Below are 240,389 nucleotides of genomic sequence, written 5' to 3'. Positions count from 1 at the left end.
CTCTGTGTTATGTTCCAGCCTTGTGTCTCTCTTGCCCCCCCCCAGTGTTCTCTCACAGTCACTGTGTCACCCCCTCCCGTGTCCTGTCACTTTGTCACCCCCTGCATGTCCCATCACTGTGTCACCCCCCTCCCGTGTCCCATCACTGTGTCACCCCCCCGTGTCCCATCACTGTGTCACCCCACCATGTCCCGTCAGCCCCCAATGTCCCGTCACTGTGTCACCCCCGGTGTCCACTCACTGTCTCACCTCCCCCATGTCACGTCACTGTGTCACCCCCCGCATGTCCCATCACTGTGTCACCCCCCCGTGTCCCGTCACTGTGTCACCCCGCCATGTCCCGTCACCCCCCAATGTCCCGCCACTGTGTCACCCCCCATGTCCACTAACTGTGTCACCTCCCCCAAGTCACGTCACTGTCACCCCCCTTCTGTGCCCTGTCTGTGTCACCCCTCCCCGTTGTCCTGTCACTGTGTCACCCCCCTCCCATGTCCTGTCACACCCCCGATGTCCAGTCACTGTCTCACCCCCATGTCCCCATCACTGTGTCATCCCATTCCCGTGTCCTGTCTGTCACCCCCCCGGTGTCCTGTCACTGTGTCACCCCCCCCCCCCCCGGGTTCCTGTCACTGTGTCACCCCACCCGTGTCCTGTCACTGTGTCACTCCCCCGTGTCCCGTCCCATCTATACCCCCCCCCCCCCCGTCGTTTTTCCCAGAATAATAACATAAATAAGTGGCACCGTGTGATGTAACGTGCATAAGGGCCACTACTGTGGGGTGTAATGTGACTAAGGGGCACTACTGTGTGGCATAATTTGAATTGGTAGTACTAATGTAAGGCCACACCCCTTTCTTGTGATACCACACCCGTTTTTTGTGCCGTGAAGTATGGGATGGAAGGTGCAAATTTATAGTTTGCAGGAGGGCGCCTAGCACCGGCCCTGCCTCAGGGCCCCCTACTGTATGCTCTCAAAAACGTTCTCTTGCCCAGATTATGCAAGATGATATGGATACCGATTCTGACACGGCAGACGGTGATGGGGATGTACTGCGGGGGGCGGCATCTCTTGCAAAAGGGGTGCAGTTGATGATAGAGGCTATTAGAGATGTGTTGAATATTGCTGATACAACACCTGAGCAGGTTGAAGAGGCTTACTTCACTGACAATAAGAAAGCCTCGTTAACCTTCCCTGCATCTAAGGAATTAAATACTATATTTGAGAAAGCCTGGAAAAACACGGAGAAAAAATTTCAGATCCCTAGAAAGGTTCTGGTGGCTTTCCCTTTGGCAGGCTCCGGAGCCTTACCTCCGGCGGGTGCTCCCGCGGGTCACCATCCCGCTGATTGGCGCGGCTGCGGCGGAGGGGGGAGCTGCTGGCGGCGGGGCCTTCTGGAAGGATGTGCGGCTGCCAGGGGCCGAGGGTCTGGAGAGCCGGGCGCGGCGGCGGGGATCGCTGCGGTAAGGTCCTCTAGTGGTGACAAAGTATAATGTGTCAGATACAGAAGCTGGCTAAAGCGGTGTGCTAACAGCTAAGTATGTCTCCTGTGCTGGGGGCAGCCATGTTGGAGACCAGAGTATTACCAATGAAGTTCCCAATCTGTGTCCAGCCAATCCTGCGTGTTCTCCCCCTTACAGAAGGGGGCTGGCTCAGAGGGAGAGTGCCAGTGCTTCATGTTACCTCCTTGTGAAAAGTTCTCCAGTTCTGTGCTCCCAGGTTACTTCTGGTTCCCTGGTCCTGGTTGCTCTCATCCATCGGTTACCTAAACGCTGCTGCAGTCCTGCTGTCTAAGTCCGTTGCCACTCGTGGAAGCGCTCACGGGGTCCCAGGTCGTAGGGGAGCTCCAGGTGCTAACGGCGGTTCCCGCAGACGTCTTCATTTCTTCAAGGTCCAAGTTCTTCAGCCTCGTCTTTCAATCACAAACCACAGTCCTCATTTCTTCAAAGTCCAAGTTCTTCAGCTTCACTCTTCAAGTAATTTAACCATAGACTCTAATTCTTCCAGTTTCTTCAGCTGCTCCAATATTTGTGTACAGCCTGATTATTCATTAAAACTACAGTTATCTTCCTACGAAGTCCTCCTTTTCTTTACGCCCTCTTGCCAACGTTAACACTTAGTTTGGCTTCCACCCCATGAGGAGGAATTACATTCAGCCACCTCGTCTACTCTCCTCACAGGTAGCTGTCCCTTCTGCCAAAACTCGGTTGTCGGGACCCCAATTTACGCCGAGCGTGACACCCTTTCCCTGAGGAGGATAGGAAAAAATGGGAAAACCCACCCATAGTTGACGTGTCTGTATCCAGACTCTCAAAAAAGGTGGTTTTACCTGTCCCCGGATCTACCGCGTTTAAAAGAACTGGCTGATCGCAAAATTGACACTACGCTCAAATCCATATACACGGCTTCAGGGGCGATACTACGTCCTACTATTGCCTGTGCATGGGTTCCCAAAGCTATAGTAAAGTGGTCAGGCACGTTACTTGAGGATTTATATACAATGGATAAAAGTGACATTGAATTGTTTTTACGTAACATTCAGGATTCTGCAGGATTTATGGTGGAATCCATGAAAGACCTGGGTTCGATGGCTGCAGGGATATCTTCCATGTCTGTCTCAGCTCGTAGAGGACTTTGGCTGCGCCAGTGGTCTGCCGAAGTGGAATCCAGGAGAGGTGTGGAGACCCAACCCTACACAGGTCAGGCTCTCTTTGGGGAATCGTTGGATGTGTGGATTTTCACGGCTACAGCGGGTAAGTCACCTTTTCTTCCCTCAGCTGCACCTGCTACGAAGAAACCTTTTTTCTTCAGCTGCCTCACAGTCCTCTCAGGCTGCTAAAACAAGAAAGGCCAAGCAGTCCAACATCTTCTTTAGAGGAGGTCGACCAAAATCTAAGAAACCTGCTGCGGCGGGTTCCCAGGAACAGAAGCCTACTCCAGGTACACCAAAGTCCTCAGCATGATGGAGGACAGCGCGGCCTGGAGGTGGGGCCGGTGGGGGCGAGACTCAGGCATTTCAGCCACCTCTAGGTGTCGTCCGGCCTGGATCCCTGGGTGCAAGATATTGTGTCCCAGGGGTACAGTCTGGAGTTTCAAGATCTCCCTCCTCACCGATTCTTCAAATCAGGCTTGCCAGCTTTACTGGCAGACAGGGCTATCTTACAGGAAGCCATCCAGAAGTTGGTGGAGTCACAGGTCATTGTACCAGTTCCACCCCATTTGCAAAACAAAGGTTATTATTCAAACCTTTTCACGGTACCGAAACCGGATGGTTCGGTCAGGCCCATTTTGAACTTAAAATCGCTAAACCCCTTTATGAGGGAGTTCAAGTTCAAAATGGAGTCTCTGAGGGCGGTGATATCAGGTCTGGAGGAGGGGGAATTCCTAGTATCCCTGGATATAAAGGATGCGTACCTCCACATTCCGATTTGGCCGCCGCATCAAGATTTTCTCCGATTCACACTGTTAGACAGTCATTTTCAGTTCCAGTCCCTAGCATTCGGCCTCTCCACAGCACCGAGGGTATTCACTAAGGTGATGGTGGAGATGATGGTTCTCCTCTGCAGACAGGGGGTGAACATAATTCTGTATCTGGACGATCTGCTGATAAAGGCATCGTCCAAGGAGAAGCTGTTGCAGTCCATTGTTCTCACGACCCATCTAGTCAGGGAACACGGTTGGATCCTGAATCTTCCAAAATCACATTTGGAGCCGACCAGGAGGTTGTCCTTTCTGGGAATGATCCTCGACATGGAAGTGCAGAGGGTGTTTCTTCTGGAGGAAAAAGCGTTGGTGATACAAACAATGGTCCGGGATGTCCTGAAGCCAGCCCGGGTGTTGGTTCATCAGTGCATTCGCCTTCTGGGGAAGATGGTGGCCTCTTACGAGGCTCTGCAGTATGGAAGGTTTCATGCTCGACCCTTCCAACTGGATCTCCTGGACAAGTGGTCGGGATCTCATCTACACATGCACCAGAGAATACGTCTGTCGCTAAAGGCCAGGATTTCTCTCCTCTGGTGGCTACAATTACCTTACCTTCTGGAGGGCCACAGGTTCGGGATTCAGGCCTGCATCCTTCTAACCACGGATGCAAGTCTCCGGGGCTGGGGCGCAGTCACTCAAGAGGAGACCTTCCAAGGAAGGTGGTCAGGTCTGGAAGCCGGCCTACCAATAAACATTCTGGAACTAAGGGCCGTCTACAACGGTCTTCTCCAAGCGGCCCATCTTCTGCGGGATCGAGCCATTCAAGTGCAGTCGGACAATGTAACGACAGTGGCTTACATAAACCGACAGGGCGGAACGAAGAGCAGGGCTGCAATGTCAGAGGTAACAAGAATCATCCTCTGGGCAGAAAAACACGTGCTGGCGCTGTCAGCAATCTTCATTCCGTAAGTAGACAACTGGGAAGCGGACTTCCTCAGCAGACACGATCTCCATCCAGGATAGTGGGGACTCCATCCGGAGGTGTTCTTGGAGGTAACAGATCTTTGGGGTGTACCTCAAATAGACATGATGGCCTCTCGTCTCATCAAGAAGCTTCGGCAGTATTGTTCCAGGTCGAGGGACCTGCAAGCCGTGACGGTGGACGCCCTGGTGACTGTGGGTTTTCCAGTCAGTATACGTGTTTCCTCCACTTCCACTCATTCTAAGAGTTCTAAAACTCATAAGGAGAACAAGAGTTCAGGCGATCCTCATTGCTCCGGACTGGCCAAGAAGGGCTTGGTACGCAGATCTTCTGGATCTACTGCTCGAAGAGCTGAGGCCTCTTCCTCTTTAGGAGAACCTGCTGCAGCAGGGGCCTGTCGCTTATCAAGACTTACCGTGGCTACATTTGATGGCATGGAGGTTGAACGTCAGATATTAGCTCGGAAGGGCATTCCAAACAAGGTTATTCCTACCCTGATACAGGCTAGGAAAGGAGTAACGTCTAAACAGTACCATCGTATTTGGAAAAAATATGTATCTTGGTGTGAGTCCAAGACGTTTCCTACGGTGGAGTTTCAACCGGGTCGGTTTCTCCTCTTCCTGCAAGCAGGTGTGGATATGGGCCCGAGGTTGGGATCCGTAAAGGTCCAGATTTTGGCCCTATCCATTTTCTTCCAGTTGGCTTCCCTTCCTGAGGTTCAGACTTTTCTGAAAGGGGTTCTGCACATCCAGCCTCCATTTGTGCTGCCTATGGCACCCTGGGATCTTAACGTGGGGTTACAGTTCCTCCAATCAGATTGGTTTGAGCCTCTGCCGGAGGTTGAGGTCAAGTTTCTCACGTGGAAGGCTGTCACTTTGTTGGCCTTAGCTTCTGCTAGACGTGTTTTTGATTTGGGGGCTTCATCTTGTAAGAGCCCCTACTTGATCTTTCATGAAGATAAGGCTGAGCTCTGTCAGCAGTTCCTTCCGAAGGTTGTGTCGGCATTTCATATCAACCAACCTATTGTGGTGCCAGTGGCTACTGACTCCTCAATTTCATCAAAGTCCTTGGATGTCGTAAGGGCTCTGAAAATCTATGTGAAGAGGACAGCTCGTCACAGAAAAAAGGACTCTCTGTTTGTCCTGTATTATCCTAAGAAACTTGGGTGTCCTGCTTCTAAGCAGACAATTTCTCGCTGGATCAGGTTCACTATCCAGCATGCATATTCTACAGCAGGATTACCATGTCCTATGTCTGTTAAGGCCCACTCTACTCGTAAGGTGGGTTCTTCCTGGGTGGCTGCCCGGGGTGTCTCGGCTTTACAGCTTTGCCAGGCAGCTACTTGGTCTGGGTCGAACACGTTTGCAAAATTCTACAAGTTCGATACTTTGGCCTCTGAGGACCTGAAGTTTGGTCAATCAGTTCTGCAGGAGCCTCCGCTCTCTCCCTCCCGTTCTGGGAGCTTTGTTACATCCCCATGGTACTAATGTGGACCCCAGCATCCTCTAGGACGTAAGAGAAAATAGGATTTTAATTGCCTACCGGTAAATCCTTTTCTTGTAGTCCATAGAGGATGCTGGGTGCCCGCCCAGCGCTTCGTGATCCTGCAGTGGTTACTTGTTCAGTACTACTTAGTTCTTGGTTAAGTACTGTTTTGTTACTTGGTAAGTAATATTGTTCAGCCGTTGCTGATGTTTCAAGCTAGTTAGCTTGGTTTGCCTTGTGTGTGAGCTGGTGTGAATCTCGCCACTATCTGTGTAAAATCCTTCTCTCGAAGTTGTCCGTCTCCTCGGGCACAGTTTCTAGACTGAGTATGGTAGGAGGAGCTAGCCCAGGCGCTCAAACTCTTAGAGTGCCAGTGGCTCCTAGTGGACCCGTCTATACCCCATGGTACTAATGTGGACCCCAGGCATCCGCTACGGACTACGAGAAAAGGATTTAGCGGTAGGTAATTAAAATCCTAATATAATATAATATATTGTCAAAGTCAGAAAAATGTCTCAATGCACGTTGCCATATTTGCACCGCACACTGGTCCGCGCTGCGCGTGCGTACGCTCTCCCGTGGAGGCGCATACCCGCAATAGCGTGCACTCGCAGGCGCGGTATGCGTATTTACGGTAGAGTTTATATAGTCGTAGCGTGCGACTCATTCGTTACATATTTTCACAATTAATGTAGTTTATAGATCATGGTCCCTTTGATAGATTCTGAAATTTAGGTTAAAATACAATGTCCCAGAGCTGAGGAATCCCTCTTTATATCGTACGAAGGGTCTAACAGGAATCATACAGCAGTGTTTGGTACCCATCGGAAGAGTATTTAATTAGCAATATTCCGGTGTTGGTTTGGAGCGTATTAATCGCTCGTGCGAATAGTTATGGACATAAGAAGTTTATGTCCATTTCTATTATTTACACATACTCAGGTATGCGGCGGGAAACCCAGTTTCCCACCCACCTGAGCTGTTGGAAATCGTCACAGCCCACCTGTATGAATCACCCTATGACCTTTTGTTATGATGCAGGGCCGAATTCCTTCGGCCAATGGACAATGGGATTGTAGGACCAGGAGATTGCATTGTGTGTGGGGCATAAATAGGCAGGCCGACCACATCCAGCTCTCACTCTCTCATCAACGGTTATCTGCTGATAGCCGGGAGCTGGATATCGAGGCGCAGGCGATCATACCCTTTGTGCGTAAGTTTCTCTCCGTAATCATTGTCTTTCTGTGAGCCAATTTCTCTCATCTCATCTCTCTCTCTCTCTCTCTCTCTGTTCTGTTCTCTCATATCTCCCCTAGACTAGGCTAGTATTGTATTGTATTAGATAGTATTGTATTGTATTGCATTTAGGTCAGTGTAGTATTGTCTTTTTTGTATTTATTGTTTAGTTCTGTGGTTAGGAAGTCTCTGTTATATTGTAGTGTATCAATTGTACTGTTATCCCCTTTTACAAGTATATTAGATATAATACAGTTAATAGGCTTTGGAACCTAAACCAGTATCTGTGTATTTTCTATAGTGTTAAGTGTTCACTTGAGCGTCGGTGACGCTCAAGCAGCTTTGTAGTTAGTCAGGTTACACAAGGTTGCACTTACACCCTGTACTCACATTAAGGTATTCTTTGTATTTCTTTGGTATAAGGTTTAAACATAAAGGTATAGTGTTGTGAGCGTCTGCATCGCTGGTGACCTCCTCGTGGTCTCGAGCGTACGCTAAGCTACAGCGAATCATTCCCCTAGACATAACCAATAACGTGTCCTGTGATCACTGGGCCGCGAGCGAACGTGACGCTTGAGCGTCTCGCCTACGGCTGAGCGATCGCTACGCCAATAGCGTACCATTACGGTACTTCTTAAGTAAACAGCGTACAGTGTTCTTAGCTTCATAAAGGGTTGTTTATACGACAAGGAATTTGGCATTGTCAATTGGGGACTCGTCCTATCCTTCTCATATCTGCACTAGGTAGATCAGCAGACATTATCCCTCCAGCAAAGGGTGGGAGGTTGTCTCACAGTGCTGACGGGATAAGCGTCTGCTTCGCTTAGATAAAGAGTGCTGAAGGAATCCGGGAACCGGAAGTAAGAACAAAACGCTTGTGTCTTTTAAAAACTGTTTTATTTCTCTTCTGTCTTGCGTATACACGCACGCATACATTTATCTGCATTTCTTTTTCAATTTCGTATATCACTATTCCTGTTTGCCAATTTTTATAGTTGATAGAAAGTGCTAAAAAGAGATTTGCTGTTATTTCATAGTAGAGGTGATAGTTAAAGTATAGAACAAACACACGGTTTGTCTGAGATACAAGGCAGTCAGTGTGGATTGCGGTAGATGATCAGGGATCATTTACATTGATAAAAATAGAAATTGTGTTACGGTGGATCTTTATATTGCGTACACGTGTCGCTAACAAAGACTAGCGTACGCAATCCAAAGGCAGACGCACGCAGCGTTCATTACGCAACGTAGCGTACGGTTACGCCCACGTAGCTCAAGTTGTGATAAAGTGAAGTAACGCAAAGGCGATAATTAACGCACAGCGGTAGATAACGCGACGCGGTAAATAACGCAAATCTATTTTTGGAAAAATCTGAAATTTAGTTTAACAGATCCTGCTCCTAATTGGTAACACTTTTGGCCTAAAGACAATTTCTGCGCAGAAATAGATATAGAAACAAAAGTGTACATGTGTTGAGTGAGTGTGTTTTGTATACAAAAGTTTATATAACTTTAAGGTGGAACCAAAAGGAAAGCCGGGTACTCGTCAAGGGACACACGTGTAAGTGACATATACGGTGGCTAGGGAGGCATCCCTGGTTAAATAATATTTGAGCATTAGAGTATAGCGGACCATAAGGTAACAAGACCAGGAGGTCATAAGGTAACTAGACCAGGAGGTCATAAGGTAACAGACCAGGAGGTCATAAGGTAACAGGTAAAATAGACAAAGAGGTCCGCTATAAAAGTCCAGTGGCACAACGCCTGGGGTGTTGGTGCAGAACCCATATAGGCCATAAGCTCTTGCTGAAGGAATCGCGGCCGGAAACATCGATTCCATTGATCTTTCAGTACATGACAAGTAGTGCTCGTGTACTGAACGATTGGACCGCACGTAATTGTGTGCAGTAGTTAGTAATCTGACCTAATACCATTAGAGTAAAGTGGTCACAAACGCTATTTGTACATTCTGACGTGATTTGTGTAATTTTTTATTTTTGGAAGGGAAGTTCGCTGGTCACTCAGGAACTATCCAACAACCGATACTTGCTGGGGAACGCGCCCCAGTAAATAAAGGTTCACAGGGGCCCTAGGTTGGGTACAGCAGCTCTGGTTACAGTGATTGCAGTACTGGCCAACGTGGGCGAGAAGTAAGTGGGGTACTTGATAAACCACCACCGCCGGCCTGCCCAAGGACATCTTGGTTTGTTTGTAAGGGTTCGCTGAAAACCTTGAGATAAAGATCCAAGGAGGAATAAGCAACGCCTGCAGATTATGGGGGCCATTTGTTCAGGTAGGGGGCGATCAACCTCGGTTCGGGTTGATTCAGAGAACCGACCAGTTGGGTCGGCACGATATGTAATGTGTGAAAAATACGGTAGTCACACAGAGGTTTTATGTGATGAATGGGAGAGAATGACTGTACAAGACAGGGACAAATTCCCAAGAATAGGTAGCTTCAGTCCAGAAGTGTTACAAAATTTAAGGAGGAGGATATGTCTCGTAAAATCAGCAAAGAGACGAATTCAGCATCATGATTATTTACAGTTATGGCACCAGGAAGGTGAGATACAGAGAGGTTTGGCTCTGGCGGCAGGATCTGGGGCAGTCAGGAAGCTGATAGCCACAGCTCCTCCTCCACCATACATTGCAGGAGAGAAGTTGATTACGGAGAGAAACGCACTGGGTTGTAAAACACAAACTCTTAGTAACACTGTAAATGTTAATGATGTTAACCAAATAACTCATGCAAGTATTAACCCGTGCAAGATGTACCCTGTTTTGAACCTTCCTCAGGAGTGTGATCAAGAAGACGATTCAGCAACAATTTCAGCTCTCTCTCTTGCAGCCACCATAGCAGAGACCACAGTAGGCACAGCGACACCCACGAGATTAGTGAAAGCCCCTAGCGGAGGGATAGGTGAGGTCGTGTCAACGGGTAAGTACGGCACCATGCACTACACTGAAACAATTGTACCACAACAAGCTGTAGAATCTACACAGGAAAAGGCTGTTAGAATTGCTCCTGTAAGGGTAATAGCAGTTCCCAATGGAAAAACAGATGTGTCTGGAGCCACTCCCATAAGGAACATTGCCATGTACACTCCATTTTCCAGAATGGAATTGAGAACAATAGTGTCCGAATTTCCTGACCCCAGAAAGGACTTAGTTGCTAGCCAAAAATACATCAGGGATTTAGGTAACACTGTAGAACCCAACAACAAGGATTGGCAGATACTGCTAAGAGCTTGTTTACCTTCCAATGTTGATGCAACTCAGTTTTTAGCTGATTGTGCATTGGATAAAGATGTACCGCTTACAGACGTGTACAACAAGGATAATGTAAAAAGGATAAATTTACAGCTAAAGGAGTATTTCCCAACCGTTGTTAAATGGAATAAAATATTTTCCATTAAGCAAAAGGAGTCCGAAACGGCAATAGAATATTTTCACCGGGCACTATTAGAAATGGCAAAGTACACGGGTATAGAAGACATAAAGACCAACCCAAACCATCGGGAAGTAGCAGTATCTGTACTGATGGATGGTTTAAAGGAAACATTAAAGACTAGGGTTCAGACCACGCAACCATGCTGGCGAGGTCTGTCAGTGTCCGGCTTGAGAGAGGCTGCTATTGATCACGACAGAAACATCACTAGGCACAGAGAGTCGCAAAGTGATAAGTTGATGTCCGTAAGTATACAGGCGCTGACCACAAGGCAGCCTGCGTATGTACCACCGAATCCTGTGGGTAAGGCAAGTGTAATAACATGTTTTTCTTGTAACAGACCGGGACACTTTGCACGAGAATGTAGAACAAAGAATGTACAAAGATCTTTTCAACCCCCTAGACAACAACACAACACACGACATTGGGAGCAGGGTCCACAGAGGCGGAGTTTTGAGCCACATACAGGGGAAACAAAAAGATATCCCCCGAACAGAGACTGGCATGCCTCTGGTAGTTCCCAGCTAACTCCCCCACAAGTAGTTGCTGCCAATGGGATTCAGGGAGGTCAGCATACCCAATAGGGGTGTGGCCACACCTGTAATCTGCAGCCAGTTAAGTTGATTGCCAGTCTTGGAAGCGAACCAGAGATTGCAATCAATGTGGCTGGTAAAACTTTAAACTTTCTTGTAGACACAGGGGCGGCCAAGTCAGTGATAAATTCGACAGTGGGCATGAGAACCACTGGTAGGACAATTCCAGCCATGGGAGTAACAGGAGTAGTCCAGCACTACCCTGTTAGCAAACCAGCCGAGATTACAATAGGGCCTTTGCATACCAAGCATTCCTTTTTGCTGGCTGCATCGGCACCAACTAATCTCCTGGGAAGAGACTTACTATGTAAAATGGGTTGCGTCATTTATTGTACTCCTGAAGGTGTATTCTTGGACATCCCTGAGAATCACGCTCAGGAAGTACGAGACATGTTAGACTCCCCATCAAAATTAATGTCACATTCCATTATGACAAATAGGAATCCATCCCAAGTAGAAGAGATGACATCTCAGATACCAGAGTCACTTTGGACAAAAGATGGACAGGACACTGGATTAATGGCAAATGTAGCTCCAGTAGTTGTACAAGTAAAAGATGGTAGGATAGCTCCAAAAATCCCACAGTATCCTCTGAAGCCAGAGGTGGAATTAGGAGTTTTTCCCGTAATAGAGCGCTTGCTACAACAGAGCATTCTAGTAAGAACGTCCAGCACAGCAAATAGTCCCATCTTCCCTGTTAAAAAGAGTGGGGGGAGGGGTTACAGGCTAGTGCAGGATCTAAGGGGGATTAACAAAATAGTTGAGAGTCAGTTCCCCGTAGTGCCAAATCCAGCTGTCATCCTAATGCAAATTCCTCCCACTGCCAAATTTTTCACTGTTATTGACCTCTGCTCCGCTTTCTTTTCGGTACCTCTGCACCCTGACAGCCAATATTTGTTTGCATTCACATACAGAGGAGTCCAATACACGTGGACTCGGTTACCCCAAGGTTTCATAGACAGTCCAAGTATATTTTCTCAGGCTTTGCATGATTGTTTACAGTCTTTCCAACCAGAGAGTGGATCAGTGTTGATACAGTACGTGGATGATCTACTACTGTGTTCTGATTCATTGGAAGCATCCCTGAAGGATACGAAACAGCTCCTGTTTCATCTTTCAGACACAGGTCACAAGGTTTCCAAAGACAAGTTGCAATTATGCCAAGCTAAGGTAAAATATTTGGGACACTGTCTAACACAAGGACTGAGACACCTGACCGCTGATAGAATCCAAGCCATTAGAGACATGACACTGCCACAAACCCAACAACAGATCAGGACGTTTCTAGGAATGTGTGGGTATTGCCGTAATTGGATCCCAGGGTTTTCCATATTGGCGCTACCTTTGCAGGAAATGGTCTCTTCAAACAAACCTGATCGGATTTCGCATACAGACGAATCTGAAACAGCATTTGAGAGACTCAAACAGTGCCTAACGCAGGCACCAGCACTAGGTATGCCAGACTATGGGAAACCCTTTGAACTATACGGAACAGAAAGTGCTGGGTGCGCAGCAGGTGTACTAACACAAAAACACGGTGATGCCAGCAGGCCAATTGCATATTACAGCGCTCAGCTAGATACGGTAGCGCGATCCCTCCCCACATGCTTGCGTAGCGTTGCGGCGATAGCATTGCTAGTGACAAAAAGCGAAGATGTCGTGCTAGGCCACAACCTCACAATCCATACACCGCATGCGGTATCTGCCTTATTGAATTCTGCCCAAACCAGACACGTCTCATCAGCAAGGTTTACGAGATGGGAATTGGCATTAATGGCCCCAGTAAACATCACCATAAGGAGATGCAGCGCATTAAACCCTGCAACATTCCTCCCAGGTGTGCCTGGTCAGGCACAAAGGGTGGGAGGTGAGAGTGATGGGGAAGGAGGATTTAATGCAAAGGAAGATACACATGATTGTATGGAATATTTGACCCAAAATTTTACCGCAAGGCCTGACATCAGTGACAATCCACTGGAAGATGCAGAACTCACGTTCTACACGGACGGTAGTTGTCATAGACAGTCAGACTCGGGAGACTTGTGTACTGGATACGCAGTCGTAGATGACCAAGACACCATAGAAGCGGAACCGCTAGGCCCACCTCACTCAGCCCAGGTTGCTGAACTGGTCGCCCTAACCAGAGCATGTGAATTGGCTAAGGGTAAGTCAGCCAATATCTACACCGATTCTAGATACGCCTTCGGGGTAGTCCATGATTTCGGAGCCCTATGGCGGCTCAGAAATTTCATGACGGCGGCTGGTACACCGATAGCGCATGCAGCTCATATAAAAAGGCTTCTAACAGCGATACAGGAACCCGACAGAGTGGCTGTTATCAAATGTAAAGCACATACATATAGCCAAGACCCAGTATCCCTTGGTAACAGCCGAGCAGACGAAGCCGCAAAGCTTGCAGCTGCTACCCCCATACAGACAGACACCACACAGTTGATGGTATTTAATACCATCAACACAAAAGTTGTGTGAGATGCAGAATTTGTGTTCCACACAGGAAAGAGCAGTCTGGAAGGCAAAGGGATATGGCCAGGAGTCCTCAGGGCTCTGGACGGATGGACATGGTAAACCGGTGGCCCCCAGGGCATACCTTCCATGTCTGGCTGAAGCAGCTCACGGGCTGACTCATCTAGGCAAGGAGGGGATGTGCAAATTGGTAAGAGCATACTGGTGCGCCCCAGGATTCTCCTCTCATGCGGGTAAAAGAGCAATGTCATGCCTTACCTGTCTGAGAAAGAATATTGGAAAAGCAATACCTACAGAACCATCCCATATCCCACCTGCCGGCGGCCCTTTCCAGGTAATACAAATTGACTTCATTCAATTACCCCCATGTCGAAATTTGAAATATGTACTTGTCTGTATAGATGTTTTCTCGAATTGGGTCGAAGCTTTTCCAGCAGCTACAAATACTGCTATGTTTACAGCTAAGAAAATTGTGCAGGAATTTGTATGTAGATATGGTATCCCTAGAATCATTGAAAGTGATAGGGGTACCCATTTTACAGGTGATGTCTTTCAAGGAATGTGTAAGTTGATGGGTATTGATAGCAAGCTGCACACTCCGTACCGTCCACAGGCGAGTGCGAAGGTCGAAAGAGTGAACAGCACTATTAAAAATAAATTGAGTAAAGTAATGGCAGAGACAGGATTAACGTGGCCAGAAGCTTTACCCATTGTTTTGTATAGCATCAGAACCACTCCCAGGTCCCCTCTTAATCTGTCTCCTTTTGAAATTCTGTTTGGTCGACAACCGCATGTCATGATTAACCCTCAGGATGATTTGAAATGTAACAATGAAGTAACTGTAAAGTACTTGATTAACATGAGTAAACAGTTGAGGAATCAAAATGATAATCTGAAGTTGGTGATTCCTGATTTACCAGATAGTAATTGTCATGACATTGAACCTGGGGATTATGTAATGATACGAAATTTTCTACGCTCAGGTTGTCTTATTGATAGATGGGAAGGACCATACCAGGTCTTATTGACTAGCACCACAGCATTGAAGGTTGCTGAGAGAGAGACTTGGGTCCATTCATCCCACTGCAAAAAGGTTGCTGATCCCGAGAAGTCCCGTGATAAGGAACAGACGGTAGAGGTTGTATCACTGGAGTGTCTGTTCCAGGAGGACTGAGGCGGCACCTGAGCCTTGAAGATCGAAAGCAGCTGTCGACTCCCCTCTCCCTTTTATTGTTTTTCTCCACTTCCCAGCCCCTCTCCCTTAAAATTTCTTTTTCCCCCTTCTCATTCTTCTCTATTTCCTCCTCAAAGATGGACTTGCCCCAAGAGACTGTGATCCGGAGTTTGATGTTAACCATGATGTTGACCAGAGCAGTCTGTTCCGGCGAGAGTACCATAGAGGTCGAGAGAGGTTCTGGAATGGGTTCCGATTATGATGATGGAGGCGTAGTTTTCCAAGATCAACCAAACCAACAAGCAAAGGCGAGTATCAGAAAACGATCCGATAGAAGAAATTGTGATGGATTGTTAGCTGAAGAAAATTGTATCTGTAGGCTCTGTGATAATCTGGTTGAAGATGGATGCATAAAGAAATGCCAATCTAGTTTTAATATCCATATGGACCGGCATCCATTGAGTGACTATCACTCTCTAGTGGGTAATGTGTTAAACAAGACCGATTGTTGGGTATGCTCTCAAGTACCTCAGGGTCACAGTAAATCAGGGCTAGTACCATTTCCTTTAACGTTAGGGGAGGTACTTGAGCTAAGTGGTGGGAGACCGGTGGACCGGAGGTTTAACATCTCCAGCCCTCCTAGTTTGAAGCTCCACCAATACCATGTGGATAGGTCCCTCTTATGTTTTAACATCTCCAATCCCAGAAAACCGGGAAATTGGGAAGTGTCATGGAGCAACCTTACCATGACCTTTTCACACAGAGCAGATAGAATGCCTACAGATACAGAGCTCGTACGCCACATAGCCAGTAGAGGAAAATCTTTCCGGTATCGATATACCTTAGGAAATAGGATTACTAGAGTTGGAGAGGTATCACCAGGATACTGTGCACATATCGTACAAACCGATACGTGCATTAAGCAGTTGGAAGAATTAGGGTCAGGAGATTTCACCTGGAAGGTTTGTAACATGGTCATGTCCTTCTCCGTCCCTTATGTTCTCCCCGATGATGCATATTTCATATGCGGGAGAAAGGCGTACAAGTGGCTTGCCCCAAACTCTGAAGGATTGTGTTATATTGGAAAAGTATTGCCTGAAGTGATGACTGTTACACATGACAAAATGAAGGACATACACCGTGGTGCCCAAGCTCCTTATACTCACACTCATTACGAGCACCGAGTTAAAAGACAACTGTCAGAAAGGTTAGAGCATCCGGCCTCTGATCTTATCCATGAATCCACCGGGATTCAGGTTCTGGTAGCGTTAGATTTCACTCGCACCGCTCGAGGTGTGATGAATTATAGATACATTTCCGCACTCGCCAATTTGTTAGATAATATCACTGAAATGTATGATGACACGTTTAGATACACTGGAAGAGAACTTCAAGCTTACAAAACAGAACTAGTTCAGCATAGGATGGTTCTTAATTATCTTACAGCAGTAACAGGCGGATATTGTGTTACATTGGCAACACAGTACGGCATAAAGTGTTGCACGTATATCACAAATAGCACCGAGGATCCGGTAGAGGTCATAGACCAAAAGATGGACGATATTCTCCAATTGAAGTGGGAATTTCGTCGAAAACACAATCTCACCCTTGCTGCTGTAGGTAATGAGCTGACTGGTTGGGTGTCATGGTTGAACCCGCGAAATTGGTTCTCCGGTTTAGGAGACTGGGCTCAAGGAGTCATAATGGATGTTGGAAAGTTTCTACTATGTATCTTGGGTGTCGTTATATCGATTGGATTGATATTTAGATGCGGGCAGGCTTTAATGAGGTGCAAACAAAGTACAAAAGTGATGAGCTTGAGGAGTGAGGAAACCGTAATTAACCTGGATTTGATTTATGACCCAATGATAGAAACCAGAATGTGATGAAAATGCGATTATACGGTCCGTTTCTTTCACCTGTTTTTCTGCTTTTCTCCAAGATACAAAGACCCCCTTGGACGAGGAAGTTGACGAGACGCTATACAGACAACAGACAAGCACCAAAGAAGAAGATTTGACAACTTTAAATATGGACACTTGATGAACTTTGCCATGGATCCCCAGTTTCCCTAGTATTTTTAAACTCACGCTAGCCCAACATTTTTGTAAATCTGATGGCTCAGACAAAGCTATTTGCTCATGCCCAAGGAGCAATACAGCGCAAAGAAGACGACTCTCAACAGATACCGAACACAACTTCAACAACAGATGTACATTTCCCTGACATAGAATATCATTGCATTTTTTCGTAAGTGTTCTTTATCTTCATCTCTACAACCCTCAGGTAACGACACACATAGTCGATAGGGAATACAGGCACAGATATCAGCAACCACATACCTCCCCCATTCATGTATCATCAACTAAAATGTGCATCCCCATTTTGTTACAACCACAGCCGAAATGAGCTCGGTAGAGTTTGACAGCCCATCCACAGACCTGTACCACAGGATAAGAAGGAATTCAAATGTATACTTCGCAATACCTCGAAGCTTGATTTACCACACGTACGGCACGATGATACATGACCCTCCAAACATGGACTCATACACACATGCTTCTACTTTCTCACTAGGTCATACCCTTTTCACACCTACTCCTCTCTTCTTCCTTACCCCACCATGGAAATCAATTAACCCCTGACTTACATTTTTCTCCTTAAATATTATAGAAGGTGGCAGTTATTATTGACTGCCAAAGGGTGGACTGTCAAAGTCAGAAAAATGTCTCAATGCACGTTGCCATATTTGCACCGCACACTGGTCCGCGCTGCGCGTGCGTACGCTCTCCCGTGGAGGCGCATACCCGCAATAGCGTGCACTCGCAGGCGCGGTATGCGTATTTACGGTAGAGTTTATATAGTCGTAGCGTGCGACTCATTCGTTACATATTTTCACAATTAATGTAGTTTATAGATCATGGTCCCTTTGATAGATTCTGAAATTTAGGTTAAAATACAATGTCCCAGAGCTGAGGAATCCCTCTTTATATCGTACGAAGGGTCTAACAGGAATCATACAGCAGTGTTTGGTACCCATCGGAAGAGTATTTAATTAGCAATATTCCGGTGTTGGTTTGGAGCGTATTAATCGCTCGTGCGAATAGTTATGGACATAAGAAGTTTATGTCCATTTCTATTATTTACACATACTCAGGTATGCGGCGGGAAACCCAGTTTCCCACCCACCTGAGCTGTTGGAAATCGTCACAGCCCACCTGTATGAATCACCCTATGACCTTTTGTTATGATGCAGGGCCGAATTCCTTCGGCCAATGGACAATGGGATTGTAGGACCAGGAGATTGCATTGTGTGTGGGGCATAAATAGGCAGGCCGACCACATCCAGCTCTCACTCTCTCATCAACGGTTATCTGCTGATAGCCGGGAGCTGGATATCGAGGCGCAGGCGATCATACCCTTTGTGCGTAAGTTTCTCTCCGTAATCATTGTCTTTCTGTGAGCCAATTTCTCTCATCTCATCTCTCTCTCTCTCTCTCTCTCTCTCTGTTCTGTTCTCTCATATCTCCCCTAGACTAGGCTAGTATTGTATTGTATTAGATAGTATTGTATTGTATTGCATTTAGGTCAGTGTAGTATTGTCTTTTTTGTATTTATTGTTTAGTTCTGTGGTTAGGAAGTCTCTGTTATATTGTAGTGTATCAATTGTACTGTTATCCCCTTTTACAAGTATATTAGATATAATACAGTTAATAGGCTTTGGAACCTAAACCAGTATCTGTGTATTTTCTATAGTGTTAAGTGTTCACTTGAGCGTCGGTGACGCTCAAGCAGCTTTGTAGTTAGTCAGGTTACACAAGGTTGCACTTACACCCTGTACTCACATTAAGGTATTCTTTGTATTTCTTTGGTATAAGGTTTAAACATAAAGGTATAGTGTTGTGAGCGTCTGCATCGCTGGTGACCTCCTCGTGGTCTCGAGCGTACGCTAAGCTACAGCGAATCATTCCCCTAGACATAACCAATAACGTGTCCTGTGATCACTGGGCCGCGAGCGAACGTGACGCTTGAGCGTCTCGCCTACGGCTGAGCGATCGCTACGCCAATAGCGTACCATTACGGTACTTCTTAAGTAAACAGCGTACAGTGTTCTTAGCTTCATAAAGGGTTGTTTATACGACAAGGAATTTGGCATTGTCAATATATAATAATATATATAATTATGCAATCTTAGACCTGGTATTAACTAACAATGGGGAATTGGTATCAAATATTGAAGTAGGAGAGACCATAGGTAACAGCGACCACAATATGGTCACATTCAATATCGGTTTTCATAAGCAGTCCTATACTGGCTCAACTAGGACTCTAAACTTTAGCAAAGCCAACTTTGACATGATGAAGGAAGCGTTAAGGGACATTGAATGGGAAATTCTGTTTCAAGGAAAAAATACTACAGAGAAATGGGATGTATTAAAATCACTGCTAATTAATAATACTCGTAAATTTATTCCCACCAGCAGCAAAAAAAGGAATAAAAATCCCAAACCAATGTGGTTTAACAAAAACATAAAGGAATTAATGGACAAAAAAACGAGCATTTAAAAAATACAAATTTGAGGGGGATGCGGAGTCATTCCAGCACTATGAAGACTGTAACAAAATATGCAAAAAAGGTATAAAAGAGCAGCTAAAGTAGAAACTGAAAAACTAGTAGCAAAGGAAAGCAAAGTGAATCCCAAAAATTTTAGTACATCAACAGCAAGAGACTAAAGGAGAGTATAGGACCTTTAAAGGACAAGAGGGGAGTCTTACTCAAAAATTATAATGACATAGCAAACAGACTAAACAAGTTTTTTTCAACGGTATTTACCAGAGAGGACCAAATGCTGGGTCTAACACAAAATCTCAACAAAGGTAATGTCCCACTGCTAAATGCTTACTTATGTGAGGAGTTAGTTTGTGACCGATTAAAAAAGTTAAAGATTAATAAGTCACCTGGTCCAGATGGAATTCACCCGAGAGTTCTTATGGAGCTGCACGCTGAACTAGCAAGACCTCTATTTTTGATCTTCATGGATTCGGTTAAATCAGGTATGGTTCCCAAAGACTGGCGTATAGCGGAGGTAGTGCCGATATTCAAAAAGGGGAGCAAAGCTGAACCAGGTAATTATTGACCAGTTAGTCTTACATCTATAGTGGGGAAAGTATTGGAAGGTATTCTAAGGGACAGTATTCAAAAGTTCCTTGAAGCAAACAAGGTCATTAAAAGGAAACAACATGGATTTGTGAAGGACAGATCATGTCAAACCAACTTACTTTGCTTTTATGAAACAGTAAGTGCGAACCTTGATCAGGGTAAGGAGGTGGATGTAATCTTTTTAGACTTTACCAACTGTACCACACATGCGTCTTATCTATAAGCTACAAGAAATAGGGCTAGGGAGCACAATATGCACTTGGGTTAGTAATTGGTTAGATAATAGGGAGCAGCGTGTTGTGGTCAATGGATCATTTTCAAATTGGACTAAAGTACTAAGTGGTGTGCCACAAGGGTCTGTACTTGGACGACTTTTGTTCAACATTTTCATCAACGACCTAACAGTAGGTCTAGAGAGCATGGTGTAAATTTTCGAAGACGACACCAAGTTGTATAAGGTTATAAATACGGAGGGGGATGCTGAGTCTCTTCAGAACAACTTAACTAAACTGGAAGCATGGGCGGCAAAATGGAGAATGAAATTCAACACAGACAAGTGTAAGGTAATGCACTGTGGGGGCAAGACCAAAAATAACACCTACATACTAAATGGGGTAATATTAGGGGGTTCTGTACTGGAAAAAGACTTAGGGGTTCACATAGATAACAAATTAAGCAGCAGTACCCAAAGTAGGAGTGCAGCAAAGAAGGCCAATAAGATATTAGCATGCATAAAATGGGGAATTGATGCAAGGTACGAGAGTATTATACTCCCATTATATAAATCACTAGTGGGGCCACATCTTGAATACTGTGTGCAATTTTGGGCACCATATTACAAAAAGGATATCCTGGAGCTAGAAAAGGTTCAGAGGCGGGCGACCAAACTAATCAAGGGCATGGAGACGCTGGAATATGAGGAAAGGCTTGCAAGGCTAGGCATGTTTACATTGGAAAAGAGGAGACTAAAAGGGGACATGATCAACCTCTACAAATATATAAGGTGTCAATACACAGAGCTTGGGAGGGACCTGTTTTCTATAAGATCAGCACAGAGAACACGTGGTCACTCGCTTAGGTTAGAGAGGAGTTTCCGCACATTGAGGTGAAAAGTTTTTTTTAACAGTAAGGACATTACGTGTTTGGAATTCCCTGCCTGAGAGAGTAGTAACAGCGGACTCAGTCAACACCTTTAAGAATGGGTTAGATAAATTCCTATTGGATAAAGATATTCAGGGTTATGGCGCGTAGTCACGCATTATAGTTAATATAACTAGTCCTAACATAAAAATAACTAGTCCTATAACAGGACTGCATAGGAGACCACAAATATATATATATATATATATATATATATATACACACACACACACGAAATACACAATTATACACAAACACACTGAACACATACACACATAAATATACACACAGATAGAAAATATACACGCACATCTCCTATATATTTGCCGGACTCTGTGCTGGCCGTAACGCTGGGCGGAGTCACAGGCACAGATCTGGCCAGGAACAGTCCCCTCCCTCTCTCCGCCCAGTCCCCTCCCGATCTCCGCCCAGTCCCCTGTCTCCCTTCTCCCTGTACTGCCCCTGGTGAGTGGTGACACCGCAGCCGCTGACTGTGAGCGGAACTCACATTACCCGCCTCACAGTCTTGCGGCTGCCACTGAGTCAGGGAGACATGCTGAACAGTGACTCGCCCCCCCCCCCCCTCCCGCCCGCCCGCGGCAACCACCCGCGGCAACCACCCGCATCTGCCCCCCTCCCGCGGCACTCCCGTCCCCTCCCTCTCCCGCAGCACCAACATCCGCAGCACTCCCGCCCAGAGTCTTCACTTTTCTAACACCCGCTGCGGTCGCGGGCGAGGCTTAGCGGAAGGGGGCGTGGCTTCGCGTCCCGACCCCCGTTTTCGGCACGTTGTGGTTCGGGGGACACTGCTGAATCTGCAGTGCTGGCTTCTGCGCTGTGACAGGAGCCGGCACTTTGGTGTCACCCCTCAGAGGGTAACACCCGGGTGCGGGCCGCACTCCCCGCACCCACGTTGTGGCGCCACTGCTCCTGCCCCCTCCCCCACCCGTAGCACAAACACCCACCGTCTCCACCCACCACCCGCGGCACTCCCGTCCCCTCCCCCACCCAGAGCACAAACACCCACGCAACCCACCCGCGGAACTCCCGCCCCCTCCCCCACCCGTAGCACCAACACCCGCGGTAGCCAACCGCATTCGCCCCCCACCCGCTGCACTCCCACCCTCTCCCCCACCCGCAGCACCAACACCCGCGCCACCTACCCGCATCACCCACCGCATCCACCCACCACCCGTGGCACTCCACCCCCTCCCCCACCCGCAGCACCAACACCCGCGGCACCCACCGCATCCACCCACCACCCGTGGCACTCCCCCCCCCTCCCCCACCCGCTGCACCAACACGCGCACCACTCGCGGCACTCCCATCCCCTCCCCCACCCAGAGCACAAACACCCGCGCCACCCACCCGCGGAACTCCCGCCCCCTCCCCCAACCCGTAGCACCAACACCCGCGGCAACCAACCGCATTCGCACCCCACCCGCGGCACTCCCCCACCCGCGGCACCCACAGCATCCACCCACCACCCGTGGCACTCCCCCACCCGCTGCACCAACACCCACACCACCCGCGGCACTCCCGTCCCCTCCCCCACCCACAGCACAAACACCCGCGCCACCCACCCGCATAACTCCCGCCCCCTCCCCCACCCCGTAGCACCAACACCCGCGGTAACCAACCGCATTCGCCCCCACCCGCTGCACTCCCACCCTCTCCCCCACCCGCAGCACCAACACCCGCGCCACCTACCCGCAACACCCACCGCATCCACCCACCACCCGTGGCACTCCCCCACCCGCGGCACCCACAGCATCCACCCACCACCCGTGGCACTCCCCCACCCGCTGCACCAACACCCACACCACCCGCGGCACTCCCGTCCCCTCCCCCACCCACAGCACAAACACCCGCGCCACCCACCCGCATAACTCCCGCCCCCTCCCCCACCCCGTAGCACCAACACCCGCGGTAACCAACCGCATTCGCCCCCACCCGCTGCACTCCCACCCTCTCCCCCACCCGCAGCACCAACACCCGCGCCACCTACCCGCAACACCCACCGCATCCACCCACCACCCGTGGCACTCCCCCCCCTCCCCCACCCGCTGCACCAACACGCGCACCACCCGCGGCACTCCCGTCCCCTCCCCCACCCACAGCACAAACACCCGCGCCACCCACCCGCGGAACTCCCGCCCACTCCCCAACCCGTAGCACCAACACCCGCGGGAACCAACCGCATTCGCCCCCCACCCGCGGCACTCCCACCCTCTCCCCCACCCGCAGCACCAACACCCGCGCCACCTACCCGCGGCACACACCGCATCCACCCACCACCCGTGGCACTCCACCCCCTCCCCCACACGCAGCACCAACACCCGCGGCACCCACCGCATCCACCCACCACCCGTGGCACCCCCCCCTCCCCCACCCGCTGCACCAACACCCGCGGCACTCCCGTCCCCTCCCCCACCCAGAGCACAAACACCCGCGGAACTCCCGCCCCCAACCCGTAGCACCAACACCCGCGGTAACCAACCGCATTCGCCCCCCACCCGCGGCACTCCCACCCTCTCCCCCACCCGCAGCACCAACACCCGCGGCACCCACCGCATCCACCCACCACCCGTGGCACTCCCCCACCCACAGCACCAACACCCGCACCACCCGTGGCACTCTGCCCCCTCCCCCACCCACAGCACCAACACCCACTGCCCCCCCCCAGCGGCACCCAACGCATCCCCCACTTCCCCTCCAACCCGCGCCACTCCCACCAGTAGCTCCAACACCTGCAGCACCCCCCGCCCCTCCCTTACCCACTGCAACCCTGCCCCTCCCCCATACCCACCCTCTCCCCCACCCGCAGCACCAACACCCGCGGCACCCACCGCATCCACCCACCACCCGTGGCACTCCACCCCCTCCCCCACCCGCAGCACCAACACCCGCACCACCCGTGGCACTCTGCCCCCTCCCCCACCCACAGCACCAACACCCGCGGTAACCAACTGCATTCGCCCCCCACCCGCGGTACTCCCACCCTCTCCCCCACCCGCAGCACCAACACCCGCGCCACCTACCCGCGGCACCCACCGCATCCACCCACCACCCGTGGCACTCCACCCCCTCCCCCACCCGCAGCACCAACACCCGCGGCACCCACTGCATCCACCCACCACCCGTGGCACCCCCTCCCCTCCCCCACCCGCTGCACCAACACCCGCGGCACTCCCGTCCCCTCCCCCACCCAGAGCACAAACACCCGCGCCACCCACCCGCGGAACTCCCGCCCCCAACCCGTAGCACCAACACCCGCGGTAACCAACCGCATTCGCCCCCCACACGCTGCACTCCCACCCTCTCCCCCACCCGCAGCACCAACACCCGCGCCACCTACCCGCAGCACCCACCGCATCCACCCACCACCCGTGGCACTCCACCCCCACCCGCAGCACCAACACCCGCGGCACCCACCGCATCCACCCACCACCCGTGGCACTCCCCCCCCCTCCCCCACCCGCAGCACCAACACCCGCACCACCCGCGGCACTCCCGTCCCCTCCCCCACCCAGAGCACAAACACCCGCGCCACCCACCCACGGAACTCCCGCCCCCTCCCCCAACCCGTAGCACCAACACCCGCGGCAACCAACCGCATTCGCCCCCCACCCGCGGCACTCCCACCCTCTCCCCCACCCGCAGCACCAACACCCGCGGCACCCACCGCATCCACCCACCACCCGTGGCACTCCCCCACCCACAGCACCAACACCCGCACCACCCGTGGCACTCTGCCCCCTCCCCCACCCACAGCACCAACACCCACTGCCCCCCCCCAGCAGCACCCAACGCATCCCCCACATCCGCTCCCACCCGCGCCACTCCCACCCGTAGCTCCCACACCTGCAGCACCCCCCGCCCCTCCCCCACCCGCTGCAACCCTGCCCCTCCCCCATACCCACCCTCTCCACCCGCAGCACCAACACCCGCGCCACCTACCCGCGGCACCCACCGCATCCACCCACCACCCGTGGCACTCCACCCCCTCCCCCACCCGCAGCACCACCACCCGCACCACCCGTGGCACTCTGCCCCCTCCCCCACCCACAGCACCAACACCCGCAGTAACCAACTGCATTCGCCCCCCACCCGCGGCACTCCCACCCTCTCCCCCACCCGCAGCACCAACACCCGCGCCACCTACCCGCGGCACCCACCGCATCCACCCACCACCCGTGGCACTCCACCCCCTCCCCCACTCGCAGCACCAACACCCGCGGCACCCACCGCATCCACCCACCACCCGTGGCACCCCCCCTCCCCCACCCGCTGCACCAACACCCGCGGCACTCCCGTCCCCTCCCCCACCCAGAGCACAAACACCCGCGCCACCCACCCGCGGAACTCCCGCCCCCAACCCGTAGCACCAACACCCGCGGTAACCAACCGCATTCGCCCCCCACACGCTGCACTCCCACCCTCTCCCCCACCCGCAGCACCAACACCCGCGCCACCTACCCGCAGCACCCACCGCATCCACCCACCACCCGTGGCACTCCACCCCCTCCCCCACCCGCAGCACCAACACCCGCGGCCCCCACCGCATCCACCCACCACCCGTGGCACTCCCCCACCCGCTGCACCAACACGTGCACCACCCGCGGCTCTCCCGTCCCCTCCCCCACCCAGAGCACAAACACCCGCGCCACCCACCCGCGGATCTCCCGCCCCCTCCCCCAACCCGTAGCACCAACACCCGCGGCAACCAACCGCATTCGCATCCCACCCTCTCCCCCACCCGCAGCACCAACACCCGCGGCACCCACCGCATCCACCCACCACCCGTGGCACTCCACCCCCTCCCCCACCCGCCCCTGCAACCATAGCACCCTCACACCCACCCACCCCCAACCGCACCACCCCGGCTAACTGCCCCCTCCCCCACCCGCGGCAAAGCCGTGCAGAGGTTAACGGGGCGAAGCCCCTAACGACGGTGTGAAGAGCGCCCGTAGGGCGCGATGAATCGCCTAGTAGAAGATATGTACACAAACACACACACTGTCACTCACTACCACTGTGTCCTCCTCCAGCGGTCCCAGTCCTGAACAGCGGCAGGCCGGCAGCGCTGGGCAGGCGGGAAGGAAGGGAGGGCGCACGGTGTGACGTGCTGATGTCACACCGTGAGGAAATGACAGCAGGTGGGCTGGGCTGTGTGGCCAGCCACCCACAATGGTGTGAGGAGGAGCTGCTGCGGCGGCAGTGCATGTGCAACAGCGGCCATATTGATTAGGGGCATACCCGTCCCTTACTGCCCGACCACAGCACCGGCGCCGAAACCCTGTCGCATGGGGCGAGCGGGCCGTGCAGGTGCCGGTGGCGCCGCCTCTGCTGGGGCTGCCACGGCACCCAGGGCACGTGCCCTGCGCGCCCTGTGCTAGTTACGCCAATCACTATTCATGGAAAAGCAGTTTAGCCGTTCTATGCATGTTGTGCCAAATGAAGCAATAAAGGAAAGGTGTAAGTGTACACATCTGTACTTCATATACTGTAAGCAAGAGACGAGAGAGGTTGAGGCGGTTGACAGTAGGTTGTAGCTATGTCCTCCATTGTGCTTGCCACACCCCACGGTACAGACCATATCTGTCTGTGAGTCCAGTGCCTTCTCTGTATATTTGTCTTTCAGTACAGTCCCGTCTCTGTATATCTATGTGGCCAGTACCGTCTATGTAGATTTGTCTCAGAGCACGACGATGTCTCTGTATATCTGTCTGTGGCCATTTCCTTCTCTGTATATCTGTCTGTGAGTCCGGTTCCATCTCTGTTTATCTGTCAGTGTAGCCGGTCCAGAGTCTCTGCATATTTATCTGTGTGCCCAGTCCTGTGTGTCAATGTGCCCGGTCCTGTATGTCAATCTTAAAAACCAGGGCCACTTGGTTGCATATGCCCCACTGGCTGAAAGTTGCCAGCCAGCCCCTGGAGAGAGGGGAGCTGGGAACTGTGCCCAGGAAGAGAGAGAGGGAGGGGATCTCGGAACTGTGCCCAGGAAGAGAGAGAGGGAGGGGATCTCGGAACTGTGCCCAGGAGAGATAGAGGGATGGTGGGGAGCTGGTAATTTTGCCCAGGGACAGAGAGGGAGGGGAACTGTGCACAGAGAAAGATAGAGGGAGGGAGGGGAGCTAGGAACTGTGCCCAGAGAGAGGGAGGGGAGCTGGGAACTCTGCCCAGGAAGAGACGGAGGGAGGGGAGCTGAGAACTGTGCCCAGGGAGAGAGAGGGAGGGGAGCTGGGAACTGTGCCCAGGGAGAGAGAGGGAGGGGAGCTGGGAACTGTGCACAGAGAAAGATAGAGGGAGAGAGGGGAGCTGGGAACTGTGCCCAGGAAGAGAGAGGGAGGGGAGCTGGGAACTGTGCCCAGGGAGAGAGAGAGAGAGAGAGAGAGAGAGAGGGAGGGGAGCTGGGAACTGTGCACAGGGAGAGATAGAGGGAGGAGAGCTGGGAACTGTGCACAGGGAGAGAGAGAGAGAGAGAGAGAGAGAGATAGAGGGAGGAGAGCTGGGAACTGTGCACAGGGAGAGATAGAGGGAGGGAGGAGAGCTGGGAACTGTGCCCAGGGAGAGAGAGAGAGAGAGAGAGAGAGAGATAGAGGGAGGAGAGCTGGGAACTGTGCACAGGGAGAGATAGAGGGAGGGAGGAGAGCTGGGAACTGTGCCCAGGGAAAGATTGAGGGAGGGAGGGGAGCTTGGAACTGTGCCCAGGGAGAGAGAGGGACGGGAGGGGGGAACTGTACCTAGGTAGGGAAGGGAGCTGGGAATGGTATTGTATATACAAGATATTTTGTGTGTGACCCTTCAATATTCACTGAAATAATTGCCCACCCCTGCAGCCTAAACATTTAATATTTAATTAGTTGCATTGATTTAATTAATGTCCACCTGGTCAGGAATGCATTTACTGACTGTGAGGACGATGTCCGCGTTGCAGCTCCCCAGCTCCGCCTCCCCCTTTGTTAGTCTATGTACTGAGTCCTCTGTGTATGTGTGCGGCATGACTTGATGACATCACGCCACAGTCGACACAGAGGGTAGGTGATGGTGTGCAGGGAGACGACACCGGGTAGGTGATGGTGTGCTGAGAGACAATGCAGGGAGAGGTGATGGTGTGCTGAGAGACGACACGGGGTAGGTGATGGTGTGCTGAGAGACAATGCAGGGAGAGGTGATGGTGTGCTGAGAGACGACACGGGGTAGGTGATGGTGTGCTGAGAGACGACACGGGGTAGGTGATGGTGTGCTGCGAGATGACACAGGGGGAGTTGATAGTGTGCTGAGGGATGACACGTGGTAAGTGATGGTGTGTGAGAGGCGTCGGGGGGGTAAGTCATAGTGTGACTGAGAGATGACATGAAGGGGAGATGTTGGTGTGCTGAGAGACGTCGCAGGGGGTAGGTCATGGTGTGACTGAGAGACAACACGAAGGGGAGATGATGGTGTGGCTGAGAGACGCAGGGGACAGGATGTGAGTCTGGCTGAACCGCTGTTGTATGATGCAGACCTTGTTAATATTCCTAAACAAACGAGCATCTCTGGACGATGTGATCTCCTACATGAATAGTGAATACCGACTGAAGATGCCATCTGCCTTAGAGGTTACATTTCTACAGAGGTTCCACATTGTGAGAAACCATCATATAGGTAAGGTGCATGTGGAATTGAAAAGAATGTTCCCAGTGTGAGAAGCAGGTGGCATGTCATGTTGACAATCCCCATTTGCAGAGACCTCCCCATTTTCAGTGGCTCCTACTGGCCACACCCATTTTTTCCAGTGCACAACTATGGCGCGCGCACATGATTTACTTTGCAGGTTTTTTGGGAGGGGGACCCAACTGGGACCAAGCATAACCAAAAGTCTCAACCGATGCGACCATGCCATGCAAGTGGTTAAAAAGAGCAAAAACCTAATGTGCATTTTAGCGGCATTTTCAATGCATTCTTCATGTACAGTGGTGCGTTGCTCTTTTACCAATATCATTTATTGTACTAGTAGCATGCATTAGCTCATTATAAATACGTTGTGTTACATTCTAAGATTTCTAAAGAAGCAGTAGGAATGAGTCCATAAGAAACCCTTCATCCCAAATTTAAAGCAGATTTCATGCCTTAGTGGTTGGTAAATGTCTATTTATAGTCTTCCTCCTTCTTCGTCATCTGGATTCCTGTCTGCTAATACTGTAGCTTTATCCATTCTGTTCATTTCTTCTGTTTTCCTTTCTTCTGTTCATTCTTTTCCTTCCCATACTTCATTTCCTTAACTATTTTTTCTCTCTCTTTTCTTCAATCTATCTTTATCTAGTCTTACTCTCCTTGTCCCCTAAAGTAACAAGACTGATTTATTTACTTTTGTGTCTGTAAAGATATGTTCCTGCATTATATATATTTAATTGTAAACCTCAACATTTCTCTTAAATAGATAGATTTCCCAGCACATTTCATCCTTTAGATAAATCAATATCTTTCTTTTGTATGCTTTGTTATACTCTTTGAACTTCAGTGTAGAAAACTCACATGCCGCCAATATATCTCCAAGGAGTTTTTGACCTAGTTTGTAGTTATCAGCAGTCGCCAGCTAAAATATAGAACCTATTTGAAGTCTTGGAAATGTATACAATGAGCTATCACAGATTTCTTTTTGGACTACAGACTTACAGTATACAACTCGGAGCAGTGGCGTAAGTTCGTCACAGTTGCCCGGAGGCAAGATAAATATTGGTGCCCCCCTATTTCCTATATTAAGATAAATATATGTATGTATAGTGTGTGTGCGTGAGTGTATATATAAATATATATATATATATATATATGTGTGTGTGTGTGTGTATGTGTGTGTGTGTGTGTGTGTGTGTGTGTGTGTGTATATGGAGTGTTCTGAAAAAAATGTATATACTGTATTTATACATTTAATTGTCTTTTTTTTAAAATAACACATTTCTTAGCAGTCATACCCAGGATTAGAACCCATGACCTGTTACACTAACAGCAGACACTTTACTGATGGAGCTATTTGCACCTGTAGAGGAAGCATGAGAATTCTAACTATATGAAGTTACATGTAATTGTCAGAGAAGTATCTTCATATAGTTAAAATTCTCATATTTCATATACAGGAGCAAACAGCTTCATCAGTAAGGTGTCTGCTTCCAGTGTAATAGGTTGTGGTTTCTAATCCTGGGTATGACACTTGTAAAATGTGTATATTCAGTATAATTAAGAGGGTGTGATTTGTAAGGTGCAGGGACCAGTGAGGAAGTCGGCCACTGAAAAGACAGCGACAGACAGCTATCAATTAACTTAATTTAATGGTGTCACAGAATGGGAGGAGAGGTGCCCCCCTAAGGAGCAGGAGCCCGGCGGCAGATGACTCCATTGCCTCCCAGAGTTCTGCCTCTGACTCGGACTGCAACATGGGTAAAAGTACCAGCTCTACACAACACAAATTGTAAATATATTGATGGCAGTTTAAAGTAGTAAAACAGTAAGTAAACCATATTAGAACTATCTCTATAATGTGCCACAAGTTAATAAAATAAATATTATTAAAATCATAGCCAGATTAAAGAGAAGATGCAGGGTATACTATACCCTGTCAGGGGGCCTCCCAGCCAGAGCACACTAACATCACTAGCTCTCCCTCTTGTGCAGAAGCAGAACCAGGCATCCAGAATGCAAGCTGAATAGTGCAGGCAGAGACACAGGAGTATAATGTTTCATGAGATACTGATGGAGCTTTTCGACCAGAGAAGAGATAAGAGGGGGAGAGAGCTGTAAGTGACCCAGTTATCCCAGCTTCTCATTCTCCCTGCCTGGGTGTTACGTGGACTACAGTCTGCTTGAGCTATCTGATGGTTCTTGGTGACGCTCATGCAATTACCCTTGCCCAGCAGTCTTTTAGCCTCCTGCAGCCAAAGACTTTACCTAGAGCAGCCGCCTTTCTAGGGCAGATTAGGTCCACCCCATACTCGGGTACCCCCAGGTTTTATGTATAGACAAGGCAGCTATTGGAGGCTGGGCAAGAGTAGGTTGCAGTATGGTGAGACGTACACAGAACCCTGGCTAGTTGCTGCCGCACTATTTGCGGACAGAAAGAGATAATCTAATGCACATGAGTGCAAGAATGCACAGGTTGGAATATAAAATTAACACAATAACTATGTACATGCAACAATGCACAGGGTGTTATGAACAACAAGACTGTAAATACTAATGATTTGTAATGCAACAGTGCACAGGATGGATAATAAAGAAATGTAGTCAAGACAGTGCCTGTGTGGAAATTCCACACCAAAATCTGAGTTCACGGCTAGCTGGATCAGATCAGGAATCAATCAGGCAAGGTCTCCAAACACGGGTGTTACACAAGCTGACAGGTTCTCACAGATGCAGGAACTATCACCAGCGATTTGGGAGAGGCCAGGAAGGGAATATAAATGGTGCTGCACCAATCACTGCTGAAAAACCCTAATTACCAATACCGTGCAGCTGCCCTGCTGCACGTCCCTGCACAAACAGCTGAGTCCTTTAATTACCCAGCAACGGGGAACACCGTCTGCCTCCGGTGTCCCCATTGCTAGGGATCCGGCGGCTCTCAACGCCCGGTGTCTTCCTGTTGTTAGGCGCTGGGCGGAGACCAGAAGGCTTTGCGCCCAGCGTCTGCGCGTTGCTAGGCACCGGGCGGGGGTCAGCAGGAGGCGCGCCGTCCTGGCTGCTAAACAATGGCCGGGACATGCGCCTCCCAGCACTAACACTGGGTTCTGTGTAACCTGTTATCCAATGAGAGCATTTGGGTCTAGAGAAAGCCACATGGAGTCCTCCTAAATCTTGTCCCAGTGTGTAAGTAGTGTAGAGGCTGCTGCTATTGTATTGTTGCAAGATTTTATTTTTCTATGTGTATTTTAAGGTGAAGTTGTCTTTGTTCCTCTACAAGAAAACTTTATAAATTAGTTGTCTCTCAATTAGGTGGAGCTATAAACAGTACTCAGGCATTATTAAACTGTTAGTTTAAATCTAATATACACCATTGGTTTAAATTGAATATACATGACAATCTAATATACACTCCCCCCTTCCCCCGGCCCCCCCCCCTGTCTTAAGTGCCCCGGGCCCCCTCGAGGCTTAATCCGGCCCTGATTAAAATGATCGTGCCATTAGCCTTGTTCGGACATTCATTCTGTATTAGGACTCTCTTCATTAGTTTATACTAGAGGTGAGCGGGTTCCGTTTTACTCGGATTTACCCGAATCTCCTTATTGGCTATCGGACGGCACGTGTTTTGGTTAGCCAATAAGTAAAATCCAGAAAATAAGAAATGGCGACAATTATGAAGTAAAGAACCGAGTAAATCCAAACCCGCTCATCTCTAGTTTATACAGTACACCTCATTTAAATGGCTATAAAAAGAACTGAAGTATTGCTCAGATTTATCAACAATTTTTTTACTAAAATAAATAATGTTAAATAGGGTGTTTTCGCACCTTTTTCACATTATTTTAGTTTTAATTGCATGTATAAAAGGTCTTTTGGAGCAGTTTTAATTCACTTTGGAGCAGTTTTAATTTTTTTTTAAGTAACAAGATCACAATTCCCATACTTATAATGGGAAATGTGATCTGGATGAATTTACTATAAAGAAAATGTTAAACAATACAGGAGGCAGCCCTGTGATAATAACGCTATCCTGTGACAGCGTTATCCACAGTTTGACTCTGGTTTCTGGCTCCATTCTTCATTCTGACAGACAGAGCAGAGCCGGGAGTCGGTGCCAGTGATCAGCCTTGTGTGTCTAACAAGACCACAGACTGATCACCATGTAAAAAAAAAAAAAGTTAAAAAAGATATATATATACTTACATCCCCCCGGTGTTCGGTGCTCTGGTGGTATTCTCCGTGTCTCCGGTCATGTGAATGCCGGCTTCCTGCACTGTGACACGGTTTGCTGTAAACTGCCATTTACAACAGTTTATGGCATCAGATGATGGGTCACAGTGCAGGAAACCAGCATTCAAAGTACCAGAGCTGGAGGAGAGCACAGCGGCACCGATCACCGGGTAGGTATGCCGGACGGGGGGATTGTGGCGCGACAGGGGTGTGTACCCGGCCAGATCGCATTTTCCCCCTTGATTTTTGCCACCACCAGCAGTAGACTAAAAGTGCTAGTGCTGATGGTATTACTTCATTGTTGGAAACCAATTCCCCCCCACTGTAAATCATGCCAGATTAGAGGTGGTTTGCCAGCAGATTTTGCAATACGCTGACTTGCTAAGGCCAAAACCTCCGCTAAGCACAAAGAGAGTACATTTTAGAATACATTAGAACAGAATTGAATATTAAAGCACAATTGCTGGTTAGACCATAGAAACATTGAGTAGAGCAGAAAAGAAACCCCGCATTCATGAAGCGGCAGTTTTGAAAAGTGCCAGCAAACCTGCCAAAAACATGATTAGCCTCAGACAGGCATGTTTGCTGAAACTAGAGATGGGCACCGGAAATTATTCGGGTTTTGTGTTTTGGTTTTGGATTCGGTTCCGCGGCCGTGTTTTGGATTCGGGAGCGTTTTGATAAAACCTCCCTGAAAATTTTTTGTCGGATTCGGGTGTTTTTTTTTTCAAAAAACCCTCAAAAACAGCTTAAATCATAGAATTTGGGGGTCATTTTGATCCCATAGTATTATTAACCTCAATAACCATAATTTACACTCATTTCCAGTCTATTCTGAACACCTTCCAATATTATTTTTTGTACTAAAATTTGCACAGAGGTCGCTGGATGACTAAGCTAAGCGACCCAAGTGGGTGGCACAAACACCTGGCCCATCTAGGAGTGGCACTGCAGTGTCAGACAGGATGGCACTTAAAGAAATTAGCCCCAAACATCACATGATGCAGAGATAAATTTAAAAAAAAAGAGGTGCAAGATGGAATTGTCCTTGGGCCCTCCCACCCACCCTTATGTTGTATAAACCGGACATGCACACTTTAAAATACCCATCATTTCAGCCACAGGGTCTGCCACACGACTGTGGCTGAAATGACTGGTTGGTTTGGGCCCCCACCAAAAAAGAAGCAATCAATCTCTCCTTGCTCAAACTGGCTCTACAGAGGCAAGATGTCCACCTCCTCCTCATCGTCCGATTCATCACCCCTTTCACTGTGTACATCCCCCTCCTCACAGAGTATTAATTCGTCCACACTGGAATCCACCATCTCATGTCCCTGTGTACTTTCTGGAGGCAATTGCTGGTGAATGTCTCCACGGAGGAATTGATTATAATTCATTTTGATGAACATCATCTTCTCCACATTTTCTGGAAGTAACCTCGTACGCCGATTGCTGACAAGGTGACCGGCTGCACTAAACACTCTTTCGGAGTACACACTGGAGGGAGGGAAACTTAGGTAAAATAAAGCAAGTTTGTGCAAGGGCCTCCAAATTGCCTCTTTTTCCTGCCAGTATATGTACGGACTGTCTGACGTGCCTACTTGGATGCGGTCACTCATATAATCCTCCACCATTCTTTCAATGGTGACAGAATCATATGCAGTGACAGTAGACGACATGTCAGTAATCGTTGGCAGGTCTTTCAGTCCGGACCAGATGTCAGCACTCGCTCCAGAATGCCATGCATCATCGCCAGCGGGTGGGCTCGGAATTCTTAGCCTTTTCCTCGCAGCCCTAGTTGCGGGAGAATGTGAAGGAGGAGCTGTTGAGGGGTCACGTTCTGCTTGACTTGACAAGTGTCTCACCAGCAGGTCTTTGAACATGTGCAGACTTGTGTCTGCCGGAAAGAGAGATACAACGTAGGCTTTAAACCTAGGATCGAGCACGGTGGCCAAAATGTAGTGCTCTGATATCAACAGATTGACCACCCTTGAATTCTGGTTAAGCGAATTAAGGGCTCCATCCACAAGTCCCACATGCCTAGCGGAATCGCTCTGTTTTAGCTCCTCCTTCAATCTCTCCAGCTTCTTCTGCAAAAGCCTGATGAGGGGAATGACCTGACTCAGGCTGGCAGTGTCTGAACTGACTTCACGTGTGGCAAGTTCAAAGGGTTGCAGAACCTTGCACAACGTTGAAATCATTCTCCACTGCGCCTGAGTCAGGTGCATTCCCCCTCCTTTGCCTATATCATAGGCAGATGTATAGGCTTGAATGGCCTTTTGCTGCTCCTCCATCCTCTGAAGCATATAGAGGGTTGAATTCCACCTCGTTACCACCTCTTGCTTCAGGTGATGGCAGGGCAGGTTCAGGAGTGTTTGCTGGTGCTCTAGTCTTCGGCACGCGGTGGCCGCTTCGGGCCACCGACAGCATCTCTTGCACGCCCCTGTTGTTTTTTTAAAAATTCTGCACCACCAAATTCAATGTATGTGCAAAACATGGGACATGCTAGAATTTGCCCACATGTAATGCACGCACAATATTGGTGGCGTTGTCCGATGTCACAAATCCCCAGGAGAGTCCAATTGGGGTAAGCCATTCTGCGATGATGTTCCTCAGTTTCCGTAAGAGGTTGTCAGCTGTGTGCCTCTTATGGAAAGCGGTGATACAAAGCGTAGCCTGCCTAGGAACAAGTTGGCGTTTGCGAGATGCTGCTACTGGTGCCGCCGCTGCTGTTCTTGCTGCGGGAGGCAATACATCTACGCAGTGGGCTGTCACAGTCATATATTCCTGAGTCTGTCCTGCTCCACTTGTCCACATGTCCGTGGTTAAGTGGACATTGGGTACAACTGCATTTTTTAGGACACTGGTGACTCTTTTTCTGACGTCTGTGTACATTCTTGGTATCGCCTGCCTAGAGAAGTGGAACCTAGATGGTATTTGGTACCGGGGACACAGTACCTCAAGCAATTCTCTAAGTCCCTGTGAATTAACGGTGGATACCGCACACACGTCTAACACCAATACAGATGCCAAGACCTGAGTAATCCGCTTTGCAGCAGGATGACTGCTGTGATATTTCATCTTCCTCGCAAGGACTGTTGGACAGTCAATTGCTTACTGGAAGTAGTACAAGTGGTCTTCCGACTTCCCCTCTGAGATGACGAGCGACTCCCAGCAGCAACAACAGCAGCGCCAGCAGCAGTAGGTGTTACACTCAAGGATCCATCAGAGGAATCCCAGACAGGAAAGGACTCGTCAGACTTGCCAGTGACATGGCCTGCAGGACTATTGGCGTTCCTGTCTAAGGAGGAAATTGACACTGAGGGAGTTGGTGGGGTGGTTTGCGTGAGCTTGGTTACAAGAGGAAGGGATTTACTGGTCAGTGGACTGCTTCCGCTGTCACCCAAAGTTTTTGAACTTGTCAATGACTTATGATGAATGCGCTCCAGGTGACGTATAAGGAAGGATGTTCCTAGGGGTTAACGTCCTTACCCCTACTTATTACAGCTTGACAAAGGCAACACACGGCTTGACACCTGTTGTCTGCATTTCTGTTAAAATAATTCCACACCGAAGAGGTGATTGTTTTTGTAATTTGACCAGGCATGTCAATGGCCATATTCATCCCACGGACAACAGGTGTCTCCCCGGGTGCCTGACTTAAAGAAACCACCTCACCATCAGAATCCTCCTTGTCAATTTCCTCCTCAGCGCCAGCAACACCCATATCCTCATCCTGGTGTACTTCAACAGTGACATCTTCAATTTGACTATCAGGAACTGGACTGTGGGTGCTCCTTCTAGCACTTGCAGGGGGCGTGCAAATGGTGGAAGGTGCCACCTCTTCCCGTCCAGTGTTGGGAAGGTCAGGCATCGCAACCGACACAATTGGACTCTCCTTGGGGATTTGTGATTTAGAAGAACGCAAAGTTCTTTGCTGTGCTTTTGCCATCTTAACTCTTTTCAGTTTTCTAGCGGGAGGATGAGTGCTTCCATCCTCATGTGAAGCTGAACCACTAGCCATGAACATAGGCCAGGGCCTCAGCCGTTCCTTGCCACTCCGTGTCGTAAATGGCATATTGGCAAGTTTACGCTTCTCCTCAGACGCCTTTAATTTAGATTTTTGGGTAATTTTACTGAACTTTAGTTTTTTGGATTTTACATGCTCTCTACTATGACATCGGGCATTGGCCTTGGCAGACGAAGTTGATGGCATTTCATCTTCTCGGCCATGACTAGTGGCAGCAGCTTCAGCATGAGGTGGAAGTGGATCTTGATCTTTCCCTATTTTACCCTCCACATTTTTGTTCTCCATTTTTTAATGTGTGGATTTATATGGCAGTAATATATCAATAGCAATGGCCTACTGTACTGTACTATATATGTATACTGTTGGTCACCAAAATGCTGCACTGTAATACTATATATACTGCTCACAAAAATGCAGCACAGATATGGAATAGATACTTGCAGTGACACAGAGCTGCAAGATACAGCAATGGCCTATTGTACACAACTATATACTGTTGGGTCACCAAAATGCTGCACTGTAATACTATATATACTGCTCACAAAAATGCAGCACAGATATGGAATGGATACTTGCAGTGACACAGAGCTGCAAGATACAGCAATGGCCTACTGTACACAACTATATACTGTTGGGTCACCAGAATGCTGCACTGTATACTATATATACTGCTCACAAAAATGCTGCAAAGATATGGAATGGATACTTGCAGTGACACAGAGCTGCAAGATACAGCAATGGCCTACTGTACTGTACTACTATAAGTATAATTATATACTGGTGGTCCCCAGTCCCCACAATAAAGCACACTGAGCACAGATATTTGCAGCACACTGAGCACAGATATGGAGCGTTTTCAGGCAGAGAACGTAGATATTTTCAGCACACTGAGCACAGATATTTGCAGCACACTGAGCACAGATTACGGAGCTTTTCAGGGAGAGAACGCAGCCACGTCCTCTCCGTTCAATCTCCAATGCACGAGTGAAAATGGCGGCGATGCGTGGCTCTTTATATAGAATACGAATCTCGCGAGAATCCGACAGCGGGATGATGACGTTCGGGCGCGTTCGTGTTAACTGACCAAGGCGGGAAGATCCAAGGCTGCCTCGGAACCGTGTAAAATGGGTGAAGTTTGGGGGGTTTCAGATCTCGGAGAACCGAACCCGCTCATCTCTAGCTGAAACAGCAGGTAAATGAACTTTGCTGGACTTTAAAAGCAGTACACAAACAAATGAAAATATAAAAAAAAAAAAAACACACACATTCACACTTTATATATATATATATATATATATATATAGCAAACAGAGTATCCGGCACTAGGAACTGTCCCAAAACAAGACTGGCTTGCTCGGGTGCCCTCCCCTAGGGACCAAGCCCTGGTATATATTCGATAAACAGATGAGGCGGCACTCGGAGACTTGAAAACACAGCAAAAGTGTATTAGATGTGGATCCACATCTAATACACTTTTGCTGTGTTTTCAAGTCTCCGAGTGCCGCCTCATCTGTTTATCGAATATATATATACATACATACATACATACATACATACATACATACATACACACACACACACACACACACACACACACACACACACACTCACGTAGTACTTAAAAGTAAATGCGAATATAAAAAGGAGATATGGAAAACACACCTCAAATAGACAAATATAGAACAAAGAACGAGACAATCCCCACACTTAGCAATCACTTTATATATTTCTCCTTATATTTTCTCTCCAGTTAAACCATACCTCCCAACTGTCCCGATTTTCGCGGGACAGTCCCTTTTTTTGGGGACAGTCCCGCCGTCCCACCTGCGGGCCGCAGTGTCCCATGGTGGGGGGGGGGGGGAGAGGGGAGGGGCAGTTGGGAGGCTCCTGTCACTGCAGCTCTGCAGTGGTGAATAGACGCTGTGCACATACGCACAGCGTCTATTCACTGGAGATAGAGGGAGAGGGGGCATGCCAGCAGCTCACAGCATGCCCCCTCAGTGACAGATTCGGAAAGCGTGGCTCGCGATTGCGGCACTCCGTGAAGCCATGCCCCCTTTTGCAGGCCACGACCCCTTTTTTTTTAAATCGTCCGCGGCTGCACCGTGCAGATGTCCCTCTGTCCCTAGCTCAAATGTTGGGAGGTATGGTTAAACTCCTCACAAACACATAAATTGAAAGAAGACAGCTGTCTCTGAATATGAATAGAATAGCTTCTAATCCGCAGTGGTTTCAATAGAAACCGCTGCCAAATAGAACACACCACGGCGGGTTGTCATTTAAAAACCACCGTGGATTGATGGTGGTTTCAGTCTACACACTATAACTTAATAAGTATTCCCAATTTGACATTGAAACTGACGATGGTTTCCGGCAGTTTCAAAATGGCACCAAACCCACCACTTATTCCCTTATTATTATTCCCCCCAGTATGAGCTCCCCATGGTAGCCATTTCTGGTAAACCACACTTCCGTTACACTTCAATAATAATAATTGTTATCTCTGTAAGTAGGTCATTGCTATTCGTGCACACTTTCTGCAAGAGATGGAAAAGGCAGCACACTCAATGTACCCTCATTAGCAGAAAGTATCTGTTTTATGCCTATCCCCAAGAAAGGTAATACAAGAATAACAGCAGGTCACAGAGAACCTTTCACAATGTTGTATTTAGAAAGACATTGGGGCTAATTCAGACCTGATCGCTAGGGTGCGTTTTTTGCATCCCTGCGATCAGGTAGTCGCTGCCTACAGGGGGAGGAGGAAATCGCTGTGCAGGGGGACGATCGCATGTGCAGGAGAGCTGCACAAACAGAAGTTTGTGCAGTCTCTGCACAGCCCAGGACTTACTCTTTCAGTGCGATGATCGGGGGTGGAACGGACATCAGAATCCCTCCCTTCACCCTCCTGCTTTTCTCTGGACACTCCTTAAAAACGGTCAGTTGCCACCCACAAACTGGCTCTTCCTGTCAGTCACCTTGTGATCCCCTTGCGATTGCTTTTCTCGCACATCCCGTCACTGCCCACCGATCCCCGTCGCTGCAGACCGACGTGCCTGCGCATTGCGATGCATGTGCAGTTCAGACCTGATCGCAGGCTGTACAAAAACGCAGCCTAGTGAGCATTAGGCCCATTAAGGGGTCTATTCATCATTCCTTAATTTCTGCAAAAGTAGGTGATCATTAAAATTTTCACCTACTTTTGTAGAAATTAGGTATCAGGGCCATTCGTTATAAAGATAACGCAGAAGATATCACAGATATCGCCTGCTTACATTTCAGTCCCAATCTGACCCGCTGTCCCTATACACTAGTATGGGGACCTAAATTCATCAAGTACCATAAATACAACCTTTTCAGAGCTTGACTGTGGGAACCTGCGCCATCTTCAGATGGTGTTTGTTATTATACAGATTCAGACTCAGTCGCACATAGATATATGTGTCACATATCAAATGAATCAGATTAGTCTCCCAGTATGACCTAGTGGCAATGCATTGTGACTGAGATGGATTTTTTAGGTAAAAAGATACGAAAAACACCCCCTGGTGTTAGAAGAATCACATGGGACCTGGTGCACCAGGTGGGCTTGTTTTGTGCGACTGCATAAATAATGTATGAGGAAACATCTGTAGGCTGCTCTTTTGATCAGGAAGTACGGATTGTGTAATGGTTAGCATTACTGCCTCACAGCACTGAGCTCTTGGGTTTGATTCCTACCATCGAAAGTTTATCACCATTTACAGTTTATCACTGTAAAAAGCTGATTCTGTTACCGATGGAATTCCCTTTTGTTTCAAGTTTGACTTGTGACTCTCTGTGACTAGGGAGCTGAGACTGGGGATGGAATTGACATGTAATCCACTGGAAATAGGCATGAATGCTACTGCTGTGCATAGGCAAATGCAGGGGGGTTTCTCTTGCCCAGAATCCCCCCTTCCCCACAGCCTGGCCAGCAGCCATTACATGCAGCATAAAGGGTGGAATGGAGCTGCTGCACATGCCCAGTGGCAGCAGATTTCACTACCAAGTCTGCTGTGTGTGTCTGTGATCTGAGTGCTCAATCATCGCACCAGAGAGAGAATCTGGTAAGTGATCATTAGGCCTGCATATATCTGAAGTATTGTTTTATATAAACTGCACTTCATTTGGGGCAGATTATAGCTTGTTACATGCTACTTATGCATCCTTCATGCAGGGCCATAACTAGGTATGTGCCAGCTGTGCCTGGCACACAGCGCATCTGCACTGGGGGAGCAGTACCGCCGGCAACACTGTAGCTACGTGCTGCAATGTGTGTCCATATGGTACAGCTGGTAAGTGCTGTACGGCTCCCACAGTCTGTGCTACTCTTTGTGCCATCCCTCTACCGCCTGACCATCCCATCCAATGCCCGATCCCTCCCCAGCAGCCTGCCTTGATCACCTCTTCCCCCACTCGGTGAGCCGTGGCGATGGCAGCAATGCCCGATCCCTCCCGAGCAGCCGTCCCTGATCACCCCCTCCCTCCTTCCCCACTCCGTGAGCCGCTACGCAGGCAGCAATGCCCGATTCCTCCCGAGCAGACGTCCCTGATCACCCCCTCCCTCCTCCCCTGCTCTGTGAGCCGCGGCGTGGACAACAATGCCTGAGCCTTCCCCTTCAGCCGGCCCTGATCACCTCCTCCCCCACTCAGTGAGCCATCACGAGCAGCAGTGCTCGATCCCACAACACGCCTTTACCATGCAGCCTGAGCATCCCACAGATTTCAGTTCAGCCTGACAGGGGATGCGGCTGCTATGGGGCCTGGACTGTTTACAGCTCCCCTGCACCCAGACACCTGTAGTGTCTTCCAGCACCCGTCCTTAAGCCCCACCAGCTCTCCCTGGAGCTCACAACTCCATGCTGCAAAGTGCACGCTGCCTGAGCACGGAATCTCGGATTTACACCCCTGTAGATGACCTGTGCCTGCCCTGTGACCTGCTCAGGACCTAGGTGAGTGCTCTGCCTGCTGTAATGTGTATAAAGGGGACTCTGACTGGCGTAATGTGTAAAAAGGGGCTCTACCTGCCGTACTGTGTAAATGGGGACTCTACCTGTCGTAATGTGTAAAAAGGGGACTCTACCTGCCGTAATGTGTAAAAGGGTCTCTACCTGGTGTAATGTGTGTAAGTGGTGCTACTGTGTGGCGTCATTTGAATAATAGAGACTACTGTGCAGCGTAATATGAATTGGTATTATTTTGTGACCACTCCCCTTCCCAATGAAGCCACACCCCTATATTTTTGATGGCGTGCACTGGCCCTATTCTAAATATGGGGGAGGGGCGCCGATGCTGTTTCTTGCACACAGCACTAAAATGTTTAGTTACGGCACTGCCTTCATGTGCTGGCAACGAGCGCTGTAAAATCAAACATTTGGAAACCCCCCCTCCATTAATCCTGCCTTTGCCCCTGTTCTGGGCATGTAGTCTCAAGTTAAGATAAACATGGCTGCTGACAAGACTCAAACGTAGCCTCCTGAAGAGTACAGACTTGTGTCAGCTCTGACCCTGAAATAAGTGTACAGTCGATAGTGATGACTGTGAAGCTGCTAATGATGATGCGTTCAATTGGTTGCAAATGGAAAAAACATTAATTCAAATACAAGGAAACAGCAGGACAGCGCTTAAAAAGATACAAGGAACTCTCATTTTTCAGATAAAAAGAATGATCGGTGCACATTGCGGATGGAAATTCAGATGCTCGGGTACTTATTAGCTGCACAAATGACAAAAAAACAAAAACAGATCAAAACTATCAACACTCCAAAGGAGCACAATGACCAAAATAGTCACCAACTCCCAAATGCATGTAGGAGAATGACTGGTCACATACAGTTGTGCTCATAAGTTTACATACCCTAGCAGAATTTGTGATTTTCTGGCCATTTGTCAGAGATTATGAATGATAACTCACAAACTTTTCTTTCACTGGTTAGTGGTCGGGTGAAGCCATTTATTGTCAAACAACTGTGTTTACTCTTTTTAAATCATAATGACAACAGAAACTACCCAAATTACCCTGATCAAAAGTTTACATACCCTGGAGATTTTGGCCTGATAACATGCACACAAGTTGACACAAATGGATTTGAATGGCTACTAAAGGTAACCTTCCTCACCTGTTATCTGTTTGCTTGTAATCAGTGTGTGTGTATAAAAGATCAGTGAGTTTCTGGACTCCTGAAAGACCCTTGCATCTTTCATCCAGTGCTGCACTGACGTGTCTGGATTCTGAGTCACGGGGAAAGCAAAAGAATTGTCAAAGGATCTGCGGGAAAAGGTAATTGAACTGTATAAAACAGGAAAGGGATATAAAAAGATATCCAAGCAATTAAGAAATGTCCCAACATATGATGTGTCACAATGTATGGATGCAATGTTCCGAATTCAAATGGGGCTCCCCCAATATTGCAGCAGATGAGTTGTCCTCCAATAGCATCCAGTGCCAATGCAAATAATGACAAGTAGGTTAATTTCAAAAAATGGAAATATGACCCTCTCCTCAGAGCCTGACAAGCCATAAGGGTGTAGTATGAGTGGCCGGCGGCCGGGATCCCGACAACCGGCATACCGACAGCTGGGCAAGCGCTAATGAGCCCCTTGCGGCTCGCTGCACTCGCCATGCTGCTACGCACGCCTTGCTATTTATTCTCCCTCCAGGGGTGTCGTGGACCCCCAAGAAGGAGAATATGTGTCGGCATGCCGGCGGCTGGGATCCCGGCGCCGGTATGCTGGTCACCTTGATCCCGGCCGGTGGCATACTGAAGACCACCCGTTTGGCCAGACTGAACTGTTACACTCAATTGTAACTATAATGTTGCCACAGTCTTGATTAGCCAGTCTGGCAGCACTTCTGGCATTATACTGACTGTGTGCTTTGATGGTAAATAATCCTGTACTTGCACTAAGTCTGCTGTGGATTGATTAACTGACTTTCTTGCACTTCCTCTCAGCAATTAACATGTTGTAGTCAAATTAGTATCAATGTACCTTAAAGGCTATCTGAGCACTGTAGCTTAAGTGTCTATGGGGGGAATTCAAATGTTTGAAAAGTCAGTTGGGTGTATGTTTTTTTCCTGTCTATTAGATAGGAAAAACAGACACCCAACTGACTTTTCAAACCTTTGAATTCCCCCTATGAGTGTTGCAGATGAGTGCAAGTTGTTTAGTTCTCACCAAGTCCACGATTAGCTGGGCTCTCTGCTCTCTCTCTCTCTCGAGCTGCTATACAAGGTGCTCAACTGGTTGAGACTGCCTTTGCTCTCCCTCGACTCTCGTCTCTAATGCCAGACACTTCTGTCCCTCAGCTAGGCTATGCCTTGCCTCTTGGTGGAGCTTCCCTTCACTTGGCATTAACACCTAAAGGTAGCCTCAGGTCTCCTGTTTATTGTTTACAGCAGGCAGCTACAGGAGGCAGAGATACCCTTGATGTGCCCAGCCTATGCATGGAGAGCAGCATTATCAGCGTCTCTACCAGCCACTCAATGTTTACAGCGGTTATGAGTGGCAGCAGGTTCAGCGTCAGAAAGGCACTCCAGCACACAGATATGCATATAAAGCAGTGGTTTGTCTCCCTTCTGCTCGCTCAGTGTTTACAGCTGTGTGAGCGGCAGTAGTAGAAACATCAACTGCACCACTTGATTATGCAGCCCTGCTTAGGCTACTGCTCGACGCCGGTCAGCGCTGAGATCAGCACGAGGGGCCCATCCTTCCCACTCTGCAGGCTATTTCTCCAGTGGTGCGCAGACTGCTGAGGATCCACTTTGCTGACCTGCAGGCTATCACCGCAGCGGCAACAGACAGAAGGGGGGGGGGGGGAATCCCCACCCCTAAATTTCCCCCCAGCACACTAAAAATTACCCGTAACCATACCTGAACCAATCTGGTAATAGAAATTCAGAGAATTAGTCACACATGTTTGCAAACACATGATTAGCTGCTGAGCCACTTCATGGCTTCTCCGATGTCAGCAGTCCTAACACTACATAATGGCAGTGCCCACATAGGGCCATGTAATTTGTCACAGTAGGCCTCATGATAAAGGCTATTACTAAAACGTATCCAGACAGAGAGCTAACTTACCCAGGAGCCACCCCCAGGATCTCCCATTGGCACTACAAGGAAAGTAGGGGGTAACATAGCGTAAGAGCCGGTATATCTGACCCTGAGGAGTTATACTGTACATACTGTAAGCTCAAGCTCATTGCTGTGACCCCTATTTGTGTATTATTGCATGATAACGATGTTTGATATTTCTTTTTTTCTATTGTGATGGGTGAAACATGATCTTGTTTCCGACTTTCAGTACATTACTGATGGTTGAGAACACTGATTGCCTCTTTGCCACCCACCCAGTCACACAATCTCAGTGACACACAAAACAAGTCATGTTCCTTGGTGAATCTTATTAATACTCCCAATGATTGTGTGACACACAAAGCAAAGGAATGCTTACATGGGTGACTGAATCACAGTTAAGGGGAGATTACATTATCGTTGCAGCTACAAACATCAGAAGAGGTTACATAAAGAAATGCACATTTCTCAGCTGATAATATTTGCTCACAGCAAACCTCCCTGTTCTGTGTTTCTCCTTCCACTGGCTCCCTTGCCTTGAATCCTCGCCTGTCTCCTCCCACACAGCAGAAAAAAGGTCACGTATGTTTGGGAAAATATGTAGGTCAGTGGAACATTCCCTGCACTTGAGCTGGAGAGCTAGTGAGTTTTCTCTTATCAAACCCCAGCCGCATACCACCTACACCAGGCTGCTTTTCTTACACAGTCATGCATTAAAAATTGTGTATTTCTTTATATTATTGAATTCTTGACCCACTTCCAAACATTGCCGACCCTGCCTGCAAACAAGCACCCTTCTGGGCTCCCACCTATAAGTCCAGTGCCATAGGTGGAATCCTAGCAGCACCATGGCAAAGCTGCCCACCCAGTTCTCCCTATGTCTCATTTAATGTCATTATATTGTTAATCCTTGATGACAATTACAAGCCTCGATTTTATGTGTCACGTAAGAGGAGTGATGGTGGTGTCTTCGGCTATCACAGAGGCAATGCACTGCTGCCCACCTCGAGATGCTGCCCGTTTCTGGGGCACATGCCCATGATCGCACATCTAGATTATAGAGGAATATTTTTTGGGGGGCCTGGATCCTTCATATTGCTGTCACTGGCTGTGTGCTGCAGCAGCCTTTCCCCTAGCTTCAAGCTGGCACTCTCCTGCCTTCCGAGCCTGGCATACGGTGCCCCCTGGCACTATGAGATATAGCGGTACAGGAGGCAAAGACCATAAAACTCACGGGTTTCCCGGTGTTAGCACTAGCACGAGTTTGTCCCCGGACAGGACCTCACCGCACAGCGCCAGCAGCCAGCGCAGCACACCGGGGAAAGCCGGGTCCCGCTGCCCGGCACTCACACAGCTCGCCTCTGCGGACAGCAGCACAGTGAACCGGGGGCGCCGCGCGCAGACTGGCACGGAGCAGAGAGAGCGCCCACTGCACCGCAGCTCTGCCAGGTAAGCGCTCCACCTGTACTGCCCGGTCTGGCTGCTATAGGAGTGAGTGACAAACAGGTACATCTGGGATGCATAGAGTAGATAGATACCGGGAAACTCTATGCGCAATGTATTGCTCAGATATTAGTGTACAGCCACAGATACCTGTAGTATACGAGTGTGCAGGCACATATAGTACTGTATATAAGTGTGCAGGCACAGATAGTACTGTATATAAGTGTGCAGGCACAGATAGTGTATCATTGTGCAGTCACAGATAATGCATTAGTGTGCATGCACAGATAGTACCGTATATTAGTGTACATGCACAGATACCGTATTAGTGTGCAGGCGCAGATAGTATATTAGTGTGCAGGTACAGTTAGTGTATTAGTGTGCAGGCACAGATAGTACTGTATATTAGTGTGCAGGTAAAGATAGTATATTAATGTGCAGGTACAGATGTACTGTATATTAGTGTGCAGTCACAGATAGTGCATTAGTGTGCAGTCACAGATAGTGTATTAGTGTGCAGTCATAGATAGTATATTCATGTGCATGCACAGCTAGTGTATTAGAGTGCAGGCACATATAGTGTGTTAGTGTGCAGGTACAGATAGTACTGTATATTAGTGTGCAGGTACAGTTAGTACTGTATATTAGTGTGCAGACACAGATAGTGTATTAGTGTGCATGCACAGATAGTATATTAGTGTGCAGGTACAGATAGTATATTAGTGTGCAGTCACAGATAATGTATTAGTGTGCAGTCATAGATAGTGTATTCATGTGCATGCACACCTAGTTTATTAGAGTGCAGGCGCAGATAGTGTATTAGTGTGCAGGTACAGATAGTACTGTATATTAGTGTGCAGTCACAGATAGAATATTAGTGTGCAAGCATAGATAGTGTATTAGTGTGCAGGCATAGCTAGTGTATTAGTGTGCAGTCACAGATAGTGTATTAGTGTGCAGGCACTGGCACAGATAGTACTGTATATTAGTGTGCAGTCACAGATAGTGTATTAGTGTGCAGGCACAGATAGTATATAAGTGTTATATATCTCTTTAGATAGATATATATCAGTTACCTAAGTATAGTTTCACTTTCCTTTATTGGCCCTCCCGAGCATCTGAGTGTGTACAAAAAGTATATAAGTGTGCAGGTATAGATAGTATATTAGTGTGCAGGTACAGATTTTTTCAATACCTACACTCCAGAGGGTAGGTATTGAAAACATGGGTGTGTGGTGTGCCCCCCCCCCCCCCCCCTGGACCCTGGGGGCCCATGTGCACCACACACACTGCACCGATTATAAATACGCCAGTGCAGATAGTATATTAGTGTACAGGCAAAGATAAATGTATTGATGTGTAGGCACAGATAGTGTAGTAGTGTACAGGTACAGAGAGTGTAGTAGTGTACAGGCACAGATAAGTCAATTCATGTACAGGCACAGAGAGTGTATTAGTGTATAGGCACAGAGAGTGTATTAGTGTATAGGCACAGCTACTGTAAGTGTATTCATGTACAGACAGAGTATAGTAGTGTACAGGCACAGATAAATGAATGAATGTATAGACACAGATAGTGCAGTAGTGTACAGGCACATATGAGAGCCGACTCAGAGATGGACGCAGCCGCGCGTCTGGACACAGCCGTTGCTTCCAGTTGGTCTGCACACGCACACAGGCCCTCATTCGTATAGATGCCTAGCAAAGGGTGCCCCGCACAATTGAATCACCCCCAAAGTTACTTATTTGTTTGTTTTTTTGTTTTATTTACAAACATGATTCAGGCCCATAGTGTAGTAGCGTGCAGGCACAGATAGTGTATTTGTGTACATGCACAGGTAGTTTATTAGTGTCGTTTTGGCAGTGCCTATGGCTGGAAAAGTGAGAAGACTTTTATGGTGTAGTTTGTGGGTTGTTTGCCTCTGATACTAAAACACCAGTGAATGGTGGTTTATTTGTATTAGTTTATTGTAGCTGTAAAAAGCAGTGGAGCTATAGTGGCAGCTGTGCACAGACGTATTTCTGGTTATGGTATGATTTTCAAAGGACTTTGCTACTCCTCACCACTGTTAAAACAGCTTGTTAATTATTTAGAAAAATACATAAAATTGAATGTCAATCTTTTATTGCAAATATACAGTTCTTTAGCTTTTTTCATTTGTATTTCCTTTTTATTTTTAATAAATGCAAATGCCTAGTTTAATGTTACAGTATTGAAATGAATAACTAATTATGATGTGACTAGGGTCTTGCAGATCCTCTGCTCTACGGGGTCATTCCGACCTGATCGCATGCTGCCGTTTTTCGCAGCGGTGCGATCAGGTCTGTAGTCAACTGACTGTTTTCAGGGAGTGTCCGTCCGAACGCAGGCATGCCCAGCCGTTTCCAGGGAGGGATCCTGACATCAGCTCCGTCCTGGATGATCGCAGCGGGTGAGTAAGTCCTGGGCTGTGCAGAAACTGCACAAACTTTTGTTTGAGCAGCTCTCTGCACAAGCGAGCGCAACCCTGCATCGCGATTCCCCCCTCACCTGTAGGTGGCGACTACCTAATCGCAGCAGTGCTAAAAGTAGCCTGCTAGCGATCAGGTCGGAATGACCCCCTATGTGTTTTATAAGGGACTGATACAGAGTGATGCGCAAGTCCCTTCTGTGGATGGATCTTATAGTTTTTAGCACCGCATATGCTTCATGTGCACACAGCTATGGACAGCTATGGGCAATTCAGAGTTGTACATAACTCATTCGTATCTGCAATTGTGAGAGCTACATGAAGCTACAGATGGAACCAGCCGGCAATGGAAAAAAGGATCTGCTAAAGGTTAGTCATTGTCAGGGAAAGCGTAGCTAGCCTGCACCATACTTACCTTCCTGATGCGGCCCCGGCCGCCGACACCTGTAACAGAACCCCCGCAGCACAGACTGACTGCACGGACATAATCTTTATGACACGCCTCTCAGATGTAGAAGCATACGTCAGTGCTGATAGGTGTCAGTTTAACAATCTCCCTGAAATGCTTTTTCTAAAGTAGGCAACTACAGTATGAAGTATTCCATCTATAAACGTGCATGCTGCAAGCAATGTACCATGTAAAGTTTATATACTGATGATATACAGTAGACTGTGCAGACTGCTACAAATAACAGGTTACAATAAAGCTGTAACTCATAGGCATTGAAGTTCTTGCATGGGAACATTCCTGTTATGTAGTACTGCTACCCATTTTCATCACATATTTCAGATGATTCCTATGGAGCATATCATACTTTTGTACTACAGTGATAGTTATATTCCATAGCACCAGTCACATATACTGTATGTATACAGAAGATTTATAAGGCCAGATGAAGAATAGCTCACAATTTTGGGGACCAAACTTAGGCATTACCCCAGTGGGTACAAAACTGTGGGCATGCACATGCCTGGGGCTGTTTATATTAGAGTTTTGTCCCAATTCACTGCTCTGAATACCTAAATGATTCTGATGCCATGACAATCAATGCATGACTACATCCTTGGTACTGACTGTCTGGCACTGCATAGCTATCTTACTGCTTCTGATCCCTTGGCACTATACAAGTTGTTATGTCTGACTCTGTTTTCAAGGTCTATATACTAATAATCTCAGCAGAACATCAGTTTCTTTTTAACTAAATGATCCCATATCTATCTATCTATCTATCTATCTATCTATCTATCTATCTATCTATCTATCTATCTATCTATCTATCTATCTATCCATCTATCTATCTTTATATACAGGGTTGGAGCAAAGCCAGGGGAGGCGGGTCAGAGTCTGGAGCAGGCACGACAGAGCCAGGGGAGGCGGGACAGGACATCAGGGAGGGGATGGACAGAGCCAGGGGAAGGCAGGACAGTACAAGGGGGTGGAGGGAAAGAGCCAGGGGGAGGAGGCAGGATGGAACAGAGGAGGCTGGCTGCCTGTGAATTTAGGACATTGCCCATCCAGGATTGCCAACCCTCTAAACTCAGAAAGATGTCCTAAATTTCCACACTGTCCGGAGCAATCTTGGACAGGTGGTAACCCTTCAAAGGGATTATATGCATCTACAGTATATGTCAAAATGTTACATTAATGAATGATCTTACAGGAAAACTTAGGATAGTAAAGAGGTTCATGCACTGTAAGGTAGTTACACTTCAGTATTATAGGAAATAAAATTACTTTGAATATCCCTATTTACCTGTTCTTACATTTATTGAATTTTGACAGATTCACAAACTAGTAAAATCTCTCACCTTTTCTCATAATATTATGCTGTATTTCAATGAAATCTTACAATATAAGAAGGAAATAGTGTTATTTGCTGTTACATCTATATTCCTCAGCAGATCCTTATTTTACCTTAAACTGGAGATAACAGAAGAAATGTTTTGCACACTAAGGGGTACATTTACTAAGCAGTGATAAGAGCAGAGAAGTGAGCCAGTGGAGAAGTGCCCATAGCAACCAATCAGCACTGAAGTAACATCTATAATTTGCATACTATAAAATTATACAGAGCTGCTGATTGGTTGATGGGGAAACTTCTCCACTGGCTCACTTCTCTGCTCTTATCACTGCTTAATAAATGTACCCCTAAAGCTGGGTACACACTAGATGATATGTCTTTTGATCCGATGTCAGTGGATCTGACTGACATATCAGGCACATCATCTAGTGTGTACCCGCTACTCATTGAGTGTGGCTGCATCGCAGGCGGGGGCACGTGGCGTGCCTACGCATCGGCACGCCACTGAGCGTACAAAGACACTCCCATTCACTATGAATGGGGAGCGTCTACGATGCACGTGCGTCCCATTCGTTCCCGGCGGTGCGTCTTGCTGGGCGCACCTAGTGGCAGACGTATGTCACTGATGAAGCGCTCTTCCGGGGGTCATCAGTGACACCCTCGGTGGCCCTACATGCAGGGCTGATGGAGGATGTTGTTAGTGAGGGCCATGCTGTCGAATGCATCATTGGACTTATTCCCCAAAAACACCTGTATTGTTTTAACATTTTTCTTTTTTTTTTTTTTTTGGGGGGGGGACCGCAAACATTTTGTGATAAATTCATAGAAAATAAAATCTGCACTAAATGGAGCATTAAATTAATTAAATAACAAATACCTCTAAAGAAAAAAGTGGTTATTATGTAATGTTTAGTAGCTCTTTCGAGAAACTGTGAAAAAAACGACATACATCCAAATGTAAATGAGCCCCAAAGTTATTAAGATCTACTTGTTAAATAACAGACACTGATATTTTTTAGGATTTGTTTGTGTACTGTGTTTTACAAGAGGTTCCATATACTGTAAGTGGCCACGAGTAACCTTATTTAAAATGCATGCAGCTATTGTGCTTTATAACCAATGCAAGGAAATGGCACTGATTATCTATTTAAATGTATATATCTCTGATTTCTTTTTTCTTTCCCCCCCCCCAAGAATGTAACAACTGCATAATGGGGGTAAGGTGCAATGAGGGAGATTGCTGGTCTATTCAGGGAGTCAGGGAGATTGATGCTATTTCAGGGAGTCTCCTGCAGAATGCCGGAGGGTAGGCAGCTATGGAATACTTACATATAGGGCGGTATTCAAATGATATATCACACCCAATCTCCTTTCTACAGTGATCCCTGTTATCGCGCATATTGTGCCCATAGTAATCAGGTTTAGCTGTGTAACGGGTTGGGTGCCCTCGCTACCGCTGGGGTAGCTACCTGAAATGATTATAGCATGCCCGTCAGCAGAAACAGAACGGGTGTGGAAGGGGGTGAAAAAAATGGAATACCGCCCATTGAATCTCATGTCTAATGTTGAATTTATACATACATATACAGTATACTGTAGACATGCATTTGAAGTATATTGCGGTAGACTGTAGGCTCTCATGAGCAGGGCCCTCTCCCCTCATGTACCTTTCCTTCCCCCACTTATACTCAGTGCCGTTTCTGGGGGCGGGCGTACTTAGCACCGCACAGGCAGACCAGCGGTGCAATTGCACGGGTTGGGCTAGCCATGCAATCACACGGGGCGCTACGAACCCTGTTGCAACTGGCCATCAGAGTGGTCGAACAGGGGTGCAGTGCAGCTGCTGCCAGGGGCCCAAACTGAGATAGACTGGTTGCAACTGCAGCACTAACAGCCAACAGCAAGCCACCACCAGTCCCAACTTGGGGCTCAGGCAGCTGATGCAGCAGTGTGACATCTTAGTTTACGCTGCCGAGCACATGTCCTGCTTGCATAGTACTGTGCATCACTGAGGCTGCACTGCTGCAACAGCCGCTGGTGGCTGGGGGCAAGGGAAGGAAGGTGAGCTCTCCTCTTCTGCAGTGCTACTGACAGGTCAGTTTTCTGTAGGGAGCTGAAGCAACTAATGTGTGTTTTATTTTTCTGTAGGGCCAAAAGTGTTCATTTTTTCATGTCAGGGGCCAGTGTGGTTTTTGTTTTTTTTACTGTGGGGGCCAGTGTTTTTTGTTTTTTTTCCTGTTGCTGCTGGTACATATATGTTTTTTTTTCCTATTGGGCCAAAATATTAGCCAAAGTGTGGGCCAAAGTGTTTTTTTCTCTGTCAGGGCCAATGTGTTTGACAGCCTGGTAAAGTGAGCAGAGCTGACAGTTTAGCATACATGAAATCCTGATAAATGACCAGAATTCAGACAAGAGTCATGAGCTGTGAACAGGATATGAGTGAAGGGATCAGTACGTAATCCCGCTGGACGGGATCCCGGCGGTCGAAATCCCGACGCCGGAATCCCGACCACACAATCCCGACAGGGGTGGCGAGCGGAATGCAGCCCCTTGCGGGCTCGCTTCGCTCGCCACGCTGCCACGCTACGCTCGGCACACTAATTTATTCTCCCTCTATGGGTGTCGTGGACCCCCACGGAGGGAGAATATGTCAGGATTGTGGCGGTCGACCGCCGGGATCCCGTCCAGCGGGATGTTGACCGCATCCCTGAGTGAAGGCAAATAATTTCCAGACATAACTTGAAACAGGATACTGTAAACTAGACAGGAATCTGTGGTTGTGAACATGCTTAAGGGGCCCATTTATTATTGATTTTAGTTGCAAAGCGATCTAGGCATGATATTAGCACCCAGGATTGCATTGTAGAATGCGATCACATTGGGCAGGTGTATCATTCAGCACAGGCAGGGACAAGGGATCTGAAGGAAACCTGCCCCTGCCATGTGCCGAGTGTGGTGTCGGGGCTGCTGAGCTAGAGAGGTCCCACTGACTGCATGTATAGAGCGGCCATTTCTGTTGAGTGTTCCAGGGGCTACAAATGCGTTGTGTAGTCCATAGGCTACAGTGGGCTGCTACAATCTTCAGATGGTGGTAGCTGCTCAAGCTAATGTCATGAATGCTTTGCATTCCAGATATTGATACATTTGGCTGCATTGCATCCCTCATAGAAACCTATGGGGAATGCTGCTGCAGTTGGGAATGGAGGCCTCGCAACTGGTATCAGAGATATCTGCTGTGGTCCCTCCTATATACATTCCTGGGATACTTAATATTTGTGGCTAAACCCCAGGTGTTTTGGGTGAAATAGCCGCTAATATTGTTTGACAGATGGGCCCCATAATCAGACAAGACTGTGAACAAGATCCAAAGTCTCTTGTTAAACATACTTGCCTACCTGACCCTCTCCATGAGGGAGAAAATGCTCTATTCCTGGACTTTCCTGGTAATGTATGATTGCCATCACCTGTGGTGAGCTAGTTAATTGATAAGAAAGGTGTTTCACCACAGGTGATGGCAATCATACATTACCAGGAAAGTCCAGGAACAGAGCATTTTCTCCCTCATGGAGAGGGTCAGGTAGGCAAGTATGTTGTTAAAGCTTCTAGACAAGAGTTTATCAGACAACATAAGCATTTCAAACTTCCTCAGCATACATCATAATGTCCTCAGAATATCACCAGCTCAGAGCAATGAGTGAAGCCAGACTTTAAAGGGCTTAATTGCCCCACCTGGCTCACTCCTACGATTCACATAATCAGTTGATCACTCAGTATTCCACAATGGATACTCCCCTAACAAAAGTCCCAGTATTAGGATACACTTCAGACAGAGGCTGCACGGCATGTAGAATTCTGATGATAATCACTGGGCCACAGTATCATGAATAATTTGTCCCTTCCCACAGATTTTTACACTTCCCAAGCTACCTGAGTGGGGTTAACTTGTCTATCCTGGGGTATAGAGGGTGTAGATTAAAAGGTTGCCAGTATGAAGAAAGACAGTAAATATGTTTACACCAGATAGTTGACAGTCCATAGAGTGAACATCCACTGGAACACAGAGCCTAGGCGGAAGTCAGTGCTCAGTGCCTCTGATATAACTGAAGTCTGTGATGAGCAAATCAGGACAGACCAGGTGTTTTGCACAATCAGGAGACTACAGATGAATGTGTATAACTCTGGCTGGGCTGACTGGTGATTGATGATGCCCAGGTTCACACAGACTAAATAGTACTAGCAAGACTGTCTGGCACTCAGGAGTTTGTGGGTTTTGCTCAACTGAACTGATTAGCAATTGAGGAGGTACTATTTACACATGAGGCTGTGAATGGTGTTTAGTAGAACTGGCTGGATCTTGATGCATATAACAAAGCACAGGAGGCTGTGGATAGCACTCAGCATGACTAAGTAGAGCTGAAGAAATACACTGCTTACACAGGTTTCCTGAATAATATTTAGCAGGACTGGCTGAAACTGTAAGCATACAACAATGCACAGTAGGCTGTGGATAGTGCTCAGCAGAACTGGCTAGCACTGGCGAAATGCACAGCTTACAGAGAAAAATAGCTGGACTGGCTGGAACTTGAGGTATTAAACAATGCACAGGAGGCTATGAATAGCTGGCTAGTGCTGGAGAAACACACAGCAGCTGATGGAACACACTGAACTGTGGAGCCAAACTCTGGATACTGCAGACTTGAACTTAGTAGACAGGATACTGCAGAAGTTGTTCTGGCAATGAGTAGTAGCCAGGGAGAGACTTATATAGGGAGCTCTGGCTGCTGATAGGACCTAGGAGTCATGTGAAGGACATCTGGAGTGGAATTGGTTGATAAGCGCTCAGCTGATCTCAAGTTCCACATGAAGAAAACACACAGTCTAACTTATTCTTATGGATTGAAACATCTCCTGATACTTTAGGTGAGTGATGCACTGTCATAAAGCATCAGTGCCTGATGCAGAAATGGACTTTACCAGTCTGGCGTTTGACACTATGGACCAGTGCTGTGCGTAGTAGCAGACAGTGGGGCAGATGTATTAACCTGGAGAAGGCATAAGGAAGTGATAAACCAGTGATATGTGCAAGGTGATAAACACACCAGCTAGTCAGCTTCAGCTCCAATATGTAAATTAACAGTTAGGATCTGATTGGTTGGTGCCTTTATCACCTTGCACATATCACTGGTTTATCACTTCCTTATGCCTTCTGCAGGTTAATACATCTGCCCCAGAGGGTGAACTAAAAAAAAAATCTGGACTCAACCTCAGTTCAAATGGAGAATGGATACCATTTATCTTGTAATCTCATAATAATAAAGATGCAGACATACTTGTAACCAGGAAGATGTTTATTTGATCCAATAAAATGTATTTAAATATAAAATTATTCATAATTGAAGGTACTAGAAATATCACATGCAGATTTAATACAGTCCTCTAATACTCTAGAGGATATACACATTTGAGCTAACAGAACAAAACACACCATTTATATACCGTAAAACATACAGTAGATTAGGGATTTCATCTGGAGAGGCTGTACACAGTTTAACATTATTGCATGTTGACTATAGGGAATGTTTCCTCCTCTGTGCATGAGGCCCTTTACTCCTCCCAGGCATCTGAAAGTCTAGGTGAGTTGGATCTTAGCTCTAGATCTCCACCTAGAATGTTTTGAGGAGAAACTGGGCTCCAGAGGGTGGACAACCAAACCCGGGGCAGCATTTTTTCTGTCACTGCGAATGAAGCATTCCAGGTTCTGGTTGTAACACCCATGAGGAAGTTGTGCATTAAGTCCCTCTGGCATCTCACTGTCAATAGCTGCCGGTGGGGACTTTCAAGTGGTGGACTTGGGGGCGAACTTATATATTTTTAATTGGTAGCACTCTCTTTATATCCAAATATTTTGGGGGCGAACTAGTCTGCCACGCATGTCAGCCCTCCCCCCCCCTGCATGGGTGCGAAAGCATTGCACGGTGGTGATGCTTTTGCACCCGCCAAGTAGCTCCCTACCTTCGCAGCCTAGCTGCGCTGCCTGGCGGCTACCCGCCGCATTCTGGGTTGCAGCGGCTGTATGTGACAACACGCAGCCAACGCGGCCCGCCCCCGCAATGGTCCAGACATGCCTGCGTTGTCCTGACTGTGACCCACCATGCCCCCTCCCACTCCGCGATCGCCTCTCCCTGTCAATCAGGGTCTTACTGGGTGCGCGAGCGCACTCCAGAAAGGGTTTCAGGCTGCGAACAGGGCTGAATTAGGCCCTAGGTGCGTAAAGTGAGGCACACTCTGCATCTACATATTTTTCTTTACTGTCTGCAGTATATACAAGTAGATATTCCCCATTTTGTGGTTCAGGTAATTATATTACATTGTGTGAACCTGTGGTATTGAGTTCATGACATTATGTGAATTCATGACCTTCTTATATGAAAGCATTATTTTAGCATATCAGGGGAAATAACATGCATATTTTCAACCAAAAGTTTAAGCCTTTAGCTGAAATGGATAGTGTACAAATATGCAGTACTGCATGTCAGGATGCAATCACATGGTTCATTGTATTCCTTATGCTTCCCTGCTTCATACCTTTAGGACATATAGGCAGATTTAGTAGAGACGTAAGTATATTTGGCACAGCCACATATTGGGGGTCATTCCGAGTTGATCGCTAGCTGCAGTTGTTCGCAGCGCAGCGATCGGGCTAAAAATCTGCATTTCTGCGCATGCGTATGCCCACAATGCGCATGCGCGACGTACGGGTGCAAAGCCCGTTGTGGTTGTGCACAGATTCTAGCAAAGTTTTTAGTCGTACTGACGGCCGCAAGAAGATTGACAGGAAGGGGGCGTTTCTGGGTGTCAACTGACCGTTTTCAGGGAGTGTTTGCAAAAACGCAGGCGTGTCTGAAAAAACGCAGGCGTGGCTGGGCGGGTGTATGACGTCAAATCCGGACACGAATAGGCTGAAGTGATCGCAAGCGCTGAGTAGGTTCAGAGCTACTCAGAAACTGCACAAACTGGTTTTGCAGACCTCGGCTGCACATGTGTTCGCACTTCTGCTAAGCTAAAATACACTCCCCAGTGGGCGGCGGCATAGCGTTTGCACGGCTGCTAAAACTAGCCAGCGAGTTATCAACTCGGAATGAGGGCCATAAACTTTACCTCTTTCCTCAAGATATTGGTTAATTATATTCATCATGTAATTTGCGTAATGCTGTATTTACTAAAGGATGTATACAAGTAACAACAGACAAAGTAGCAGCGCTGTATAGTTAAATATGAGAATCAACAACATATAAATCCAATATTCATGGTGGAGATTAAGACACGTGGAGCTGAATGGATTGAAGGTGAAAAAAGGCAATAATTTAATAAAAATACATACAATGTATCAATAAGAATAATAGTTAAATAAGAATAATGGTTAAAATAAAACAGCAAACAGAATCACCATGGAGCTGCCTTGATTGTGCTATCCGTTTTCTTAATTTGTGTGGACTATAAATGACGGTGATGGAATGAGGTATCAACTGGACTTTTAGCACAGTCCCGATGGCAGCAATGCCACATATATTACCGCTGGAGGAGGGAGTTCTCTGGGTAGCGTCCCTTTGAGCGGGTAGAACCATAAAAAGCTTGTATCCTCACCAGTATGCGGAGTCCTCAGTGCTGAGTAGCAGGGCTGTGTTACCAGTTGGCAGGTTGTTCGCCTGTTCCTTTGCACGTGATTTGTAGAAGTCCACTAAAGATCCGAATATGGCAAGTGCAGCTCCCAATTGCTGAAGGTGATCCTGATTCAAACATCTGACGCGTTTCGCTGCAGTACCTGCAGCTTTCTCAAAGGTGATCAGATCAGTGTGAGGGCTTCTGTATTTATACCCTAAAGGGTATACAGATCTGCGGCTAATGTTCGAAAAACGGCAGGACCGTTGAATAGGTCGGAACAGTATCCGACCTAAAAAAGTCAGAAACTGACGACTTTCCGACAAGACGTCAGTTCCGACTTGAATTGAATACCCCCCTTAATGAGAAAAAAATGATGGAACTTTTTTGAATGTTTGAAGCTGTTATATTATATTGGTGGAAGTGCGATTAGTGTCCTCCCCATCCATTTATTTCCCTTACCATACTTAATTTATTTTAAACATCATGGCATGCAAAGGAAATCTAATTTTTGCAATTTATTGTAAACTACATGCACCCATAAAACTAATCTGTGCTTGGCAGATAATGCCCTTGATGCACCCAACTACTGCCATTGGAAATTTTTGCACCAGCATACTCAGGGATATATCTGCTAAGCCGGGTCTTTTAGAAGCTGCTGGTTGACAGCAATTTTTGCAGTGGAATTTAAAAGGGCAATTAGGACTTTATTAAATTGAAACCATTCCTAGTTTTGCATTTCATTTTATTGCTCTTTTAAATTGCACAGCTACAGATAAATTCCTCTGTTCTGCCATCCCACCTGTGTGCCTCAGTGTTCTGTAGAGATTAAAAATCATTGATGGCCTATGACCAATGGTAACTACTTTTACCATCGATGGGGGGGAACCATATGGTTTCCCGCCATCAATGATAAAGAGTTAAAGAGTTTTTTTTCTCTCCAGGGTGTCGGGGATAAGGAGCACAGGGCCGCTCCCCAACACCCTGATTGTGAAGCAACTCACTCAATACTAAAGAAGGGGTAACCATTGATGGGTGAAACTATCAATATTTCCCTTACAGATGGTTTCCCACCATCGAGGTTATCCATCAATGCTACCATTGATGGATAATCCACTGATGGCCATCCAGGTGTTCTTCTGTAGAGAAAAGAGGTATGTGTGGTTATGGTGGGAGGGGGGGGGTTCATGTAGTACAGCAGACGAATAGACGCTGCGTTGGGGATGAAAGAGCCTTGGGGCAGACCAGCAGCTCAGGGAGCACTGGTCCTCATTTAGGGGTATATTTACTAAAGATCGTTTTTTCAAAACTGCCTATTCTCTGTGCTTTGAGGGCTGACTTTTAAAGGGCAATTGTAATATACGCAAAACAAACCAGATTTTGAGTCTGATTCTGAGTTGGGAGCAACTTAGGTTCATTTGAACCTCGTGAAATTCTGTTGTAGTGCAAGAGGTGCAAACAGGGCCGTAGAGAGATTGCCCGGTCCCTGGTAAAGCAGGGGGTGTGGCCTAATTATGAGGTGCAGCCAAGCCATCTTAAAAAAAATAAATCTGAAAAACACAATGCTTATACAAAGCGCCGATCTACACGGATTCAGTATGAAAAGCCGATGGCAATGCCGACAGGGGTGCGTTAGGTACCGTAACCTCCCTCCCCTACCCCCTAACCCTCCATGTCCGCAGCCAAACCCTAACCTCTCTTATTGGTGCCTAATGCTAACCTCCCCCCGGTGGTGCATAAACCTAAACCCCCCTTTCCCGCAGCCTAAACCTAACCCTCCCCCAGGTAAGAAGGGAAGACGCAGACTCGGGCCCCACTGGGCTCCTCGAACAAGCCCGGATCTGGGTAATTAGTACCCGCTCGCCCCTCCTCTTGGCACCACTGAGTGCAAACACACTTTTTTGCATGCATGGTAAATACTGGTTAAATACTGGCTGCTCCTGCCCCCCCCCCCCCCCCCCCCATCCTGTCCAAATCCACCCCCTCACCCCCGACTCCAAATTAGGGATTTTTTACATGATATATATATATATATATATATATATATATATATATATATGTACCAAGAGATTGAAGCTGCACTCACAGACTAATAAACACCAATTAGATCCCCGGCGAAGACAAAGAGTCAGACAGCCAGGGTACTATTCCGACGTTTCATGTCCATTTATGACATTTTTTCAAGCAATATAAGCAATGTACGACGGCACTCGGAAGAATAGACTGGTACAGCAGAGTAGATTAAAACGTTTCGGAGCTTTAATATTCCTCCGTCATCAGGTATAATAAGTGATACAAACACATACCTTAAATAGGATCCCCACCACGTGTGTCACTCGGCGTGCAGCTCCGGGATGCGGGCGCCCACTGATGACTTCCGTTCCCTTCCTTACATCACCATAGCAACGCTCTAAACAAAAACAATCCCATTAAAAACAATGTGGTACACTGGAAACAGCGCTCCTGGCACAAAATCACCTCCGCTGTACTAATATCTGAACAATATGCAGTAGTTACACAATCCATAAATATACATTATGCAAATGTTTGTTGAAAAATAATTAGTTTCATAAGACACAAAAATCACATAAGGCAAAATCAACATCCATTAGCCATTTATCAAAAATATCAAAAGATACCTATGAAATTCATAAAATACAGTGTAATCCCAGGGTTTCATTTAACCCCCTAGGGGCCAATGTCCCAAGTTCATGAATCCACCTGGACTCTCTTTGCAATAATCGTAACAATCTGTCTCCACCTCGCAATTTTGCTGGCTCATGATCAATAATAATATATCTCAGCGATGCTAGACTGTGTCCGGCATTTAAAAAATGCCGTGCTAACGGTTGATCACTATTGCCAGAAGATAATGCATTTCTAATGGCCAGTTTATGATTGGCCATCCGTTCTCTCAAAGTTCGGTCTGTTTTTCTACATAATTTTTGCCACATGGGCAAATAATCATGTAGATTATGTACTTAGTAGTGCATGTAACCCTGTGTTTGATTTCATATCTTCTACCGTTAGACGGATGAAAAAAATACTTGGCAACCATTAAAGATCTACATGTTACGCAATTAAGACACTTGAAACACCCCTTCTTTAGGGATAAGAATCTATTCTGTTCGCTCTGTAATGACTGAAGGCCTGTGATGTCGGTCTTAACCACCCAATCCCTAATATTGCTTCCACGTGTATAACACGGCATAATGGACATCTCATTGAGATTAAGGTCACCATCTGTAGAAACTATAAGCCATACATTTTTAGCTGTACTGGCTATATTACCACTAGCAGTGCTGTAATGATTGACCCAGGGCATGCGATTATTGCTGACTTTCTTAGTTCTCGGTTTTAACAGCTGATCACGACTACATTTCAAGGCTCTATCCTTAGCTTTCAATAAAAGACCCATATCATACCCCCTCTCATTAAATTTACGCACCATAACATCTATATGTTGTTTGGCATGTTCAATATTACTGCAAATTCTAATTGCTCGCAAAAATTGTGAATAGGGCAGACCAAATTTTAGCGATTTGGGGTGGAAACTCTGTGCATGAAGTATAGTATTCCTATCAGTGGGTTTATGGAATAATTCAGTACTGATTACTCCCTGATTGATCGATACCCGTACATCCAGATAGTTAACTGTTTCAGTGCTGGCATTGTATGTAAATTTAACCGGATGACATTGACTGTTATGTTCTTCAATGAGCCTAGAAAAAGATTCATAATCACTGGACCAAACCATAAACACATCATCTATATACCTTACATAAAATAAGGCATATGCTTTAAATAAATCATTATTGAAAAATATATCCTCCTCGACCATATACATGTAGGCATTTGCATACGATGGGGCCACACTGGACCCCATCGCACACCCTGATGTCTGGAGATAGAATTTTCCGTCAAAAAGGAAATAATTATATGTTAAAACCATTTCCAAAAGATCTATAAATAATGCCACATCTGGTCCTTTATACAGATCATTATCGGTAATAAGTTTCCTGACAGCCAGCAATCCCTGGTTGTTCGGGATTATGGTATAGAGACTAGAAATGTCAATGCTACAGAGTAAACTATCATTTGATAGTACCCAGAGCCCTCAATTTGTTAAGAAACATAGTGGTATCAAGAAGATGCCTCTGATGATTAACAATACAGGGTTGTAATATTGCATCTAAATAAACTGCCAATTTCTGAAATAAACCCCCTCGTGCCGATATTATAGGACGTCCCGGGGGTTTTACCAGACTTTTATGTATTTTTGGCAGTGAATACAACACCGGTACTACCGGACAATCCGTAATGAGTGCCTGCATCAGTTCACTAGTAATGAGCCCTGCATCAACTTCCAACTGAAGTCTATGCCTAAGTTGTTTACTAAAGAGATGTGTCGGGTCATTCTTAAGTAATCTATAAACTTTATCATCGCTCAACTGCCGTTTCAACTCACTTTTATATTCTTCCATATCCTGAATCACAATAGCCCCGCCCTTATCTGCGGGGCGTATCGTGATATCAGTATATGAAGAAAGATCTTTAAGAGCATTAAACTCTTCCTTACTTAAATTATTGGCAGAAGATTTATTCTTATACATGTTGTTCATCTCAGGTATGACAGAATCTGCAACAGTATCATTCAACATACGATTGAAGGTCTTAATCGACACATTATTAGACATGGGATCAAAACGTGAACGCTTTTGTATCTTACTTAATTGGGGTGGCAACTCATTCTGTCTCTGAGTCCCTGTAGTTGCTTTCGAACCCCGAAAGTGTTCATGAAGCTTTAATTTCCGATTAAGACTATATTTTTCAATTTCCCATTGCATGGTTTCAAAACGCACAGTGGGCACAAAGGATAAACCCTTTGATAATACCTTTATTTCAATGTCCGTCAAAGGGTGTGATGAGAGATTGAACACTATCTCCTCCCTTGTAGCGGCGGGCGCCCTCGCCTGCCGCGTCCGCGTTCTTTGGTTTTGGCCGCCTCTCCGGGTCCATCTCCTCTGCCGCGTCCGCGGCGGGTACGTACCCCTAAAGGGGCAGTGGCTGTAGATACTCTGTTGGCTCGGAGGGGCAATTAGAGTTATGATCCCAGTTGTCTGATTTGTTCTATGGCTGAGAGTCTATTAAGTACAGTAATTGATATATGAGTTTTTGAAAGATTTGCCGTACAGCCATGACACTGTCTGAATATGACATATTGATTTTCAGTATAATCAATGTGTGATCATTGCAAATAATCTTTGTATACGGAAGCTCGTCTTAATAAAGATCCTGAATATAGGATCGAAACGTCGACAACGTTAAGCCTGATCTCGACAGAAATAAAGCTATTATGAAATTGAAGCTGCTGAAGACATTCTGATTGGATGAGTGCGCCTCCACATTGTTGGACTCTATATAAATATTGTGGGTCTACCCAGTAAGGGAGATCACCACTAGGAGCACCCCACTGTTGTTTACATTGTATATGTGAGTGCAGGATTGTTTGTACTCTATATATATATATATATATATATATATATATATATAAAATGTATAGATATCGATATATTATTTAAAAAAGGGATTGCTGGCCACACAGTTGTGTGTGTGTGTGTGTGTGTGTATGTATGTATATATATATATATATATATATATACAATATTCAGCAGCACTCAGGGATGCAAAGTACCGTATGACATAACAGAGATACGCATACAGATGAGATCCGTTCAGGTTTAGGATGTGGATGTGTCCTAGATTTAGGATGTGGGGAGGGGGGTGATTATTTGGATGCAATGGGGGCACTGTGCTGGAAAGTATCTGCTGAGGGGGACCTGCTCAGGGCCAGGGAAATGGATACCTAGCAACAGTGCAGTAACTAGACAGTTTAGCGCTGTGTGCAAGAAGCAGCATCGGCACCCCCCTTCATGTAAAATAGGGGCAGTGCGCGCCGTAGGCGCGAGTGAAAAATATAGGGGCGTGGCTTCATGAGGAAGGAGTGTGGCCACAAAATAATACCAATTCATATTACAGTGCACAGTAGTCTCCATTATTCAAATTATGCCGCACAGTAGCACCACTACACCAGCCAGTCCCCCTTTTACACATTACGGCGGACAGATTCTCCTTTTTACACATTACGGCAGACAGTCCCCTTTTTACACATTACGGCAGACAGGGTCCCCTTTTTTACACATTACGGCAGACAGCGTCCCCTTTTTACACATTAAGACAGACAGCGTCCCCTTTTTACACATTAAGACAGACAGCGTCCCCTTTTTACACATTAAGACAGACAGCGTCCCCTTTTTACACATTACGGCAGACAGAGTCCCCCTTTTTACACATTACAGGAGCCAGTCCCCCTTTTTACACAACACGGCAGCCAGTCCCCCTTTTTACACATTACGGCAGACAGAATAGATAGATAGATATATAGACAGATAGATAGATAGATAGATAGATAGACAGACAGACAGACAGAAAGAAATAATAGATGATACTTACTGTCTCTCCGCTGGCTCAGGCAGTCAGGCTCCTCGGTGCAGGCAGTCAGGCAAATCCCGGGCAGGGGAGAAGGAGCACGAGGGAGGAGTAGGAGTGAGCCGCAGCAGCGCAATGTAATTGGTGGCGACGGCGCTGCAGCTGTCCCTCTCCTTCCACAAGTGATAAGGAAAGCGCATCCCAGCATTCACAACGGCAGCGGCCAGCCTATGTGGAAGGAGAGGAACAGCTGCAGTGGCGCTGCCACCAATTACAGTGGACTGCTGCGGCGCCCGAGTCCCTCTCCCTCCTCCTCCTTCTCCCCGTGGTTGTGTCCCTGCGCTCTGCTGCTCCTTTCCTCTTCGTTGGCCCGCAGCACACAGCGGCAGACGACGTAATCAGTCAGTTTGACTCATTACATTCCATTGGCTTTGGGCCCCTTGACAGCGGTGGGCCCCAGTGCAAGGCACCTCTTGCACTGGTGGTAGTTCCGCCACTTGATCTGCCTACTTTTTGTTTCTCCTTTCGGGAGAATCCGCCACTTCTGCAATATGCTGGGATTTGTGGGTCTGTGGGGAGGGGCTAAAATTATGTGACACGTTACTTTAGCCACGGCACCTCCCCGCAGATCCGTGGATGGCAGTGATTATCTCTCCATCCTGCCCGCTTCACTAGGATGTGGGCCGGATGCAGGAGATCTGCCTGCTCTTCCAAGGGTGTTGGTCACTACCCAAAGAATCAGTAGTCTCCTGTATCTTCCAAGAGAGTAGTCAAGTATGTTATACTCTGTAGTGGGACTCTTCAGGTGTGCCTTCTGAGTGCGCTGAAAAGGGAGCATGACCTCGTGTTCGCTAGGCCGCGTCACGTTCCCATTTCTCGTCATGCTGGGGGCGGCCCCAGCACTTTAGCAACTTGGAAGAACTTGGAAAAACAATCCTTAGTAAATATACCATTTACTTTCCATAACTTATAAAAATAGGAGACTTAATATTTGTAATGAATTTACTAAACTTCTTTTTAATGTATATGTATATTTTAAGTAATTTATATAAAAAGGGAATTTTGTGCTCTGAAAAAGCCTGCAAATCCAATTAATTTTGAAAATGCATGATGTAGATTGCTATCTCATTTGGATGGTGATTTGCTGAAGGTATGTGTGTGACCAGTTTATCCCTTTAGCATGAGGTAGACATATTGCTAAGCCTGGAGCCTATTGCATCTGTGAACATCTGCCAAATGATTTCTAGGAGATTGATATAATTTATCTGCAAACTGTTTGACTGCAATTTAGTTTATTAGGCAAATATTTTGCAATCATAGAACAGGAAATTTGAGGTAATACATAAATACAAATGCTATTTTTCATAACATACCTTCTAAACCGTGTTTAGGTTTCTCTTAAAGCAGTGATTCCCAAACTGGTGGCCGTGCACCATGGGGTGCCCCAGTGCTCTTGCAGGGGTGCAACGGGTTGGTGGTCCAGTATGAAATCTAATTACTTATGGTCACTGTGATAGGCAAAACCAGTGCTGATGGCTGCCAATCATAAAATTTGTGGACAAACAGAAGGATGAAAGGCAAGCACAACTGAATTTATGGATTTTTGCAGTGTTTCTGACAAAAAAACGTTTGGACAAATAACTGTGTAAAAATACTACGACTGTAGGGTAATTCAAGAAAGTTTGGAACCAATGCCTTTAAGTGTTTATTTGAATGTTTATATAATGGTGGTCCTGATTATAAATCATGCAAAAGTTCAAATGCAGCAGAATCTAGCAAGTTATAGCATATGAACATTGGACCAGGGGTAGTACAGTCACACAGGAACATCAGCTGGGGGGAGGGGAGACATATTTATGGTGAGAAACAATAGACAATATGACCTCTGTGTTTTCTGTCTCTGCATTGACCCTCTTTCTCACTGACAGCAGCCTTGCTGGAACCTACCTGGCAGACTGCTGCTTAATGATGCTTCCTGTTTCCTGAACACAGAGACTGCAACAGGAAATAAATAGAAGAGATCTCCAAAATATACTGTAAGTTAAGGTATAGGGAAAGGTCATACATGCCTACTCTTCTGAATCTTAGGTGGCTCTCCCAGACACCCGCATGAGAAGGCAAGCCTTCCAGAGGCCATCCATGCCACCTGCTACATCGGTCTGGGTGGCTTGGTGTCACGCTGAATTGTGCCATCCTAATCCTGCCCTCCACTTTGCAACAATGTAATTGTATAGTTGGGGAGGGGGGAATAATTATGGGTGAAGGTAAATATAGCTAATGGAAAATATTTATTATGCCCTGATGAAGATGTTATAAGCAATGTTGGCATCTATCTGCATGTGAGGACAATTTTATTACCTGAGTGCTGCCGAAATTGTTACTGTAATGGCAAACATGCATGCAAAGTAGCAGCCAGGTGGCGCAACACCCCTCCAATGGCTCCATCTGCAAGAGAGATGGGTCAGACTTATACAGATAGGAATACCCTCCGCTCCACCTGTATGGGTTAAGGGGGGGAGGATGGGGTAGAGGTGAAGAAGGGAAAGGTTAGTTCTTTAACTATTAGTAAGAATAAGTGATTATGCTATAATAGGGTTAATTAGGATTAATTTTTTTATGAGGCTGAGGGAGGTAATTAGGGGGTAATTATACCTAAATTATTTGATGATGTTGGGGCTAAGTTAAAATGGGAATTATGTAGGTAATTATTGTTAATTGGTTAATTATAATAATTATTGAATAGGGATGATGTTGAAGTAGTTAATAGTTTTTGTGGAAGAGTTATTTATTGATGAGGGATCAAGGGAATGGCACACTCTCTGTATTATGTTGCGGTCACTGATGCTTTATATATTGTATGGCCACCACTGATGCTCTTAGTATTATATGGCAGTCACTGATGCTTTCTGTATAATAATGTGATATTCTCTACATTATATTGCAGTTGTATGGTGGTCACTGTGATGTTCTCTGCAATAGATGGCGGTCATCCAGGTAGAGGGTGACTACTATCTACTGGGGTGAGGGGGAAGTGAGCCAAGTTAAATCTTTGCCCCGGGTGACAGAAAGCCTAGCTTCAACTGTGCAGTTGTGACTCAAAATATGGGTGGATATTCGTATTAGACTTTGCTCAGATTAGGCAGAATTTTGGCAAAGTTGCATGTGACTCAATCCTTTAACTCATGTTAGCACTTAAAGCCTTTTTTTCTTATAAAATTTTTCTGCATTTTGTGAAGAAGCATGGTTGGAAATTTGTAAGGGTGCTTATGATGATTTAACTGAACACCTTATTGTATTAACTCTTCGTCTTGTTTACCTTGACATACCCTGTTTATTAGTGAAATCATCAAAATGTTGACAGCATCTCAGGTAAACTGTGAGTGTACTAATCTTGTATTAACCAGTCTACTTCTATGATTACTTCAATGAAGGCAGGTGGTCATTATGAAGGTAAGCAGGAATCCGCAGACATGGATAATGGCAGACATGGGGTCCTCAGTATTGTGGCGTTTCTGATAACAATAACGCACAATAAATCAATATGGCTGTGGTGTCAAACACATCTCTGTGTGAAACTGAGTGCATATATTCAACTTGCCATATTGGCAAAAACTGATGTATTGTCAGGCGCCATAAATACCTAAATTACATAAATAACCTAGATTTATTGGTAGAGAACCAGATGGAGTGTGGTTGGATTAATATCCGCCACATGTATAAGTTTTTATCCAGTGTTTGCATTTTATGTGCCTAAAATGCTTGAAAGTCAAATAAAAATATAAACCTGTGACAATTATCACTAAATAACATTTCCATCAAATATATATTGGTGACAGTATGTACATTGGGTGCACTCACCGCCATAGAAAATCGTAACAGTAAGAACACAGTACATGGGGGAATAGAAACATCAATGTAAAGGTTTTTTTTTAATCATATGAAGAGCCTGCTCCAATTAAACACAGATTTTAAAAACAATACAAATTTAAGGAAACTGGCACGAGTATTTGTTCATGGATGACCCAGTAAAGTGACAGATAATGAAGAGGAGTAGAGGTACAGGTCTTTGGTCACATTGAGTTGGGAGATTGTTTTTAGACAAGCGAACAGAACTCTGTTGCAGTTTCGTTGATAGAAGTGTTTTATACAGGCAGCCAATGTATAAGCCAGCAGTTGAGCAGCAGTAGAATGCTTTGATAAGGAAACAGGATGCTATGCTTGGGGAGAGATAAAGTACCAATCAGTCAGCTCATAACTGTGATTTTACAGGCTGTATTTGAAAAATGCCGCAGCCCAACCCCCCCCCCCCCCCCCCTTCCCCCCCTCCCGGGTGGTGGCTAAACTAAACACCACCCTCCTCCCCTGGCCCTAACCCGCTCTATACTTACTATGGTCAGTATGCCGGCTGTCAGGATTCCAGCGTTGGTCTCCTGACCCTTTCTGGATTCCGGTGTCGGGATTCTGAGGGGTGACGGGATTTTGGTGACGGGATCCCGACAGCCGGCATATTAACTGTATCCCAATATCTCCATCTGTAGGATTTTTCCCCTCTAGTATTCAAAACTAAATTGTAGGTGTGAGAGTGTGACTAGGTGATGGCCAACTAGAAGAGAACTGCAATAGCCAGTTTAGGAGGTTGTGAGTGTATGACTGGTGGATGAGAGCAGTGTCTGGTGTGAGAGACATGTGCATTCTGGACCTGTTTCCTAGCCCAATATAACAGAAAAGAGATTACGTGTGAGGAACAAAGGATATTTCTGAGCTAAAATAACAGGCTTCATTCTGGATTGTCAAAAGAAATGTAGATGTCAGTTAGGTAGCTCCTGTTGAGTGGTGGAAAATATTAGGTTAGTTTTTTTTAAAGATTTTAGTGTGCATGCTATAGTTCAGTTTAAATTATATATATATATATATTTCTCTATCGTCCTAAGTGGATGCTGGGGTTCCTGAAAGGACCATGGGGAATAGCGGCTCCGCAGGAGACAGGGCACAAAAAAGTAAAGCTTTACTAGGTCAGGTGGTGTGCACTGGCTCCTCCCCCCATGACCCTCCTCCAGACTCCAGTTAGATTTTGTGCCCGAACGAGAAGGGTGCAATCTAGGTGGCTCTCCTAAAGAGCTGCTTAGAGAAAGTTTAGTTTAGGTTTTTTTCTTTACAGTGAGTCCTGCTGGCAACAGGATCACTGCAACGTGGGACTTAGGGGGAAAGTAGTAAACTCACCTGCATGCAGAGTGGATTTGCTGCTTGGCTACTGGACACCATTAGCTCCAGAGGGATCGAACACAGGCCCAGCCGTGGAGTCCGGTCCCGGAGCCGCGCCGCCGACCCCCTTGCAGATGCTGAAGCGTGAAGAGGTCCGGAAACCGGCGGCTGAAGACTCCTCAGTCTTCATAAGGTAGCGCACAGCACTGCAGCTGTGCGCCATTTTCCTCTCAGCACACTTCACTGGGCAGTCACTGAGGGTGCAGAGCGCTGGGGGGGGGCGCTCTGAGAGGCAAATATAAACCTTATACAAGGCTAAAAATACCTCACATATAGCCCATAGGGGCTATATGGAGATATTTAACCCCTGCCTGACTGGAAAAATAGCGGGAGAAGAACCCGCCGAAAAAGGGGCGGGGCCTATCTCCTCAGCACACGGCGCCATTTTCTGTCACAGCTCCGCTGGTCAGAACGGCTCCCAGGTCTCTCCCCTGCACTGCACTACAGAAACAGGGTAAAACAGAGAGGGGGGGCACATTAATGGCTATATATATATATATTAAAGCAGCTATAAGGGAGCACTTAATATAAGGATATCCCTTGTATATATAGCGCTTTGTGGTGTGTGCTGGCAGACTCTCCCTCTGTCTCCCCAAAAGGGCTAGTGGGTCCTGTCTTCATTAGAGCATTCCCTGTGAGTTTGCGGTGTGTGTCGGTACGTGGTGTCGACATGTATGAGGACGATATTGGTGTGGAGGCGGAGCAATTGCCAAATATGCAGATGTCACCCCCCAGGGGGTCGACACCAGAATGGATGCCTTTATTTGTGGAATTACGTGATGGTTTATCTTCCCTTAAACAGTCAGTTGAGGACATGAGGCGGCCGGACAATCAATTAATGCCTGTCCAGGCGCCTCAAACACCGTCAGGGGCTGTAAAACGCCCTTTGCCTCAGTCGGTCGACACAGACCCAGACACGGGCACTGATTCCAGTGACGACGGTAGAAATTCAAACGTATTTTCCAGTAGGGCCACACGTTATATGATTTTGGCAATGAAGGAGACGTTACATTTAGCTGATACTACAGATACCGTAAAACAGGGTATTATGTATGGTGTGAAAAAACTACAAACAGTTTTTCCTGAATCAGAAGAATTAAATGACGTGTGTGATGAAGCGTGGGTTGCTCCTGATAAAAAGTTGATAATTTCAAAAAAGTTATTGGCATTATACCCTTTCCCGCCAGAGGTTAGGGCGCGCTGGGAAACACCCCCTAAGGTGGACAAGGCGCTCACACGCTTATCCAAACAAGTGGCGTTACCCTCTCCTGAGACGGCCGCACTTAAGGATCCATCAGATAGAAAGATGGAAGTTATTCAAAAGAATATATACACACATGCAGGTGTTATACTACGACCAGCTATAGCAACTGCCTGGATGTGCAGTGCTGGAGTAGTTTGGTCAGAATCCCTGATTGAAAATATTGATACCCTAGATAGGGACAATGTTTTACTGTCGTTAGAACAAATAAAGGATGCATTTATCTATATGCGTGATGCACAGAGGGATATTTGCACACTGGCATCTCGGATGAGTGCTATGTCCATTTCAGCCAGAAGAGCCTTATGGACACGACAGTGGACAGGCGATGCGGATTCAAAACGTCACATGGAGGTTTTGCCGTATAAAGGGGAGGAGTTATTTGGAGTTGGTCTATCAGACTTGGTGGCCACGGCTACTGCCGGGAAATCCACTTTTTTACCTCAAGTCACTCCCCAACAGAGAAAGGCACCGACCTTTCAACCGCAGCCTTTTCGCTCCTACAAAAATAAGAGAGCAAAGGGCTTGTCGTACCTGCCACGAGGCAGAGGAAGAGGGAAGAGACACCAACAGGCAGCTCCTTCCCAGGAACAGAAGCCCTCCCCGGCTCCTGCAAAAACCTCAGCATGACGCTGGGGCCTCTCAAGCGGACTCGGGGACAGTGGGGGGCCGTCTCAAAAATTACAGCGCGCAGTGGGCTCACTCGCAGGTAGACCCCTGGATCCTGCAGATAATATCTCAGGGGTACAGGTTGGAATTAGAGACGGATCCTCCTCATCGTTTCCTGAAGTCTGCCTTACCAACCGTCTCTTCCGAAAGGGAGAGGGTGTTGGAAGCCATTCACAAGCTGTACGCTCAGCAGGTGATAGTCAAAGTACCCCTATTACAACAAGGAAAGGGGTATTATTCCACTCTATTTGTGGTACCGAAGCCGGATGGCTCGGTAAGGCCTATTCTAAATCTGAAGTCCTTGAACCTCTACATAAAAAAGTTCAAGTTCAAGATGGAGTCACTCAGAGCAGTGATAGCGAACCTGGAAGAAGGGGACTTTATGGTATCCTTGGACATCAAGGATGCGTATCTCCACGTTCCAATTTACCCCTCACACCAGGGGTACCTCAGGTTCGTTGTACAAAACTGTCACTATCAGTTTCAGACGCTGCCGTTTGGTTTGTCCACGGCATCTCGGGTCTTTACCAAGGTAATGGCCGAGATGATGATTCTTCTTCGAAGAAAAGGCGTATTAGTTATCCCATACTTGGACGATCTCCTAATAAGGGCAAGGTCCAGAGAACAGCTGGAGACAGCTTTAGCACTATCTCAAGAGGTGCTAAGACAACACGGGTGGATTCTGAATATTCCAAAATCCCATTTAATCCCGACAACTCGTCTGCTGTTCCTAGGAATGATTCTGGACACGGTTCAGAAAAAGGTTTTCCTTCCAGAGGAAAAAGCCAAGGAGTTATCCGATCTGGTCAGGAACCTCCTAAAACCAGGAAAAGTGTCAGTACATCAATGCACAAGAGTCCTGGGAAAAATGGTGGCTTCTTACGAAGCAATTCCATTCGGCAGATTCCATGCAAGAATATTCCAAAGGGATCTGTTGGACAAATGGTCAGGGTCGCATCTGCAGATGCACCTGCGAATAACCCTGTCACCAAAGACAAGGGTGTCACTTCTGTGGTGGTTGCAGAAGGCTCACCTATTAGAAGGCCGCAGATTCGGCATTCAGGATTGGATCCTGGTGACCACGGACGCCAGCCTGAGAGGCTGGGGAGCAGTCACACAAGGAAGAAACTTCCAGGGAGTATGGACGAGTCTGGAAAAGTCTCTTCACATAAACATTCTGGAACTAAGAGCAATCTACAATGCTCTAAGCCAGGCGGAACTTCTCCTGCAAGGAAAGCCGGTGTTGATTCAGTCGGACAACATCACGGCGGTCGCCCATGTAAACAGGCAGGGCGGCACAAGAAGCAGGAGTGCAATGGCAGAAGCTGCCAAGATTCTTCGCTGGGCGGAGAATCACGTGATAGCACTGTCAGCAGTGTTCATCCCGGGCGTGGACAACTGGGAAGCAGACTTCCTCAGCAGACACGATCTTCATCCGGGAGAGTGGGGTCTACATCCAGAAGTCTTCAACATGTTAATAGACCGTTGGGAAAGACCAATTGTAGACATGATGGCGTCTCGCCTCAACAAGAAACTGGACAAATATTGCGCCAGGTCAAGAGATCCACAGGCAATAGCTGTGGACGCACTGGTAACTCCTTGGGTGTACCAGTCAGTGTATGTGTTTCCTCCTCTGCCGCTCATACCAAAGGTATTGAAGATCATACGGCAAAGAAGAGTAAGAACAATACTAGTGGTTCCGGATTGGCCGAGAAGGACTTGGTATCCGGAACTTCAAGAGATGCTCACGGACGAACCGTGGCCTCTACCTCTGAGAAGGGACCTGCTACAGCAGGGTCCCTGTCTTTTTCAAGACTTACCGCGGCTGCGTTTGACGGCATGGCGGTTGAACGCCAGATCCTAAAAGGGAAAGGCATTCCAGAAGAAGTCATTCCTACCTTGATTAAGGCACGGAAGGAAGTCACCGTGAAACATTATCACCGCATTTGGCGAAAATATGTAGCGTGGTGCGAGGATCGGAGGGTTCCGACGGAGGAATTCCAACTGGGTCGTTTCCTACATTTCCTGCAATCAGGATTATCTATGGGTCTCAAATTGGGATCCATTAAGGTTCAAATTTCGGCCCTGTCAATATTCTTCCAAAAAGAATTGGCCTCTGTCCCTGAGGTCCAGACTTTTGTCAAGGGAGTACTGCATATACAGCCTCCTGTGGTGCCTCCGGTGGCACCGTGGGATCTAAATGTAGTTTTAGATTTCCTCAAATCCCATTGGTTTGAACCATTGAAAAAGGTGGATTTGAAATATCTCACATTGAAAGTGACTATGTTACTAGCCCTGGCCTCTGCCAGGAGAGTATCTGAATTGGCGGCTTTATCTTATAAAAGTCCTTATCTAATCTTCCATTCGGATAGGGCAGAACTGCGGACTCGTCCGCATTTTCTCCCTAAAGTGGTATCAGCATTTCATCTGAACCAACCTATTGTGGTGCCTGCGGCCACTAGCGACTTGGAGGACTCCAAGTTGTTGGACGTTGTCAGAGCCTTAAAAATATACATTGCAAGGACGGCTGGAGTCAGAAAATCTGACTCGCTGTTTATATTGTATGCACCCAACAAGTTGGGCGCACCTGCTTCTAAGCAGTCGATTGCTCGTTGGATTTGTAACACAATTCAACTTGCACATTCTGTGGCAGGCCTGCCACAGCCTAAAACTGTAAAAGCCCACTCCACAAGGAAGGTGGGCTCATCTTGGGCGGCTGCCCGAGGGGTCTCGGCATTACAACTCTGCCGAGCAGCTACGTGGTCGGGGGAGAACACGTTTGTAAAATTTTACAAATTTGATACCCTGGCAAAGGAGGACCTGGAGTTCTCTCATTCGGTGCTGCAGAGTCATCCGCACTCTCCCGCCCGTTTGGGAGCTTTGGTATAATCCCCATGGTCCTTTCAGGAACCCCAGCATCCACTTAGGACGATAGAGAAAATAAGAATTTACTTACCGATAATTCTATTTCTCGGAGTCCGTAGTGGATGCTGGGCGCCCATCCCAAGTGCGGATTATCTGCAATACTTGTACATAGTTATTGTTAACTAATTCGGGTTATTGTTAAGGAGCCATCTTTAAGAGGCCCTTTCTGTTGTCATACTGTTAACTGGGTTTAGATCACAAGTTGTACGGTGTGATTGGTGTGGCTGGTATGAGTCTTACCCGGGATTCAAAATGCCTCCCTTATTGTGTATGCTCGTCCGGGCACAGTACCTAACTGGAGTCTGGAGGAGGGTCATGGGGGGAGGAGCCAGTGCACACCACCTGACCTAGTAAAGCTTTACTTTTTTGTGCCCTGTCTCCTGCGGAGCCGCTATTCCCCATGGTCCTTTCAGGAACCCCAGCATCCACTACGGACTCCGAGAAATAGAATTATCGGTAAGTAAATTCTTATTATATATATATATATATATATAAAATCGATACCTATTGGTTTTGTTTAGATATTTCTGTTAGTAAATCTAAGAGATATACACACATTTTATAAATGCTTGTCTGACAAGATTGCTTCACTGGATTTCTATAAGAATCCGACGAGACTTCCATTGTTTGTATTTTTGCATATCTTTGGTACAGTATGTTGCTGGATGTCTTCTTTGATTGACATATCAGTAAAAAGAATTAAAAAAAATAAAACAAATAATATATAATACATCTCCTAATCAAGGCATCATCTGTAATGCTGGGGTGCGTTTATGTGACCGGCGGTCAGGAGACTGCCAGTGACAATACAGACGCTGGGATCCCAGCATCTGACAATCCCACCGGTCAGCATGCCGACCAACAGGGACTATTCCCACTCGTGGGTGTCCTTGGCACCCATAGAGTGGGAATAGAACCTGTGGCGCGTGCAGCGAGCCACCGAGCCCACAGCATGGCATGCGCAGTGAGCCCACAAGGTGCTTCATTGCGCTCGCCCCCTGCTGGCCATCTAACTGCTGGGATCAAGGCGTTTGGTCACTCATATCCAACGTGTAATGCCATATATAAAGTGTATATGTATATATATATTTATATATATATATATATATATATATACTGTATGTATGTATATATATTAGAGATGAGCGCCTGAAATTTTTCGGGTTTTGTGTTTTGGTTTTGGGTTCGGTTCCGCGGCCGTGTTTTGGGTTCGACCGCGTTTTGGCAAAACCTCACCGAATTTTTTTTGTCGGATTCGGGTGTGTTTTGGATTTGGGTGTTTTTTTCAAAAAACCCTAAAAAACAGCTTAAATCATAGAATTTGGGGGTCATTTTGATCCCATATTATTATTAACCTCAAAAACCATAATTTCCACTCATTTTCAGTCTATTCTGAATACCTCACACCTCACAATATTATTTTTAGTCCTAAAATTTGCACCGAGGTCGCTGGATGACTAAGCTAAGCGACCCTAGTGGCCGACACAAACACCTGGCCCATCTAGGAGTGGCACTGCAGTGTCACGCAGGATGGCCCTTCCAAAAAACACTCCCCAAACAGCACATGACGCAAAGAAAAAAAGAGGTGCAATGAGGTAGCTGTGTGACTAAGCTCAGCGACCCAAGTGCCCGACACAAACACCTGGCCCATCTAGGAGTGGCACTGCAGTGTCACGCAGGATGTCCCTTCCAAAAAACCCTCCCCAAACAGCACATGACGCAAAGAAAAAAAGAGGCGCAATGAGGTAGCTGTGTGAGTAAGATTAGCGACCCTAGTGGCCGACACAAACACCGGGCCCATCTAGGAGTGGCACTGCAGTGTCACGCAGGATGTCCCTTCCAAAAAACCCTCCCCAAACAGCACATGACGCAAAGAAAAATAAAAGAAAAAAGAGGTGCAAGATGGAATTGTCCTTGGGCCCTCCCACCCACCCTTATGTTGTATAAACAGGACATGCACACTTTAACCAACCCATCATTTCAGTGACAGGGTCTGCCACACGACTGTGACTGATATGACGGGTTGGTTTGGACCCCCACCAAAAAAGAAGCAATTAATCTCTCCTTGCACAAACTGGCTCTACAGAGGCAAGATGTCCACCTCATCATCATCCTCCGATATATCACCGTGTACATCCCCCTCCTCACAGATTATCAATTCGTCCCCACTGGAATCCACCATCTCAGCTCCCTGTGTACTTTGTGGAGGCAATTGCTGCTGGTCAATGTCTCCGCGGAGGAATTGATTATAATTCATTTTAATGAACATCATCTTCTCCACATTTTCTGGATGTAACCTCGTACGCCGATTGCTGACAAGGTGAGCGGCGGCACTAAACACTCTTTCGGAGTACACACTTGTGGGAGGGCAACTTAGGTAGAATAAAGCCAGTTTGTGCAAGGGCCTCCAAATTGCCTCTTTTTCCTGCCAGTATAAGTACGGACTGTGTGACGTGCCTACTTGGATGCGGTCACTCATATAATCCTCCACCATTCTTTCAATGTTGAGAGAATCATATGCAGTGACAGTAGACGACATGTCCGTAATCGTTGTCAGGTCCTTCAGTCCGGACCAGATGTCAGCATCAGCAGTCGCTCCAGACTGCCCTGCATCACCGCCAGCGGGTGGGCTCGGAATGCTGAGCCTTTTCCTCGCACCCCCAGTTGCGGGAGAATGTGAAGGAGGAGATGTTGACAGGTCGCGTTCCGCTTGACTTGACAATTTTGTCACCAGCAGGTCTTTGCACCCCAGCAGACTTGTGTCTGCCGGAAAGAGAGATCCAAGGTAGGTTTTAAATCTAGGATCGAGCACGGTGGCCAAAATGTAGTGCTCTGATTTCAACAGATTGACCACCCGTGAATCCTTGTTAAGCGAATTAAGGGCTGCATCCACAAGTCCCACATGCCTAGCGGAATCGCTCCCTTTTAGCTCCTTCTTCAATGCCTCCAGCTTCTTCTGCAAAAGCCTGATGAGGGGAATGACCTGACTCAGGCTGGCAGTGTCTGAACTGACTTCACGTGTGGCAAGTTCAAAGGGCATCAGAACCTTGCACAACGTTGAAATCATTCTCCACTGCACTTGAGACAGGTGCATTCCACCTCCTATATCGTGCTCAGTTGTATAGGCTTGAATGGCCTTTTGCTGCTCCTCCAACCTCTGAAGCATATAGAGGGTTGAATTCCACCTCGTTACCACTTCTTGCTTCAGATGATGGCAGGGCAGGTTCAGTAGTTTTTGGTGGTGCTCCAGTCTTCTGTACGTGGTGCCTGTACGCCGAAAGTGTCCCGCAATTCTTCTGGCCACCGACAGCATCTCTTGCACGCCCCTGTCGTTTTTAAAAAAATTCTGCACCACCAAATTCAAGGTATGTGCAAAACATGGGACGTGCTGGAATTTGCCCATATTTAATGCACACACAATATTGCTGGCGTTGTCCGATGCCACAAATCCACAGGAGAGTCCAATTGGGGTAAGCCATTCTGCGATGATCTTCCTCAGTTGCCGTAAGAGGTTTTCAGCTGTGTGCGTATTCTGGAAAGCGGTGATACAAAGCGTAGCCTGCCTAGGAAAGAGTTGGCGTTTGCGAGATGCTGCTACTGGTGCCGCCGCTGCTGTTCTTGCGGCGGGAGTCCATACATCTACCCAGTGGGCTGTCACAGTCATATAGTCCTGACCCTGCCCTGCTCCACTTGTCCACATGTCCGTGGTTAAGTGGACATTGGGTACAACTGCATTTTTTAGGACACTGGTGAGTCTTTTTCTGACGTCCGTGTACATTCTCGGTATCGCCTGCCTACAGAAGTGGAACCTAGATGGTATTTGGTAACGGGGGCACACTGCCTCAATAAATTGTCTAGTTCCCTGTGAACTAACGGCGGATACCGGACGCACGTCTAACACCAACATAGTTGTCAAGGACTCAGTTATCCGCTTTGCAACAGGATGACTGCTGTGATATTTCATCTTCCTCGCAAAGGACTGTTGGACAGTCAATTGCTTACTGGAAGTAGTACAAGTGGGCTTACGACTTCCCCTCTGGGATGACCATCGACTCCCAGCAGCAACAACAGCAGCGCCAGCAGCAGTAGGCGTTACACGCAAGGATGCATCGGAGGAATCCCAGGCAGGAGAGGACTCGTCAGAATTGCCAGTGACATGGCCTGCAGGACTATTGGCATTCCTGGGGAAGGAGGAAATTGACACTGAGGGAGTTGGTGGGGTGGTTTGCGTGAGCTTGGTTACAAGAGGAAGGGATTTACTGGTCAGTGGACTGCTTCCGCTGTCGGCCCAAGTTTTTGAACTTGTCACTGACTTATTATGAATGCGCTGCAGGTGACGTATAAGGGAGGATGTTCCGAGGTGGTTAACGTCCTTACCCCTACTTATTACAGCTTGACAAAGGGAACACACGGCTTGACACCTGTTGTCCGCATTTCTGGTGAAATACTTCCACACCGAAGAGCTGATTTTTTTGGTATTTTCACCAGGCATGTCAACGGCCCTATTCCTCCCACGGACAACAGGTGTCTCCCCGGGTGCCTGACTTAAACAAACCACCTCACCATCAGAATCCTCCTGGTCAATTTCCTCCCCAGCGCCAGCAACACCCATATCCTCCTCATCCTGGTGTACTTCAACACTGACATCTTCAATCTGACTATCAGGAACTGGACTGCGGGTGCTCCTTCCAGCACTTGCAGGGGGCGTGCAAATGGTGGAAGGCGCATGCTCTTCACGTCCAGTGTTGGGAAGGTCAGGCATCGCAACCGACACAATTGGACTCTCCTTGTGGATTTGGGATTTCGAAGAACGCACAGTTCTTTGCGGTGCTACTGCTTTTGCCAGCTTGAGTCTTTTCATTTTTCTAGCGAGAGGCTGAGTGCCTCCATCCTCATGTGAAGCTGAACCACTAGCCATGAACATAGGCCAGGGCCTCAGCCGTTCCTTGCCACTCCGTGTGGTAAATGGCATATTGGCAAGTTTACGCTTCTCCTCCGACAATTTTATTTTAGGTTTTGGAGTCCTTTTTTTACTGATATTTGGTGTTTTGGATTTGACATGCTCTGTACTATGACATTGGGCATCGGCCTTGGCAGACGACGTTGCTGGCATTTCATCGTCTCGGCCATGACTAGTGGCAGCAGCTTCAGCACGAGGTGGAAGTGGATCTTGATCTTTCCCTAATTTTGGAACCTCAACATTTTTGTTCTCCATATTTTAATAGGCACAACTAAAAGGCAACTCAGGTAAACAATGGAGATGGATGGATACTAGTATACAATTATGGACGGACTGCCGAGTGCCGACACAGAGGTAGCTACAGCCGTGAACTACCGTACTGTACTGTGTCTGCTGCTAATATAGACTGGTTGATAAAGAGATGTAGTAGTATGTATGTATGTATAAAGAAGAAAGAAAAAAAAACCACGGGTAGGTGGTATACAATTATGGACGGACTGCCGAGTGCCGACACAGAGGTAGCTACAGCCGTGAACTACCGTACTGTACTGTGTCTGCTGCTAATATAGACTGGTTGATAAAGAGATGTAGTAGTATGTATGTATAAAGAAGAAAGAAAAAAAAAACACGGGTAGGTGGTATACAATTATGGACGGACTGCCGAGTGCCGACACAGAGGTAGCTACAGCCGTGAACTACCGTACTGTACTGTGTCTGCTGCTAATATAGACTGGTTGATAAAGAGATGTAGTAGTATGTATGTATAAAGAAGAAAGAAAAAAAAACCACGGGTAGGTGGTATACAATTATGGACGGACTGCCGAGTGCCGACACAGAGGTAGCTACAGCCGTGAACTACCGTACTGTACTGTGTCTGCTGCTAATATAGACTGGTTGATAAAGAGATGTAGTAGTATGTATGTATAAAGAAGAAAGAAAGAAAAAACCACGGGTAGGTGGTATACAATTATGGACGGACTGCCGAGTGCCGACACAGAGGTAGCTACAGCCGTGAACTACCGTACTGTGTCTGCTGCGACTGGATGATAAATAATGATATAAAAAATATATATATATCACTACTGCAGCCGGACAGGTATATATATTATATAATGACGGACCTGCTGGACACTGTCTGTCAGCAGAATGAGTTTTTTATAGAATAAAAAAAAAAACACCACACAAGTGAAGTCACACGACGAGTGTTTAACTTTTTCAGGCAATCACACAATATAGTATACTACTAACTATACTGGTGGTCAGTGTGGTCAGGTCACTGGTCAGTCACACTGGCAGTGGCACTCCTGCAGCAAAAGTGTGCACTGTTTAATTTTAATATAATATGTACTCCTGGCTCCTGCTATAACCTATAACTGGCACTGCAGTGCTCCCCAGTCTCCCCCACAATTATAAGCTGTGTGAGCTGAGCACAGTCAGATATATATACATAGATGATGCAGCACACTGGGCTGAGCAGTGCACACAGATATGGTATGTGACTGAGTCACTGTGTGTATCGTTTTTTTCAGGCAGAGAACGGATATATTAAATAAAAACTGCACTGTCTGGTGGTCACTGTGGTCAGTCACTAGTAAACTCTGCACTCTCTACACTTCTACAGTACTCCTAAGCTCCAGTAAATCAGGTCAATCTCTCTCTCTCTCTCTCTCTTCTAATCTAACTGGTGGCACTGGTCACTGGTCACACTATCAGCAGCAAGTAGTACTCCTCCTATATGCTCCCCAAAATTTGTGTCTCTCTCTAGTACTCTAGTCACTCTAAACGGAGAGGACGCCAGCCACGTCCTCTCCCTATCAATCTCAATGCACGTGCGAAAATGGCGGCGACGCGCGGCTCCTTATATAGAATCCGAGTCTCGCGATAGAATCCGAGCCTCGCGAGAATCCGACAGCGTCATGATGACGTTCGGGCGCGCTCGGGTTAACCGAGCAAGGCGGGAAGATCCGAGTCGCTCGGACCCGTGAAAAAAAACATGAAGTTCGTGCGGGTTCGGATTCAGAGAAACCGAACCCGCTCATCTCTAATATATATACACACTGTATGTGTATATATATATATATATATATATATATATATATATATATATAAAATAGGAAAAAACTATATGTGCTCAACGACAAGAGCACGGAATACCTTAAGTTTAGTGGTATTGTACTTAGTTCCTAATAATTCCAATATTCCATGTATAAAAAAAAGTACAATTTACACTCCTAAAGCAACACAATACAGAGTACAGCACAACATTGTGGTGTTAACTCCTGTTATGTGTTAAACTGTACACAGTTGCACAAAAACAACAATGGGAGACTGCGGGACGTGATGGAGGCGTGGCCATGATGTAGTGTGTTGGGCTGTGTTTATAAAGCTCTACTTTAAAAAAAATATGGGGGTTTGTTTCCACATCTTGGGCCGAATGTAATGACGTCTGAGATCGCTGGAGGATTGAGATGGCGGCCGATCTTGGATGTTTTTTTTATAGGGACAATCACTTACAGGGCAAAACCATGCTTTGTAAGTGATTGACCCTTTAAAAAAAATGCCAGAGATGTCGGCATTTCACACGTCCGGCGATCTTGGCCATCATTACATCTGGCCACTTGTATCTGATTTTATTGTCTTTTATGCATGACTTTAGCTAGTAATTTGTGCACACAGGCATTCATATAAATGTGGCAAGATAGCCATTCACAAATGATGCTTGTATAGGCCATTATCCTTCACAAAAACATCATCTACCTAGGCAAATATTCCTCACTAGCACAAAACCAGGTTCAAAAGCAGGTATTTTCTGTGTTGAATGAGATAATATTTTGTACGGGTTTTTTCTGTTTGTTTTATTATAATGGAATGGGAACTGTTTACACAAAATGCACTTTAGTTTACAACACAGATGTGGATTGGACAGAGATATGACTTATGGGGGTCATTCCGAGTTGATTGCTCACTGGCGTTTTTCGCAGCGCAGCGATCAGGTAAAAAACAGCAAAACTGGGCATGCGTATGCATCGCAATGCACAGGTGCGTCGTACGGGTACAAAGCCGTTTATTGCTGAGCGATGCATTTAACGAAGAATCCATTCGCACAGCCGATCGCAAGAAGATTGACAGGAAGAGGGCATTTATGGGTGTCAACTGACCGTTTTCTGGGAGTGGTTGGAAAAACGCAGGCGTGTCCAAGCGTTTGCAGGGCGGGTGTGTGACGTCAATTCCGGACATTAACAGGCGGAAGTCATTGCAAGGGCTGAGTAAGTCCAGACCTACTCTGAAACTGCACAAAATGTTTTTGCAGAGCTCGGCTGCAAAGGCGTTCGCACACTTGCAAAGCAAAAATACACTCCCCCGTGGGCGGCGACTATCCGTTTGCACTGCTGCTAAAAGTAGCTAGCGAGCGATCAACTCGGAATGAGGGCCTATTTACGCATCTGCAAGCTTTGTACCTTCCAATCGTATCGTTATCTACAGTACAAGGTAAGATTAGCAGAGCCATCACCTAATAATCACAGATCACACATTCCATATGTGAGAGACACAATAGAAATATGCACCTTCCTTTTCCTCTCTTCCATACTCTCCTTTCCTACTGTGCTTATTTGTTCATACTTTTTGTTATTTACACAACCCAGAATCATATACAGGTTGAGTCTCCCTTATCCAAAATGCTTGGGACCAGAGGTATTTTGGATATGGGATTTTTCCGTATTTTGGAATAATTGCATACCATAATGAGATATCATGGTGATGGGACCTAAATCTAAGCACAGAATGCATTTATGTTACATATACACCTTATACACACAGCCTGAAGGTAATTTTAGCCAATATTTTTTATAATTTTGTGCATTAAACAAAGTGTGTCTACATTCACACAATTCATTTATGTTTCATATACACCTTATACACACAGCCTGAAGGTCATTTAATACAATATTTTAATAAGTTTGTGTATTAAACAAAGTTTGTGTACATTGAGCCATCAAAAAACAAAGGTTTCACTATCTCACTCTCACTCAAAAAAGTCCGTATTTCGGAATATTCCGTATTTCGGAATAGTTGGATATGGGATACTCAACCTGTATTATGTACTTGTCAATCAGACAATAAACTTCACATGAAATACATAGTACATAGGTGTTTCTATAATGGGTGCAGCGTGTGCTGTGCACACAGGCCCCTGGGTCCAGGGGAACCCACACTGCACCCATGTATTATTCTTACTCCTCCGGAAACCCGCTGTGGCAACGGCCCTGTTCTACAGACACAAATCGCTTGGAAAATAGCTGCGGCGGCCACTTCTGAGTGATTTGTACATGCGCACTGGGGATGTTCCCAGGACATCTCCAAGGAGCGGACACTATGTTCCCGGAGACCTGTGCATGCGCAGTAGACTCTAGCATTGTGCCAGAGTCTACTTGCTGCTAGAGAACAGGGGTTCCGCAACAGAGGCTGCACGCGGGCCCTCTCCTCTCTTATAACACCCCTGGATCTATCATTGTGAAAGCAGGGCCTGTGCAAGATCCCTCTGCACCCTAGGCAAGTCAAAGTTTCAGCCTAGTGCCCCCTAATCTGCATATACCCCCCTTCCTCCCCCATTCCCGGAGATATCAGTATACATAGACAGAGAAAAGGGGTGACACTTAAGAACTTTTAAAATGAAAATATATATTGTAATATGTATAAATGTTAGGTGGTATGTTAGTGATCGAATAGGACACTGAGGCCAATTTTACTTTTATGCTGAGTGATATACATCTGGTGGGGATATTTAATTGTATGTGTATGTATGCATACATATATATATATACACACACCTACATATATTTTTATGTTCCTGTGTTGTCTCTAATGTGCTGTGCAACCCCCCCCCCCCTCCCCCTCCCCACACACCCCCACCCTCTGTGGTCCTGCAGAAACCCCCATGGGTTACTCACCTTATGTTGTTTTCCCTCATCATTGGCAGGGTTCCTCTGGCAGGCGGCAGCAGCGTTACAATGATGCTGCTGGGTGCAGACATGTAGTAAGGTTCAACATGCTGCTGGAGAGCCGGGATCCAGGGGCCTGGAGGAGGTGCATCAGGGCTATGAGGAGCGACAGTGGGGGCGCCCCTTGGGAGCCATAGTTACATCTGCCTCCTATGTGCCTTCACGTGACTTGATGATACACGTGTCAGCACGGAGGAAGCGCTGATGCATTATGCAGCGCAGCCTGGTAGCGGCAGCTGTACCTGATTAGACTTGCAGCCGCTGCCAATGCAGTGTAAAAGGAGGATATCTCGTACAGCGACATCCTTCAATTTATTGCTTGATGAATTGAGTGGCGCCCTCCAAGGGCCGGCGCCCCTAGTCAGCCGCATAAAGGTATCAATGTAACGATTAAAGGCAGTGATCAAGCAGCTGGTGGTAGCTGAATTTGTACAGTTTGGTTATGATAAACGATGTCTGGCTGCTGGTGTATGAGCTGATAGTGTGTAGTAAAGGTTTGCCATAATAAACGGATAGCTGAAGTAATGATACAGACTGTCACTTGACTGTAATTAAGTTGAAATGCTACTAAATCGTATTGCATACAATAGTACATAATGATAGATTAGAATGGTAATTAGATTCCTGTGCCAACTAATCTGGTATCCTTTTTATTCTCTACCGAAAAATGTTATCTTAATCCTATTGTTACAGAAGTGATCACAAAATCTAAATTATTATTAAAATACATTAATCCGTGACCAGCTGATTACTGCATTGTGCACAAAATAATGCAATACAAGTACTCATGTCTTCTAGATAGGCTATTTGTCCCATGGTGTGCTCTTTAGGCTTCACATAAAGCTAATTTGGTGGAAGGACGATATCAGCAGTATAGCCAAGTGCTGAGTTAGATACTTGGGGCTCTATTTAGTAAAAATAAAAACCTCTTTATTTCCAGCATTTCAGCTGGAGAAAATAATTTTTTTTTACTCTTCTACCTAATTATACACGATAAAACAGCAGTTAAGTTACCGATTTCTTTTCACTGTTTGAAACATCTCCCCCAAAGGCGCCATAAGTTTCAATTTGGAGTGATTAGTTATGCTGTTTATGCAAAAGAGAAACATCTCCAAACTTTTCTCCAAAACGTAACACCATTTTTAATTATATAGCGTTAACCACACACAATTAATTGTGCAGGCAGATAAAAAATGTAATTAAAAAAATAATATTTTAAGTGTAATATATACAATGCTGACAGATGCAGAACGAATTTAAATGCATAGAGAGGCAATTTGTATCCTGGGATGTCATGCATTTGATACATAAATTAAATTTAAATGAACTATGCAAGGGCATTTTAAGAGAGGAGAGGACCTACCTGTGTGCGCCTCCATTGTGGGCCCCCTATTCCCTAGCCAGTATCTACTGCGCATGGGTAGGTCTCTGGGAACATTGCACACGTGCCTTGTTCCCAGGGACATCTCCAGTGCGCATGCGCAAATCACTTGGAAATGGGTGCGGCGGACATTTTCTAAATGATTTGCAGGGCTCCCACCGCGGGACTCCAGAGGGGTAAGTAAAATATATGGCTGTGTGGTGTGGCCCCCCCAGGACCCAGCACAGCACCCATTACAGAAACGCCTGCGTGTAGATTGTATTTTAACATTCATCTTCAGATTCTCAATAAATTACGTTTAAATAATCTGTCTACCTTGTTGTATATTACTCACTTTTACACTCACACACATTGCACATGAGATGAAGCAGTAGGTTCAGTATAAGCAGTAAATACAGATTTTGAGGCTGATTCAAAGGCATGTTGTACGAAGTGATTGTAGAAAAATATGTTAATGCTGCAGGAGGCGTCTTGTGCTCCATTGCTGTGTCCATAGACAAAGCATCGGATCAACTGCATGAACATCGGACATCCGGGTACCCCTCAGGTCAAAGTCACGCAGCTGGGGCCAGCAAAGCTCTGTCTAAGGACTCAGCCACTAGCTTCAGCATGCTCAGAAAATGGAGCCAATACACCCCCATTTAATGGAACGCTCCCCTTCGTCACCCCCAAACACCAGCAGCACATTAATCATACTGTGGCTTTTGAGGCACTGCGAGTGACGTTGCAGAACAGACCTGCGCTTGCACGTAATACATAACATCTCTGAGTCAGGAACCTTATCTATATATTAACTGTTTATTAACAGTTTTCTATACAGGGCAGAATATTCCGTTGAGCTTTACAGTTCGGAACAACAGTAAAAGAACAAAACTGGGTAATAACAGACAGACATAGAGGCAGGAAGGCCATGCTCGCAAGCTTACAATCTATAGGGAAGTAGACATTGATACACAAGGATAGGTGCTACCTATTGCATAATGATCCTGCCAGATTGCAAAGTGTCTTAATGGCCAGCAATGTTGGCCAAGGGTCAGGTGGATGTGAAAGTGAAGAAAGACAAAATATGTGAGGGTATGTGTGGACTGTACAGAGAGGATGTAATTAAATAGGGAGACATTTAGGTTTTGTGGGTAGGTCTTTACTGTATGTCTCTTACACATTAGACCAGATCAGTTGGACTATTTTATCATGGTGATTTTGAGAAGTTTAAAACTTTAGTAGATTGTCCCATGAGACGAGGTTTTTAGCCCATTTATATTAGAAATGGGTTATATTTCAGCTATAGATTTCCTTTAGTAGGTTTTTATTCCCTATAAAAGTAGCAGTGCCACATCGCCATAGTAACAGCTAGTATATATTACTGCAACATACTGCGATCAGACCATTCTTCTTATTGTTACATCTTCCTTCACTTGCTGATGCTATTCATGCAGCATCCTTTCATTTGCAGATAATATTGTAGCAGAAATGATTTTGTACAAAAGAGTCAGTGGGGTATCTATAATGGGTGAAGGCATGTGGTGCTCATGGGCCCCTGGGTCCAGGGGGGCCCACACCACACACCTTGCACCTATTTCTTGAATACTTGCCCCTTCAGAGTCCCACATCGGTGGCTATTTTCTCTGCGTTTTGCACAAGCGCAGTAGGAAATCACTGGAAAAAAGACCACTGTGCTAATTCCGCAGAGACCTGCGCATGCACACTAGATTCTGGTACAACGCTGGAGTCTCCTAGCGACCCTCGTGCTCAGATTCTACTGAGCTGACGGCTGTCTGGGAGGGGGCAGACAGAGAGGGTGGGTGATTACCCCCCCTCCCCCCGGTATCCCCCAGCACACTAAATATGACCTATAACCATACCTGAACCTATCTGGTAATAGAATTTCAGAGAAATTGGTCACATGCGTTTGCAAAGACATGTTTAGGTGCTGGCCACATCAAGGCTTCTCAGATATCAGCAGTCCTAACACTACATAATGGCAGTGCCCACAGAGGGCCATGTGATTTGTCTACAGTAAGGCTTCATGATAAAGGCTCATATTAAAATGCATCCAGACAGAGGGCAAGCTAACCTGGGAGCCACCCCCAGGATCTCCCATTAGCACTACAAGGAACAGCATGCCTTCCAAATGCTGCTCCCATTCAATGCCTTTTCACACATGCAGACAAACAGTGTCAGCTGCTCAATCATTCATGGAGATAATTATATATCAGGTGCAAGAAAGGGGGAGGGGTCACCTCTTTGACATCGGGAAGCTCTTACATCTTTGACATCGGGGAGCTGTCAGGGGAAGGGGAGACTCGGGGACAGGGGTGAGGCTGGCTCATAGTTGCCCTGATGGGCTGGTACACCACTTGTGCAGTGATGACTTGGCACAGGGGGATAATGTGTGTGTTATTACAGCCAGCAAGTGTCCAGCTGATATGTGTATACACCTCCTCTTCTATATGCAATGCCAGCTGGGGACATAAGCTTTAGGTGCCCAGTGTAAGTGGGAGCTGTAACTGGTCCCCAGGGTCAGTGCTGCATTTGCAAAGCTGGCATGGTGCATCATACTTGCCTACTTTTGAGAAAGCATTTCAGGGAGATTGTGAAACTGACACCTATCAACTCTGACGTATACTTCTACTTCTGAGAGGCGTGTCATAAAAATGACTTACATCCAAATGTAAATGTGCCCCAAAGTTAGTAAGATCTACTTGTTGAAGAAAAGATACTGATATTTTTCAGGATTTGTTTGTGTATTGTGTTTTACAAGAGTTTCCATATACTGTAAGTGGCCACAAGAAGGGATGCAGTCAATTTACCTACAATCAAAATCCCTACAACCATTGCCCGACAGTCAAAATCGCGACAAGGTCAAAATACTGACATTTAAAATACTGACAAGGTCAAAATACCGACATTTAAAATGCTGACAGTTTAAAAAGTTGACATGAGTTTTTCATTATTATTTTTTTTACTGAAACTGACCTGTTCATACTTTACCATCCCAGTGGACCTAGAGGGGGAATATAATAGTGTGCAAAGCACAGCGAGGCACCGCGCCCGAAGCTGCTCGCCATGCGACAGGACGCGGTACATTTATATGGTGTCCATGTCAACTTGTGTCGATATACACGCCAAAAAACAATGAAAACCTTTTCGACCTGTCGACATTTTTTTTTGTCGGTATTTTGACCTTGTTGGGATTTTGACCATCGGTCAATTGTTCTCGGGATTTTGATTGTAGGTATTTCATACTGATCCCCACGAGAAACCTTATTTAAAACGCATGTAGCCATAGGGATCACTGTGTCTTATAACCAATGCAGGGAAATTTCACTGATGATCCCATTTGAATATATATATCTCTGATTTCTCTTTTTCCCCAAGATTGTAACAACTGCATAATGGGGATAAGGTGCAATCAGGTACAGATGGGTCCTCCGTTATCTTGACTGTTTCTGCGCCTAGACGGAGGTTTAGTCATGCATAGGCGATAGCTGAGGTTGCTGAGTTTAATCATGGACAGGCGCGTTGAGGCACGACTAGATACTCAGCATGCAATACACATCTCCACCACTGGGTGGCTAATGCTTCACTAATCCAGTACTTTAGTTTGAATAGCGGCGGATTGATCTACAGTACAAGCTCTGGCAAATGGTCAGTGACGACTGTAATGTTAATATACAGTCCTGTACTGCATAGTGTACACACAGATGGTGACCAATGGTCAGACGGACAGATTAAAAAAGAAAAAATAATTTATTCAGATACAAACAAACGTGTTAAAACACTTGTGTATGCAGACGCAACTAATGTGTGAAAACTTGTGTATGCAGACGCAACTAATGTGTGAAAGGAATAATGTAGCTCATTGACTTTACAGTATGTACAGTGCACTAAATGAGCGTCCGAGTCCCCTAACGGCATAAACAAACACCAATGGGAAGGAATCGCTCTGTGCAGTACTTTTACACATGAACTTGAGAATCTTCCATGCAGTGCTGTGGGCTAGCAATGAAGGCTCCCGTCTGCCATGCTGAGATTCCCGGGTTCAATTCCCAAAGTGTCAAATCTTTTTTTTTTGTGTTCCCGTGACATTCACTTTATTATTATTTTTTTCCTGTGTAATCCATTGTAAAACATTCAAAGGAAGGATGCACACAAGTTTCACACAAATCGGGGTAAATCTGCAGGAGTGACTCATTCGCTATCTAAAATACACAATGGAAATGAGCACCTATAGACATAACAGTAAATATAAATTAGTGTATTCTGACGCAACTAACTGTTCGAGCAACACAGTACTGTAGATCATCGGCATTAGAGAATCTGTGTTGTGAGAATCTGTGTTGTACATTATAAGCTGTTCGTGCTAATTAGTACTCTAATAGAAAAACCTGTACAGAGATACTAAGGACAGTGATTTGGAATCCAGGAACTTAGGGAGGAGCTTTTATCTCTCACCATTATGCATAGAAAGATTCAACTTGACACTCTACGTTACAAGCTGTTCATGCTAATTAGTACACTAGTAGTGTACTAATTAGCACGAACAGCTTGTAACGTAGAGTGGCAAGTTTAATCTTTCTATGTATAATGGAGAGAGATAAAAGCTCCTCCCTAAGTTCCTGGATGCCAAATCACCGTACTTACTATCTCTGTACAGTATGTTCTATTAGGGTACTAATTAGCTGTTCGTGCTAATTAGTACTCTGATAGAAAATACTGTACAGAGATACTAAGGACAGTGATTTGGCATCCAGGAACTTAGGGAGGTGCTTTTATCTCTCTCCATTATACATAGAAAGATTAAACTTGCCACTCTACATTACAAGCTGTTCGTGCTAATTAGTACACTACTAGTGTACTAATTAGCACGAACAGCTTGTAACATAGAGTGGCAAGTTTATTCTTTCTATGTAGAATAAACTTGCCACTACTAGTGTACTAATTAGCACGAACAGCTTTTAACGTAGAGTGTCAAGTTTCATCTTTCTATGCATAATGGAGAGAGATAAAAGCTCCTCCCTAAGTTCCTGGATGCCAAATCACCATCCTTGGTATCTCTGTACAGTATTTCCTATCTAGCCAGAAACCCTGCATCCCGTGGAAGCTGGGCGAACAACTGGAGGGGACCCGACACACGGTTGCTTGTCGCTTCTCTTTGCAGTATCACATAAACTAGTGGTTGGTTTGCCCTGAAAGCCAAAAGTATCCTCTTTTGTATGGTACCAGGTGTGAGTCTCTAAGACACCCAGAACCAGAGATATCTGTACGCAAAATTGACCCATTTTCCCATAGACTATAATGGGCCCATTAATTCAGACAAACCATGGGTTCCGATGCTTGCCATGAGCCTTGTGGGGGTCACAGAAACTTGGGGTTGGTATCCTCCAGTAGCTAATTGTCTCCCCTTCCATACCAACCTAATTCTGAGCTGATTGCACCCTCAGACCCAGAGACATTAAGCTTTAAGCCCATTTTAATTGAATTTAATTTAATAGCTCACATAAACTGAACATCAATGGACCATTGCTTTAACACATTCGTTTGTATCTGTCCACACTACTTTTATTTATTGATTTATTGGTTTATTTTTTTAGGTCCCGACAGACAATATTTTCGACAGCGTCTCTGACCTCCACCTCCCCCCTCACCCTTCCCCCTACCATTTATGCTATTAGGGGACTCGGAAACTCATATTGGAAAACATGTTTTTTTCCACAGCCTCCCCCTACCCCCAACCCCTTTCCCACTGCCTCCCCCATCCCCCATCATTGTGTTATGCCGGATATAACACAATGTAGCCCGGCCATATCAGTGAGATCCATGCTGGGCTTCATTGTGTACAGTATTAAAAGAGTTAAAAGTGTTAAAAAAAATCCCTGTGTTTCCTTTCTATTCTGTATTGTGGGCATCCCCGCTAGCTTGTCCATTATGAACGGATCTGCTATGGACTCCTGCGTTCTCTGGAGACTGTGTCTTAGAGATGTATTATTTCATTATATATGCATTTAGGATGTGACACACTGTCCACCTATGCGCATTTCTCTCCGTTATAGGGCTTCCTCAGGGCTATAGTCATTGGTGTTGGTTTATGCCTTAGGGGACTCGGACGCACATACTGTATTTCAAAAGCACTGTATTTTCACCTGCCTCCCCCTACGCCCATCGCCCTTTCCCCCTGGAAGCCTGCACAGTTCATGCAGTAGACAGGTCAGGTTACAAGACATGTGCAACAGTATACTGTGTATGAAAATCACAGAGAACTGCAGTCGCGTTGATACTGTACATGTATAAATGGTACAGTAACAGTGATCCCTTCTCATTAAGTACAACACAGATTCTCACAACACAGATTCTCTAACGCCGACGATCTACAGTACTGTGTTGCTCGAACAGTTGGTTGCGTCAGAATACACTAATTTATATTTACTGGTATGTCTATAGATGCTCATTACCGCTGTGTATTTTAGATAGCGAATGAGTCACTCCTGCAGATTTACCCCAATTGTGTGAAACCTGTGTGCACCCTTCCTTGAAATGTTTTACAATGGATTACACAGAAAAAAATAATAATAAAGTGAATGTCACAGGAACACACGAAAAAAAAAAAAGATTGGCACTTTGGGAATTGAACCCGGGACTCTCAGTATGGCAGATGGGAGCCTTCATTGTTAGCCCACAACACCACATGGAAGATTCACAAGTTCATGTGTAAAAGTACTGCAAAGAGCGATTCCTTCCCATTGGTGTTCGTTTATGCTCTTAGGGGACTCAGACGCTCATTTAGTGCACTATACTGTAAAGTTAATGAGCTACATTATTCCTTTCACACATTAATTGCGTCTGCATACACAAGTGTTTAAACGTTCATTTGTGTCTGTATAAACTATACACACAGTGATTTGGCATCCAGGAACTTAGGGAGGAGCTTTTATCTCTCTCCATTGTAATCTTTCTAAGTGTAACGGAGAGAGATAAAAGTTCCTCCCTAAGTTCCTGGATGCCAAATCACCATCCTTAGTATCTCTGTACAGTATTTTCTACTAGTGTACTAATTAGCATGAACAGCTTTTTTTTTTCATCATATAATTTTTTATTTTATGTCAGAAACATATAAGTCAACTGTCAAAATACAAGCAATAAACAGAGAGTTGAAAAAACAGAATGGTCGTTATAGAAACAAAATAGGTAGATAAACTTCCTTATGAGAGCGGTGAAAAAGTGTGGTGCGGTTGACAGAGAGAGGAGAATTGGAAGCCAAAAAAATCTAGAGCTATATAGGGAGGGTGAGTGCGAGGGAATAGAACGGTGTCATTAGTGGGACGTGGGTCTAGAAGATAGGAGGAAAGATAGAAGAGAGATGAGAGGGAGGAGGAAGAGGAGGAAAAGAAGAAGAGAGAGAAAAGAAAAAAAAGGGGGGGGGGATAAAGAAGGGGAGGTTGTAGTTGCGGGTTGGGTTCATTAACTAGTTAAGTCCTGGGAGGGGGCGATCTTGGAGCCTGTACCAAGGGAGCCAGGTGGAATGGAACTTTTTAACTGTGTTATGGCGAAGGCTAGTGATGTATTCCATGTTTGCCACAAACCAGATTCTATTTGTGAGTGCCTGGCTGCTGGGGGATTCGGGGTTCTTCCATTTACTTGCTATTTGATATTTCGCTGCGCAAGATATAAAGAGAACCAGGTTTTTAGAGTCCTTAGAGATGTGGTCGGGCGGAGAGCAGAGGAGAAGGTTCGCGGGCGTTAGGGGCACTGGCAAGTCGATTAATCATGAGATAAGCTTACGGACCTTTGCCCAGTATTGAACAATCACCGGGCAGGTCCACCAGATATGGTAGAATGTGCCTACATGGCCGCAGTTTCTCCAGCAAAGGTTGGAGGTGTCGGGGTAGATCCTATGCAGTTGGTCCGGTACCAGGTACCATCTGGTATATATTTTGTATGAGTTTTCACGTATGGCCACGCTGATGGAGCATTGTGAGATCGCGGTGCGGATAACATCCCAACCCTCGTCCTCTAGGTGGCACCCCATGTCCGTCTCCCATGCTATCTCATGTGGTTCAAGAGGTGGGGGTGTAGGGCTGAGGATATTTTTGTAGAGGAGGGAGATGATGCCTCTACTGGTGGGATTGTAAATACAGAACCTCTCAAAAGGTGTGAGGGTCGATAGAGGAAACGTTAACTGTAGAGAGGAAAGGAAGTGGCGAATTTGTAGATATTGATAGAACAGAGAGTTAGGTAGGTTGTGCGCAGTTTGTAGGTCAGCAAATGATTTAATAGAGTGCGTCCCTGTGAAGTGGTGTATTCTGGTAACTCCTGCTGAGATCCAGGGGCGGGCCATATCTCGAGAGAGTCCCGGGGTAAATGCTGGGTTGCTCCAGATGGGAGTCAGGGGGGAGAGGTGGCTTGATAGTTTTAATTTTTTGTTCAGGTTTCGCCAATGTGTGAGTGTCAATTCTATTGTGGGGGAGGTGCGGTGGGGTGGGGTGCGTGTTTTGCTAGAGAGCCAAGGCAAGTTGGAGATAGATGGGAGTTCCGACAGATCGCTCTCTAGATCGACCCATCGTTTAGTGTGTTTTGGGGCATGCCAGGCAACCATTTGGCTTAGTCTGGTCGAGTCATAATAGCGTTGAAGGATGGGAAGGCCTAGACCCCCGTTCTGTGAGTGTTTAGCCAAGATATCTCGCCGAATTCTAGGCTTTTTGTGGTTCCATATAAATTTACAGAGGGAGGACTGGAGTTTGTTAAGAGTCTGGGAAGGCACGGATATTGGGAGCGTCTGAAACAAGTAGAGAAGTTTGGGAAGGATATTCATTTTTATAGCGTTGATTCGTCCCACCCAAGAGAGAAAGTAGGATTCCCATTGTTGGATATCAGTGAGAATTGACGTGATGAGAGGGGGGTAGTTAGCCTTGTAGAGAGAGCTGTAAGATTTGGTGATGGAGATTCCGAGATATTTGAGAGAGCGTCTACGCCAGGAAAAATTAAAATTGTTTTGTAGTTGTAACTTAGTTTGTTTGGGGATGTGCAAAGAGAGGGCTTCGGATTTAGTCTGATTAATTTTATAACCCGAGAGAGTGCCATACGTGGTTAATTCTTGGAAAAGGTTCGGGAGTGAGATAGTTGGGTTTGTCAGGGTCAGAAGGATGTCGTCGGCAAAGAGGGAGATGGTGTATTGAGTATGATTGACTAGGACTCCTGTGATGTCAGGATTAGTCCGGATGTGGCTTGCAAGGGGTTCAATGATAAGTGCGAAAATAAGGGGAGATAGTGGGCATCCCTGTCGTGTTCCATTTGAGATTTCGAGGGGGTCCGATAGTAGGCCGTTGGAAAGAACCGACGCCGAGGGGTTTTGATATAGGGCTTGTATTGCTTGGAGAAATTTACCTTGAAGGCCAAAGCGTTGTAGCGTCTGTCGCATGAAGGGCCAAGAAACTCTGTCAAAGGCCTTCTCTGCGTCTAGGGCAAGGGTCAGGGACGGGATCTTGTGAAGATTGATGTGGTCGATGATATCCACGACACGTCTAGTGTTGTCGAGTGCCTGCCTGGATTGAACGAAGCCCACTTGGTCGGGGTGTATGAGCAAGGGGAGAATAGGATTAAGTCTATTAGCTAGTACTTTGGCGAAGATTTTCAGATCTGAGTTTAGAAGCGATATGGGTCTATAGTTAGAAATGAGTTGGGGGTCTTTATTGGGTTTTGGGATCACGGTAATGACGGCCTTAGTAGTGTGGGGGTGGAAGAAAGACCCATCTAAGATAAGGTTGAATAGTGATGTGAGGTGGGGGAGTAGTGCTGGTTGAAAAGTTTTATAGTATGACATTGGGTAGCCATCCGGGCCCGGGGCCTTAGATGGTTTCTGACTACCGATGGCAAGGGTTAATTCCTCGGGTGTGATGGGAGAGTTAAGGGCCGTGGAGGTGTTGGCGTCGATACGAGGCAAATCTGCGGAGGCTAAGTAGTCTGCAACCGTCGGGTGGCTCGGGTCTATGGAGGAAGAAGTGTCTGGCAGATTGTAGAGCTGCTCATAATACGTCCGAGCATGAACAGCTTTTAATGTACAGTGGCAAGTTTCATCTTTCTATGTATAATGGAGAGAGATAAAAGCTCCTCCTTAAGTTCCTGGATGCTAAATCACCATTATTAGTATCTCTGTACAGTATATTCTATTTAGGGTACTAATTAGCTGTTCGTGCTAATTAGTACGTTAATTGAAAATACTGTACAGTATTTTCTATTAGAGTACTAATTAGCACGAACAGCTAATTAGTAACCTAATAGAACATACTGCACAGAGATACTAAGGACAGTGATTTGGCATCCAGGAACTTAGGGAGGAGCTTTTATCTCTCTCCATTATACATAGAAAGATTAAACTTGCCACTCTACGTTACAAGCTGTTTGTGCTAATTAACTTACTGAACGTCTCGACAAAAAAAATCAGAACTTTCCGTTCCTTGCCTTCAAAGCTGCCGACTTGTGAATCACTTAATTAAAATCACTTCCTTTCACCCATTCACTTTTAATTGATAACATAAATCTCTCCTCTATCTTTCTGTATAGATAGATAGATACAGTAAATACTGTATCTATCTATCTATCTATCTATCTATCTATCTATCTATCTATCTATCTATCTATCTATCTTTTCTCTCTCTCTCTCTGTATAATCTCTATATATGTCTCTATGTTTGAATACAAAATTTAGCAATGTTATAAGGACAGTATTGAAGTTCAATATATTTTTTTTATGTATGATGTGCTCCTAATATAGAGCACTACATAGTGGGTCTGCACTAATATCAAGGTTCAGTTGATGTTTTAGGTGTGCACAGCACAAATCAGATGGAGGCAGTCCCAGTCTCACACAGGACATGGGGAAGGAGGAGTGTGTCTGTGAATGGAAATGTACGAAACAGGAGATAAGAGGGATGCGGGCCTGGTTCTGGAGGTGGGAGGGTCTAGCTGGATGTCTCTGCCTACTCACAGTGCTGCAGCAGGGGAGCACATAGCTGGGGAAGGGACCAGCCACAGCATCATAGCATGTACACCAGCAGAGGTGAGCAGCAGGGTGGGCAGGACTCAGCACGGAGGTAGAGGAGGGAGGTGTTGATGCTGGAGGGGGCAGAAACTGTGGGCCTTTTCAGGATAGTGGGCCTGGAGTTGCAGCTCCATCAGCCCCATTGTTAATCCGGCCCTGGAAATAGGCGTTTTTATCTGGATTTTAATCATACTTACCAACTTTATGGCTGCTCTTTCCGGGAGAGAGCAGCCAGGTCAGCTCAGCAGTGGGCGGGGCAGGGCATTGATGAGCAGAGGGGGCGGGACAGAGGTGGAACAGGGGTGGGGTGGAGGTGGGATGGGGGCATGGTTGATGTATCGCGTCATTTAAGCCATGCCCACGCTGTGTAATGCCGATATTACCGCCATTATACTGCAGGGGGCGTGGCTATGATGACGCAATTCAACAAGAATCACGTCATCGACTGCCCGGACCACCCACTTTACTCACTAAGTGAGCGGCCGGGCAGGGGGGACCACAGAAATTGGGATACTTGCCTGCTCTTCCGGGGGGGCGGGAGGGTCACCCGATTTTCGGGAGCCTCCCAACCATTCCAGGAGAGTAGGGAAGTATGATTTTAATATATACTCTAAACATTTGTTTATATCAATAAATGTATATTGTGATTTTATTCTGCAGTTTTGCCATTTATACTTCAGCCAGTAGGGATACCATTTGTATTACCCAAGGCTTCTTATGGGAAACCTTGTTTGATATCCTTTTAAGCAGAAAGCAGCGCTCCTTATTCATACACAGGAGCAGCACAGGTAAAAATCCATATTAACAAGAATCGTCCACAGCACAACTGGAAGATGGCTGACAGTGACAGACATGTACCTTTCAGAGAACAACTAGACTAGGCGCACAGCTCCTCTTCCTAGTCGCACACATTGATCCTCCATGAATGTGGAGCAGTGCTCCTTGGTTGTGATGATGTCCCTTGGTGTGACTTCATAGCGCCCGGCATTCTGGGAAAAAATAAGAAAGGAGTAGACCTAGGGTATATCTTGGTGGCTGAAGCAATTGTGCATTATCTTGTCGCAGTCACTAGGTCATGGCCACCCGCTTCTTGGAGGCTGTAAGTATAACTTTTGGTGTCACCCCTCTGAGGGTTACATCTGATGTGGTCTGCACCCATGTACCCACGTAGTGACGCCACTGAGCATGTGTGTAATCTGTTCACAGAAAATATGTATTCATGACTTGGGAGCATATTAGGAGTACAGACAGGGCCGCAACTAGTGGTGGTGGTGGTAGTGGGGTGTGTGTATGTGCTCCCGGGTGCTGGATTAGAAGGGGCTCCAAGACGGTCACTCACTCTCAGTCTCACATAGGGGCAGATTTATTAAGCCTGGTGAAGTGATAAAGTGGAAGGTGATAATGCACAAGCCAGTCAGCTCCTGTCATTTTTCAAACCCAGCCTGTAACATGGAAGTTAGGAGCTGATTGGCTGGTGCGTTATCACCTTCCACTTTATCACTTCACCGGTCTTAATAAATCGGCTCCTTAATGTTAAATGTTTACAGGCTTTGTTGTGATCTATCAAGAGGTCTGTGAGTGGCTACAGCATTTCCTCGCCCAGTTACAATTGGCTGGTCTATACTAGTAGCCACCTCGGTGCCCAGCCTCCCAGTGAGGTCACGTTACTGGAGAGTATTGCGGCTCATTATATGCGGAGGCGGAAGATGGTGGCCGAGGCAGTCTAGCTGTCAGGGCCGGGTGTGGCAGTGGTCTGAGCTGTACAGCGGGGAATGAGGAGTAAGAGAGAGTGTCGGGGGGGAAGGTGTTTCCGGGGGCACTTGTACATGTATCTTAGCTGTGGCTGTCACAGTGACCTGTGGCAGCTGAGCCGGCATGTGTGTTCCTTGTGGGGTGTCTCAGACTGTGTGTTTGAAAATAACATGCAGCTTTGTGAATTGTGAATGTGCTCTGTGAGCTGCTGGCCACGCCCCCTATCCCTCTCTTCCAGGGAATAGACGCTGTGCGCATGGCCACAGCATCTATTCACCACTGCTCTGCTAAACAGTAGGTGAGAGAGGGTCTCCCAACTGCCCTCCCACCGCGGGGCACTGTGACCCACGAGTGGGACAGCGGGACAGTCTCAGAAAAACTGGACTGTCCCACGAAAATTGGGACATTTTTGAGGTATGTGAAAGTACTGTACATGCAGTGTATTGCTTTATACATTGTCCTAGTTTAACTATCTCACACTATGGGCCTAATTCAGACCTGATCACTGCTGTGTGTTTTCACGCAGCGGGCGATCAGCTCTGAACTGCGCATGCGTCGGCTCTGAAGTGCGCTGGCGCATGCCAGAGAGCTGATGGCCATCTCAGGCCAGCGATCGCTAGGCGGGAGGGGGGCGGTCCGGCAGCGTTTGTCCGCCGTTTTGGGGGAGCGGTCCGGGCAACGTGCAATGCTTTTTTAACTGTGTGGGGGGGGGGGGGGAGGGGGGAAGAAGCAGAGCGGGGTGGACTAGCGGGGACATGCGGGGTGGACTAGCCCTGAGCTGGGTGTCCCCCCGCATGTCTGTGAAACTGATCGTAGATGTGCTAAATTTAGCATATCTACGATCAAGTTTGAATTAGGCCCTATAGCCATACCTCCCAACTTTTTAATGTAGAAATTCGAGACCCTGGCACGGCATAGTCACGTGCGACCCTAAAAGGGGCGTGACCTGTGCTGAGTGGGCGTGGTCTTGTGACGAGGACCCATTACACTGCATTTTTGGGGCATGCCCAGCATTTCCCGAGCAGCTATGTAGCCCCCTGCTCACCTCCCAGCACTTAATAGATGCAGGACTTCCCTCTGATTGGCATCACCTGTGTTGAACTATTTAATTGAGAAAGGTATTTCAACACAGATGATTACAATTAGAGATGAGCGGGTTTGGTTCGTCGAGATCCGAACCCCCCCCCCCCCCCCCCCCGAACTTCACCTATTTTACACTGGTCCGAGGCAGCCTCAGATCTTCCCGCCTTGCTCGGTTAACCCGAACGTCATCATCCCACTGTCGGATTCTCGCGAGATTCGTATTCTATATAAAGAGCCGCGAGTCACCGCCATTTTCACTCATGCATTGGAGATTGAACGGAGAGGACGTGGCTGCGTTCTCTCCCTGAAAAGCTCCGTATCTGTGCTCAGTGTGCTGCAAATATCTGTACTTAGTGTGTTGCAGATATCTGTGCTCAGTGTGCTGCAAATATCTACGTTCTCTGCCTGAAAACGCTCCATATCTGTGCTCAGTGTGCTGCAAATATCTGTGCTCAGTGTGCTGCATTGTGGGGACCACCAGTATATAATTATAGTAGTACAGTACAGTAGGCCATTGCTGTATCTTGCAGCTCTGTGTCAAGTATACTATCTCTGTGCTGCATTATTGTGAGCAGTATATAGTAGGACAGTGCAGCATTTTGGTGACCAGCAGTATATATATAGTACAGTACAGTAGGCCATTGCTGTATCTTGCAGCTCTGTGTCAAGTATACTATCTCTGTGCTGCATTATTGTGAGCAGTATATAGTAGGACAGTGCAGCATTTTGGTGACCAACAGTATACATATAGTACAGTACAGTAGGCCATTGCTGTATCTTGCAGCTCTGTGTCAAGTATACTATCTCTGTGCTGCATTATTGTGGGCAGTATATAGTAGGACAGTGCAGCATTTTGGTGACCAGCAGTATACGTATAGTACAGTACAGTAGGCCATTGCTGTATCTTGCAGCTCTGTGTCAAGTATACTATCTCTGTGCTGCATTATTGTGAGCAGTATATAGTAGGACAGTGCAGCTTTTTGGTGACCAGCACAATCATACCAATTCATATTACATCGCACAGTGACCTCCATTATTCAAATGACTCCACACAGTAGTGCCACTTATACACATTTCACCAGGTAGAGCCACTTATACACATTACACCAGGTAGAGCTCCTTATACACATTACTCCAGACAGAGCCCCCATTTTACACATTACACCAGGCAGAGTCCCCTTTTTACACATTAAACCAGGCAGAGTCACGCTTTTTACACATTACACCAGGCAGAGTCCCCATTTTTACACATTATGCTAGACAGAGACTCTTTCTTACACATTATGCTAGACAGATCCCCATTTTTACACATTACCCCAGGCAGAGCCGCCTTTTTAATATTACGGCAGACAGAGCCCCTGTTGACATGTGACAGCAGCAGAGTCACCCTTTTTATACATTATGGCAGCAGAGTCCCCTTTTGACATTTTACAGCAGCAGAGTCCCCTTTTTACACATTACGACAGCAGAGTCATCTTTTGACATATTACAGCAGCAGAGTCCCCCTTTTTACACATTACAGCAGCAGAGTCGCCCTTCTGACACATTACGGCAGCAGAGTCCCCCTTTTGACACATTACGGCAGCAGAATCCCCCTTTTGACACATTACGGCAGCAGAGTCATCCTTTTGACACATTACAGCAGCAGAGTCCCCCTTTTGCCACATTACAGCAGCAAAGTCCCCTTTTGACACATTACGGCAACAAGAGTCCCTCTATTGACACATTATGGCAGTAGAGTCCCCCTTTGTACACATTACGGCGAGAGAGTGTGTGTTATACTTACCTTTGACCAACCGGCAGTCCTCTCCTCTCTTCCTTCCTGACCCATGCTGTGTCTCTTCGCAGGGAACTGGCGGTGGACTGGGGGAGATGTCATCTCTCCCACAACACAAGGGGGTGGGAGGAGAGGAGGGGGAGCTGCAGCGCTGCCTGACTACCTATGTGAGAAGAGGTAGCCGGGCAGTATACTGCATCTCAGCTGAGCAGTGACGGCGGGCGGGTGGATTGCACAATGCGGTGGCGTGGCCCGGCAGGTGTTGCCGGTGGTCCTGCTCCCACAGTGCATATGCGCTTTGTGCCAGGCACTACTGGCACACTGCTAGTTACAGCCCTGATAGATTCTGTATATTAAATATAAACAAATGGTGTATATTAGATATAAACTAATAGTTTAATAATGCCTGGGTACTGTTTATAGCTCCACCTAATTGAGGGATAACTATTTTATAAAGTTTTCCTGCAGTGGAACAAAGACAACTTTGTTTAAGTAGTCTTTGTTCCACTGCAGGAAAACTTTATAAAATAGTTATCCCTCAATTAGATTAAAATACACTTTTAATCTATAATTTATCTTGCAAAAAGGACTCAGGAGTACTCTCTGTGTGTGTCTCTCTCTAGACCCAAATGCTCTCATTAGATAACAAGTTACACAGGACTCTGACACCCAGGTGGGGAGGAGGAGAAGCTGGAAACCCTGGGTCACTAACAGATCTCTCCCCCCTCCTATCTCTCCTCTGGTCAGGTAGCTCCATTGGTATCTCATGAAACCTGATTCTCCTGTGCCTCTGCCTGCAATGCATACTGTCCTGCTCACATTCTGGCAGCGTGGTCCTGCTGCTGCACAAGAGGCAAAGCTAGTGATGTCAGTGTGCCCCGGCTGGGGGGTCCCTGACAGAGGGGGGCCTGGGGTAGAGTATGCCCTGCCCCACCTCCCTTAATCTGGCTATGGCTGTGGTTAGTTTACCATATGTTTGCTACAGCCCACAGAATATCTGCCTCCAGTAGTGCCTAAGTACTACCGTGAGGTGCGACTTCACAAGCTGGTGTATGAAGCTATTATGAGGCTTGCATGGACGGGATTTCTCGCGTGGTTGGAAGAAACCCCTAAAAATGACAAAGCCTATTTGGATGAAATGCTTAATGGTGTCAATATCTTATGCCAAAACACCTGCAATGCCACATTATCGGAGGTGCTTTGCAATGAAGCCTGTATCCATATTATTTGCACAGAGTTCTGTTTCGGTACAAGTCTTTTTGCACCGGCTTGTGGGCACAAATATCCTGGTTCCCTGCATGGGATTCAACAAAATAGCACCCACCGGGACAGGGGGGCCTATCCATACCACTGGATTCCAAAACATCACCTGTACCGGTCGGAGCTGTAGGGGGGCACTCTTTTTTTTAACAGATACCAGTTCCAACACAGGTACTTAAGGCACCGACACAAGCTGCAGAGTCTCCCCGGTTCCCTGAATGGGCCAAAAATTTTACCACTTTGGAGCAAAATATCTCCGGTTCTGCTGGACCGAATCACCCCAAATTTGGCTCAAATATAGAGGGGATATGCCCCTACTAGTGTGTAAATAGCTCTACCAGAACCGGAGATCCAGGACTTCCAGTCAGCGGTACTTGGCCATTGACTTACCCAGGAGTGCCCGGGTACAGATTCTTGACTTTGCCAGTCTAAAGCTCCGGTTCTGCTGGACCAAATCACCCCAAATTTGGACCACTAATAGAGGGGATACCCTGTACCAAATTTCATGTAAATAGCTCCTCAGGAACCGGAGATCCATGACTTCCAGCCAGCTGTGTTTTCCCATTGACTTACCCGGGGCACTCCCGCAAGCGCTCAAGTGAAGTGGGGTCCATTCCAGGAGCTATATCTTACGTTCCTGTGGTGCCAGAGACTTTGGCATGTGGATAGAAGAGTCTATGTACTATCACCTCACCAAGTTTCAAAATTTTGGGATACATGGTCCGGAAGCGGTGGGGGGGCACTATCCCCCGGGGCCTAGCGCCCCCAATTTGGGGTACAGAAACTTGGGGTCATGATTTTGGGGTAGCCATCCGCTGGGGCTACCTGGGCTACATTGGGGCTTAAGCTCCAGGATGGGTCGGGGTACCCCAAAACATGGACCAAAGTGCTTGGAAAGCTCCACAGGTCAGGGGTCGCGACTTACCTACCACTATGTACCGAGGGTAGGCCAAGGTCTCCTCTGCAAAATGTATATCTTGGATTTTTGAAGAAAAATCACTGGACCAAGCAATTGCCCCCAAAACTGCCCCCACTCAAAAAATGTCACCCGGAATATTTTGCTCCCAGGGGTGCTAAAATTTTGGGGATGGGCTCATCTGAAAGAGGAGGTTCACCTGAACAAAACGTATATCTCTGAATTTTTTTAAACCCCCTGGTCCGGAGATATCAGGGTCCAAAGAGACCCCAAAATCCCCATTGACTTATAATGGAGCGGTTGCCGGTAGGGGCACCAGCTTTCAGCCGGGGTAGCTCCAGAGCCTTGGGGTCCACATACAAGCAAATTGGAATGCCAAGAGAAGAGATCCAGGGCTACAAAACATATATCTCCGATAGTTTATAGACCCCCTGGATCCGGAGATAGAACCTGGCAAAGATCACCAAAATCCCCGTTGACTTATATTACCAACACCCCCCCACACATTTTTGTGTTTTACTACCTATAAACTGGGACTCTGGCAAGGTTATCATACAAAAAACAACTCTACTATCATAGTTCTACAAAAGAAATACAACAAAGTTTTACTGGTACTGATTCGTAAAAAATCTGGCTTTGGCCCATGGACTATAGGGCCTAATTCAGAGTTGATCACAGCAGCAAATTTGTTAGCTGTTGGGCAAAACCATGGGAGTCATTCCGAGTTGATCGCACGCTGCCGATTTTCGCAGCTCAGCGATCAGGTTACTACTGCGCATGCATATGTGTACAGGTAGAAACAGCATCGTTGCTGTGCATTGCTTCTAGCGACGAATCCATTTGCACAACCGATCACAAGATGATTGACAGAAAGAGGGCGTTTATGGGTGTCAACTGACCGTTTTCTGGGAGTGGTAGGGAAAACGCAGGTGTGTCCAGTCGTTTGCAGGGCGGGCGTCTGACGTCAATTCCAGGACCAGACAGGCTGAAGTGATCGCAAGGGCTGAGTAAATTCAGACCTACTCAGAAACTGCAAAAAACGTTTTCGTCCCGCTCCGCTGCACATGCGATCGCACACTTGCTAAGCGAAAATACACTCCCCCGTGGGCAGCGACTATACGTTTGCACGGCTGCAAAAAGTAGCTAGCGAGCAATCATCTCAGAATGAGGGCCAATGGTGGTCATTAGGAGTTGTTCGCTCGCTAGCAGTTTTTAGCAGCCGTGCAAACGGTATGCCGCCTCCCACTGGGAGTGTATTTTAGCTTAGCAGAAGTGTGAACGAAAGGATCGCAGAGCGGCGGCAAAGTTTTTTTGTGCAGTTTTAGAGTAGCTCAATACCTACTCAGCGCTTGCGATCTTCAGACTGTTCAGTTCCTGTTTTGACATCACAAACATGCCCTGCGTTCGCCAAGCCACATCTGCGTTTTCCTGGCACGCCTGCGTTTTTTTTTAACATTCCCTGAAAACGGTCAGTTGACACCCAGAAACGCCCACTTCATGTCAATCACTCTGTGGCCAGCAGTGCGACTGAAAAGCCTCACTAGACCTTGTGTGAAACTACATAGTTCGTTGTAAAAGTACTTTGCGATTGCGCCGCATATGCATGCGCAGAAGTGCCGTTTTTTACCTCATCACTGCACAGCGACAGAATGCAGCTAGCGATCAACTCGGAATGACCACCTATGTGCACTGCAGGGGGGGGCAGATATAACGTGCAGAGAGAGTTAGATTTGGGTGGGGTGTGTTCAAACTGAAGTCTAAATTGCAGTGTAAAAATAAAGCAGCCAGTATTTACTCTGCACAGAAACAATATTACCCACCCAAATCTAACTATCTCTGCAAATGTTATATCTGCCCCCCTGCAGTGCATATGGTTTTGCCCAACTGCTAACAAATTTGCTGCTGCGATCAACCTTGAATTACCCCCTTAGTTCTTTGCGTTTTCTGCAATCATGCAAATATAAAATATGCTGCAAATTACAGGCAGCTTTAGAGCAAAACATCAGTTTCACACGGCATACAGTTTTGGTGCAGTGTTTGTTTGTTTTTTGTCAGGCCATAGCGCAGCAATTGTGAATTTGGCACACTTTGCCAGAGTGTTTGTTTTCCCAGCAAGTACATTGTTTGAGGGCATTTGAGGTAAACGAACTAGTTGAACAAGGGTTACAAATTCATTTTACAGTCAATGAATAAGCAGTATGAGAAATATACTTATCTGCTTGTCAGATTACAGCTTGTATTAACTCATTCATGTTCAGCTGACTGAATAATATATATATATATATATATATATATATATATATCTTTTTGTACTGGGAAAGCATAATGTAAAAAATAATCATGTATATTTATAGTACAATACCCCAAAACATTGGAGGAATTGCTAGAAGCCTTAGAGAGTGATAAAGTGTAGAGAGATAAAGAGGGGTAACCAATTAATCCAATTAGATACAGTAAAACATCGGGTGCGATAAACATGTTTTTTGCACTTTTTTCTGATGTTTTACAGGCTATACAATTTGACCTGTGTGTTTTCGTGACAAAAAGCCCCGAAAAATGTGGGACTGTTTTCAGGGCCGTAACTAGGTGTGTGCCGATGGTGCCTTGCACACAGCGCAACTGCACTGTGGGCGCACCATCTGGCAGCACCATCCGCATAGCCGCTGCCCACTCTCTCCCACTGCCTCCCTGTAGGCCAGCAATCAGGTGTCACCCGGCTGCCGTGCAGTCCCTCTCCACATGCAGTCCCTCTCCCTGTGACAGCGCTCTCACCCAGCTGCCGTGCATAAGAGGACCAGATTTCTCCTCCGGCTGTCGTGCGTAACAAGCGACTGGCTGCTGTGTACCGTACAGTCCCTCTCTCTGTGCACAGCACTCTCACCCGGCTGCTGTGCATGAGAGGACCAGTGTTCTCCTCCGGCTGCCGTGCGTAACAAGCGACCGGCTGCTGCGGACCGTGCAGCCCCTCTCCCTGTGCACAGTGTTGATACCTGGCTGCTGTGTGTGACAACTCTGGCTGCTGCTGCAGCGGATCGTCTGGCTCCTCTTCGCGGGCACAGCGCCACATGCTTACAATGTTCTATTACTTCAAGGTGAAGCTGACGGGGGATCGGGCGGAGGACCTGTTCAGAATAAGGGCTGCAAAAATGTGTTGAAAAAGTCATGGGGAAAGATGGGTGAGTAGTAGGTCCGTGCACAAACCAGGAGACCCACTGAGGGAGTAAGCCTGACATGGGCCTACAGAGGAGAATATGTGATGCTGGGAGATCCCCTGTGTGAACCTTTATGGAACACACATAATGCTTATAGGCAGACAGCACTGATCACTTGCTGTGTGCTGTGTAAACTGTTATAGGGGCGGTGTACGCATATATTTTAGCTTCAAAGTGGTTCTGTGCAAAACACACGCATATATATATCTGCCATAATGTGTAAAAAAAAGGTGCACTCTGTTGCTGTAATGTGTAAAACGGGGACTTTGCATGCCATAATGTGTAAAAAGGGAGCTCTACCTGCCGTAATGTGTAAAAAGGGGGACTCTGCTGCTGTAATGTATGAAAAGGGGGTGTCTGGTGCCGTAATGTGTAAAATGGGGCTCTACCTGGCTTAATGTGTGACGGGCTGTACCTGGTGTAATGTGTGTAAATGGCGCTACTATGTGGCATAAATTGAATAATGGAGACTACTGTGCAGCGTAATATGAATTGGAATTTAATTTGCGGCCACGCCCATTTCTTTTTTTTCCGCGCACCTGTGGCGCACACTGGCCATAATTTAAATAGGGGGGCGCCGATGCTGTTTCTTGCACACAGCGCTAATATGTCTAGTTACGGCACTGTTTTCAGGGATTTGGTTTTGCCTGCCTGAGGCAGATGAAACAAAATCCCAGATAAACCACCTCTCGCGCCTGCTTATTGAGACTAATTGGATAGCCTCTATGGAAGGAATTACCCACAGTTAATGACTGCTGGTAATTGGATACCCCCTAAAGTACTGTACCAGCCAATCAACTCCTAACTGCCATGTTACATGCTGTAACAGTTAGGAGCTGATTGGTTGGTAGTTTACTCTCTTCACTTTATCACTCTCCAAGAATTAGTACATCTGCTCCACATTATGGTGGCTTTCAGTACATTCAGCTGAAGCATGGTGTGTAGCTGTTGTCAGTCACAGTCGCTAAATAGTAAATACCGAGATACTGTATGTGCCTGATTTTAGTCACACACACAACACTGCAACCAGAACTGCGTTATTTATTTCCCAATATATTCTAATCTACCCTATTAGGTTATAATTACATTAAAAAAAATTCCCATACTGTGCAATCTGAATTCCAAGGCTTGCTTTCTTTTGTTTACTACAAAAAGGAAACATTTGTTGTTTCCATGGTTATATTTGTTTTGTTATACACCTAAAAACCCAAAAATTATTAATTGCTTACACGCAGTAAACGACAGTCGTACTTATGTTGCATTAGGACCTGACTGTCTTTCTGCTGTGGCAGGAGTCAGTATGTTCTAAAGCTGGCCGCACAGTCACTCCTGCTGCCACTTACTTCGATCTCCAAGTGACAGCGTCCACTGTTCAGTGGGCCACAGAGGGTGTGAAAATCATTACTATTATTGTTAATTTAGCTTCTGATTAAACTCAAATTTGTAGGACAATAGAATAAAATAGGTTAGCAATGTAACTTCCTGGCAGAATATTTTGATTGAGTTAAAATGACAGATGTGCCAGAATGCCAGATTTCTACATTAAATATTACATTTGCATTATTTGAATGTAATATTGTTTATATGTCAAGAGACAGTTTATTTTGGGACAAACCCTTACTTTAAAAAAAAATAAAAGTAAAACTCTCCCACAATCAGGGTGAAATAGGGAGAAGAACGCTGGCTGGATCATTTAAATCCAACAAGGTAAGTATGCAGTGCCTCTCATGCTTTATTGGGCAGCACCCTCAGCCATCTAATCAGCAAAGGTGGAGCATGGAGCCATGGCACCTGAAGCAAGTGTGTGCTGTGGTGCCACACTTTTTAGTAGTCACCCTCGGTGGTGACACACATCACTCCGCCTTAGATGCAGCTCTTTATATAGTACTGTAGGTATAATTTTACTAAGCGTTTGCAGTAACCCATAACTATTCAACTTACATTTTTTAATTGATAATAAAAGAGGTCTCATTCTTTACCCACTGTAATTCCCCTCACTACCACTGCCTAACAGCATAGCTCACCCACAGAAATATTTCCTCACTCACCATCACTCTAATTAACTCATCCACTGTAATTCCCCTCTCACTATCAATCCCACCTGCACCCCAGCAGCCCAGGGGGTGGAAGTGAGAGCCTGTCCATTGTAACTTTTCTGCTGTGCACATGTACTGTGAGTTGTGTGACTGGTTCCCGGAGGTAAAGTACTTTTTAATTGTATGGTTGCATGCTCTTATTAGACCAGTGCAGTCTTTTCTGCTTATAATTGCAAGTTGGGAGTGTTCAAATAGGATGCGTTCAATTTGCCAGCTTTCAGGATCCCAGCAATCATGATACCGACGCCGGAATCCCGACAGACAACAATGCTGCCAGCCAGAATCCCAGCAAAACAGGACTATTCCCACTTATGGGTGTCCAATACCCCTTTCACACCACACAAATAACCCGGTATCGACCAGGCATATTGCCGAGTTGGCACAGATCGTCGTGCGGTGTGAAAGCGCCATGGTGGAATTCCCGGGTTGCCTGACCCTCTAATTCAACCTGGGAATAAAGCAGTGTTATTCCTGGGTTGAATACCGGGTCAGTGACAGCGTGAACAGGTTCCCGGGTTGATGCGACCCGGGACCCGTTCACTAAATAGGAAGAGGCGGCGCAGAGATGAGCTCATCTCCCTGTGCTACCTCCGCCCCCCACTGCTATGGCAACCCGCCTGGCATATTGCCGGGTCAGGGAAGCCTGCTGTAGCGTCCAATGCCGGATCCCACCTGGGGAGGACCCGTTACCAATTCCCGGGTGGGATCCGGCATTTGCGGTGTGAAAGGGGTACCAGGGGACAGTTTGCGCTTGCCCGCTGCTGGCATTCTGGTGGCTGGGATGTCGCTGTCAGGATATGGACAGCAAGCATCCCACCCGCTGGTAAATCATACTGAATCCTTTCAAACGACTGTACTAGTTTAGAGGATACAGACTTTTAACAGAATTTATTATAAACAGGTGTGGTGTAATATAACAGGGGTGTAAATTCCAAAAGACAATATAGAACATTCACAGCTGAGATGTCTCTGCTTGCTGTTTTCTGGCAGAGTTTCATCTCATTTATTCTACACCCATTGCAAGACTTTAATTTTTGCAATAACTAGCTAGTGGCTCGACCTCTGAAAGAAAACAAGTCTTGTTGATGCTTGTTGAATTGTGTTGTCAGAGAGAAGGGGGACAGCTAGATCCAGAGCTGTAACTATGTAGAGCTGACAAAAGTCACGGTGAGGGCGCAACTAGCCGCATCCCCATGACTTTAGTCAGCGGCATTGTACTGAGTCAAACTGACTCATTACAAGTTGTCTGAGAGGAGCAGCAGTGCCGGAGGCAGGGGACAAGGAGGAGGAGGGACGGCGGCGCTGCTGCAGCTGTCCCTCTCCTTCCACATAGGCTGGCCACCGCCGCTGTGAATGCTGGGATGCGCTTCCCTCATCCCAGCATTCATAGCGGCGGCCAGCCAATGTGGAAGGAGAGGGATAGCTGCAGCAGCGTCGCCACAAATTACAGTGCACTGCTGCGGCTCCTGAGTCCCCGTCCCTCCTCTTTCTCCCCTGCCCGGGATCTGCCAGCAGCTGCTGCACCGAGGAGCCTGATTGCCTGAGCCAGCGGAGAGACAGTAAGTATTTGTCTATCTATCTATCTATCTATCTATCTATCTATCTATCTATCTATCTGCCGTAATGTGTAAAAAAGGGTATTCCCTCAGCCGTAATGTGTAAAAAGGGGGACTGTCTGCCGTAATGTATAAAAAGGGGGACTGTCTGCCGTAATTTGTAAAAAGGGGGACTCTGTTTGCCGTAATGTGTAAAAAGGGAACTCTGTCTGCTGTAATGTGTAAAAAGGGGGACTGTCTGCCGTAATGTGTAAAAAGGGGATTCTGTCTGCTGTAATGTGTAAAAAGGGGACACTGTCTGCCGTAATGTGTAAAAAGGTGGACTCTGTCGGCTGTAATGTGTAAAAGGGGCTCTACCTGGTGTAGTGGCGCTACTGTGCGGCATAATTTGAATAATGGAGACTACTGTGCACCATAATATGAATTGGTATTAATTTGATGGCCCCACCCCTTCCCCATGAAGCCATGCCCCTATATTTTTTGTGCGCGCCTATGGCACGCACTGCCCATGTTTTGCATAAGGGGGGGCGCCGTTTCACAGCGCTAAAATGTCTAGTTACGGCACTGGCTATACCATAAAACTGCAGTGCTGTAAATGTGCATGTATGAATTTCCTATAAACATCTAGCAGGAGATCATTCAGAACAATCTGCAGGCATGTTAAAGCTGTGACAGAGGTTTTGTGACAGAGCTGTGGAATCCCGACACTCAGGAGAGCGGCACTGAAACACCGACAGCCGACATCCTGAAGGTAAGCATCAGGGATTCTCTTTAGGTTTAAGGGGGGTACAGACGGAGAGATCAGTGCTTAAATTCGAAGCAATTTGACTAGATTCCTTAGAAAGAAAAAAGGGCAATTGGTTTCCCCCAGCACCCTGAATGATAACCGTAACCAGATATAAATCCCACATGATAATAGAATTCAGAGATCTTCGTTACACATATTTGCGCAAATGTGTGAATAAGCCCCAAAGCCGCATCAAGGCATCTCTGTATATTACACATATACATAAGTAGATGTGAATTGTTGAGTATTGGCAAAATAAAATCAGAGAGACTCTTTATTGTTTCTGTATTTATATTTTTTATTTATTTGTGTGCTTCTTAACTAGTGCTGTTCTTCATTGTTCTATTGAAGAGCAATGAGAAATCACACTTCACTTTGGGGGAGATGTAATAAGCAGTGAAAATAGTGGATAAGTGAGCCAGTGGAGAAGTTGCCCATAGCAACCAATCAGCATTGATGTAACATTTATAATTTGAATACTATAGAAGTATATAGAGCAGCTGATTGGCTCACTTCTCCACTCTTATCACTGCTTAGTACATCTCCCCCTTTACTGAGGAATAGATTGATCCTTTCTTTCTTTCTTACGTGCCTGACATCTTTGTTCCATATGTACATATGCGCTTAGCATCGTGATGATGGCCAGCGATGTCACATAGTACATCCCACCCACAAACTGGTTAGCCCAGGGCTGGAATCCCTCTTAACAATATTGCCCTGGCATGACGGCTAATGCCCAGACATTAAAAGCCTTCTGGCGCCTGTAGTCCACCTGTACACAAAATACTAAAATAAAGACAGCACACAGACACTAAATGTAATAATTTATTGAAAAAGCATGCTGCCCCCACACGTCCTCTTTCACCAAAGCAGTGATCACTCCTCATCATTCTAAGTAGGCATCCAGGGCTTTTTGGCAAAACAACAAACTGGACGGAGCCGAACAGACTGTCCCTATACACTGTGTACAGAGTCCTGGTGAAAGACAGGTCACTTGAGGACACTTCCATACTGATTAGGAACTCAGAACCCCCCTGTGCATGTGCCGCTCTCCCAGAGCCGGCCCTAGCCAATTTGATGCCCTAGGCAAAATTTTGTTTGGTGCCCCCTAGCTCCGCCGCTAGTTCTGCATCTGTACCTGCAACGCTCAGGTAGTGGGGCCCACCGGGGGGTTACCCTGTGGGCCAGTTCAACTCTGCACAATGCCACACAGTAATGACCATAATACATATAATTCCACACAGTAAAGGAACCTTACACATATGCCCCACATTAGTAATGCCCATAATACACATAATGCCACACAGTAATGCACCTTACACATATGCCCCACATTAGTAATGCCCATAATACACATATACTGCCACAGATACTGCCACACTTACTGGTTATACAAAAAGATCAGTATCAAACATGTAGAAACTGTCCATTCTCTTCACTATTCAGTGTGTTTGCTGGTGTCTGTTACTCCCGTTAACTGCATGCCCTTTACTTTATACTGTGGGAGCTAAATGCTCTGCCCTCCAGTCTGATGTGTCCGAAAGTCACGCTGCACTGATGTTAAGAAATAGCACAACGCAACTTACTGACCACGTTACAGTGCTAGATGGCAGGGGAATTTTACGGTATGGACTGACTAGGAAATAAAGTGTGGGGAGAACACTGCCCATGTTATGTCCCTGCAGACACCTGGGGTTTGCACAGGGATAAGGGACACAGAATAGCAGGGTCCCCCTCCCTAATGTGCACATGCAGTATAGGTGATGTCAGATTTATGTGGTGCAGTCTTCCACAATACACATGTGTTATCATAAGAAGCCATCCAGTAATAACCTTATATAGTCAGTAAAAATGTCACAGGTCCAGGAATTGCATTTACTGGGCTTCTGCTGTCTGTCTGAGGTCTCACAAGTCAGGGGCATTCAAGCATGTCGGAGGAAGTTTAAGGCACAGTGTGCATTTTTTTTTGACAAATGTAAACAGCAGTGTATACAAGTACTGATTGAATACATTTAGAAAGTAACAGTTAGTTTGCGGACTGTCCCTCTCAGCATGAGATACTGCAGGGACATGCTTGGATGCCCCTAGACATGCTTGAATGCCCTAGGCAAATGCCTAGCTTGCCTATAGCTAAGGCCGGCTTACCCTCCACCTACACATTGGATTTAACCCCTATTTTAAAGTACAATTGTATCTGCCAGTCTTCCATTGTATTTTACTAAGGCATGTCATGTTGAGAATTAAGTTTTACTTGGAGCTTGAACTGGATTTGGTCTGGCCTACCGTCATAAGGGTTGGGTATGGGTGACCGGCGTTTGGGATCCAGACGGTCACCATACTGAGGCCAGGATCCCGGGGTTTAGAATGCGGGCAGGCTCGCCACAGGATCTATTCCTACTCTATGGGTGTCATGGACGTCCACGAGTGGGAATAGTCCCTGTTAGTCGGCATGCCGACTGTTGGGATTTTGAGGGGTCGGGATGCAGGCGTCGGTATTGTGACCGGTGGTCACATAACTACATCCCCTCATAAGGTCTTGTCCATGAATTGTAAGGTTACATTCTGTGTATTGATCAGTCCACAATATGGCTACTTTTATAGCTTACCTCCCAACAGTCCCGCATTCAGCGGGACAGTCCCATGTTCCTAGGACTGCCCCACCATTGGGCCACAGTGTCCCGCGGTGGGGGAGCACACACTATGCAGAGCAGTGGGTAGGCAGTGGGAGCGCACGGCATCTAGTCACAATGCTGGGAGTGCCTGGGGGTTCCCCAGCATCTCAGAGAGTGCTGGGCATGCCCCACCAGTGACAGGAACGGGGGTGCCGTGAAGTTTCACCCCCTTTCCCCAAGGCTCCACCCCCTTTATGGGCAAGCACCAAACCACCAGTGTTGGGAGGTATGCTATAGTGTGTAGTTTACAACAGTTCAATTCTATTTCTAGTGACTATTTCTGAGAGAAAATTAGGCATCAGTTCTGTCAGATTATGTTCTGACTTCAGTAAAATGACTGCCTTTACTGCACCTCTGAAGTGATCAAAATGATGTAAGCTTTTAAGATTTATTGGTATTCATGCCTGCAAATATATACAGCACAATAAAGTACATTTGATGTAACAAGACATATTTTAACACTTTGGAAAGTCTGTAAATTGAGTTTTCTCACACCATATACGTAGTGTTGAGATGAAGTGATTCTTTCAGAATTGCCATTTTAGTTGTTATACGTGAGACTACTGGTTCTACTGTGTCTAGGCGACAAAAGATTGTAAATTCTGGCTTAAAAGTGATTAGCGGATAGTTTTTCATTACCATTTTGAATAGGTACTTTATGGCTAATCAATGTACTTGCATTTGCCAGAACATACAGAAATGAAACATTTTATGTAGAGATAATATAAATTGTCATAAATTTAACAATAAACTTCTATTTATATATTCTATTCTGTGATCAAGCGAAAAAATGGGTTGAGATTAAACTGTATTTAAACAGAGGTACTGGTATATCTCACAAATGAGTCTGACCTCTTGCATTCCAAATAATCAAAACCATGTAGCAGGTTGGATACGGGATCCTGGTGCTTGGAATGCCGGCTGTCAAAATACCAATGGTGGCATCCCGGAGCTTAAGAATCCCAACAGCTTCTAATAAGTAAGGTAACCATGATCCCTTAATCCCTTAACCCTCACCCATCTTTCTCGCAGCCTGCCCCTAACCTACTCCCCCTTCCACAGCCTAACCCTAAACTTCCCTGGTGGTGCCTAACTCTAACCTTTTCTATCTGCAGCCTAATCCTAACCCTTCCTTCCCCGCAGCCTAAACCTAACCCTTCCTCCAACGCAGCGTAACCCTAACCCTCCCCGGTGGTGCCTAAACCACAAAATCACGGGTCTGTCCTGGGATTTTTCAGGGTTATACCCGGCTTTTACCATGATCCACTGCACCATCATCCTGGGTTTTTCCCGGGTCGCCTCTGTTTCCACTGAACCTGAGTAAACACAGCAAAACTTGTGGATGTCATTAAAAATGGCTTTTATTCAGGCCCACAAAGATGAGGTCACAGAAAAGGAACAAAAGGGAGAGGTGGGGATTGCTCACAGCATTACAGCAATGATGACTTCCAGGTCAGCTTGTCTGTGTGCGCACATAAAAACAGCCTCTCCCAGCACGTCTCTGGTCTCTGGGTGATTACCTCAGCAGCTAGCACCCTGGAGGGACCAATCAGCGGCTTTTGCAATTACCTGGGTCAAAAAACCCGGTTTAGAGCTGTTTCCACTTCATAGTTACTGGGTTTTACCTGCTAAAAACCCTGATCAATACCCAGGAGAAAATTCTGAGTCAGTAGACCCGGGATTTTTTCCTTGGAGCCGTTTCCACTGAGCCGCGTCCCAGGTAGTCACGGCAATTACCCAGGTTTTTTAGGCAGTTGTAAAGGGATATTATATTAGACTGTGTTTGAAATATGATAGGTAGGAGCTGGTTGGTTGGTACTTTACCTCTGTCCACTTTATGTCTCTCCAAGGCTTAGTACATAGACACCAACATTATGTCTGCTCCTGTTTAATGAGGATTTCCTCCTATGTCTGGGGATAGATCTCATCTGCCTGCGCCTGATGCACATCAGTAGCGGATCTTGCCACAGGCAAGCAGGACTTTTGCCTGGGGCGCCGCTTTCCGGGGGGCGCCGCACCATGGCAAGATCCGCTACTGTGCCCCCCGCTGTGTCCGCTGTGAAGGGAACTAGACGCTACCTGTCTAGTTTCCCTTCGTGGAGAGAACCTTTGCTGTGCGGTGCGCGATGACGTCATCGTGCACCGCACAGCATTGTGGGACTGACACAGACGCTAGGGGTCATAATTGACCTCTAGTGTCTATCTATGCTGTGCTATGGGAGAGACGTCATGACGTCTCTCCCATAGATCTGAGGAGAGGAGTGGCGCCGGTGGAGATCTGCAGCAGTCGGGAATCAGGAGCGGGGATAGTAAGTATTAATCATTTTTTTCGTGTAAGCGGCGCTACTCTACAGGGGGCACAAATGGGGGCACAACTCTACAGGGGGTGTAACTGACCACGCCCCCTGTATGAAGCCACACCCATATTTTCCGCCCGGGGCGCCAAAAGGGCAAGAACCGGCCCTGATGCACATACAGAGCCGGCTCTAGGCATAGGCAAACTAGGCAATTGCCTAGGGCATTTGGAATGTCTAGGGGTACAAGCAGCTTCTGCTGATTAAAATTATATGTAGCATGCCTATATTCTGTGTGTGACTGCAGCTATATCTGCATATGAAATGCTATGTTACAGAGAATTCCTGGAAATCACTGTAATGTAGCATTTCGTATGCAGATACAGCCACAGTCGAATACAGAATATAGGCATGCCGCATATCATTTTAATCATCAGAAGCTGCTTCTGCATACTAGTCACACAGCAATGCAAATAAGATGCATTTTCGGCACAAAAGGTGCCCAACGTTAGCAGAGCTGGCCTAGAGCTGCCAGCTGACTCACCCCAGGCATCTCCTGCTGCATGGCAAGCAGAGGCATAGGTCACAGTGTTAGTGACCGTGTGTGTGCTGTGTACAGGTGGGTTGGTTGTTCGGCATATGTGTAAGTAAGGGGCATTATGTGTGTCATGTGTATAAATTAATTAATAATGTGCAGCATATGTGTAAAGGACATTATGTGTATCATTATGTGTATAAGGGCATTAATAATGTGCGGCATATGGGTAAGGGACATTATATGTATAAGGGCATTCATAAAGGTTGGCATAATGTGTAAGGCACATTATGTTTATAAGGACTATAATAATGCGTGTTATATGTGTAAGGGGCATTACTGTGTGGTATTATGTGTATAAAGGCATTACTAATGTGTGGCATTATGTGTATAAGGATCTTTACTGTGTGGCGTAACATATAGAAAGGGCACTACTGTGTGGTCTAATGTGAATATGGGGCACTACTGTGAGAAGTAACGTATATAAGGTAAAGTGGGACTACTATGTGATGTAACATGAACAAGGGACACTATCGCATGGTATAATGTGAATAAAGTTGCACTACTGTGTTGCGTAATTTGAATTGGGGGTACTATTGTGTGGCCATGCCCCTTCCCAGCAAGAATATGCCCCTTTCTGGGCTGTGCGCCGAATGTGCGCACTGTTCCTATTTAAAATATAGGAGGTAGGAGCACCAAAGGACTGCTAAGGGTGAGGGGTGATTATGTTAGGATAGGGGTGCAGGGTTAGAGGCGGAACTAGCCGCGGTGCTAGGGGGCACCAGCCAAAATCTGGTCTAGGGCATCATATTGGTTAGGTTCGGCTCTGTGCACATATCATTCTTCTTCTCTGAATCTCACCGTCTCCCCACACTCTTTATGTGTCAAATTCCCCTTCTACTGTAGATTACAAACTCTTATGGGCATTGACTGCTATTCCCGTTGTATTGTTGTTTGTGCAGCAGTTGTCCTATTTGTGAAGCACTGCATAATATATAATATATTAGCACCATATAATATTAGAGCTTAATGGTAACTAAAAAGGTACGTGAAAAAAGGAGGAATGAAGCAGAGGCAGGGTTACATCCAAACATTTTTAGAAGCTATAATTGGAAATGGAAACGTAGAAAGCCAGAGTTATACTGTATACAGTTAAATAAGGAGGGACACAAGTTGGAAGGATCCTGTGGAATCAAGAGGGCATGGGGGCAACAAATTGGAAAATCAAAGGATCAAAGAACTATTCAAGAGCACAGGAAGCTGGCTTAATGTTTAGGAAGTGCCAGCGGATGGGAAAAGTATAGGAGGCAACATATATAGGGGGGTACAGGAGCATGATATTGTGTATGGCAATAAGGCAACATCTCTAATGTCATGTATTTTGACAAGGGATATATCTAGCATGTGATTGGCACAGACTGGTATAAGATTAGGGCAGAGGCTTATGTCATGTAGTTTTCTGCACTAGCTTGTGAAATTTATTGAACAAGAACTTGTTTAATCTGTTGGGTACAGACTGGCATAGTGTGATAGCCATAGGCTAGCCTGGAACACACAGGAATAACATATTTGGCAATAACTAAGAACAAGCTTTATAAGGGACGGGATGTACTAACAATAAAATGTGGTCAAACCTCTGAGGTGTGATGCATTCCGAAATATTTATCAAGTTGGCATGGCCTTTAGAAGTCTATGGGCTTCATGACACATAAATCCCAGAGAGGGATCTGATAGGCTCACACATGTGCTGGCCGATAGCTGCACATGCACAATAGGACTCCCAGGTTATAAACCCGGAAGTCCTCACAACGCATAGGGCAGCAAATATCAGTAGAGTGTGCTTTGGGTGAATATTCGTGATTCTACACGCACATGGCATTAATAAACACCGCTATGCATGTGATAAGTTGCAGGATATATCACATGCAATATGCAATGCATGATATATCCCACCGTAATGCGATGGTGCAAATGATTGGGCAATAGCTTGTACAATATGATGGGCATAGGCTGGTTTATTGCAGGGGGTGATATGAGGCAAAGGTATTTATGGCCTGCTTCTGGTAGGTATAAAGATGTCTTTGATAGACTGTCCAACTCTACCCTAGACAGGGATGTACTCAATCCCTTTGTTCTCATAATGCTGGCAGTAGAGCATTTTGATGCAGAAAAGTGTTATCAATCATTGCATCTACTGACTGATATGTTGGCTCATATAAAATATGATTTCAAGCAGACAACAGCAATCACATCATCACTGTACAACAATGCTAAACTGACCTACTTTTTACTGTTTGCTGAGAGCAGGCTAATCCAGTTTAGCATGGCTAAAGGAGGATGGGCATGCTCGAAATATTTCTGATGTATGAAACTGAAACGATTCAGTGAGGTGACATGAAGCACACTCTTCCCTGAGAAACTCTGAAACATGGTGGCTTTATTGTACTGGCCGGGGCATCAAAGGTGCGTTACATTATCAACTGTAACTTGTAATTGGCAGCAGATGTCAAACACTTTGTGGACGCAGAAATGCACTGAATTGGTTTTCCTGTAGGAGAACACTATGGGGATAGTTGGGATAATACACAATCTGTGCATTTTTGGGAATGTCTGTAACTACAGTATGTAACTACACTTATATGTTACTAAACCATGCTCACTTCTGTCTCTACTTAATGACCACGTATCTGAGGACCAGTCTGTTGATAAACAAATTAGATACAAAGATGCTTATTGAAGTTCAATAACATACACTCAGTCACACAGTTATCACAAACTCTAAAGTTGAAATAGCAATGTTTGACCACTATAATAATAAAGGTCATAAAGTGCTTTCTTCCATTACTTCCTTGTCTATAATTCACTAAAGCCTTTTACTGTTTTAGAAGCAAAGTTAGAAGATTTCTCTCTCTCTCTCTCTCTCTCTCTCTCTCTCTCTCCCTCTCCCCTCTCTTTTCCTCTCTCATCCCCTCTCTCCCTCTCTCTCTATCCTCACTCACCCCCTCTCTCCCTCTCTCGCTATCCATCAGTGGTTCTCAAACAGTGTGCCTCAGGTCACATGCAGGGGTGTCTTGGGTTGGTGATCCATCACCAGTACAAATTATTATATCAATGTTATAGGCAAAATCAGTGCTGGTGGCTGCCAATCATAAAATATGTGGCCAAACAGAAGCAACTCTTCATCCCTGCCAGGTCACACCACTGTGCGGATTTTCCTGAGACCCTTCACTGGCAGTGTCAGGTTGTTGGTGTGTTTTTGGGGAGTTGAGAATACTCCTAGAGGTCAAATATTTCGATTTGCATTAAAATGTACTGTAATACCTTTAATCTTAATATGATGGGAATAATATTGTATTATTTTTAGTGTAATATCCATTTAACCAGATATTCAAATTTGATTGATGTTGAAGCTGTTTTCAATGTATCAATAAACCCTAACCCTCTAGCTCACTGTCTAGGTGATATATCTTTGATTCAGAACTATTCTCTCCTTTTCCCCAGATGCAAATAGTAGCTAATCATGTTACATACATCTAAAGCACCCTACACATTTGCCGCCGAGGTGTCCAGCGGCCGATATGGCCAACAGATGACCCGGCGGCACGTGACAGGGGGAGTGAAGTTTGACCTGGCCCCATAGCACTGCATGCTAATATGGACGATATTGTCCACATTGGCTTGCAGACATAAACGACTAACGACCGCTGGGTCATGCATCGTTCATCGTTGGTGCCTACACACTGAGCGATATGAACAATTTATCGTTCATTACTGAATGAAATTGTTCATAACGGCCGCATACATCGGTAAGTGTGTAGGGCCTATTAGTAGCAATTCCCGAATAGACATGTATCGCACAAGACACTGTTGATGGTCAGTGCATGCGCAAGCCACAGGGGAGATGGAGAGAGGGATTCTTTGGATTCCTCTCATGGGAATTCTGCGGTAAGAAGCCCATAGGCTTATAGAGCATGCCTACTGAGAACAAGCTCTAGGAAGTGAAAGCTTTTGGAAATGTGTGTGCAGGTGTTGATATTGCAGAGTTATATAGGCACACATCAGTGGATGAGTCAATCTATGATTCAGATCCAGCTACTTAACCAGTGGAGTTGGTTTATTAATGGATATCAGGTACATATTCACTGTTACATGTCCACTGATGATGGAGCATAATTTGAGCAGAGTGGGGTTTCATACAGCTCACCAGCCTGGCAGTGAATACTGCAAACACATAGCAGTGCAGGGATACCGGAACAGCTTTATATCAGCAGGTAATCGCTAGTATCACTGAAGCTAAGCTGGAGAATCCTGTCTCCCACCATATCACAGTACAGGGTGAGGTATGGCTGACACCCACAAGTGGAAATAGTCCCTGTTGGTTGGCATGCCGACCGTCGGGATAGTGAGGGGGTGGGATGTTGGTGGAGGTCATGTGAATGGGATCCGGTCTGAAGATCGACACTGTCTAGGTCGACAATGTTTATGTCGACCACTATAGGTCGACAGTCACTAGGTCGACAGGGTTTGAAGGTCGACAGGGTTTCTAGGTCGACAGGTCAAAAGGTTGACATGAGTTTTTCACGATCTACGTTGACTTCGATTGGAACGGTAATCTGTGCCAAGCAAAGTGGTAGCAGAGCAAGGCACCTTGCCCGAAGTCGCTCGCCATGCGAGGGGACACTGTGCACTAATTCGGCTTCCCCGTCACTGTACACCAAAAAAAAAAAACTCATGTCGAACTTTTGACCTGTCGACCTAGCACATGTCGACCTAGAAACCCTGTCGACCTTCAAACCCTGTCGACCTAGTGACTGTCGACCTATAGTGGTCGACCTAAACATTGTCGACCTAAACACTCTCGATTTGATGATCCACATCCATGTGAATACCACCCCACAGTACATAGTCTTACACATAAAAGAACAAGATGGCCCCTGTACATGCTTTGTATATAGATCTTGGTGGTTATCATGGGATAGGGCATGAAGCATCCCTAGAGTACTGGAAGACTGGAGTCTGTGCAGTAGCGCACCCTACTTTCAAGACCCTCCCCCCTCGCTACAAGCTTCTACTTATACAAACATTTAATTTCAGCTTTTATGTAGAGACCTGTAAAATAAATTTGGTTAAACCAGAGTCGGATTAAGGGGGGGTCCCGGGGGTATGTACCCCAGGCCCCCCTTTCTAAATGGGCCCCCTACCAACCACCATCCACAGATTGGAGCTCTCTTACTGATCTGCGGCGCTGTACTGTGCTCCTGGCTTCTAGGTTGCCCTTGCAACCTAATAGCGGCGGCGCCAGTGCTGCATAGCAGTACAGGACAATAGCTGTCCAATAGTTTTTGAAGTAGCAGTCTGTGGCTCAGTCATTGGCTGGGCGCGCAGGCTGCGCTTCTGCAGGGAAGAGAGATGTGGCAGCGTGTAGAGGCAGGGGATGGAGCGTTCTGCTTAGAGGAGACAGAGAGAAACAAGCTCTCTCTCTCCTGTCTCCTGTATGACATCAGCCTACATGGAAGCAGCAGAGGAAACGGTAATGCTGGCTGTATACATATGTGTATAAATATATGTGTGTATATGTAAACATACTGTATATACTGCATATGTATGTGTACATATATATATATATATATATGCAAAAGTACACATGCATATACAGTATGTACAGTATGTTTACATACACACACACACACATATATTTTATATATATGTGTGTGTGTGTATATATATATATATATATAAATATATACTGTATATGGGAAGCAGTTAGCTTCCTGACAGTATCCCGGCGGTCAATATACTGATGCCAAAGGACGCCACAATGCCGGCGTCTATATACCGACGTTGCACGGGATACCGGCGTTTTATATATATATATATATATATATATATATGTACTGCAGAAACAGGCGGCACTCTCGGCGTTTGAAATAAAGACAGACAAGACTTACTTCTCTGTCTTTATTTCAAACGCCGAGAGTGCCGTCTGTTTCCGTAGTACATATCATTGGACACAGCATTGCTGTTACCATTGGGAGGGCACCGGCATCATTATCCGATTTCATGCACCTTTGGGACTTGGGAGTGCCGTGGACTCTGTGCTTTCATATATATATATATATATATATATATATGTAGAAAAAGTATAAGACCTTTCTCGCGCTAAAGATATTATGAGCTACACCGTAGGGGAAGTACCCCCTGTTAGACAGGGTACAATGGTTACGAATAAAAAAGAAATAGAGTTTCCCCAGGGAGCTAGTGATATTCTTTGGTATATCAAGAGTTTTCACTTCAAATAAAAAATCATGAGAAATAGACTTATTTATTTAATAAAATACAGTAAAATAAGCTGTATCACAATATGTCCAAAGTAACAATCAACAAAGTTTCGTACAAATATTTGTGTTGGTAACAATTCAGTCACATATTAACATGATAATTGATCCTCCTTGAAGAGATGACAAAAACCGCTGTCTTAACCCAACGCGTTTCGTCCTACGGACTTCATCAGGGGTTATATTTATAATCAAAGGATCACAGTATGGACAAGCAACTTAGCGTGTCTTCAAAGATAAATAAAAACACTTAAAAGTGATATCGAACTAGATCACACCACATGGGATATCTCTCTGCATCCAGTAATGCTCCTAGCTGCTGCACACCTATATATATATATAATTAATCTGCCTGCCTCTGTATTAGGGGCCCCGCTGTCTGAAATGGCCCGGGCCCCCATGGCTTTAATTCGGCTCTGGGTTAAACTCATGAAAATCATCAACATATCACATGACCTTTGCTTGGCCTTCTTGGATGATACATTAGTAAAAGTACCTTTACTGATGAGCCTTAACATGGGCCATAACAACAGCCTTTCAACTCACAAACTTGAGACTGCTGTTACTATCACAATTCTTGATACTTTTTACACTTGTGATCCTTAAATCTTGCAAATTCTCTTTGCCTATCTTGGATTTCAATTCACACCAATCAAACTTTAGTTTTGATTTCAGGATATCTCACTGATTTCAATATTTGCAAATTCTTCATCATGCATCTTAAGTGGTTTGACGATATTTGATCTTACAGAAGATCCCCTATGTGGCTTAACTTCCACCCTGATAGTCTCTGATCTTCAGCTATCTCCAGTGACACATACAGTACTTATTCTGCATATCAGCTTTCAACTTTTCTTCGCCTTGTGCTGTGACTTTGAATATAACATCTCTTCATTTAACCTTTTTGGTATTTACATTCCATAATCTGTATCCTTTGCTTTTGTGGCAATAGTCAAGCATGATGCACATTTACTGATTTTGAATCCAGCATGCATCTTCTTTCTTTTTGTATTTGGACATAGGCAGTACTTCCAAATGTTTTGAGATGTTTTACACTTCATTTTCTCTTTGACCATGCTTTAATAGGTATTATGTCCTTTAGTGCAACTGCAACTATAGAAGAACTGTTGTTAGATAAAGTATTATGGACAGGGCTTCTACCCAAACTTGCATGTGTAGCCCTGCATCCTTGCATGCATCTTGCTCTCTCCCAAAATGTACGGTTTGCCCATTCACTAACACCATTTTGTTTAGGAGCATAGGCAATGGTCAACTGATGCTCTATTCCGTATTTTATTAACAATTGTTCCACCTCTCTGCTATTCTGTTATTCTCCAACAATATCAGATCTACGGATCTTGAGTCTGTGAACTGTTTGATTTTCTACAAGCCTCTTGTATTCTGCAATCTTTTTCATCACTTCAGATTGCTCTCTGATGAAGTATACATGTCATCCTTGTAAAGTAATCTATCACCAGAGCCGGCCCTGGGCATAGGCAAACAGGCAAATACCTAGGGCATTTGGAATGCCTAGGGGCACAAGCAGCTTATGCTGATTAAAATGATGTGTGGCATGCCTATATTATGTGTGTGACTGCGGCTGTATCTGCATACGAAATGCTACATTACAGTGTATTCCTGGAAATCACTGTAACATACCATTTCATATGCAGATACACAACAATCGCAAACAGAATATAGGCATGCTGCATATCATTTTAATCAGCAGAAGCTACTTGTGCATCCTAGCCACATAGTAATGCAAATAAGACGCATTATCTGCAAAAAAAAGTGCCTGCCGTTAGCAGAGTAGGCCTAGAGCTGCCAGCTAACTCATTCCAGGCATCTCCTGCTGCATGGTGTATTGAGGCAAGATGTATGAGGACACATCTGTATCCAAGCAGAGGCAGAGATCACAGTGTTAGCGGCCGTATGAGTGTTGCACACAGGTGGGTTGGTTGTGCAATAGTGTCCGGTATATGTGTAAGGGGCATTATGTGTGTCGTGTATAAATGCATTAATAATGTGCGGCACCTGTGTAAGATGCAGTATGTGTGTCATTATGTGTTTAAGAGCATTAGTAAAGGTTGTCATAATGTGTAAGGCACATTATGTTTATAAGGACATTAATAAAGTGTGTCATGTGTAAGGGGCATTACTGTGTGGTATTATGTGTATAAATGGATTAGTAATGTGTGGCATTATGTGTATAAGGAACTTTACTGTGTGGCGTAACATATAGAAGGGCACTACTGTGTGGTCTAATGGGAATAAGAGGCACTACTGTGAGGAGTAACGAATATAAGGTAAAGTGGTACTACTGTGTAATGTAACGTGAATAAGGAACACTATCGCATGATATAATGTGAATAAAGTTGTACTACTGTGTGGCGTAATTTGAATGGGGGGTACTATTCTGTGGCCATGCCCCTTCCCAGCAAGAACACTATGCTTTTTGGGCTGTGCGTCGAATGTGCACACTGTTCCTATTTCAAATATAGTGTGTAAGAGCACCAAAATGAGGACTGCTATGGGTGAGAGGTGATGGTTCTGGGAAAGGGGTGCAGGGTCAGAGGCGGAACAAGCGGTGGTGCTAGGGGGCACCAGTTAAAATCTTGCCTAGGGCATCATATTGGTTAGGGCCGGCTCTGTCTATCACTGTAACAAAATATCTGGATGTACTATCTCAAGTGGTTTTGTAGCTCTGCTTGCTGACTTTTTAAAAGGCTGATAACTTTGTTTCCCTACAATACAGCTCTCATAATTTATATGGGTTTCTCTGTGCTAAGGCCCATACACACTGGGTGATTTTGAGCTGAAAGCAGGTCACTTTTGGTGTGTTGAGCTGCTTTCAGCTCAAAGCCGCACAGTGTGTATAGCCAAACGATGAGCGCTGATGCGCGCTCCCACTTCATCGCCAGCGGCCGCCGTTCATCTACTGGTATTACCAGTAGATGAACGGCGTGGTGGGCGGCTTTCCATAACGTTCTGCTATGCAAAGCTGCTCACCCCCGCTGACATTGCTGGGCAGGGGGGAAAAGCGCTCAGTGTGTATGCACCTTTAGTCACCAACATTCCTGTGGCCATCCCATTCTGTAGGTTGTGAACACTGTCACATCCTATATTTAATAAAAGGAATTATAACAGATGAGTACATGTAATACCTGTAACCAGCAGTTACACTATTATTAGTATGTAGAGTGAAAGACATTCTCTGGCAAAAATACCAATTTTCTGTGTTTTTTTTAAATAAATTCTGGGACATTTTCCTAGACAGCCATAACAACTATTACAGACTCTGAAAGAAAAATGAATGTCCAACTAGTATAACAGAGTTGTATTTGCAACAATTGCAAGTAATTAAATGTACAAAATATCAATGGGCCTAATTCAGCATAGAATGTTGAAGTGCGCGCACACCACTGTGCGCATGTGTGTGGCATACTTGCCTACTTTTGAAAAAGCATTTCAGGGAGATGTGAAAGTAACACCTATCAGCGCAGACGTGTACTGCTACATCTGAGAGGCCTGTCATAAAAATTACTGACATCCAAATGTAAATGAGCCCCAAAGTTAGTAAGATCTACTTGTTGAAGAAAAGACACTGATATTTTGCAGAATTTGTTTGTGTATTGTGCTTTACAAGAGGTTCCATATACTGTAAGTGTCCACGAGAAACTTTATTTAAAATGCATGTAGCCATAGGGATCATTGGGGCAGATGTATTAACCTGGAGAAGGCATAAGGAAGTGATAAACCAGTGATAAGTGCAAGGTGATAATGCACCAGCCAATCAGCTCTTAACTATTAATTTACATATGAGAGCTGATTGGCTGGTGTGTTTATCACCTTGCACATATCACTGGCTTATCACTTCCTTATGCCTTCTCCAGGTTAATACATCTGCCCCATTGTGCCTTATAACCAATGCAGAGAAATGGCACTGATGATCCCATTCGAATGTATGTATCTGCAATTTATTCCCCCCCCCCCCCCCCCCCCCAAGAATGTAACAGCTATATAATGGGGGGTAAGGTGCAATCAGGGAGATTGCTGGACTATTCAGGGAGACAGGGAGATTGCTTCTATTTCAGGGAGTCTCCTGCAGAATGAGGGAGGGTAGGCAAGCATGGTGTGTGACACAATCGTAATCTAACTCCCGGCGGGGGGCGGCGACACAGCATTTTGGGGGCAAATTTGGTGGAGGCGAGGTTTGGATGATGGAGGTATGTCTGAACCGTTTGTGTCGTCACACGCAGCCGCTGTGACCTAAAACATGGCGGCCCAGTGAGTGCCTTCGCGGCAGGGGTCTACCCTTAAGGGATGTGACCACTGTTTACCTATGTGCTCGCTATTCAACGGGGGAAGGGGGGGGGCGGGGCGGCATGCAGGGCTGTCTTGCCCTGTTCTCGCAAAACTACAACTCATGCTGAATTAGGCCCAATATGCTTACTTTTACTCAGTGTTTAAAAGCAGTACAAATAACATGCATGTGAATAATATAATGCTACTAAAAGGAAGAAAAAAAATGCTGCCTATAAGGATTTTTTACGTTATTCATTCTAGAAGTCACTTAAGCTGCAAGTTTCCTGTTAAAATAGATGCCAGGGTACATTGTATGAGACATTGCACAGCATGCCAGGGAGCTGGGTGCCAGTAGAACAAAAATGACTCATTTTAATTTGAATACACAAAAAATAAGTTGTAGTGTTTCTCTCATACACTGCATCTCCTTTATCCACAGGAATAGCTGCGCAGAGGAGCCAATGGAGGAAGATGGGAAAGATAGGGCAAAGAGGTAAGAACGACATTGTTAATGGGAAAGTGTTTTCTAAACATAGTCAAATTACCATTATAGTCATACATTACATAAAATTACTTTAGTGAACCGGACAAAATGCTATTTGGTGTATGGCTATTCATATTCTGCCGTTTCTTCAGCAATCCTATATAAACAAAATGCAGCATGATCATATTATATTTAAACATAATAGTTGATTTTTTTCACTTTTTAACTATATATGTATTTTTTACTCCAGGGCTTCACGCAACAGGTCTGAGAAAAAAAGGCGAGACCAGTTCAATGTGCTTATCAAAGAGCTCAGCACCATGCTTCCAGGCAATGCCCGCAAGATGGACAAAACCACTGTGCTGGAAAAGGTTATTGGCTTCCTACAGAAGCACAATGGTAATAATGCAGTGCATGTATTCAGCAAAAATGTCTGCCTCCTGCTTGGCTGTATGGTGATGAGTATTACATACCTCAGAGTTTCACAACTCCAGTCTTCCAATGACTCTAGGAGCCGGCCAGGTTTTTACTGACTTAAGACTAATTCACCTGCACATAATTGATGGGATCTTCAAACAGGATCTCATGAAATTATTTGGTTTTGACCCAAGTTGAGAAACCTTATTTTGGATAGAGATGAGCGCCTGAAATTTTTCGGGTTTTGTGTTTTGGTTTTGGGTTCGGTTCCGCGACCGTGTTTTGGGTTCGAACGCGTTTTGGCAAAACCTCACCGAATTTTTTTTGTCGGATTCGGGTGTGTTTTGGATTCGGGTGTTTTTTTAAAAAAACACTAAAAAACAGCTTAAATCATAGAATTTGGGGGTCATTTTGATCCCATATTATTATTAACCTCAAAAACCATAATTTCCACTCATTTTCAGTCTATTCTGAATACCTCACACCTCACAATATTATTTTTAGTCCTAAAATTTGCACCAAGGTCGCTGGATGACTAAGCTAAGCGACACTAGTGGCCGACACAAACACCTGGCCCATCTAGGAGTGGCACTGCAGTGTCACGCAGGATGTCCCTTCCAAAAAACCCTCCCCAATCAGCACATGACGCAAAGAAAAAAAGAGGCGCAATGAGGTAGCTGACTGTGTGAGTAAGATTAGCGACCCTAGTGGCCGACACAAACACCGGGCCCATTTAGGAGTGGCACTGCAGTGTCACGCAGGATGTCCCTTCCAAAAAACCCTCCCCAATCAGCACATGACGCAAAGAAAAAAAGAGGCGTAATGAGGTAGCTGACTGTGTGAGTAAGATTAGCGACCCTAGTGGCCGACACAAACACCGGGCCCATTTAGGAGTGGCACTGCAGTGTCACGCAGGATGTCCCTTCCAAAAAACCCTCCCCAATCAGCACATGACGCAAAGAAAAAAAGAGGCGCAATGAGGTAGCTGACTGTGTGAGTAAGATTAGCGACCCTAGTGGCCGACACAAACACCGGGCCCATTTAGGAGTGGCACTGCAGTGTCACGCAGGATGTCCCTTCCAAAAAACCCTCCCCAATCAGCACATGACGCAAAGAAAAAAAGAGGCGCAATGAGGTAGCTGACTGTGTGAGTAAGATTAGCGACCCTAGTGGCCGACACAAACACCGGGCCCATTTAGGAGTGGCACTGCAGTGTCACGCAGGATGTCCCTTCCAAAAAACCCTCCCCAATCAGCACATGACGCAAAGAAAAAAAGAGGCGCAATGAGGTAGCTGACAGTGTGAGTAAGATTAGCGACCCTAGTGGCCGACACAAACACCGGGCCCATTTAGGAGTGGCACTGCAGTGTCACGCAGGATGTCCCTTCCAAAAAACCCTCCCCAATCAGCACATGACGCAAAGAAAAAAAGAGGCGCAATGAGGTAGCTGACTGTGTGAGTAAGATTAGCGACCCTAGTGGCCGACACAAACACCGGGCCCATTTAGGAGTGGCACTGCAGTGTCACGCAGGATGTCCCTTCCAAAAAACCCTCCCCAATCAGCACATGACGCAAAGAAAAAAAGAGGCGCAATGAGGTAGCTGACTGTGTGAGTAAGATTAGCGACCCTAGTGGCCGACACAAACACCGGGCCCATTTAGGAGTGGCACTGCAGTGTCACGCAGGATGTCCCTTCCAAAAAACCCTCCCCAATCAGCACATGACGCAAAGAAAAAAAGAGGCGCAATGAGGTAGCTGACTGTGTGAGTAAGATTAGCGACCCTAGTGGCCGACACAAACACCGGGCCCATTTAGGAGTGGCACTGCAGTGTCACGCAGGATGTCCCTTCCAAAAAACCCTCCCCAATCAGCACATGACGCAAAGAAAAAAAGAGGCGCAATGAGGTAGCTGACTGTGTGAGTAAGATTAGCGACCCTAGTGGCCGACACAAACACCGGGCCCATTTAGGAGTGGCACTGCAGTGTCACGCAGGATGTCCCTTCCAAAAAACCCTCCCCAAACAGCACATGACGCAAAGAAAAATAAAAGAAAAAAGAGGTGCAAGATGGAATTGTCCTTGGGCCCTCCCACCCACCCTTATGTTGTATAAACAAAACAGGACATGCACACTTTAACCAACCCATCATTTCAGTGACAGGGTCTGCCACACGACTGTGACTGATATGACGGGTTGGTTTGGACCCCCCCCAAAAAAGAAGCAATTAATCTCTCCTTGCACAAACTGGCTCTACAGAGGCAAGATGTCCACCTCATCATCACCCTCCGATATATCACCGTGTACATCCCCCTCCTCACAGATTATCAATTCGTCCCCACTGGAATCCACCATCTCAGCTCCCTGTGTACTTTGTGGAGGCAATTGCTGCTGGTCAATGTCTCCGCGGAGGAATTGATTATAATTCATTTTAATGAACATCATCTTCTCCACATTTTCTGGATGTAACCTCGTACGCCGATTGCTGACAAGGTGAGCGGCGGCACTAAACACTCTTTCGGAGTACACACTTGTGGGAGGGCAACTTAGGTGGAATAAAGCCAGTTTGTGCAATGGCCTCCAAATTGCCTCTTTTTCCTGCCAGTATAAGTATGGACTGTGTGACGTGCCTACTTGGATGCGGTCACTCATATAATCCTCCACCATTCTTTCAATGGTGAGAGAATCATATGCAGTGACAGTAGACGACATGTCCGTAATCGTTGTCAGGTCCTTCAGTCCGGACCAGATGTCAGCATCAGCAGTCGCTCCAGACTGCCCTGCATCACCGCCAGCGGGTGGGCTCGGAATTCTGAGCCTTTTCCTCGCACCCCCAGTTGCGGGAGAATGTGAAGGAGGAGATGTTGACAGGTCGCGTTCCGCTTGACTTGACAATTTTCTCACCAGCAGGTCTTTCAACCCCAGCAGACTTGTGTCTGCCGGAAAGAGAGATCCAAGGTAGGCTTTAAATCTAGGATCGAGCACGGTGGCCAAAATGTAGTGCTCTGATTTCAACAGATTGACCACCCGTGAATCCTTGTTAAGCGAATTAAGGGCTCCATCCACAAGTCCCACATGCCTAGCTGAATCGCTCCGTGTTAGCTCCTCCTTCAATGTCTCCAGCTTCTTCTGCAAAAGCCTGATGAGGGGAATGACCTGACTCAGGCTGGCAGTGTCTGAACTGACTTCACGTGTGGCAAGTTCAAAGGGCATCAGAACCTTGCACAACGTTGAAATCATTCTCCACTGCGCTTGAGACAGGTGCATTCCACCTCCTATATCGTCCTCAATTGTATAGGCTTGAATGGCCTTTTGCTGCTCCTCCAACCTCTGAAGCATATAGAGGGTTGAATTCCACCTCGTTACCACTTCTTGCTTCAGATGATGGCAGGGCAGGTTCAGTAGTTTTTGGTGGTGCTCCAGTCTTCTGTACGTGGTGCCTGTACGCCGAAAGTGTCCCGCAATTTTTCTGGCCACCGACAGCATCTCTTGCACGCCCCTGTCGTTTTTTAAATAATTCTGCACCACCAAATTCAAGGTATGTGCAAAACATGGGACGTGCTGGAATTTGCCCATATTTAATGCACACACAATATTGCTGGCGTTGTCCGATGCCACAAATCCACAGGAGAGTCCAATTGGGGTAAGCCATTCCGCGATGATCTTCCTCAGTTGCCGTAAGAGGTTTTCAGCTGTGTGCGTATTCTGGAAACCGGTGATACAAAGCGTAGCCTGCCTAGGAAAGAGTTGGCGTTTGCGAGATGCTGCTACTGGTGCCGCCGCTGCTGTTCTTGCGGCGGGAGTCCATACATCTACCCAGTGGGCTGTCACAGTCATATAGTCCTGACCCTGCCCTGCTCCACTTGTCCACATGTCCGTGGTTAAGTGGACATTGGGTACAGCTGCATTTTTTAGGACACTGGTGACTCTTTTTCTGAGGTCTGTGTAAATTTTCGGTATCGCCTGCCTAGAGAAATGGAACCTAGATGGTATTTGGTACCGGGGACACAGTACCTCCAACAAGTCTCTAGTTGGCTCTGCAGTAATGATGGATACCGGAACCACGGTTCTCACCACCCAGGATGCCAAGGCCTCAGTTATCCGCTTTGCAGTAGGATGACTGCTGTGATATTTCATCTTCCTCGCAAAGGACTGTTGGACAGTCAATTGCTTGGTGGAAGTAGTAAAAGTGGTCTTACGACTTCCCCTCTGGGATGACCATCGACTCCCAGCAGCAACAACAGCAGCGCCAGCAGCAGTAGGCGTTACACGCAAGGATGCATCGGAGGAATCCCAGGCAGGAGAGGACTCGTCAGAATTGCCAGTGACATTGCCTGCAGGACTATTGGCATTCCTGGGGAAGGAGGAAATTGACACTGAGGGAGTTGGTGGGGTGGTTTGCGTGAGCTTGGTTACAAGAGGAAGGGATTTACTGGTCAGTGGACTGCTTCCGCTGTCACCCAAAGTTTTTGAACTTGTCACTGACTTATTATGAATGCGCTGCAGGTGACGTATAAGGGAGGATGTTCCGAGGTGGTTAACGTCCTTACCCCTACTTATTACAGCTTGACAAAGGGAACACACGGCTTGACACCTGTTGTCCGCATTTCTGTTGAAATAGTTCCACACCGAAGAGCTGATTTTTTTGGTATTTTCACCAGGCATGTCAACGGCCATATTCCTCCCACGGACAACAGGTGTCTCCCCGGGTGCCTGACTTAAACAAACCACCTCACCATCAGAATCCTCCTGGTCAATTTCCTCCCCAGCGCCAGCAACACCCATATCCTCCTCATCCTGGTGTACTTCAACACTGACATCTTCAATCTGACTATCAGGAACTGGACTGCGGGTGCTCCTTCCAGCACTTGCAGGGGGCGTGCAAATGGTGGAAGGCGCATGCTCTTCACGTCCAGTGTTGGGAAGGTCAGGCATCGCAACCGACACAATTGGACTCTCCTTGTGGATTTGGGATTTCGAAGAACGCACAGTTCTTTGCGGTGCTACTGCTTTTGCCAGCTTGAGTCTTTTCATTTTTCTAGCGAGAGGCTGAGTGCCTCCATCCTCATGTGAAGCTGAACCACTAGCCATGAACATAGGCCAGGGCCTCAGCCGTTCCTTGCCACTCCGTGTGGTAAATGGCATATTGGCAAGTTTACGCTTCTCCTCCGACAATTTTATTTTAGGTTTTGGAGTCCTTTTTTTACTGATATTTGGTGTTTTGGATTTGACATGCTCTGTACTATGACATTGGGCATCGGCCTTGGCAGACGACGTTGCTGGCATTTCATCGTCTCGGCCATGACTAGTGGCAGCAGCTTCAGCACGAGGTGGAAGTGGATCTTGATCTTTCCCTAATTTTGGAACCTCAACATTTTTGTTCTCCATATTTTAATAGGCACAACTAAAAGGCACCTCAGGTAAACAATGGAGATGGATGGATACTAGTATACAATTATGGACGGACTGCCGAGTGCCGACACAGAGGTAGCTACAGCCGTGAACTACCGTACTGTGTCTGCTGCTAATATAGACTGGTTGATAAAGAGATGTCGTAGTATGTATGTATGAAGAAGAAAGAAAAAAAAACCACGGTTAGGTGGTATACAATTATGGACGGACTGCCGAGTGCCGACACAGAGGTAGCCACAGCCGTGAACTACCGTACTGTACTGTGTCTGCTGCTAATATAGACTGGTTGATAAAGAGATGTCGTAGTATGTATGTATAAAGAAGAAAGAAAAAAAAACCACGGGTAGGTGGTATACAATTATGGACGGACTGCCGAGTGCCGACACAGAGGTAGCCACAGCCGTGAACTACCGTACTGTACTGTGTCTGCTGCTAATATAGACTGGTTGATAAAGAGATGTCGTAGTATGTATGTATAAAGAAGAAAGAAAAAAAAACCACGGTTAGGTGGTATACAATTATGGACGGACTGCAGAGTGCCGACACAGAGGTAGCCACAGCCGTGAACTACCGTACTGTACTGTGTCTGCTGCTAATATAGACTGGTTGATAAAGAGATGTCGTAGTATGTATGTATGAAGAAGAAAGAAAAAAAAACCACGGTTAGGTGGTATACAATTATGGACGGACTGCCGAGTGCCGACACAGAGGTAGCCACAGCCGTGAACTACCGTACTGTACTGTGTCTGCTGCTAATATAGACTGGTTGATAAAGAGATGTCGTAGTATGTATGTATAAAGAAGAAAGAAAAAAAAACCACGGTTAGGTGGTATACAATTATGGACGGAGTGCCGACACAGAGGTAGCCACAGCCGTGAACTACCGTACTGTACTGTGTCTGCTGCTAATATAGACTGGTTGATAAAGAGATGTAGTAGTATGTATGTATAAAGAAGAAAGAAAAAAAAACCACGGGTAGGTGGTATACAATTATGGATGGACTGCCGAGTGCCGACACAGAGGTAGCTACAGCCGTGAACTACCGTACTGTGTCTGCTGCGACTGGATGATAAATAATGATATAAAAAATATATATATATCACTACTGCAGCCGGACAGGTATATATATTATATAATGACGGACCTGCTGGACACTGTCTGTCAGCAGAATGAGTTTTTTATAGAATAAAAAAAAAAACACCACACAAGTGAAGTCACACGACGAGTGTTTAACTTTTTCAGGCAATCACAATATAGTATACTACTAACTATACTGGTGGTCAGTGTGGTCAGGTCACTGGTCAGTCACACTGGCAGTGGCACTCCTGCAGCAAAAGTGTGCACTGTTTAATTTTAATATAATATGTACTCCTGGCTCCTGCTATAACCTATAACTGGCACTGCAGTGCTCCCCAGTCTCCCCCACAATTATAAGCTGTGTGAGCTGAGCACAGTCAGATATATAATATATACATAGATGATGCAGCACACTGGGCTGAGCAGTGCACACAGATATGGTATGTGACTGTCTTGTACTCCTGGCTCCTGCTATAACCTATAACTGGCACTGCAGTGCTCCCCAGTCTCCCCCACAATTATAAGCTGTGTGAGCTGAGCACAGTCAGATATATAATATATACATAGATGATGCAGGCATGCAGCACACTGGGCTGAGCAGTGCACACAGATATGGTATGTGACTGAGTCACTGTGTGTACCGTTTTTTTCAGGCAGAGAACGGATATATTAAATAAAACAACTGCACTGCTGGTGGTCACTGTGGTCAGTCACTAAACTCTGCACTCTCTTCTACAGTATCAGCCTCAGGTCAATCTCTCTCTCTCTCTCCTAATCTAAATGGAGAGGACGCCAGCCACGTCCTCTCCCTATCAATCTCAATGCACGTGTGAAAATGGCGGCGACGCGCGGCTCCTTATATAGAATCCGAGTCTCGCGAGAATCCGACAGCGTCATGATGACGTTCGGGCGCGCTCGGGTTAACCGAGCAAGGCGGGAAGATCCGAGTCGCTCGGACCCGTGAAAAAAAACATGAAGTTCGTGCGGGTTCGGATTCAGAGAAACCGAACCCGCTCATCTCTAATTTTGGATACTGGAATACAGTCCAAATTTTATTAGCTATACAATACTGTGCAAAAGGTATAGGCAGGGGTGGAAAAAAATGCTGCAAAGTAAGAATTCTTTCAAAAATAGAAGTGTTATTAGTTTATTTTTATCAGTTAGCAAAATGCAAAGTGAATGAACAGAAGAGAAATCTAAATCAAATCAATATTTGGTGTGACCACCCTTTGCCTTCAAAACAGCATCAGTTCTTCTGGGAACACTTGCACAGTCACAAGTCAGGGATTTTATAGGATTATAGCCAGGTGTATAATTAACCAATCAAACCAAACAGGTGATAATGATCAACAATTTCATATGTAGATCGAAAAACAGTCATTAACTGAAACAGAAACAGCTGCGTGGGAGGCTTAAAACTGGGTAAAGACCAGCCAAACTCTGCTACAAAGGTGAGGTTGTGGAAGACAGTTTCATGCCACAGGTCATACACCATGTGTATGAGCACGGCAACAAGACACAAGGTAGATATACTGCTACAGCAAGGTCTCTCCCAGGCAAAGATTTCACTGGGTTTCAAGATGTGCTGTTCAAGCCCTTTTGAAGAAGCACAAATAAACAAGCAGCATTTGGGCCCGCAGATGAAACTTAGTGAATCAGATGAAAGCCACATCATGCTTACCTCCCATCGAAATCAGAAGATGTCCAGCAGTGCCATCAGTTCAGAACTGGCAGAAACTAGTGGGATCCAGGTACATCCATCTACTGAGAAGTCTGGGCAGAAGTGGTCTTCAAGGAAGAGTTGTGGCCAAAAAGCCATACATTTGATGTGAAAACAAGGCCAAGTGAGTCAACTATGCATGAAAACATAGGAAGTTGGGCGCAGAAAAATGGCAACAGGTGCTCTGGACTGATGAGTCAACATTTTAAATATTTGGCTGTAACAGAAGGCAGTTTGTTCGCCAAAGGGCTGGAGAGCGGTCAAATAAGGAGTGTCTGCAGGCAACAGTGAAGCATAGTGGAGGTTCATGCAAGTTTAGGGCTGCATCTCAGCTAATGGAGTTTCGGATATGGTCAGGATTAATGGTGTCCTCAATGCTGAGAAATACAGGTATGTACTTATCTGTCACACGCCAGAGGCGGCGTTCACCGCGCTTACCCCTGCGTGCCTGCTGGTCGGTGTTGCAGCCTCCGCCTTCGGTGGTCCACGGGCTCCGGCGTCTGGCTGGCTGGCGCGGCTCCCGGCGGTTCCCCGGGGCAGGGGCGCCGCCATGACACCCGGCATCACGTGGGCGGGGAACTGGTGACGTCATCAGACTGTTCCGCCAATCCTACGGAGGCGGAAGATTCAAAGTCAGACGCCGGGCAGAGCCTCGGCGCCTGAGTATCGTCTTTTCCCCTGAAGTGGATGCCAGTGCTCCTGTTCTCGGCGGATCTCTCTGCAGTAATATCCCAGTGTCTCCGGCATTTCCAGGTGTCAGTTGTTGCACAGCTTCCAGCGTTCCCAGCCGCGGCTGGGTTCCACTGTGCTCCAGTCACCAGTGCTTCTTGGAGTCAGCGTGGGCTGCAGGTTAAACTCCGCTCTCAAGTTTTGCAAGTTACCAGTGCCTTTAAACACCGCTCTCAAGTTATACAAATCCTCAGCGTCCTTTAACCCTCGCTCTCAAGTTATACAAGTCCTCAGTGTCTTTAACCATCGCTCTCAAGTTATACAAATCCTCAGTGTCCTTTAACCCTCGCTCTCAAGTTATACAAGTCCTCAGTGTCTTTAACCATCGCTCTCAAGTTATACAAATCATCAGTGTCTTTAACCCCTGCTCTCAAGTTCTTCAAATCACCAGTGTCTTTAACCACCGCTCTCAAGTTCTTAAAATCACCAGTGTCTTTAACCACCGCTCTCAAGTTCTTCAAATCATCAGTGTCTTTAACCACCGCTCTCAAGTTCTTCAAATCATCAGTGTCTTTAACCACCGCTCTCAAGTTCTTCAAATCATCAGTGTCTTTAACCACCGCTCTCAAGTTCTTCAAATTATCAGTGTCTCTAAAACCATCACTCATAAGTTAGTATCTTTTACCATCACTCACAAGTACTTCCTGGACATTTCTCCATACGTTCCTTCTCTGTTATGTGACATTGTGTTGTCCTTTTCCTGCAATAAAGTTCTTCAATAATTTCATCAAGCCTTACTGTCAGAGTCCTGCATGAGGAAGACCTATATCAGGCCATCCCTGTTCCAACCCAACTGTGGTTCCTCTTCCTTACCATCGGAAGAACCCCCGAGTTCACAACACCCCCAACCTAGGTCAGTGACAGTATACTCAGGCCTCATGGACCCGGGGGATCGGAGCCCAGAGGCAAGTACCATCCAGGACTTGGTTTCCCAAGTTCAAAGTCAGGAAGCAGCACAGGGCCAGGTGATGCATTATCTTCAGGAATTATCTGGCCGGCTGGATCAAATTCAGACTTCTCTGGCTTCAGTGGTGCCGGTCTCAGTTCCAGTACCCGCTCCAGTGGCTGGCGCTAGTAATGTTCCATCCCTCTCCGGAACCAGATCACGCCTTCAGCTCCCTACTCCTTCTCACTATAATGGGAATCCAAAGAGTTGCCGTGGTTTTCTTAATCAGTGCGAGGTACATTTTGAACTCCTTTCATATAACTTCCCTATGGATCGGTCCAAGGTGGCATACATTATTTCTTTGCTCGAGGGTTCAGCGTTGGATTGGTTGTCTCCTTTATGGGAGCGATCTGATCCACTGGTTTCCAGTTACACCAATTTTATTACGTCATTCCGGAGGATCTTTGATGAGCCTGGCAGGACGACCGCTGCCTCTGCAGACTTGCTCCGTGTCCGACAAGGCTCTCGTTCAGTGGGACAGTATGTGATTAACTTTCAGACCATAGCATCAGAACTGCGCTGGAATAATGATGCCCTCCGGGCTGCCTTTTGGAACGGACTCTCCGATCGTCTAAAGGACGAGTTGATCACTAGAGATTTGCCTGATTCCCTAGAACAGTTGATCTCGCTCTGTGTAAAGGTGGATCTTCGCATGCAGGAACGAGGTGGCGAACGTAGATGGTCAGATCGATCAAGGGTCTGATCTTTTCCGTCCAAGCAAACGGTTATTCCGAGTCCTGACGAGCCCATGCAGAATAATCGATCCCGGCTGTCTCCAGAAGAATGTCAGCGTCGTCGTGAGGGTGGTCTCTGCCTCTACTGTGGAGCCGCGGATCATTTTCTTAAGTTTTGCAAGTCTCGCCCGGGAAACGGGCAGTCCTAGCTTGTTCCGGAGGAGTCGAGCTAGGGGTTTCTTCTAAATCTTCTCCGTCAGTGGACTGTTTACTCTCCGTGTCTCTGTTTTTTGGGTCAATAGTCAAGCCCGTTAAGGCCCTATTGGACTCAGGCGCTGCAGGGAATTTTATTTCCCTTTCCTGTGCCCAGGATCTGGGTTTTCAGTTACGGTCGGTCGAACGACCTATTACGTTGACTGCTATTAATGGTACCCAAATTTCTAACGGTCTGATTTCAAGTTGTACAGTACCAATCAAGCTGCAAGTGGGAGCTCTGCATCAAGAACACCTGGAGTTCTTAGTGATTCGGGAGATGCCCCACGATCTGGTTCTTGGCCTTCCTTGGCTTAAACTTCACAACCCTCATGTCGACTGGAGTTCGATGCAAATAACATCTTGGAGTCCATTTTGTCATTCCAATTGTCTTACTCCTGTCTTCCCGCTCCGTGTATCTTCCAAGTCAGATGAAGGGCTCATTCCGGAGGCCTATCGGGAGTTTTCTGACGTATTCTCGGAACAGGCGGCTGACCAGTTACCACCGCATAGACCCTGGGACTGCCCCATTGAGCTCATTCCGGGGAAAATGCCACCTCAGGGTCGCACTTATCCCCTATCATTACCCGAGACCCAAGCTATGTCGGACTATATCAAGTCTAATCTGCAGAAAGGATTCATCTGTCCCTCTACCTCCCCGGCGGGGGCGGGTTTCTTTTTTGTGAAGAAGAAGGACGGAGGGCTGAAACCGTGTATTGACTATCGTGGTCTAAATGATGTCACCATTAAGAATAAGTATCCTTTGCCACTCATCACGGAGCTTTTTGATAGAGTTCAAGGAGCCCGAGTTTTCACCAAGCTCGATCTAAGGGGAGCTTATAATTTGATACGTATCCGACAGGGGGATGAATGGAAGACGGCCTTCAATACCAGGGACAGGCATTACGAGTATCTGGTAGGCATAGGTGCCGTGCTTTCACAGTACGCTCCAGACGGGAAGTTACATCCATGTGGTTTCCATTCTCGCAAGTTCTCTCCTGCTGAACGGAATTACACCATTGGAGATAAGGAGCTTTTGGCAATAAAATCTGCCTTAGAAGAATGGAGATATCTTTTGGAAGGTGCTAAACACCTAATTACAATTTTCACTGATCACAAGAATTTGCTGTACCTCAAGACGGCCCAGTGCTTGAATCCCCGTCAAGCTAGATGGGCACTCTTTTTTACTCGGTTCTCGTTTGTTATTAAGTACCGGGCTGGGACTTTTAACACCAAGGCGGATGCTTTATCCCGTTCCTTAATGGCTTCGGATGAGGAGAATTCCGTTGAGAGGGCTTTGATTCTCAATCCAGTTTCTATGCCAGCGGCTCCCACCGCTCTGGACCCTCCTCCTGGGAGAATGTCTGTGCCAGCTAAATTTCGTTCGAGGTTGTTGCAGTGGGCTCATATTTCCAAGTTTTCCGGTCACCCTGGAGTTCAAAAGATGTGGGAGTTTCTACGAAGATCTTACTGGTGGAACACTATGAAGAAGGATATTCAAGATTATGTCAGCTCATGTCCTCAGTGTGCTCAGCACAAAATTCTTCGTCTGCCACCTGCAGGGTTGTTGCATCCACTGTCCATTCCTAGGAGGCCATGGACTCATATCTCTATGGACTTTGTCACCGAATTGCCTCTCTCCAAGGGTCATAATACTGTCTGGGTAATTATTGACCGTTTCTCTAAAATCAGAAAAAAACAACACTGATCCAGGCGCTAATTAATTAATCATAATACTTAATTTTTAATTTGTAATATACTATAAGCTCCCCGACTGGTGCGGATTTTCCATTCCAGACATCCAACAAAACCTGGAATGTGTCCGGGGGCCACTCCTGGAGGAGGGGGTACTGTCACACCCCAGAGGCGGCGTTCACCGCGCTTACCCCTGCGTGCCTGCTGGTCGGTGTTGCGGCCTCCGCCTTCGGTGGTCCACGGACTCTGGCGTCTGGCTGGCGCGGCTCCCGGCGGTTCCCCAGGGCAGGGGCGCCGCCATGACACCCGGCATCACGTGGGCGGGGAACTGGTGACGTCATCAGACTGTTCCGCCAATCCTGCGGAGGCGGAAGATTCAAAGTCAGACGCCGGGCAGAGCCTCGGCGCCTGAGTATCGTCTTTTCCCCTGAAGTGGATGCCAGTGCTCCTGTTCTCGGCGGATCTCTCTGCAGTAATATCCCAGTGTCTCCGGCATTTCCAGGTATCAGTTGTTGCACAGCTTCCAGCGTTCCCAGCCGCGGCTGGGTTCCACTGCGCTCCAGTCACCAGTGCTTCTTGGAGTCAGCGTGGACTGCAGGTTAAACTCCGCTCTCAAGTTTTGCAAGTTACCAGTGCCTTTAAACACCGCTCTCAAGTTATACAAATCCTCAGCGTCCTTTAACCCTCGCTCTCAAGTTATACAAGTCCTCAGTGTCTTTAACCATCGCTCTCAAGTTATACAAATCATCAGTGTCTTTAACCCCTGCTCTCAAGTTCTTCAAATCACCAGTGTCTTTAACCACCGCTCTCAAGTTCTTCAAATCACCAGTGTCTTTAACCACCGCTCTCAAGCTCTTTAAATCACCAGTGTCTTTAACCACCGCTCTCAAGTTCTTCAAATCACCAGTGTCTTTAACCACCGCTCTCAAGTTCTTCAAATCATCAGTGTCTTTAACCACCACTCTCAAGTTCTTCAAATCACAGTGTCTTTAACCACCGCCCTCAAGTTCTTCTAATCATCAGTGTCTTTAACCACCACTCTCAAGTTCTTCAAATTATCAGTGTCTCTAAAACCATCACTCATAAGTTCTTCAGTCACCAGTATCTTTTACCATCACTCACAATTACTTCCTGGACATTTCTCCATACGTTCCTTCTCTGTTATGTGACATTATGTTGTCCTTTTCCTGCAATAAAGTTCTTCAATAATTTCATCAAGCCTTACTGTCAGAGTCCTGTATGAGGAAGACCTATATCAGGCCATCCCTGTTCCGACCCAACTGTGGTTCCTCTTCCTTACCATCGGAAGAACCCCCGAGTTCACAACACCCCCAACCTAGGTCAGTGACACTTATCCATCATGTAATACCATCAAGGAGCCATCTGGTTTGCTCCAAATTATTCTGCAGCAGGACAACGACCCCAAACACACAGCCAATGGCATTAATAACGATCTCCAATGTAAAGAAGAACAAGGAGTCCTGGAAGTGATGATACGGCCCCCACAGAGCCCTGATCTCAACATCATTGAGTCTGTCTGGAATTACGTGAGGAGACACAAGGATTTGAGCAAACCTACATCCACAGAAGATCTGTGGTTAGTTCTCCAAGATGTTTGGAACAGCCTCCTTGACGAGTTCTTTCAAAAACTGTGTACAAGTGTACCTAGAAGAATTGATGCTGTTTTAAAGGCAAAGGGTTATCACACCAAATATTGATTTTATTTAGATTTCTCTTCTGTTCCTTCACTTCTATTTTTTAAAGTATTCTTACTTTGCAGCATTTTTTCAACACCTGCCTAAAACCTGTAAACAGTACTGTGTATCTATATGGTACTACTGAACCACCGTCTGGTTCAACAGTCTGCTACAGAGCTTGTATTACAGAATATGATGTCAGTCTAGACACTGGGCTGATACAGAGGTTGTCGCAAAATGTGTGTACATAGGACCCTATTCAGTAAGGACTGCAAATTCTGCTTTTAGCCCAAGGCCGCCCAGCATGCTAATCGCCGCACCCTCTCTGAGACCACGCTGAAATTGTGGTGCAACTGCAATTTCAGGGCTCTGCGCATGCACCCGCATCATCATTGTATTTTTTGCAGTTGGATCGCAAGTTGCGATCCAGCCTGAATAGCGTCTATAGTAAACACACCAAAATATTGTGTCTTTTTGCCAACATGCAGAGCTGTATGTATTGGCAGTATATACAGTATACAGTATGTGCTTGGTTTACGCAAAACCATCATCATGATAATAAACAGCATTTCTAAATGTTAGAAGTAGACAGTTTTGTATTTTTGATTTGTGTTACATTTTATGAAAAAGCTTTCTGTTTTTGTTTGCTCAGAAGTTACAGCTCAGCTGGAGATTGGTGATATTCATCCAGATTGGAAGCCTTCATTCCTCAGTAATGAAGAATTCACCCAACTGATGCTAGAGGTAAGAAAACTAATGTATAGGTCAACAATATTCAGCTTTTGTGGAAGAGCATGGGCCAAATGTAATAGAGTGAGAGTTTCAGAAAGTGAGAGATTTGGTAAGGTTTTTCAGTTATTTTTAAAGTGGCAATCATTTACACTGCAAAACCAGGTTGATCTTGCTGTGTAAATGATTGGCACTTAAAAAACACTGCAAAACCTTACCAAATTTTTCACTTTTTGAAACTCTCACTCTATTACATTTGGCCCCATATGTTTCACACTCTGGGAGTTATTCAGGTGCGGTTGTTTCTTTTTTACTCCTGTTGCAATGATGTACCAAATGCAATTGTGGTATGTGCTAATATGGGCAGAAGTTAACTCATGCAAAAGAGCGCCCGCTGTTATCGCTGCATGATTGCAGGAACATCGGTAACATTGGGTTGCCACGGAGAGCCTGAGTGCTCTAAAGATGCACAGGTTGATCTGCTCTTCCGGGATGCACAGGCCTCTCCAGTAGCAAGTGTGTTTGTAGCTGCAAATATATGCACACCCAGAAAACGCCGTCCAAATGGCCATGACACGCCTGCATTTGCTTAATCGTGCCCCATTAGAACCAAATAATGACTTCCTGTCACTCACTTTTGGACTAAAATTTTGCTGCGACCGCAATCGCGAATCACTCGCTGTACATGTGCACTGTGGCTCCAATGCATGCGCAGTGTGAAAACAATCGGTATGCGTACAACCGCCACTTTGCGTCCGCACCTGGATGAAGGATACGTTTTAATCAAGTTAAAATATCTGAATTAACCTTGAATAATGTAAAATTAAGTAAGCGCATGTGCAATAAATTGATCGCCCAGTCAATCAGATTGCGATAGAAGGATTATAGCGGATCCTTGTTAATTAAGATTCTCTATGCTTTGCAGAGAAATCCCTTGAAATCTATCATGCTTTTCTCAGCAGCCATGGATGCTAGTTCATTACGCTTTAGGAATGTGGTACATGTTCTACCCCTGTGATTAGATCTCAGTTATGGCATTGTTCTAAGTTATTGTAGGTTGTTTTGTTATTAATTTACCTATTTACAACATTATTTCTGATTTGCAATTAAAATGTATGCAGAGGGCTTTTCATTTTACCCATATAAGATATTGTATTGGGCTTGTCAAGCCATGCTACAAAGGGGTGGTCTTCAGGTTGCCGACTGTCGGGATCCAGGCGCATAGTATACCGGCGCCGGAATCCCGACAGCCGGCATACCGACAGATTTTCTCCCTCGTGGGAGTCCACGACCCCCCTGGAGGGAGGGCGCCACCATGCCTGCAGCGTGGCGAGCACAGCGAGCCCGTAAGGGGCTCATTTGTGCTCGCCACACTGTCGGTATGCCGGCGGTCGGGCTCCCGGCGCCGGTATGCTGGTCGCCGGGAGCCCGGCCGCCGGCATACCATACTACACCCCTACAAAGATAGTGCTACAGTTTTATTAAAAAAATCTGGAAGTATATACTCCTGTTTGCTTCTCCATGGAGATAGAAATAAACACGCTGAACCTTTACGGGAATCATAACCACATTTATAACCTGATTCAGAGGTGTATGCACTGCTACTGCACGTGTCCAAGTCACATTGTGCATGCGACCAGAATGTGTCCGTATAGAGTTGTAGTTGTACATTCAGGCGCACATTGGGAGAAGTGTATTGGAAATGTAGTGGGTGTTCTTGGGTGGTCTTAGCGCACACATTGTGGGTGTGACAGTGATAGTGGTTGCATACACAGATGCTCAACTGCTCACATAGGAGGCCACATACAGACAGAGAATTTGCATCTGCCATAGTGCTGGTGCTAGTTTCTGTGCTGTACTGTGTCTTTGCACACTCGGACACATGGATGTGCACCAGAGAAGGACTTTGTAGCAGCATTTGCTTAAAGTTGCAAACTTCTGTGCCCATCTATGAAACAGGTCCTTTATGAGTGCTGCTGATTTTGTGTTACTGGGAGTAATACACAATAAAGAAATATATATTCTTCCAGTATTGATGTTATATTATATTTATTTGAGCTATTGTTCTGTTTTCTATTGTATGTTATTTTAGTTATCTTTTCTATAAATTTGTTGTTTGAAGTATTATACACTTGTAAACTTGCGAGCAGGGCCTTCCTACCTCTATGTCTGTCTGTTTTTACCCAGTTTTGTTCTATTACTGTTGTTCTAATTGTAAAGCGCAACGGAATATGCTGCGCTACATAAGAAACTGTTAATAAATAAATAAATATGTATTTCTCTCCAAAATTTCTAATAAAAAATGTACAAGTTAAAAAAAGAAATATATATTCTAGAGCTGAAACTGAACCAGCAATAATTATCTATGTTCTGTATAATGAATGCAGAAGTTCTTATATACTTTCATTATATTCTTTCTATAGGCTCTTGATGGCTTTATCATAGTGGTTACTACGGATGGGAGTATCATCTATGTTTCTGACAGTGTTACACCTCTACTTGGTCATTTACCAGTAAGTAACCAGTTCATATTTTGTTTTCTACATTGTCATTAAGATATGGACTGTAGTACTAGATGTATCAATTTTCACCTGCATCCTGGCAGTGATGGATTACCAAAGAGGCAGAGTATTATTATTATTATTATTATCCTTTATTTATATGGCGCCACAAGGGTTCCGCAGCGCCCAATTACAGAGTACATAAACAAATAATCAAACCGGAAAACAGCAACTTACAGTTGATGACAGTATAGGACAAGTACAGGGTAAATAAACATAGTTACATCAGCAGATGACACTGGAATAAGTATCAGGTGGCAGAAGACTGATGGAATTGGTGCAGTTGAAGATTATTAAAGTAAGAAAGGATGGGGGGCGTGGTCTGGGGTCTGAAGGAGGCAGACGTGCTTGATGAGAGCTCCTTAGACCCATAGCCCAAACTACTTATTCCCCTTGCATCTGCGCCTCCTAGGCCGCCCTACTTCCTCTGCTGCCCTCCTTGTGCCCCCCGGCTGAGACCCCTGAAGTGCCGCGGAATCGGGGAGCAGTTTTAACTGCTCCCGCGGATTGCGGCCTGCGGGGTTGGGAGAAGCCGGGGCCTTGATTTGGGCATTAGGCCGGGGACGGCTCCGGGACCTGCTGCTCGGGCCGTGGACGCTACACGGAGCTCCATAATCTCACCTGCCGTCGGCCGCTTGCCGCGGCTAGTTGTTTCTCCCTGCTCTCAGCTTCCACTGCGGCGGGGACCCGGCAACCCGTCAGACGGGACGACGATGGAGGACGCTCGGCGGCCATCTTGAGATCAGTGAAAGGTACTGAGCTTTCACTGCAGCTGCAGCACCTGTGTATAAGGGAAAGAGGGGGGACCCACAAGGCTGGGCCATATAGGCTTGGATACATTATAAAAACAGTCACAGTACTCCCCTCACCCATCCATCCATCCACCCATCCATCCATCCATCCATTTAACAACTGAATACATTTGCTGTCTGACTTCCTGCTCAGTGGCCTGGGGTCCTGTAACTACACCCCCATCGGGCTATATCAGAGGTACCACCACTGCAAGTGAAAGAATGGGCCCTTAGCCTCATGCATGCCTGCCTGATGCTACCCTAAGACCACGAGGGGGGTTCTTGCACGGTGACGGCCCTCATGCTTCATAGTGCCGAGGATATGTGAAAGTGTAATTCTAAACTGCTTTATCTAAAGACCGATCTCATGGTGAAAGGGATAAAGAAAAAAAAGAAGGCCAAGACTAAGCCGGACGCGATCCCACCCCCCGCGAATCGACGCTCATCAGATCTACGTCAGTTCCTAACTTCTCCAACCTCGACCCCCTCTGCTCCTTCTAACGTCCCGACCTTCTCGAGTGTACACGACCCGGTGGACGACATGGCCTCCCCTGGGACTCCGGAGCCCCCACAGGCCCTCTCCCTATCTGCGGAGATAAGTGAAATATTGTCTCATGTACGATCACTTCCTACGAAACAAGACTTCTCAGCCTTGGAGACTCGTCTACTATCCACCATCACTCAGGAAGTGACAGCGCTCCGACAAGATATGTCTCAAATCGCGACTCGAGTTGATGTCCTGGAACGCCATGAATCGTCTACTGTGGACTCTTTGACTAAATTTCGGGAAGTGCTATCTCACCAACGGGACGATATCTCCTTAAAGTCACGCATTGAGGACATGGATAATCGCGGCCGGCGAAATAATATTAGAGTCAGGGGCCTGCCTGAGAGCGTCCAGCAAACAGACCTGGTAGACGCCTTATCTAAGATATTTGGGGAACTTATTGACCTGGACCCGAACAAAGACATTATATTCGATAGAGCTCACAGAGCCCTTCGTCCTCGAGGCTTGCCCTCCGACAGACCACGGGACGTGATTTGTAGACTCCACTATTACGCCCAAAAAGAGGAAATAATGAGGTCGGCCCGTCAACTGGACAGCATTGACTTTCAAGGCGACAAGATTCAGATATTTCCTGACCTTGCCTGGTCAACCTTACAACAACGTCGCGCCTTGAAACCTCTTACAGACTCTCTCAGGAAGCTCGAGCTGAAATACAGATGGGGCTTTCCATTCTCCCTCCAGGTCTCTCATGGCGGCAAAATTGCGAGTCTTTCTAGACCGTCGGACTTACAGGCTTTCTTCACGATCCTGGGTGTCCCTCCGGTTCCGGTTCCTGACTGGGACGCCTTTCACCACCTTCCGGACTTGCCTGTTGTACTCCCTCCAGATGACGCGTGGCAGCAAGTTCGCACCCCGCGGATGCGGGGATCCACTCCTGGCCCACGACCTTCGAAGCCTCCTTGAATGAGATGCCTTGTCCAGAGTGGATGTAAATTTGCTTGCTGAATATGTTATACATTGAGTTTTTCTCTTTCTTTATAGTGCAATGTGTTGCTCACCAATGTGATCGGTTTTTGTTTTTGTTTATATATATTTTTTTTTTTTGTTGTTCTTGTTTATGTAGATGGATAATAGTGTACAGACGCTAAAGTTTACTGAAACCCGGTTTGATAACTTGAGGATTATCTGTACACTCTTATGCCAATATATATACTTATATATTTGTATGCTCTATTTTTCATGTTTCGCATGTGCCTAATGCACACCTCGGTAATACCGTATATTTAACGAGTTTCTATTTTGGGAGTGGTCGCTGTCCTGAACCCCCCGCAGGACCCCAATATGCTGCATCCCCTGTTTCTTTGGACCGGGAGTCGGCAGGATTCCGCTCCTGTCCTTTTTGCAGCAGTTTTTGTAGTAACACCACTTCTGTTTAATGTTAAAGTACTTTTTGGCGGAGATTCCCCCGCCGCAGCTTTTTCTTTCTATTTCTTTGCTTTTCCTTTTTTCCTATCCCCCCCCCCCTGTTATTTTTCCCTCACCTTTCCCAGGGTCTGCCGAAGAGAAGACTATCGTGAAACGATTGGATCTGACTGATAATGGGGGTGAGTGATTTACACGTAACTACCCTTAACGTCAAAGGGCTGAATGTCCCTGAAAAAAGGTCTAAACTTCTTAAATGGCTTAGAGACGAGAAAATAGACGTTGCTTTTATTCAGGAAACACACTTCAAGATGGGACACGTGCCGTCCCTAAAATGTCACTATTACCCGCATGTTTTCCTGTCCAATAATTCGGCTGGTAAGACACTAGGTGTAGCCATCCTACTAGCCCGCCATCTACCTGTCCTCAATGTAGCCTCCCACAGAATAGCTGAGGGTAGGGGGTTGCTGGTGAAATGCGACATACATGGCCAACGTTTCTCTTTTTTAAATATATATGCCCCTAACGCTAAACAACCCTCCTTTCTATCCTCAGTTCTAGAAGACGCGGAACCTCTTTTGGAGGGGGTGGTAGTGATGGGAGGTGATCTAAATTGGACCCTGGATCCTCGCCAGGACAATTCTAAAAAGATCTCCTGCAAGCCAGAGAGGGAGCATAGGGGAATGAGACGTGCTCTGCTCGACCACCAGCTGATCGACACATGGAGATTGACACACCCCACTGATATAGATTACACCTATTTCTCACACCCACACCAGACATATTCCAGGATTGATTATTTATTTTTGAGTCACCGACACTTACACCTTCTGTCTGATGCCTCTATAGGACAGATTGTATGGTCCGATCATGCCCCAGTCAACCTCACCATACGCTTACCTCCCAACGCACATCGCCAATGGTCCTGGCGTTTTAACGACACTTTCTTGCAAGATGCAGACTGTAAGTCCCGAATTGGCAACGCTCTGGACTCTTATATTTGTACCAATGACTTAGATGACATCTCCAAAGTCTCAGTATGGGAAGCCCACAAATGTGTCATCAGGGGGGTTTGTGTTCAAATAGGATCCTTTCGCAAAAGGCAGAGGGAGAAACTCCGAGAGGATTTACTGTCTAAAATACAATCTCTCGAGCTTCTACATAAAAAATCCCAAACCCCACAACACTACGCCGATCTCGAAACTGCTAGGGCGGCTCTGAATAAGTTACTCTCAGATAGAGTCAAGTTTTTTTATCGGAAGTGCCGTAGCAGATACTATCAATGGGGCAATAAGCCTGGAAAATTACTGGCCAAAGCACTTAGAGAACAACGTGCTCTTACTTTTATTCATACAATTAAAGACAATCATGGCCAACCCCAACACCAGACATCTCACATAGCCAGGGCCTTCAGGACATATTACTCCACTCTGTATAACCTCTCCGGCCCAACCGGCAGAATCGACAGGTCGTCCCATCAAAAAGCCATAGCTGACTATTTACGGACCTTACATTTCCCCACACTGACCGCAACAGAAGTAGAAGATCTAGACGCCCCTTTTTCTACTGAGGAGGTTCAGAGAGTTATTGAATCCTCTCCTAATGGCAAGAGTCCCGGCCCCGACGGATATACTATTGCCTATTACAAAGCTTTTAAGGAGAAATTAATCCCCATACTCACAAGAGCCTTTAACACCATATCTGATCAATCGCCCTTCTCCCCACAATCTCTCGAAGCCCATATTGCAGTTCTACCCAAAGAGGGTAAGGACCCCAGTCTTTGCTCCAGCTACCGCCCAATCTCCCTATTAAATATTGATATAAAGCTTTTCGCTAAATTGATTGCAAACCGCCTTAAACTACTGTTGCCTGGCTTGATACATGGAGATCAAGCTGGGTTTGTTGTAGGCCGAGAAGCCAGGGACAATACCTCCAAAGTGCTCAGCATGATTCACTATGCCGGCCAGCTCTCATCCCCATCTATCCTACTGTCGACTGATGCAGAAAAAGCTTTTGACAGAGTGGACTGGGATTTTATGACCGGAATATTGAGGCATCTGGGACTTGGTAGCATCTGTCTCCACAGAATCCTATCCCTCTATACCTCCCCATCCGCCAAAATTAGGATTAATGGCTCCCTTTCTGACTCCTTTCCAATTTTCAACGGTACGCGACAGGGATGCCCGCTATCCCCATTGCTCTTTGTCCTTTGCATGGAAACACTAGCCCGAAGCATTAGGGCTAACCCAAATATTTCGGGCTTGTTGGTAAGGGGGACCGAATACAAACTGGCATTATATGCCGATGATCTACTCGCAATAATCACAAATCCGGTCACCTCTTTGCCAAACTTAATGGTGGAGTTTGAGAAGTTTGGAGTCCTCTCTAACTTCAAAATAAATTATTCCAAATCTATTGCCATGAACTTAACTACACCTCCTGCTATAGTAGAAAGCCTGAAACAAGCCTTCCCCTTCACCTGGCATGATCATAAATTAAAATATTTGGGGGTGTTACTGACCAATGACTTATCCAAAGTGTTCTCCCTAAATTTTAAACCCTTATTGTGTAGGCTTCGTTTAGACTTCCTGTTATGGAAAAAACTGAGACTGTCCTGGTTCGGAAGGATCAACGTAGTTAAAATGAATGCCCTCCCCAGGATTTTATTCTTTCTCCAGACCCTTCCGATACACATCCCCCTGCTATGGCTTCGGGATGTCCAGAGGCTTATCCGTACATTTGTATGGGGTGGTAATACACCTAGATTTAAACATGACATTTTGTTCAGGAGAAAACATCAAGGGGGGCAACAACTCCCACATATCCCTAACTATTACCACGCAGTACACCTGAATAGGATACTGGAATGGACACGTGCCAAGGATCGCAAACAATGGGTCCTCCTAGAGGAGGGCTGTCTCCCACATTATATTGAAATTGCACCTTGGCTTCCTACCCTCCCGAAGGTGTCACACCCCACGGTCTCTCCCACGCTCAGATTATGGGCCAAGCTGAGATCCCAGAGTTATATATCCTCCAAATGGTCCCCCTTAACCTCTTTTCTCTATAACTCCGAATTTGCCCCTGACCTTCAAGGGACTGCTTTCGCCCCATGGGCAGAAGCTGGGATCTTTAGAGTCGGTCAGCTGGTGAGCTCGGGTAGGGTGCGCTCTTTTTCAGATGTTCAATCCTCTTGGAACCTACACAGGGCTGAGTTTTGGAAGTTCCTGCAGGTCCACCATTTTATATCATCTCCCAAGAACTTCTCTGACGTAACTAGGGACCTCACTGGGTTTGAGAAACTATGTATCTCCCCCAGTTCACCCACGCATACTATTTCACAAATCTATACGTTGATTATGGAAAATTTCTTCCCACAACCTCCTACCTTCTTGGCTTCCTGGGAGAGGGAATTGTCGGGGCTACCTACTCAAATTATCTGGGAATCCGTGTTTAAGAACGCTCAGGCGAGTTCTTTATGCATCTCGACACTAGAGACCCTTTATAAACTTATATATAGGTGGTATAGGACCCCTCGTGTTCTCAATAAAATGTTTCCCTCTCTTTCGAATATGTGTTGGAGATGCAAAAATGCCCCAGGGAGTTTTATACATATTTGGTGGGATTGCCCTCTTATAACTCCATTCTGGGCAGAAGTATTTAAATGCACCGAACAGATAGTAGGTGACGAAATCCCGAGAGACCCAGATTTCTGGCTCCTTAATCACACCCCCGCAGGGTCACACTCCTACAAACATTCCCTGTTAAGACACCTTTGCAACGCTGCTAAAGCGGTGATCCCAATTCTTTGGAGATCCACCTCTCCACCCTCAATTAAAATGTGGTTCACAAAGATTGATCACTTCTTGGACATGGAAGACCTGGTTTCCTTCTCATCTGGGAAAACAGTTAACTTCATAGCTATTTGGTTTCCCTGGTACGACTTTAAGGACACATCGCACTATCTGTCCTATATTGCGACATAACCCCCCTCATGTTGGTAAACGGGCCCATATCCATATCTGTATCATTATTTATACCCATACCCATATTCCGACAATGTTGTTTCTGTACCGTGGCCCAGACTCAGGATTGGTGGGGATCGCCCATACGCTCCCCAAATAGTCTGCCCGCACTATGCAGACTGTCACACCTGACCCTGCCCACCCTAACCTTCCCTTACTTATCCTCTTTTCCTCTTCTCTTCTCTCTCTTTTTTCTCTTTCCCATTCATTGATGCTGTTTTGATATTATGCTCTTCCTTTATAAGCTTTAATGTTGTCAGAAATGCAGACAGATATTTTTTGGCTAAGGGCGCTCTATGTGTGGTGTACTGATGAATATATGCTACGCGATATTTTTGTATGCCCTCCTTTTGTTTTTGAAAATGTTTCTGTAATGTTTTTGAATACTGCTTTGACTAATAAAAACAGTTTACACAAAAAAGAATGCAATAAAACTGATCCTATGAGTATAAAAAAAAAAGTAAGAAAGGATAAGCACATGAGGGAAGAGGACCCTGCTCGTGAGAGCTTACATTCTAAAAGGGGAGGGGTAGACAGACAGGGGTGACACAGTTGGGGTACATAGAGAGCGTAGAACAGAGGGTTAGGATGAGATTTGACTGGGTTTGGTGAAGAAGTGGGTCTTGAGAGCCCGTTTGAAGCTTTGTAGAGAGGTGGAGAGTCTGAGGGGGAGAAGTAGGGAATTCCAAAGAAGTGGTGCAGCACGTGAAAAATCTTGGAGGTAGGAGTGGGAGGAAGTAATCCGTAGGCAGGAGAGTCGGCGTGCATTAGCAGAGCGAAGAGGACGGGTGGGAGTATAAAGGGAGATAAGGTCAGAGATGTAGATGGGAGAGGAGTGGGTGAGGGCTTTGTAAGCGAGTGTGAGAAGCTTGGAATGGATTCTGAAAGGGAAGGGGAGCCAGTGAAGGTCTAGTAAGAGAGGAGAGGTGGACGTAGTGCGTTTGGTGAGGAAGATGAGCCGGGCAGCAGCATTGAGGATAGATTGCAGTGGAGAGAGGTATTTGTCAGGAATGCTAGTCAGGAGCAGATTACAGTAGTCCAGTCTGGAGATGACCAGTGAGTGGATAAGAGTCTTAGTAGCATCCTGGGTTAGAAAGGGTCTGATCCTGGAAATATTTTTTAGATGAAAATGGCAGGTTTGTGAGAGGTGCTGAATGTGTGGTTTGAAGGAGAGGGAGGAGTCAAGGATTACTCCAAGACAGCGCACTTGGGGGCTAGAGAAGATAGTAGTGCCATCAATAGATAATGAGATTGTAGGAGGTGAGGTTATGCGGGAGGGAGGGAAGATGATCAGCTCGGTCTTAGACATGTTAAGTTTAAGAAAGCGCTGGGACATCCAGGAAGAGGTAGCAGAGAGACAGTTGGAGATACGAGTGAGGAGAGCAGGGGAGAGGTCTGGAGAGGAAAGATAGATTTGGGTGTCATCAGCGTAGAGATGATATTGGAAACCAAAGGAACTGATGAGCTTACCTAGTGAGGACGTATAGAGAGAGAAGAGAAGAGGACCAAGGGCAGAACCTTGGGGTACCCCTACAGTTAGTGGAAGTGAGGGGGAGGTGGAGTCATGAGAGGAGACAGAGAAAGAACGGTCAGAAAGGTAGGAGGACAGCCAAGAGAGGGCAGTGTCACGTAGACCAATGGAGTGAAGAATTTGCAGTAGGAGAGGATGGTCCACAGTGTCAAAAGCAGCAGAGAGATCCAGTAGAATAAGTATAGAGTAGTGTCCCTTAGATTTAGCAGCATGGAGGTCATTGCATACTTTTGTAAGGGCAGTTTCAGTGGAGTGGAGAGGACGGAAGCCAGACTGGAATGGGTCAAGCAGTAAGTGTGAGGAAAGAAAGGAAGTAAGACGGTTGTAGACAATACTCTCAAGGAGTTTGGAGGCAAAAGGGAGGAGAGAGATGGGTCGGTAGTTGGAGAGAGTGTTTGGATCAAGTGTAGGTTTTTTAAGAATAGGAGAGATGAGTGCATGCTTGAAGGCAGAGGGGACAGTGCCTGATGAGAGGGATAGATTGAGAAGGTGGGAAAGATGGGATCAAGCAGAAGGAGAGAGGTAGCGGAGGAGGCGGGAGGGGATAGGGTCAAGTGGGGAGGTGGTGAGGGGACAGGAATGAATGAGGGCCATGACTTCCTCTCCAGATGCATGGGAGAAAGATGACAGAGTAGGTGCGAGGGATGGGGAGGATTGGTAAGGGATAGGAGAAAGCTGGTTACTGATGGACTGGTGTGATGTGATGTCCTGACGTATGGAGTCAATTTTGGATGTGAAGTAATTGGCAAAGTCAAGAGCAGAGAGTGAGGAAGGGAGACGAGGTGGAGGTGGGCAGAGGAGTGAGTTGAGAGTGGCAAAGAGGCGCCGGGGGTTGGAAGACTGGAAGGAGATGAGGTTCTTGAAGTATGACTGTTTAGCAAGAGAAAGGGCAGCACTGAAGGATGAGAGCATAAGTTTGAAATGGAGGAAGTCTGCCTTAGAGCGTGATTTCCTCCAGTGTCGCTCAGCAGTACGTGAGCATTTTTGCAGATATCTGGTGCATTTGGTGTGCCAGGGTTGAGGTGTTAATTTGCGAGGGTGAATAGTGGTTGGTGGAGCAACAGAGTCAAGAGCAGAAGTAAGGGATGCATTGTATGTGGAAGTGGCTTGTTCAGGGCATGAGAGAGAGAGAATAGGAGAGAGAAGTGAGTCAAACAGGGAGGAAAGGAATGAAGTGTCAATAGCTTCAATGTTACGCTTAGTGATGGTAGCCTTAGGAGGTAGAGATGGGCAAGTCGAGAGAGATAGGTTAAAGGAGAGCAGGTGGTGGTCAGAGAGGGGAAATGGGGAGTTGGAAAAATCAGAAATATCACAGCGGTGAGTGAAGACCAGATCCAGTGAGCTCCCATTCACATGGGAGGGTGAGGAGGTCCACTGGGAGAGACCAAGTGAAGAGGTGAGGTTAAGGAGTTTAGAGGCAGGGGATTGTGTGGGGATGTCAATAGGGATGTTGAAATCGCCTAGGATAATGGAGGGAATGTCAGAAGAGAGGAAGTGAGGAAGCCAGGAAGCAAAGTTGTCGATGAATTTGGAAGCAGTGCCAGGGGGCCGGTAAATTACAGCTACTCTAAGATGTACTGGTTGGAAGAGGCGTATGGCGTGGACCTCAAATGTTGAGAATGTAAGGGATGGTTCTGGTGGTATGAGTTGGTAGGAGTAACTAGAAGGTAAAAGGACCCCAACACCACCTCCATGGCGACCCCCAGGTCGGGGTGTGTGTGTGAATGTGAGGCCCCCAGCAGAGAGAGCAGCAGGAGAAGTAGTATCAGAGGGCGTAATCCAAGTTTCAGTAATGGCTAGTAGGTGTAGGGATTTGGAAATGAAAAGGTCATGAGTGGGGACCAGTTTGTTACAAACAGATCTGGCATTCCAGAGGGCACAGGATAGGGGGTATGAGTTTGTGGGAGAGATGTGAATGAGATTATCAGGGTTGCTGTAGCGATGAGGTGAGATTAACTTTGAGGGCAGGGATGGTGAGAGAGTAGTGATGGTATGGGTGCCTGAGTTAGGAGGGGAAACTGCAGGAGTTGGGCAGGGAGGGAGGTCAGTGTGATGTGGATGGGGATATGGGCAGGTGACAGGGAAGGGAGAGAGGGAGCAGGGCTGAGTTGTGGGGTAGCAGGACCATGGGGCTGAGGTAAATGAATGTGGGGTAACAGGAAAGGAGGGGGAAGGAAACAGAGGGATGGAGGGGAGACAGAGGAGGAGGTGTAGGAGACTAGGGGGGAAGGATAAAGATACATTATTATTAGGTAGACACTGAGTGATGTGGGGAGTATAAGAAAGCCTTGACATAGTGTTGAGTAGGTAAATAGGTTGAGGGAAAGTGGAAGTAGGAGTGGAGACTGTATGGGAATCAAAGCAGAAGAATTGCAGAAATGCAGGTGAGAAAAGCAGTGTAATCTCAATGGGTGTAGATTTAGTATGGAATGAGTCAAAAGCGTAGATAAAGTGGGTGCAGAAATGTATTTGGGCTGTAAGAAATGAAAGGATTGTGAGAGGGTTAAGAAGCAATGATAATTCTGTTAGATTTTTCAAGTGTTTTTAGATGAGAAGATGAACTCACAATTTTCCAAAGTAGATCTTTGTAATCCTGATTATGGTTGGAAACCAGATCTTACTAATGTTATTTCCAGCAAGTGGGTTGCATAGTGTTCACAGAGTGAAAGTTGGAGGGTGATAAATTTGCATATGCAGTTGATATTGTGAAGTAGTTCATCTGTTGTTGTTTGATGTTTTCTTTCAGTTTTTCGTCCAGTTTAAGTCCAGGCTAAGTCCAGGCTTTGATATTAAAATTATATATCTGCTCCCTTTGAGCCTCCTCCCTTAGAGTCCTACACCCTGGATCAATCAGCCAGGCTTAATCAGCCAAGTATACTCTAATATGAACTAACATTAACATGTGTAAGGTATAGGTTCATTGATTACAACCCCACCCATTGCCCAACACCCACTGGTGGGCAATAAAGCTAAAACAAACAAATAATGATATGGGAGGAGGACATCCCAAATTCCCCAAATATCTAACAATTAAACAGGCTAAATTCTGCACAAAACAATAGAGTAGGCACTGGCCTGTGGGCCCATGCCTTTTAGGGGCCCAGCGACAATGGATAAAAATAATATTGATTGTATATTGAAAAAAAATTAAAATCCAGCTTTTCTTAAATTGTTTCCAAAAGATAGAAAAAATGAATCAACTCAAAGAAACGAAAACTTTACATTACAGACTCTATAGAGAAAATACTGTGTTAATGTAATGTACTGTAGAATGTATGTAGAGAAGAAGTAAGACTCTTTTTTGGTTGCAATGGCACAATTTGATAAGCCAGTGATCCCCACAAAGTCTCCCCAGTTGTAGGGTATTAAATGCAAGATAGTGCAATATCAGGTAGACATTGAAAAGGAAATATGACCACAATGTCTATCGACAATGTTGGTACTAAACCTGTCCGGTGGGAGATAGGGAGGCCGTGAGTCTGGGAGCCAGCTGAAGGAAGGCAGGATAGCAGCACGGAAGACCGGTTTCGCCCGCTCACGGGCTTGATCACTTCCGGACTCACAGGTACACTTATACCCCTTTTTGCACCGCCAGCTAGTAACACGGGTTATTTCACATGAGATTGCATAACCCGTATTGCTTTGCGGTGTAAATGGGCCCAGTTGGAATAACCCGGGTCGAGTGACCCGGTATTACAACTCTGGTAGCTTGCAGGGTTGAACCCAGAAAGCTGTGCTATATTCCACTCTAAACCCGACGGCTATCTCAGACACCGCTCTCCCCTCCCCCGTGCGGGGGTAAAAACGGCTGGCTGTAGAAACATCACTCCGGGCTCTCCCTGCCAAACACCGCTACAGCGATCTGTGTTTCAGTGGACATTATTCATCTTTCCACCTTTATATGCACTTGAGTGCCTAACATTTTTCACAAGGATAACCTTTTTCTATATAAAAATTTTTGGAAACCAATATATGCTCGCATGGAATAAGGACTGTCTGGGGACCTTTATACAACAAGTGAGTTGTTGCCAGCATACAGACCTATATGGTGTTTAAAAGAGTGTAATTACTACCACTACTGCTCAATACATCATACTGTTTGTGGCCATATTGTTATAATTATTTCATAATATTTGCAATATTAAATACATTAGGACACAGTGATTCTGTACCGTATATATTTTATGACTGTTCATTTATAATTATTGCACTCCCGGGAGAATTGCTGTATTTTACAAATTTTATAATAAATGCATCCATTCTGATTGTTGAGCGCAACTTGGTTTTTGTTTGTATCTGTGTAAATGGGAGCTGGGTCGCATCGACCCGGCTCCCCTTCACAGTGAATGTACAGGCGGCGCTTGGAGATCATGTGATCTCCAAGCGCCGCCATCGCCGCGTCACTGACAACGTCACCAACCTGGCAATATGCCAGGTTGGAGACAGCAGTGGGAAAGGGGCCTGAGGCTGGTTGCAGCCTGGTAGCACCAGTGTCAGGCTCGCAGCTGCAACCCGCCTCAGTTGGTGTAAAAGCAGTATTACAAAGAGAGGACTTCCGGATCAGTTCCATCGGCCTGCGCATGTGCAATTGGCAGAGGATGGAGAAGGATAGGCATTGTCTTTTGTGCAGAAGCTCCTGAAAGTGTTTCTTTCTGGAGCTTGCTACATGTGGGCAGATCACAGCCCCAAATAATACCAGGAGGACTGCTGTGCCATAGGTCCGCTGCTGCTGACCCTTTTTAATAAATATGACGAGCCATATGTATTGCGGTAAACCTCAGAAAATGTCAGTTTACAGTCGGAAACAGTGCAGGATGGATACAGTGTGGGTTGAATACAGTGCGACGTACACTGCAGGTCGGATATAGGGGGCTGTTCAGAGTTGTTAGCAAACGAAAAAAGTTAGCAATTGGGCAAAACCATGGCCCTCATTCCGAGTTGATCGGTCGCAAGGCGAATTTAGCAGAGTTACACACGCTAAGCCGCCGCCTACTGGGAGTGAATCTTAGCTTCTTAAAATTGCGACCGATGTATTCGCAATATTGCGATTACTAACTACTTAGCAGTTTCAGAGTAGCTCCAGACTTACTCTGCCTGTGCGATCAGTTCAGTGCTTGTCGTTCCTGGTTGACGTCACAAACACACCCAGCGTTCGCCCAGGCACTCCCACCGTTTCTCCGGCCACTCCTGCGTTTTTTCCGGAAACGGTAGCGTTTTCAGCCACACGCCCCTGAAACGCCGTGTTTCCGCCCAGTAACACCCATTTCCTGTCAATCACATTACGATCGCCGGAGCGAAGAAAAAGCCGTGAGTAAAAATACTTTCTTCATAGTAAAGTTACTTGGCGCAGTCGCAGTGCGAACATTGCGCATGCGTACTAAGCGGATTTTCACTGCGATGCGATGAAAAAGAACGAGCGAACAACTCGGTATGAGGGCCCATGTGCACTGCAGGTGTGGCAGATATAACATGTGCAGAGAGAGTTAGATTTGGGTGGGTTATATTGTTTCCGTGCAGGGTAAATACTGGCTGCTTTATTTTTACACTGAAATTTAGATATCAGTTTGAACACACCCCACCCAAATCTAACTCTCTCTGCAAATGTTACATCTGCCCCACCTGCAGTGCACATGGTTTTGTCCAAGTGCTAACTTTTTGGGTTTGCTAATAACTCCGAATAACCCCCATAGTGCGGAATACACTGCAGGATGGATACAGTGTGGGTTGGATACTGTGTGGGCCGGATACAGTGCGGGATACAGTTCGGGTCAGATACAGTGTTGGATACATTGCTGGTTGGATACAGTGCGGGTCAGATACAGTGCGGAATACATTGCAGGTTGGATACAGTGTGGGATCACTGTGGGTTGGATACAGTGTGGGATCACTGTGGGTTGGATACAGTGTGGGATACAGTGTGGGTCGGATACTATGCAGGATACAGTGTGGAGCGGATACACCAATAGTGCACTTAAGGTGCATACACACGGTGCGATGTAACCTAACGATTTTGACAATATAGTCAAAATCATATGGAAAGTTAGTGCAAATCGCACTGTGTGTACACAGCTTGAGATACCGATGTGTGGCCCCACGGGATCGGTATCGCAAGAAAAAAAAGACTCTGCAGTCAAGTCAATCTTAACTAGCTAGTTCAAAGTATGCCTTAGTCAAAATCGCATATAGCCAAAATCGCACCGTGTGTATGCATCTTTACTGTGACAGGTAATGCCAGCAGTGTCCTCAGTGCGGGAGTGTCGGCAGTGCAGGGGTGCTGGCAGAGTCCTCAGTGCGGGAGTGTCAGTACTGCTGGGGTGCTGGCGGTGTCGGCAGTGATGATGGTGTCCTCAGTGTGGAGTTGCTGATGGTGTCGGTACTGCTGGCTGTGTAGGCAGTGTGGGGGTGCCAGGGATGTCCTCACTGCAGGGGTACTGTCAGTGTCGGCAGTGCTGGCAGTGTCCTCAGTGTGGGGTTGCCAGCAGTGTCTGTACTGCTGGGGTGCTGGCGGTGTCGACAGTGATGGTGGTGTCCTCGGTGCATGGGTGCCAGCAGTGTCCTCGGTGTGGAGTTGCTGGCAGATTTGGTACTGCTGGTTGTGTTGGCAGTGTGGGGGTGCCCAGGGCCGTCTTTTCGTATGGGCTCAATGGGCTCTTGCCCAAGGGACCCAGGAGTAAAAGGGCCCTAGGCTGTTAGCTGAGGGTCCCTTCTTTCCAGGGGTACCAGATTTTTTAAAATTGGCCCTGGGGAACCGGAGATATCTGACTTCAAAGCAGTGGTCCCCATCCAAGCCTGTTAATTGTTCTTCCCAGCCAGATATCTCGGGTTCTGTCTGACTTAGAGTTTTTCTGAGGGTATAATCCAAAAGCTGGGACTCTCCCCTTTCAGAGGACACTGGCAGCTTGTCTCTACTATGCCCAGAACCAGAGATATCAGCCTTCAAGCAGCTGGTCCCTGCTACAGCTCCACACGCCTAATATGCAGTTTTATATTTTTGTTGGTGGATTTGCTCTGGCTACTGAAGTCTGATCCCCAAGTCCCCAGTACCTCCTGACAGGTGAGACACTCTAGTATTTTTTATCCCATTAAAGCTAAGAAATCTATTTCCAGGAACTGGCGATATCTACAGTAAAGCAAGCTGCCCTGACCCCTGTAAAATGATGAATATTAAGCCCACTCCACTATCCACCCCTCCCCTATGTATTAAACACCCCCTACCACCCTGGAAGTCATGTATCAGGGCCCCTTCATTCAGCCCAATGCCCCCTTCTACAGTTTAGTGTTCTCCTTTCCGCCCCATTTGTGCAGTAAAGGAGTAATTAGCAGAAATTATTTCTCCAGGTCCTACATGCTGAGCGAAAGATAGAACACCCCCTACCCCCCGCGGAACATCAATGTTGCCTACCCCAACCCCTACCGCTGATGGGTGGGTAGGGGCCCCAGTGCATTGCCGTGCCCAGGGGCCTACACTGATGTTAAGACGGCTCTGGGGGTGCCAGGGGTTTCCTCACTGCAGGGGTGCCGGCAGTGCTGGCAGTGTTCTCAGTGCTAGGTTGCTGGTGGTGTCAGTACTGCTGGGTGCTGGCGGTGTTGGCAGTGCAGGAGTGTTGGCAGTGTCCTCAGCGCACGAGTGCCAACAGTCAACAGTGCTGGAGTGTGTCAGCAGTGTGGGGATGCCGACTAAGTCAGCAGTGCGAGGTTGCTCTTTGTGTCGGCAGTGCAGGAGTGCCGGCAATGTCCACTGTGCAGGGGTGCCAGCAGTGTCAGCATTGTTTGAGTGCTGGCGGTGTCCTCAGTGTGGGGGTGTCGGAAGTGCGGGAGTGCTGGCGGTATCCTGAGTGCATGGGTGTCGGCGGTGTGGGGTGTCGGCGGCGGTATCGGTAGTGAGGGCGGCAGTGTCATAAGCACGTTGCAGGACGCCCAGTTGTCCCATTAAAGTCTAAGGGGACACGCTGATTGGCTGGGAACCGTGACAGTTGGCTCTCTCAGCCAATCAGCGGTCAGCCTATTGTATGGCGCCCGAGCCGAAATCGCCTATCACCTCGGGTCGGGATCCGAGGCAGCTGGGACAGAACCTGAGCCCCGGCTCAACTGCCTCGTATCCTGGAAGTTCGGAGCAGTTCGAATTTCTTAAAATCCGAACCGCTCATCTCTAATAATGATCATCTAAATTGACCAATAATAATATCACATGTGTATGGCATGACTGTAGCAAAGATGTATGAGGACATATCCGCACATTGTGGACAGTGGATGGACTTTACTAAAGACTGTGCACCTATCTATTACTTAATTACCGCAGTAGAATAGACTGATGTTTGCTCCAATGTATAATTCTTTTTAAGTATATCCAGGTACTATGAATTTGAACGGTTATGGTTTTTATATATTTATTCATTGATATATGCTTTTGAGTATTTACCCGATAAATTAGTTATTTTTTATTTTATTTTTAGTCTTTTCCACTGAATACTGTAATATTTTTTACTGACTATAAATCGTTGGTAGCTCTGTGGCTTATTGCCTACTTAATGGATTTCTCCTCCTGGAGATCCCAGAGAGGAGATCAAAGGGGCATGTGCAAGCAGTGTAACAATGTAAATAGTATAATGGTGGCCCCATTCCCTGCTGGGCAATGCCTCAATACTTCACTGGGGAAGTTGGCGTGATATGGGAGGGCTGACCACTTGCCAAGAAGTCCAGGAGTACTCTTCAAATTTGGGAGTCTTTCATAAATTCCAAGTGAGTAAACATACTGTATATGCCTTACCATTTGCAAATAATACTGCGAGGATGAATTCTCTTGGATTAAAATAGGTAACAGGGACTGTGCTCACGGATCAAGACTGGGAGGGAAAAAGGACCTTGGTTCTACTGCCAGTTTCCAACAGCAGCTGTGGCTACCTACACATGAAGTGAGAGCTAGACCATTCCCCAAGACTCAGGGTGAATACTTTTGTAGGAAGGATCATCTGTTTCCTAATCATTATATTTTCTGGATCTATGCCCAGTCTGTGCCCCATGCACCACTCTTGTTAACACAAGGCTGTGTCCGGCTGGGCATGTAGTTGAGAGGTGTACAGTGTCTGTACTACTCAGAGCCAGCCCTAACCAAAATGATGCCCTAGGCAACATTTTGGCTGGTGCCCCCTAGCACCACCGCTAGTTTCGCCTTTGGCCCTGCACCCCTTTCCCGGCACCATCACCCCTCACCCATAGCAGTCCTCATTTTGGTGCTCCTATCCCCTATATTTTAAATAGGAACAGTGTGCACATTCGGCACACAGCCCAAAAAAGGGAGCGTGATCTTGCTGGGAAGGGGAATGGCCACACAATAGTACCCCCAATTCAAATTACGCCACAACTTTAATCACGTTATATCATGCGATAGTGTCCTTTATTCACATTACATCACACAGTAGTACCACTTTACCTTATATACGTTACATGTGGTGAGGTAAATGGCTCAGGAGGTACCAGAGCCAGATTTACACACAATATATGAGCCAAAGGGTTAATGTGGGCATTATGCACAGGTGCAGCAGTATAAACTCCTGGAAATTTGCTGAGTTTTGATCAGAGATGTGCGGAAAAAATAGACACTGCCTCATCTGCCATAGACTTTTTACTCCAGAGTTTTGACTATAAAAATCATTAGAACAATAGAAAGAAAATATTTCTAACATATTCTTTGTATTTTTCATATACTTTATATTGTCAAATCTCTGGTCCAAACATTAGTATGACAGGAAAGGCTCTGCCTCACCCCCACCTCACGTCACTGCATCACAGTAGTGCCCCTTATTTACGTTACATCACACTGAATTTCTCCTTATTCACATTACGCCACACCATATTTCTCTTTATTCACATAAGACCACACACCAGTGCCCTTTCTATATGGTATGCCACACAGAAGAGCACCTTCTACACATAGGGGGTCATTCCGAGTTGTTCGCTCGTTGCCGATTTTCGCAATGGAGCGATTAAGGCAAAAATGCGCACTGCATGCGGTTAGTATTTTAACACAAAACTTAGTAAATTTACTCACGCCCGAACGAAGTTTTTTCATCGTTGAAGTGATCGGAGTGTGATTGACAGGAAGTGGGTGTTTCTGGGCGGAAACTGGCCGTTTTCTGGAAGTGTGCAAAAAAACGAAGCGGTGTATAATTTTAATCAGAATAAGCTGCTTGTGCCCCATGGCATTCAAAATGCCCTATGCATTTGCCTAGTTTGCTTATGCCTAGGGCCGGCTCTGGTACTACTGGATCCTGGAGATTCTAAAGGGCCCTACACACTGGCCGACATGACTGCACGATATGAACGATCTCGTTCATTAATGAACGAGATAACGTTCATATCGTGCAGTGTGGAGGCTCCAGCGATGAACGATGCGCGGCCCCGCGCTCGTTCATCGCTGGTCCCCCGTCGGCTGTACATGCAGGCCAATATGGACAATCTCGTCCATATTTGCCTGCACTTCAATGCAGCCGGTGATCACTGCCCCCCGCCGCCGCCGGGTCGCTCGTCGGCCATATCCACTGTCGGGCAGCTCGGCGGCGGATCGGCCAGTGTGAAGGGCTTATAAGACACCACTTTAGAATCCTCATAAACTGGGATTAATAAATATAAACACAGAAATGATTAAAAGTCATGCAAACTTTGTTTAATATTAGAAAAGGCCAGCTGTTGAATATTAATTATAAGCTACCATACCTCCCAACGTGACCCTCTCCAGGAGGGACAGAATGCTCTGCTCCTGGACTTCCCTCTTAAGGTATGGTTGCCGACACCTGTGCTGAAACACCTTTCTTATCCATTAACCTGTTCAACACAGGTGCCAGCAATCATACATTAAATGGAAAGTCCAGGAGCAGAGCAATTTGTCCCTCCTGGAGAGGGTCATGTTGGGAGGTATGCGCTACATTCATTCCAAGGTAGGGCATTTCCTTGTAACATCGCTGTTACATCCTGCATTAATATTTATTGTTTTATAGACACAAATACTTACGTCTTTTTTCCTCCACAGTCTGACATCATGGACCAAAACTTGTTGAATTTGCTACCAGAACAAGAGCATTCGGACATCTATAAAATGCTATCTTCGTATATGCTTGTGGCAGATTCTGCATCTCTCAACTATTTGAATTGTGAGTTTTATGTCACTAATTATTAGGGGCTGGGGTAGAGAAAGTCAAAGAGATACCTGTTCCAGGAGTAGGCACAGGTGAGTTGATTAAGTGTTCAGTGTTCCTGTAATCAATAAATGAGTGAGCAAATAGCATCTGATAGCCACTGAAAGGGAGGAAACCTGGATAATGCTATGCCTTAATACCAGGATCAGAAGCACCCACAGTAGACCTATAAATCCCACTATAACATGGTCCTGAAACTCACTATATTAAGACCATGTAGCCAGTATGAACTTCTAGACTTCAATCCATTACTGCCTGAAAATGGCAACATAACTTCCTCCACGTGTACGCTCTCAAACCTTAAACCTGACCCAAATAAAATTGGCTGTAAGGATCAATGAAAAACCGCTGAAGCTGGAAAATTCTAATGATGCAAACCACTTGTCTGCAGCTTTCCCAACAATCCTTTCTAGGCAGGGCAGTTAGAGAGCCTGGCTGGGCCCAGGTACTTTTCAGGAGGTGTGGTCTTATCACAGGAGGTGTGGCTATGCGTCCTTAGAAAAAATACAGGAAAAATTGTATTTTAAGCACCTCCCTGGCCACACTGCAGCCCAGCAGTCAGCAGTGTGTGCTGGGCTGAGGAGAAAAACTGCAGCTGCCAGGTAAGGGGGGGACCTGGGTCCCCACTGGGCCTCTCCATCAGACCCGCGTCCGGGTAATTAATCCCCTCTCTATTGGTGCCACTGTTTCTAGGTGCAACAATAGCCATTCGCATACTACTATACCCAAAAAATGTACACTGGAGGCCTGAATGTACTAAGGAGGCCTGTATAAAGTAATGAAAGAATCACTGCAAAATTGTGTGGGTGGAGTTTGCTGAGGGGAACTGTGCTAATATGTTCACTTGATCCAGATGGGTACTGCCAAGCTATATCAACCAGGGATACAGAAGAATCGGTTGGATTTTCCATAAACTGACTTGATTGCAATGTATATTTTACATTTTTACTCAAGACAACTTGTCTCCGATCACAATCAAACCACTCCCAGCTCTCATTAAGATATACGGGAACATTACTACCATGAGTTCTGAGATTACTCTTTGTTGTGTTTTGTAAAGTAACTTTCAAAGTACAGAAACAAAAGCATGAGAGTGGGAAGCATCATCTTTTTACCATTATTGTTCAGACTAGGAATAAGTATGGAGTTTAAAGAAATAATACATTAAACTGACTAAACTTTTGAAAAGGACTTCCATAGGAATGTAGTGATACTTAAACCTAAAATGCCAAGACATGGAAGCTGATTTGGTTTAGATGGTGGAGTGTGTTGCCTTTGTTTGTGTTTTATTTATGTGGTTTTTACATTCATTTTACAGTATAGCAAGAGCTTTTCCAGGTAGGCTTAGGATATCAGTTACATACACAAATATGTATCTGGAAAGTAACCAATAATTTAAACTGTTTTGTTATAATTTCCTTGAGTTAAGTGCTTTCCTGTCTTGTTATATTTCTTTTTTAAAAGCTGAGAACGACTTGGAATTTTGTTGTCACCTTCTGAGAGGGACCCTAAACCCCAAAGAATTTCCAACGTATGAGTATATTAAGGTTGTAGGAAACTTCCGGTCTTACAGCAACAGTAAGCAGTATTTCTGTTTTCCGTTTTATCTTTAGGAAACATGTATGTGGAACAATATATTGCATTCTGTCTCTTATCTGTTACATTGTTGCTATCAATGGTTGTAATTCCCAGGTAACATAGATGTTGCCCTGAGTTCTTAGAACCACTGCAGATAACAAAATATTCTAGAGGTAATCCTTATTGCAGGTACCATAGAGCTTCTCAAGGTCCTTGTATTGTTATAAGAAGGAAGATGGCACACATTAATCTAAGTAGTGACAAGTGTAGGGAAAAGGGAATCATCTGCTTTTACATGAACTGCTATTTAGTTTATATCTCAGGAGCTGACAGTCTTTTTTTTATCCCTCAGTCTCAATGACACCCATGGTGCATTAGTTCCAAGGTAAGGAGTAAAGCATTTTGTGTATAGAGATAAACTCTACCTAATAATTATGCAGGTACCGATATTTGGGCAAAAGTATCTTACATTGGCCGACCAAGGTCTTTTTTTCAAACAGTATCCTCATTGCAATCCCTCTAGGCTACATGGAAAGACCTTCACCATGAATCTTATAGTCTACCCTACCTGGGGAGACCACTTGTACAATTTGTTTGTGGTGGCATACCTGCCACAGTACATTAAGCCAACCCAGACACCATGGATTAGGGCAACAGAACAATTATGTTCTTACAGATGCTAATACCAAGTTATTTGTAGGTGTGCCTTACATACAGCAAATTAATCCTCCATTGAGTTATCAAAATGCTCAACTGCATTTTACAGAAGTTTTAGGCAAAAAATATTCCCTAGACCAGGCATGTCCAACCTGCGGCCCTCCAGCTGTTGAGAAACTACACATCCCAGCATGCCCTGACACAGCTTTAGCATTCTCTGACAGCAAAACAGTGTCAGGGCATGCTGGGATATGTAGTTTCACAACAGCTGGAGGGCCGCAGGTTGGACATGCCTGCCCTAGACAGAAGTCTAAATTGCCTAATGGGTTATGCAGATCTGGGTCTGAGCCTTTGCAGAAAATCTTTATCTATAACAAACTATAGAAATAAACAACATTATTGAATACCATGGTCCAAATGTAATAGAGTGAGAGTTTCAAAAAGTGAGAGATTTGGTAAGGTTTTGAAGTTTTTTTTAAAGTGGCAATCATTTACACAGCAAGATCATCCTGGTTTTGCAGTGTAAATGATTGCCACTTTAAAAAAAAACTACTGAAAAACCTTACCAAATCTCTCACTTTCTGAAACTCTCACTCTATTAAATTTGGCCCAATATTTTTGACAACATAGAAAGTTCAATACTGTCTCCTGTTTTGCAATCCATATATGACTAAAGATATATTGACTTATTCTAGTTTTCATGGACAGTTAAAATTCTTGGCATGTGAAAGGGATGGGTCTTTTCAGTGTGGGGTTGTGACCTTCAGAAATGATGGGTCTATTACAGTGCAACAGTGGCATGCCTGGAGCATGGTCACATTTTGTCTATTTCTTACATGGAATGTCAGAATATATGTAAGCAATGTCCATGTGTGTGCATGCACATTCCTATCCCCAGCCATGTGAACACAACTATTCTGTACTCTGGGTCTATGCATTAGTATATTGCAGGGACGGACTGGGGACACTTTTCAGCCCCAGCATTTTGTGTGCGTGTGCGCACGTGAAAGGGGGTTGCGTGTGCATTAAAGAAATGTGCGAGCACTGCTAACATAAGAGTTAGGCAAGTCAGGGAGGCGAGCACTCATGGCATGCCCCCATCTTCCTTTAAATCAAGCACTTCGGGTGGGGAAGGGGGTGGGGGTGGAGCAATAGAGAGAGCTGACACCTGGACCAGCCCACCAGACCATCGGCCCTTCTGGCATATACCAGAAGTACCAGATGGGCAGTCCGGCCCTGGTATATCGAGTTGGTGATATTTGCCTGAAAGGCCTCAAACATCATCTTTTGTTCTCATAATACACAAATTGTATGACTGTCACAGTCACATTTTATTTACACCGGATATTAATGTCTTACACTGTATAAATGTAAAACAATGAAAGGCATTTTTATCAAATTAATTTTACAGGAATTCCCATAAAACACTTGTTTTCGGGTGGTGCCCTCAAAAGTTCAGTATCTCCACGATTACCTACCAGAGATATCTAGTCCTGTCCTGCCACTTTTGGTTGCAAAAGCAGCTCCCATAGATTTCTATGGTGACTGCTAGATTGTGAAATGACATTGGGATCCAATATACAATACACAGTCCAGTGACCATGCATGCTCACTATCGTGGCCAGGGTCCCAACCAGAAGTGATCACATTAGTGATGACTTTATTTCTTACACATTGCAGGGACTAGCTCCTATCAGAGCCCCTGTCTGTGCATGCATTTTTTTTTTTGTAAATTCTGGTGGTACTTTATTTCTTATTGTCACAATACGTTATTGAAAAATGAGTTAATGAAATTATAGTTATTAGGCCCAAAATCTGTATTTTGGAAAAATAAATGTGCCCCTTATTCATAGAGAGAATATGTATAATGTATGGGAAGGGACAATTCTGCATTTCAGAATAAAATACTGTTAAAGTGGTGTATGTAAAATGATTGGCCTACTAACAGATGGTGCGATAAACATGTACTGAACGTAGCCCGGAAAGTGGGGAATTTACGTCTGGTGTTTGCACTGCAGCCAACATAAAGATAGCGGAAGGACAGCTTTCAGTGTAAAATATAGTTACTGTAGAATAATCATTTATTCTTAGCTGAGCAGATGATCACTCATGATATTTAATTCGATGACTTTAACCAATATACATGAAGTAAAATAAATTACAAAATGTGACTAAAAGCGTTATGTTATGCTATACTTGGTGTGAAATGGCTTCATAGAATATGGCTCTAATTAATACTACAGCTCTCTTAAAACTGGGATACAGTCATACAGTCAACATTCAAAATGTCCATAATCACATTGCCAAAACCACAATGTTGACCATTATGTCAACAACCTCAGAATATCAACATGTTCACGTTGTTCATATATAAAATGTCTACATGTGAAATCCCAACATTCTGAGAATGACAAAATGAGGTCTAGACTGCGGGATAAGGAGGGTTAGGCACTAGTGGGAGGTTGGGGGTGGCTGTTGCTGGGAGGGGTTTGGGTTAGGTACTAGGGGAAGGGTTAGGGATGGGGGTTAAGGACAGGGGGAGAAAACTCACTGGTAACACCGTTCCATCAGCTCTGTGCTGGATATGCTCCATGTGTGACTGCCAGGACCCGGAGGCTGCCACACCAGCCGGGGTGGTCTTCTGTTTGCCGGCGGCCGGGCTCCCGACGACCAGCATACCGGTGCCGGGAGCTCGGCCGCTGGCATACCCTACTACAACCCTACAGCCGGGAGCAGGTAAGTCACCGCTAGTCCAACAGGGACAGTCGACATTTCAGCAGTGTCAACGTGATGAATGTCAACTTCATATACCACACCACTTAAAACTAAATCTCTGTATAGTAATAAACATAAAGGGGGCGATTCAGTTACACGTGGCCTGCTGCTGGAACGGCTTCTGATGGCTTGGCGGGATGTATATCTCGCCTCATTTCTCCCCGCAGCCCATGAAGGTGCCATCGGAAACCAGCTAAAGTAATTGTACTTATGTGTGCAGTGCAGCAAGAGAGTCTGACAGCAGCGTGTGTCTAATCTACTCCAAAGACACTGCTGTTTCTATAATGGGTGCAGTGTGTGCCCACACCGCACACTCTGCACCTATTTTTTCAATACTTACCCTTCGGAAGTCCTGCATCGGTAGCAGCAGCGCTGCAGAAACCACTGACTGCCGCTCCATTTTACACAGTGTTTCGCACATGCATAGTAGGATAATCACTGGGAATATGGCTGTCGCACCATTTTCCCGGAGACCTGCACATGCTCACAAGACTCTGGGACAGTGCTAGGATATCCTAGTGACTCTAGTGCCCAGAGCCTATCACCTTGCCGGCTAGAGAGGAGGGGGCCTGGACGGAGACGACACACAGGCCTCCTCTCTTGATGCTCCCTTGTCCAAAAACTTATATATATATATATATATATATATATATATATTGGGCACAGGTTTTCCTACTAGGCAGAAGTATGATGACATCAATTTGTACTTCATCAATAAGTTCTATGAATAATTAGATCAAGCCATCCTCAGTCAACATGGGGGAGGGGGAAACATTTCCCCCTATGCCATATGTGAGCAGGAGGCATACAAGGTGGCATGTTTTAAAAATCAGTGTAATATTTAGTAAACCAGCTAGCAATATAATTTCCCTTTCAGAATCTTTCAGCAATCAGCTAGTTTGTTTAGTGTTCACATGTTATAAATTACATGCTACATTGGAGGTGTGTGAGCATTATTCCCATTTTATACATAAGGACGTTTGGCTCAGATTAGGCATCAGCAATGTTGTAATAATCAGCACATTTGTAAATGATCAACTGTTCAGTCAGGTTTTCACTCAGTCCTCTTTTGGAATCACAATAAAAACGACACAGTTTTTCAATCCTGTTGGACAGGATTACTTAATCTAAAGCAGGGGTTGCCAACTTGCGTGGAACTAAACATCCCAGCATGCCCTGCCACAGTTATACCATCTACTAGCAGTAAAACTATGGCAGGGCATGCTTGGATGTGTAGCTCCACAGCACCTGGATACGTTGGATACCTCTGCTATAGAGCAGGGTTCCAACTCCTGTCCTTGGGGCACACTAAGGCCGTGGACACACTAGCATACTGTATCTTCACGATTGGAATGACAAATCGTAAAGATTGTTCGGTGTGTATGGAGGGTTGCGCGCTGTTGCAGGTCGCATTAGAGATCTTCTGTTTGGACATGCTGCAGGGCCAACCAGACAATATAATATGCGGTGCTTTGTAGTGTAATGAACAATAGAACAAGGTATGTACGGGCAATCTTGCTTGGTCTAGGGTTAAGGGAATTCGTCGTCCAACCATCAGCAAGTTTGCCCATTGTTCTAGTGTGTACCCAGCCTAAGGGTGTGTACACACGGTGAGATATTTTCTTGAGATTTTGACTATATAGTCAAAATCTCAAGAAAAGTTAGTGCAGATCGCAAGGTGAAAGTCACCTTGCGATCCCGATTCGATCCCGATGCGCGGTCTCGCCAGGTCGGCATCGCAAGAAAAGATAGACTGTGCAGGCAAGTCAATCCTTGCTAGATCGGTGTACTATCTAGTTCATCTCACATGTCAATGACATCTCACATAAGCCAAAATCTCACATAAGCCAAAATCGTAAGCACACATAGTCCATATCTCAAGAAAAGTTAGTCAAAATCTGTGCTGTCTGGGCTCCAGGGAGTTCAAGGGAAATCGCAAGTGAAAATCGGGCATAGCAAGGATCTCACCCTGTGTACACACCCTAACAGTGCATGTTTTCCATATTTCATTACTGGATCACAAGTATATTCATTAGTGAGTGACAAATTTTAAAAGGATCCACAAATGCCACTATTTAATTTGTCATTCTGTGAGGAGACATGGAAATTTCTTGAGGACTGAAGTAGGGGAATACTGCTCTAGAGCATGGCTTCATATGCATAATTTATTTACTTCAGTCATACTTCTATATTTCTATCAATGCAACAATACTCACCTAAAACCAGTTTTAAAAAGTGAATTGCCAACAAGAGAGTTGTACAGTACAGTATGTCTGGTATACCATAATCTACAGTGCAACTCTAGTAAATGTTTCAGAAATGATTTCATAAACATTGCATTAAAGTAAATACATTAGCAAATGTTAGTAAGTAGATGGAACACAATCAGACTTGTCTGTATTTATTTGCCTTGCCTTATTTCAGAGGCCAGCAATTGAAATGCCGCTGGTGTCTTTCCAAATAGGTCATCCTCAGCAGAAATTCCTCAGTGTGCCTTCCAGAAACCACATTGCATTTCCTTCTCATCCCTTTCAGGCAGTGTGATTCAGTGCCCTCATTTCACCTCTGAGTTCCAAAGCATGTTTGTTATAACATGGATGAAACAGTTTTGGGAGGGACCATATTTTAGTATTGACATTTCCTGCCTAATCTGTCTGATAAAGTACTTTGGGATACAGAGAATATAGAGGAAAGCCACAGCAGTGTTTTCAGTTTAGGATATGTGTGTAAGATGTTTTTTTTACTTGGTCTGTTTTTTTGCAACGTGACTCAGTTGTTGTTTTTTTGCAAACTGATCGTGAATAAACTACAGAATGCTGCATGTTGGTGTTGTGTCCACTTTCATGTGCTAGTTTCCCGTAGTTTCCTCACACCAACACTAGAGGCACTCTGTCCATGTCAGCCAACTCTAGCACAGAGCTGGTCAGAATCAGTGATCTAGTCTAAAGACAGTAAATCTGTTGTAATCTACCAGAGCCATAACTAGACTTTTTGGTGCCCTGTGCCAAAAAAAGAATTGGTGCTCCCCAATCCACATTTTTTCAATAGAGACATAAGGCGCACGCTCTCATGGTCAAGGGGCATGACAACATTTGGACACAAATCCTCTTTATACCACATTCATGCATTCAACTTGAGAATTATACATATATATATATATATATATATATATATATATATAAAAAAATTATATATCTAACTAACAATATGCAGCATTGAGAACAGCATTGAGAAAAACAAAACTATTACCACATAAATATTGAGCTTTTGTAATAGCAAATAAAAAGTGTGTGTGTGGACATCCTCTTTAGAACAACAATTAACAAAATATTGTTCATGTGAATAAGTAATCACATGCATACTATTATTGCAGTACCTCTCTCTGCGTGCAGTGGCTTTGAAGGGACTGTTTCAAGAATGTACAGGTCACAGGGCAGCAAACAGGTGTGCTTCATTGCTACAGTCCGACTTGCAACTCCTCAATTTTTAAAGGTGAGCGATCACATATAATCAATAACGAAACTATTATGTTAACTAGTATGTTGCTCATCCTGTGATATAGGGGTCTAGTTATTACAGGTAGAAAACTGTATATCCAGCATAAATGGGTCTTTTTTTTCAGATATAGAGCTTCTTCCTGTGTAAGAAGGCCCTCAACTGGCATTAGCTATTGCTGGGTACCTCTACATCCGTTTGGATGGTCGACCATGTTATGGTCGACAGTCATTAGGTCGACCACTATTGGTCGACACTGACATGGACACATGGTCGACACATGGAAATGGTCGACACATGAAAAGGTCGACATGGCTTTTTAAAAAAATAAAATAGATTTTTAGATTTGTCATACTTTACCATCCACGTGGACTACGATTGGGAACGGTAACCTGTGCTGAGCGCAGAGAGGCACCTTGCTTCGGCGAGCCATGCAAGGGGACGCGGTACACTAATTGGGGTTCCTGGTCATGTTACGAAAAAAATGACACCAAAAACAGTTAAAAAATCCATGTTGACCTTTTCATGTGTCGACCTGCCATGTGTCGACCATTTGTCCATGTCGACCATGTCAGTGTCAACCAATAGTGGTCGACCTATTGACTGTCGACCTTAACATGGTCGACCATTCATACCGGAACCTCAATTAAAGGATTGCATCAGTACAAGTACCATCACAATCCTTCAATAAGCTTCCCCATGATTTGATGATGATTGGTGGGAGTCAGTAAAAGAAACAAATGCTTTATTTTGAAAAACAAATTCTAAAAGTAACAATATTTAAAATATTATTTATATTCATTAATATTTTTTTTTCTTCATTTCCTCATTAATTTATTTTCCATGAGTCCTCTTGCATCTGCCAGCCAGTATCACTGTGGAGCTGATAATCTTAATTGATAAATTGCAGCAATAGAAACTGTTCTATTGCTGTGATAAGTGAATTTTGGCTCTTTTTAAGGTGGATGCTGTTATTATGAATATTGGAAATAAACAGAAGGCATTGACCTGGCACTGATTTATAGTTTAACTCTGCTGAATAGTAGTTTATAGTCAGTAACCATCTTTGTTCAAGTCAGAGACACCACACAGTTCAGGAGAGGTCACTCCAATCAGGACTGCATATGCTGTTTGTCCCAGTACTGGCCAATCAGAACAGGTCATACATAACCTGTAAGGTGTCATTTTCTAGCCAAAGTCTTAATGTAATACCTTTATTATTCGTTTTAATTGAACTGGCCACTTGCAGTCCTTTACTCTCTCTGCAAGGGATGTGGAAATGTTTCAACACTGTAGCAGTTACTCATATTTGTTTTTGGCAATATTGATGCCTGCACACTTTATGTGTGTTTGTTTCTTTGATTTGTAGGAAATGTGTGTAGTTGAAGAATCATGTGAAGAATTTGCATCAAGGCATAGTCTGGAATGGAAGTTTCTCTCTTTAGATTACAGGTGAGTCAGTGGTGACCAGGGGAGTATGTTCATCCCAGTCACCCAGAAGCAAGTTGGAGTTTGGTGGCCTCCCACTTAAAAAAGGGAAAACAAGCATATACTTATAATTATATAGATAGCGTTCTCTACAGAGAACGGAGCCTGCAGTGAATTGGCAGGGCTCCAGCTACACTGTGTAACAAGGGGAGCGGTGGGGTCAGACTCACGAGATTCAGCCGTCTGCAGCATGCAGAATCAGCGTTCACTGGTGGATCCCATCTCACAGTCCAGCAGCAGCTGCGGGATCACTGTTGCTTGCTGCAGCACAGTCTGTACGGTATCAGACAGGTGCCATCCTGTCTCCTATTGCAGGGCTCCTGGGATAGAGCTGATTAACTCTGCAGCAGCAGCTCCTACCTTTTCTGGCTGGTAAATGACCTGCTACAGTTGGACCAAGGGCAAGGGGTGTGTTAGTGCTGGGCCGCATATAGCGGCAAGCAGGTCGCGCTGAACGGAACCCGCTTGGCTGGGTGGGGGGGTTTGTGTGCACACGGGGCCTGTTCTGCAGGATCCCGCACAACAAGATCCAGCCAGTGACACACAGCCGCACTGTGTGAACACATACATTGAAATGTATGTGTTCACTATGAAATCTTGCAGTCCTGTCGTGCTTCCCAACCGCAGCATGCTGCAGTTGGATCCATCGGCGGCGGGACTGCCGCACATGTGTGGGTGCCTGCATAGGGATATTTCCGGAATTGTGACACTTTCACTATAGGGAGCCGAGGGGAGCAGTGTTTAAATAAATACTTAATTTTAATACAGTAGATCTTTATTCCTTTGTCCAGTATTAATGAGAAGTCAGCCACAGGTTCAGTCTTGCTTTCTCTCTATGAATTCATCTTTTCTCCCCTTGTCATTATTAACAATGCTCTCTCAACTCGCCACACACATGCTGACTTTAACCCTTTTGTTTTGGCACTATACAGGGCCCCGCCAATTATTGGATACTTGCCTATTGAAGTTCTTGGCACATCTGGATATGATTACTATCATGTAGATGACCTAGAGATATTAGCCAGGTGTCATGAACATTGTAAGTACTGAAAAGTATGGAAATAAATATACCGTATGTAAATTTACCTGCTGTCTTGTCTCGAAATGAATTAGGACTGCCCAGGGATGTGGGGGTAAATTGTAAAGGTATTCCTCTTCTTCTGTTGCATCTGTGTATATACAGTAGTGCATGGATTAGCAATGCTAAAGTCTATTAGGCCCTACACACTGGCCGACAATCCTCAAACATATGAACGATCTTGTTCATTATTGAACGAGATACCGTTCATATCTTTGAGTATGGAGTCACCAGCGATGAACGATTTGCGGCCCCACGCTCGTTCATCGCTGATGCCCCGTTGGCTGTGCATGCAGGCCAATATGGATGAGATCGTCCATATTTGCCTATACTTCAATGGAGCCGGGTGACGGGGGGAGTGAAGAAACTTTACTCCCCCCGTTACTGTTTCCCCCCCCCCCCCCCCCGCCGCAGGGTCACCCGTCGGCCGTATCCGCCGTCGGGCAGCTCGGCGGTGGATCGTTAAATGTGTAGGGCCTTTAAGAATTGCAATAGAAACAGCTATTTATACAGAGCAATAGGTGGATTTTGCCTTAATTATATGCCTAACTGCAAAAATGCTAAATTATATTTTATTTAGCAAATTTTAATCTTTTAATAAACTTTGAGGAGTGGAGATATGGATAGCCAATAAAATGTCTTCAAATATGCGCACAGTATTTTATCTGCACTGTAGAGCATATTTTGCACAGTCTAGGCAGCAATCTTTAATTATTCGTTTTTTTTGTACAAGACAAAAGCTTAGACAAGCAAATAATCAAGATGAAAATGTGTAGATGCGCCAAGGACAGGGAAATGTACTATGAGGCAGAGCTGTAACTAGGAATGTTAGGTGAAAATGGAAACGTGACTCACCCTCCCCCCATGCCCTAAATTGTTATTTGTAACCTAAAGGTGCATACACATGGTCTCACTGTGTGTATGCACCTTAAGATATTAAGGGGGACATTTACTAAGCAGTGATAAGAGTGGAGAAGTGAGCCAGTGGAGAAGTTGCCCCATCAACCAATCAGCAGCTCTGTATAATTTTATGGTATGCAAATTATAGATGTTGCTTCAGTGCTGATTGGTTGCCATGGGCACTTCTCCGCTGGCTCACGTCTCCGCTCTTATCACTGCTTAGTAAATGTTCCCCTTATTCTCTTCCAACATGAAATTCCAGCCTAGGGTGGCCGCCTCTCTAGCCCTAAAAGGAGGAGTGTGATTGTGTAGCAAACGAAGGCAGAACACTCTTGTTGCTCATGTGGAGAAAACTAACAAATTTTTACAATAGTGCTATATAAATGTAAGCATTTCTTCACAATATTAATACATTACGTATTATAGGACAACTTTAACATTATATATAGAAGACAGCTAACGCATAACTCTGAGAGTACCGAGCCACATTAGAACATTTATGGGAAAGTGTATCAAAGCTTGGAGATGGACAAAGTGGAGAGAGATAAAGGGGTAGATTTACTAAAGCTTCTAAAACAGAGAAGTGGTTATTTTGCCCATAGCAACCTATCAGATTCTATAATTATATAGAATACAGTAGTGAAATAATAGCTAGACTCTGGTTACTATGGGCAACTCCACTTGTCTGTTTTAGAAGCTTTAGTAAATCTACCCAAAAGTACCATCCAACAAGCTCCTAACTGTCATGTTATAGGCTAGGTTTGAAAAACGACATTTATGAGCTGATTGGTTTATTATTTATTTATTAACAGTTTCTTATATAGCGCAGCAAATTCCGTTGCGCTTTACAATTTAATTGGTTGGTACTTTATCTCTCTCCAAGCTTTGATAAATCCCGCCCTTAGTATGAGTAGTATAAGAGCAAAAAGAGTAACTAACAAGAAACGGGCTTTTTACAAGATGGGGCATTATGATGTGTGTAAATCCATTTCTTTTTTAAATGATTTTCATTCACATTTTTATCACTCCTCCACAATGTTATTTATTTATCCTTTCTTACACATTAAATAATTCTTCCCAACACATCTCTCTCTCTTATGTTTATCCAATCACCATCCATACCTCTCACTATTCACTTTACAGATATTCTATAAAGCATTTGTTTATAGTGTATCTACATCGATCATTCTTATGTATATTCATTTATTCATATTAATCTATTCCAGTGGTTCCCAAACTCTGTTCTGAAGGAGCCCCAGCATGTTTTCCAGGTCACCTAGCAGGTGCACACGTGTACTCATTACTCACTGACACATTTGGAAAGATCCAGAGGTGGAGCTAATTACTTCACTTGTGATTCTGTGAGGAGACCTAAAAATGTAAACTGTTGGGGGTCCTTGAGGACCTAGTTTGGAAACCAGTGATCTATACCATCTTGCGCCTTCAATAAGTCCAAGAAGAGTGTTTGTGGCCACACCACCCTAGACATCAACATCAAGTAGATCCTAAGCCACTATTGTCTCCTGTTACTGATTAGAGAGTGGCCAATCCCAGGCCATTTTTTCAATCCCGGGAATCGGGATTGAAAAATGTACAATCCCGGAATTTGGCTGCATTTCAGTGTCCTCCCGCCCTGCCCAGGTCAGATAAATGACAACAATCTCACCATGGGGTCTATTCATACAGAAAACGAAAACAGAATTGCTACTTATCACTATACATCGCATCGCTTCGATGCGATGTATAGCTGTAATAAGTAGCAATTCATGTATACTCACCCTTCCGACGATGCGCTGCGGTGTCTGGGGCTCCTGCGGTGAGGTCATCTCCAGCGGTCCTTCCCAGCGATGCGCGGGGTCCAGCGGCGGGTCCCTTTGCGCATGCGCAGGGTGTTGGCCTCCCGGCAGGCCGCAGTGGTTGTTGGGAGGTCGGGGGGCGGAGCCAGCGCAAGGTGCCGAGCAGCGATCAGGGAAGCATTGAGCTTCCCTGATGTCTCCGCACTACAGTTCAGGTTACGCCGTCCAGAGATGGCGAACCTGAACTCCGTGGAGAAGCGGAAAGCAGAGCTTTTCGCACCTTCATGAATCACACTCACCATACAAAGGTATGGTGATGCGATTCAGGCACAGAGCGGAGGTACCGCTGGAGAAGTCAGACACTTCTCCACGGTAACCGGCTCTGTGAATTGCAGTAGGCAGAGAAAAGCCCTGTTTAACGCAAAACAGGGCTTTTCACTGCTGCATGAATAGACCCCCATATCACTTCCTTCGTGTTGTGGTGGCTGGGCGGACAGTGCGGTGGTGAAGTCCTGCGAATGCGCAGCGTGATGTAAAGTCAGAAGTCACGCTGCGCAGCCGCCAGATCTCGGAGCCGGGGGAGGGGAGCAGAGGGAGCCAGGCAGCGTCTGAGCGTCCTGAGGACGCTCAACGCTGCCAGACCTATCCAAAAATAGGTTGCTGGCCAATCCCGAAATCCATCCCGGGATTGAATCCAGACCAATTTTAGGCCGGGATCCCGCCGATCCCGGGATTGGCCACCCTAACTGATTACCATTACTGTTTCTAGTCCAACTAGGTGGTAGATTCCCTTGTTTATAACACACTACACACACAAAGATAAATCCATTGATCCTGCATTTACAGTATATATTTAATGTGTCACTGAGTCTATAAATGTAGGGCTATTTGACAATTTCTATGTCTAGTCCTCTTACGACAAGGAACGTCCTGAATATTTGCAAGTGTCACGGAGCATGGTGTTATTCCTATACTTTTTAAGAATCAAAATCTATTTAATTTCCTTTAACAGTGATGCAGTTTGGTAAGGGCAAGTCTTGCTGCTATCGGTTTCTCACCAAAGGTCAACAGTGGATCTGGCTTAAGACTCATTACTATATCACATATCATCAGTGGAATTCCAAGCCTGAGTTTATTGTATGCACACACTCCGTTGTAAGGTATGCCATTACCAATTGCACCCATGCAGCATTTCTCTGCCAAATGTATGTTTATTGCAGAATATGTACAGTACATTATGTAAGCACAGTATGCAATGTATGGTCATATGGAATCACTGAAACAGGGATCAAAGATCACAAAGTCAGCACACAGTATTTGTGAATATGTCTTTGATACAATGTAATGTGTAGTCTCATATAAGAGAAGCATTCATGAAATATAAATGTGAGCCCAATGTAAACACTTTGGAGCCTCCCAGAATGACTGACTACGGCAGAGGTTCCCAAACGCAGTCCTCGAGGCACCCCAACGGTCCTGGTTTTAAATGTATCCAAGCTTGGCCACAGGTGACTTAATTAGCACCTTAGTCAATTTGATTTAAGCATCTGTGCTGAGCCATGGATATACCTAAATCCTGGACTGTTGGGGTGCCTTGAGGACCGCATTTGGGAACCTCTGGACTACAGTATTGCCATGCTGACCTGCCTACCAGTGACATAGCTGTCATCTCAACATTCCATTCTGAATGCGGCAGGCAGGCTCACTTCCCTATTTCTGGGGCCTCTGCTCTAGTAGTCCTCCAATTTGCCAGTCCTTACACTGGCTGGCTCTACAATGCGCAAACTGTTGTAAGATCCTTCTAACATATAAAGCATTTTACATCATAGACTATCTGTCCTTCCTTGTGTCTGAATGTCAATATCTATCCTACACCTATTCACCTGTCTCATTTACCGTACTGCACTTATGTTGGCAAACTCACTTCAGTGTTTCATAAAACTTTCTCCAAACATTTGAAGGTCTCTGCCAAGATGGACCCTCTTTGCCATATATTTTGAGCCCCGTTGTCTGATTACAGTGGCGCTGATGGCTGTACATGCCAGTGCGTCCTCTAGGCCTTGTAGCAATAATCTCATAGGGGCACTGCTGGTATCATAAAGGTCTATGGAGGGGATGTATCAAACCTTCTAAAGAGGACAAGTGGAGAAGTTGCAGAAAACAATCAGCTTCTAGCTATCATTTATGAAGTACGTTGTATAAAATGAAAGTGAGTAGCTGATTGGACAGTGGACACTATAACCATTTTCTCCCTGATAACTCTCCTGTATGACACTAGCAGTGGCACCTCATGCTGCTCCCTTTACATTGCTCTCATGGTCATTCAGGACCAATGGGAACTTTATAATAGCCCTGGAAGACTCTCGGACACCTACAGAGGTATGTGGAGCTAGTAGACTCTGAATTCGACTCATATTAATTAGGAAGTTGCTATGCTGGCAAATTAATCTGTGAAACATATTGCTGGAGAATGAGGGCATCTGCCCAGCAGATGATTGGCATTTCCAATGTGAATATTTTTCCACAATATGTGACTGAAGGGCAGATGTTCAACAGGGGCACTTATCATGCTACTGTAGCTCTTCCTGCTTCGCCTTTTATCAAGGTGAAGCAGGAAGCATTACCGACGAGATGTGTTAACATCTTGGCTGCTGGAATATAGAGAGAAAATTCCCCTCTCTGGCAATCCTTGTCAGATTTACAGCGGATAAGCCTAGGATTGTGACTTACCTCACGGCCGGCCCCACTTAGTATGCGCAAGATCTCACAAACATTGTAAGATCTCCCATGTGCAGACAGACACCCAGCAGTCGCAGCAGGCTAGTACACATACCAACAGATAATCCTGCCGATATGTGAAAAAGATGATAAGCCACAAAATGCGCTAATCGTCTTTTTATACATGTTACTGTTTTTCCGTCACCATACAATAGTATGGTGACAGCAAATCACTAGATGTTTGCAAATACCGTAGAGCACAGGTTCTCAAACTCGCTCCTCAGGACCCCACACAGTGCATGTTTTGCAGGTCTCCTCATAGAATCGCAAGTGAAATAATTAGCTCCACCTGTGGACCTTTTAAAATGTGTCAGTGAGTAATTAATACACCTGTGCACCAGCTGGGTTACCTGCAAAACATGCACTGTGTGGGGTCCTGAGGACCGAGATTGAGAACCACTGCCATAGAGGATAGTGAATTTTCTACATTATCTGCTTTCATGAATACTGATGTTGGCTGTAAGTGTCAAACAGCGCTTGTTATAGTGCATTTGGCACTTACCACCTCTTCTTACATCTTCCCCACAGTGCCAATGTCATTTTCACAGGCCAAGATGGTGACAACTGCAACACTGTAAAATGTGGCATCTTCTGATGCAAGGATTAGGGGGCTTCCTCACTGATTGCAGTGCACACATCTCTAATTGCTGTCTAATATCAGATATTTCCTTTAAAGGAATCCTACAAATGGGAATTGGTGCAATTAATATTAATTGCAGATATATATACCACATATTGCATGTTTTTTCCCCCCCAATAGCTCTCTAGAGCTCCACTGAACTATAAAGTGTCTCATGAAATTCAGTTTACATATTGGATTCAGTCATTATTAGGCACAATGTGGATGGATTACAAATTTGCTTATACCTCATCAGCTTCTAACTTTGATTTATCTAGCACAGTTTATAAAATGACAGCTAGAGGCTGACTGATTGGCTTGGGCAACTTCTTCACTTTTTATCTCTTGACAGCTTGCAACCCCTTCTTCCCCCTCTTCCCCCCCCTCCCCCCCCCCCCCCCCCCCCCCCACACACACACACACACACACACACACACCTTGGCTTATTTTAGAGAACATAGGTCCTCACACTAAAACTGAAGCATGTGCTAATGGTTGACATAGATTGCTCTGTATGTGGTCATATCATAGTAAACATTTTTGGCAAGTTAGTAATGAATTACAGTTAATAGCGTGTGGGCATTTCTACCTTTGCCCTTATCATTGTTTGTGTTGCAATTAGGTATGCAGATGTTCGAGTGGAAAGGAAGCAAAAAATAAGTTTGGAAGACAATTCATCAGAAGCCATTGTAACATCTGCACTAGAGGTACTAATTCTGTGTTATTATAACAAACATTGTATTTACTGAGCAGTCTGAGAAGTTTATCTGTGCTAAAGAAGATATACAAATTAGGAGGAAAAATAATCTAAATATTATATGATAAATATAATTTTTCAATGCTGTAGAATTAACGAAGTGATGTTTAAAGCTAAAAAAAAATAATCCCATTCAGATACATTTAATAATTGATTCATTATATGTTAAAAAGACATCCTCCCATTTATGAAATATTGGGAAGCAGTTAGCTTCCCCAACGAACGGGATACCGGCGGTCAGTATACGGACGCCGGGATCCTGAGGGATCAATGCTGGGACCCAGCATTGATATACCGATGCCGGTCGGAATGCCGGCATCAAAATACTGACAACCATCATTCCGATCGTTCAGAGAGCGGGACGCTCTGCCGTCCTGCCACGGGGGTTGTTAGGTTTAGGCAGCAGAAGGGGAGGTTAGGGTTAGGCACCCAGCTGGGAGGCTTAGGTCTATGCAGCGGGGAAGGGAGGGTTAGGGTTAGGCACCACTGGGGAAGTTTAGGCACCCACAAGGGATTGTTAGGTAGGGAAAAGGTGAGGGTTAGGGGGTTTAATGGGGGCCTATTGGGATTCTGATGGACAGGATGCCGCGGTCGGTATACTGACCGCCGGCATCCCGTCCAACGGTAACGCATACTGAACCCGGAATATTATGTATAGTGCATTGTATGGATAATCTTAAAAAACTCACCCTCATGGCCATGGATGAGTAAATTACTAAACAGAGATGGATTTTCTGTTGTTTAGAAATCCAAATTCACCTGAATTTTGTGGTTCCGAACAGGGGCGTTTCTACAGAGGAGGGGGCCCTTGTGCACCTCCGGGTGGGCCCCTTCCTCTGCACGGTGCTGTAGACTCCGTCAGTGTGCCCGAGTCGACTGCGCATGCGCAGGTCTCTGGAAACATTGCGCCCGTCATGATCCGGAGACCAATTTGGCTACCGCGCATGCGCGGCAGCCATTTTGGCTGCGATTTCCAGCGCGATCACAGCTTCCGCCGCTGGACTCCGGGAAGGTAAGTATTAAAATGGGTGCAATGGGTGCGGTGTAGGCCTGTGTGCACCGCACCCATTATAGAAATGCCACGCCACCGCACCGCACCCATTGCACCCATTATAGAAATGCCAATGGTTCCGAACCAAATCGAGTCCTGGTTCGGTTTTCCTGAGGAGATCTGATCCAAATCGGGACTCATTTGGGAACTTCCTGTAATTTGGATTTTAAAATTTAATTTTGTGTTTTGAATTGAAAAAATTACATGATTTTTAGCTGTGTTTTTTTTTTAATCATTCTCAAGAAATCCAAAACCCAAGATTTAGATTTTTAATTCCAAATTCTGAACCAAAACACTTGAGGGTATTTTACAAAACCAAAACATGACAATGAAATTAGAACCAAAACCAAATCCAAAACACGAGACTCCGTGCACATCTCTAGTTAGTTCATGTAATCATTGTTAGTTCAGCAGTCTCAGGGAAGTTTGTGCAAATGAGTGTTTGTGAAGACATAGGAGATTCAAATGTTTGAAAAGTCGGTTGGGTGTCTGTTTTTTCTGACTATTAGATAGGAAAAAACAGGCTCCCAACTGACTTTTCAAACATTTGAATCTCCCCCAGATAGTCCTAATTGACACTGTAATGACCATGACTATAAGAAAAGAACTGGAAGGCTGCAGAAATATCAAAGTGTAGGTGTAGCTGTACGTAAAAGTATCTGCGTGCAGGAAAGGTGCTGGCACATAGCAGTGAAGTTGGATGCTTGTTTATAGGTATCCCTAAACTAAGGCCAGTCTTGCATTGCAGGTAAAGAGTGAGGGCTGAAAACAGTCAGAGTACAGGCGGGCAATCTGATATCAAACAAAGCAAATGCTTTGGGAAAAATTGATAATTGATCCAAGGTCAGTGGATGGAGAAAGCAGGCAATTGGTACCAGGGAACTGGTACACAGAAGATCTAAATAATACTGTACATTCTGGATTATCAGTAAAGACTTAAGGCGCGATGTAATAGCGTCCAAGATTGCCGGAGATGCAGGATGCCAGACGATCTCGGAGTTGCACATATCTGAACATACATGCATGTCAAGTTACAAACAGAACATAGCTACTTTGCAACCACAGGTTTTTGCCTACTGCATAGTATTTATTTTAATCTCAGAGTTAGTTACACAGTAGGCCTCAGTACAGGAGTTGGGACTACAGCCAATGAGGTGCACAGAAGGAAATGTCACCCCTGCACAGTATTATGATGGATTACTTGCAGTAGGGATCTACTGCTCACTAGCATGCTATTACTTACGAAATACACATCTTACATATAATTAACAAACCACAAAAGTGTAACTGTACAAAACAAAGACACTTCTTTGACATTACATGTCTACTTTTGTATCGCTTCCCCCAGCTTTTATAAGGAAGTCCTTAGATTTGCAGACCAAGGAAAGTTTTCTTTGGGAGCACAATTTTTTGGGCCAGCTGATAGGAGGTTTTGGGCAGATCAAGGACTTTCTTTGCTTAGTGGGGATTAGGCCAATGAATGCACCAACATGCCAAAGCAACGGAGAGATGAGCTTGAGCGTTTACTACGGTATTGCCAGCTTTGGGAGAGGGCATAGCATAGTCTTTTTTTCCTGTAAAAGGACATTATTTTTCCAGAGGTGCGGATATCGGGTCTCATACTATACTCTCAGTTGAATGCTTCTTCCTCCCACAGTACTTACCAGTTGCTTTTGTGAGGTAAAAAACATTCTCTGCACTCCGCAGTCAGTGTAATATAAAGCCTCAAACGAAAGTGGCATATGTGATGTAGGAGGACTGAGCAATTATATTCTCACATTCTCTTCTTTGACAAATATACTTCTAGGACAAGGACCTAAATGTGGACAGTGATCAGCACTTTAATATGCTAGAAGTTAGTGCCTCACACCTCAGCCCCAGCCGCACGCCCTCCGTGTCTTCAAGAAGTTCACACAAATCTCCTCAAACCCCGGTCACTAATCCTGCACGTGAGTAAAAAAATGTTCTTTGGTCTGGATAGAAATACCTGTAAAACTGAGTATTTGTCAATGCTGACTCCAGTTACTTTCTATAACAAAAAGCAGATGGCTTCTAAAAATAATAGACATAGAAGAGATCTATTGTGTACACCTATGCAGAAACACAATATTGTTTGTATCGGGTGCCTGGATAATTAGGGGGCTACTCTATTAATTAAGCGCGGTAAATTACCACAGTTTATGGATTCCCCTGGGGTTGTCCATTTAGCCCCTGACCGCCAGCACTTCTCAGGGATCAGGCTTCACATGCCACACGGTAAAAACAGGCTGTAAAACTATTGGGCTGTTTCACCTGTTTATGCCGTGTGGTAAATTTTCACCGGCAACTGGATACCCCTATAAAGATTTACACAATATTTAAGTCATGTAACTTAAACTGTGTGCTATTGGGGCAAATTTGGCACAGTTTAGTTGCTTTTATAGGTGCGTATCCATATCTAATACTGACTCTGGATTCTTAAAGTTCCAAGGGGTCTATTCATAAAGCAGAGAAAAGCCCTGTTTTGTGGTAAGCAGGGCTTTTCTTTGCTTTGGGCTATTCACAGAGCGGGTTACCATAGAGAGGTTCCTGACTTCTCCTGCAGCACCTCTGTCCCGTGCCTGAATCGCATCACCATACTTTTGTATGGGGAGTGTGATTCATGCTTCTCCATGGAGTTCAGATTCGCCATCTCAGGATGAGGTAATCTGATCTTCGGTGCGAAAAGTGCAGGGAAGCTTAATGCTTTCCTGCTCTCTGACCAGCACTGGATGCACCCCCAGACCTCCCAGTTGCCCCTGCAGTCTCCCGGGAGTTCAGCCGGCGGCACATGAGTAAAGAGATAACAATAAGTAACAATTCATTTTCATTTTGTACATGAATAGACCCCCAAGTGACTTTATAATACCAATAACCTCCCCCTCTCTTCCACCTTCACCTGAGTTTAATTATCTGTCTATGTCTGCCTTATCCTATTCTGTCCTACTATGGGATTGTGATTTTATGTTTGTTTTGTAGCATAGAATGTCTAAAGCTGGGTACACAGCCCACGAGACGATATAGTGGACGATGTGCCCGATTCTGACACATTGTTCACAATATCATCTAGTGTGTATGCACTTTGGCCCTCATTCCGAGTTATTTGCTCGCTAGCTGCTTTTAGCAGCAGTGCACACGCTAGGCCGCCGCCCTCTGGGAGTGTATCTTAGCTTAGCAGAATAGCGAACGAAAGGTTAGCATAATTGCTACTAAATAATTCCCTGCAGTTTCTGAGTAGCTCCAGACCTACTCCTAGACTGCGATCACCTCGGTCCGTTTAGTTCCTGGTTTGACATCACAAACACGCCCTGCGTTCGGCCAGCCACTCCCCCGTTTCTCCAGCCACTCCTGCGTTTTTACCTGGCACGCCTGCGTTTTTAGCACACTCCCTGCAAACGGGCAGTTTCCACCCAGAAACACCCACTTCCTGTCAATCACATTACTATTACTCGAGCAATGAAAAAACGTCGCTCGACCTTGTGTAAATCTACAAAGTTTTGTGTGAAAGTACTTAGCGCATGTGCACTGCGTACCATGCGCATGCGCATTTTTCACCTAATCGCTGCGTTGCGAAAAACGGCAACGAGTGAACAACTCGGAATGACCACCTATGTCGCTGCCAGTGTGCGCTCTTTTGTGTCATCAGCAACATAGCTCGTCAACATGCATGCAGGCAGGTCAGTCCAGCCGAATGCAGCATGCCCCCACCCCCTGGTCCCCTCCTTTTTTTGAAGGGGGGGGGAGGTTAACACTAACTTTGGTTTTGTAAATAAACAATTTAAACCCCTAATTTGTGTGCAGGTACATTCTTTAACACACTTAACGATCACCTCTGGCGAGCACTGAGTATTTGACAACAATACAATTTTATTGTCATCAGTGAAAGACAAGTTTCACAGACAAAATTACTTTGTGCAAATGCAGCAGTTACAGTGAAATAGCAGCATCCCTAAGAACACAACATATACATATACACTTTACATGTTAAATTCAGGAGAAGTCTGCTCAATGGTCGCTATGAAAAGTACAAAAGTGAAAACTTGCCTTTGCTAGCTACAGTGGGGATTGAAAGTTTGGGCACCCCAGGCAAAAATTCATTTTAATGTGCAAAAAGAAGCCAAGGAAAGATGGAAAAAATCTCCAAAAGGCATCAAATTACAGATTAGACATTCTTATAACATGTCAAAAAAAGTTTGATTTTATTTCCATCATTTACACTTTCAAAAGAACAGAAAACAAAAAATGGCGTCTGCAAAAGTTTGGGCACCCTGCAGAGTTAATACCTTGTACTGCCCCCTTTGGCAAGTATCACAGCTTGTAAACACTTTTTGTAGCCAGCCAAGAGTCTTTCAATTCTTGTTTGAGGTATCTTCGCCCATTCTTCCTTACAAAAGTCTTCCAGTTCTTTGAGATTCCTGGGCTGTCTGTGACGCACTGCTCTTTTAAGGTCTATCCATAGATTTTCAATTATGTTGAGGTCAGGAGATTGTGAAGGCCATGGCAAAATCTTCAGTTTACGCCTCTTGATGTAATCCACCGTGGATTTTGAGGTGTGTTTAGGATCATTATCAATTTGTAGAAGCCAGCCTCTCTTTAACTTCAGCTTTTTCACAGATGGCATCAAGTTAGCGTCCAAAATATGCTGGAATCTTATTGAATCCATTTTTCCTTCTACTCGTGAAATGTTCCCTGTGCCACTGGCTGCAATACAACCCCAAAGCATGATTGATCCACCCCCATGCTTAACAGTTGGACAGAGGTTCTTTTCATTAAATTCTGTGCCCTTCCTTCTCCAAACGTACCTTTGCTCATTCCGGCCAAAAATTTCTATTTTAACCTCATCAGTCCACAGACCTTTATTCCAAAATGCATCAGGCTTGTCTATTTGTTCATTTGCAAACTTCAAACTTGTGGTGAGGACGTAGAAGAGGTTTTCTTCTGATGACTCTTCCATGAAGACCATATTTGTTTAAGTATCTCTTTATAGTGGAATAGTGTACCACAACTCCAGTGTCTGCCAGATCTTCCTGGAGGAATCGTGCAGTCAAACGTGGATTTTGACTTGCTTTTCTCACAATCCTGCGAGCTGTTCTGTCTGATATTTTTCTTGGTCTTCCAGATCTTGCTTTAACTTCCACTGTTCCTGATGACTGCCATTTCTTAATTACATTCCGAACAGAGGATATGGGCATCTGATAACGCTTTGCTATCTTCTTATAGCCTTCTCCTGCTTTGTGAGCATCAATTATTCTCAGTTTCAGTGTTCTACACAACTGCTTAGAGGAACCCATGGTGCTGATTGTTGGAGCAAGGTCAGATGAGTCTGGGCTTTTAAAACCTTTGAGATTGACATCACCTGGTCTTTCCAGACGATGATTGAGAACAATCCATGACACTGCCAGGTCTCAGCTGTCCAAAGGGGGCAGTACAAGGTATTAACTCTGCAGCGTGCCCAAACTTTTGCAGACGCCATTTTTGGTTTTCTGTTCTTTTGAAAGTGTAAATGATGGAAATAAAATCAAACTTTTTTTTACATGTTATAAGAATGTCTAATCTGTAATTTGATGCCTTTTGGAGATTTTTCCATCTTTCTTTGGCTTCTTTTTGCACATTAAAATGAATTTTTGCCTGGAGTGCCCAAACTTTCAATCCCCACTGTAATTGTAGTATTGCACCAAAATTTGGGTTTGTGGGTAAAAACTGTGATTGGCGATGTAAGGGTTGGGGAAGGCACATTTATAGTATTTTACACTTGTTTGCTGGTGGCTGCAGAACCTCTCACACCCCACAAACATGCTGTATGTGTACAGTTGCTCAGTAGGTGCCAGCAATTTTGTTATCCTATCCTTTTACCATCCATTTGATTTGACACAGGTACATGCTGTTTCTACACTTAAACACCATGCACATTTCCACTTGAAATGTTTTGTGGGGGTGTAGTATTGTATGCCGGTGGCCGGGCTCCTGGCGACCAGCATACCGGCACCGGAATCCCGACCGCCGGCATACCAACAGCGTGGCGAGCGCAAATAAGCCCCTTGCAGGCACGGTGGCGCGCTACACGCGCCACGCTATTTATTCTCCCTCAAGGGGGGTCGTGGACCCTCAAGAGGGAGATAAAGTGAAGGTATGCCGGCTGTCGGGATTCCAGCACCGGTATACTATGCGCCGGGATCCCGACAGCCGGCAAACTGAAGACCACCCGTTTTGTGGGTAATCCTTAATTGTACTTATATTTAGGACTAGTAAAATGAGAGATCCAATATACATTTGCATTTAGTAGTCTTATACAGTGCCATATTTCTAAACTGAATAAATGAATTCATAAGTAATTGATTTTTTTTCCAGCTACTCCCACAAAGCTGTCTACAGACTACAGCACTCAGTCATTGCAGGGGATTCCTAGTATGCAGCAGCATGATGTGCCATTGCAAAGAATGAACCAGTCTGCCCCAGCCCAGGTATGAAGAGCAAAGCCAGTGATATGTCTTGCTAAGGTGGGCCATAGGTCTGTTGGAGTATACTTCAGCATTGGAGTAATACCAGTAGAATGTAGACAGCAGGATATATTAACTGTAGTCAGGGTCGGACTGGACCACAGGGGTACAGGGGAAATCCCTGGTGGGCTCTACTGCCTGGCCGCCCATCTCATCCTCTAGGGAAGAGGTTCCAGACAGTGCACTTGAATTATACATTATGCATACTGTATGTTCCATTATAATGCACAGGACTATGGTGTATTTTCTATCATGCATTGCTTTTATTAATCTGTTACATTATCATACATGCACTATCAATATTGACTGTACAGTATATATATCAAGGGCCCCAGCCCATGCAGTCTCTAATGATTATGTAAACCAATATGGAGGCTGGCCACACCCCTGTGCATGAGCCCCTACCACTGCATTCGCCCGGTAGGCCCTTCATGCCCAAGTCCGACACTGATTGTAGTCAAAAGTGAATACAGCACTACAGTATGTGGTAAAGTCAAACATCGAAGTGTTTATTCAAGCATCAGGATACTGACAGCAACTAAATGTGAATAAACAAGTTGGTGCTTGCCGTTTTCATGTTTGACTAGATAGATAGATAGATAGATAGATAGATAGATAGATAGATAGATAGATAGATAGATAGATAGATAGTCAAAGTAAGAACCCACTGCACAGTTTTGTATCACCAATCGATGTGGTGCTCATGCTCCTGTAAACACCACAAGAGATCTTAGACCTTCAATGGTTAAAATCTATACATTTCTTAAAGCAGGGCACTCATCAGTCTTCAAGCAGTAACAGCAGCAATTTTATTTTTCAGTCAAGTGACCTAGGGCCCTATGACCTGAACGTAGCTGTGCGGACGCTCACAGCAGCAGCATCCAGGTGGTCTGCACACGTGCACTGGCTGTTGGGCACATGCGTGACCTTACACATTGCGCTCGCATTCCTGAAGGATGCGTTGAGGGGCTGGAAGGTGGTGTGAAGTCATGAAGCTGCCCCAAAATTGTTCCCAGGCTGCCCCAACTTTCTTGGCACCGCCCCGCGTAATCACTAGGCATGAACCCCTAGGCTACAGAAAAGGGGACCAGTCTTTCAAATGATGTGGCCTCCTACATCATAAATCGTATTATCATGTATATACGTTAAGCTAACTTTTGCTTTTGTAGATGCAATTTATCATATTGTTTTTGTGTAGACCTCAGTAGCGACCCAGAAATGCGATGTCATTCAGCAACAAAATCCACTACAAAGCAGACCTGCCCCAATGCCCCAGGTAAGTGCGAGGCCACTACAGACTGTATTCTGTGGAGATTATTTAGAGTTGGATAATGCATTGTAAACTGTAGCTCTTGTTTAGCCCCGTGGCTCGAGCATTAATCATGGTGGAGTGTGACCTTCAGGTATGCAAGGCTGCCATAATCCATAATAAGCACAGTCCCAAGGATTGCTGAGTAAACCTTATGACAACATGTTGAATTTCTTCACTTCAGGCTCAGATGTAAATGTTTTGTCACTTTTGACTGTTTTCTGTGCTAGCGCTCTGTGGTTCCAACCTCCATTGCATCCTATGTATATCAAATAAATACAACCATAATTGAGCCTATGACAAATGTTTATAATAAGGTTTTACTATTCCTTGCATAGGGCTTTGACATTGTTTATATGTATCAAAAGAAATAGACTTTTTCCAATGCTATGTGGTCAGCCAATAATTGCACACATATAGCTAAACTAGTCATCATCCAACTGCACTTTTTGGCCAAGTATGATTAGGTTCCATGGTCAGTGGGGCCTCATATATGTGGATAATTGAGGCTAATCTGGTCTAAACCTGTGGTCATTTTAAGATTTTGTTTGATCAAATTATTTATTTAGATTAAACTGGCCAACCACGGGGGTGATTCAGGTGAGGTTGGATTTAGCATATGTAGCTGCTGCTTCCTTGAAGCAGCAGCGATGCATATATATATGGTAATGCAGCAGGAGGCACCTGGCGTAAATAGACGCCTCCTGAGTGCATTTGTGATCCACTACTATGTGTGAGGACACCCATAGGCGTGCGCACCACATTTTATTAGAGGGTGCACCGTCGGAGGGGTGTGTCTAGCACCATCTATTGACAGTCAATGCAATATAAAATATCCATTCTTGTACCAATACTAATAAAGCAGATACATTGTCAGATGTTGTGGTGTGCACCAAACAAACACCCCTGATGGCACTCACTGCAATTACACTGGTCCTCCTCAGCCTGGTCTGGCTGCCCCCTCTTTCCCCTGTAAGCTGCAGCAGCTTACTTACAAGTCAGTCATTCATTGACACTGACAGTTGCAGACTAGTACTGCTGCTGCTGCTGGAAAAACGAGTGACGTGTCAATGCTGCTGCCGACCACCTGCCAGTATTGAATTTGTCTTCCTAAGAGGAATGCTGGCGTCCTCATCAGTGGCTGGCGTTGGCATAGCATAGAAGGAGAAAGGTGGCAGGTGTACGGGTGGGCGTGCGAGCAGCATGATGTAATCACATCACATCACGCTGTTTTTGTACATGGAGGTGGAGCCGGGAGTTTGAAAGTCGGTGGCAGTGGCACCCTTGATTAACCCAGGCGTCCGGTCAGTAATGCAGTCCTGACAGGGTGCAACGCAGAGGGGAAAGTAATCAGCCTGCACGGCGATCGCTGTATCAGGCATGTGAGATTGGGGTGCCTGTGCGCACCAGGCACCCCCCCTGCGCACACCTATGACACCATCAGCTGGCTGAGTAACTCAGGCTGGCCGCCACAGCTCCTTTGCTGGCGAGTAAATCTCTGTCAGAAGATAAAGACTCTACCTCAGCTCTCACACAACACATTTTGTGATTCGGAGACCATAGCCACCCTCTCCCCACCCCCAAATGACTGCAGACTGTCAATCACCTGACATCTACAGCCGCTTCCGAAGTGATGACGCAGGACCCATGCTGCACATGCTCAGTACAGGTCATGCGCATGCACACTGTATCGAAAATAGGTACACTGCGACTTTTCCGGATTAGTGGCAGGATCTGAATCAGACCCACTGTGCAATGTGTGGCTTCATCCCAGAAAGTCAGATAGGGTTCTGATCAAGCAGATGGAAAAATCTAGTTGATCTATGACACCATCATTACATGTGTGAGGTCACCAGCTGACAATAAAGTTTTAGGGTAATATGTGCAGCCAAAATCCAATCCATTCCAATCATATTAGGTCACTGCAATCAAAATGTTTTTACAATGTGGCCATACATATGATTGCATTGTAATGATGCAACTCATTGGATTGTAACATACTGTAACGTACTGTGTCGAGAATAAGTTTAATTGTGACTATTCCCTTGTGCAGACTACTTATGGGGGTCTGGCATTTTATGGTTTTGTTGGGGCGTGGCAATAGTGGTCTCCAGGGTGGTTAGATTCATATAAACATTGAGACCCACCATACAAACAGCAGGCAAGGCATGTAATCAGTGTGACAGCTGTGTTCCTGTTATGCTCTAAGGTATTTTGCATGGAGTATCAGGTGCAGTTTGTAAATGACCTTCAATGTTTGTAAAAAAAAAAATATATATATCTCCACATATCTCCCGCACCACCCACCAAAAGACACAATGGGTAGTTTGTTGCCACCTGTAGGGATGCTGGTGAGAAGGATCCTCAATCAAATATTTGACTCACTGCCATAAAGCATCTCCAGCATTACCAGTGGAATTAAAATAGATTTTTTTTCATGCTGTTTTTGTACTGTGTAATGATTTAACAATTACTTGCATATGATGTATCACATTAAAATACAGTAAGCAAAAATTGCATTTTATATTTAGATTTTATTATTATTATTATTATTATTATTATTATAATACGTGTGCTAAGGGTTCCACAGTGCTGTGCATAGCGGGGGAACATAGCAGCATTATACAGTACAACCATCAGAGTGGTTACAGACAAGAACTCAACTTTACAGATATACAGAATTACCCTTATCAGATTCCATTACTGGGTATAATGCAGACCTGATCATAGCCGTGCAAAATTTTGCACAGCTACGATCAGCTACTCAGACATGCAGGGGGACGCCCAGCACAGGGTTAGTCCACCCCACATGTCAGGCCCTACCCCCCCCCCCCCCCCCTGCACAAGTACAAAAGCATCGCACAGCGGTGATGTTTTTGTACTTGATAAGTAGCTCCCTACCTGTGCAGCTACTGCACACTGGCAGGGAGCTACCCATCACTGTCCCAGTGGCTGCGTGTGACGTCATGCAGCTGCCGCGGGCCGCCCCCCACGATCCAGGCACGTCTGCGAGGCCCGGACCGAGCTCCCAAAATGGCGGCCAAATGCCACCGGCCCGCCCCCTCCCGCCCAGTGATCGCCTCTGCCTGTCAATCAGGCAGAGGCGATCACTGGGCTGAGATGGCCATCGGCTGTCTGGCATGCACTGGCGAACTGCGGCGCATCGCAGTTCAGACCTGATTGGCTGCTGTGTGAAAATGCACAGCAGTGATCAGGTCTGAATTAGTCCCATTGTGTAGCAAAACAGAGATAGAGCTTATGTTCTAGAGGGGATGTGGGTGGACACAAAAGTGGAGTGGGCACCAGAGTTGTGCATTGTAGAGGTCGGAGAGTTAGGAGGAGGCACGCTCGGGTCCACCTGCTGTTAGAGAGGTAATCTATTCACCTGTCTGTCGCTGTACAGACACCGGCTGCAGCACATTGTGTCCTCACAATATACATTGCACCACTATTACCAGTGACATTCAGGAGCAGCGCCTTCCATCTGTACCTTTAGCCACATTATTTTCAAAAGTAACTTTTCTTGCTACAGCTTGCAACAATATTTATCGGTCTGTCTGCAATTAGTTTATTCGCTACAGTTACTCTTTGAACAAAGTTACCTCTTGTTTTTTGCTGTGATCAGTTATTCCAGCTAACCATTACAGCTACGCTGGTTTGTGAACTTATTATTCATTAGATAATTTTCAATGCGGTACCTTCAGTGAATAAGGATCATTAATATCTTTTATATTTTTAACTATAACAGCATTGTTCATTTTTTTATGTCATATGCATATCTATGCAGTATTTATTAAATATCTAACATTTATTTCCAGCTCTCCATTTGTTTTAGTTTACTGATGCTCTTACGAGCACTGCTGCTTTTCTATTGTTTAGGAGGAGGCATGGTTGGTTTTGCTAAAAAGATGAGTTTTGAGGGCATGCAAGTCAGGAGGGGGTGTGAATGTCTGATGGAGTGGGATTACATTCCTGGGATAAGAGCAGCATTAGATAAATCCTGGAGGCTGGTGTCAGAGGAGGTGATCAGGTAGAAAGTGAGGCAGTAGTCATTGGAAGAGTGAAGAGGGCAGGAGGAAGTGTGCGTGGGAATGAGGCTAGAGATGTCTGGAGGGGAAGAGCAGTTGAAAGCTTTAAAAGTGAGTGAGAGGAGTTTGAATTTAATTCTAATAGGCCCTACACACTTGGCGATAATACTCAAAGATATGAACGATCTCGTTCATTAATGAACAAGATACCGTTCATATCTTTGAGTGTAGAGGCACCAGCGATGAACGATGCATGGCCCCGCGCTCGTTCATCGCTGGTGCCCCGTCGGCTATGCATGCAGGCCAATATGGACGATCTCGTCCATATTTGTCTGCACTTCTATGGAGCCGGGTGACGGGGGGACTGAAGAAACTTCACTCCCCCCCGTCACTGCCCCCCACCGCTGGGTCGCCCGTCAGCCGTATCCGCTGTCGGGCAGCTCGGCGGCGGATAGCTCAATGTGTAGGGCCCTTAAGAGGGAGGCAGATCCAGAAGAGCGATTGGTAGAGGTGGAGTGTCGCAAGAAGGAAGTGAGGTGTGCAGCAGAATAAAGGATAGACTGAAGGGGATCAAGGTATGAAATAGGTTAGTGAGGAGTAGATTGCAGTAATCAAGCTGAGAAATAAAAACGGTATGGATTAGGGTTTAAGTGGTGACCAATGTGAGAAAGGGATGGATCCTTGAAATATATTTCAGCCTTTCCATAATGCGTCTCTTTTATATCAGTTTTCAGCACATGGCATGTTCCAGACCATTAAGAACCAGCTGGAACAAAGGAGACTGAATATCCAGGCCAACATACAGTGGCAGCAAGAAGAGCTAAAAAAGATCCAAGAGCAGCTGATTATGGTCCAGCATTCCAACTTACAAGTGAGTCCCAAGGAAAACCTTCTAACATAACATTAGTTATTCATTTATTATTCAGCCTCTAAAAGAGCAATGTACTACTCTTTTCCATATATTGTGATATGTGCAGAGCCGGCCCTAACCAATATGATGCCCTAGGCAAGATTTTGTCTGGTGCCCCCTAGTACCACTGCTGGTTCTGCCTCTGACCTTGCACCTCTTTCCCAGCACCATCACCCCTCACCCATAGCAGTCCTTATTTTGGTGTTTGTACCCCCTATACTTTAAATAGGAACAGCTCGCACATTTGGTGCACAGCCCAAAAAGGGGTGTGTGTTTGCTGGCAAGGGGCATGGCCACACGATAGTAACCCCAATTCCAATTACGCCACATAGTACTGCAACTTTATTCACATTTGATCATGCGATAGTGTCCATAATTCATATTACATCCCACAGTAGTATCACTTTACCTTATAAACGTTACTCCTCACAGTAGAGCCCCTTACTCACATTACATCACACTGAATTGCTCCTTATTCACATTACATCACACCCTATTGCTCTTTATTCACCTTAGATGACACAGTAGAGCCCTTTCTATACGCAATGCCACATAGTAGAGCACCTTATACACATAATGCCACACATTAGTAATGCATTTATACACATAATTCCACAGTAATGCCTCTTACACATATGAGACACCTTATTAATGTCCTTATAAACATAATGCGCCTAACACATTACGACAACCTTTATTAGTGCCCTTTTACACATAATATCCCTTACACATATGTTGCACATTATTAATGCCCTTATACACATAATGACACACATAGTGCCACCTATACATTTGCTGCACATTATTAGTGACCCTTTACACATAATGACACACATACAGTAGTACCCTGTTACACATATGCCGCACATTATTAATGCCCTTATTCACATAATGACACACATAGTGCCCCTTACACATATGTTGCACATTATTAATGCATTTTACATGACACACATAATGCTCCTTACACATATTCTGAACACTACTGCACAACCAACCCACTCACATGCACACAGCACTCACACTGCCACTAACACTGTGACCTCGGCCTTTGACACAGATGTGTCCTCATAAATCTTGCCTCAATGCTAACGTCGGGCACCTTTTTTTAATGCATATGCATCTTATTTGCATTGCTATGTGGCTACGATGCACAAGCAGCTTCTGCTGATTAAAATGATATGCAGCATGCCTTTATACTGTGTGAGACTGTGGCTGTATCTGCATATGAAATGCTACACACAGAATATAGGCATGCCGCATATCATTTTAATCAGCAGAAGCTGCTGATGCCCCTAGGTATATTAAATGCCCTAGGCAATTGCCTAGTTTGCCTATGCATATGGCCGGCTCTGGATATGTGGGGTAGTTATCAAAGCATGGAGGGAGATAAAGCACTAACCAATCAGCTTCTAACAAACACAGGACCTGATTCAGGGCCTAATTCAGCAAAAATCGTAGAAAATGCAAAAATACGTAAAATCTGAGACAAAAAATACAACTTCTGAGACATAGCAAAAACTGCGTATGCACTACGAAAAGTAGGTGTGTAAGGGGCGTCTTGCAAACCCTACGAGCAGGGGCGTGTTGTGGGTGTATGCTGATGATCGGTAGGCGGTGCATACGCAATTTTTGCAACTGAACGCACATTTATGGTGTGCAGTTTCTGAGTGACTAAAGGTCACTCAGTGGCCTCAGTTGTAGAATGTTGGATGTATACTGCTATCATTGCTTCATTACACCCAGCTGATGTAGCTCACACTGCTGATCACAATTCAGATTATTCATCTGCATTGAAATTTAACCTGTAAGGGAGCTTTAAACTAACACATGTATTACTCTAAAATATACCGGTATGTTACTAGTAACCTAATAATTCTTTAAGCTAATAACAATGCAATGTCAAGAACACACTTGTTTTCCACAAACATGTACAATAACATTTACAAGCAAGTTTTTTTTGTTGTTGTTTTTTTTTGTTTGGTTAATGGCTTTTTGTTTGAGTTTTTTTTTCTGATTTAAAGCAACAAACAATTATTATCTTCAGAAATCATACCCACATACATGTGTAAGGTTTTTTGTTTCTCCCCTTGACAAAAAGACATATGTTTAATAACATCACCACAATAATTGTGATTTTGTGGACATTTTTATTATGCACCGCTATTTTTTTTAATAAATATTTTTACATTAAACAATAACATAAGGAATGTTAATAATAACAAAGAAACATTGGGGGTCATTCCGAGTTGTTCGCTCGGTAAATTTCTTCGCATCGCAGCGATTTTCCGCTTAGTGCGCATGCGCAATGTTCGCACTGCGACTGCGCCAAGTAAATTTGCTATGCAGTTAGGAATTTTACTCACGGCTTTTTCTTCGTTCTGGTGATCGTACTGTGATTGACAGGAAGTGGGTGTTTCTGGGCGGAAACTGTCCGTTTTATGGGTGTGTGTGAAAAAACGCTACCGTTTCTGGGAAAAACGCGGGAGTGGCTGGAGAAACGGAGGAGTGTCTGGGCGAACGCTGGGTGTGTTTGTGACGTCAAACCAGGAACGACAAGCACTGAATTGATCGCAGATGCCGAGTAAGTTTCAAGTTACTCAGAAACTGCACAGAGATGTCTTATCGCAACATTGCGAATCTTTCGTTCGCAATTTTAAGAAGCTAAGATACACTCTCAGAGGGCGGCGGCTTAGCGTGTGCAAAGCTGCTAAAAGCAGCTTGCGAGCGAACAACTCGGAATGAGGGCCATTAATATGTCATGTATGTAAACTTTCAACATAAAAAAAAAAAAAAATTTCTTCCTTTTTCCGCCTGCGTTTGTGGATTCACCAGCGAAAGTAGCTCGTCTTGTTGTTCAACGCATCCTGTCAGTAGGCATGGTTGGCTCAATGTTATGTGTGGCTGATGTTAAATTGTGACATCAGAAACCTTTACGCAAAAAATGTGACTAAGTATATGTTTTTTAGCAAAAAATGCGGTATTTTAAATCTCATCACAAAATTTGCAAATTTGACAAGTCCACTTTTTTTGGTAACATTAAATTAGTGTTGTAGATTTTCCGTTTGGCCATGCTTTCTCAATTTTGCAATTGGTCACAGTTTTTGCTAATTTGTACTTTTTACGATCCTTACTGAATTAGCCCCTCAGTAAGGATTGCAATTTCTGATAAGTAGCAGAATTTGCAACCCTTTGGATCACATGCTGTAGGCCGCCCATGCTAACCGCCGCCCGCTCCCCCCCCCCCTTGTCCACACTTAAATTGCAGTCGCACCGACATTTCAGCATGACCGCTAAAAATAGGCCCGCCACCATTTTAGTGATGGCAGCGGCTGCATGTGCTGTCATCAGCTTCCCTGATCACGCCCCTGTTTCGCGCTGCCACGCTCCCTTTTACTTTTTGCACCCCCGCAACACTCCATCTTCGCCTTGGAAACGGTGTATTGTCGCAACACCTTCCCCCCCCCCCCCCCCCCCCGGAGTAAATGCGGGCACATGTGTAAGTACGAGAGCAGTGCATGCGCCCGAGGGACAATTGTAAAAATTCTAGTTTGACCGCCCTTTGCGATCCAACCTGAATTAGTCCCACAGCTTGTAAAATGAGTGTTAGCAGCTGATTGGTCAGTGGCGCACGCAGGGGGGGTTTCCGAGTACCTGGAAACACCCCCCTGATGAGACATTTTTTTTCATTTTTCAGACGGAGACAGCAGTGTCTCCGTCTCAGTAAAAGGCGCGACCGCGATCGCGACAGCTTACTGTAGCTGCTGGCTGCTGCAGCAGCATAGAGCAGAGAACCATGGAAGGGGGGAAGCTGCTGGCGGTACATGCTTAGCCAAAGCAGCTCCCTCCGTCCTCACACACACTGCCGTCCATCTGCTCCTGCCTCTGTCCCAGCCCCAGCTCCTGCCTCTGTCCCAGCCCCTGGTATGTATAAAATATACAGTACTGCATGTACTGTATATGAAGTGTGTGTGTGTGTGTGTGTGTGTGTGTGTGTGTGTGTGTGTGTGTGTGTGTGTGTGTGTGTGTGTGTGTGTGTAGGTTTGTATGTATAAATTAATGTATGCTCTATGTAAGTATATTCAGTATACTCAGTAAAAAAAAAAAAAAATATATATATATATATATATATATATAGAGATATATATATATATATATATATATATAAAGATCCAATTCAGCCGGCACTCACATACATAGGGCAAATGCTCCGGTGTCCAGTTCAGCAAAACATCATATACCTCCAATATGAACGGCACTCAGAGACTGGTATAATGAATCAATGTATTAAAGTCACGTCTAACGAACGTTTTCGGGGACACAGCCCCTTCCTCAGGACCACAGACAGTAATAACGATACAAGCACAAACATACACTTAAATACCGTTACCGTTACTCACCTGTCCGTGTTCACTCATCAGGGGACTCGGCGCCGGCTATCCGCAGTGACGTACTTCCCCTTCAGACAGGAGCCGTTGCCATGGTACCCGCTCGCATGCGTTCCACACGGCCGGACTTCCCCGTTCCTGGTTCAGCGTGTACTGCGCATGCTCTGCAAGCCGGGACCCCTGAGAGAGGAGACAAGGAAGGTGTTACAAAAGACATACTACAAACATTTAAAAACAAATGTAACATGCAACAAATACAAATTAAAAAAAGGACAACCTAATATCAGATCAAGAGCACACCAGTGGGCGCCACCATACAAATCACATGGGTCATAAAGTATTCCAATTTATTTTATCATTAAGGCCCATGGGAAAAATAGTTCCCAATCGCATAATCCATTGTGATTCTTTGATTAAAAGATTTTTTGGTCTATTCCCTCTCCGTAAGGAGACAGGAATATGGTCTATCATGAAATATTTCAAGGACGATAAAGGATGGCCCATCGCCCTAAAGTGCTTTGCCACGGGTTGATCAATGTCTCTACCCTCCAAGGTGAGACGAATGGCGGAACGATGAGCCGCCATCCTTTCACTAAATTTACGGATAGTCTGCCCAATATAGTATAATCCACATGGACAGACTATCACGTAAACTACAAATGAGGTACTGCAGGTCAGGACATGTCTGATCTCATATGTTTTGTCGCTATGAGGATGTTTAAATGATTTACATGCAATCAAATGACTGCATGTGGCGCAATTGACACATCTGTAACATCCTGGAGGTTGGTATATATATTAGGTGGCCTAGGTACCCCCCTACCAGTAATATCTGCATGCACGAGGCGGTCCCTAAGATTACTGCCTCTTCTAAATGCAGCTATAGGTCGTATTGCCCTAAATACCGGCAAGTCTGGATCAGACTTGACCATGGGCCATAATGCTTGGGTAGCTCTTTTAATAATGGGGCTGGCTACAGTATAATCAGATACCATCGGTAACACCCCCTGATTATCCTTCTGTTGTGGATGTAACAGATCATTCCTGGACATGCCTAATACTTTAGATTTCTGTTGAAGTAAAGTTTTAGTATCATAACCTCTCTCAGTAAATTTAGCAATGAGGTCATCGATTTTACATGAGATCTTATCAGGATCACTAGTGATCCTCGCAATTCTCATCATTTGGGATAATGGAAGGCCCCGTTTTAAAGATTCAGGGTGATGGCTTGATGACTGCAAAAAGGTGTTTCTATCAGTGGCTTTACAGTGTACTTCAGTCTCAAATTTGCAATCCCTTAGGTGAATTTTAACATCCAAAAAAACAGCTTCAGTGAAACTATACATATATGTCAACCTAATAGGTGATTGCACACTGTTAATCCTTTGCAGGAGTTTTTCTAAACTCTCAATGCCCCCCGTCCATAGCATAAAAATGTCATCAATGTATCTGGTGTACCATAATACATTGTGACAAATGCTAGGGTCCTCGAAGAATATGGCATCCTCGAACTCAAACATAAAAACATTAGCATACGAGGGGGCCACAGGAGACCCCATGGCACACCCCCGTAGCTGCAGATAATAATTACCATCGAATAAAAAATAATTTCGACGCAATGTCAGTTCTAAGAGGGTCAAAAATAGATCATGATTAAACTCTCTATTATCAAGAAAAGTATTGAGAAAATGGCGCATAGCACGTAATCCCCCATCATGGGGTATAGAAGTATACAAACTTGAGACATCCATACACACCATTAAAGTATCTGGAGCAATGACATCAAATTTAGAAAGTTCTAGCAGAAATGACGTCGTATCTTTAAGAAACTACTGTTTTTTTGACAATAATGGTTGCAAAATGCAATCCAACATTTGGGCGACTGGTTGATATAAGGACTCTCGTGCTGAAAGAATAGGACGACCAGGAGGTTTCATCCTATCCTTGTGCACCTTAGGAAGAGTATATAAAGAAGGGATCTTAGGATGTTGGACCCACAACCTATTAGATACTTTAGTAGAAATTAACTGGTCATCACATGCTTTCTTAAGGATACTCTTTAATTCTAGTTGATACTGATCTGTAGGATCTCTAGATAATTTCAAATAGACCTGCTCATCTGACAATTGAGACATAATTTCTGCTCTATAAGTCCCAATGTCCTGTATGACGATTGACCCGCCCTTATCAGCGGGCCTAATCACAATATCGTCATATGCAGCAAGATCTTGTAGGGCCTTCGTTTCCTCTCTGGACAAGTTATGCCGAACAGCACCCGGTGCCATGGTAAATCTTGAAACAGCGCCATCTAGTAATCTTCCAAATGTCTTCAGAGAAGCGTTGTTAGAAGGTGGATCATATTTAGAGCAAGATGTTAGTCTCAGAAAAGGGTCCAATATAGTGTTGATTGATGTATCTGTTTGGTATTGAAAATGTTCTTTAAGTCTTAGATTCCTTGAGAATTTGTGAGCATCTCTTTTCCAATTAAATTCATTGTGTTTATTTGTAGGCACAAAACTCAGACCTTTGTTTAACACCTGGATTTCCAAGGGTTTTAACACTCTCTGGGAAAGGTTAAAAATTAAGTCTTCTTGGACTCTTGGTTTTTTCTTCCCCCTCTGGTTTTGGCCCCCCCGGCGGGTGGGAGGATGGCTTGTGGATCCATACCATTCCTGACCCCTCTGCCTAAAGGGATTCTGGCTGAACGGGAGGTGTCATCAGATTCGGAGATAATGAAATCACTGTCACTGTTAGATGACTGATACTCCTTCCGGGGACCAGGATTTCTTTTTTGCCAGGGACGTCTCCTATATGAATTTTTCTTGCCCTGGTTTCCATTATCACCTCCTGATAGCCATTTGTAGACATGATTGTCGTCATAGTCCCCATCCACAGTACGTTTCTTCTGTTTTTTAAATTTGATCAGATTCCTTTTATATTCGGTGTGTTGTGTTTCAAGTTTGTCCAGCCAATCCTGGCTGGATTCTGCTTCTAAAGTGTGCAGATGATCCTTTTCAAAGGCAGCTATTTTTTGTCTAGTAATTTGTAACTCCCTGTTGGATTCTTCTATGACAGACACCATAAGATCAAACGAGCACTTGTTTAAAATGGCGATCCATTTTACCACAAAATCTGGATTGTTTCGTCCGATGGTGGGCACATTATGTACCCTGAAACCTCTGGGGATTTTGTGTTCACGGTAATACTCGGATAATGATATCCCATGTAATAAGTAGTCCGTCTCACGGCGTTTCAATTTCAACAACTGTTGATATAAATCCTCAGAGTTAACCAATGGATCACTGGAAGTCATTTGATCAGTAAAGAGAATATTCTCTATTTGTGCTGCAGTGTAGCTAAAAGTAGCTCCTTGTGGTGGCGCAGATACATTGCGGCACCCATGTGTTTCTGTGGTAGAGGTAGATGATTCCATCTCATATATAGGAGCAATATATATTAGTGAAGTCACACACAGTCTACTGCAGCAATGCAGGTGAAAGTCACTGAATTCTCCAAACGGTGGGTGTACTCACATACACACCACCATAAAATCAGGTGAAAAGCAATAACAGTGTTCAAGAGGATTTGTATGAATAATGAATTATATCCACAGGTGCCTTGCAACGGGTGCAGTATTTGCACATAGATAAAGATCCAATTCAGCCGGCACTCACATACATAGGGCAAATGCTCCGGTGTCCAGTTCAGCAAAACATCATATACCTCCAATATGAACGGCACTCAGAGACTGGTATAATGAATCAATGTATTAAAGTCACGTCTAACGAACGTTTTCGGGGACACAGCCCGTTCCTCAGGACCACAGACAGTAATAACGATACAAGCACAAACATACACTTAAATACTGTTACCGTTACTCACCTGTCCGTGTTCACTCATCAGGGGACTCGGCGCCGGCTATCCGCAGTGACGTACTTCCCCTTCAGACAGGAGCCGTTGCCATGGTACCCGCTCGCATGCGTTCCACACGGCCGGACTTCCCCGTTCCTGGTTCAGCGTGTACTGCGCATGCTCTGCAAGCCGGGACCCCTGAGAGAGGAGACAAGGAAGGTGTTACAAAAGACATACTACAAACATTTAAAAACAAATGTAACATGCAACAAATACAAATTAAAAAAAGGACAACCTAATATCAGATCAAGAGCACACCAGTGGGCGCCTCCATACAAATCACATGGGTCATAAAGTATTCCAATTTATTTTATCATTAAGGCCCATGGGAAAAATAGTTCCCAATCGCATAATCCATTGTGATTCTTTGATTAAAAGATTTTTTGGTCTATTCCCTCTCCGTAAGGAGACAGGAATATGGTCTATCATGAAATATTTCAAGGATGATAAAGGATGGCCCATCGCCCTAAAGTGCGCCCCGCGGACAAGGGGGGAGGCATAGTGGTACAGGATCTTGCCGACTATAAAGAGGAAGCATATAGACAGTTAAATGACCTCTCTGTCTATACAAGATTGGTATCTGATCCCACGAGTAAATATATTAATGAGCTTGATTTGATGTTAGAGAAAGCTGTAAAAGAGGGGATTATTTCCAACAGCACACGTTCAGCACTCATGGTTTCGGCACCCTGTGTGCCAGTTTTTTACACAATCCCCAAGCTACATAAAGACCCAGTCCGTCCCCCGGGACGGCCGATAATATCAGCTAGGGGTTCTTTGTACACTAATGTATCCAAGTATGTTGATCATTTTTTGCAGCCTGTAATACAGAGTGAGGCAACCTATTTAAAGGACACCTCTACTTTTTTACAAAAATTACGTGAGGTAGACAATCTCCCAGACACTTGCTGGTTATGTACGGCTGACGTTGTCAGCCTATATACCAGCATCCCACATAGTCGTGGTCTGGAAGCAGTGAGTAACCTCATAGACGGTAATTCCAAATTTACAGGTCCGGTGATTCAATTTTTTATGAGTCTAATGCAGCTTATACTTAACAGGAATTACTTTTTATTCAATAATGAATTTTTCCAACAAATAAAAGGCTGTGCGATGGGGCCTTGTGCCGCACCGGCATATGCCAATGCTTTCATGTTCTGTGTGGAACAGGCATTATTTTTCTCCAATCCCCAGTACAAATCCAATATAGCTATGTACACTCGCTATATTGGTGACGTGTTCATGCTATGGACAGGGACACGTGAGATGTTTATAGACATGATGCATCGAGTAAATTTGATGGATGATTCCATTAAATTTACTTTTGACATACAGGCAGAGACCATTAATTTCCTGGATGTGAAAATTATTAGAAAAAATGGTATATTCATCACCTCCATTTACCAAAAGCCGACTGATGTTAACAGTCTACTATTGGCCTCCAGCCATCACCCAAAACCCCTGAAAAGTGGTCTTCCGTACTCACAGTACCTACGGGTACATCGGATTTGTAGTAGTACGGATGAAGAATATAAACAAATGGAACTTATGACTTCCAGATTCCTGGAGAGGGGGTATAATAGTGACTTGTTGCGATCAGCTAGAAAAAAGGCCATGTCTCAACCAAAAATTCCCGTTGCTGTAACGGCCTCAAAGAAAAAACAGGACAAGGACGTGATTGTCTGTGTAACTGATTATACCACATCTAGTCAAAGAATTAATAAAACAGCTAAAAGATTATGGCCGATAATACAGAGAGACCCAGATCTCTCTAGTATTAGTTCTAGTAAACTGATGTCATGCTATAGGAGGGGCAGCAACATACGAGATGTTGTTGTACACAATGACATCTCACGATATGCTGCTACAGAGATGGCCACTTTTCTAACAAAAAAACCAGGGAATTATAAATGTATTGGCTGTGTTACTTGTCGGTATCTTGAAACCGGTGATTATATAACACATCCGCACACCGGCGTTAAGATCAAAATTAAACAAGTTCTCACCTGTACAAGTGATTTCGTAATATACTGCATCAAATGCCCATGTGGGCTCTATTATATAGGCAAAACGTCCTGCCCATTTAAAGTACGCATGGGCCAACACAGAAGTGCAATAAAACAAATACTGGAGGGTAAGCAAGTGGACCAACCGGTCGCTAAACATTTTAAAGCACATCAACACAGTCTTGCCACCTTACGGTATAAAATGTTGGAACAGGTCCCTTTAACTAAGCGAGGGGGAGATAGACAGAAAACTCTGTTACAAAAGGAGGCACGTTGGATACACCGGCTTAATACGGTGGCTCCTAACGGCCTTAATGAGACACTGTCACTTGCCTGTTTCCTGTAGAGTAGAAGATGCATTATGTATTAAATAGAAAGTTTAATAGCCATTATAATTGTAATTTTGGTATTGTTAGATAGGTTCACAGTAACTATTTCAACATTGCGGTATTTAGAAGTATACATAGTACATAAAGCATGAATGTAACTTAGTTTCCAGTTCTGCAAACGATTCTGTCTTGTTTTACTGTTTCCATGGTGATGGTTTAGTTCACTGGTCGGGTAAACGTCATCACGTTGACTCTGTGGTCTCCAAGTGATGACGCACCCGGAAGTAAGTCCGGCGGCGTGAGCCGGGGACTGTGCACGTGGGGGTGTTTTAGAGCATAAAGGTAAGATTGTTTTATGTGATATTTTGTATCTTCTGATGACGGTTGAATAAAACCGAAACGTTAAGTCTGAGCAGTACCGAGTGATCTCCGTTACTGCATTGTAGAAATCCGAGAGTGCCGCCATTACGTCTACCTACATAGCTTTCTTAGCTTGGAGGGCACCCGGTGAGGTGAATTTCTCTACAAGTGTGAGTGCCGAATATTTCTCTTCTATATATATATATATATATATATATATATATATACATATATATTATATATACATATATATATATGTATATCTTATATGCACACACTACACGTGGAAACCCCCCTTACTAAATCCTGCGTTTGCCAGTGTTGGTTAGTTCTTTATCACTCTCAATTGTATCTCTCCATGCTTTGATAAATACCCGCCTAAGTCTGTAATGTGCAGACTTTGTTATCATTACACTAATGGAATGCCAAGCCTAGTTCATTTAAGGTAAGGCATCTCTCCCTTCTGTGTTACTTCTCCTTTATAATGATGTTATTTTCAGAAATGCTTACTATCATGGAACACTTTGATATGACATAAATGGGAGAGATCTGTTTATCCATTATGTAAAAAAGAGTCATTATATAACAAGCCTAATAGTTGTTTCTTGCCATGCTATCAATATGTTGTTGTTATTATTATTATTATTATTATTATTATTATTATTATCCTTCATTTATATGGTGCCCCAAGCAGCTCCTAACAAAGTACATAAACAGAAACAGTATTAACAAATTAAGATACAAGTAACTCACAGTACAGAGCATTGCAGGACATGGACAAGGTTTATAAACTGGATACTTAGTAATTGCCGGCGGACGGGATCCTGGCTGTTATGATCCCGACAGCGGGATCCCGGCTACCAGAATGCCAGCAGTGGGGCAAGCGATAGAAAGCCCCTTGTGGGCTCGCTGCGGGCATGGTGGCTCCCTGCGCTCACCACAGATTATATTCTCCCTCTATGGGTGTTGTGGACACCCACAGAGGGAGAATAGCCTGTGTCGCCAGTATTCCAACTGCAGCATTTCACCCCCTGTTGGGATTCAGACTGCAGTCGGTATTGTGACTGCTGGGATCCCAACTGGCGGTATTGTAACCGCTTCCCTTATAAACATTACTGAATAAGCAGTCATAGTACTCACATAAGCAGCAGGGCGTCAAAACCCAAAGAAGAAGTGCCGCTACAATCAGTGAGGAGTAGATGACCGTACAAGTGAGGGAAGGAAAAGCACATGAGGGAAGAGGGCTCTGCTTGTGAGTTATTCACAAATACTAATATTAGATAGGTAGGAGATAGATGAAATAAACACAACATGTAATCAATTTCCATGAAGAGAAATACCAAAGCAGGCACTCTGACCTAAGTTGACATTTATGGTAAGTTAAAGCAAATATGTGATAGATGTATGCAAATATGTATATACTGTATAGAGTGCTGCAGCTGAAAGCATATTAAGCATATAACATGCATGATAATACAGCTTATAAATACTGTTTCTTAAGAAATGCCTTTTCACTGAAAAGTATTATGTTGACAAAAAAGTTACAACAAATTACACATTTGCCAAGGCTATATAAACACTATTTGGTGGTTTCTCTTCTGTTTTTTTTTTTTTTTTTTTAAAGTTGCCAACATCTGAATCCAGTTCCCAGGGACAATATGTTGTTGAACAGGTGCGTGAATATATGATATGCACTTCATACATTCATTGTACAGCCTCCATACAGTAAGTATGAGTATGTACATGGTATGTAACATGATCTGTAAGGAACTCCAACAGCAGCACATGCACTTGTGACCTGCTAGCCTGGATCATCCATACGCATGGATAGTAGGATTCACACATTTAAAAAAATAGGGGTAGTTAGGTCACCTAATCCACAATTTCTCAAACTCGGTACTCAGGCCCCCACACAGTGCATGTTGTGCAGGTAACCCTGCAGGTGCACAGGTGTATTAATTACTCACTGACACATTTTAAAAGGTCCACCATTGGAACTAATTATTTCACTTTCGATTCTGTGAGGAGACCTGCAAAACATGCACTATGGGGTATATTTACTAAGGTCCCGATTTTGACCGAGATGGTGTTTTTTCTTCAAAGTGTCATCTCGGGAATTTACTAAACTCAAATCACGGCAGTGATGAGGACATTCGTATTTTTTTGGAAGTCCTAGGAAAAAATTACAAATGAATACACCATCGGTCAAATACGCCTGGAATTTGGTAGAAATCGGTCATTTACTAAAAAGTGCAAATCACAAACACTGCCGACAATAGCCAAACACTGCCATGATAAAATACAAATCGTGAAAAAGTGCTAAAAAAAACCAGACCTGCTTTTTTTTACCGTGTTCGGATAGGCATGCACGGATCCATGAGATCCGTGCATGTTTTTCAGTGGGAAGGGGTGGGAAAGTGTTAATTTTTCCCCAAAAAAATGCGTGGGGTCCCCCCTCCTAAGCAAAACCAGCCTCGGGCTCTTTGAGCCGGCCCTGGTTGTAAAAAATATGGGGGGAAAAGTGACAGGGGTTCCCCCATATTTAAACAACCAGCACCGGGCTCTGCGCCTGGTCCTGGTTCCAAAAATACGGGGGACAAAAAGCGTAGGGGTCCCCCGTATTTCTGAAACCAGCACCGAGCTCCACTAGCCAGATACATAATGCCACAGCCGGGGGACACTTTTATATTGGTCCCTGCGGCCCTGGCATTACATACCCAACTAGTCACCCCTGGCCGGGGTACCCTGGAGGAGTGGGGACCCCTTCAATCAAGGGGTCCCCCTCCAGCCACCCAAGGGCCAGGGGTGAAGCCCGAGGCTGTCCCCCCCATCCAAGGGCTGCGGATGGGGGGCTGATAGCCTTTTTGACAAAAATTGAATATTGTTTTTAGTAGCAGTACTACAAGTCCCAGCAAGCCTCCCCCGCAAGCTGGTACTTGGAGAACCACAAGTACCAGCATGCAGTGGAAAACCGGGCCCGCTGGTACCTGTAGTACTACTACTAAAAAAATACCCCAATAAAAACAGAAGACACACACCTTGAAAGTAAAAGTTTAATACATACATCCACACCTCCATACACACATACTTACCTATGTTCACACGAGGGTCGGTCCTCTTCTCCATGTAGAATCCATGGGGTACCTGTTGGAAAAATTATACTCACATAATCCAGTGTAGTTCGGTCCTCTTCTTTTCTATTTGTAATCCACGTACTTTGCAAAATAAAAAAACGGATACACGACCACGCACTGAAAGGGGCCCCATGTTTTCACATGGGACCCCTTTCCCCGACTGCCAGGAACCCCCCCCCCCTCACTTCTGTCTAAGAGGGTTCCTTCAGCCAATCAGGGAGCGCCACATTGTGGCACCCTCCTGATTGGCTGTGTGCTCCTGTAGTGTATGTCAGGCAGCACACGGCAGTGATACAATGTAGCGCCTATGCACTCCATTGTAACCAATGGAGGGAACTTTGTGGTCAGCGGTGAGGTTACTTTCGGTCAACCGCTGACCACAAAGTTCCCACCATTGGTTACAATGGAGCGCATAGGCGCTACATTGTATCACTGCCGTGTGCTGCCTGACATACACTACAGGAGCACACAGCCAATCAGGAGGGTGCCACAACGTGGCGCTCCCTGATTGGCTGAAGGAACCCTCTTAGACAGAAGTAAGGGGGGGGGGTTCCTGGCAGTCGGGGAAAGGGGTCCCATGTGAAAACATGGGGCCCCTTTCAGTGCGTGGTCGTGTATCCGTTTTTTTATTTTGCAAAGTACGTGGATTACAAATAGAAAAGAAGAGGACCGAACTACACTGGATTATGTGAGTATAATTTTTCCAACAGGTACCCCATGGATTCTACATGGAGAAGAGGACCGACCCTCGTGTGAACATAGGTAAGTATGTGTGTATGGAGGTGTGGATGTATGTATTAAACTTTTACTTTCAAAGTGTGTGCCTTCTGTTTTTATTGGGGTATTTTTTTAGTAGTAGTACTACAGGTACCAGCGGGCCCGGTTTTCCACCGCATGCTGGTACTTGTGGTTCTCCAAGTACCAGCTTGCGGGGGAGGCTTGCTGGGACTTGTAGTACTGCTACTTAAAACAATATTAAATTTTTGTCAAAAAGGCTATCATCCCCCCATCCGCAGCCCTTGGATGGGGGGGACAGCCTCGGGCTTCACCCCTGGCCCTTGGGTGGCTGGAGGGGGGGGACCCCTTGATTGAAGGGGTCCCCACTCCTCCAGGGTACCCCGGCCAGGGGTGACTAGTTGGGTATGTAATGCCAGGGCCGCAGGGACCAATATAAAAGTGTCCCCCGGCTGTGGCATTATGTATCTGGCTAATGGAGCCCAGTGCTGGTTTCAGAAATACGGGGGACCCCTACGCTTTTTGTCCCCCGTATTTTTGGAACCAGGACCAGGCGCAGAGCCAGGTGCTGGTTGTTTAAATATGGGGGAACCCCTGTCACTTTTTTACCCATATTTTTACAACCAGGACCGGCTCAAAGAGCCCGAGGCTGGTTTTGCTTAGGAGGGGGGACCCCACGCATTTTTTTTTCACGATTTTAAGAATGATTTATTTTTTGATAAAGGTGCACAATGAAGCCCAGCACGGATCTCACAGATCCGGCCGAGATTCATTATGTTAAAGTCGGCAGTGTTTTACAAGTCACTCACGTAAAACACTGCCAAAAAATACGAATGACATCGACATCGGTAAATACGAAAATGCAGAATATGACAGCTTAGTAAATTAGTCGTAATAAATTAAAAAAGTTGCAACTTTACACTTTCGATGTCATTCGTGATTGAACTTTAACCTCAATCGGGAAAATACGAATTTTAGTAAATATACCCCTGTGTTGGGTCCTGAGGACCGAGTTTTGGAACCTGTGACATAATCTATAACTGGGTTGTCTAAAGGTTGCACTGTTTAGGAATCAGTTATACATACTGTATACGTAAACTGTCAGTAGTGGATTTCCCACCAGGCACATGAGCACGTGTCTAGGAGCGCCAACTGCTGGGGGCAGCACAGCCAGTCACCTCACCCTCTGCATCACATCTGCAGATCCTGTGTATATTTAGCACCAGCAGGGTGGGTGGGTGGGGTGTTGCAGGCACAATTTTCACGCAGGAAAGGTTGGGGATACCTGCCTAATTGCTTTCTGCTGGGAGGCGTCAGCTTCGATACCGGGGGATGGAGCCCGAGCCGGCAGTGACACTGGGTGGGATGTATAAAAATACATTGCCTACCCTCGGCGCCCACCGCAGCGTACTTACATATGCTATTAACATCGCAATGCGGTGACAAAGACCCCCAGCCATACCTGTGAGAAGCCTATAGGCTTCTATAGGCTATCGCCATCAAAAGATGGCGATGCTCTTGGCGGCGAAGACACGACGTCCGGGTCTTCATACAAATGAAAATGCTGTGAAATCCCTGAAAACGGGGGTTTTACCACATTTTCCCTTTAGTACATCCCGCCCACTATCATAATGTCTATGTAGATCTGCCTGCCACTGCTGCTGGGTGACTCTGGAGCTATATAGCTACCCCTGACCACGTAGGCTGAGGGCAATTGTGAAGAATGGATTGGGGAGACACTCAATAATGTTGTGCTAGGCTGGCCTGAGTCCTGTATCTGTCTCTATAAACTATATAAATATGTTAATAGTAGTGACAGTAAAATGCAGCAATAAGATACCTAGAAGACAAAACAGAATAAGCCAGGGGTAGCCAAACCTGGTCCTCGAGAACTTCCAACAGTTAATGTTTTCCAGGTCTCCTCACAGAATCACAAGTGAAGTAATTAGCTCCATCTGTGGATCTTTTAAAATGTGTCAGTGAGTAATGACTGCACCTGTGCACCTGCTGGGTGAGCTGGAAAACGTGAACTGTTGGTAACTCTCGAGGACCAGGGTTGGCTACCACTGGAAAAAGCCATTGTTTCTATTTGGCACCTATTCCTTGTTTCGCTATATTATTTATCCGGTCGAGAACCAATGTACCAAAAATCTCTGAAGTAAAGTGAATATTCGCAGATTACCGGTACAAAAAGTAAAGGCGCCCTTTTCTATTTTTTATATGTCCTCACAGTGGGCATGTGTTTCTTGTTAATACTTGAGTAATTATGTGTTTTTTTTCTATTCTGCCAGATGTTTTACCAGCCACAAATTGTTTCCTTGAGCTTCAGCAGTGTCCAACAGACTCACCCTCAGCAGCAACAAGCGCACCAGAGGCCTGGCATGGTATCCCAGCGGCAGCAATTGGTGTCTAGTTCTCCAGTCCAAGCACCCATACAGTCTTCTCAGATGGCAAACCAGCACCTGGTATCATGTGCACCAGAACTGAGAGAGGTAAATGTCATATTCAGTAAGGTCATACTTGCCTACCTGCTCCTCTCCATGAGGGAGAAAATGCTCTGTTCCTGGACTTTCCTGGTAATGTATGATTGCCATCACCTGTGGTGAAACACCTTTCTTATCAATTAACTAGCTCACCACAGGTGATGGCAATCCAACATTACCAGGAAAGTCCAGGAACAGAGCATTTTCTCCCTCATGGAGAGGGTCAGGTAGGCAAGTATGAGTAAGGTAGCACTTCATTTCTGCCCATCATTTCTTCATATTTGATTTGAGGAGGTCTCCAGATGCAGACATATCATGTTATTGGAGAATTTCTAGGTGCACTTGGATGAATGCCACGCAACACATAGCCACTGGTGATAAGACATGTATGAGGCTTAGCCAAGCATTATTATAAATAATTATAAATAATAAAGAATTATTCATTATTATTAATATATATTATTAATTATTAATTATTATTATTAATAAATAAATAATTATAAATAATTATTATATTAATTATTCTGCTAAAACGCAGAATTTGCAATCATTACTGAAGAAGGTTCAAAGTTAAGATTATGCGCAATCTAATGTGATGTGTGCACATTTGCAACAGTGATGGGCATTGATCACTGGTTTTAAACCACCATCAGTAAACCACTGATGGATTATCCAGCGATGGCTGGGTGTTGTGCTTGGGCAGACATCAGGCATCGGACCAGCGTCATCGATTTTTTTACAACACTCGGGTGTGCTGCACATTGATGATAAAAAAAATACTTGCCATTGGCCATAGACCATCGATGGCAATCAACCTCAGGCCACCGAGTCATCGATGGTTTGCAAAACCATCAATGGTTGATTGCCATCCCTAATTTGCACTGCTTTCTTTGCACATTGAGTGACACTTTTAGTTTGTGGAGACGGCTCCCAAGTACAAAATGGAAGTGCTCACCTTGAGGTGCACTAGTACAAAACCAAGATCCGGTTAGGAAATTCGGTGTGACATCTGCTATAAAGATTTTAAGATGCTAAAATGCATTTCAGGGGCAGAAATCAATGAGCCTGCAAGGAATATCAACTGAAGGCCAATCAACCAACAGAAACTCTGCTTCACATCTTAGCACTCCAGCTGCATCAACACAAAATTTGAACACAGCACCCTCTTCTGGTTCGCAGCAGGATAACAACCAACAGCACGAAGCACCAGATTTCACTCATGACAGACAACTTAGGTAAAAGTGTTTGATTTACTTGTATCTTCCTTGCAGGAATGTGCGGTGAGGTAAATGGCAAATGGTTCAGGAGGCACTAGCTAGTACCAGAGCCAGATTTACACAAAATATATGAGCCAAAGGACTATTTCACACTGGCCGGTTTTCACCAGGTGGCAAAAAGCCACCTGCTTTTTTGCCCGTGATTCAGATCTTTTCACACGGAACAGCTTTGTGTTATGTTGAAGGATCTCGGCATGCTTAGCAGCCACAGCCACCACAGCAGTAGCTGCAAACGGACGGCAACCATCCAACTCAGTGGATATTGACGGCTGTAACACGGCAACCGTGTCGTGACTGTGCCATCTAAAAGCTGCTATCTGCTACAATACTTAATTAAAAAAAGCACACGGCCAAAAACTGGATGGCTTTTTGCCACCCAGTAAAACCGGCCAGCGTGAAATAGCCTAAAGGGTTCATGTGGGGATTATACAGATATGCAGCAGTATATACTGCTCTGGAAATTTGGTGAGTTTTGATGTGAGATGTGCAGAAAAGGCAGGTGAGACGTTTTACTCCAAAGTTTTGACTATAAAAATGATTAGAATAAAGTAGATATTTATAATATAATCTTTGTATTTTTCATATACTTTATACAGTCAAAACTCTGGTGTATACACTAGTATGACAGGAAAGGCTGTGCCTCACCGCACCGCACGTCACTGCTTCCTTGCTACAATATCTTGCAGTAATGCTTGGATGTACTACTATTAATCAAGGAATGAAAGTATTTTTTATTTCTGATTGTTGGCACTGAATATTTGAATACATCCAATTGATAAAATATCTTCATTATTATTTATTATCATTTATTTATATAGGCCCTCATTCCGAGTTGATCGGTCGCAAGGCGAATTTAGCAGAGTTACACACGCTAAGCCGCCGCCTACTGGGAGTGAATCTTAGCTTCTTAAAATTGCGACCGATGTATTCGCAATATTGCGATTACTAACTACTTAGCAGTTTCAGAGTAGCTCCAGACTTACTCTGCCTGTGCGATCAGTTCAGTGCTTGTCGTTCCTGGTTGACGTCACAAACACACCCAGCGTTCGCCCAGGCACTCCCACCGTTTCCCCGGCCACTCCTGCGTTTTTTCCGGAAACGGTAGCGTTTTCAGCCACACGCCCCTGAAACGCCGTGTTTCCGCCCAGTAACACCCATTTCCTGTCAATCACATTACGATCGCCGGAGCGAAGAAAAAGCCGTGAGTAAAAATACTTTCTTCATAGTAAAGTTACTTGGCGCAGTCGCAGTGCGAACATTGCGCATGCGTACTACGCGGATTTTCACTGCGATGCGATGAAAAATACCGAGCGAACAACTCGGAATGAGGGCCATAGCACCTGCAAATTTGTTGCACTTTCAACTGAGACAAAGAGGTAAGCAGGCCCTGGGCCTGATTCAGAAAGGTATGTAAATCTGATGGTTTACATACATTTCTGATGTTCTGCGCATGGGCAGGATGAGTCCTGCGAGGTTTCACAGTTCCCCTATGCCGCAGCATGTCACTGACATAGTGCAGCCATACAGGGGCAGGAAGTAGGCAGAGCTGGACGGCGTTTCCAAAAAAAAAGGAGGCATGTCGGCTTGTTTTCTGGGAGTAGCGAGGCCAGTGTCTGCATCTACTAAACTGGTTAAGGGGTTAGAGGCACTGGACTATGAGGAAAGACTTAAAAGATTAGATATGTTCACACTGGAAAAGAGGCGACTGAGAGGGGACATTATTATTATTTATAAATACATTAAGGGACAATACAAGGATTTATCAAACGATTTGTTTACCAATAAAACACTACACAGGACACGAGGACACTCTCTGAGGTTAGAAGAGAAAAAATTCCATGCTCAACGGGGAAAAGGATTCCTCACAGTAAGAGCAGTAAGGATTTGGAATTCTCTGCCAGAGAAGGCAGTAATGGTGGACTCATTCAATAGGTTTAAAAATGGATTAGATAAATTTCTAGCGGAAAAAAATATCCAGGGATACAGCATTTAAGTAATATAAAAAATAAAATAAAAAATTAATATAGGTTGAACTCGATGGACATTTTTCTTTTTTCAACCTCAACAACTATGTAACTATGTAACTGTATGTCTTCCGAAGCAGATTTCCTGGCCTTGCAAATGGGCAGGAGGTGGCCATTCTGAGCAAGCGATGGGCACGATGGTGATCCAATGCTGCGTCTTCAGATGAAGCACTGGGATCTGAAATGGTGGCAGGAAGCATCTTTCTCCTTCAGGCATTAGCATATTTTTTGCACAGTTGCTTCATCCAAAGACGGAGCTGCTGTGCAAAACCGTCCATTTCTGAATCAGATCCTCTGCTCACAAGCTTACAATATATAGGGAAAAAGAGATTCAATACATGTATGTCAATTTTGCATATTGCAGTGAGAATGCTGATGTTCTTAGTGGGCTGAGATCCAGTCCCACAGCAATGATGGCAGGGACAGCAGATTGTGGGAGCGTAGACAGCGAACATATGTAGTCTTATGTGTGAACTGGGTAGAATAACTTATGGAGGTTATGTGGATTGTTCTGGAATTTAATAGTGATGAGCGGGTTCGGTTCCTCGGAAACCGAACCCCCCCGAACTTCACCCATTTTACACGGGTCCGAGGCATACTCGGATTATCCCGTATGGCTCGGTTAATCCGAGCGCGCCCGAACGTCATCATCCCGCTGTCGGATTCTCGCGAGATTCGGATTCTATATAAGCAGCCGCGCGACGCCGCCATTTTCACTCGTGCATTGGAAATGTTAGGGAGAGGACGTGGCTGGCGTCTCTCCGTTTATTAATAATATTTGTGCTGCTTATTGCTTAATTGTGGGGACTGGGGAGCAGCTGTATTATATAGGAGGAGTACAGTGCAGAGTTTTGCTGACCAGTGACCACCAGTATACGTTGTCTGCCTGAAAAACGCTCCATATCTGTGCTCAGTGTGCTGCATATATCTGTGCTCACACTGCTTTATTGTGGGGACTGGAGAGCAGCTGTATTATATAGGAGGAGTACAGTGCAGAGTTTTGCTGACAGTGACCACCAGTATACGTTGTCTGCCTGAAAAACACTCCATATCTGTGCTCAGTGTGCTGCATATATCTGTGCTCACACTGCTTTATTGTGGGGACTGGGGACCACCAGTATATTATATAGGAGGAGTACAGTGCAGAGTTTTGCTGACCAGTGACCACCAGTATACGTTGTCTGCCTGAAAAACACTCCATATCTGTGCTCAGTGTGCTGCATATATCTGTGCTCACACTGCTTTATTGTGGGGACTGGGGACCACCAGTATATTATATAGGAGGAGTACAGTGCAGAGTTTTGCTGACCAGTGACCACCAGTATACGTTGTCTGCCTGAAAAACACTCCATATCTGTGCTCAGTGTGCTGCATATATCTGTGCTCACACTGCTTTATTGTGGGGACTGGGGACCACCAGTATATTATATAGGAGGAGTACAGTGCAGAGTTTTGCTGACCAGTGACCACCAGTATATATAGCAGTACGGTACGGAAGGCCACTGCTCTACCTACCGCTGTGTCGTCAAGTATACTATCCATCTAGATTCTATACCTGTGGTGCATTTTAGTTTTGCAGTTTGCTGACAGTGACCACCAGTATATATAGCAGTACGGTACGGAAGGCCACTGCTCTACCTACCTCTGTGTCGTCAAGTATACTATCCATCTAGATTCTATACCTGTGGTGCATTTTAGTTTTGCAGTTTGCTGACAGTGACCACCAGTATATATAGCAGTACGGTACGGAAGGCCACTGCTCTACCTACCTCTGTGTCGTCAAGTATACTATCCATCCATACCTGTGGTGCATTTCAGTTGTGCGCAGTATATATAGTAGTAGGCCATTGCTATTGATACTGGCATATAATTCCACACATTAAAAAAAGGAGAACAGGGGGCGTGGCCTGGAGGCTGAACTGAGAGGAAGCACGGACAGTGAGCTCCACTGTTTCTGAGGGAATAAAACCCCTATTTTCCTCCCCCTGTTCCGTAGGAGCCCTCTAAATTCAGCCCCTGTAGCTGTGGGGACCCCTCACTGTGGTGGACTAGAGCTGCGGAATCGGGGAGCCGGTATACTGGCTCCCGCGGGTTGCGGCCTATCCACCACTCTGAAGCCGGGGCCTAAATTTTGAACCAGGCGCTGCCTGCCGCGCAGAACACCGACCCCTGGAGCGTCTGCAGAGTATCCTTGCTCGGGACCCCTGTGACCGGACCCCCTCTCCTGGCTGCTGAGACCGGCGGCGTTACGGGAGGAAGGAGAGACGGGCTGGGCGTGAGCACGAGAAGCCCGGAGCCCCGGAGGCGGCGGCCATCTTAGGTCTCGGGATCCACAGAGCGACGCGAAGGACGTGCGGCCCAGGTGACCCCTGCTTCTGAAGAGGTGAGCTGTTCCCCTGGCCTAATCCCCCTGCGGTGGTCCCCTCCACTGAAGCCCGCAATTATCATCGGCGGACGACCGCCGCCAGCGGCCCTGAGCTAGACGCCGGGGGGGGACGCAGTTCCATCACACTGGCAGCCTTACCCTGGGGTTGGTCCTCAGTCTCCCTTCAGATCTGCACTGTATATACAGATTCCACCTGGATCACTTGCCCGGATCTCCCTGAGCCACTGTTATCTGGAGGCAGTGTGGGAGCCTTAGAGCCGCAGGCCACTGCTAAGAACCTGCCTAATAAACCACCCGCAGCTGTGCTCTCAGTGATAGCTCCGCATCACACTGAATATCTGATCACTCGATACTACGGGGCTGATTTCTGCGACTGAGACCCCTCGGATGGGGGTGATAATTACTGTTCGACCCTGAGCATTTTACCTGCCCGTGCTTTACTGAGATGTGATCTTTCTGTCATAATGTTCTCTTAGTACCTCCCCGCAATAATTTTAGCTGATACATACCTACACGCGGCTGAGTCGTTATCCTGTTGGATTGAAGCAAGATGTACCCCCCTTCTACTGTATTAGGTACTTCTCTGAGAAATCAGAAGTCATGCCTCCGAAGAAGCATAAAGCCTCCAAACCGGTCACTCAAGTCGCCTTTTTTAAGCCTTCTCCTTTCCGAAATAAACCTCTAGAGGCTGGAACTCCTGTTGCAGGCTCATCACCCCAGACCATGCGGTCTCCTCCTTTGGCATCTGAGCCCCCTTCCAGTGATGCACCCTCTCCAATGCGTCTTGAGGATGGTGAAGCTTTAACAGTGGGCAGTATGAAGCTTTTGCTGCATCAGTTTAAAGACGACGTGACATCTGAGTTTAGAGCCATGTTGAAATCCTGCCAGAGCTCCATTGACGACTTGGGTGAGAGGACAGGCCAGCTGGAAACGAAGATGAGTGAAGTAGTCGGTTCACGTAACTCAGTGATAGACTCCCATGATACCCTGGAGGGTGAAGTGAATTTTCTACGCGATAAAGTGGCGGATTTGGAAGATCGCTCGCACAGAAACAATCTTAAAGTCAGAGGGGTCCCCGACTCGATTTCTAATAGCAGTCTCTATGATTATACTATGGAGATCTTCAAAAAATTGCTGCCTTCCGCCAGCTCCTCAGATCTCTTATTGGATCGAATACATCGAATCCCGAAGGCCCGGGGTGCCCCAGAGGGATCGTCTAGGGATGTTCTGATGCGGGTTCACTTTTACCATATTAAAGAGTCCTTGGTCAAAGCGGCTAGACCCTCCTCTGAATCAGCAGAAGCCTTGGGTAAACTTCAATTATATGGAGACTTGTCGCAGTACACTCTCAACAAAAGACGTTCTTTCCACCCTGTTACTACGGTTCTTCGGAAGGCTGCCATTCTTTATAGATGGGGCTTCCCCACTCGTCTGTTGATCTCCAGAGACGGTTCTACTATAGCCATCTCTTCAGTGGATGAGGGTATGAAGCTTCTCCGTAAATGGAATCTGGGGGGAGACCGCAGGCCCAGTTCTCCTGACCGCCGACTCCAGCAGGACTGGTCGACGGTTGGGAAGTAGAGGTATACCTCTAACGTTTACTTGCCTTGAGTGCCCTTTCCTTGAATAACGTCCCATGTCCTGGACGTTAACTGCAGAGACTGCTACAGTTATGGTTTAAGTTGATTACTGCCATTGTGACTGCTTTCTTTTTTTTTGTTGGCTGTTACATTCTAGGGTGTGCTTATTTATGTGCAGTACAGAGTTCGTTTTATGCCTTTTTCTTACTGACTGCCTGTTCGTTAATCTACTTGCCCTAGATCTCAATTATAGGACCTGCATTGCATGTCTCTGCGGTTCTGCGCCTCTAGGTCATGTGCGCTATATGCTGTGTGGGTTTACATACGCCGAGATATACAATCCTCCGCTGTTTGGTTGCGGGGAGGTTGGCCACCAACCTCTCTATTTCATAGTGTGAGGCACTGGATGTTTTGGCGCCTTACTATGGCCCCATATCTCTGTGGGGTCTGTTTCCTTTCTTTCTTCCATAATTCTCTCTTGTCTATCCCTGTTTGTCTCCCTTATGTGTCTTGTCCCCCCCAGGGTTTTGTTCCTAGATGTTGGCTTCAGCGGTTGCTTTGTTCCCTTAATAATCAGTTATGGTCAGGTTAGTCTCACTAAATGTTAAAGGATTGAACTCCCCACAGAAACGTAAACTAGCTCTGTCCTCCTTCTATAAAATGAAGGCGAATGTGGTTGCAGTTCAAGAAACCCATTTTAGAAAATTGGATCCCCCTAAATTTCATGATAACCGTTTCCCTACTTGCTATATGGCCAATGGTCCTACAAAGAAGGCTGGGGTAGCGATACTCTTTTCCCTGAACTGTACTTTCACACTAGAATCCCAAATAGTAGATCCTGAGGGTCGATATCTCATATTAATAGGGTTATTGGAAAACGTTATGGTCACTTTAGTCTCATGCTATGCCCCGAATTCTGGTCAGCTCACTTTCTGTAAGAAGCTCTGTTCCTTGATACAAAAGCACACTAAGGAGGCGGTTATGATCTTGGGGGATTTTAATTTAGTTGTGGACCCTCTACTAGATAGATCTTGTATTACTAGGAGCACCCTGTCGGGGAATCGGAATGCTCAGGACGGGAGGCCTAACCTCCGCCAGTTACTGGGGGAATTCGATCTATATGATGCATGGAGAACCAAACACCCCACAGAGCGAGACTATTCCTTCTATTCGCATGTTCACTCCTCATACTCCAGGATAGACCTTGCCTTGACGAATAAAGAGACCCTGACGGCCATCCGAGAAATTAACATACTGCCAATGATTTGGTCTGACCATTCCCCATTAATGGTTGTATGGGAGCTGGAGGCAGGTGGGATCTCCCCAGGGCCCTGGAGACTGGGGAGGTTCTTACTCAATCACCCCGATGCCCTTCTCACTATTCGACGATCTATACAGTTATACCTTGACACTAACAAATCGGAAGATACCTCGATTTTTAATAATTGGTGCTCTTTTAAAGCAGTGATTCGAGGCTCTGCCATCCAGACGGCTGCCAGACTCAAACGCTCCCAACAGGCTAAACGTTGACTTGCTGATAGTGAAGCTGCCAGACTGGAATTGTTGCATAAAGCGAATCCTCTCAATAAATCTACTTTCAAGCTCCTATTAGCCGCTAGGGAAAGGGTCAACGTTTTCTCCCTCAGAGATGTGCAACGCAACATTGCTCGACTAAACCAGAGGTTTTATGTACTTGGTAATAAGGCGGGTCGACTCTTAGCTCGGAAGCTACAGAGTAGACGTGCTAGGGCTAGGATACACTATGTCTGTTCCTCTACGGGATCTAGAGTTTCTGACCCCTATGATATTGCAAACACCTTTGCAGAGTATTACTCCCAACTCTACGGTTTAAGGTCTGACCCTACCACCCCCCAACCCAGTGAGGCTGATATTCGGTCCTTTTTGAAAGAGATTTCCCTCCCGGCGTTGGATCCCGCGGCCTGCCTGTCCCTTAGCTCCCCATGGACATTAGAAGAACTAGACGCAGCTATCTCTGCTCTCCCGAGAGACAAGGCCCCTGGCCCTGATGGCTTCCCCTCCAATTTCTATAAATCATATAAGACTGACCTGGCCCCCTTACTGTTGTCTGTTTAAAATGAGGCATCGGGCGTGGGGAGGTTTCCGAGAGAAATGCTTGAGGCACAAATAGTTGCTATTCCTAAACCTGGCAAGCCCCCCACAACAGTCCAAAACTATCGTCCCATAGCTTTGTTGAACACAGACGTCAAGCTTTTTGCAAAGCTTATCGCAAATCGCCTTTCCCCACTGCTTCCTGCCCTCATAGCTGCTGACCAGGTTGGCTTTGTCCCGGGCAGGCAGGCCACAGAAAACACCCGGAGAGTGTATAACATATTGGAACATTGTGATGCACATAAAACGCCCCTTCTCATACTCTCACTTTACGCCGAAAAGGCGTTTGATAGACTCCACTGGGGATATCTGAGAGCTGTTCTAGATAAATTCGGGTTTGTTGGGAGGTTCTTGGATTCCATTTTTGCTCTGTACTCTGCCCCCTCTGCAAGGGTGTTTGTCAACGGTTGTTTGTCAGGGGACTTTAATATTTCCAATGGAACTAGACAGGGCTGCCCCCTGTCACCCCTCATATTCGCCTTAGCTATTGAGCCCCTGGCTAAGACCATCAGATCTGAGCCAACAATGGCAGGCCCAGAGATAGGTGGTCTGACTCACAAGATCAGTTTATTTGCGGACGACATTTTGCTCTGCTTAACTCACCCAGATGCCTCCCTTACTGCACTCCATACTATCCTGATCGATATTCCAGAATTTCATATTACAAGTTAAACACATCCAAAACCGAAGCCCTACCGCTTCATATTCCTCCACGTACTGTGACCCTACTTAAGGACCGATACCGATACGCCTGGCAAGTGAGATCCATTAAGTACTTAGGAATTCACCTTTCCCTAGACAGAGACCTGTATGACTGTAACTATATACCCCTCTTTAGCGCTTTCGAAAAATTAATAAAATAATGGTCCCTTCATGAAATATCCTGGTTAGGACGCATTTCCGCGACCAAGATGATATTACTCCCTAAACTTTTATATTTGTGCCAGGCTATCCCTCGTAGCTTCCCCAAACCTCTTCTTGTGAGAGCTAACATGATCATCTCCCAGTATATATGGAAGGGGTCTAGGCCCCGCATAGCTAGACAGGTCCTGATGTTGCCTAAGGTGGTCGGAGGTGTAGCCTACCCGAATCTGGAGGCGTACCACTCCGCTTGCCTTCTCAGTCAGGCTCGGGATTGGTTCGATATGCACAACCCCAAGCCATGGGTCCTCATAGAACGGTCTTTTCTGGGCTCGATTGACTTGAGAGATCTGTTTATGTTGCCCGCCCATTGTGTCCCAAAACGGCAGGGCCCAGGGGAGTCGGTTAGATGCACTCTGAAGCTTTGGCATGCGGTTGCTGCATCTGATTCGAAAGTCTCGTTGCCTTCGGCTGATTTACAAACTAGGACTATTGTTTGTCTCATACCTAACCTTGGGTTGGACGCTTGGATCGAGGCTGGGATTGTGCATTTAGGGGACCTATGCTCGGAGGGGGGTTTGGTGCCCTTCTCTAGGTTATTAAGTCACTCGGGTATCCTAAAACAAGACTTCTTTAAATATCTGCAGATTCGACATTTGCTTCAGTCATGTGGGGGTGATGTGGTGGCCCCCGTCCCCCTACCTGCCTCTTTACGCCTCAGACTGTCTTCCCCGGACCATGGCGGTGGGATATCTAAATGGTATCAGTATATAATTCTTCTCTCTAAACAGGGTAAGATTCCCTCGCAGCTGAAATGGGAGAGGGACCTCTCCATTGACCTGCGGGAGGAGGAGTGGGACTCCATTTCCTCAAAGTGCTTTAAGATCTCGAGATGCCTTCAGCATTCCGAGATGTACTTTAAATTGTGCCAAAGGGCGTACTTTACTCCACAGCGGCTCCATACCATTTGGCCTTCGGTTTCTCGGCTTTGCTGGAGGAATTGTGGTCACGTAGGTAATATTTTACACGTTTTTTGGGAATGTCCCTCTCTGAGGTCGCTGTGGACCGAAGTATTCTCTCTTCTCCGGGAGGTGTTGGGGGTGGAGGTACCGATGAATCCTATGTTTGCTTTATTTCATTATTCATCACCTGACCTATTACATTGTGATAGATACATTGCTGGCCACATCCTCATATCCACCAAAGCGGCAATTGGACAGCTGTGGAAAACACAAAATATACCCACTATCCAAGCCATTGTTAACAGCACACATAAACATTTCCTATTTGAAACACCTGGAGGTATTTATTCGGCTTCGCCACCTTCAATATTGAATTCTTGGTTGAAATGGAAAGAATTTCGGGAGCGGAGGGGGCTACCTATGGTTATTACTGGCTCTATAGAACTGTCACAATTACATTCTCCACAATCTGATGCTGCCTGAGTAATATTGCTATATATCATATATATATCATTTGTATTTTATATCTATACTTTATTTGTTGTATTGGGAACGCTCCCATTAGTGGAGCATGACCCGTGTCTATATGATCCCCTGTGTGTGTCACTGTGTTGTCTCTCTCCTTGTCTTACTTTCTCTCTCTCTCTATCTGTTGGTATTTTAGTTCTATATTTGTTTGTCGCCAGATTTGGCAGTACATGACTAGTAAACTGCATACCCTGTTGTACTGTCATTGTATTGTTGTATTTCTGCTGGTAATTCAATTCAGTCAACTCCTATTCATGTTGGACTTCACCTGTGCTGTTGTATCTGGCTTTGTTTGTGTTCAAAATAATAAAAACCATTGTTTAAAAAAAAAAAATGGAGAACAAAAATGTGGAGGGTAAAATAGGGAAAGATCAAGATCCACTTCCACCTCGTGCTGAAGCTGCTGATGGTTATTGAGGTTAATAATACTATGGGATCAAAATGACCCCCAAATTCTATGATTTAAGCTGTTTTTGAGGGGTTTTTGTAAAGAAAAACCGAATCCAAAACACACCCGAATCCGACAAAAAAATTTCAGGGAGGTTTTGCCAAAACGCGTCCGAATCCAAAACACGGCCGCGGAACTGAATCCAAAACCAAAACACAAAACCCGAAAAATTTCCGGTGCACATCACTAGAATTTAATAAGCTTATCTAAAAAGATGAGTTAACAGGGAACGCTTGAATGTTTGGATCAGGATCCAGCAGTGCGTGTGGCTGACAGAAACATATCTTGTAGAACGCAGGGGTTGAGCTGGGAGGTAATTAGATAAGTGGAGATATGTATGTTAGTGTACTCTGGTATTTGTGAGCATAGGCGTGCGCAAATCACCTAAATGGGGTGCCGCTCCGGACATCCTCCCCTCCACGGCATTATGGTCTACTCTCCCCTCCCCTGTTCGGGACCTGGGAAGCCAAGGTGAGCAGTCTTATGTCCCAGAGGAAGGGGTGGAGGACGTAGTCAGTTACCCAGCGGAGGGGGGAAGTCTGGAGCGGCAGCCCCGTGTCGTCGTCTGCGCATGCCTATGTGTGTAAGTAGAAATATTTTTCACTGTTTTTGGTAATCTTCATAAATAAAGCCCTGTATCTACAGAAGTAGCAAAACCAATTTCCATCTATTATAGAAATACAATGTATTTATTTAGGGAAATTAAGCTCCTTGTTTAAAAGACTAAAGACATTCAACATGCACAATTGGTGTTTCAGGTCTATCTGGAACATTTATATCTCTATGGATATTCTTTCTCTAAGGAGAAATACTTCTGAATATCTCTTTAACATTGTATTCATAATCTCAGATATTACATTTTTAGTGGATGTCATTTATGATGTGTAAAACAGCTGCAAATAAAGCTTTGGCCCCTTTGGGCCTGATTCACAGTGGCATGCAGGTATGTTTTGTAGGCATTTGCAACTACTAGAAACTAGAGTTGTGTGCACCTATTTTCCCAAGCGGATGGATAGGGGCGGTGTGACAGCATAGATGAAGGCACCTCTGAATGTGGGTGAAGATCTGCATTTCTCTTACCAAACATGCAATGTGGACACACTTGCAGACAACTTTCATGCTACACTGAATGAGGCCCTTTATCTCCATTTTCCATAGAGGCTCACAGGTTTGTTAGGAAACAAATGGCCGCACTTTCAGCAGATGTTTACTCAGAACAAGGTTCTTCTTGTAAATGACAAACAGTGGGCAGGGGGCATTTGTAGTGGCAATCCTAGCCATGCACACCCATTTGTTTCCCGAACAGGACTTGAATTCTGCACAAGTATAAAGCTTGTGGAAATTTTGTTTTGACTGAATGTTCTTCCCAAACAAAGGGCACTAGATAATAGGTATAGGAAAAACAGGCAGTATACCACCCACAATGAGCACGGGGTCTCCCTGCGGGTTCACTACGATATGCCGGCGGTCGGGCTCCCGGCGCCCAGCATACCGGCGCTGGGAGCCCGTCCGCCGGCTTACCGACAGTGTGGCGAGCGCAAATGAGCCCCTTGCGGGCTCGCTGCGCTCCCTCCAGGGGGGTCGTGGACCCCCACGAAGGAGAATAAGTGTTGGTATGCCGGCTGTCGGGATCCCGGCGCCGGTATACTGTGCGCCAGGATCCCGACAGCCGGCATACTGAAGACCACCCCTCCCTGCTATGAGGAAAACAAGCCCTTGGCTTGTCTGTTGCATTGCTGATACCTGCAGTATGGGGGAAGGCTTAAAGAAATGAGTAACCAATTCACATTGGCTATTAGTTCTATGCTGAAAAGCCTGGGACTAATGTGTACCACTTTACTAAATACAAAAAAAAGTATTTTTTTTATTCTTTCTTGAATCCAAATATGCCCCCCCCCCAAAAAAATGCCCACCTGCACACTACAAAACTGTATTTACAAAAGGCATCAGCGAATTTGAATATTAGGAAGAGAGAAAGAAGATTGGAGATATGAGACAACCAAATGGATGGATTTTTTTTTTTTCAAGAGGCACACCAAATACTAAGGAGAGAACTGATTGGATCTCCAATTGATGAACGAATATGTTAATGAAGCTGAGGTAGACCTAGAGGCAGAGCCGGCCCTAACCAATATGATGCCCTAGGCAAGATTTTGGCTGGTGCCCCCTAGCACCGCCGCTAGTTCTGCAGGAGATGCCTGGCATGAGTCAGCTGGCAGCTCTGCTAACATCGGGCGCCTTTTGTTTACAAAAATGCATCATAATATTTGCATTACTATGTGGCTAGGATGCACAAGCAGCTTCTGCTGATTAAAATGATACGTAGCATGCCTATATTTTGTATGTGACTGCGGCTGTATATGCATACGAAATGCTACATTACAGTGATTTCCAGGAATGCACTGCAACGTAGCATTTCGTATGCAGATCCGGCCACAGTTACACACAGAATATAGGCATGCTGCATATCATTTTAATCAGCAGAAGCTGCTGGTGCCCCTAAGCATACCAAATGCCCTAGGCATTTGCCTAGTTTGCCTATGCTTAAGGCCGGCTCTGCCTGGAGGAATACTAAATATCTTAAATAACGTATAAGGAGATTAATTCCTTATAAAAGACCTTTGTAAAAGAGGAAAACTCAAACATGTTACTGTTTGAAAGCTTCATTTGAAAGTAGGACATAATATAAGCCAGCATGGCATGGTCAGATGCTAAGTTTCCCAACCTGACAGAATGTCTAACCCAGGGCGAGATTTCTCATGCTTGGACAGAAATAAAGTGGAGAAATATAAAGTACCAACCAGTCAGTTACTCTCATTTAATAGTCTGTGGGCCTGATTCAGTTATGGCTGCAGTGTACATTGCTGCTGCATCTATGGATGCATCACCAATGTGAAAATATGCTTATGCTGCAAGTTGCGGGAAAAAGGCTCCTCCTGCCAGTCCTAAAGGTGCATACACATGGTGAGATATTGACTATCTCCGATTTTGACTTTGCAATTTCCCCTTAACTTCCCGGAGCCCTGAACCACTGATATTGACTATCTTTACTTGAGATTTTGACTATGTGAGATTCTGACTAAGTGCCAGATTTGACTATACTATGTACTAGATTGTACACTAGTCAACATTGGCTTGCCTGCACAGTATCTTTTCTTGCGATACCAACCCCACGGTATCGATTTGTGATTTGCACTAACTTTCCTTACGATTTTGACTATATAGTCAAAATAGTAAGGTTACAACGCACCGAGTGTGTATGCACTCTAAGACGCAGCATCAGATCATCTATGACACCATCAGCCATATGAGTAACCCTGTAGTTGAGGCTAAGAAATAGACCATGGCTTCACCACTCCCAAACAAAAGGGGCAACAAGCCTACATTTTCCGGAATGAAGGCCGTTCCGCCCCAAGCCCGCAACACAAATGGTGGTACTGCACAGGAGCCCAACTATTGGAGATGTGCACAAACCATTAGGCCCCATTGTTTGAAAAAAATGACAGTTTGGAGCTGATTGGTTGGGTGTCAGCACTGCATTTTTAATTGTAGTCACTTGATTTTCCCAGTAACTAACCGGTTGTGGGCTATTGTTCCTCTTCATGTCCCGCATCTTGACTTCATGGCACGAATTTGGAGAGGCCCCTTCCCCAGAACCACTTCCCACTCTAATTAGCTCTTTTGAATAGTATTGGACCGTGAGCGATGGCCTCATATACTGGCCAGTTCTGCCGCATCAGGACAGGTTTCAAAGAGTAGTAGCTGTCATAAAAGTAGACACCCTATACCTCTGTGATATGTTGAATTGTAAGGAGTTTTGCTAATATAAAATGTTTCACCTTTACAGATAAAATGTAAATATTAATTTGTCTTTAAATTTCTCTTTAATACTTAGATTGTTGCTTAGTCAACCTATCCAGCCAATGACGCCAAGCTCGTGTAGCACAAGGACATCTTCAGACAGTGGACATCAGTCAAAGTACAGTATGCTGGGAGAGTGGACGCTCATACAAGACACCTATTTGTACTGCTAGATTACTGCTTTAGGGCCTTATTCAGGTTTGTTAGCAAACCAAAAAAGCACACTAATGTGTAAAATCATGTTGCACTGCAGGTGGGGCAGATGTAACATTCAGAAAGATTGGATTTGGGTGGGGTGTGTTCAAACTGAAATCTAAATTGCAGTGTAAAAATAAAGCAGACAGTATTTACCATACACAAAAGCAATATACAGTAACCCACCCATATCTAAATCTCTCTGCTATATTACATCTGCCTCACCTGCAGTACAGCATGGTTTTGCCCATTAGTGTGCTTTTTGGTTTACTAACAAACCTGAATAACCACCTTAGTGTGGTGTGGGATTGGACTGTGAAAGGAAAGGCCAATTCCACTTGCAAAACATGGAATGAGATGAATATTCCATGGAACAGATTATAACATGTCAGTGGCGGAACTAGCGAGCGGTGGGCCCAGGTGCGACAAAATGCTTTGCCCCCCCCCCCCATCCCATCCAAGTCCACCCCCTCACCCCTGGAGAGGATCTGGTGAGGGGGACCTGCACAGGGTCAGAGAAATGGATACCTAGCAACAGTGCCGTAACTAGTCATTTTAGCACTGTGTGCATGAAACGGCATCGGAGCCCCACCCCTGCATGCAAAACAGGGGCAGTGCGCGCCGTAGGCGAGCGCAAAAATACATAGTGGCGTGGCTTCGTGGGGAAGGGGTGTGGCCACAAAATAATACCAATTCATAAAACGGTGCACAGTAGTCTCCATTATTCAAATTACACCACACAGTAGCACCACTACACCAGGTAGAGACCCTTTTACACCTTACGGCGGACAGATTCCTCTTTTTACACATTACGGCAGACAGCATCCCCTTTTTACACATTACGGCAGACAACGTCCCCCTTTTTACACATTACGGCAGACAGCGTGCACTTTTTACACATAACGGCAGACAGCGTCCCCTTTTTACACATAACGGCACACAGCGTGCCCTTGTTACACATAGCGGCAGACAGCGTGCCCTTGTTACACATAGCGGCAGACAGCGTACACTTTTTACACATAACGGCAGATAGCGTGCCCTTATTAAACATAGCGGCAGACAGCGTACACTTTTTACACATAACGGCAGACAGCGTGCCCTTTTTACACATTACGGCAGACAGCGTGCCCTTGTTACACATTACGGTAGACAGCGTCCCCCTTTTTACACATTACGTCAGGCAGATTCCCCCTTTTTACACATTGCGGCAGGCAGATTCCCCCTTTTTACACATTGCGGCAAGCAGATTCCCCATTTTTACACATTGCGGCAGGCAGATTCCCCCTTTTTACACATTGCGGCAGGCAGATTCCCCATTTTTACACATTGCGGCAGGCAGATTCCCCCTTTTTACACATTGCGGCAGGCAGATTCCCCCTTTTTACACATTGCGGCAGGCAGATTCCCCCTTTTTACACATTGCGGTAGGCAGATTCCCCATTTTTACACATTGCGGCAGGCAGATTCCCCCTTTTTACACATTGCGGCAGGCAGATTCCCCCTTTTTACACATTGCGGCAGGCAGATTCCCCATTTTTACACATTGCGGCAGGCAGATTCCCCCTTTTTACACATTGCGGCAGGCAGATTCCCCATTTTTACACATTGCGGCAGGCAGATTCCCCCTTTTTACACATTGCAGCAGGCAGATTCCCCCTTTTTACACATTGCGGCAGGCAGTCGAAAGAAAGAAAGAAAGAAAGAAAGAAAGAAAGAAAGAAAGAAAGAAAGAAGGAAGAATTATACTTACCCTCTCCGCTGGCTCAGGCTCCTCGGTGCAGCTTCTGGTCACTCACGATTCCCGGGCAGGAGAGAAGGAGGAGGAGGGAGATGGAGGAGGGAGCCGCAGCAGCGCTGTGTTATTGGTGGAGGCGCTGCTGCTGCTGCCCCTCTGCTTCACTATAGGCTGTTCTCGGAAGACAGCCTATAGTGAAGCAGAGGGGCAGCAGCAGCAGCGCCTCAACCAGTAACAAAGCGCTGCTGCGGCTCCCTCCTTCCCCTCCCTCCTCCTCCTTCCCCCGTACCGCTGCTCCTCTCCTCTCTGGGCGGCTGTGCGCTGCGGGCAGCGGTTGCCCGCAGCGCACAGCGGCATGTAATGAGTCAGTTTGACTCATTACATGCTTTGGGCCCCTGGACAGAGGCGGGCCCCAGTGCAATGCACTGGATGCACTGGCGGTAGTTCCGCCTCTGTAACATGTAGCTTATCTCTAGACAGAGAAGGCTAGGTAGGTTGTGTATGTATGAGTCTGTGGTCTACATGGTGTGTTGCTAACAGAGGATCTAGAGCCTGATATAGAGGTGCACACCCTGCCAATGTTTGCAAGCTTTGTGATTATTTGCTCCTGTGCATGTGTGAAATGTCTAGGAAACCCTTACTGTGCATATGCAAACCAATGTATGTGATGACATATGCATTTGTGTATGAGATTGCTATGACTTGAGACGCTTTCACCCCCTAGTGCTTCTTGGCAGTAAAGAAATGCCACTGGCTGTTTCCTGCTAATGTTTCTGGTGTCAATTCATTTGAGGGGAAATTTTTAAAGATTTGTGGTAATTTTTCCCTAATAATTCTCCTATATTTTAATAATAACTAAACTGGACTTTAGTTTCTTTTATATTTTTTTTGCTTGATGCAATTCTGGCTATCTTTTCATATTTAGTATGTAAAATAAGAATTGCAATGTTTGGAGGGGCAATTTACTATCATTCTCTCAGGTTCTCTGGGTATGTGTATAACCAGTTTGTTTGTGGCACCAGTAAGGTGGGAGGTTTTTTTAGAACTGGTGATGTTGCTCATAGCAACCAATCTGATTCTACTTAACATTTATCTATCTGCTTCTAGAAGAAAATAGATAGAAACTGATTGGTTGCTATGGGCAACATCAACAGTTCTAGAAAACTCCCACCTTAATAAATTTACCCCAGTGTATCAGGTACACATTATTATTACTATAATTGATTTATATGTTACATTTATTCTGGTTACTAATGTATAAAATACCCTCAGTATTGAAGGGGTTACGGAAATTCCTTAGTGTTTTATAATAATATATTGCTGGGTAGGACTGCTTATCTCTTTTCTCTGTTTAATAGATATTCACAGAGCTCACAGATATATAGGGGTTTAGAGGTACAGTCGTCCATCAACAGTGGTCCTATTGTTCTAATGGGTCAAGCAATTTTACAACCTGGCTTTACATCGACACATTCTTCCTCTCAACAGCCGAACATCCAGCCTATGCACGTTCAGCAGCAGCAATTTATCCAGGTAAAAGGTCTTGGCTGCAACCTGCCGCCTCCAGAATACTGAGAAAGAATGAAACCATTCACTTATCCATGTTCAGCATGTTATAGCTGTCAGATCAGTATTCTCCAGAGTTTCTAGATTACGATCATTCTTACCATATCATCCAGAGCCGGCCCTAACCAATATGATGCCCTAGGCAAGATTTTGACTGATGCCCCCTAGCACCACCGCTGGTTCCGCCTCTGACCTTGCACCTCTTTCCCAGCACCATCACCCCTCACCCATAGCAGTCCTTATTTTGGTGTTTGTACCCCCTATATTTTAAATAGGAGCAGTTCGCACATTTGTCGCTCAGCCCAAAAAGAGGTGTGTTTTTGCTGACAAAGGGCATGGCACACAATAGTACCCCCAATTCCAATTACGCCACACAGTACTGCAACTTTATTCACATTTGATCATGCGATAGTGTCCATAATTCAAATTACATAACACAGTAGTATCACTTTACCTTATAAACGTTACTCCTCACAGTAGAGCCCCTTATTCACATTACATCACACTGAATTGCTCCTTATTCACATTATACCACACCCTATTGCTCTTTATTCACATTAGACGACACAGTAGTGCCCTTTCTATACGCAACGCCACATAGTAGAGTACCTTATACACATAATGCCACAGAGTAATGCCCCTTACACATGAGACACATTATTAATGTCCTTATAAACATAGTACGCCTTACACATTATGACAACCTTTATTAATGCCCTTATACACATACTGTAATGTCCCTTACACATATGCAGCACATTATTAATGCATGTTTACATGACACATATAATGCTCCTAACTCATATTCCGAACACTACTGCACAACCAACCCACTCACATGCACACAGCACTCACACTGCCACTAACACTGTGACCTCTGCCTCTGCTTGGATACAGATGTGTCCTCATAAATCTTGCCTCAATGCTAACATCGGGCACCTTTTTTTTATGAAAATGCATCTTATTTGCATTGCTATGTAGCTAGGATGCACAAGCAGCTTCTGCTGATTAAAATGATATGCAGCATGCCTATATACTGTGTGTGACTGTGGCTGTATCTGCATATGAAATGCTACACACAGAATATAGGCATGCCGCATATCATTTTAATCAGCAGAAGCTGCTGATGCCCCTAGGCATATCAAATGCCCTAGGCAATTGCCTAGTTTGCCTATGCCTATGGCCGGCTCTGATATCATCCACACTTTCCATTCTCTCTCTCTCGGCATACCCACCAACAGTCCTGAATACCAGGTATGCTCCCTCACCTCAGGGCAGGACGTGATAAAGCATGCAATGCTGAGGTGAGAACTAGGAGTGAAATATATATACTGTATATATTTATTTTGAGTTAAAGGAAGGGTTGTTTTCTCAGTGCGTCCATATTGCACTTTATGGGTATACCTGTTTATGGGGCAAGCGGTGTTGGGTAGGTTAATTAAAGTAAATGTGTTTCTCATTAATAGCTTGATAGTTAGAGGTGGACACAGCTGCATATACACCTGTCAGCAGTAAAGAACCGTGCTAATTAAATACATTAAAAATGAATTAAAAAATACATGAACTCGACCTCCCAAAGTAATACAAGCACCAATGCACATAAGGGGTCATTCCGACCCATTCACACGCAGTGGTTCTTCGCTGCGGTGTGAATGGGTCGAAAATGCGTATGCGCGGTGGCCGCATTGCGCACGCACGTCGTTGCCGCAATCGCAGCGACAATCGCAACAAGACGGACATGCGGGAGGCGTTCCGGGGCGGATACTCACCGTTTTCCAGGCGTGGTGAGTCCAGCGCAGGCAGATCCAGGTGTTTGGAGGGTGGATGTCTGACGTCAGGACCGGGATCTTCATCGCTGGATCTGTTGCACTGGGTGAATAACTGCAGGGCTAGTCTTGTTTTGCTTGAAACTTTTTTAGCATAGCAGGGCTGCACAAGCGTTCGCAGCCCTGCTATGATAAAATACACTCCCCCATAGGCGGCGTCAGGTTGATCGCATGAGCAGCAAAAAGTTGCTACGTGCAATCAACTCGGAATGACCCCCATAGACTGATCTGGCTGCAGCAGTTGCAAGAAGATGAGCAGAGTGAGGTCCCTCTCCATAACTGCAACAAACTGTGACAAGCTGGGCTAGTCACACTGTAACAGGCCCACAACATGGGGTAACTTTTGTTATGTGATACAGCCCTAGCCTATTTATTGCAGCATTCCCTATGGGCAGGGGCGCTTTAAGAGAGGAGGAAGCCTATGTGCCACTAGAGGGCTCAGACTACACTGCTCATGCGCAGAACACCGTGAAAATGGCCTCTGTGCCATTTTCACGCTGATTCCACAGCGCTGCTGACGTCGGCGTGGAACTCTGGAGGAGTAAGTATTAAATTAATGGGTGCAGCATGTGTGGTGAGGGCCCCTTTACACGTGTGGAAAGCTTAGATGCATCGGCAGTGGATAATTCAGTCTGTGTGTGGTTGGGAGGGACATAAATGGGAACACCGAAAGCCAAATTCCGATGGTAATTTAATTGAAAAAAATGTCACAGTCAAATGTGGAATGAGGCGAATATCTCATAGAACAGTTTTGAAAATGTTACTAGCATCTCTCTTCATTATTTTAATCTCATACACACGTAGCAGCATTTCTATCCTGTCATAAATCACTTTCTAGATGAACAGTATTATCTATGTAAATTGCTACGTGTGTTTGCTGTGATTCCAATATATTTTGCTCTGCTTTGAAAGTTCACAAAATGTAATGTTTGAAAATTATCTTTGCTGACATTATAATTTTATTCACTAGGTGGCAGCAACACGCACTTTACGAAAAGAGCAGACTGGGTCATCATTGCTTCTGCCCACTTACTCCCAGCATCAAGGGACTATGGGGTTACAGCACCTTACACAAAGGAGAACTAATAGTCTCTCTGAGACATCTGGTGTGCAGTAACAAACCTGCAAACTTTATTCCCTGGCATCAGTTAGAAATGTCTCGGTTTCTGCTTCCTTTTTAGTGAGGAGGTGGTGTCACATATATTGCCGATTGTGAAGTTGTCTGCTGGGGGATGTTCAGTTCAGTTTGTTGATCACTGATGGAAGTGATGGTTAAGTACTCATAAGCTGTACTGGGAGGACAGCAACCTGCAGCAAAGCACCATTTCTCCTCATCTCTTTCAAGACAAGCCTTTGATTTGATCAGAGTTTGTATTTATCAAAGCACTGTGTGCAGTCACTTCCACACTAACAGACAATTTACAGCTGCCCAAAGAGTGATGATTAAAGTATGGAATGCGTTCCTAGTCCTGGGTATGCCTCATACATAGGCAGGTGCATGGGTGGCAGTATGATGAAGAGGCTTCATTTGCTCTATGACTCTGCTTTCTTCATGGTTTCTAGCATTTGTTCCCTGATTCTCCTATTACAACAGCAGCTGAAGGTGCATTGACTGTATGGTTTTAAAATGTGTAGATGCATTGTACTATGGGGGGTAGGAAGTCATCTTTTCTTTTCAAGTTACTAGTAAGTTCTCGTCTTATTTTTACTCTTTTCAAGTTATGCAAACTTAGCAATTCCCCCCCCCCCTCTCTCCCTCTCTCTCTCTCTCTCTCTCTCTCTCTCTCTATATATATATATATAATATATATATATATATATATATATATATATATATAAATATACTAAGCCCGATGAGATAATGAAAGGGCTTTGGGCCTAATTCAGACATAGACGCCGCATCGGTCACAGGCTGAAGCCCAGTGAGGTGTGCACACACGCAGCAGCTGCACTGCATGTGCAGACACAGTGAGATGCGGAGGCATCTCACTTGTGTGATCGGCTCTGCCTGATTGACAGGCAAAGGCAGTTGCAGGGCAGTCGGGGGCGTGTTGGCGGCATTTGGATGGCATTGCGGCAGTATTGGGGTGTGTGGTCCGGACAATGCAGGCATGTCCAGATTGTTTGCGGGGCGCGCCGGCTGCATGAGTCACACGCAGCCGATGCGACCAAAAACATGGTGGGTAGCCGCCTGACTTCGCAGCTAGGCTGCGTAGGCAGGGAGCTACTAACCAGGTGCAAAAGCATCGCTGCTGTGCGGCACGTCTGCTTGGGAGTGGTGCTTGGCATGTGGGGCGAACTAGCCCTGTGCTGGGCGTCCCCCCGCATGTCAGAGACTTTGATTGTTAGTGTGCGTTTTTTCGAGCATCTATGATCAGGTCTGAATTAAGCCCTTTATCATCATTGGATAACTTAGATTTATTGCTTTATACAGAGGCTAGTGCAACCTTATCCAGTGTTATCTCTATTTCAATACTGGATTGTACAAGCCAATTAATTAGTTATCTATAGGTGGATAATCACTTTAAATTATATATGAAAAGATGTGACTGCTTTCTCTTCATTGGTACTTACACATTTTATACCAACACAAAATTTTAGTAAAAGGAAACATATATATTAGTTTAGGGACTCTACTCTTTCTGCTGTAACTAAGGAGGTTTAGTCTGTGTACACATTCCCAAGATCTGGACAATTAAGGCCATATCCTGGTCCGCCCACTTCTGGCAAGGTTACAAAACTTTCCAATGGTTCCCACCCCTTTTCCCTGCCAAGAAACAGAACTGGTCAGTGTAATTGGGGACTGTTGGGATATAAGGGTACTAAAAAGCTTAATTAAAAAAAGTGTAAATAAATGAACACTAATAAAACATTGTAATTTTTTGTATTGTGCTACATTGTGATGTGCATTACAAAATATTGTGCTACTTTTTAGTGAATCTTTCCTGTGGAATGTGTCTAATATCTCTTAATTCTTTAGTCACATAATAAGCAATTTTACTTGATTTGGTAGAGTAGTTTTACATAAATCTATCTCCCAACACAATATAGGGATTTCATTAGATGTAAAATAGTTTCATTTGCTACTGTATACTGTATAGGAATTTTAATAAGATTTTACTTACCGGTAAATCTATTTCTCGTAGTCCGTAAAGGATGCTGGGGACTCCGTAAGGACCATGGGGAATAGACGGGCTCCGCAGGAGATAGGGCACTTTAAGAAACACTTTAGGATTCTGGGTGTGCACTGGCTCCTCCCTCTATGCCCCTCCTCCAGACCTCAGTTAGGGAAACTGTGCCCAGAGGAGACGGACAGTACGAGGAAAGGATTTTAGTTAACCTAAGGGCAAGATTCATACCAGCCACACCAATCACACCGCATAACCTGTGATAAACTATCCAGTTAATAGCATGAACAACAACATAGACTCGGTTCGAACCGATGAAACTATAACATAACCCTTATGTAAAGCAATAACTATATACAAGTCTTGCAGAAGAAGTCCGCACTTGGGATGGGCGCCCAGCATCCTCTACGGACTACGAGAAATAGATTTACTGGTAAGTAAAATCTTATTTTATCTAACGTCCTAGAGGATGCTGGGGACTCCGTAAGGACCATGGGGATTATATCAAAGCTCCCAAACGGGCGGGAGAGTGCGGATGACTCTGCAGCACCGATTGAGCAAACAGGAGGTCCTCCTCAGCCAGGGTATCAAACTTATAGAACTTTGCAAAGGTGTTTGACCCCGACCAAGTAGCTGCTCGGCACAACTGTAATGCCGAGACTCCTCGGGCAGCCGCCCAAGAAGAGCCCACCATCTTAGTGGAATGGGCCTTAACCGATTTAGGCAATGGTAATCCTGCCGTAGAATGCGCGCGCTGAATCGTGTTACAGATCCAGCGAGCAATAGTCTGCTTTGAAGCAGGAGCGCCAACCTTGTTGGCCGCATACAGAACAAACAGAGCTTCAGTCTTCCTGATCCTAGCTGTTCTGGACACATAAATCTTCAAAGCCCT

General features: G+C 45.5%; 1 protein-coding gene across 1 annotated transcript; it reads left to right on the top strand.

Moving 5' to 3' along the window:
* Nucleotides 1-46,113: 46,113 nt before the first annotated feature.
* NPAS2 (neuronal PAS domain protein 2) lies at nt 46,114-238,132 on the top strand. The gene is made up of 22 exons (XM_063953453.1): nt 46,114-46,583; nt 128,490-128,543; nt 128,785-128,933; nt 143,803-143,894; nt 146,303-146,392; nt 165,744-165,864; nt 167,374-167,487; nt 174,293-174,411; nt 175,784-175,866; nt 176,835-176,941; nt 180,689-180,836; nt 183,696-183,780; nt 186,689-186,830; nt 191,248-191,360; nt 192,595-192,672; nt 197,461-197,604; nt 210,263-210,310; nt 214,799-214,999; nt 216,038-216,225; nt 231,082-231,165; nt 234,336-234,510; nt 237,340-238,132. The coding sequence occupies exons 1-22, from the start codon at nt 46,327-46,329 to the stop codon at nt 237,484-237,486; spliced, it is 2,739 nt and encodes a 912-aa protein (XP_063809523.1). The 5' UTR covers nt 46,114-46,326; the 3' UTR covers nt 237,487-238,132.
* The last annotated feature ends 2,257 nt before the right edge of the window (nt 238,133-240,389 follow it).

This window comes from Pseudophryne corroboree, chromosome 2, assembly GCF_028390025.1.
Source record: "Pseudophryne corroboree isolate aPseCor3 chromosome 2, aPseCor3.hap2, whole genome shotgun sequence".
Lineage (NCBI taxonomy): Eukaryota > Metazoa > Chordata > Amphibia > Anura > Myobatrachidae > Pseudophryne > Pseudophryne corroboree.
Note: the sequence above shows the minus strand (reverse complement) of the source record. Positions and strands in the feature narration are given on the sequence as shown.

Bases quoted from the DNA above. Each gene is read 5' to 3' on its own strand.
- NPAS2 (XM_063953453.1), top strand. From the start codon at position 46,327: ATGAGATATAGCGGTACAGGAGGCAAAGACCATAAAACTCACGGGTTT. The intron at 180,837-183,695 runs GTATGCCATTAC...TGTTGCAATTAG, and splicing joins TGCACACACTCCGTTGTAAG to GTATGCAGATGTTCGAGTGG. The intron at 191,361-192,594 runs GTATGAAGAGCA...GTTTTTGTGTAG, and splicing joins ACCAGTCTGCCCCAGCCCAG to ACCTCAGTAGCGACCCAGAA.